We start from the raw sequence: 287,438 nt of genomic DNA, 5'->3' as shown, positions 1-287,438 counted from the left end.
AGCCAAGGCTCCCTCCCTGCCTTCCTACCTCCAGCGCAAAGCAGCCGTCAGGATCTTCTCTAACACCAGACCCCGCTCACAGCGATCCCGGGGAAGGGGAAGCCAGCCTTGCCGGCATCTTTATTGATCCAGGATGTGAGGTGCCTGACCCACCGGCCTTCCCTCGGAATAAAGACTCCTTTTGTGCCAGTCTCCTGCAACGTGGGGTGCCAGAGTCGAGAGGAAAATGGGAGCGCCTCACGGTAAGGGAGCAGAGCGGGGGTGCAGCCGGGAGGGCTCCCTCTGACAGCCACACCAGCAGGGTCTTCAACATCTGTGCCTATTTTTCTATTTATTTATCTTAAATCACACCATAGCTATGCCAAAAAAACACCTGAGGGGGAAAAAAGGAAAGAGAAAACACCACCGCGTTCTTCAGCCGTTCGGAAATAAACACTGACATTTCCACTTAGGGAGGAGAAAAACATCGGGAAGGGAATATTCCTCCTCAAACCTTGCATTTTCGAAGTGATGCAGGAGTCAGAGCAGGTTCAGAAGATGCCCTGTGGATAGGTGGTAGCTGAGACAGGAGCCTGGAAAGTGTTACTGCTGCAACTGAGTCAAATTCCCAGGAATTATTTGATAATGCACGGACTTATTCCCTCTGAGCTGCTCCCCGAGCTCAGGGAATCTCAGTGTAGAGAGAGAAAAACCTCAGCTAGGTCTCTGCCACCTCAGAACCAGAGATCATGGGATCTTTACACCCTCCACGCTCAGAGAGGGATTAAGTGGGACTCTAAATAAAGCCAGGCTCAAACACTTCCCTCCACTAGGTCAGAGATGAACTTACAACTTCAGAAATGCTTGGAAACTGCAGCTTTTGCAAGGGAAGTGTCCATCAGATTTCCTTTCTAGTGGCTGGTTAGAATGTTAATTTTAAGTCCAGGTCTAATTAGAATTCAAAGTCCACGTCTAATCAGAATTGTAAGTCCAATTACAATTGTATTTCTACATCCAAGTCTAATCAGAATTCTAAATCTAATTACAATCCTAAGTCCAAGTCTAATTATAATTCTATGTCCAAGTCTAATCAGAATTGTAAGTCAAAGTATATGTCCAAGCCTAATCAGAATTTTAAGTCTAATTAGAATTCCAATTCCAGGTCCAAGTACAATTATAATTCTAAGTCCAAGTCTAATCAGAATCTTAGGCCTAATTAGAATTCTAAGTCCAAGTATAATTATAACTCTCTACCCAAGTCTAATCATAATTCTAAGTCTAATTAGAATTCTAAGCCTAATTAGAATTCTACTTTAAAGTCTAATTAGATTTATAATCCTGACTCTGAAAAATGAAATTAGATGTACTCATCCCACTATTAATCCCACCAAAAATGCAAAGTTTTCCTCCACAATATCTGTGATTTTAGTAGCCAAATGCTGATTTTGTGGCATGCTAAAAATGTTTCAAAAAAACAGAGCCAACTTTTGCTTATAACCAACGGTGGTTTTCTGATTTTACAGTCCTAATTTTGGATTCAAAACTCAGGGGAAAAAAAAACCTAAACAACCACCCTTTTGCACAGAAAATTTAATGCTGCTGGGAAAAATAGAAATCTTTAAAAATGGCCATTTCTAAGAGCAACTAAGAGAGGGTGAAAATTTGAATAACGCAGGTCCCATTTCTGCCTCTCGTCATTCCTTGTCTATGGAAGTTGGACTCCTGGAGCTCATCTGCTCTGTCAGATGGAAAGGTGACTTGAACCACATCTGTCCAGAGGCAGATTCTCCCAGAGGGAGTTCTGTTTCACAGCCACACGTGCTGGATGTGTGTTTTTTGTTGTAAATACACCATGTCAGGGATGAGTTAAAGGGATGGCAAGAATGCAGCTCAGCTCCACTTTGAGGACAAGAAATATCCATGCACTGCATGGGTTTGGGGTTTTTTTAAACAGGAAAAGAAATTCCAAAGTCAAATAATATTCAAATCATAGGCTGAGCACTTGGAATAAATTACAGCTCTCACTCAGTGATAAATTTCTCTCTGTGCCCTTTGAAAAGGATTTCAGGTGTTTATGAGCTTCTTCTGCATTTTCTAGAGTTTTGCTCTTTCCTGGGGTGCTTTGGAGCGGAGGAAAGGCCTGTGGGGCTGGGAAGGTCAGAGCCCCTTGGATCCTGCCCATCCCCATCTCAGCACGGGGCTGGTGGCTCCGTTCGGCTCCAGTGCCGAGCCAAATTCCCAGCTGCTTGAAATCAAGGTTGGAGATGAGCAATGTCCCATCAGCGTCCCATCAGCCAGGGCCACTCAATGGGGGCAAAACGAGCCCTTTCTGCTCATTTCTTAGGGCAACCAGTTGAAACAAAAGTGGGATTTTTCCAAGGCAGTGATTTCAACGGGAGCAGAGACAGATTGCAAAACATTTTGAAACTCCTGCTGTCCCAACACCTGCCAAATCTCAGGGCTTGCCACAGAGTGGGACTGAGCCCAGCAGGGACTTCCAAACACCATTAAAATTGGGATGAGATTATCCATAAGAATGAAACCAATTCCTTGCTGCCTTCGGACCTTCTCTCAGTCGCTTCCCGCAGCTCCCTGGAACACCCCATCATGTTTTCCCAAAACCTGCTGATGCCCTGGAAGCCCTGAGCTGTCCATGATACGTTCTGGATGGTGATAAAGGCACAAAGAACAGCAGCAGAGCCAGAGATGGTTGGGACATACTGGAGCAGGAGAAGAGTAGGATTGGTTTGGAAATCAGGATCACAAGGGGGTTGTCACCACTCAGTGATGGTGGGGACCAATATGTCCCTTTGGAACAGCAGAATCCCAATCTAACTCCCCATTTAGGGAGCGGCTGGAATCAGGTGGAGGAAGATAGCAACTACCAATGATTCCTGGAGCTCTGGAAATTCATGGAACTGAGATGAATTAAGAGGCAGAGGAGATGTCACAGTCGTGTGCTTTACGTGCTCGTGGAACATCGTTAGGAGGAACATCGCCATAAAACTTCAACCCAAACTTTTCTATTAAGAAAAAACACGGATCCACTCCTTTTGAGGCTGAAACAAACCATCAGGGTTTTCCCCACTTACTTCCCTCCCAGTTCCTGAAAATGTTCATTTTCCGAAACATTTTTTCAAATTTTTTGGGAGTATCCTATTACTGTTGCTAACCTGACTGGTCACCCTCTTCTGTGCCCCAAAGCAGAAACGCCAAAATAAAGTGAAAACAAACAAACTAAATACAGAAAAAGGAATAATTGTATTAGAACTCTGATTTTTGGAGCAATATTGTGATGAAAAAAGTAGATGAATTTGGCAGTGTAAAACAGGGAAACAGGAGCAAAGGCAAAATCCTACCGTGCTTTCGTAGGTGATTCAGCATGAACTTTGTAAAGCACTTATTTTGGGGCTGGGTGGTTGACTCCTCTTTCTTCCTCCCCAAGAAAAATCCAAGAAGGCATCAATATTGTTTGAGTTAAACTTCTTTGTCTTTCATCCCTTAGGCCAGCAAACAGTAGGGAAAAAATGTTCCGATCAAACATGACATTTCATTGTATCTGAGACAAAATGTTTCAGTTTTGACTCGGGCTGAATTTTACACTATTTAAAAACACAACATTTAACCAAATTTAGCCTCATAATATCTTGTTGAAATCAAAATATTTCCCGTCTAAAGTTTCAGAAATAAACCAGTTTTAATTACAGGAAACCCCACCCTTTTCATTTAGATGTAACTTACATTCAACACCAACTCAGAAAGGGTTTTTGTCAAACTGAAAATGGCACAATTTGGGCACATCACCTCAATATTTCCTGGGCTTTGGTTGGAGGAGGAGCCACTCCGTGGTCCTGATGTGCACTTTGGGCACTTGATTGATTGCTAGGTCTCTCCTAGGCTGCTTTTGTGCCAGGTGCTGTAGAAGACACCAAGAAAAATACTATTAGTAGTATTAGTTGATTATTCTTATTATTCTTATCATTAATATCATTATTGATTGAACAATTCACCAACAAAACAAATCAACAAAATTCATCTCCTTTTCCCTTTTGTCTTTGGATTGACCGATCTTTCCTTTGGTATCCTCATTCCCGACGGTCCCAGCAGCTCCAGCTACACTTGAGGCCTGATTTGAAGGACAGGATCAATAGCAAAGAGATGTTAAGAGAGCAAATAGAAAGAGATGATCACCCACACAAGACTATAATAACATCATAATATCTGCTCTGGCTCTTCGGTGGCTCTGAAAACGTGCAAGTATGGTTGGGGAGATGGAAAATAATATGAAACACTCACTAACAGCATGTAGCGTAGAAACTCCGAAAACCACCACAGTCATTGACTCACAGATGGTCAAATGAACAACATGTTTCTATTCCTGTATTTAATTAAATCTTAATTATGCCACCAACAGGGTTCAAAACAGCGTTATGAAACAGCTCGCATGAATAGCAGGACACGATTGGCTGGGGGGGCTTTGAACTGGGGTAATTATCTCTCCAAAAAAGCACTCACGGTGGGGCTGTAAAGCCCCTCTGCCAGGCAGCCCAGTGCACCAAGGTTGGCAGTAAATTCATGTAGAACAAACTCAGCTCAAGGTATGGGGCTGACCAATGGAGAGGCAGATGCTCAGTTGCCAGTGGGACCAGCTGGGAGGTGCTGGGAGTCCGGGGGAGTCTCCCCACACCTGGCTCAGGCCCCGCTCTGCCGCTCACCTTTGCTGGTCCCTAAGAAAATCGACCAGCTCTAATTTAATTCTTCCACCAGCCAGTCACGTGAGCTAATTAAAAGCAGCTGCCAAAAATATTCCTTTGATTTATCTTTTTTTGTTGTTGACAGAAGGTCCTTCATGAAAAAAGAAATATTTTGGAGGATCTTTCTCTTCCATTTTTAGTATGGCGACTGAAAAACAACAAGCACTTGTAAGAGCACTTTCCCAAGGAGTTCAGCTTTTTGCAGTGTTTCCCTGAGCAGGGGGCTGGGAAGGCCCATCCTAAATTCACCTCCCAGGATTTTCTCCCATCTTTTAATGCCATTTCAAGTTCCCTGTCAACTTGATATTCAGAGTAGGGATCACTGCCCCTTCCACACTTAAAAACATCACAAGGAAGAGATACTACATATCTGAGAGCATCCAAGATTCACCCATCCCACAAGACACAGGTTCTACAAAAGCAAAAAAGACATTAAAAAAAAAAAAAAACATTGCCAGATTCAATTTTTAAGGAAGTTCCTCTACTTCGGCAATATTTTCTTTGGGGGACACTCACAACATCTCCAGCACTGGTTTGAGAAGATACTTCTTGTGTGCAGATCAGCAAAGGGCAAAAGAAGGAAGATGAAGAAATCGTTGTATCATTGTATTTCATTTTTTTTTTCCCTTGAGGTACTTAAATTTAAGCCCTTCCTGTGAAAAATCGATAGGAAAAGGATGCAGTGCAATTTATGGATGGTTGGATGAACTCTCTGGGTTTTCATGGAGGTGGACAGAGAGAAGAAGGCAGAGAACATGGCTCTGTGTGGATTTAAAATTTAAATTAAAAATAAAATAAAGAGAGAAAGAGAAAGAAGAAAGAGAAATAGAAAGAGAAACACAAAAGGAAAACAAAAAGTGAAAAAAGAAAAAATAAGAGAAAAAAAGAAAAAGAAAAAGAAAAAGAAAAAGAAAAAGAAAAAGAAAAAGAAAAAGAAAAAGAAAAAGAAAAAGAAAAAGAAAAAGAAAAAGAAAAAGAAAAAGAAAAAGAAAAAGAAAAAGCCACCAAACATCCCTTAGTCACAATTTTCTTCCCCAGACTCATAACTGGTGAGGGTTAGATTTTCAGTGAAAATTATAAATTTGCAAGGAAAGGTTTGAAATTTTAAAATTTTAAACCCCGCCTTTGGAGGCATTTTTCCAGATGAACTCCAATTTCTAAGGAAAAGAGATCCCTTCCAGAAAAACACTTCAAATAATGCAAAAAAATTAATTGGATGAGGGGAGTTGACTTCACCAGGAAACTTATCCCTATTTAAATATTTAGGGATATTAAATAAACCCAACCTGTTGGGTTGGATCAGCTGAATTCGGAAAAAAAAAAAAAATCAGCCCTGCATTGGAAATGCAAATGTTCTTCAGGAAAAAGAAGGATGGAAAACTCTTGAAAGAAGTCTTGGCTGGGGACACTGCTGGAGATCATGGAAGTATCCATTGTCCTCACACCCTAAGTTCTGGTTGAGCCTCGGCATCTCCCTTTGGGATGCACCCGCTCAGGGGTGGAGGAGCTGGTGCCACAACCTTGTTTAGGTGACAAAATCCCAGGGAAAAGTGTGCATGGCAGCCTTTGCTCCCTCGAATTTTCATTCTGGAATGAAATCTGACCAACACACACCCAGTGCTCCTGCTTCCTGCAAAATCCCACCAGATTTGCCAAGATAAGAACATCTTTTCACACCGCTTACTTGCACTCCTTTTATCTTCAACCTAATTTTTACCCATTCATCTCAAAAGGAGAGCACAGTTTTGCTCGGTCTTTCCTTTTTTTCCCCAGTGAGGCCTCCCTCTGCCTGAAATCCCCAAAATCGCTGACACAGTGCGCTCCTCCAGGAATCCAGAGCCTTTCCCACTGAGTTACAAGCTGCCAAGGAGGCTATATTATAACAAAAGGAGTTTTTATATCCTCCTGTAGGCAGAGCACTGGAAACTGCCATGAAATGTGCATTATCCGAAGGGGATTTGTTGATGGATAGAATCAACTTATTTAGGAAATTTCCAGCTGATCTGTAAACATGCCCCGGAGAAGGACGGAGACAGCAAGAGTGGTGCAGGCAGTGTCTGAACCTTCTTGGCCCCCATCCTGGGACTTAATATCTTAATAACTTGTCCTTATGAGTCACTGCAGGGAAGGAGCCAGCATTGCTCTTGTCACACTGGGTAAGTGGACTGAAAGGCTGTCACGGACTGAGCAGCTCGAGACGGGGCTGGGTGAGACATGTCCTTCGTGGCAGGGATGCTGTTCTTTGCTGGGGACCTTGTTTAGAAGACTGGAAGGAAAAATAACACAGGGGAAAATAAAAAGTAGGTAAAGGTAAAAAGGAAGAGGTAAGGAGTGACAAATTTTAGGCAAACACCTCAGTGAATTGTCTCACCAAAGTGCTTCGGGTCCAAGAGATCAAACAGTCCCTACTGGCATTAAACTTCTTGATTAAATTAGTGAAGAGCTCTAATGGCTCCCAGGAGGCCAAGCCTGAATTTTCACCAGTTCAGCAGGGTTTGGTCTATACCAGATTCCCTCAGCTGTACAAAGAAGTGCCCACAGATTCTGCCTGTGCACCCGACAGGACCCTGGCAGCAAAAGACAACAACCAATTGGTACAGAGGGTTAAAAATCAGGGTGAGGGGTGATTTTTTTTTTTCTCCCTTTCCGTTCTGTGTCACTGGCAACACAATTTTTGCAGGCTGAGCTGCAGTCACACAAATCCACTCCCTTGCACTGATTTCCCTGAACAGGAGCTGATAGGAAAAGAAGGAAAGGCTCAGGGAAACAGGAAATCTTCACATCTGTGTAAGACTGCACCCAGGGGTGAATTCTGCATGTCCCAATGGCACCAAAGCAAAGCAAACTGGGGAGCAAAGAGACTTCCCTTGGGGGAAAAAAATGCGTTTAATGTCCAGGATTCACAGAGTGAACCCAAACTCTCTTTGTAGCCAGCAAAGTATCTGTGAAAACAGCACCTTGAGGGTTCCTCGCACACAAATCTGCCGAGTCCAGCAGCAAAATCAGCCTGGGCTTGCTGGAGCTGCAGATCCAGGCCGGCTGTGCGAGAGGGAGCTCCATCCCCCCCTGGCTCCCGTCTTCCCAGGACACGTTATCCGAAATCCTCCCGCCGAGCCCGATTCCTGGCACGGACGTGGGAACAGGAAGGAGCACTGCGAGATGTTCGGGTCCCAGCCCACGTCTTGCAAAGAGACACCAGGGCTGCCCAGACAAGGGAGCTGAGTTTTCCCACCCCAAAAATTCCCCTAGAACGGTGCTTTCCTCTGCAACTTGCCATGAACTCCATTTCCTTGCCAAGAGTGGGGGTAAGAGGGGGAAGGATCTGTCATGCACTACCCCCCTCCTAAGATCATTCATCCTTCCTTTCTTCAAAAAGAAAAAAAAAAGTGAGAGAACCAGGAATCACTTGACAATATAATTAAAATATATTTATTTTTTCCACTCCCCGATTTTCTGTGCTTTATCACCCTTCTGCTGACAGGGAGATGCTCCCAAAGGAAAAGCAAAAGGGAACAGAGTAAAGGAATGAAAGAATTTGTCCCCAGAAATATTTTTCTGCCTTTCCCCTAAACCTGGGAGAATTTTATGTTAATATTTCAAAATGAAGATTTGGATGGTGTTCCCGTCTTTTTGGAAAACATAATACAAGAAGTAAGATTTCTTCCATATTTAATTGTTCCATGAAAAGAATGCGGGGGACCTGAAAGAAACTGGGAGTTGCACATTAATTTCCAAATTAAAAAGGTAGACATATCTACATTTCATTACTTCCTCGTGATGAGAAACACTGAAGGGAAAATATTGAAAACTGCAACTTCCAAGGAACAACGATCAGGATTTTTGTGCGAGGTGCATTTTCCAGCAAAAACATTTTAAGAAAAGGAAAGGGGAAAAAAAAGAGAGAGAGAGAGAGAGAGAGAGAGAGAACAAATCTTATCAGTGACATGTTTTGGTCCCTGCTATCCAACAGCCTCTTGAATTTTTAACTCCAGAGATTTGTATGTAGGTCAAGAGTCCGCCCGCCCTCCTCCCCCGGCACAAGATCGAGCCTATCATTCCTCAGGTTAGAAATGCCTTTTGCAAAACCCTCCTTGGGTCAGCGATTAGACCAAGCTCAAGGACAATTCATATTCCATACGAATAGGTTGGTCCAGTCCTACTGACAACAGCCAGAATATCAAATATACCCCAAAACCGGCCTACTTGATGATATTTAAAACATATGGCACGGCGACGGGCCCGGCATTTCCATAGCTTCACGTGTGCATGTCACTGATACACTGTGTTTTATAATGAAAATATTGGGACACGTTGGATTGCTGGCCCCCTCCCCCTCCCCTCTGCCTGGAAGGATTTCATCACATGTCTGCTCCTCTCGGATTTTGGGATTTATCTGTGCTCAGTGCCCGGCAGATGTTTGCTTGCAAATCGTTCTGTACCGGCCTCGCCTCGCTCCTGCAGTGCTCACCAGGAGCTGGTGTTTCCCATTCCCCATAGGGAACAACACTCCTGGGAATGGAGCTGGGAACACACACTGGGACTGAGAAAACCCCATCCCATCTCAGTCCTCCACATTCACAGTCTGTCACACAGCAGAACAAAGGTGCCAACACTGAGACGTGCCCAAGGTCTGGGGGTGTCAGGGTTCGGCACCCACACACTGAGCACATCTGGTTGACTGACCCAAAATTGTCACTTAGAAGCCCATTTTTCCACCAGCAGGTTCACGCCATCGCAAGACAGCACATGAAAGGCATCTCCTCCAGCAGCCCACACATCCTCAACTGCACGTTGTATTTCTACATCTGCCAAGGCACCACCAAACCTCCCTCAATCCTTACTCCCAGAAGTGTTTTTGCACAAAGTAGAGCAGTTGCACTTTGAGGCTTTCAAAATTCTCATGTCAGCAAGGTCATTCTGAAGATTGATCTTTTGTAATACTTGCCGCAACCCTGCTGCATCAAACTTCTGCTTTCCACCAAAGGGAAATTTCCACGCTGGTGAAAACTTCCTTTAGGAAGTTCTCAGCTTCCTGAAAAACAAGGTGTCTCTTTGCAACCAATTTTTTTGTTATTATTTTTTATTATTTGCTTTCTGAATCAGTTTTTCACTGTGTGCTCCTGGTATGAAAATTAGATCCCGCTTTAAGAAAAGAAAAAAAAAAAACCAGGGAGCAACACTAATTACAAAATATCAGAGCTCTGGTTGCACAACATGCCTTGAGACACTGACGTTGCTGGCTGTTAATTTGGGCTTTGCCTCGTAAGCCAGAAGGTATTTGTCCCACCAGCCACGCCAAAGGTTTGGGAAGTGCTCTCTGTGCCTGCGTGGCGATGAGCTGGAGACCCTGGATCTTCATGAGCCACCCAATTCTCACAGCTCCCAAGGCGCTGCCAGCCCGGGATACACCGGAGTTGATGGAAGGGTGACACCCCGTCCAAAGCTGCTCATCACCCTTTTTATTTTTGGTGCAGCCAAGTTCTCTCCATTCTCCTCAGGCTGCTTTCCCTGCTCAGGCAGGGAGAAGAATTTTCCAGGGAAAACATGGTTTTATGGAGGTGAGCTCTGAGGAAGAGGCTGCTCATGTGCATGCGAGTTGCTTGGCCCTCACAAAGGACTTTACACGGAAATTGGGTGGTTCTACTGGTATTTATCAGAAAAGTCCCCCCTGCCTCCTGGTGAGACACCCAAAACATCAAGAGGGACAAGTGTTTCTCTGATTCACTGAGGACTTGTGCTGTTCCCAGGATGTCACTCTTGAGCAGGATGGTAAAGGGATCTTGTAAATTGAGGTTCCTTGAGACCTTCCTGTTTTTTTCTTCCCAGTCCTTCCAGTTAACCCCTGGATCATCTGTCCTTCTGCTTGGACCTGAGTTTCCACCCAAAATCTGTTGTGTCTCCCACTTCATTCTCTACTATCCTCAAGCAAATGGCTCATCCCACTGCTTCACCATTCCCTCTCCAAAGAGACAGAATCATTTAGGTTGGAAAAGGCCTCAAGATCATTAAGTCCAACTTGATTCCAGACCCCTTGATGGCACCTTGGTCCTAAGCCCGAAATATCTGCCATAAGGATCTCCAGAGCAGCTGCATTAAAATCCACCAGATACATCTATTTCCAGAGCCCAGGGTATCCTGTGCAGTGAGGTGCCTCCAATGCTAATTCCCTCTAAATGAAAGGCTGCCCAGCAGCATCCTGAAAATCAGGCTTTGAAGCCGGCTCGCAGCTCCCCGAGCCCATTATTGCTTTTTCAGATATTCCCCACTCCGTCAAAACTGTGCAGATGGCTCTGTCATGAGTGCAAAGGCAGTGCTCTCGGTGTCTTCCCCACACAGGAGATGTAAGCCAGCTTATACAGAGGATCTTCCAGCTCCATTTCCTCCATGTGTTATTTTTATGTATCTTCCAGGGAAATGCGACTGGAGAATTTGAATTTAATAAGTGCGGGATATGGGGCGCTATTAAGGCTTCAAAGCACCATCGAGCAACAGTGATGGATCAAAGGCCTACAAAAATATTGCATGGAATTATTGGCCCTTGAGGAGAGCGAGACACGACAAATGCCTACTGGATCCCTGCTCCAGCCCCCTTGGAAGGAGGGAATTATTAAAGGTTGCTGCAAAGCCTGCTGAGAGCAACATAAACTTTTCTGCTGACTGTGCAAGTTGTGGATCAGACTCCGAGTCACCTGACAGGGCCTAGAGTGGAACCGACAGCAAACTCGAGCTTTGCCAAAAGCGCCAAGGAGGAGGAAATGAAACCTCACCACCGTATTGATGCCAGAAAAAAAAAAAATCGCAAAACTCAACTGATAATGAAAATGCTGGGGGAGGTTCAGACTGAGGACAGGTATATTTTACATCTCTCCTCCTCCAGCAGCAACTTCAAAGATGTTTTGAGCTAAAATACACAGAAATGCAATGCTTCGCAATCCACCACAGGTTGGGCTGCTCGTCCTCCTGGCGGAGAGAGCTACCAGGGAACAGTATTTAACTCCAGGATTGAATAACATGGAAGCTAGACCATACCCATGGTGCTGCCCAGGTCATCTCCTGGAGAAGGTTTGAGCTCATGCACCACCTCCTTAATTTCATGTAGTAATTTATACATTTGAAGCTGACCACGTAGGATATTGTCCTCTCCCACTGAGACCAAAACCTGTCCCACCAGGAGGATACAGCTTCAGCCAAAGGAAAGTTTCTCAAGGCCACCCCTCCTGGGGGATGCTGCAGGCAGGGTGCTGTGGGCAGCTGGGCCAGGAATTAGAGTCCAGGAATTCTGCTGGAGCACTGATTCCCACTGTCCAATCCCACCATGGCAGGATACCTGAAGGACGCCAGTAAGAAATCTGGAGAGGAAATTTGGACAAGGGCCTGGAGTGACGGGACAGGGGCAATGGCTTCCCACTGACACAGGCAAGGGATAGATGGGATATTGGCAAGAAATTCTTCTGTGTGAGGTCGGTGGGGCCCTGACACAGGGTGCCCAGAGAAGCTGTGGCTGCCCCTGGATCCCTGGAAGTGTCCAAGGCCAGGTTGGACAGGGTTTGGAGCAACATGGGATAGTTGAAGGTGTGGGATGGGACCTCCAAGGTCGCTCCAACACAAATAACTCTGGATTTCAATAATAATGATGAGCAGGTCACCCCTACGCAGCCAGGCACACCAGGGATGCAATGGGAATGGTAAAGGATGCCCCGAAGCCTGGGTGCAGCAGGCCTGGGAGGTTCATACCTGCTGCCTCATCCAAACATCTTCCCTGACCCTACACATGCAAATCCCCAGATGTTCTGCAGGAATGCTCTTCCTGTGCCTCTGAGGGGTGCAGCTGTTTCCCTGATCATTTCATTTCCAGCGCCACAGGTTCCTCCACAGCAGTTTGGTGCCCGCAGGTTGTGTGTCCACAGCCACAGCTTCATCCAGGAGGCTTTGTGCTGTGGCTCGTGACATCCCAACAAACAGGGCTGTTGCTCCGAAGAAAACAGCCAGCCCACCCAATATTTCTGAAACAACAGCCAAATTACACTCATTTTATGAATTTTTATGGTTTCTTCTTTTAAATTCAACCAGCCTCAAGTTTTGAGGACTTGTTTGTTTGGCTTGCAGCTTTTCCACCTAGTTGCTTTTGAAAGAAATAATGGGCCTTTCCTGCTTTTTCCTCCCCAGATCTTGCTAGGAACTTCAAGCCTAGTTTCCCCTGGACTTGTTGAGGATCCCAGAAGTGGGACTGAAACTTTTGGGGGTCCAGTTGAGCCTTTAACAAAACTGTCTTTTCTCCTTGAAGTTTATTCAGGTGTCTGAGTTAAACAGGTGTTGGTAAAGACAAAGAAAAAAGCAGAAGTTTTAATCAGTCTAAGAAAAATAATTTCCTCTCGCAGCTGAGCAGCTTTGGCTCTCCCTTCTGATGTTGTGAGTGTAGTTACTCAGTAATTATTATCTTTTCTTTCTTAAATGGAAAATTTCAACCTTTCAGCATCAAATTAAACACCACGGTGAAACCAAATCAGCTGGTAGCCAAGAAATTTGATCAGAAGGCACCAGCCCATTTCTGCAGCAGAAACCTTAACTGCAACACATGGAGGGGAAGGACTCAGGGTGCCTGGTTTTCCAAAATAAATAATGTTTTCCTAGGAATGCTGACACATTTCACAAAAGGTTGTTCTATTTAAAAAATGAGCTTTTTTTTTTTTTTTTTTTCCCCCTTAGTAACTGTCAGGTTTTTCTTTATCTCCTTGGAGAGAAGTTCACCTGTCACCCAGGGCATTATCCCTTCCCTCTTCCAGGAAAGCAATGCCCAAAGGACCCAAACCCTGAGGCAGAAGGTGGGGCTCCCTGGTTTAAGCAGATGATTATTTGGGGAGGATAAGCCCAATTGCAAAACCAGCAGAACTCTTCCTTTCTGGTACAGGGAACCCAGGTGTCATCTCTACGATCCCACAACTAGGCTGCTGGGAATAGGAATGCTCCAAAGGCAGGATTTCTTACTGCTGGTAAAGAAGAAATTATAGGAGAATTGCAGTGTTGTGAGGTGAGAAATGAGGACAAAGATTGCCCCTTGTTATCCAGGCAAAGGAGAGCTCCAGGCTTTGCAAACTGTGACTGCCTCAGGAGTCCAAAAGCCAAGGTGCAGTCCAGAACCAGCCAAAGAACCTGCAAACAACTGCTTTTAACTGACCTCATCCTCTTCTCCTGGAAAATTCAGTTTTTCCCACTTGAGAAACCCTAATAAATCTTCCCTTGTTTGGCCTTGGCATTCAAAACTGTGACAGTTCCAAATCTTGGCAATTCCCAAAATCCCCGTGGGCTCCAGCAGATGCACCCAGTTCCAGAGTTGCCATGTCAAGTTCACTGTTTTGGCTTCCCTCTCCCCAGCATCTGACCTGCCAAATGCTGCACCTTGGTGGTTAAGTTCCAGAGCCAGCAGTTTAAACTTTGCTTTGAGAGAGGTCCTTCCCTGGACCCATGAGGAAAACCATTTATTGCAACAGCAGCTTAATTACTCCAGGGCTTTCCTTTCTTTTTCCCAGGGCCTTGTTTCTATCTTTTCACCCCACGACGCTGTTGAACTGCAAGGCTGATTCACCTCTAGGATTGTGTTTAATCCTCAAAAATATTGGAATGCAGGAATACAAACAACAGGCTTGGAGCAACCTGGTGTAGGGAAAGGTGCAACAGCCCCTTGAAGTTGGTGTTGCAATCTGAAAAAACATTAAGAGAAACTTGACCCTTCCAGCCATTCCTCAATGCTGTTGGAACACCCAGGCTGGCTTTGGATTCACCTTTATATTAGTGGGAAGCCCTTCTTTCCCAATTTAACAAAGCCGGAAATGGGGGAGGAAAAGGTGAGGGGAATGAAATATTTCCCATGCTTTGATTTTCCAGTTCATGAAACAATATTTTCATTTTACCCAGCCCAGGTTTTTTTAAGCTACAGTTGCTACTGCTGCAGCCACAATTAATATTCCACCTTCCAAAAAAAGGGGGAAAAAAGAAAAAAATCCTTGCCTGTGGATTCCCAGGGAGATGTTCCACTTCGATCTGCAATTAGTGGTGGCCTCAGGCAAATGATCTAAAATAGAAATGTTATTTTTGGAATTGTGATAGCCACCACCCACTTTTTTCTCCCCACAACACCCGTTCTTTCTGTTGTGTGCTGTCATTAAAAATAAAATCCACTAGGGCCACGCCGCTGCCTTTGGGTTTCTTTCCTGTGGCAAGACACACACTGACACTCCTGTGCTGCCAACACGGGGAATTACAGGGGTTTGTCCTCTGGCCAGAGATCCGTGATCAGGTCTGAAACACTGCACCCCATGTTTGAGGTAGAACTAGGTCTGGCCTAAATTCTCCTCGTCCTGCTGAGAGTGTTGCAGATGGGAATGGGTCCCCAACAGCTTCACGCTTGAGATCCCAACCCAAAACCTGTAGAAGACACTGAAGATCTCCCTTCTTATTCCAGAGGGGGAGAAATTTGGGCCTGATTTTAATATATCCATATCTTTAAACACCTGCCTGTGTCCGACAGGAGATGAAAAGGCTCAGAGGCACCTCTCGTCTTCAGGACATGCTTCAGTGGGGCAGCCACGGCTTCTCTGGGCCTCACCACCTTCAGAGGGGAGGATTTCTTCCCAATATCCCCTCTAAATCTGCCCTCTGTCAGTTTAAAACCATTCCCCCCTGTCACTCCATCCTGTCCCTCCATGCCTTGTCCCCAGTCCCTCTCCAGCTTTCCTGGAGCCCCTTCAGGCCCTGGAAGGGTCTCTCCCTGGAGCCTTCTCTTCTCCAGGATGAACCTTGAAATTCACACCTTACTTGGTCAAAGCTTGGATGGAGCTGCCACCTTCATAAAGGAGATGGACAAAGGGCCTGTGGGCATTTCCTGGGAGAAAGGGACACCCACAGGGAAAATCTCAGCGTCCTTCCCTTGTCTATTTTTTCTGTCAGCCTCCTGCAAAATCTCGCTTAGACAGATCCCTATTTCCAGGCTCCTCAACCACCAAGCTAAGGGATCCAGGTGGATCCACCAGAGCAAGGAGAGAGCTTCCAGCACCTCTCTCCTCACAGGGGGATCCGAAGTACACCTTGCCGCCTTTATTGCAGAATCATCCCGCAGCGGGAATCACTGCCCTGGGTCAGCCTCTACGCCGCTGGTCCCGCTGCTCCAGGGCTTTGGAGGGGAAGGAAGCAGAAGGGAAGAGAGGGCACATCAGCTGGTAACAGTTCAGAAACAGATGTACATTCCTGCACAAAACTCCGGCCGGAGCGTATCCAATTACTTTGGAACCGTGCTCCGCTCCAAGCGTCTCATCCCTAAAGCCCCGCTCCCCGCACCTCCCGCCCCTTATATCTGCACCGCTCCTTTGCTTTTGATTATGAACTTGTCACCACAGGGGGAGTGCTCTGGGGGACACGAGGGATGAGAGAACAAAGCCCAGGCACCAGAAGGAGCAGGGACAATCCCGGCTGGGGCTGCGAAGGCAGCACAGGGAAGGTGCTCACACTGGGTTGCTCCCGGTGGATGCTGCACAAGCACTAAGGAATTATCCCCTTAAAAAACAGGAGGAGGAAAAATAAACCAGCTTAATCAGATCTGGCTGTAGTAGAGGTGGTTCGATGCTGGGTGCAACTGGGGAGTGGGATGTTTCTGAAGGAGAAGAGATGCTCTCCTCTGTAGCAAGAGGAGGAAGGCAAAAAGCACAACAGCGTCTGGTTTCCTCCCAGTTTTTTCTCCAAAAATTGGTATCCTTGGCAGCTCCCCCAGCAGAGGGGAGCTGGGGGAGCAGGCTGGGTGCACTGAAGGGATATTTACCTGCACTTGCAGGGCACCCAATCTTTTTCTGCTTCCCATGACAAGCAGAGGAAGGGGTGGCAGGAGGCTAAAATCCAAACCTCCTCTTCAGCACAGAGAAGCCAGAGGGTGATTTGCTGGCCAAACCCTGCCAAGGGGACAATTGGACCACAGGCTTTCTGTGAAGAACAAGCCCAAATCCCCAATCCCAATCCACATTCATTATTGCCTGCTAACAAAAAAATCTAGGACCCTGATAAAAGCAGGGGAACAGCGTGTTAGTGAGTGTCCCATTCAAACAGGGCATTACAATTCCACCAAAACTATCTTTTTATGTCGCAGTTTTTATTTTCTGATGTCTCTCCTGTTCTGCTGTGGTGGCAGGAAGGATGGATCCAGCTTGCTTTGCCAGCAGCACCTTCGTGCGGTTTCCCCCAAAAACCTCCCCAAACTCCCCTTTCCTCTAGGGGCCCCGGATCATGTTTCAGCCAGGGCTGATCCCCTGCCTTTGGTCTGCTCCAGGGTAGATATTTGCAGGATTGTCACCACTGGACTTAGTCGTGGCACCAAGCACTGCAGCAGTGGAGGGTACACACACACACACACACACACACACACACACACACACACACGGCAGCTCCGGAGTGATGCTCGCTGGAGCTGGGCTCAGAGACTCCATAATTACCCCACGGCCAAATCCCACCATAAATTTCCCCTAATGAAGCCTGCCTGATACTAAAAGGCTTTGCACGTTTAGAGGTTATGCACAGCAGCAATTCCCTTAGGGAGAAATCCTGCCTCAATCCTGCAAACACTCCTTCGGTCTCGTTTGCTGAAGCGAGGCAGGTTTTTACTTAATTTATTTACTTAATATTAGCTGTTTAACCCAGAGGAGTGTGGGGCTGCTCTGCTGTTGCTGTTGCTGCTGCTGTGCAGCCCGGAGAGGCACATCCCAAAGGGCCAGGAGCAGCAGCCACTCGGCTGGACCAGGATCACACCACATGGCCCCAGCTTTTTTCCAGCATGGCTCCAGTGTGATGCCCAGGAGCTGTGGCTGTGCTTGTACGGGATTATCCCAAACTCTCTGTGCCAGCTGAGAATGGGACATGTTGAGTTTCATCCATACAGTCCAGCCCCAGATCTCCTCTGTCACTTGTAGGATCAAGTCTCAACTCATGGAAACACCTCACACTCTGGGAGGCCAAGCCCTGCTTTTGGTGGTCATGGCAGGGCCATAAAAAAGCTAGAAAATAAATGTTGCCAGGGCAGGAAGAGAGGAGAGGAAAGGTACAACCAGCAGCTCCTCACCAGCTGGGATCAGCTTCCCTTGCCCCTGGTGCTCTCAAACAGAGCCTAAAACATCCCTGCTCCCTCCCTGAGCAGCTTTTTGTGGGCCCCTTTTGGGCAGGGCACCCTGGGAATTCAACCCTGCATCTCCCCTGCCCTCCCGTGCTCCGTGAATTCCTGCATCCCCCCTGCCCTCCCATACTCCATGAATCCCTGCATCCTCCCAGTCCTCCTGTGCTCCGTGAATCCCTGCAAACCCATGGCACCTCTCCCCCATAAATGCGGTGCCATGAGCCTGTTTGCTGGGAAAACCAGGAAATCTGCCCCTCCAACTTTTGGTGATGGCTTCCCCCAACACTTGGGAAGGATCCCAGGTGCTCAGGAGACTCCTAAATATCTCCTGCACAAATCAAAGAGCCCTCACGAGGAGCAGCATCTGCTTTGAGGTCCACAGGGCTGGTGGGCACCATCCCAGCCCACTTGTACTCATGGAACTCCAGGTTTTGGATGCTGGAGCAAGCCTCGGATCCAGACCCAAACCCTTCTGGAAATGGAGATTTGGGGTGAGAGCGGGAGCAGCACCCGCCCTGCCCAGCTCACCGGGGTCTTAAATCGGATTAAAAATCTATTTGCGGAATGGCCTCGCTTTCCGACTTCTGTGCTGCACCTGAAGCCTTTCCTTTGGAAAGCAAACACAGGCTCTCCCCGGGGGCTGCCTGGGGAAGGCTTTCCACAATAAACATTACCTACCAGCAGTACAGCCAGCCCCAAGCAAGCCAAAAAATTCCTTCTCCTACCAAGGAACACTTTCCAATCAAACCAGACATTATTTTTTCCATTAATGAGTGTTGATACCTACTGGAAAACTTCGCAAAGAAATCCACTCCAAACTAATTCTTCTAATACAACATAGACATTTTACGAGTTTCTTTTGTCTAATTTCTTTGTTATTATTATTATTGTTCCATTTTATTTCCCTGCTCCGTATTGAAAACATGATCCTTGCCACGCAGGAATGCATCTGTTCCTGCAGTTTGGGCTATGACTGAAATCAGAGGTCCAAATCTGATTTTCCTCTGCCTTAGCTCCACGGAAGCAAAAGGAGTTTTCCCACATATCCCCCCATGGTATGATGGAGAGGGAAAAAGAGACCCGTTCTGTTGGATAGATCAAAAATCCTGCTATCACTGTTTTTGTGTGCTGGGATACCACGAATTCAGCAGCAGGATGTCCTGGAGGAGGAAAAAATGTCCTACGTACCTTGGCTGCTGATTCCCTAAAACGTACTGTTTAGCATTAAATGGAAGAGGGGAAAGTGGGGAGCAAATGGATGTGCTTGGCCCGTGTTGCCTCTCCAGGGTCCTCCCCATGAGTTTTTCCACAAACTATTAGCTTCTCTCCAGCTGCTCCATATTTTGGGTTTGTCCAGGAGGAGTTTTTCCCATGCCCCCCACAAGTAGGGCTTTTAGCCCCCCTGCCCCCAGGTCTCCACCATTCCCATGGCTTAGCATGCCCCAGGGAAGTTTTGCTGCTCCGAGGTCACCGTGTGGGATGGGGAAGCAGGTCCCCACCCCATCCCTGCAGGATAGGGGGTTTGCAGGACCCCCAGCACCAGGGGGCTGGAAAATAGGGTCCCGTTCCATAAAAACAGGGCACGCTGTCCTGCGTGGAGGGCTCGCTCCCTCTGCACCCTGACCTGGGCACAGAATCTCTACAGCCTGGCCCCGGAGCTGGGAATGGGACCCTGGGCAGCACCCCAAAAACCCCGGGGTGGCTGCGGGGGGTTATCCTGGAGGGGTGCTGCAAATCCAGCATCCCCGGGGGCGAGTGGTGGCGTTCGCCAGCTATCTTTGATTCGAGGTGCATTCCCAAGATTTTAGTTAAGTGTAACATAAAACTGTGAAAGTTTAGCAGGGGAAAAGCCTTCCTCCCACCGACCTGGCCGGCCAATCAGGAGGGAGCCCCGCACCTCCCTCACTTCTGACAACTATTTAGCAACTGAGCTCAGCTAAAGTTTCCAAAAAGTTAGAATAACTTCCTCTCTCCAAGACCTCAATTTTTTTACACAACCTCGGTCCTTGAAATAAGAGCCCTTCAAGCAACCTGGAAAACGTTTGGTCAGCAAAAAAAAAAAAAAAAAAAAAAAGGGGGGGAAAAAAAGAAAAAAAGAGTCCTCCTGTTTTTCCAAAGGATCTGTCTCAGGAATTTAAAGCACATTTAAGACATACACACACTCACATAACATAAGGAGGGGGGGAAAGGCTCTTCCCCTCCCCTTCTTGCAGAAAGCATGGAAGAAAGCTCCAGTTCTCCTGTTTCCCCTGTGGATAGCTTGGGGACCAGTGAAGAGGAGCTGGAAAGGCAGCCAAAGAGATTTGGCAGGAAGAGAAGATACAGTAAGAAGTCCAGCGAAGATGGCAGCCCCAACCCAGGGAAGAGGGGGAAAAAGTCCAGTCCCAGCTCCCAATCTTACGAAGAACTACAGAGCCAGAGGATCCTGGCCAACGTCAGAGAGAGACAGAGGACTCAGTCGCTCAACGAAGCTTTTGCTGCCCTGAGGAAAATCATCCCCACGCTGCCCTCTGACAAACTGAGTAAAATCCAGACGCTCAAGCTGGCGGCACGGTACATAGACTTCCTCTACCAGGTGCTACAGAGCGACGAGATGGACAGTAAGATGACGAGCTGCAGTTACGTGGCTCATGAGAGGCTCAGTTATGCCTTCTCCGTGTGGAGGATGGAGGGAGCATGGTCCATGTCGGCCTCCCACTAGCCACCGCCCGGGCCGGGCCAGCCCAAGGGGTAGGTACCCATTTCTCTTCTTCTGGACGATGCTCTGGGTCTGTTTCCTTCCTTTTGCCCTTGGTGGAATGCTGGGGATGCTGATGGGTTTGGGGTCACCGACCTGGAGGGCAGCGTAGGCATGTCCAGTTCCTCCCGCTCCCCCCCGCACCGGTGGAAATTCAAATAAATGGAGCTTCCAGGAAGGCAAAAATGAGATATGCCCCAAATCTTCAGTGGGGACAGGGGGGTGGAAATAATAATCAGCATGCTTTTGCTCTGTGGGAATGTGGAGTAAGAGGGGGCTGGTGATGCGAGGTGGATGATGAGGGGCAGAGGGGAAACCGTCACCGAGTGAGATTTGCCAGAAAGTGCTGCTTCAGAGAAGGACTCGGAGAGGAAAAGGTGATGAGCACAACAGGCTGACAAGGGAATCCAAAACAGCTGCAGCCCCATTCCATGGGTGTCTGCCCCCCAAAAACCCCGGTGCTGAGCCCTGTGGTGGCTGCATCCCCTCCCGGCTAGGAGGCCAGGGGGTCGACAGGACGCACGCGGGGCTGGGCGACGAGTTCGCCCCAGGTTGTGTTTCTCTTAAAAGAAACGAGCAGCAGATGTCGGCTGCAGTCTCGGTCTGTGCCCCTTCCTCCTCACATGGCAAAAAGCAAACAGACATAGGAGTAACTCTGCTAAATTGTCGGGTTTGTCCAGTTTCCCTTCCCCAAAGTGACAGTAAAGCACGGCTGATGTGAGGCGCAGTTTCTTATTTACTCTCCACACCAAACTCTTCCTCGTCGCTTTCCATTAGCAGAAAACTACTTCCTCTTCAGCTGCCTTTGTAATATTCAGGGAGGGAGGAATAAACAGTCAGAAAGGAGGGGGGGGGGAAAAGCCTTTTAATAACACCCTCATCTCCAGCTAATTATGCAGAGCAGCTCTGCGTTGTGTCAGCCGGAGTTTGGGTCTGGCCAGGCGCTGTCTGGGGCTCCGTACATAAAACAGAGCCCACAAACCCATTTCACCAAGCAAACACTCCAAAAGGACATTTTCCCCCGCCACCCTTGTGATGTAAAAATGAAATAATTTCATCGTGTGCAGAGCTGAAGAGGAAAGTTTATCCCAACCCATTGGCCTGGCTTGTCCAAAGAAGCAAATCCATCTTTGTTCAGACAGCAATGCACGGCCTGTTTGAATAAATAAAATACAGAAGCAGGCAAAAACTTGATGCAACTGCAGTGCCTCAGTTCAAAAAGCTAAAAAATGTGAAACCAGGACTTACTAGTGGTGTAAACCAGACTGAAAATCATTTTAGATGTAAATGTTTCACTTGCATCCTGAAATGGTTTGGAATTTCACTTTTTGCTGGATTAAGCTTTTCTAGTGATTCTCTAAAATATGAAAAAACGTCTCAAAATTGGTTATTCTACCCATTGGACAAGCTGCCTGTTGTTTAGCTTTATTTAAACAGGTAACACTGTTGTTGTGGTGTTTGCGGCCATCGCTGGCATTCTTATATTTTGCATGTCGTGCCCCAATTTCAACTGCAAAAATCCAGAACTGTGTGAATTTTTCAAAAGCTAAACCCTCCATTTATAAAACAGGGAGCCTTTTCCCATGCTAATCTGGCAAAAAGCTGCAGCAAACAGATTTAAAAAAAAAAAAAAAAAACAACAAAAAACCCCACACAAAAACCCAGGCTTCTTGTCAAAACCAGATGTAAAATGTCCCAAACACATATTTCTTCAGCAGTTTAGATTGGCTGAATAGGAAAGTGCTGGGCTGGAACAATGCATTGATTCTGTTGTTTCCCAAATGATGTGTTGCCATTAGCCCAGGATGGTTGGAAATCCGTTATCTAATACACAACCATGCAGGGCAGAATCTGCCTTTTTTAAACTGCATTTTACACACCACATTGATTAAATTATTATTAACATTGCTCTGATGAGGCAGACTTTATAGATAGGTGCTCAGATTGTCCTATCCCCAAAAAATGTGAGGATTTAATGGAAAAATCATGATGCAGGAGCAAACTCTGGCACATTTTGGTTTGATTTGGAAAAAATCAGAATTCAGCGCCTTCGCCATAACCCAGTCTCCAACCCTGTGCTCCAAGGTGGCTCTTGCAGAGGAAGATCCCAAACTTTCCCCCTTTCCCTGTGCCTGTGCTGTGCAGGAACACGCGTGTGGTTGGACTGTTGAAAAGGTTGTTGACAAATGGCCTGATGCGGTGCGGTGTCAAATTCTATCGTTTATGGCGACAGAAATTAGGGCTGCCAGAAAATAAAATATAAAACTACAACGAGGTCCTCAAGAAACCCCTGAAAACAGGCAAGTTTAGTTGGGTGGTGGGACTTTTTATGGGTAAGAGGGGAGCAGCGTGTGCTGCCTCAGTGGACAAAAAATCCCTAAGAATTTGCTATGTGGGTTTGGGATCAGTGCCTGCCTTTCCTAGGGAGTAGGAACTGCAAACGTGGGGTGAGCATCGCTCAGGCTGGGCTGCCACCCTCCCTTTTCCCAGGGTTTTAGGGAAAGAAAAGCAAGGAAAGGTTTTCTCCTTGGAGGGACACTCAATCCCCTCTGGCTGCAAGCAAAACAGAAATCAGAGGAGCTGTTTGATTAGAAAATCAGAGCCTTGGGAACTGGGAAAATGCCACCTGGCCCCTGCGAACGCCAGCAGGTCACTGCTGCCCGCTCCCCTGGCCACGAGACCTTTTCCTGTTCTGCTCCACGGAATTCCAGACGACTGACTCCAGGAGTTGCAGGAGAAACAGGCGCAGCTTTTGCATCTCTAGGACTGCAGTGGGATGTTTCAGCCGAGCCTTCCTCCCCCCGAAATCTCCCCATCCTCACCGCTGGCACCTGCGCTCTTCCCCTTGCAGCCACCTTTCCCTTTTGCTTTCGAAATGTTCCACAGGCTCTAAACTGAAAAGAGCAAATCAGGAAAAAAAGACAGTATGTTTGCTGATATTCCTTTTACTAGGGAAAAAAACCTGTCCAGCCGGGATGGCAGGACCAGCAGCAACGTGTAAAGGAAAACACAGCCCAGGGCACCGCACCAGTATGACCAGTCTGCTGCTCCTTCCCATCCACTGGGGATGAGCTCTTTGCCTCTCCTGGGCTGGCACTGGCACTGGGAACCCCTTTTCCCACCTTTTTCATGTTGGAGAAACCAGGTTTAAGGCATGTGTTTGATCCACAGCCCTCATCCCATCGCCCCTTTAGACTCGCAGGGCTCGTTTCCAGTATAAAACACCAGCATCCTATTTCATTTTCTCCTTAAAGAAGCAAACAGATGTTATCTCTGCTGGCCCTGGGAACAAAACCTAATTCTATAGTGTCTGAGAGCAGCACAGTTAACTGGGGGTGTAGTGACACTGGAACGAAGCCCTGTTTTGTCCCAAAAGCCCCATTTTTTTATACGCATCCTTCAAAAAATGTAAATAAGTTTCCTTGACAGGAAGGATTGTAAAGTTTGGTATTTACATTAATAGCCTTGTAGCGGCGGGGAGGGGTGGGGGTTTCATCTCAGCGCATTTAAAAAGCCCAGCAAAATGCATTTTCGATCCTCTGTTTACGTTCGTGTCTTTCCCTGGGAAAGGATAAATCTGTTACCCAGCAGACACCAAACACGCTGCAGTCAGCCAAAAAACGCTCAGGCTCAGGGATCTTTGAAAAAGAGGGTGCAAGGGAAATGCCCCGGAGAAGGAGACACGCAAAGAGACAAATCTGCCGGGGGGCTAGACGCAAATAAATGAATTAGCCATCAGAAAGAGCTGGAGACATGCATGGCGGAGGGAAAAACGCTGGATCAGGTCCGAAGGAGCGCTTAGGAAAGTGGTAAAAACATGTTATTACTTAATCTTCTGGAGGCAGAGCTGCGGTGAAAGTCCTATCGGGAGAGATGTGCGTTGAAGGGTCATTAAGGGAACAATCGAGGCAGACATTTCGGCTAAGTGGACCTAATTTGTCTCCAAATTAGTCATCCTCACACTGCTCAGCTCTGCAGAGCAGCCCTAATTTTAAAAGCATCCTCATTAAAACAAAGGGAGAGATTGAAACGCTTCTCCTGAGCAGCCTCCCCTCACATTCCTATCTACAGTGCTTTTTGGGGGCATATTTCCTGCGCTTGTAGGTAGCAGTGATAAATGAGCCCTGGAGATCACAGCGGGCTCCTACAGAGCTGGGACAGATCCTGGAACCATCGCTGAGATCTCTTTTGGGGACATTTCATGTCACTCTTTCTCCCGGCAATATCATCATTTTTATAGCCGTAGCCCTGAGAATCATTTCCATGTGCTTCAGCGTGACTTTGAAAGCTCCGAGCCCAAAACCTCCAGAATTTATGTCTTGCTGGAGAGCTGCAGGAAGGGTTTGATGAGGCCACGAACGTGGGAAGGGATGGCACCAGAACCCCGGAACACAGAGCGAGCTGGAAAAGCCGTCAGGGAATTACAGCTGCCTGGGGAAAGCAGATATTTCAGGGAGCTTTTTCACCCCTCTTCCAAGGTTTTGCAGAAAACTGGGAAGGGGGGCGGGGGGTTAAAAAAAAGCAGATTGCTCGTTGCAAGCTGCTGATCCCACCAGACACGTCGGTGGGTTGCTCGGAAAGTCACCACAGCTCCTGATTCCCTTCTTGAGGCAAATTTGGAAGTGAGGAAAACTAAGAAACCATCCAGCTGGATATTAGCAGACTCGTACTAATTGATTAGTTCTCAAGAATTAAAACAGTAGAAATATTTGCCAGGGATTAAAAAAAAAAAAACAAAAAAAAAACAACAAAACACCAAAACAACAAAACACCAAACCAACACTTGGCACCCCGGCATTAATTAGATTTGTAGTTGTGGAAGATGACCACTCAGCAATAACAACTAATCACACACAAAGAGCACATTAACTCAGCCAGCCCATAAATCAAGGCAAGGCAGCCCTTGCCCTCAGACCCATCCCTTTAACTACTTCCACACCAGGCCCAGCCAGTCCCCCCCCAGCGCCAATGTCCTTGTCCTTCTCCTGCCAGCCGTGCAGCAAAGACGTGGGAATCAGGGCTCTGGGAGCTCTTGGGCATGTTCTTCTCCTCCTGCCTTAGAGCGGGGATTTGGGGGGGGGGGTAAAACAGAGGATTCCTCTTTGAATTTTATTTGTGATCTGCCAGCCAGAGCCCAAGGTTTTCAGTGTTCAGCAGTAAGGAGGGTTTTCCCTCGGGGATGGGGCGGAGGGGCAGGAAATAAAATCAGTCGTTCTCTATCACATCAAGGGAAGCAGCGCCAGGAATTTGGAGACAGGTTCCTTGCAGAAGAAGGGTACAAATAGGACAGGGAGGTTTGGTTACCGCTCCCATTAAAACGTTAAAAAAGCAGCAGCAGCTCCTAAGCCCTGTTGATAACGAAGGGCTGAAAGTGGCCATTAGATCCCTGAGTTCTCCGGATTTGTTCCCTGCCTTCTCCGGGTGGCTCTCCCCGTGGCCGGAGCCTTTTGACTGGAAAAGGTGTGTTGAACTAATACTACAAAACGAGCACAGGAAAGGCGGCAGGGGTTCTTCATTCCCAAACCAGCGGCCAGGGGGTGTCTGGCAGGGCCCGGGGACTGGGATCAACCGGGATCCAACCTCTCTTTGTTATAATTATGTGATTTGGGATTTTTAATTTTTTTTTTTCTTTTTTACACCTGTGGTTTGGCAAGGCACAGGATTGAGGCAGATCTGCTCTCCCCCAGATCACAAAAGTGGTCAGACACCAAAGCAGAAAATAATCCTTACGCCCTGCACTCTACGGTGAGCGACAGGCCCTCCTCTTCCTCCCATCTCCTCTCCACCTTTCAACCACAGCTTGGAAAACAGAAAAAGGAGGAGGTGGGGGCGAGAGAAGAGACAGATGTCTACGGGTTCAGCTTGATATATATTTACTGGAAGAGATCCAGTAAGCCTGGCCTAGCTTTAATTGAATTCCTAATAAGATAGTTTTGCCTTGTTAGCTGCCATCCCCCAAGAAGCATTTCCTTAAGAGATGTTAGACCTGCCAAACACATGCTTTAAAACGCATGAATTGGGGTTTGGGTGAGTTTAGCCACCAAAAATCCTCGTGCAGCTATTTATCTGATTATGCCCTCAGTTTCAGCTGTTCAGGCCTCCTTTAAAAAAATCATATGTTTGTGCCTAAATGTAAATAAACCAAATTGCTCTGCTTGAAATGGGGGAATCACAGCTGAGCTTCCTATTAAAAATACTTAGTTAATCCAGCTTAGAAAATTCACTAGGGTGGGATGGAGACAGGGAGAAGCTTTCATAGAAAAACCAGTATTTTAGCTGGCTGAGGGGATTCTCCAAGGCATCCACACCCATTGTCCCCAAAACCAAGCTCCTCTACAAAATTAACCTGCCAGAGACACAGAAAAGCACATTTCAGGCTGACCCTTATGGCAAATTATATGCTCACCACAGTGAAACTTCTCCATGTGATGTGGCTCCTTAGGCAGAATTCCTGTCTGGGAGGAGAAGCTCAGAAATGTGAGGAATAAAACAAAAAAACCTGTGGACTCAGGAGGAAGACAAACAGGGATATGCTTCCCAGCAAACAACTTGGCATTGGTAACTGAGGATAAACCACCTTTTTAAAGAAAAGAAAGGAGTTTATAGTTTTATCGATCGGCACAAAACCCACCTGGGCCCACCAGAAACCCCTGTACCATCACCCACGGGTGCTGTCAGGACCACGCTTGCCCTGCAGCTCAAAAAATTTCACCCTGAATATGGCCAGGACAGAGATGACACGAAATTTATTAATGACCGAATAATCAAAGTGATTTGAATGGGTAAAACAGGTTTTCAATTTGTCCCAGCTGTGCACCTGCCTCCCTGTCCTTCTCATGTGTATCCCACCGGGAAGCCCATCACCACCTCCACACCACAACCCCCCAAAATTCATCCCACAGGAACTTTTATGCCAATTCTTGTGAGTTTGAGTCTTTCTTCCCCCAAACACACAGGTGAGCTCGCTCATCAGTGGGCTCCAGAGCATGGGATGTGTGTCAAGAATTGAGCCTCTACACAGAAGCAGAGCATTTTCACCCATGGCAATGCCTCTGGGAATACCAGGGAATCACCCCCAAGGAAATTTCCCAGTGAGAAACCAGGGCATAAAACCACATGATAAAAACAGGCCGGATGAGATAACACAGTTTTTTTTAAAAAAGCACACTGCACGCAGCATATTAACTTGTATTTTTGCACATTGGATAAGATGGCTATCCTGCATATTTTAATTTAGTTTGCTTAATTATTTTGCCTGATCAGCCCAGGAAATTTCTGATAGCACCAAGCCCTTTCTGCTGCAGTAATTGCGAGCGCGATGCTCCAGGCATGGCCCCGCGATCTCCAAAGCTCCCTTCCAGCGCCGTGGGGGTTTGTGCATGGAAAACCCCCGACGTTTTACAAGGGCTTTTTCATCCCTGACCACAAAAGGGGACATATGAGAGATCCCTGGGATTGCCAGCACTAAATAATCTATTTTATACCAGATGGGGCTGAAATATTTGCTGTTGGAAGGGACTGGAGTGCGGTGGAGCGGCCGCTTTCTCGCCTCCATCGTGATGCGATGAGTTTGCACTCGGGTTTTGGGACTGAGAAGAGGTTCAGGCTTTTGAACTGTTTAAATCAGCTTGCACCTCATGAAAAGGGGAGACCAGAGATCCCTTTCCAGTGATCCCCTTGGAAACTTTAAAATCAAACAACCTAAGGATCAATATTTCTCATTATAACGCGTGCAAAGGAATAACTCAGCACTGCTTTCCCTGCTCATGTCAGGGAAATTGGTGGTGGAGAGCACCTCAAAAAGACCCTGTCACACCAAAAATACAATTCCAGGTGCCCCCAGCACAATGTCATGTGCCCAGAGGGCTGAGAGTACAGAACTGGGAGCCCAAAACACGCTGATGTTCAATAGGACCGAGTTTATCTGGAAGTTTTCCTCCTAAGCGCCGTTATTTTGTAACCCAGGCAATACTTTCACTCTCAACGAGTGGGAAAAGGTAAATAATTTAAAGTTGCCGAGGGAAGCAGACACAGCTTTGAAAATTCTAGCTATTCCTTAGCTGTACGTATTCATGGAATCGTAAGATTTTTCCGGCTAATAATGTCAGAGTCAATTCATGGAATCACAAGATTTTTCAGGATAATCATGTCAGAATCAGAGAGAAAATCGCCTGGCCTTAAGTACAACAGTCTGCAAATCTATTCCCCCTTTTTCATACTGGTTTATTGTTCTCATATTCATCACTGGCTCATTTTCTGCTGCAATTATCAAGGTTTTCCTGCTCACTGCAATGCCTGAGGTACATGTACAAGTCCTAAGGACAACTCTTAGATCTGCCCACTCATCCTTGCTCTTCCAGAAAATAAACTCCTGTTTAGAGCACGTTCAGAGCTATTTCCTAATGCCATCATTTCACCAGCTGCGAAATGTATCTTTGTCCCCCAGTGCTGTTTTTCCTTAATCTTTCTCTGAAATGCTACTGCACAGCCTCTCACACAGCTACAGCCACATTGGTGCTGTTTGAAGATCCAAAAAAGCTCTTTCTGGAGAGGAAACACATAGGCTCCCCCGCCCCCCCCCCCCTTGAATTACTCATCCACTGCACTGCTCAGGCCGCCTTGCAGCTCCTCTGTAGCTCAGACACATCCTTAAAACTGCACACAGGGCTAAAATATTCCAAAAACCAGTAGGCTTTGTGTCATTTCTGAAAGAGGCAGAGGAGGAGATGAAGGTTTCCTGGATCTGTCACAGGGAGCCCAGGCCAAAAATCAATGCCTGAAGCTTTTCAGGGGTTCTGGCTGCTGGGACAGTTTGGGACTTGGATGTTTGGAGCTGCTCCACTGAGGTGCAAACAGGGGTAATGAGGCACTTCCAGCCCTGCAGCCACGGCACAACCAGGGAAGAACTCAGGAGAGTTGTTGGCCCAGTGGTGAGCTCGCTTTTACCCCCACTTCCAGCTGGTTACCTTCTCACAGCGGTCATGGGAGCTGGGAATGCCCGAGACAGGAACGCCAAACCACCCCCAGTCACAGCTCCAGCCCTGTGCAGGCTCTTCTGGGACCCCAACCCTTAACCCTGGTCCCCCACCCAGCCCCTCCGAGCAGGACAGGAGCCCTGGAATTTGGGCTCTCCCTCTCCCTGGCTGCCAACATCCCAGCACCACGAAGGGATGTAGGGACTCCAGGCTATACTCCAGCAGGTCCAGGAGGCATTGGATGGGGCTGGGAGGCAGATGAGGCTGCTCCATTTCCATTCTCTTAGGAAACTTAAGAATTTTTATAAAAAAGCAAGTGAGGATTTGGCAGCGAGCGGAGGGTGGGGATGCCTGCCAAGGCCTGGACAGCTGTACCTTCTTCACTAGCAAGTTGTGTGATCAGCGAGGGCCGTGCTGAAAGCCAAGAGGAGTTACCAGAGCTGCCACATCGCATTTGGCTGATCCTCCCTTTGGGAGACACCTTAAAGAAACAAACCCACCCTAACAGCTCCGCCGGCGTCAGCACAGCAAAACCAGGGGTCACCTCACAGGCTTGGGGTGTTGTTCTGGTGTCCCCCCCCCCACCTTTCCCCAATTTCAGATCCAAGACGAGGGGACAGGAGGAGGGGGAGACTTATCCAAGGCTGTTTTTCCATTTTTGCTCGCGTACCAAAGCCCTGCTTGCCCCTCCCATGCACGGCTGGACCTTCCTGATGGCTTGAAATAATGCAGGAAATTGTGCAAAAGCTGTGGCGGGTCTCGTCCTGCCCGGCTGGAGGGACACCCAGCCCGGCAGCCGGCACCAAGGAGTGGTCTTGCACTCCAAATTCTAAAACTTTGGTCTGATGAGGTCTTCAAAATAGCAGGAGGGTCACAGCAGAAGGAGGGTGTGCAGTGTGATAGGCTTGGAGGGGGTGTGGGGAGCACTGATGTGGCTGGGGAAGCCTCCCCTCCCAGCAGAGAGGGTGACAAGATGGCTCTCAGATGTCTTCTTAAACACAAAATTATCCCCCCTTTCCTTCAAGAGAAAAGCAAGAGATCTGTCTCGAGGTGTTACCCTGTCCCCTGCATCTCCAAGCGCTTCCCAGGCTTGAAGATTTCATTTTAAGCTCATCACTGAAACAACCTCCTGGCCTCCAAAGCCTCCCTTCGCACAGCCTGCCACGTGTATTCCCATTTCCCCCACAAAGCTCATTTTCCTTGCAAACATCTCCGAAAGGTCCTTCCAAGAGCAGCCGTGCTCACTCCAAAGCTGCACTGAGGTACCCATTCCCCACACGTCCCGGCGGCGCACAAACACTTCTGGCCAGATTTCTTCATCTCTCCCCACCCTGACAGCCCCAGCAGCAGCACATTCCCAGGCTGGGAGATGGGAAAGGTGGAAAACCGCAGGAGCTGCTGACTCAGCACCTGCTGGCACTAGAGGGCAGGGTAAACTGCATTAAATAACAAATCAGGTGGGGTTGGGGTTGCATCCAAGGGGAACACCTCCTGTGTGTTCTAACAGGGAGCACATGGAATATCTGGGAGCAGCCAGGAGCTGTCTCACTGCCCAAGAAAAGGAGGAACCAAATTTTGCACTGGGCACATCCCACATCAGTGATCATCAGGAGAGCAGACTCCCAGATTATTTATTTTAAGGGCAGAGTGTGGCACCAGAGGTGCTTCCACCTTGCAGTCACAGCTGCCTTTCTGATAGAAAAAGTCTTAAAAAAAAAAAAAATCACATTCCTCTGCTGTATTTTCCAGAGTGTGTGATTAACCCTGCCCTGTCCTCCTCTTAATAGGAGAATTTAAATTAGCTCCAAACACAAAAAGCACAGGTCTACTCCATTCCTTTATCAACAGCCACTTCAATAAACAACCCAAATTTTAAAAGATGACTCCAAGACGGTTGGGCAGCTCACTCCTTTCATAAGGGAAAAACTGCACAGAGCTGGCAAGGCAATTTGTGGCCCAAACACAAGGAAAGTGAAACCTCTCAGGCCTCCCAGGTCAGCCCCAATCCTGCAGGACAAGCATCCTCCAGAGCTGCTGGCACCCACAGAAAGCATCTGCCCTTCCTTGAGGGACTGGATTTCTTAAAAATCTAAAGATTGGGGGACATGAGGAGCAGCTGGACCCCAGAGAGATGTTCACGTCAGCACAGGCCTAGACCCAGCTGAGACCCCCAAAAAACTGCACAGGAGAGCTGGCAGGACCATCCTGAAGATCCTGGGGCAGGGAGAGGAGAGGGACAAACCCCAAAATCCAAGAGATTCCACGGGTTCCTTAGAAGAGAGTAGCCAAATTCTGCTGGGAAGGGGAAACGCAGAGGTTTGGTCACGATTTGGGCGTTGAAAAGTCCCAGGCTTGCTTTGCTGCTAAGGAAGAAGGGGGGGTCTGTAATCTACACTGGAAAAAGGGGGTTTGAAGCACAGCAAGGTGCAGAGGTGATGGGTGAGGAAGGAGCCCCCAGCTTGCTCCCACCTGCCCTTTTCACTCCCAGCCTGTTTCCCGCTGGTTTTGGCAGGCATGGATGCTGGGGCTCTTCCCAGCTGATGCCCCTTGTGGGGACATTTCCCACCAGAGCCTCTGGGCTAACTGAGAGGATGACACCTCTTCTGTGACCATGGACCATTGGATGGGATGGCAGCAGTGGGTTTTGCTTTCCTTGCACCCACAGCTCACCCTGGGCTCATCTCACTGGACATGCATTATTTATTTTCACTTTCCTGGCATTTTCACCTAAAACCCACATTAGTTCACTTTCGTTCATTCATTCACTTTTATCTTGACATTTTTTCATTAATTTGAGCAAACAATTGACTTCATCTCCCTACAAAATCCTAAACCATTCATCATTCATTCATCACACCTTACACTCCTCCTCTTTTCCTATTGCTTTAAATTAAACAAACCAATTTTCAAGCCCAACCTCAAAAAACCAAACAAAAACACAAACCGCAGTCACAAAATAACAAAGCCTAAACTCAGTGTCCTTGTAGCTTCTAAAAAGAATAAAAAACCACCTTGCCCTGCAATTTTGCCTGCTGGATGGTGCCTCAGTTTCCCCTCCTAAAAGCAAACGTCGGCATTTGCAGTGCCCACCTTGTCACCTCCCCAGCAGGCGGGACCTTGCTGGCAGAGAGGAGGGATTCACGTGCCACCAGGCTGGATTTACATCGAGCCCTTTTATATTCCTTCCACAGCTTCTCATTTCAGAGATCTGAATTGCAGATGTTGCTGCGCCTCAGATTTGGAGAGGGACAAAAACGGAAGGAAAAAGGTTAAGCAGCTCTGTGAGTCACTCCAATACACAACCTACTGTTGATTTAGAAACCTACCTCAGCTGTAAATACAGAATAAGCTTCTCCAAAGTGTTTTAACCTCTTATATTCTGGCTAGAAAAACTAATAAAGGAGAGCAAAACATCCCTCCTGAGTCACAGAAGCAACAAAGCTGGAAAACCCTGCCGTGGGGTCAGAACTGAGAATAAAGTGACCCAAAACAAGTGACCTAAGGAGGGAGGAGAGAAATAAAAACGAGGTTTTAGTGGGGCAGATAATGAAGAGAGCAGGCTGTGCTTCTCTCTGGGATCTGCTCCAGGCAGCAAAGGCGGGGAATAACTTCCCAAAGAAGCAGAGAGGAGCTGTGCCATGAATAAAATAAAATGCAGCTCAAACCAATATCTGCGGGACTCTGGTTCCACAGGCAGCCACTTGGTGCACCCAGACTCTCTTTGGAGTTGCACAGGCTCATCACATCCATTATGATCCCAAATCATTTATGTTCAGGCTGCTTTTTTGGGGCTTTTGCGAAGCAAAGGACACCTCAGCCTAACTGGGGAAGGGCTGGGAGAAGAATTGCAAACAGGAGAGTTAGCTTTGCTGAGGGTCTTGCCATACATCAGCGCCAGGGCAGTTCTGGAGAGGGCAGGCTGTACATGGAAATGTCCTGATTCCAGCTTTGGAAACGTCCTAATTCCAGCTTTGGAAGGCCTGTGAGTTTTGGAATGCAGCTGAACCATCCCCCCCCCCAACCCCAATTCAAATATCTTGTTGAATCATCTTTTGTCTTCAAAGCAGAGGGTGTAGCAGCGGAAGGAGAGCTTTCCCTGGGATTCGAGGCACTGAGTGGGAGTTGAGAGAAAGGCCAGCATCTGCTGATCTCAGGGTACCACCAGGAGAATTCTGCACCAGGATCCTGAAGAGGTCACTTGGGCCGGAGCCATCCCAAGGCCTCCGGTTCGAGTGGGATCCTGCAAAGTGACCAAGGGGGGCTGGAGAGCCCCAACAACCCCACTGATTAGGGGAAAGCTGATGAGCAAGCAATTCCAGCATAAATCAGGCTCACATTAAATATTTAGGCGTGACTTAAATCAGCAGAGCTGTGGTTCACAAACCACCAGAGGTTTTTGTAGGGATGGGGATGCTTTAAATAAAAATAAAAGTCACTGTTCTGGTCAGCTCACAGATGTAAAACTCAGGGCAGGAAAAACTGCCTGAGTAGTGCTGATGGATAATTCAGGCCCAAATACCTCTTGGAGTAATTTTCCTCAAGTTCCTCCCCATTCCAAGGCAATTTCCAGCCCTAATCAGACATGAACTGAGACAGGATTCCAGAAAATGTATTTAAAGCTCTTTTTTTTTGCTAGTTTAGAACTCAAACATTATGTGCTCAAGCTTTTCTACTTAAAAGCCAAAGGCTGGAAATTTACTCTATTAAAAATACTACATTAACTGATTAATTGAGTTAATAATCTGTTGGGGTTGATGATGAACAGACTGAAGCCAAAGAAATTTAGGCCCCCTCCAGAGCTGGCAGTTTTTTGAAAGACACCAAGTTTTCTTGATCTTTTTGAGAACTCCAGCCTAAACTCATATCCAGCAACATTTATCATTTAGTTACTTTTTGGGTCTCTTGGGAAAACTAAAAGCCCTAACACACAAGAGCAGCATCAGTGGGGACGAAGCAGCACGGTCAAGTTTGGAATACACAGCTCAAGTCCCAGTGATGGCACAAGTTGGTTTAGAGCTGCCCCGACACATCCTGGGCTGTCTCCATGTCTGGTCCCTGGACTAGGCCTCAGCTCCTTTTCCTGGGAAGGAAAATCCCACAGGCATTTCCTTGCTCAGCCAACAAGATGACTTGGCTGGATCTCATCCGGGGGCCAGGCAGTGAGTCCCCAAAAATTAAACCCTTTATGCCCAGCCCGTGCAGACAGGAGAATCTTGGTATCCATGGAAAAGGGGAGCAGATCCCCTCAGAGCAGACACAAATCACCAATTCCTGCAGTCAGGGCCTGGCTTGTGTAACCAGGCACTGGGAGGAATAAACTCAAAGATCTTTAAGGTCCCTTCCAACCCAAACCAATCCATGATTAATGGAGCAGAGATGGAAACCATTTGGATGGTGCAACACTGGAGAAGTCCAAGGGCCTCGTCCTCTGGACTTAAGGCCATCCCAAAAGCAGAGGTGGATGCCAAGTGACGAGATGGGAGCAGAATGAGGATATCTCTGCAAGGAAAAGCAATGCCAGCAGTTCTCCTTAGGTCTCTGGAGCTGGCACAGTCCTGCCAGCCTCCTTTTTCCAGCCCTACCTAGTTTGGGACAGCAAGCAAACACTTGGAAAGGAAGGAAGAAAGCATTTAATAAGTCTGAAATAATTTTTTACAAATTTATTAGCTATTATTTCAGCTGCATGACCTCCTGAAGGGACTTTCTAGAGGGCCAGATTATGCAGTCAACTGAAAACATAAATAAGTATGGAGAGGGCAGAGATCACTTTGTTCAGCCAAACCGTGTGGGATGTCAGGTTAAGTTTCCTGTCGGGTGCATCCGTGCACTTCCAGGAGGGAAGTGTGGCCCAGCATTTGCATTTCTTCTGCCAGCTTCAGGGAAGATTGTCTCATTCATTGGTGTTGATTTCAATCACTGCTGCTTTTAGGGAGCCTTTAATCTGAATGTCTGTGTATACACTCACACCGATATTTGCTGCGTTAGGGGTGAAATGTGTAGTGCACGTACAGATACAGATCTTCCCATTCCTGGAAGTGTCCAAGGCTGGGTTGGATGGGGCTTGAAGCAGCCTGGGATAGCAAAGTTTCCCTGCCCATGGCATTTAAGGTCCCTTCCAGCCCAAATCATTCCGTGATTTTATGGTATGATGAGGCCCATCTGTGCCTGTGTAAGAACAGCAACTAGAAATTTCAAAAGAAAACCAAAGCATTTTTAACGGGTAAAAAGCACACAGAGGAGTGAAAAGTTCTTAAATTAAGTCACCCCAGACATCCTCCACACCCAGATATTTAACTGAATCTGGGATCACAGATGATTCTGTGTGCTGTTCGAAGAAGCATAAACACATTTCTCAAGACAAAGACAGCTCCAAGCTTCCCTATTCTCTCCCTGCATTCAGTCTGATTCCCAAACAAGCCTCTAAACCCTCATTTCAATCACCAAATGTAGCACCCAGCCTCCCTCCCTTCACAAATATCACATGCCGCTTTAACCTGGAGAATACCAAACTTCAACGTCTTGGACTGCAACTAAAAACCGTGTGTAAAACTCAGTCGTGCAGAGCAGAAAAGCCGTTCAGCATCAACCAGAGGTTCCCTTCACCCCTGGAAACATCCAAGGCCAGCTTGGATAGGGCTCAAAACAGCCTGGTCCAGAGGAAGGTGCGGGATCAGACCACCTTTAGAGGTCCCTCCCAACCCAAACAATTTTGAGATTCCCTGAGCTGCAAACCTAAGCAGAGAAGCCCATCAGCAACTTCCAAGCCAGCCCCTGACTCCCAGGAGCACCAGCTCGGCTCAGCTCTGCCCATCGTGGGACCCAGGGAGGAGCAGCACTGCCAAAATCCGAGCAGGGAGCCTTTGTTAGGAGCAGATGCTGCGGAGAGCTCCTCCAGCTCGCCCCCAGAGCAGGGATTGCATCAGGGCCACAGGTTATTATCCCAGCGGGAACCTCGCAGGGGTCACTCGCCGAGGTTCAAACAAGTCCAGCTTTTGCAGCTGGCAAACCTAAACAAGACCAGCCAGCTGCTGCCGAGCTGAGTCAGCCACACTCACTCGCCTGAAAGCGTCCACTTAACCCATTCGTTTAATCATCCAAACCCCAAAAACCTGACAACTGCAGACAGGAAAACACACATCTGCCCTTTTGCAGCATGACAGGCTGGAAAAGACCGTGGAAACCGATTTTCCAGGGCTTTTTTCCTAGGCTGCTGAGTGCGCGCCGCTCACAAATCATGGTCCTGGGAGTCGCTGGCTGGGCTGCTGTGAGTCAGCAGAGCATGTGCTAAACCCCAGCCCGGCCAGCGGGGTGAGCAGCACGCATTTAAATATTAAACTTGTGATTACATCCTCTGCTAAACACAGGCAAGCCGACTTGTTTGCTCCTCCAGCAGAGAGATTCCATCTCTGCGCACTTATTCCTCCGAATATTTGAACTTGCCGGAGCGAGGCTGTTTGCTCCCCTTTGAAAAAGGGCAGCCAGGGAAGTGATGACTTTGTTTTACCTCTCGTGAAGCCGTAAAATCCAGAAGTGCAATGAAAAGGTGACACGGGAGTTCTGAAGGGGGTAATTTATTGATAGGAAAAGAACGTGGAGCAGCGGCACAGACAGCAAGCAGAATAAACCAAGATTTTAGAAATCATTGGTCAGTCATTGGATGGAGAATTAAACCCTCAGGGTGTTCATCTATGGCAGTGGAGGCTTTTAGAGCAGAGCAGAGGGTTGGGAAGCTCCTGGCACTATCCAGGCTGGAAACTGAAGAGGTTGTGAGTAAGATCTGGCTCCCTATCCCGTTTCTCGTGGTTTGCCTGCCCAGCATGACCCATGGAGCAATTTCAAGGAAGCCCATAAAGCAGCTGGTCAGCCCCACGTCGAGTTTGAGGCAGTGATCCTGCTCCTGGGTGTCTTGGAAAAATGATTCATGGATGCTCAGAGCCCAGATGGGGACCAGGGGTACGCGCTGACCACGCTGCTGGAGGAGGATGGCAGCATCCAAACCCACAGAAATAAAGATCAAATATCCCCACCCTGAGCAGCCCCCGGGGACATTCACAGACACTCTGCTGTTGACTGCATCAAGACCAACCCCTGGCCCTGCACAAGAGACCCCAAGGAGCTGGGCAGCCCCAGGACGCCCTTGGGAAGAGGCTGGCAAGGAGAGGAGGAGAAAGAGGAAAGAGAGGTGTAGAGCTGATTCTAAACACCAGGGGCTCAATACCTTAGAGGACTGGGGCTGAAATCCAGAGGGCTTGGTTTAAGAAGCCTAGTTTAAGAGTTTTAAACCTGGTTTAAACGGGATATTCTGTGATTCTAAGCATGGGCAATGCCATCTGCATGGAAGGCAGCAGCTGTAAAATTTAGGAAAACAGCTGTACTGTGTGGTCTTTGCATTAAAGGCTGGAAGAGATGTGGGACTGAGGAGTGATGTGGACCAGGGTGGATTTTGTTGCCATGCTGATGTAGGTGCCAGAGGAGATAAGGAATGCAGAGCAAGCCAGGCCTATCACACCTATTTAGATTCCAAGTCACTGTCACCATTCCCAGGGTGCCAAAACTGCCAATCCCAACGACTCACCCCAGCCCCACAAAATCCAGAGTGGCTCACTTAATGCCAAGGACTCCTTCTTCCCCCGGCAGGATTGTTTGTCGTATAAAAATGTAGCTCCCTCTTCACGAGGGCAACACCCTCTAACCCCAGGTATTTTACAGAGTTGAGCGATTCTTGCCATAAAAAGAGATCAGAGGGCCTTTATTGACTGCAGCAGGGTTAAGCCGGTTTATTCCAAGTGAGAATTTGGCCCCTTGACTTCAAGGAAGCCGTGCTGATTAATCCCAGATGGAGACCTGGCCGGGTACAATCCCTTCCCAAAGTCCTGGGAGTGAATCACCTCCATTGCTCAGAGCCGGGGTGGTTATCGAGGAACAAGGAACAACACCTGCCATGTGGGAAACACTGAGGATGGGGCCAGGGAATTGGGACCGAGGAATTCAGGGACCTTCAGGGTGTATCTTATAGTGGAGGGAAGATGCCAGAGTGGCATCCTTTCTCCTGCAGACATCTAGGAATGTCACCTGGGATGGGAGTCCAAAACCTGGGCGTTGAGCACAGTGGGCAAGGAGATGGGAAATCTTCCTGGCTTCTTCCCACTGAGGGCTTTTGGTGGCGCTCTGTGAGGATCCATGAGTGCAAAAGCAGGATTAAATCCATCCATGCTTCAGGGAAGCTGCCCCAGCATATCTGGCAGTTTTGAGAAGCAAACGCAGATTCATTCCTGCTCCAAATGCCAAGAAAAAGGATCTTTTTTCAGCAATCATCTCCAAGGCTAACTCAGGACAGGCAAGATTTTGCTTCCCAGAGCTGTAGGCACAAGTGCCATACTTTTTGCAGGAAAAACTAAAATCCTCTACACGTGTGCCCATGGAGAGATGGCAAAACTGTGGATAAACACCGGAATACACCAGTTCCTAGGTGGGCGTTGATGCGTTTTGGGGTCTGAAACACAAAGGGGGAGATACCTCCCCCTTCAGGTCACTCATGCAGAGGCATTAAAAACTCACAGCTAGGGGATGCCAGTGTCTCTCTCCAAATTTCCCCTGAGGGTGACTGCCCAAAATTTGCATCCTGCAGGCCAGGGGGACTCTGAGGGCTCGGCTTTGCGTGTGGAGGAGACTTCTGGGAAGAGGGAAATGCCTAAGCTCACAGTTCCCTCGCTCCAGCCCGGCCTTCCAAGCTGCGTTTGTGAGGGCCAGCATCTGGAGCGGGGTGGGAGCCGAGGATTGATAGGCAGCAGCACACGTACAGCTGTGCACATCTGGCCCGCAGGTGTCTTGGCTGCTATTTGTCAGGGACATGAAAAAGCACCCCGAGTTCCCGGGGCAGTTGTACCTGTCCCATGGATTGTTCCCAGAAGCTCACAGAATTCTGTGGATTTTATGTCTCTGCTTTTTAGTGGGTGGCCCCAATTTTTTGTTTTGTTTTGTTCTGTTTTGTTTTTCTGTTATTGTTTTATTTGAAAGAAGGAGTTTAAACCCTAGATGCTTTTAAAACAGGGGGGATTTTGTTGTTATTAATTCCACTGGCATTAATCCACGGAGCTGAGTCAGTCATAATGGATGGTTGTCATCCTTCCCCTGATTCACTCCTAGGAGCAGAGGTTACTACAGAGCTTTTCTGCTGCACTGATGAAAAAAAACTGAGGCTGCTACTCCTTGTGCTCAGCCACAGGTACAGCCAGACTCACTCCCAAAATATTTAATCTATGCAAGGACAGGTAAAGTGGGGAAATGAGTAGGAAAAGTCTCACCCGTGCGGTAGGAAAATCCCGGAGCAAGCATCCCATGGGGATGCTGCTGCTGCTGAGGTTTGGGAACTGCAGCTGCACACAGGAAAACTGTGAGAGCAGAGGAGCTGCTGGCTGAGCGGGCCAGACCAACAGAGTTCCCTTGGAAAAAGAAGAAAGCCACAGATGTATATGTTTATTTTTAGAGAAGGTGTCTTTCCTAGAATTTGTATTATTTTGGCAGGAGCACCGAGTGGGAGGAGGAAAGGTTTCCCTTTGGCCAATAATATCTGCTCTCCTAAAACAGGGTGGAGGCAGGAGCGTGTTCTCACAGCCCGGTTCATCTCTCAGTTGTGTTCATCCCTGCAGAGGCAGACGGGGACCACAGACCATGTCCCAGTGACTGCCATCTTTGTCCTAAATTAAGTTAAATTTAATTTTCCCTCGGGCTGCGAGTTGTGTCTGTGCAGGGTGGGATCTGTCATTGTGAGCGTCTCAGCAGAAGTGGATGGGCCACCTGTGACAACTCCACTCCTCTTCCCTGATTTCCACCCATTGCCACTGCTTTGGCCCCATTTTGAGCGTGCATTTCAGGCAGTGCCTGCCCAGAATTGCCAGTGCTGTGGCAGCTGGGTCTGGATCCGAGAGGGCCGTAGGATGTGGGACTCAGGAGGCAGAGGAAGGTGGGATGTGGCTGCTCTTTCCCTTGGTGTGAGCCTCAGAGCCGCTTTCTAGGGACACAGCTGTGTCTGTGCAAGCTCTCCTCCCCAGCCCTGGGTATTTCCCTGGAGCTGCACTAGGAAAACACCCCGCCTTTCCCCCGCTCTGTTCCACGCCTTTCTCCTGTGGCTTGTGTGGGGGAGTGGATTTGAGCCAAAGAAAGCGATGATGAGCTCTGCTAACCAGGAGGGCTGATGAGAGCCACCTCCTGCCCCTCTTTGCCCCCATCCCTGGCTCGGGACATGCCACTGGTGCCCCTCAGTTCTTGTTCCTCCGAGCCACCCACGAGGCACCCGGGCAGCCGTGCAGCTCCAGTGCTTCTCCCAAAAGCCGGGGCAGCAGCGCTGCTTTTCCCTGCTCCCACTGCTCGTTAGTGGCTTCCGCCCCTCGGCCATTCCGAGCTGCCATTCCAGCGATGTGCTGCCAAGGTTTTAACAAGGGGCTTCCACAAACCTGCCTCCTCCTCCTCCTCCTCCTCCTCCTCCTCCTCCTCCAGCTGCCACCAGCCCTGCTCGGCCTGTGGAGGAGTGCCGGGCTGAGGGAAATGTGCCTTTGCTGTTTAAAGCTCTTTTACTTTTCGTGTTGGTTTAAAGATGATTTTATATTTGTTTGAATTTTCTGGCGAGGGAGGGACACAGCACCTTGGGGCAAACATGCCCGAATTTTGCTGCAGGGAGGCAGAACCTAACAGAGCAACTCCGAGCATCCCAGCAGCAAAATGCTTCTCTTTCCAGCATTCCCTTCTCTTCCCTGGGGTGAGCACAGTCCCACAAGACTGATTTTAGTTGGGCTACCACCTGAAATGTTGAAAAATTGGCTCTCTAGGTCTTTTGGGCCTCAATGGACAAGTTTTTCCACTTGTTGAGCCCACAGGTAGAGGCCATCAAATTCCTCTCCTTGGTGAGCATCCCTCTCTTCTTCTCAAAGGGTTCTATCCTTTCAAGACCAAGTTGGATGGGGCTTGGAGCAACCTGGGATAGTGGAAGGTGTCCCTGCCCATGGCAGAGGATGGAGCTGGATGAGCTTTAAGGTCCCTTCCAACCCAAACCATTCTGGGATTCTGTGGATACCAATAACTCTTTCTGCAGCTGTGTGAGGGAAATATTTCAAGCAAAATTATGGAGTAATTTCTGACAATATGTGAGAGGAGCACTCACAACTGGAGTTTTTTGTCCAGTCCCCAGCCTCATGGCCATGCTCCATCGTGCTCCAGTGACTGGGGGCTCTCCCCTTGGCTTCTTGTGGCATCATCTCTTTAGGATCCTCAGTTTTTCCAGGACAACGAGGCATCAGCAAACCATGGGCCTTCCTCAGTGAATGCACAAGAGGGTCTGGAGAGGGAGAAACAACCTCAGGGGGAGGAGAAAAGGCTCCAATCTCCATTTCCTCATGCCACAAACCCATCAAAATGCTCCTGATAACAAACTGGGGAGCTGCAGGATACAGGGAGGATGTTTCACCTCCAGCCAGCCATGGGCAGATAAATCCCCCAAGCTCTGAAAAGGCTGGGGTGAATCAAAGAGAGGCTTCTCCTTGGCTGAGGAAGGGTCCGAGGAGGGCCCCACAGCTCAGGAATGAACCTCTGCCAGGGATGTGTTTTGAGACAGTTTCCCAGTTGTGAGATGCACATAGTTGTGGCTTTCCCTTCCTCTGGGAGACTTCAAGAGTTGATAAGGGTTTGTAGCAGCAGAGGCAGTGCAGCCTGAGCCAGGGGATCTGGTTTCAGTCTGTCCCTACCCACAGCATTAGATCTGATTTTGGCCCTCTCTCCACCCCCTCGCACGGACACAATTATCTGAATTCCTTTCTCCACTGCTTCCTCCCCTCTGAAGCCTTGCAGCCCGGTCCTGCTGCCTTTTCCAGGGCTGCCTCCTTTCCTGGTTCATGGAAATGAAAGGATTTCTGCTGGGTTTATCCTTTCCTGATAACACCCCCAAAATCAAGGGATTTCTGCTGCGTTTAGCCTTCCATGGTGGGAAGCACCCCAGAAAATCAAGGGAATTCTGCTGTTTCAAGGTGCATCCTTTTTTTTTGTTGTTGCACCACCCAAATCATGAAAAGGTCTTACATTTAAACAAGGACAGGCTAAAACTGAAGCAGATTTATATCTAAATTAAAAAAGTTTAAATTTAAACGAATCTGAGCAATTTAAATTTAAACGAGGCCAGATTGGGCAGGGTTCTGAGCAACCTGGTCTGATGGAAGGTGTCCCTGCCCATGGAATGGGATGAGCTTTAAGGTCCCTTCCAGTCCAAACCATTCTGTGAAGTGGCTACCGTCAATTTTGGCTCCAGGCACAGCTGAGAACTCCATGAAATAATTTGGGAGCATCCCTTCAGCAGTGGTCCTCCCAGTCATGGGGATGCTGAACCATGGCTGGTTCCCACTCTCCCCATACCCTGAAACAGCTGGGCCATTTGTTCGCCCAGAAAACAAAAACAATGGCAAGAGGAATCACCATTGGGCATGGAAAATTTGCAACTCAAGCAGTAAAATTTCGGGAGGTTTTTGAGCGGATCACACCCCATGGGGTTCTGGGAGGCAAAGTGTCCAAACCTGACTGTGGATATTTTGATTAATCTGTGCCATAGGGCTTTTTAGAGGAGTTATTCCCAAAACTGCTGGGAATGATGGCCCCTGAGCTCAGGAATGGGATTTTAGCGATCTTCTAAAGCAGGAGCATCGCCTTTTGGGCTGTAACCCAGCATTGCTTGAAGTTACTGGTGGGGCTATTCCAGAATAGTTTTTACACTAAAAAGAGGAGAGATTCAGTGAGGAAGAAAATTCCTCACTGTGAGTGTGGTGAGGCCCCGGCACAGGGTGCCCGAAGAGGCTGTAGCTGCCCCTGGATCCCTGAAGTGTTTAAGGATGGGGCTTGGAGCAACCTGGGATAGTGGAAGGTGTCCTTACTCATGGCAGGGGTGGAACAGGATGAACTTTGATACCTTCCAACCCAAACCATTCTCAGATTCATTCTATGAATACCACATTTTCTTCCCCTTGACATGTTTGCTCTGTCCCACCTTGTTCAGGCCTCACCTCCAAGAAGAAGCAACTCCACTTGGGATTTCTCCTTCCCCATTCACCCTAAAATGTACCTGGGATGTAGGGTGAGAAAACAAAAAAGGCCCTGAAGACAGAGGCTTTTTCTACACTCTCAACTTTTAAAGAAGTTGGAAAAACTACCTTAAAAAAATACAAAAACAAAAACAAAACAAACAAACAAAAAAACCCACCAAAAACCCGAAACAAAACAACAAAACCCACCAAAACCAAAAAAAAACAAACAAACTGCAACAGTTTTCCTGCATTTCACATTTCATTTGCACTCTCAGCCATGTCATGGAAATGATTTCAATCCTTTTGTAACCAACCCCTTCCCAGTCCTATATAAGCAAAGTCCTGGGCCACCTGTTGTGAAATTTCCTGCAACCAGGGCCATGCTCTTGCTGCCACCTTCCATCAGGCCAGCAGCTCTCTGCTCCCATGATATCCATGGGGAACGCTCCTGGTGGGGCTGACAAATGCTTCCAAAGCAGGGAAAAAAGGATCAGCAAAGCCTCAGACAGAGGAAGCTGCGCTGGGCCTGCACTGTGGCAGAGCATCACAGCTGTGTTCTGTGTTAGTGTAAGAGAAATGCTTGGAAATCCCCCAGAAATCCCAGGAGAAAGCAGTTCCCATCCCTGGAAGTGTGCAAGGCCAGCTTGGATGGCCCACCCATCCTTCCCCCTGCAATACCCAAAGGGCAGCAAGTAGGGGCCAGGTTGCTGACATGAGGACCACAAACTGGATTCGGAGTCTGATTTCAGAGCCTGATTTCACAGCGCAATTTCACAGAATCACAGCACGGTTTGGGTTGAAAAGGCACCTCAAAGCCAATCCAGCTCCATGGAACTAGCACGAGATGGAATGCGGCAGAGTCATTCCAGAGCTCCGGGACACCTACACTCCACAGGGCCGGCCGTCACCATCACCTCACCATAACAGGGAAGAAAAACAGCAAATCAGCCCGTTAGCACGGAGCTGCGGTGAAATTCCCAGTTCTCCAGCTGGAGCTGGAAACCAGAAAGAACCAGCCAGAAGGAGAGGCCTCAGGGCAGCAGCAGCAGCCAGAGCAGGGGGTCTCAGCCGGGGTTAAAGACGTCAGCTCTGCCCTGGGAGCAGCTTTGTGCTGAGCTCTCTGCTCTTGGGTGGGATTTTAAAAGATCCCTGGAACGAGACGAGCTTTTTATCTGGTTTTACCTCGTTTTCATGTCAGCCACATTCAGAGAAGAGCAGGGCACGGCCAAACCTCGTGTGACCATCCTCCACCCCTTTCTTCCACACACTGGGGGAAAAAAAAATCAGCAAATTGCTCCATGGTATATTCCTCCTCCCTGGATTTTATTTTCCTTTCCCGGAGCCCTCCCTGTATGGGGAAAGGGTCAGCCTGTCATCTGTCAGACGTGGGCATCCCCAAACCACCGGGAGAGGCGGAGCTTTCCTAAGTGGCCCTGGGCAGCCTGACAAGTCCCCGAGCTTGTCTGCAGAATGTGGTTGTAATTAGATAATTAATAACTTGGAGAGGGAAAGGAAAGGAAATCAGCTAAATGGAAGCTTTCCTCAGTGGGAGGAAATAATTATATCTGCTTTTTGATATCTGAGCTGAGGTGGCTTCTCTGAAGGCAGGAACAGCACCTTGCCTGCAAAGAATGCAAAGCCATCCCTGCCCCGAGCAGGATGGGGGATCCTGTGGGCACTGCTGGGTCATGGAGTTTGTCCCACAAAATTTACCCTTTTCCTGGAAGTGTTCCACACCAGGTTGGAGCAACCTGGGGCAGTGGAAGGTGTCCCTGCCCATGGCTGGGGGGAGGAACGAGATGAGCTTTAAGGTCCTTTCCAACACAAGCCATTCTGGCATTCAGTGATGTTTGGAGGGCTACATTGCTTCTGCCCATGGATTTACCATTTTAAACTCCAGTGCAAACCAGACTATCCGACTCTGAGTTTAGGCTGTCTATCCAAAAGTGTAAGGAATTGTGCTTCCACTTGCGCCGGGCACACTAGATCTTGCCCAGTGCCTGGATTAACTCCACGCTGCTGGAACCAGGGGCAGGATTCAACATACGGTGATGGGCCACAGCCTGGAATTGTAGGGAAAAAGCCCTTTCCTACACAACCTATTTCAAAAAGATGTCCTGCATTCAGTGTATTTATTTTTCTTCTCTTCTTTTTTTTTTTTTTTTCCTTCTCTCCAGACTGTCCAGTGTCTGCGACTGAAGTGGAATTGGAATATATCCAAGTTTGTAGCTTCTGAAACCTTAAAAACCTCAAGAAAACTGGTCCAAAAGACCCCTCTTGACCTCCCTCGCTCTGAATTCTTGTGGAGCATTTTAGACTGAGCAGCAAAACAGCACCGAAGAGAAGGGGCTGAGACTTTGCAACATCTCTCCCCAAAATGACTGACCAAAGAGAGAAGGAGAAGCAACATTCCTGGTTGTTCATTGTTGTTGGGATTTTGTGTCTGTCTGTCTGTGTGTTTGGTGTTTTATCGCTAATTTTTTTTTTTTTCTGGAAACAATCTTAATTCAGGAACACATTTATAAGGCATCTTTGGGTTCGAGTTTTACTTCCCCTTTAACTGTGTTATTCTTTTTTTTTTATTATTCCAACCCTGATTTCTTGTACAGTCATGGCAAAACTGGACCAAGGCTCTCATCAAAAATAGGAAAAGAAGGAAAAAAGCCTGCCATACCCCCAGCTCCCTGCATGATTTGTTTCAAGTACAGCCTGGATTACAGACTGCCCTCCACACTCTGTCACCTCTCCTTTATTGCTCCATGATTTGCTACCGCTCGTCCCCTTCTTCCTTTTTTTTTAAATATTTTTTTTTGTTTTCATTTTCTGTTCCAGTGTATATGTTGCTTATTTGTTTTATTTATTGAGATATTTTTAACGAGCTAAGACACTGCAATGTCGCTGTGTATACTGCTTCTCTTGCCAGTAAAAATAAAGATGTCATGCAGCTACCGGGGGTTTGGGATTTATGTTCATGACTCCACGGCCCCCAGCAGAGGCTGAGACTCTTCCTTGCGCCCCACAATGTTTTTACACTCAGAAATTTGGCTAAAACTCTTTCCCAGGGTGGGAAGTGGGGTGATGGGGTGCAGAGGCTGCGAGCATCACGTGTCCAGGCTGATGTCTGCAGGATGATTTGGCTTGGAATGGGCCTTAAAACACAACACCTTCCAACAGACCAGGATCTGGAGACATGGGGCTAAATTATCCCAAATGACCTTTTCTCCTCATCAACTATGGGGGAAAAAGAAAAAAAAAAGAAAAACCAAAACAAAACCAAAAAAAAACAACAAAAAAACACCAAAAAAACTCCCTGCTGTGGTGTCTAGGACCATTAAAAAATAAATCATGTCATTCCATCCAAACCAGCTTTGAGGGAAAACATTTTAAGACACCAAATCACGGGCCTCTCTGTGTGCGTGCACCCAGATGCATTAATTCCCTGATAGGTTGCTGAGCCCCAATGTCAAGTGTTTATTTTAAAACAAGCCTGGTTGCGTGGAGGAAAATTCATCACATCCATTAGAAGCTCTGACTTAAAAGCAAATGACATCTCAATCTGGGCTCTGGGTACCAGCAGAGCCAAAAACACCATTTTAAGAAGGTGAATTTAACAGCTGTCAGACGATGCGGCACACAGAATGACTTTCCCCCGTCCGAGGAATGTGTGTTTTTTTGCATCAGTCACTGCAATTTTGGGAACCTCTAACGGTGCTCCAGGTTGTGATTTCACCACAAGAAGTGAAGTTTTTCCAGGCACGGGCACCGAATTCCAAATCCAGCTTTTCTGACGGCTTGACAGGGAGCCTGTGCTGCTGCTCTGCTGTGCCATGAGGTGCCCAGGAGCAGGAGCACATGGCTGGATTCTCCCGAGGATCTGTGCCATGTGCCTTCCCTGCTGCTGCAGAAGGTCAGGGCTTCTCCCCCCATGCTCCAGTACCATGGATTTAAGGTTCTATCTCAGTAGATCAAAGCCTTTGACCTCTCCCTGCAGCTCTAAACAAAAATCAATGCTCACAAGCACCTTTGGAATCTCTTCCATGAATTCTGGGGGTTAGCCAAGGCTCCTGTGGCTGTATGGCCTTGGAAAGGTAAATCTGAAGCCTGGAATTAGGATATAACATTCGTTTTCAGGCAGAAAAGGGAGTAACTGTTCAAATGGTTAGGAGAGAGACATGCTGTGGGGTGCAGATGGGTGCATTCAACTCCTGAGGAGAGAACCAAGGCCATAAAATGGTCCAAAAAGTTTGGAAGCTGTGAACTCTTCAGGTGACAGATTTTTAACAGCAAGCACACCTGACTCCTTGAAGAGGGAGGCAGACAATTCCATCAGCTGCTGGAAAGGCTTTTTTGTGCTTGGAGTTCATGTGGCCTGAGCTGGGCATTCAGGAAATCCAGACCCCAAACTGCAGCTGTGTGCTCGTGGCCAGCACATGGATGTATTTATATTTTCTTTTCCATACACAGGAGTCTTTTTTGATGGCATTTATCACCCCTAATTCCCAAGGGGATTGAAACTGTCCTTCCCAATCCCACCTTTGATGCCACAATGTCCTGTGAGAGATTGAGGGATGTCACCAAGGGCAGGGACGGGGTGGATCATGCAGAAGAGGATGAAAGCAAGAAGTCCGTAAAAGCAGCAGGATCAGATGAGTCCCAACAATAGGACTTCTTCTCCGCGGCAGCACACACTCCCACGTGGAGCCTGGCTAAATATTGGTCCTGGATTGCTTGGTGCCTGTGCACATGAAAGGCTACAAAAACCCCCCACAAACCAGTACAAACTATTCCAGCAAACCACAAAGCAAAATATTCACTGGAAAGAAGCCAAGCACTGAGGTGAGGATGTAAAACACACTGATTTGGGGCTTTTTTAAAAATAATTTTTTTACTCAATCCCAGCTCAGCTTAGCACCTCCAACCCCTCCATTTTTAAAAGGTTGGGAAGAAAGGTTTTTGCTTTTTAACTCAAAGTCCGCATGAAAAAATAATAACTGTAAAAAAAACCCCCAACAAATCCAACCCCCAAGTCCCACCCCTTGGGATGTCTGTTCTCCCTGGCTACCCCCAAGGCCACCCCATTTCCACACAGCCAAGGACTGCTGACAGCAGGGAGGGAGGGGAAAGGGGGGGAGCCCTGAGGATTTTTCCCAGGGATCCCTGTAAACTTGGAAGCGCTGGTTTGGCTGGGACCACCCAGGCATCGTTTCTGGGATGGCAAATCCAGGCCCCCCTAGCAGGGTGACAGCAAAGAGAGGTCAGTGTCACCTCAACACGGAGATCTTGGCTGGGGGAACCTGCATCCCACACAAACCTGGGAGAGGAGGGAGCCTGTGAGCCAGGGGAGGACCCACGAGCAGCTGCATGCTCAGGACCAGGATAAATCCTCTGTTTCCTGCTGTTCGGAAGTGCAGTGACAAGGGGACCTGAATCAGGGTTAGGCAGAAAGATAAAAACTGAATCATGATGTGAAAGTAGCTCACCAGTCCTGGAGGGATTTAAAACCCGCTTTTGGGGACAGAAATAAGTGGTGGGCTCGGTAGTGATGGGGGAATGGTTGGACTCTGCTCTTAGAGGGCTTGTCCAGCCTAAAGGATTCTGTGATGCTTCAGGCAGACCAAACCTGCTCCAGCAGCAGATGGATGGCTGGGAAGTGATGGAAAGCAAAAGCAGAAGTCAGTCCCAGCAGGAGGCACAGCCCGTCCTTTGTCACTCAGACACAGTCTCTTTGCTTTACCATTAAAAAATCACACATTTTTGTCTCATCTTCAAACCTTTCTCCCACTTGCAGCACCAAAGCTGGGCAAAAGCTGCTCACCTAAACCACCAAAAGAAACAAACGCCACAGACTGATTCCCTGGCAGAGAAACTGTGGCTGGAAGCCCTGGAAGTGTCCCAGGCCAGGTCGGACGGGCCTTGGAACGCCCTGGGACAGTGGAAGGCATCCCTGCCCGTGGCAGGGGGTGGGATGAGGTGATCTGCAACCACCCTTCCAACCCAAGCCATTCCATGGTTCGATGAGTCCGTTATTGCCAGCCTTTAGCCTGTGTTTTAACGGAATAATTCCAGGTTTTTCAGCGGCATCTTGATGCTCTTTGTGGTCTTGGTGCCATTCCCCTTTGCCTTTGTAGTCTCAGGATTTGTTTGGAGCGCAGTAAAGTGCACTCAGCCTTTTTATGATTTCCTGTCCTGTTTCGGAGCCCCGCACTGAAAGACTTTAGTTGCCTCCTAAATCTTTTTCCAGAACTCTCCTGTCATTTTAAATATGGGCCAGCATTTTGTTAGCTTCAAGACTTTGAAATAATATCAAAGTAAACCTCAAAGGAAAATAGCGCAGTAAAGGGGAAGGTTGGGGCTTAATTCATATTTAAATAAAGATCCTTCACTTCAGCTTGGGTTACTGTGTAAAATGACTGGGAGCAAATGGAGCTTTTAAAGGCCTTATTCCCCCCAGGGGTGTATTTTAAAATGATCAGGGAGCCCAGGAATGAAATTGCCTTCCCAAGAAAAATTCCCTACCATTGGGAAGAAACTTCCTTGAAGTTCTCCAGAACCAAGATGGACTTTTTTCCTCCCTCCCCTCCCTCGCTGTGACCAAGAGCAATGTTTGTGAATGGCGGGAAGGCAGACAGGATCCTTGTCAAAGCCTTTGGAGAAGGAGACCAAGGAGCTCTGGACTGATTTGCATGTCAAAACATGGCCCTTTTTTCTCATTTTCTTTTCATTTTCTGGGCTAACCACACATAGTAACAGGAGACGCTGCCCTTTCCCCCTCCCAAAATGCTGGTTTTCAGGAGAGGAAGGAGGACCTGAGGGCTGATTTCCAACAAGACCCAGCACCTGACAGGGATTTGTCCGACTGTCAGAATTCCAAGCTGACTGCCCGGCACAGGTACCTTCACAAGAGCAGCCAAGCACTCAGCTCTGATGGACTTTATCTGGGGATCTCCTTTGAAATTCTCCTCTAAGCTCCACATCCTGCGGCAGCGCAGAGCGGGAGTGGTGACGGATTTAGCCTTCCACATCCCCTCTGCCTTTATTCCCAATTTCCTACTCCAGCCCCAGGAGCAGTGGGCGGGAGGGACAGCTTTTGCTAACGCCAGCAAACTCCAGATCTGCCAAAACCCTGAACAAAGGCTGTGAGAAAAAATATTTCTGCAGGAAGCATTCGCTGAAACATGATTCATTTGTCCAAGATAAGTCATATCTGCCCCGGCCAACACTTACAAAAGGGTTCACCTCCCTCATCCCTGCTCCAGCCTGGATGATGGATACGGCCTGAGCGTGCGCTTCCAGTGAAGGGTTGTGAATCTGCTTCCATGCCAAAGCAATTTGAGGCTGGGGATGTGCGTGGCTGTCTCTGGATTTCCCTCACTGTCACCGGTGAGCTCTTCCCGCTCCACGCTCCGGAAGGCGGCCGTCCCCAGTCCCGGCTTCACAGCCACCACTTCCAGCGTCATTGTTTTCCTGCCGGGTGTGACATCCCTGCCTGGTCGCTGTGGCTTTTTCACCAGCTCCTGGAGACAATGGGCTCCACGGGTCATTTGCAGTTCGTCACGTCTTTGGAGCTGTCCAGACACTTAGTTGAAAAAACAAAAAAAAGTCCATTCCTACTTTGCACATGGTTGGGAGATCCATAATGGAATTTCCTAATATCCCTTATTGCAGAAACCCTCGTTCAAGAGGGGTCCTGCCAGACCGTGGTTTGCTTTCCGAAATTAGCGATCGGGTGAGAACTCAGTAGGAACTGGGCGAGGGACCAGCTGGCATGGCCTGGTGATGTGTGGGACAGCAGCTCATGGTGGGAAATGTCCATCCAAGCGTCAGGCAGGGAAGTTCTGGTGGGGTGATGGACCCAAAATGCTGGGCAGGGACCTCCATGGCCACAGTTCTTCTCACCAAGAAATCATGGAATGGTTTGGGTTGGAAGTGACCTTAGAGGTCATCTCGTCCCACCCCCTGCCATGGGCAGGGACACCTTCCACTGTCCCAGGTTGCTCAAAGCCCTGTCCAGCCTGGCCTTGGACACTTCCAGGGATCCAGGGGCAGGCACAGGGTCATTCCTGGGACACTACACCATGTTCCAAAGCTGGCAGAGTCCCCCCATGGGACCAGACACACACCTGCCCTTTAGATCCGTCCAAGGTGGTCTCCTGATGCCTCGTGGCATCCTAAGCCCCCCAGGTGTGACCCTGTCAATTGAATTTTCAGATCCTTTTTCTTTTTTTCTCTGGGATACAGGAAGTCAGAGGAGCTGGCTGAAGCATGAACACGTTCCCATAAGTTATTCCCTGGGTCACTCTCCCAGCAGGCACTGTCATCGCCATCAGTGACATCCAAGCATCCTGTGTGCCACCATCACTTCTGGAGACATTGGGACAGCTGGTAGTCCATGGGCCCCTCCTGCCACAGTTTGGGCTTGTGCTTCATTTGCCAGTTGCTACCACAGAACATCCTGCTCTGAGAAGACAGAGCTGCTTGGGCAACTTGGACCAGGTAAAAGCCAACAGAAAAATGAATATCCATCAAATCTCAACCCCAAGCCTTCTCACATAAGGGCTGAGGTTAGGTGACGTTTGTCCCTCCTGGACTCACACCACAAAAAAAAAAAAAAAAAAAGAAAAGAAAAAAAAAAAAGGAAGCAGGAGTGTGAAGGAAGAGAGAGATGGAGAGGAAGAAGAGGATTAGCATGAAGTACAACAGGAAAGAAGGCAAAGATCTGCCTCTTCCAGACGACACATACAGACCTCAGGGTAGAGATGGACCAGTCATTTTCCATGTATCCACATGTCAGGTGATCATTTCTTTCCTGGTGAACTCTGCTGCTCTGTGCTGGGATTTCAGCAGTGCCTGGCTTAGCCCATGTTTGTTAGCGTTGCATTAGGATAGAGTTAAATCAAAAAGAACATTTTTGTTGCAAACACAGCAGGAGCACCGTGTTGGTGAAAAGGGATTTTATATTATTAGAAGCTGCTCTTTCCTGCTAGAAATTCACAGAATCACAGCACAGTTCAAGTGGGAAGGGGCATCAAACTCATCTCGCTCCACCCCCTGCCATGGACAGGGACACCTTCCACTATCCCAGAGTGCTCCAAGCCCCAATGTCCAGCCTGGCTTGGGACACTTCCAGGGATCCAGGGGCAGCCACAGCTTCCCTGGCCAAACTCCTCAACATTCCTCAAAATGTCCATCAGATCTGCAGGGCTTTGGCTGCACACACTCCCCGACCCTCTGGGATGAGCAGAACACGAAGACAAAAGCTCAGATCTGAGCGGTGGCTGCAGGACACAGCCCCAGCCCTGTCAGGGGCTGGATGGGCAAGTCCAGCCCCAGCAGGGGCTGGGAACAGCCACCTCTGGCACAGCTTTGTGACCAGATCTCAGGCCCCTGAACCTCATGCTGTGTCATGTTTATACAACCAGACCCTTTCCCCTTCATTAGTGCTGGGGTCGGGGGGAGCCAAAGGTCAGGCTCCAGCCAACGATTTCACTTCCAAACAAAACCTCTGCCTCCTCCACCTTCCTCCTCCCCCTCATAAATTTTCATTTAGTACCACCAAGACGACTCCCCCCCTACTTTACATTCTCTTTAGCAAGAGGGATGTTTCATTCCCCAAAATCAGCATCTTCTTACCCTCAGCCCCAAGATTTTGGGAAGCTTGGCCAGGATCCTGCCCCGTGCCTCAGCTTAGCAGTGCTAGAAAAATAAAGGTGGCAGAGATGGGAAACCCACAGTTGTCTCTTGGCCCCACTGCCTGGTCTTAATGGCTCTGCCGCCTGTGTTCCCACAGGATCAGGGCCTGTTTGATGTGCCAGGGGCTGGAAAGTGCAAAAACAAACCCCACTGCCCAAAACACATGTGCTTGCTTTGCTTTGGAGAGAAAACAAGGGGAAAAAAGCAGGAGATGCAGCTGGCTTCCAGGCTGGCTGCCTGCACTAGTTCATGCCCTAGAAAAGAGCAACCCAAACTGCACGAGTCAAAGTGCAAGGCATCATCTGTGTTTCTCCTTGTCCTGGACCCCTCTGTTTCTGTAGATATCTCTGAGACTACCAAAAAACTCAGCCCTAACATCATTTCACTGATCCTGGAATCTCTGACAGAACTTTTCCAGCAGTGGTTCTCAGGGCTCTGCCCTCCTCTTTCCAGGGAAGTTTCAGAGTTCAGCTGGCGTGGGGAAGGAATTTGGTGATTTAGATAACCTCAGAACAGGTTCAGAGTTTTGGCTGCTCAAATCCTGCCAGTGGGTGATTTCTGAGCTGTGAGGTTCATGTTCAAGTTCAGGTTGGAATGGGGCTTGGAGCACCCTGGGACAGTGGAAGGTGTCCCTGCCCATGGCAAGGGGTGGAATGAGATGGGCTTTAAGGTCCCTTCCAAGCCAACCCCAAACTGCTCTGTGATCTTCCCACATCACCTTGGCCAGGGAACAAACTGTTGCTTCGTTTCTCCTTTTCCATCCCTCTTGGATTGCTGTCAAGGAAACTTTCCTCCCTCACTGGGTCGTCCCCAGCTCCCCATCCCAGCTCAGCGTGGAGGACAGTGCCTGGGGGCTGGTGCCATCGTGTGGATACAGCTGCAATGAAGAAGAGGAGGAGGAGGAGGAGGAGGAGAGGTGGGAGGCAGAACTCTGGGAAAAGGACAAATCCGGCATTGTCCAAGTCCGGATCTAAACCAGGTTCCCTCCCAGAGATACCAGTGGGTTTAAGTGCTGCTTCCTCCAGCAGGTGAATAAATAAATCAGTGAAAGGATGCACCACCTGCAATGTTTCTACCCTGTGACATCTCCTAGTGCCACAGAGGGAGTTTTCCCTAAGGAAAACAGCAGGGGTTGAGATTTAGATCCCTGCCAAAGGCCCAGAAGCTGAAACCACTGCACCTTACTCTCCTTTCCTGTTGGAAACAGGTCTGGAACACAACTTGTGCATGTGTCATCCTCTCCAGGATCTCTGGGACCGTCTGGTCAACCAACACAAACATACTCTTGAACCTGGAGGAGAATCAGGCTGTGGATTTTGGCCGCTGAAAGAGGGTGGGTTCTGCACTCTGGGCTTGCATCGTGTCCTGGAAGACACAGAGTCCCCAGCCTCCAACTCTCTTGCAAAACTGAGGAGCAATCCCAGCCCAGGATAAAAATAAAGGGTCCACGGGGCCCTGACACTCTGGGGTCAGCTGACACAGTGGATGCGCAGTCAGGCTCCTTCGTGTCATTTTTCCACTGCCTTTTACAGCCTGGAGCTGAAGCAGAGCCAAATGACAAGCAGGGGGGAGAACGGATCAGGAGCCTGGGGTTTCCTTTGGACAGTCAAAATCCCAAACCAAGCCCTGCTGGCCGGGATGTTCCCATTATCCTGCAGAGTGGAGTACTGAATTCCAGTGGGCTCCTTCCAAAACCCCATCAGCTGTGATGGAGAGCAACCTGCCCCGACTCCTTCAGGGACATGCATGTGGGGATGTGCTTGGTCCCACAGGAAGGGCAGGAATTCCCTGAGGTCCAAGCACTGCTCAGCCTCCCTCCCTCTGACCCCTGGACCTCCCACATGAACTCCAGGCCTGTCCATCCTTGTCATGTTTTTGGCTCCCCCCACCCAATTCCCACTGCCCAGGTCTGTGCAGAGCACTTGGCAGAGTGATTTCCCCTCAAAGTCCTGCTGGCTCTGCCAGGATGGCTCTGGATCTTGGCTCTGGAAGAGACGTAAGGGATGCACCAGGTGGTCAGGGCTCAACCACGAGCCCTCAGTGGCTCTCTGCTGGCTGTGACAGGGTTGCAGCACCTGTAGGTGCAGGTGGGATCCCCTGGAGCTCTGGTGATCCATCAGGGCACATCCATTCTCAGAGAGCTGGCACCCTATCCCAGCCAGGTTTGGCAGCACCTGCGTCCAAAATCCGTGAACGACCCAGCCCCACGGTGCTGCTTCAGATTAAATGGTTCCCATTGTTATTTGGGAAATGTATGAATTTTTCCCATCTGTCTCTGACCTATAAAATGAACATCCCTCAGAACCGAGAGGTTATTGCCAGCGACGATGTGTTTTCATTTCTGGTCTTTAAGCACATTTCATGGCTTGCCAAGACTTTTTAGGAGGTTAAAACTCAAGGCCTGGACTCAGCAAAGCACTTCCAGCACATGCCAAATAGGATTTAGGCACACACTTGTCTCCGAGCACAGGTTACAGGCTTGTGCTGGATGGAGATGTTTGACCAGATTGGTGCCAAAAATCATCTTCATTAACTCCTCTACCCTCCGATCCTGTCCTCGGCTTTACTCACCTACAGGTGAAATTTGGCTTGCAGATGTGCAGCTCCTGTATTGCAGGGAGCAGCTCATTATTCGGGGAATAAATGCTGCCTGGGGATTCGAGAAGATGTGAAAAGCCTGGGGAAGTAGAGGTGGGTGATGCTTTTTTAAAAGCCTGTTTCTTGAAATCACGGCAAATTGCAGAAATTTCACGGAGTGTTTAACAACAGCAAGATCAGGCAAAAAAAAATTAAGAAGGCATATTTGAAGTGCTTCTGAATGAAAATTCTGGTTTAAATAGAAATTTTACAATATAAACCACTGTTCGAGTAAAATATTTAATTTCAGGCTGACTGAAATACCTCTTTACAAAGAATGTATCTTCTTTCTCTCCTTTCTTTCTTTTTTTATTCTTTTTTTTTTCCAATTTTGGTTTGCCAGAAACTTCCATCATTTCATTTTTCACCCCAAATCTTTATTTCAAGTTTTTGGAGGTTTGCTTTGCTAGAAAGGTCAAGGCTTGTATATCTAAGTATACCCTGAGCACTGAAAACAGAGCTGGATAAATGAAGAGGGAATGCAAAATTCCAACTCTCAAGTTTGTGTTTAAGAAGTTGCCAGCCATCCAGGAGGAATTCAAGACACCACGGGTATCAAAAGACACGGGAATCTGTACTCCAGTTCCAGGAAAGACACATTTCATCATCACAGGGAAAAATACCGGATGGCAGCCAGCCCCCTCCAAGATTTCAGCATTCCTACCTGCACAGCTAAATCCCCAAATCCAGCCTTTTCTGCAGTGTGTCTTTTATCTCAGCAGCACTGCCCTCAAACACAGATTCCAGAAGAAAGGCGATGCTGGATTTCATGGGAATTAAACCTAAAGCTTTTAGCTTGGCAAGGCTACGGTCAAACAAATTTTTTTGGTGAACCTCCCCATCAGATCTGTCTCATTCTCCCTCCTTCTCTGGAAGTGTCCAAGGCTAGGTTGGACAGGGCTTGGAGCAACCTGGAGTAGTGAAAGGTGTCCCTGCCCACCTGAGCTGAGCTTTAAGGTCCCTTCCAACCCAAACCATTTGGGATTCGATGCACAGAGCTCCCATGAGCAAAGCAACCAGAGCTCTTCCACCCAGAGAGCTCTTACAGAACAAGGTGACCAGCAGAGAGGGGGAAAATGCTCAAAATCACTTTTTTTTTGATCCTTAAAATGATTGTTTAATCCTGAAAGCAATTGAAACCAGGGAATTTTTAATGGGCAGTTGAAAGCAGCAGTGGGGTGTGTCACTCGGAGTTTGTTCCTACTGTCAAATGGTGAAACCCTCCTATTATTTAAGATGTCAAAAGCCTGTGAACCAAACAAAACAAAGCCCAAACTTCCCAACATCCGACCACAGCGACACATTGATGCACACCAGGAAAAGGGCTGCAACCACAGAACAAGCAAACCTCCCTGGAAAGGGCTCTGCCAAATTTAAGGGGAGAAGAGGTTACGAGTTTTTTGTGGGAAATGCCGCTAAGAGGGAAGGATAAAAGAGACCAAGAACAAAAAATAAAGAGGAGGAAAGAGCAGAGGGAGAAAAGACTGGGATGGGGCCGTGCCAGTCAGGAGGGATTTGGCCGGATGATGGTTTTACTGCACTGAAATGTGGAAGACACACTTTGATTAATTCTAGGAGACTACCCCAAAGTCATCCTCGCAACTCCCAGCGCGCTAATTACGGAGGAGAGGCAGGCAGTGACTCATGCTGGAAACTTCCCAGCTTCCAGAGGGAGAAAAGACGGGAAAGAAAAAAAAAAAAAAAAAAAAAAAAAGGAATCTCAATTCTCAAGCAAACACGAAGGTCCTCAGCCCTGTGCTGGGAAAAAGGTTGGGGACAGCGTGGTGGCAGGGAAGCGGACTTGGATGGGGTGGTCCCAGGAGGGCTGGCAGAGGAGCTGTCCCCAAGGAGGATGGGGATGATGGGGAGGATGAGAGTGACAGCTGTGGGTGCCTCTCCAAGACTGGGCTTGTCCCAGCACCTCCTTGTGCAGGCAGGACAGCTGTTTTCCCATCCCTGGAGGCAGGGGTCTGCCATCCCAGCAGAGACGCCTGTGGGAATGCACCAGAAAAGCTGCTGCCCGCTGGTGAAACACTGGGGCAGGAGCTGTGGGATCAATCTGTGACTCTCCACCACCACCTGAACCAGCTGGAGTGCTGGCACCACAGTCTGGCTCTTAGATGAAACCCCCAGCTCCGGGATGCCTCAAATCCAAATGTGCTGGAACACAGAGGGAAAAACAAAGTCAGAGCCCCCGTGTCAAGTCTCAGGTGTCCTGCTCCCTCCCCTCTGCTCAGGGAGTGCTCAGCAAGGAGGAGACACAAGCACAGAGATGTTTGCTCAGCAAGGATCGGTGCCAGCTCCGAGAGAACCTCGTGGGATGACAGCGGAGAAACTGAGGGGGGTCCTTGCCTGATATTTATTATCCCATCTCAGCTCCATTCTCATCCTCTCATTTTCAACTCTCCGGGTAGCTGACAGCACCAGAAATTGAGGCCAGAGCATCAGATTAACAACATCTTTCTTCTCCAGGCTCCTGGCCACATGTTGCAGTCAGCTCAGCTCAAGAAAAGAACCGACACCCCGAAATCTCACGGGCTCGAGACAGAGGAGGGGGAGATGGGGACAACAGGATCAAAGCCCTGTGGCCATTTTGTTTTAGTTTCTCTCTTTAGGGAGAGAAGTACTTTTTCAAAAAAAAAAAAAAAATCTATTTTGTTTTTAAAGAAAGGAAGGTGCAGGGTGTGACCCTCATCTCCACCACCCTGGCCCAGCCGGGGGCGTGTCACACAGGCTCACATCTCTCTGGCCCTAAGCAGGAACCTGTCCCTGCCCTTCAGATGGCATCAATGATGAATAAAAAGCCACTTCCCTGCACCACCGAGCTCCTCTGCCTCCCTGGCTCCACCACTGGCTCCATAACCACTAGAGGGGAGTGGAAGGTAACGAGTTGAGGAGATGGTTGTGTCCTCCTGGGAAGCACAGTGCTGGTGGGCTGGGAGGTTCTGTGGCTCTGGGTGTCCACCACACCCAAAATTCACAGTATCCACCTGAGAAGGTTTTCCCCATAACCCTACAGCATCAGCAGGATGCTGGAGCAACCTTCAACACGGAGGAGCCTCATGGGATGTGAAAATTGTTGTCTAGATCCTTCAGGCAAGAGGAAAGGACCACAGGCCCAGGGGAGGATGGGTCTTTCCCCCAGCAGGGAAAGGAGGCCATCCTTCATCAAAAGCTGTGGAAGGCCATCTCCAGCTTTCCCAGTCCCTTAGCTCACCTTTTCCCAGTGATATCCAATGGCACAGGCTCCGCAGAGTTCACTGTGGTCCGTCTTGTCTTCTTCGGGGACCCAGGTCTCCATGGTCCCTCATCAGAGGGGACATAAAGCCACAAGGTAGTTCAACAAATCCTCTGATCAAGAGACGTTTTGTCCAGTGTACTCCCTCAGACAGAGCTTGGGCTTCTTGTCCTGTTGGCATCACAGAAATAAATCAATAAAAGGGTTCAAATGAACGCTAAATAAAAGGTTCGTGCTGATTAGAGCAAATTTCCTTGTGGAGGAAACACAGAGAAAAGGCTGAACACTTTTTTTTTTTTTTTCCTTCGGTCTGGTAGCCCTTGAAGTGCTTTTCATTTTTGCTCTTCAAATAATTTAATGTGTGTCTCAGTGTGTCTGAGCCAGCCTGAGCACAAGTCACCAGGAAATGCTGGGAGCGGTGGAGATGTACATTATGTACAGGGAATTTAGTGCCAGGCCTGGGACACCAGGAATAGTTCTGGTTTTGCCGTTGGGAAAACCTACATTTTACATTTTACTGCCCTGAGTCCCCAGCCCACAATGAGGCCTTTATTAAAGAACTGCAATATTAATATATAAACCAAATTTAACAGTCCCCCTTGCAGAAATGTAGTGGGGAGGGAGAGTTATCCCATTCATTTGGTATTTTTGTGGAAATGGGAAACGGGGGGGCTTCTCCCAAGAGTATCTTTTTTTGTCCACTGAGGAACAGGTCAATATTTTGCTTGTGTCCATCCATCCATGCATCCATTCCAGGCTGCATGGGGCTTGGAGCACCCTGGGATAGTGGAGGGTGGCAGGGGATGGAACTGGATGAGCTTTAAGGTCCCTTCCAACGCAAACCATTCTGGGATTCTGTGATCCCCCTCAGGTCACCGCAACATTTCATTTATTACCTCCTCCCTGCTCCCAAATGCAAACGGCTCCGTTTATCTCCCGAGGGCGACGGGCTGGGCTCTGTCCTGAGCAGACAGTTCTCCCTTTTATCTCTCCCCGATCTGTCCGAGCAGCTCTGGAGTCCATCAGCCCCGTGATGTGATATCATCCCTTGGCACAGCCCCTGCCTGTTTGCCTGCTGCCAGGATGGATCCTGTAAACACTCACAAGGAATTGCGTTGCTCCCGAGGGGGAAGCGTTGCTTTTCCCCTCCTCCCCTCCGGAGAAAACAGCCCATCCTTCACCTTCATCCTTCGTAGCTCATCCTTCTTCCTTCACGGCTCGCACAGGGAGGGAGAGAAGGAAATGGAAGCTGAAGGGAAAGCAGGAGGAAGGCTGGGGATGGAGAACCACACCGTGGTTTTTCCAGGATGACCTCGGTGACTACGGGAAACAAACAGACCCGGGGAGGAAGAGCCAACTGCGTTCTCTGCCAGTCACTCGATTTTTAGGGTTTGGTGTTTTTTGTTTGTTTGTTTTTGGGTTTTTTTGTTTGTTTGTTTGTTTTTTTCCAATCTTTTATTTAGCTCTGCTGGCTGAAAAGGCTTTTCCTTGATGTGTCATGAGTTCTGCAGAGCACAGGGTGAGCCAACACCCAGCTGGGACTGAGCCCAGCCTGGCAGCCTGGGGCTGGGTACTTAAGCTAACGAGATTTTGGGGATTGTATCCGTCTGCTGGTTTCCCTATCCCTGCCACCAGGGTAACTCCTGAGCATATTCCCGGTTCATCCTGCTCAGCAAGGGCAGCAAATGATCAAATTTCTGAACATCTCATCTACTAGCTCAGGTTGCTTCGAGCCCCATTCAGCCTGTCCTCGAACACTTCCCGGGATCCCGGGGCAGCCACAGCTCCTTGGAGCTTCCATCCCTTCCAACCCTTCCCATGCAACAAGGAAAGGAAATAAAAACCACCCCAAACCTCTGAGCACCGTAAAGATTTTATTATAAACAAACCTCTGGGAGCATTTTGGGAGCCGGGGTGATTAACATTCCTTAACGAGGAGGGTGGGGGTGCTCAGGGGCTGGGGAAGGGCAGGAACAGCACCCTCCGGAGGGTCCCACCTCCCCAACCTAATCCCCCCATTGCCATCTGGCAGGTTTACTGGCCCCACTAACGTGGCTCCCACTGATATAATGAGGAATTGCAAGCTGGGCTGTATTTCCCCATGAATTTCGCTTCCCTGCCGGAAAAGTTCAGGACTGGGTCACATTTTATACATATTTATGCATAAATAAATAAATAAATAAATATAGTTTCTTCTTTCCAGGTGATTTCCACCTTTCCCCACCTAAAGACTCATTCACCCTCATCTTCCCTACCCAGCAGGTTTTGTACTCTTGGCCCGAGTTTGGGTTAAAGAAAATAACCCGAGGGCCAAAGCCCACGTGCATCCCCTCCTGGGTGAGGATGCTGCACGGTGCTGCTTTCCGTGCCTGCCGCAGGAGCACTGAGCTTGTCCTCACCCCGCTTCCAGCCAGGAAATGCTGATTTAATCAAGCTCAACCTCGGTTTAAGGGGCTGGAAAGGGAAAGGTGGGTGGCTATGCCTTCAAACAGCCCTGTCCCTCCTCCCACCCCTTCACAGGGTCACGATCAGACAGGGACGTCCCCCAGCATCCTGAATCCCTGCCTGCCGAGCTCCTCCAGCTCTGCTGCACCCACCTCAAATCCTCCTTCCCTGGCTGTGGCCAAGCTGGCCTGCTCCAGCAAGAGGTCACCAAGCCTCTTCTTTCAGGACAGCAAAGCTCAGATGTGTTCTTAGGTGAATTTTGTAACGAGTGAAATGTTTCTAGGTGAATTTTGTAATGAACAAAAGTTCCTGGCATGGCTGCTCTTAAAAGGCTCTCTCCTCTAGTTTAGCCAGAGCTCTGCCAGGAGTCAGGGGTTGCCGGCACTGCCTCTGCTGCCTGAAGGCTTTAGGATCCAAATTCCAGGCACAGATTACTGAGGAATGTGCCATCCCCACTGATTTGGGGGTTCCTGGATCCTTTCCATGGGTCACCCCATTTCATAACTGAGAATTCCTGCTCCGCATGGAATGCAGTCAGGATCTAGGAGAAGGTGAACCCCATGCACATGTGAAGGGGGGCGGCCCAGGGTGCAGGGGGGCGCAGGGGGGCTCCATGTAGCTCATGGGGACAGAGCTCATGGAAAATTTTGGATATCATCCTTCCGGGTTTCCTCTCCCCTGCTCAGAATTAACCATAGCTGCCTGCTGGAGGGAGGCACCCTTCACCCAGGAGGTTTTCCCATTTCTCTCTTGAGGGGAAGGGAAGGATTTGTTGTAATCAAGGCACTCCAGCCTCTTCATGAGATAACTTTTTTAAAAGATCTGAGAATCCCAGAACGGCTTGGGTTGGAAGGTTTGGGGTTGGAAGTTTTTGGGTCGGAAGTTTTAAGGTTAGAAACTTAAACCTCATCTCATTCCAGCCCCTGCCATGGGCAGGGACATCTCCCACTATCCCAGGTTGCACCAAGTCCCATCCAACCTGGTCTCGGACACTTCCAGAGATGGGGAAAATAATCCTGCTGGGACCTTTGCCTTCCCAAACCACATCGCTGAAGAAGCCACACACCTTCTCATCAGAGGCTGCCTCTCTAAGATGCCTTTTTTCCCACAATTTCCCAGAGTTTTACGGCCAGCATTCCTCATTTTCCATGTCATTAATCTCCACAGGCCCTGGCTCCAAGCAGCCAGGAAGCCAAACACTGCCAGACAGGTTCCAAGTGAAATCCAAGTTGTCTGGAAAAGAAGAAAATCCAGCTAAAAGTTGGGAAAGCACTTGAGCCTCAAATTGGCTCTCCCCAGCCACCCAGCAGGACAAGTGTGATGCTGCTCAGCGAACAGATGGATTTGGTGGCAGCCAGGGCGTCTTTTCCCATTCCACTTTTCCAGCAAACAGCCAAAACAGGCTTTCCTTTGAGCTCACAGATTCAATTAATTAATTAATTAATTAATCCACCCAACCCAAAGCAAAACTGGGAGATTATTTTTAAGTTTCTTTAGAAAGATGTTGCTTTCAGAGCTGTTCCTGAGCACTGTCAGCCAATGAATTTTTCAGAGCATTTTTGCTGTGAATTCTTATTTCTTCGTTTTGGAAGTTGCTTTGCTGGGAATCTTCAACTCCCCAAAGTCCCAAAGATGAGGATGACACAGGCAAAACCTCTTTCAGGTAGAGCAAGGGGGGAGAAGAAACCTGTCCTATGGGGACAAGGGGGAAGAGTGAAAACTCACCTGGAAGTCTCCAGAAATACCTTTAATCCTCCTTCAGGCTGTCCTTATGGTTCAGCTCTGCTTAGCAGGACCTGAGAATCCCAGAATGGGATTCCCGTCAGTCCCTCAGGAAAGGCTTAGGTCGGATATTAGGGAAAATTTCTTCTGAAAGGGAGGTCAGGCATTGGCACAGCTGCCCAGGGAAACAGCAGTGGAGTCCCCATCCCAGGAGGGATTTAAAAGCTGTGTGGATGTGGCACTTGGGGACACAGGTCAGTGGTGGGATTGGCTGTGCTGGGGGAATGGTTGCACTCCGTGGTCTGAGAGGGATTTTCCAACCAAAGCGATTCCATGATAAATCCAAGGCACTGCGTTTTCGGCCTGAGGGGAGGTTGGGAGCTGCCAAGTTCTGTGCTTTTGTGTCACTTCCCTGCCTGCAGACAAAATTCCAGCATGGCTCTGCACCAGGAAGGATTGGCTGAACAGCCCAGCAGCATGGGCATGGTGAGCCAGGGTCCTTGGGACCAAGGGCATGGTCCAGCTCTTTCCCAGAGCGGACCCTGATGGAATCTGCAGACATTTTCCTGCCCTGCTTGGATTCCTCTTCCCTCCATCCCCCTCCAAGCCTCTCCACAGCAGAGCTGGGAAGCAGCCCCGGATACTCAAGCCCTCAGTCCTGCCTTTCTCGCCTCACAAAGGGAACCGAGAGGAATTGTTTTGGAATAACAGTGCAAATCGAATTTCCCGTCGCAGATAAAGGGGAGAGAGGTCAAATATGAGAAGGCTTTAGATGAAAGAGGAATTAGCCTGCAGCCCGCCCGGAATAACTCAATTCCAGCCTCGTTTTCAGCATTCCTAGGATCTGGCACAGCACAGGGCCCTGCTGAAGCCCAGCAGATAAACCTGGCCAAGGCAATTCGTTATCCCGAACGTGGAGCCGCTTCACCAGCCACAGGCTAAGCATCCCCTGTCCCCTAAAACGAGGCAAATCATCCCAACGAGCCAGAGACCACCATCCATCAGCCCAGGGGGAGCCGGGCAGCCCTGACCAGCTCCCAGCCCGAGACACAAAGCACAGACGCAACTCTGTGCTTTGGGTGTGCAAATATTCCGCAGCCTCCTCCTCCTCCTCCTCTTCCTCCTCCTCCTCCCAAGCGGCATCCCGCGGAGGTGGGGTTGGGCACTTGCCTTCCCCAGCCTCTGATCGTCCCTAAAAACAGCTGGAGGGGTGCAGCCCCTCTTCCCTTGGCTGCCCCAGCCTGCGGACATTCCCTAAAAACAGCTGGGGGGGTGCAGCGCCTCTTCCTTTGGCTGACCCGGCGCTCCCCAGCCTTGGCAGGGTTCGGAATGGGCTCGGGATGTTCCCAGCGAGGTTTTTCTCCCGTCTCCGCTTCAACTTCCCTCCTTTCCAGAGCCGGAGGTCTCTCCACCTTTCCCAAAGCCTTATTTCATCCCTTTTGGTCCCGGTTTCGCTCCTGCTGGAGCGCAGCACAGAAGGATTTGGGAGCAGCCCCCCGAGGCAGCGCTGCCAGGGCTGGGGCTGGCCTCGGGGACCCTGAGCAGCGCGGGGACCTCCTCCTGGATAAATCGGCTCCAGAAATTCCTGCCGCTCACCGCCCGGTCAACCCAGCCGCCTCAAAGGAGGCTGCTAAGCCCGCGCTGGCTGCGTTATCCATGGGGATTGGAGGGGGGGATTGTAGGAATTGCTCTCTGCTAGTGGGGAAGGAGGGGGGGTCTTATTTATTTTCCCCCCCCCCTTTTAAACTCAAACACGTAATTGAAGAGTGAAATTCTGAAAGCTTGCTCAACGACTTTGGGTATTTAATCGCCTTTAAAGCCCAGAAATTGCTCCCCATTCCCTTCCCGATTTAATGGGAAACAGGTTTCTTGTTCCTGCAGGCGCTCTGAAGCTGTCGACCATTGGATAATTGTGCCTTGATATAGCACAAATGCACAATTCTGTCTGCACCCTCATCCTTCTAAATACAGAAAAACCCTTCTTTTTTCTTTTTTTTCTTTTCTTTAATTGTACTGAATTTGAAGAAGTCCTTGGCCTTGGCAGGGGGCTGGAACAAGATGATTTTTAAAGTTCCTTTCTGTGACTCCATGATCCCAAACCTTCCCCACCCCTTGGGGCATGGGAATGAATTAATAAAAAAAATAGATTAAAAAGACTCAAAAGGGCCTGTAATAAATCAGATAAAGAGCACCTGACTGTGGCCAGGGCACATTGATGCTCTGGATGTGCAATCCAATCTACACAGGGAATGTTCTCCCCACTTCTGCTGTGAGATTTCGGGGTGGTTTTGTGTCAACCCCAAACATTTCCTTCTGCTACTGAATCATTTATTTTGCTGCAAATGTAGGCAGAGGTCTGCTTTTCCCTCGTGGGTATCCAGAGGACACCTGGCCCCTCTCTGTGTCCCACAGCCAGGAGTCCTTTCCCTCAGAGCCTGTAATTTGGTTGGGATTTGCTCTGTTCCTGCTGAAGCCTTCCATTAGCACAGCCATGGAATAGGAACATGTTCCCCATCCTCAGCAGGAACTGGCTTTGCCAGCTTGTGCCGCTGGAAAAAAGGCAGACTGTGTCTTCCCCACAGCCCGGGGAGCTGGGGTTTTTGCCACAATTCTTAAAATGTATTCTCTGTTGGTCTGAGAGCAGCCCTGCTGACGAGCCCTGGTTTTCCAGGCAGGTCCAGCCCCTCCATGTCCCTCTTACCATGAACTTTCTCCTGCCTTGGCCCGGCTTCAGTCTTTTCTCCCATATGCAGACAGAAAGGTCCTAAATTCCTGGATGCGAGTGACCCTGTTATTGCACCTTTCCATCAGTGATCACAGCATTTTCCTCCAGACAAACAGCGTGAAACACCTCTCGGCCTCTCCCTGCCAGGAACTCCCAGTCCCTTTGACATCCCCTGGAATTTCAACCCACACACTATTTTTCCCAGCATTTTCTCTATCCCAGGGCAACTTTGCAGGTTACACCAACACACCACATCCAGACAGGGACAACAAATGAGTTTTCCAGGTCCCTGAGAGAGCTTCAGAGAATTCCCTAAGAGATCAGCCCAACCCGAAGAGAAAGCTTCTACCCCACATCCAAATCCCATCATAAATCCAGGACGTTTTGCTGGCTCACGCTGAACTCCTGGCCCATGTGCTCAGGTTGTACATTTAATATTGGGCCCTTTTCTTCCCCCTGCAGCGCTCCCACTGTCACAGGCATTCATCTAAAGCCTTGACTTGCTGCCCAGAGGGAGAAACTGCCTCTTCCTCCTTTAAAAGTTTAAGGAAAATAAGTGAAATTAAGAAGATTAAACCCAGTGAGAGTCCTGGGAAGGGTGCGCCAGCACCAGGCGGGGCATCCACCCCTCACACCCAGCCACGGGCACATATTGGAGGAGCCACGAGGGAACCACCTCAAAATCCTGTTGGATCACATTCATCGTGGCACAGCGCCATTTTCTTTGGGATTAAGAGATTTCTGGCTGTAAAAGTTCCCATGGCTAAAGCAGCGGGTGCCACAGCTCTGAGCTCAACCCTCCCCTTAGGTTTAGTCCCTCTGCTCACGGTGAGCTCAGAGCATTCCAGGTGGGATGATGCCTGGCATGGGGACGGGGATTGTGTGTGAAACAGCCCCTACCCCTCAAAACAAAGCCTCTGCCTCAGCTGGATCACCCAGCAGTCGGATTTCACTCCCAGACATGAACTCCTCCGGCTCCTGGGAGCTGTAGGTGCCATCCCAGCCAGGCAGGAATCCCCAGATCAAGGTCCTAAAACAATCATCAGACCCACAATTTGCACACAAATACAGGCTCCAAGGAGAGCTCAGAGCCCCTTCTGGGCCTGAAAGGGCTCCAGGAGAGATGGAGAAGGCTTTGGGACAAAGCCCTGGAGGGATGGGATACAGGGAATGGCTTCCCACTGCCAGAGGGCAGGGCTAGATGCGATATTGAGACGGAATTGTTCCCTGTGAGGGTGAGGAGGCCCTGGCACAGGGTGCCCAGAGAAGCTGTGGCTGCGCCTGGATCCCTGGAAGTGTCCAAGGCCAGGTTGGACAATGGGGCTTGGAGCAGCCTGGGACAGTGGAAGGTGTCCCTGCCCATGGCAGGGGGTTGGAATGAGAGCGGACCTCCCGGATCCTTCCAACCCAAACCATTCCAGGATTCCCACGAATCACGCTGGAGCAGCAGGCGACACTTCACTGCTGAGGGAATCGTGAAGATCCCAAGTTTTCCCTATGAGCTCTCCCCTGCCCCTCACACGAGGAGCCCTTGGTGAATGCCAACCTGCTGCTGCTCCCAGGGAGTCACTGGAAGGAGACCAGAACTGAAGCGTGGCCTCCTCCCCTGTGACCACAGGACAATTCCAGGTGACGGTCATGGAGCAGATGGATTTTGGATGGTTCAGGGGCTCCAGAGACAAGTAGGAAGCTAACTGGAGGGAAAACACATATGAAAAAGGCCGTGAAAGTTATAAAGGTGGAGCTGCTTCACCTGGAAACCTAATTGTTTTCTTGCAGGCACTTGTCAACATGCACCTGGGAGCAAACTGGGAAACTCCAGGAACTTTTCCATGAGCACTCCAACGTAGATATGGCTGTATTTTGCCCAAAAAACCACTCTGGCACCAAGACCCCCTTCCATGACACACCAAGAACCCAGTAGATGAAACATCCCATCCCAGAAAAGGAAGGAAAGAAGATCAGCAGCAGAAACCCGGGTGATACTATAATTAACTTTTTTCTTTTATTTACACCACAAGAATAACAAGTTGTCATAATGTGGTACAAAATACTGGACTCCTAATAAAGTTGAAATTGAAGTCGGTACTGTCAGAGAAAGACACCATTGGCCAGTAAAAAAAAAAAAAAAAAAAGAAAAAAAGAAAAGAAAAAGAAAATAAAGAGAAAAGAAAAAATAAAATAAAAATCAAATAAAAACGAAAAAAGAAAAAAACAAGAATGAGAAAAATATTCCAACTCCACCAATTTAAAAGAAAGGACCATTGGAAAATTGAGCACAAAGAATGCTACCATCACTGAAAGTAGGGTCCATACAAGAGTGAAATTGTGTCTAAATTACAGCGTAAACCGGTAGCTGCTACCAATGGTGACGTCATACTGAGCATGTATAAGTATAAAGTAGAATATAATATAGTTACAACTTTTTGATACTACATATCTGTAATAAGCTCTCGGGTGAATAATGTTTCAACCCCTTCCCCCCCCTCCCCGCCCCCACTTTTATATATATATTATATATATAAGTTTGTCATCCTCATAAATTGGAAAATAGCGCCTCCACTATGGAGCACAGAAAAAGTGTTAATTTATTTTCTTTCAATAGGATACTTTTTTTTCTTTTTCATCATCAATATCAAAGACAAAGTGAAGATGAGCTGAGAACGAGCCCAACTTCATGACAATGAAGAAACACGTTTTGCCTTTCGCTGTAAAGTCTCATTTTTAAACCACAGTGTTGCACAGTACACGACTGCTTAAAGTGAAACCGAGCAATAATACATCATGTAAAAGTAATTTCTTAAAAAAGTTAACGCAGCTGTGCTGAAGAGTTAACTCTTTAAAGTCCTCCTCATCCATCCATCCATCCGTCCGGCTCCTCGGAATGAACGACTCCGTGTGTTGACACAAGGGTTGCATCCAACCTCCCCACCCAGCCTTTGAGAAATCAAAGCAAAAACACCAACCCAAGGGAAAATAATAATAATAACAATAATAATAATGACACAGGCAGTTTACTTGGTGTGTTCGGCGTAGTTTCCCTAAAAACACTGTTTCCACATAAATACAATAAACTCTATTATTGGTTAAGTCACAAGTGCTAGATAAACGTCTTAGTTTTTTTTTCTTTTCTTCTTAAAATGAGAAATGTTTTAAGTAGTCCTTTTTGTTTTTTATTTATTTACTCTTTTTAACAATAAAAAGCACAATTTCTTCTTATTAAGTTCAATAAGACTCCAAAAAAAAAAAAAATCCCACTCTCCTTCCTTGGTGTGTAGCTGTGTGGGTGAGTGAGTGTGTGTGACAACAACATCCCAACCTTTAGTCTCCGCAAATGCCACGAGAGGAAAAAAAACCCCCAATATAAAAACAAAACAAAACAAAAAAGCAACCCAAAGAAACCCCAAACCACCTTTGTTTTTGTTTTTTTTTTCTCATTATCGTTTTCAAAGCTGCCAAGTTTGGCGTGCAAAATCTGTATACAATATAAAGACATGCCAACCTTACAGACCATGCAACCTCAAGGTGTAGGAAACTTAAAAAAATATATTCATATATATTTATATATATATTTATATATATCAATGCCCGTAAAAGAAGGTGGGCCCAAACAAGTTTACAAAAGGAAGAATGGAATGAATACATGACTGTGACTAATAAAAAAAAAGGAATGTTTTGTATTGAAAATAAAAAAAAAAAAAAAAAAAAAAATCCCAAAACAAAACAAAAACCCCCAAAAAACAACCAACCTAAAAACTCCCAATGGTTACTTGTGTACTGCAAACTGGGCCTCACTTCACTGTAAAGAGGACTGGAAGATGTTTCTTTTCTTCCCAAGCAGGTAGAAAGGATGCCCTGGGCAGCACGTGCTGGGATGCTGGAGCACCCCGGGCTCCCACCCCGCTGGCACGGCCACCCCATGGCAAAGTCATCTGAAATGAAGAAGCTTAATGGCTCAAAAAGGTGAAAAATCCCCCTGGAGAGCCTCAAAACGAGGGCTCCCTCCCCTCTCTCCGTGCCTGCACCAGCCCTGGAAAGCATCCCCGGGGAAGAGCATCCCCAGGGAAGGTCACAGCCCAGGGAAGAGCATTCCCAGGGAAACGGGGGATGCTGCAAAACAAATCCACATCGCTGGGAGTTTGGAGGAGACGAGCTCTGTCGTCTTGGGAAAAATCTTCCCGTCCCGGTAAAAAGCTGAGGGAAAGGAAGGAAGGAAAGAAGGAAGAAAGGTGGCATCCTGACAAGCTCCTCTGGATTTTCCAAAGGAACCGGCTCAGCACGGTCAGCCAACAGCTCCCGGGAACGCAAAAAGGAAGGAAAAAGCTTTGCCATGACCGGGAGGAGAAATGTCAAAAACCTTTCGGGGAAGAGCTGGCAACACAAAGGGAGGTGTAAACATGGGCACTGCCCATGGCACAGGGAGCAAAACCCCATGTCAGTCACCAAATTCGGCAGCCAGATGGACTTGAGATCACAGCAGCAGCGTGGTTGGATGGAAGAAAACCCCAAACCACAACATCCCCAGGTACACGGTGCTCTCACATTGGGGGATTTTTAGGATATGCCAAGGACAGGCCTTGCCAAAGAGGCTTTTTGGGGTTTTAGGACGTACTTGGGTTTGCACAACTCAAATACTGTAGTGTCTGGTTTCGAAACTGCGCTAGAAATTGAGGAAGGAAACAAAAGCCTCCAGCGTGGGGTCACGCTCCCGATTCCTCCCGCGAGCGAGTCCTGAACGGAATGAAAGCGGCTGCTTCGAGAACTGGAAAGAAGAGAAGTTACTGGAAGCAACCCCGCCAGTCACCATGGGAACAGAATAAAAGATGGAAGGGTGGTTAAGGAGGAGCTGTGCTGGGATGAGGGATGTGCTGTCCTACACTGCTGGAGGAAGGCACGTGGGGAGCATCGCCTCCACAAAGACGTTCTGCTCTCCGTGACAGGGCTTGCGGCCTCTCCCACCTGGCATTCCCAGGAGGCAATGACCTCCTCGGGGTGGGGGGCGAAAAAAAAAAGCCTCCAAAAACCCCTCCCAGCACTGGGAAGAAGAAGAAGAAGAAGAAGAGGGGAGAAAAAGACGGAGAGAGGAGGTGGGGAGTTTGCGGGCGTGTCCGGCGGAGAGAAAATGCCGGCGGTCCCGGAGTGTCCAAGGAGCCTTCCCAAGGGCAGGCAGTGCCAGGAGCCACAGGCTGGACAAAGGCATTGCCCACTGAACGGTACCAGGTAAGAAAATTCCTTATTTTCTTTACATAGCTACTACAAGAGAGCTGAAGAAATATACAGTCGGCGGAATCAGTACAACAAAAGAGCCCATCGCGGTCTCTCATCCTCCTCCTCCTCCTCCTCGGTAAAACGCACCCTTTCCCAGAAAAAAACAAACTCTGTCGATCTGCCCACAGTTCCTTACACCTGCAGAAAGCTGCTCACTGTACAAAAGAGTTGAGGAAAAGGAGAGAAAACAATCCAGAAAGTAATTAAAAATAAATCTTAAAAAAAAACCAAAAAAAAAAGAAAGGAAAATTCATGTACTATAAGCAAGAAAAGAGGGAGGAAGAAAGGTTTAGATGCTATTGCCGTTCGGAAAGGAAACCTGTCAAATGGAAAAGAAATGTCAGAGTCACACAAACAAGGCTTCCGGAGGGTTTTGGGAAATATCCATATAAAAATTAACAGCAAATTCAGCGTCTTTGCTATAAAAAACTCTTTTTTTTTTCTTGTTTTTGTTAGAAAAGGATCACAACTAAAAACCTTAAATTAAAATACAAATGTTTAGGGTAGTTGCCCAGTGGCTAAAGTGTTGGCTTTCTGAAAAACTTCCCAACCTGTCACCTGAAAAGTCCTCGAGTTTCAACCTGGATCCTTTTCCAAAAGCACCTTTGATGTTCCAATTCCCAAATCTGTCCCTAGGGAGCTTCCAATGTCTACTGTTAGAGTATGCATTTATTACATATATTTTTTTTCTTTTTTCTATAAATGCATCATAAATATTTTTCTCAATAATTCATAGGAATCCGGTTTCTAAGCTTGGAATACATTTGGAATATACATTATACACATATATATATTTATACCTAACAATTTAAGCAATATCTCATGCTAGTTGCTTTTAATAAAAAGCATTCCAGTCTTAAAACCTGCATTTGTGTCTAATACATGCTTCGACAACCAAATTGGTAAGTTCAATTACTAGATAATGTAGAAGAGAGAGAAAACATCTGAAAATTGGTTGTTAAAAATGGCTGAATTTCAAAGACCCAACAGTATTTGCCACTTTTTTGGCAACTACCTTAATTTTTTTCCTTTTTTTTTTTTTTTTTTTCCTTTTTTCCTTTTTTTTTTTTCTCTGAAACAGCAATGAAAGAAAACAAAACAAATCCAAACTTGTCGACAGTTTTTGGAGACACTCTGTTCAGCTGATGCCTGCTTCCCACCATCATGCCAGCACAAGCCAAAAAGTCTTCCTTCCTGATGGCAGTCCTTGGCTTTCCCAACCCGAGGAAAAATATTCAGGAACTGCTGTGTTCTTTGTGTGGTTTTTGTTTTTTTTTGTTTCGTTTTGTTTTTTTCTTGTGTGTGTGTTTTGTTTTTTTTTAATTAATTTTTACTTAAGGCATTGTTCCTCAAACTTCAGAAAATCCAGCTGCACCAAATCCATCAATTAAAAAAAAAGGCACAAACTCATCTTCAGATGGCTTTGGAGACAATAAAGCCGACTCCATCTGGGCTACCCCTTCTGCTTCCCTTTCCTTTAGGTGTCAGATGAGTCCCTCGTTCCCTGTCCCTCCCCGATAAAAATTCAGCGTCATCTCCCAACATTCCCGTTCCGACAAGAGCTGTCGTTGACTCACAGGCAGGCAAGAGCTATTTCCAAATATCCAAGAAATGAAAGTACACGATGGGTTGAGTGGTTCAAGCAGAGATTGCTCAGTTGTGGGTAATCAACTTTGTAAGCACCAGTTTTATGTTAAGGTTTGTTTGATTTGTGTTGTTGAATCTTTGATTTCTTTATTATTCTTGTGTTTTGTTTTTGTTCTTTTGTTTGGCAACTCTGCCAAAGACTTCCCGGGCGTCATTCCTCTTTCCACTCGCGTTGAGGACCAGAGGAAGAGTGCCCAACGTGTCAGTCCTTTGCTGCTCTTCACCAGCGGTTTTTTTCAGCAAAAAGAGACTCAAAGATGTGGAGAGATTTGGTTTTTTTGTGTCGCTTGCTTTGCTTTACACCTGGCTGTCCTTCCATGTTCAGGAAACAACCGTGACAGGACGCAGGAGTAACAAGAGAAAGCTTCTTGGCAGAGCTTCAAGACGAAGACAAACAGACAGGAGAACTCCAGCTTGAAGGTGAGTGCTACAGGGGAGGCTCCTCTTCCATGGGTTCGTCCTCAGGTCTGAGGGATTGTGCAGCCAGGCAGGGTGGGAGAGGGAGGGGAGAGAGAAAAGAGGGTTGGGCATGACTTAGTTGGACAATTCGTGGAGCCAAGCCTCACTCCTTATGTTCCCACCACCTTCCCACCCAGCCAGCTGGGATCACCTGGAATTAAACTTGACATCAAGAAGGGCTTTTGGACAATCTCACTTCGGCAACATTAACATTTTCCCCAGCAAAATAAATCCCTTCCTGTGGCCCAAAACCATGCTCAGAGCAGAAGGCTCAGGCACAGGGTGCACACACAGAGCTCACAACTCTGCTGCTCTCCTGCAGCCCAAGAAGTCTTTAGGGAACTCACGGAGGACAGGGGATTTGGGGAACGCAGCAGCAGTGGCTGAAAGGAGAGGATTAACCTGGAAGGCTGCTCCTCCTGCCTGGGCAGACCTGGAAATGTGATGGGAAACCACTGACCTCTTCTCCGCCGGCTTCACGCCCACTGACAGCGATGCCATGGCCGTCACTGTCTCCGCCTCCTCGTTCTCACACTTCTGGGCCTCCACCAGGGAATATCCCACCGTGGAGGCAAAACGCTGGAGGGAATGCCAGTACTTGCCTGGGGGAGAGGTGACAACAGGGCGATCAGGGCACCATTCCAGCTCCTGCTGTCCCAAACTCGGCCGCCAGCTCGGAACTGCTCAGGGAACACTCATCTGATCCATACTCTCACTTTAAGAATTCCTTTTCCACTTCAAATCCCTCAGAAACTTCTAGACCTAAGGACAAATGCATCTGGAAATGTCTCTCTACCAAAAAAATGCAGGAGACAGAAGGATGCAGTCCAGGTCTGGATCCAGCTGCTGACTCCCACATGCTTTCAGTGGGCAAATCCCTGAAGACTAAGGAAGTCCAAGGTCTATTTAGAGCCCTTAAAGTTGGGAAAGACCCCCAGGATCACCAAGTCCAAGCTTCAACCTCCAATGTATTTTTTATGTTGGCTGTTGGACACCCTTTTGCATTGGGAAGAGCACAGGGAAGGCTCCAGAGGAAAGGATTTCCAAGAATTCCTTCAGGCAAGGTTCAACCAGGCAATGATTTTAAACTTCTTGGCTAAATAAACCTAAAATACCAACAACTGCCAGTAAAATTCATAGAATATCCCTGGAAGGGATCTAGAGGGATCATCTAGTCCAACTCCTGGCCCTCCATAGGACATCCCAAGAATCGCATCCTGTGCCTGAGAGCCTGCTTCACTTCCATGCCTATCTGCTCCTGATTAATGGGCGCCACAACACCCAACAAGACTTGTGTTACTCAGAGATACTTAATTGTTTTTGAAGAAGTAAGAGCCCCCTCTAATGGCAGGACAGTCTGTCCTTTACAGAGATTTTAGAGCTTTTAATTATCGCTGGGTTAACGGCTGGACTGGATCATCCGGAAGATCTTTTCCAACCCAACCCATGCTACGATCCTGCAATTCCTGCTAAAGGGCTAAAGCCCTGCTGGGCATGGCTCCATCCACAGTAACACCAGTTTGTGGATGCACAAAAACCCAGCTCAGGGTGCAGTGACTGCCGGGAAACTGGGAAATGGGAGCATGGAGCTGGCAGAAGCCCGAGGTGTGTCCCCCAGGAAACCAGATGGGTCGGTGGGGCTGCACTCACTGTGGATCTCGATGACTTTCTCCATGGAATGCACCGCGTTAGCATTAGCTCTCTGCTGGAAAACCTTCTCTGGAAGAGGGTCAAGCTGGAGAGAGAGAAAGGAACACCGAAGGAATGTTACCACTGAACTCCAGAATGGTTTTGGTGCGGAGGGACATTAAAGCTCATCCCATTCCATCCCCTGTGTTGGGGGTTGGGTTTGTTCCTTCTTTCTCTGGGGAATTTTTTCCCCACGGGTTGCCAAGGGGACCGGGTGTTGGATACTTGAGAGTGCTTGGCTGAAACAAAAAGATGGACAAAAGGTGGAAGGGGGAGATAACGCAGGTAAAAGACACAGCTTGAGGCAGCTGCGTGCTTTTCTGCTTCCGGCGTTCGGGAGACGCGTGTCGGCCGCTCCTCGAGGATCTCAGCCGCCGTTTTTTCTGCCTCGCCGTCGAGCTGCTTCGGCGCTGCTCCTCTTGCTGCAGCGTGACCCTGCACTCCCTGCACTGCCGGGACATCCTGCCCCTGCCTGCCGGGACACCCTGCCATCCCAGCTACCAGCCCGGGACTTTTCCACTGTTCCAGCTTGGTGCTCTGAGGATCCTGCAGGGACACCGAAACCAAACTGCTCTGGGTTTTGTAAAACAAAGCCCTCAAGGTTCTTGATACTGTTGTCGTTTGTCATTAATGCTGTAATTGTTTGGTGGAGGGGGAGTTTTTTTTGTGTTTGTTTGCTTTGTATTACATACTAGTAAAGAACTGCTATTCCTATTTCCCAAATCTTTACCAAAGAGCCTCTGATTGTAATTTTACCTAGCAGATACCTGTCTTCCTAAACCAAGACAGATTTTGGCGCCCAACGTGGGGCTTGAGGGCACTGAGAAAAGAAAAGGGAAGAGAAATAGCAGTTCTTAACTAACCTAGTACTTTCTTTTGTGTGCGTTGGATATAAAAACCTCATTAGGCTGCATCATGTAGTCTAACTTAGCCTGGTTTGGGTGGCATGTGGTTGTGGCTGTATTCCTTCCATTTGCAGGCCCTTATCTAAACATGGGCCCTATAACTAAGGCTACTGTGACTGTCATCCAGTTTATTTTATGGCTTAATAAGGTGAAGAACTCATAGATTTTTAATTTCCTCTGGAAGGCAGGCACATGGATTCAGGGCTATCGTACACTAACTGTGTGTTTTTGGAGTTACTTTAACAATGGTACCTACTGTGAGGAAATGACACCGGGGGAAGTTTCTTTTTCCCAACCCTTTACCCATCTCTTTGGGTCTGCCCCACCAGTTTTTGAAGGGTTTAAATCCTCTCTGAATGCTAATGATATCATACAATGGCTGGTGCTGCTAATATGCGTATTCTGTTTAGCATTCAGAGATAAGGGAAGATTGACCTGGATAACCACCCTGATACCTAGCCCACAGAATAGGGATGATACCCCAGAGCCTGACTCTGCCCCACAGCCTGCCTCAGAAAGGACCCACCCGGATTGGGTTGAGGTTCTGGTAAAAGAGATAGGCCAAATGCTGAAAGAGTACATTTCCCCAGCTCATGACAAACCCTCCCCCTGCCCCGAGAAGGCAGAGACTGATGGTGCAGCAGTGGAACCCACAGATGTTACAACTGTCCAGGTTCCAGCTGAACCACAAGGGCAGCCACAACCAGCAGCAGTCGCCCCTGTGGAAACAAGGAAGTGTAAAGTGAAATCGTCAGATCCTGATATTAAGGGTAAGAAAGGAGGGTCCTCACAGTCCACAGAAGAGCCACAGGTTGAGATCATCACTGAGTCCCTGACATATGAAAGTCTACGTAATCTGCAAAAAGATATTGCACGACGAGGACGTGAGGCTTATACAGCCTGGCTACTTCGAGTCTGAGACCTTATGGGTACAGGTGTGCAACTGGATAGTGCTGAAGCAAGAAATTTGAGACCCTTGACCCAGGACTCAGGTATAAATCAGGTATTTGTAAGAGAGCAAAGGCCCCTTCCCCTTTGGGAACGACTTCTAATGAGTGTGAGAGAAAGATTTGTCCACAGAGACAGAATGCAAGAGCACAACAATAGAATGCGATGGAAGACCCTTGAAGAAGAAATCCAACAGTTGAGAGAAGTGGCAGTATTGGAAGTACTTTTTGGGAGGACCGGACAGCATGATAATGACCCCGACAAAGTTAAATGCACAGGGCACATGTTGTGGAATCTGGCAACTCATGGACCATCCCAATACGCCACATTCATCGCAACAATTAATGCCGAGAATAACCGAGAGACAGTGGGTTCTGTTGCCAACAAGCTCAGAAATTATGAAAGTATGATCAGTGGCCCAATGCAGGCTCATGTCTCTGCGGTAGTGAAGGAACTCAAAGAGGAGATGAGGGAAATGAGAGAGGAGATGAGAAAGAACAGTTCCCATGTAGCACCGGTGCGAGTCACAGGCCCCAGAATCAGAGCCCAACATTCCCCAGCGAGAGAGAGAGGGTACACCCCTCGAGCTGACCTGTGGTTTTATCTGCGGGACCATGGGGAGGACATGGGAGCGTGGCATGGGAAACCTACTTCTGTCCTGGCAGCACGGGTACGTGAGCTCAAGGAGAGAAACGCTAACAGAGGGAGTTCCACTAGAATGAAAGTAGCCTCAGCCTCCCATGAGCAAGCTGCCAAGTATTACGGAGGTGAGAATGCTGTGTCAGATTCCCTCGAAGGAACCTCTACCATGTACGTCCAAGAAGGGAATAATAACCAGTGCTAGAGGGGCCCTGCCTCTAGCCAGGAAGAGGCACGGGAAAATCGGGTTTTTTAGACTGTGTGGATTCGATGACCTGGCACATCAGAACCACAAAAATATGAAGCTTTAGTAGATACTAGGTCGCAGTGTACTCTAATGCCATCAGGACATGTGAGAGCAGAACCGATTTCCATTGCCGGGGTGACGGGGGGATCACAAGAACTGACTCTGGTTGAAGCCGAGGTGAGCCTGACCGGGAAGGAGTGGCAGAAACTTCCGATTGTGACCGGCCCAGAGGCTCCATGTATTCTGGGCATAGACTTCCTCAGGAATGGATATTATAAAGACCCCAAAGGACTCAGATGGGCTTTTAGAATAGCTGCTGTGGAGACAGAGAACATTAAGCAGTTGAACACCTTGCCGGGACTATCAGAGAACCCATCTGCAGTGGGACTCCTGAAAGTAGAAGAACAACAAGTACCTGTTGCCACCTCGACAGTGCACCGTCGGCAGTATCGGACAAATCGGGACGCCGTGATCCCCATCCACAAGATGATCCGTAAGCTAGAGAGCCAACGGGTAGTCAGCAAAACCCACTCACCCTTCAACAGCCCCATCTGGCCTGTGCGCAAGTCTGATGAAAAATGGAGACTGACTGTAGACTATCGTGCATTGAATGAAGTGACTCCACCGCTGAGCGCTGCTGTGCCGGACATGCTGGAACTTCAGTACGAGCTGGAGTCCAAGGCAGCGAGGTGGTATGCCACTATTGACATTGCCAATGCATTTTTCTCCATTCCTCTGGCTGCAGAATGCAGGCCTCAGTTTGCTTTCACCTGGAGGGGCGTGCAGTACACCTAGAACCGGCTGCCCCAGGGGTGGAAACACAGCCCCACCATCTGCCATGAGCTGATCCAAGCTGCACTAGAAAAAGGTGAGGCTCCGGAACATCTACAGTACATTGATGACATCATTGTGTGGAGAAAGACTGCAGCTGAAGTGTTCGAGAAAAGAGAGAAGATCATCCAGATTTTGCTGAAAGCCGGGTTTGCCATCAAGAAGAGCAAAGTCAAAGGACCTGCCAGAGAAATCCAGTTCCTGGGAGTAAAGTGGCAAGATGGACGGCGGCAGATCCCCACTGAAGTCATTGATAAGATCACAGCAATGTCTCCACCGACCAGCAAAAAGGAAACACAAGCTTTCCTAAGAGCCATAAGTTTTTAGAGGATGCACATTCCTGAATACAGTAAAATCGTGAGCCCTCTCTACCTAGTTACCCGCAAGAAAAACAATTTCCACTGAGGCCCTGAACAGCAACAAGCCTTTGCCCAGATCAAGCAGGAGATTGCTCATGCAGTAGCCCTTGGCCCAGTCAGGACGGGACCAGATGTGAAGAATGTGCTTTATTCTTCAGCCGGGAACAACAGTTTGTCCTGGAGCCTTTGGCAGAAAGTGCCAGAAGAGACCCGAGGCCGACCACTGAGATTCTGGAGTCGAAGTTACAGAGGATCTGAAGCCAACTACACTCCCACAGAGAAGGAGATCTTGGCCGCCTATAAAGGAGTTCAAGCCGCCTCAGAAGTGATTGGCACAGAAGCACAACTCCTCTTGGCACCCCGACTACCAGTGCTGGGGTAAATGTTTAAAGGAAAAGCTCCCTCCACGCACCATGCCACCGATGCCACATGGAGCAAATGGACTGCCCTCATCACACAGCGTGCCCGTATTGGAAACCCAAATCGCCCTGGAATTTTGGAGATAATTACAAACTAGCCGGAAAGAGAAAACTTCGGTTTCACGGACGAAGAGGAGCAGGTACAAGTGACACGAGCTGAAGAAGCTCCTCCATACAACCAACTGCCAGCAGAAGAAACACACTACGCTCTCTTCACTGACGGTTCCTGTCGCATCGTGAGAATGAACCGTAAGTGGAAAGCAGCCGTATGGAGCCCCACACGACAGGTTGCAGAAGCCACTGAAAGAGAAGGGGGATCAAGTCAGCTTGCTGAACTCAAAGCTGTTCAATTAGCCCTTGACATTGCTGAAAGAGAGAAGTGGCCAAAGCTCTACCTCTACACTGATTCGTGGATAGTAGCCAATGCTCTGTGGGGCTGGCTGGAGAGGTGGAAAAAAGCCAACTGGCAGCGTAAAAGAAAACCAATCTGGGCTGCTGATGAATGGAAAGACGTAGCCACTCGTGTAGAGAAGCTACCTGTAAAAGTCCGCCATGTAGATGCCCATGTTCCCAAGAGTCGGGCTAATGAAAAACACCAAAACAACAAGCAGGTAGATCAGGCTGCCAAGATAGAAGTGTCAAAGATAGATTTAGATTGGCAACACAAGAGAGAGTTGTTCCTAGCCCGATGGGCCCATGATGCCTCGAGTCATCAGGGCAGAGATGCCACCTATAAGTGGGCCCGAAACCGAGAGGTGGATTTAACCATGGACAGTATTTCTCAAGTTATCCATGACTGTGAGACATGTGCTGCAATCAAGCAAGCCAAGCGGGTAAAGCCCTTATAGTATAGTGGGCAGTGGTCCAAATATAAATATGAGGAAGCCTGGCAAATTAACTACATCACCCTTCCCCAAACCCGCCAGGGCAAGCGTTATGTGCTAACCATAGTGGAAGCCACCACTGGATAGTTGAAGACCTACCCTGTGCCTCATGCTACTGCCCGGAACACCATCCTGGGCCTGAAAAAACAAGTCCTGTAGAGACATGGCACCCCTGAGAGAATCGAGTCAGACAATGGGACTCATTTCAAGAATAGTCTTATAAGCACCTGAGCTAGAGAACATGGCATTAAGTGGGTGTACCATATTCCTTATCATGCACCAGCGGCCGGGAAAGTTGAACGGTGCAATAGCCTGCTTAAAACTACCTTGAAAGCACTGGGTGGGGGAACCTTTAAGAATTGAAATACTAATTTAGCAAAGGCCACCTGGTTGGTGAACACTCGAAGTTCCACCAACCGAGCAAGTCCTGCCCAATCTGAGCCCTTGCAAAAGACAGACAGAAATAAAGTTCCAGTAATACACATAAGAGGTATGCTAGGAAAAACTGTTTAGATTAATCCTGCCTCCAGCAAAGACAATCCCATCCGTGGGGTTGTCTTCGCTCAGGAACCAGGTTGCACCTGGTGAGTGATGCAAAAAGATGAAGAGACCCGATGCATACCTCAAGGGGACCTTGTTTTGGGGTGAACTATCCATGACAATGTGGCTGCATCCATATTTACATATATATATATGTATTTTTAATAGTTAAAACTCAATGTAATATGTTTGTATAGGAAAAAAATTCGGGGTGGATAATGTTGAGGGTTGGGTTTGTTCCTTCTTTCTCTGGGGAATTTTTTCCCCACGGGTTGCCAAGGGGACCGGGTGTTGGATACTTGAGAGTGCTTGGCTAAAACAAAAAGATGGACAAAAAGTGGAAGGGGGAGATAACGCAGGTAAAAGACACAGCTTGAGGCAGCTGCGTGCTTTTCTGCTTCCGGCGTTCGGGAGACGCGTGTCGGCCGCTCCTCGAGGATCTCAGCCGCCGCAGAGCACGCCGAGCAGAAGCTGAGTCGCTTTTCTGCCTCGCCTTCGAACTTCTTCGGCGCTGCTCCTCTTGCTGCAGCGTGACCCTGCACCCCCTGCGCTGCCGGGACATCCTGCCCCTGCCTGCCGGGACACCCTGCCATCCCAGCTACCAGCCCGGGACTTTTCCACTGTTCCAGCTTGGTGCTCTGAGGATCCTGCAGGGACACCGAAACCAAACTGCTCTGGGTTTTGTAAAACAAAGCCCTCAAGGTTCTTGATACTGTTGTCGTTTGTCATTAATGCTGTAATTGTTTGGTGGAGGGGGAGTTTTTTTTGTGTTTGTTTGCTTTGTATTACATACTAGTAAAGAACTGCTATTCCTATTTCCCAAATCTTTACCAAAGAGCCTCTGATTGTAATTTTACCTAGCAGATACCTGTCTTCCTAAACCAAGACACCCTGTCACAGGCAGGGACACCTCCCACTAGTCAGTTCTGCAGTGGGAACATGCCTGTGCCATCCCAGGGAAAGGCCTGACAGTACTGCTGGAGGAATGTTTTAGGATTTATTTGATTTCCTTTAGAAAAACCCAAGAAGAGGAGACACCTCTGCCCTCCCAGGTTCTCCACTAATGAATGAATTAATCCCAAACCTCCAAGGTGGGCTGTCCAAAACAAGAGATGAACGCTGCTGTTAACTATGCCGAAAACAGCACTCAGCCAGGGATGTTCCCCAGCAAAGGACAGCCAGAGTTTAGTAGTTAAAAATATCTGTGGCAAAGTCTAACTTCTGAAAGGCAGGAGAAGCTGCAGCAAAGACTGCTCTTATGAGCACATGGTAGCCATTCCAAAGGTACTTCACGGGATGCCGCATTCCAGATTCAGTAATTATGGATTGCACTTTTTATTAATTCTCCACTCTAAAAGTAGTTTGGCTCCAAACAGGTTTCTGTATGACATCAAGTGAGGGCAAAAGCAATTCCTGGATAAGTCTCTGAGCAAGAGCTTTCCAAGGCCTCTTGGTTGACATTGAGACAAAGCACGTTCCTGATTCCAGAGCTCGCTTCTCCTGAATTAACACTCACAAACAGCCTGAGCCTGTGCAAAAGGGAGCAAAAACCTCTGGGCATGAGGCACCTGGTTGTCATCACCTTCTTTTCTGAAGGGCAGAGGCTAGTGATGCCCATAATGGACTGAGCATCTCTGCAGGGTAATGGGAGAGGAACGGAGGCAAACTGGTCTAGACTGCCATCAGCAGACCTCAGAATCATAGAATGCAGGGGAGTGAAGGGATCTTAAAACTCATCTCATTCCACCTCCTGCCATGGGCAGGGACACCTTCCACCATCCCAGGTTGCTCCAAGCCCCATCCAGCCTGGCCTTGGACAATTCCAGGGATCCAGGGGCAGCCACAGCTTCTTTGAGCACCCTGTGCCAGGGCTTTCCACCCTCACAGGAAAGAATTCCTTCCCAATATCCCATCTAACCCTGCTCTCTGTGTTTAAAATGGATTAAAACCATTCCCCCTTTTCCTGTCCCATCAAGACCTTGCCCAAAGTTCCTGTCCAGTTCTCTTGGAGCTGCTTTAGGCACTGGAAGACTTCTCCCTGGAGCGTTCTCCAAGCTGATTAAACCAAACTCTCTCAGACTGTATCAAAGTCCCTTTCTGCACCAAACCCACCTCTGATTTCCACTGAAGCCCTGTGAGCTTTGCGCAGTTCTGCCACCACAGCAGTGCAGGCCCATTCCCCAGCCCTGAGCCCCTCCCTCTGTGCAGTGATCAGCTGCACAGCCCCAGCTCTGGTTTAATTTCCTGGCCACTTGGAAAGGAGCTGGCTCCTGCGCTCGTCCCATGCTTCTCCCGACGCGGGAGTTTTGATCTCCGCCAGCGGACGCCGACGCTCGGGGGACTGGCACCGTTCCCCTCATTTCCTACCAGCCCCGGTGGAACTCCAGGACGGCTCCTGAGCCAGTCCAGCTCCCTGCAGCCCGCCCTGGCCACAGCTGCCTGTCCATGTGTGTGCAGGCAGGATCCTCCGACACGCTGTAGATCAAACCGCATCAAAGGGCCGCGGCACAGAGCTGCAGCCGTTCCCCCCGACTCCCTTGCCTTCAAAAGGTTTGAGGAAAGACCTGGATAAAATGAGTGTTTCCTGCTTTCTGACGTGTGGCTAAGCCAGGGAATATTACCCTATCTGCACAGCCCACCTAGGACAAGAGAGAGCCAGTCTGTGCTTAAGTGTCCTTGTATCCACGATTAAAATAATCATTGTTTTTTACCTTCAAGAATCACTATTCCCTCTGCTCAATGAAACCACTCAGACAGCTCACAACATCCAAGGTATCCTGAGTGCTGAGCTCTCCCCACAGTCTTACACTCCCTAACACATCCATGGCTTGGATCAAGCACTTACTGCATGTGGTTGTACTCAGCTTCCTGGGATCCGAGGAGCACACTGAGCTGGAGGAACAACATCCTCTAGGCATTATTCCTACTTCTTCCCTTTCAAGGTGCATCCTGCACCCAAAGGCGGATGGAGCCAGAGGAATTGTCTGTGGTGAACACTTGAAACAGAAGGGTGCTGCAATAAACACCTCACAGAATCCCAGGATGGTCTGGCTTACAAGGGACCTTAGAGATCATCCAGTCCCACCCCTGCCAGGGACAGGGACACCTTCCACTATCCTGGGTGGCTCCAACCTTCATCCAACCTGGCCTCGGACACTTCCAGGTATCCAGGGACAGCCACAGCTTCTCTATGAAATCTGTGTCAGCGCCCCACCACTGGAACCCCCCTGTTTCCATGCTGGTGTGGCAGCTGCCTCCCGAGTTTTCAGCTGTCCCGAGGACTGAGTGCAGGCTGGAGCCATTCCCTGTGCCCAGCACCGTCTCAGAACTGCCTGGCCAAGCACAAGGAGCAGGATGTTCCCTGGACACTGGGAGCTGGGATGCTGGATGATGGAAGCAGGTGCTTCTGATGAATCCCAGCTGGTTTATCTCTTGGCCTGGCTACTTCAGCCTCCCCTTAACGCCGAGTGAAGACAGAGCACTTCTCCAACAGGTTGGAAGTCAAAGTCCCCCACACCTCCATGCAGATCCAAGCTCGCTCTCCGTCTCCCCAGACACCTGATGGTCACTGAACTACAACCCTTTGCAGAACTCAGCTGCCTCTGGAGACAGACCCACTGCTCGGCTCCTCTGGTGCTGCACCTCAGCCCGAACTAATCATACTCAAAAGCCCTCAAGCATGGTTTCAAGTTGCACCAAAGGAGGTTTAGGTTGGATATTAGGGAAAATTCCTTCACTGGAAGCATGCTTAGGCATTGAGTCAGGCAGCCCAGGGCAGTGGTGGAGTCACCAACCCTGCAGGGATTTCAAAGAAGTGTACATGTAGCATTTTTCCTTTCATCCCACTGATACTAAAAGTAGTGGGGGGAAGGCAGAAAAAGATGGAATATCGAAAGTTTTCTCTGAAGGAAAATACCCTGAGCTCTTCAGAATCCAACATCTTGCTGTACTTCTCTGTCTGGCTCGTATCTTGCAGCCGCCCCCCGCCTAACCTTTCTGGCCAATTTTTCTGACACAGCCAAGGCTTTTCCTACATAGCAATGTGCAGAAAATAGCAAGTATAACTCCAAGGAAAAAAATCCAGCTGCAAACCATGTCAAGCAGGCTGCTCCATGCAGCAGGCAGAGGCTGTAGGACTAGAGAGAGGAGCAAAGAGAAGGGAGGGCTTGCACAGTAAATTCAGAAATTAATTAAAAGAGGTTTTTTTCAAAGAGCACAAAGCAAATTATTTGGAGAAAGAACAAACCCAAAAAATCATTCCTAGCCGTTTCCCTCATCACACGGACTGCAAAGCACAGGTGGCTTTTAAGCACAAAACAAACACTCTTTAAAGCACCAAGTATCCGAAGGACACAAAACAATGACAGAAGCTTGGCAGACGGGAGGCTGAGGTGCCCAGACTCGGGGGGGAGGAGGTTTTTGGGGGTGCCTGTACCTCATTTCCCAGCAGGGCAGACACACAAGCCTCCGAGGCGTCGCAGATGGCCGTGAGGTCGTGGCCACCCTCGAGGGCCAGCACGACGCGGCCCCCGGCCAGGCCCATCAGCTGCTTCGTCAGGTACCCGAAGCCTGCAATGAGGGAACAGAGGAAATGCAGGAGAAGGGCAAAGGTGGCAGCTGGAATCGGACTCCTGGCGGAGGATCAAAGAATTAGGGAGAGGAATTACATCATATTAAAAACCCAGCGGGGATTTGAAAGGGCTCAGCGCATAACACGAGCCAGGTTGGGCTTTAACGCGCTCACCGCGCGATTCCAGCCGTGGCTTCCCTGGGATGGATCCGTGTGTCCCCACCAGCACCACCCCAGCTGAGAGCATCACCATCCTCCCCTTGCCAACCCTCAGCGCCCCAAATTAAAGCCAGCAGCCAACATTCCCTCTAGGAACAGGGAAAGGGGTGGACTTCTGCTGGATGTTGCTTTGGGGGAGGGAGGAGGAAGGGGAATCGGCCCAGTTTGGGTTGGGATAGCAGCAGTGCAGTGCCCCAGAGAGATTTAGGTTTGACATCTCGTTCTCAGCAGACGGCTCTTCCCGTCCATAATATGCTATAAAAATTCCAGGGGCACCCGGCACTTTGATCAGATGACACGCAATACATTTCTGCCCCCTTTAAACAAAACAGAACCAAGCGGCAAGGATTTAAAAAACGTGTCCTCAAAGCAACCTTCCCCCTCCAGGAGAAAAAAAAACAAAAAAAAAATCAAAAAGCCAAACAAAGGAAAAGCCAGGGAATTTCTACCCTCCATCCCCACTCCCCGCTTTCTGCTTTGGAGCAAACCCCTTTGTGAGTCAGAAAATTAACAAATTAACAGGCAGAGAAAAACATCCCCTGCCGAGCCCATAACTGGTTTTGTGAGAGGAGCAGAGCATGGCAAATTCAACCAGCAGGTAAACAAGACCTTCCCTTTCCCAAGTGCTTCTGGATATCTCAAGGAACTTGTCTCTTGTAAACCTATTTCACTTTATTCTTATATAAAGTTTATAGGTTCAGCTCCCTTATGGGGTTTTAAAGTTCACTGTAGAGAACAACTTTCCTGGCTGGAAGAAACTGTTAAAAAATAATAATAAACCCCTTTTTGCGAGAAAAACTGTCCTCTGGATCAGTTTGAATGAAACAGTGCCAGGTAAACTCCACGTAACCTGGGGGGGGAATTTCAGTGCATTTCCCAAAAACATCCCAGACCCGAAGCAAAAAGGAAGGTTTGGGGGTCTCTGTAATTAATTCAAAGGTGGAGAGCAGAAGTATTCAGCTCAAAATTTTAACAAGGTATTCTGGAGGAAGAAGTGGACCTGTGGTAGCAATGAGAGTGTTTACAGTTGGTATTGCCTTTTCCTGCAATTTTTATTAAAACCAGCGTAACTCTCTAATTCAGCAGAGATATGACACATAAATAAATTACACAATATTACATACTGAATATTTTAAAGTTGAAACATGCAATGTTTCAAAAAAAAAAAAAAAAAGGCAAAAAAGGAAAAAGAATTAAGGCTTCAGCCAGGCCAAAATATGCATTATAGAAAGATAAACACCATGAAAATCCAAAGAAAAAGGATGGAAGTTTTGTCATTGAAATGAAAGATCTGAAATCGATCCCACAAAGTAAAATCTGGGAACACTGTCCTTCAATCCCTAGGACAGCAGCAGAAGTAAAGCCCCCACTTACATTTTGCTGAGAGATTGTATCCTCCGAGGGGTGTGGGGTGCCCTTCCACAGCATCGAAACCAGATGACACCAGCACAACATCTGGGGCAAACTCGTTGGCAATGGGCATCACTACTGTCCTGCAACACAAAATATCCATGGCACACACATGAGGGGGGCTCCTGAGCAAAGGCAGGGGTGTTTAAAGCCTCTCACCAAACCCTTATTCCATGGCAGCAAAGCCCATCTATTTTCCTACAAGGTGAGGGCCTGGCTGGAAGAACTCCTTGCACTCTCTGGGAATTCCTCCACCTTGTGTTTTGAGCAGGGAAATGAGTTGTCACCCCTCGTGTTTCCCATTTGGGATCATATCCTGATTTACATACAGGGGAATAAGGGCAAAATAAGAGGGCATCTGGCACAGGCTGCAAAACTACCTGGGAAACCTCACCCCAAGGCATTATCTCCAAGTCCTCCTCAAAACATCTCCTCTAGGCTTGGCCAAGCGATTCCTTCCTCTCCTGCTGCACTTCTCATTTCCCACAACAAAAGGCCGGGTGTGTCCCATGGGGCAGAACAGCTTTAGAATGCAAATATCCCACCCAGATCCACCTCTCCCAAGGCCAGTTCCCTGTCCTCTGACATTTTGTTCACTAAAGCATGGATGGAATTGCTCAGCATCCCCATCCTGTTGATTGTTAAAGCTGTATTTAAATGAAATGAGGGGTCTGTTCCTGTGGTTTCTCACCAAAAGACCTTTTTTCCCCTCTGGTTTCTCTCCCTCCAAATTCCACAATTTCTCCTCAAAACCTACACGAGGTTGCAGGCATCCCATTCCCCACATCAAGACGCGCTTCTCAGATTAGGTTTTTTCCATTGTAACTGCACCTACTGAATTCTGGATGCATTCCTAGGTCAACCTGACCTGCAATTTTCCCATTTCCCCATCGAAGGAAGAGTCACCAGGCAGGATAACTTTCTAGAGCAGGAACTGAAGTTATTTTACCCACATCCCAAAGCATGGACCTGTAAATCTTCGCACACACAAATACCTCACTTTATTGAGTCGAGTCTTTATGTGATGCTCTAAAAACAGAGCCCAGGGGGGCCTGATCCATAGTGAGATGGCTCAAGTGCTATCAGGACACTCATAAAAGTTCCCAGTTTTTGCCACGAGGATATTAAACAGCCACAAGACATCTGCCAGAGTCAGCAGCTCGTGACATCCAGTTGAGCTTGTGCCCCTCCGCAGAGCTAATTTTTAACGGGGCATCAACCTCTGCCAGGCACTAGCAAACCCATCCCCAAGTCTCCACTGCCACCATGGAGCAGGGACAGGCACCCAGACACCAAAAAAATGCCCCCCCCCCCCCCCCCCCAGCTTTATTTTTTTCCCAACTATTTGCCACAGCAACCCCAGAGCCTCCTGCAATCGCTGCCGATCTCCGCGTGCACACACAGAGACCTCTGCAAGAACAAACGGGATGTCATTTTCCCTTAATGTGCACAAAATCCCAACAAGGAATTCGAGTTTTCTCCTCTAACGATGTGATTGCCCTCTCCATTTTGTCCTTGGAGGACGATTCCATGAGGAAGACAAGAGCACAGTTCTGGCTGGTGACTTTACAGTTTGGTGGAACCCACCACCTCCCTCACTGAAGCCTGAAGCAGCAATTCCAGAGCAAGTGCAGCAGCTGAGGGTTTATTTTCCCTGAGCTTTGAAGTGCTGCTGAGCTCTTTCATTCCTACCCCAAGGAAAACTGCTCAAATCATCACATTTATTTCCCTTCCTCCCCGAGTTGTGATGCCATGGGAGCTGCTAGGATCTCAGTGGAAGTGTGGGGTCACCAGAGCCGGCCCAAACCTGCACCCCCAAGGTGTGGGGATGGTCCATCAGCACGGAGCAACCCCAGGGATCACAGATCCATGGGGATTCTCAGCCACGGAACAGCTCATGGAGCACAGAATGGTTGGGAAGGACCTTAAAGACCATCTCATTCCAACCCCGGCATGCGTGTCCAATCCAGAGGCTCCTGAGGAAGAGGATAGCTGGTGACCCTTGGCTGGAAATGCCTGTGGGTGACAGTGACTGAGTGACCCCTCCAGCACAGCCACACGGTCCCCAGTGCTAACCTTGAACCCTGCCAGGGGCAGTTTTAGGAGAGGAAAAGCCCTCCTCCTAACTGCAGCATGACACCAGCATTCCAAAGCCACAGCCCCAGCTCTGTTTGATGCTCTCCATGGATGTAAAACTTGATCCAGGGGGGCCAAAGCCAGCACTCCCTCACTTTGCCTTTTCAATTGTAAGAAAAAACGACAAAAATCCAGCGTGCTTCTGAGATTCCATCTGTGGACAATGTTTGGGACACATCTCATCCAGCTTTTTGCTTTTTAATTTTCCCTTGTCCGCAGATAAAACCAGCCCCTTTGCTCAGATCTACCCCAGCAAAGCCAAACTCTCCGGAGGAACAGGGATTAAACTGCAAACAGCCCCACACTGATGAGACTGTAAAAAAGCCAGAAATTCAAATTATTACCCAGGAGATAAGCAGTTCTGCCTGGAATTGTGTCTTTTAAGGAATGGCTGAGGTGGCTGTAAAGTTATTCGCCGAGGAATGAATATTCCTAACACTGAATATTCATTCAATCCATGTAGAATTTTTTTTTAAAAAAACAAGGAAACCGAAATTTCCCAAATTTCAGAGCCCTGTTTGGCTTGCTTAAAATAAATGCAATCCTTTTATTTGCCTGGTTACAGCTGAGCGGTATAGCTCCACACGAGAGCAAACTGACGGCTGCAACCAGCAAAACTTCCCCACTGTGCTCTGCAATCGCTTGGGAGAGAGAAAACAAAAATAAATGCAATTTTAGATCAATTTTCCAGAAGGCTGAATTAACTATTTTTAGCCTGGCATTAGCCAATTCCCCAATTAAATGCCTAATAAGCAACAGGCAGATGAAACAATCGTACAGAGGATTATTTTGGGCTTTAAATGCTCAATTGCAGCGAGTAAATTCGTGAAACCTAGAAGGCTGAACACTTTTTTAGAGACTTTTTCCCTCTCTTGGCCACATCTATGTTTTATATTTTTATATGTGCTATGTATATACTTATATACGTTAAGTGTGTATATATTACACATGTATTTATATATTATACCTATTGATATATTACATACTTTATATATATCTTGTATATATTTCTATATATGTTATGTATAAGTAGTTTTATACACGTTATATATTTTATATATATAAACTAAAAGCATTACCCACTGCTCCTCAGGCTAACCAGCTTCCCGAAAATTCCGGTCTTTGCTTCTCCATGGTCATTTACTGTGTCAAAAGGGATTAGGAATTTGGGGATGAAATCAGCGTGGGGAGAGCGTGAAATTGAAAATACAGCAACGACCGTTTCATCATCTCTTCCCCAGCCTCCTCTTCCTCGCTCCTGAAATGGTTTATGGATCGAGGGAAAAACCCAAATCCCCCCAAAATTGGTTCCTGAACTTTTTTAATGCTTTTGAAAGCGGCAGGAGGAGGGGGAAGTGCAGTCCTGGCTTTTTCCTTCTGGTTGAGGTGTTTTAAATAAAATCGAATGTGGAATCGAGCTGTACATGGAATTATGGCTGTGGAGGAGACCTCAGAACAGGGGAAAAAATTTTCAGACAGAACACAACTGCTGGAGTCATCAAGAAAACTTCCTTGCAGTAAATTCAAAGGGAAACTCCTGTGGAAAAAACATTTTTAATTTCACTAACGGTTGTTCCCATGTAATAAGGAAGCAGCCAGAGCCTTCCCATTTCTCCTGCAGGTTTCTTCGCTAGGTTTGCACCTGGATCAGGAGGACTGAGAGAGGCAAACAGGATTTCTGCTCATGTAAAATGTTAGGGAAGAACAAATCCTGGTCCAAAAAACCCCTCCGAATTTTACAACTGTTTGTTTCTGTAACTACGAAACAACCGTGGAGACACCTGGAACATTCTGAGGAGTTCGGGGCTTCGGGAACAATGTGCCCTGCACTCTTCCCATTAAACTGACCCCATTTCTGCTTGACCTGTGAAATCTGGGATTGCCCACATGCTCGTGGGGCGAGTTCAGGTGCGGGATGTGGAGCTCACTCTGGCACAGCTGCAGCTACCACAGGGCGCAGGAGCCCCAGGCTCGCAAAAAACTCCCTCTTTTCACCACCCCCCCCAGCCACACGCACACACACACGAACACAGGGCACCCTGGAGCAGGGACAGGCAGTGATTTCAGCCCCAGGATAGGAAGGTAACAAGGGACAAAGTGCAGGGAAAAACACATTTTAAACTCTTCTCACTTCTGATACGTCTCGGTGGCATTAAGGACCATCCAGAGGTCAGGAAAGCTTGGGTACTCCAAGACTGGGGAGATATTTGGAGACAGGATGAAAATCACTGATGTGAGTTTCCATCTCTTTTTTGGACGGAGCAAACCCACACTGAAACAGGTTTTCAGCGTGGGGATGAGTGTTTTCGCTGGGATTTATTTATTCCCTCATTTCTCTCGTCGAGGACAATTATCTCAGTTATTTTCACTTCTCAAACCCACACACTCTGGCTCTTCCTGAAATACACCAACAAAAAACGAGGAGCACATTGCTTATTTAAATCTGCTCCTTTTACACAGAGAAAGGACTTTTATACCCTCAAAACAGGCGGGCATGTGAAGAGTTAAGGCTTGGAAAAAAAAAAAAAAAAAAAGAAAAAGTCTATCAGTATCTTTGCCTAGCTCAAAGGATTTCCACTGATTCCTCTCCAGACTTCAAAGCCTCACAGTTTGGCATTCGGACTGGTTTGAATTAAAGCTCAGTTCTCCACTGCGAGTTTCCAAGTTCATGGTGAAAATGCCTCCTGCTTCTGGAGTTCATTATGGCCAATTTTCTTATCTTTTCTTCATCTTCGGTTTGATCCCCAGCAAATGCAACGTGGCATTCGACGGGGTGGAATAACAAGGTGCTGCCTTGAAGGCATGTATTGTCTCAAGGGGCTAAAGCAAGAAAAGAAGGGGGAAAAAATAGGATATACGACCCATTCCCTTCGCTTTCTAACTCTCGGGGGACTATAAATTGCAAACTTCAAAGCGTTATTTTACATTAAAATCAATAGAAAGATTCAGGGGGTGGGGGACGGGGGGGAAATGTTTTTCAAAGGAGCTGGTTAAGATTTAAAAAGGTCACTTGATAATGTATTGTCATGGCCAGACTTGGTGTAGGATGAGAAAAATGCTTCTCGTTTAACTTATGGTAAAACTGAAGGTGTGCAGGCTCCGGGAGAAGCATCCCTCAGCTCTCGCAAAACTCCCCAAAGTAAGAGCTGTGATCAGCTCCAAAGGTTGTTCCCTAAACAGTTGCAGTGTCCAGGCAAGCAGACCCCAGGAATGGCTGGCAAAGGCCTCACTGTGCAGCCCTGAGCCTTGTCCAGAAGCCTGGAAACTCAATTAGTATTTAATGTCCCCACGTCCCTAGCTCCGAGTGCTCTGCCTAATGAAGAGATCTATCCTGGGGACTGCTGGGCTAGCCAGGCTTCCACTCAGGAGCAAAGTGCTGCCTCCCTGGGCCGGGAGTGACACCAATGGCAATGATTTGGTGTCATTCTCAATCGTGTGTGTTCTCTGAGGGCTTTTTGATGGCAGAATGAAGAGGGGGGAAAAGGCGATTTTTGCCCAGCAGAACACGACATAACAGGGAAGAGCAGGAAATAATGCTCCTGGATTTAATGCCATTCCACGGAGGTGATATTCCAGAAATTCCCACCCCACGTTCTGGCAAGTGTGTGTCTGTCTGATTTTAGGCCCCCAGAGGTGCAGTAAACCCACTGTGAGGAGAGAAAACCACTTCAGATTGTTGAAGGAGAGGCCAGGTGGACCCATGGCACAGGGGAGCCAGGGACAGTGTCTAAGAAAAACCATGGAGTGGTTTGGGTGGGAAACACACTTTTAGTTCACCCAGTGCCACCCCTGCCATGGGCAGGGACACTTTCCACTGTCCTAGGTTGCTCCAAGCCCCATCCAACCTGGCCTTGGACACTGCCAGGGATCCAGGGGCAGCCACAGCTCCTCTGGGCATCTTGTGCCAGAGCCTCTCATGGATGAATAATATTAAAATTTTAAAGCTTGTCAAAAGTGAAATCAAGGAGGATGGCACGAGGAGAAAGAAACCCAGCTGAGGTGAAAAATACATCTGCGAGAGGGAAAATTCAGCAGTACCTGAAGGCAGTTAAATATTCTGTGTCTCCCATGGGCGGATCCAGGCCACCAGTAAATGCCATGTTAACATTGAAACCAACTCCTGCTCCTGTGCCAACCTGGAAAAGGGAAATGGGACTCTTGATTAGCAAATTCTGGCAACACATCTCCGTTGTTTTGATGTTCTCCCAGCTGAATTTGGATTTGGATCCAGTAGTGAGGTCAATTAGTCCCTGGCCCCCAAAACAAGAGGGAAAATAAAGCTTCTCCACGCTCAGATCTTTATGGGAGCTGAGGCCCAGTGGTGTTTGACTGCTGCCTGCCCAAAAAAACCACCCCATCATCAACTGCACCCTCTTGATTCTTTTGCAGCAGAGTGTGCTGCATGTAATACCTTTCCATAATGCACTTTCAGCTTGATTCAGGAGCTTATTTGATATTTGGCTACAGTTGCAACTGGGGGATTTTAATCAGAGTGAGCTCCCCCTCTGCTGGAGAAAAATAGGATTCACAGAGAAGGGATTTTGGCTGCTTGAGGGACACGTGGGTGGGAGATGTAAATACATCCCTCTCTTTACTTGTACTGCAAATGTCCCCATCTGCCCTGCCTGCAACTGCAACTGCAACTACCTGAGTGAGCAGAAAAGTGAAAAATAAACAGCTTTTTTTTTTTTTTTTGCCAAGGAGGTCTTTGCATATGAAAAAAAAAGGATTAAAAAGTGAAAATTAACATGTTGCACAGCTGGATAAAATTGCATGGCTTTTACTGCACATTATTTCTCATACTGGTGCTATTATTTTTCCTAGAAAAATACAGGGGTGGGCATTCATCTACCCATGGTGGGTTGTTCATCTCTTGTTGGCTTAAACCAAACTTGTTTTACATCCTTTCTTTCATTTGGTCTAAAATGACACATCTAAAAATGACTCTTTTTGTAAACCAGCTTGCTGAAAAGCAGGAATTAAGCCTGACACAAGGAGCTGCTATTCATTCGTTACAACGGGGTCATGGAGCAGCATCACCTCACATTTAAGTTTCTTTAGAGGTTGAAATGGAAACATTGTTTTCTCAATCAGAACATTTAAAACTGACAAGGGAAGAAGTTTTCAGATGTCACCTGGAGAGTCTCAGAGCACTCTAAGTATTCCATAAAATTTCTCTTTGCTAAATCACTTTGAAGGACCATATTTCCTGCCAGCTCAGAGGGAAAGGATGGATGTATCCATCCAGAGCTCAGCTCTCAGCCTCACTGGTCCAACCCTCCTGCTGCAGACTCTGAGGGCACCACCAGCAAAGGGGGATTAGCTCCAGCAGCATTTGGGACTGGCCCTCAAATCCCACAAATTTGGAGTGGAGGTGTAGCCTTGGTGGTGGTGGTGAATGATATCTGGGCAGGGCCAGGAGAAAGAAGGAGAGGTGGAGAAGGGCCAGGAGAAGGGGAGATGGAGTAGGGGAGGTGGGAAAAGAGAGGCAGACAGGCTCCATGGCTGCGCCAGGAAAACTGAGCGTGGGTGGTGCAGCCATGGACAATCTGTTCCTTCTGCATCTAAGAAACAACTTCTGCCGAGGAAGAAGAAATCCTGAACAGGACACGGAGTGCTGGGACAGCTGGCAGAGGGCTCCTCGGGAACAGGTTGTCCCACAAGGGCTGGAGAGCTTAACTGCAGTGATTCACTTGCTGCTGTCCCGCCAGCTCCGGCCAGGACACGGTGCCCACGGCTGCTGGATCACACAGACCTGGCATGTCCTTGGATGGGAACACAAAACCCAGAGGAGCTCTGGCAAGGGGGCAGGAGCTCCTCGGAGTCCCAGGGTTCTGGGATCCACGTGCTCACCTCATCCGGAGCGCCGCTGCCTGGGAAGAAGTTGCCGTCATCGTAGCGATGTAGTGAGATATAAAGGACATTGGGATCGTTGTAGAAGGCCTGCTGAGTACCATTCCCGTGGTGGACATCCTGCAGGGACGGGGATCACAGGAGGGAGGTTAATCCTTCAGTAAAAACACGGCTTAAAGGCATCAGTTCAGGATTTGGAGAGGTTTTCCTTGCTGTTGAGCTTTGTTTTCTCCAACCTGGCTGAAGCAGTTTATGGGGAATGGGAACGACCTGTTTTGCACACCTAGTCTGAGATTACACACCTTGTTTAACATGTGGGATAAACCCAATCCCAAATGTCTGTCAAACTGAGGACTCATTTATCTGGATGGAAAGAACTTGTTTCACACCAGTCTTGGGGGATGGAGATACTGGGATATTTGTTGCCCCACATCTGCATCTTTAGTCAGTCTGTGGGGTGAGCACTGATACAAATAAAGCTCTGCTGGATCCAGGTTAAACAACACAACCCATGAGAGCTCCCCTATCGAGCTGCTGTGTGGTGCACAAACACAGCTTGTGACAGGACAGGTATTCAAAATTCCCTGACACAAAAAACAGGAGGGAAGTGAGGGAAGAAACATCCCTCCAGGAGGTCCAAAAGACAAATAAATGCATTTTAACTTCTGGGTTTAACCTGTGGGTGATTTGTGGCAACAGAACCAAAAGTTTTGGCTGATACCCAGTCACTCCAATGCCTTCCCAGCCACATAAAATCTATTAAAAAAGAAACATCTATACATTGCCACAGCAGAATCCCAAAGAAGACCTTTCCTTTTATTGGAAAATTACGGTCCCTTTAAGAATTTTTTCTCGGATTAGAACACCTCTATTCAATTAAAACTCAAAATTTTGGCTTGCAGACAACAGGCAAGAAGTTTTTCACTGACTTACAGAGCTTGCCCTTGCAAGAAGAAACCCACCCAGAATAATTGCCACCTGCTCTCCCAAAGGAAAAGAAGGGGTATTTACTCACCCAGTCCACAATGAGGATTTTGCTCACGTTGAGCCTTTGCTGGAGCAGCTTGGCTGCGATTGCCACGGAGTTGAAATAGCAGAAACCCCTGGAGAGGGAAGACAAGAGGAAAAGAGAGGTGTCAATTACAGCTTCCCGTGGTCCCAGTACAGCCATCACCTAGATGGAACACAGGAGGAAGGAGTTCCTTCTGCTCGCACTCTTCTTTCCTCCCTGGAAACATGGAAAGGCTTGTGTTGGGAGGAACCCTGAAGCTCATCTCATTCCGTGGGCAGAGACACCTTCCACTAGATCCATTTCCCACTGAAGTGCTGTATTCCAGCAGCAGGCTCTAGGGGAAACAGGGAATGTCTCACATTTGCCCAAAAACCACTGCTGATCCTTGTTAGAAAACATTCCCCCGAAAGCACTAAGCGGGATCTTACCCCGCTCCAGAGAATCTGGGGAGCTTTGAACACCACACATCTCATCTAGCAATAAACAGAAATTCCATAGTGATATCCTAACAGAATTCCTTTGGAATTTCCAGCTGCGGATCCCCTATCAAAGGAGCCCTGGATGAAGTCAATGAACCCCATACTCACATGGGTGTGCTCTCCTCTGCGTGGTGACCTGGGGGCCGGACAACAGCAAAACCATTCTGCACACAAAAAAGGAAGAAAGGAAAAGGTCAGAGGGACAAGGATGGATGGAGGGGTTGCAGCCAGAAGCCTTAACCCTGCTTGGGAACTCTGGAGTTGTTCTTGATGGTCTCCTCACAAGGTCACAGCAGTGGAAGATGCTTTTCCTCATTGTGGAGGGGGAAAAGGTCCTGGAGGTGTTGCACGGCAGAGCCCTGAGCAGAGCCCTGCACAGAGCACTGCTGAGGATTGTTTTCATACCTTCAGCTCCCCTGTGGCCACTTTGAACACCAGCTCGATGACACAGCCCACGGCCAGGCGAGCGGCGCCAGACGAGTGCACCTCGTTCCAAATGGTGTCACTGTCGACCTGATGGGGACACACAGGAACCAGGTCAGGAGCAGGGAGGGCAGCCAGGAATCAGGAGACCCCCATCTTATAAAGACATCACTCACACAGCGTGAGAGGACAAGGAGAATGGCTTTAAACTGAAAGGGAAGGGGGTTTATTTCAGATATTGGGAAGGAGTTGTACCCTGTAAGGGTGGGCAGGCCCTGGCACAGGGTGCCCAGAGCAGCTGTGGCTGCCCCTGGATCCCTGGAAGTGTCCAAGGCCAGGCTGGAGCAACCTGAGCTAATGGAAGGTGTCCCTGCCTGTGGCAGGGGATGGACTGAAACGGTCTTTAAGGTCCTTTCCAGCCCAAACCATTCTGTGATTCTGTGACTCTGTGACCATGGAACCAGCATTTAACTGCTGCAGGAAACTGATCCCAGATGAAATAAAAAAGGTTTATGAAATAATTCAATGATTCTCTAAAATAAAAAAAACCCACAATAAAGAGGGATGTTCAGTGTGGGGCACTTAAAAGACAAGTGGCCAGGAGTGACAGCAGCTTCCCTGGGGAACCACAAGCTCACCCACCCTAACAACAGACCTTCAGCATCCTGTGCTGAGTACACAGATTTGCTCCAACGCTAACGATTCGACAGAACCACCATATTCCCCCCATGAAAATGCAGCAAGAGGCCACAGGCAAGGCAAAGCACCCAGCAGGCAGGCCTGTGTTGCTGCTATTCCAGATTGTGTCCTCCCAGGGAAGGATCACCAGCTATTTTTCACATATTATTCTGCCCTGAGTGTATTTATTGAAACAATGGCAAAAGGCAGAGATGGGAGAAGAAAGAGATCATTTGTTGAGTCTGGCTCACTGAGCAGTGAGGAGACACAAGTGGCCTCACAGACGACTGATCCACCTCCTTCCCAGCTATGCTGAAGCCATGACTAGAAACTATTCCAGCTCTGTGATCATGGATGGTTTCTGGTAGTATCCACCCCGAGGATGCTTAGGAAGCCACAATAAGCTAGCAAAGCACTTGGAGGACACCAAAAAGCCACTGGGGAATGCCACTGTATTGTGGGAGAGTCCTGCAGTGACTACTTGTGGCCTCAGGGCTCCTCTGAACCCCCGTAAGTTTGGGCAATAACATGGGAATAGCAGCAGGATGGAGTCTGAGCTACACACCACAGCTCCAGGGACCCTGGATCAGGACTGCACACATGCAGAAGACGGGACTGACCTGACCAAGTCTCTCCAAAAGCCCCTAAAGAGGTGGGAAGAAGCCCAAGCTGCTTCTCCTCCCCACTGGCCAGTGCACTGGCGCTCAGTGAGGATTGATCTTCGGCCTCCTGTCACTGGATCTGACCACACATGAGCGTAACAACCCCATCTTTGGGTGTATCTAACCCATCTTTGAGCAAACCTAACCCTTTTTTTTTTGGTCTTTGGAAGAAAATACCTCAGGACACCAGCAGGGAAGAGCTTCCCTTCCTGCCTAGACACAACGACTTCAGGGCTCCTTCCATGGGCCCTCTTCATCCCCTGTGATGCACCAGCGGAATGGAAATACAAAATACCCGAATTCGCATGTCCTAAGGGGCCAACATACCCTCAGATGGCTGCTGGGGCCAGTTTTTCCCATAAAACAGACAGGATTCTTCAGTGCCAGAGCCAAGCACTGCCACGTTCAGCCCTGCCAGGAGGATTCCAGGAAGAATGTCCAAAATGAAACCCAAGGACTTTTTCCTTCCTCATAATAAAAATTATAATTTCCTTACAATTATTTCCTTCCTTTAAGGAAAACTCGAGGTTTTTTTATTAATATCCACAATGAGACTCCTACTCACACTATAAATTCCTCCTACTCACACTGTAAACTTTCCTATCCACGAATGTGCAGCTGAGTTGTCTCAGAATTAAACGAGCACCTTACAAAAGATTTCATTACTCTACTATTTAATTTAGCTGAAAAACTACACAGGTAAGAAATCAAGTACCAGGACAGGTAAACATAGGTTGTACCAGAGCTCCAGACCCTGCAAAGTGAAGGAGTTCTTATCTTCCCTCAGAGAGGAAGACACCCCATCGTGTCTCCTCCTGTTCTCAACTAAATAATCCTCACATGCTCTTCCTCTGACTCGCTAATTAGCTCCTCCTCATTTCTATTCCACGAAAATGGAAAAGTCCTTTCCGTGCTCTCTGCTCTGCAAGAACTTACTTTGCTTGCACAGTTAAACTTGTTGATATGCTCTAATCAAAGTCCTTGCACCCAAAAATATAATCACCTACTCTGGAGAAGATCAAGAACACGAACACCTCTGGAGTTTTTAGAGCACATGCAGAAAAACAATGCAGATCTTCAGACATTTTTAGAATGTGCGCAGAAAAACACTACACAGGAAAGAAAACAAACTTATCAGCTATCCTAAAATGGAGCCTTTGAGCGTTTTGAAGAATCTGGATGCAAGTGTGCTGGGAAGGTCTTGCAGATTTTCAAAGTCTAAACTCCTTTCTCCCAAAACCTTCTTCTAATTATCCTGGATTAGGGAAGGCTGTGATGCATTGAAGACAGAGGTTGAAAAAGGGGTGTGCGCAGCAGAGGAGCGAAGCTGAGCACAATTCCCAAGTGATCAGCAGAAATAAAGTAGTGATGCTTCACTCAGAGCTCACAGCTGTTGATTTCAGCGCTTCTGTGCTTGCTTTCTTCCTCTCCTGCTAGGACCAGACGGCCGCAGCTGTGAGGAGGCTTGTCAGCCATGGAAATGCTTCTTGGGGCAAACGAACAAGGAAAGAGTTTCCAAGCACCTGGGAACAACTTCACCCATTTCTCTCCTTGATTTCAAGTCACTGAGACTGAGTTTTTAATTTAAAGAGAGAGTTTGAAAGGTGTTATGAGATGGAGGGATTTGCTCTGAACTGTCTTCCTGCTGCTTCACTCCAAGAGCTCCGGGAGTGTTTGGACAACGGCTCTCAAGGATGCACAGGGGGGGATTGTTGGGGTGTCTGTGCAGGGCCAGGGGTTGGATCAATGATCCTTGTGGCTGATTGCAACTCTGGATATTCTGTGATTCACTCTCTTGCCTGTCCTTTTGTCTTGCTTGTTGCTGAGGACAACTCATGCCTGCCCAAGTTCCATCCTCTATCCTGAGGCAAAACAGCTCTCCAGGGGCTTCTCCCCCTCAAAACTGCCCTGCACCCTCCCCCAGACCCATCCTTCCTTTTCATCTACACAACATCCCCGAAGGAAGAGAGCCACACTTGATTGCTTGCAGGAAAAGAACCTGGTTTCAAAGCTTTCCAGCCCACAATTTCATGCAACGCCCTCAGCTCCTGAGTTCCAATCATCAGCCATCATTCTACTTTATCCTGCTCCAGTACAAATCCAAAGGAGGACCTGCCCCTTTATTCTACTGACTATTCTACTGATTTTTAATTTTTTTTTCCTTTCTTTTTGACTTTAAGACATCATGTTTGCCTTCTGAAAAATATGCGGCAAACAACAGGGAATGGCTTCCCACTGAGAGAGGGCAGGGTGAGGTGGGATACTGGTAAAGAATTCTTCCCTGTGAGGGCGGGGAGGCCCTGGCACAGGTTTTACTGACAGGATTGCTAAAACACTGCACCAAAGTCAGCAAATATTCAATATTAAGGGTCTGTGGAGACAACCAAGCAGCAAGCACCATCTTTATTGGGAGCATATCAGGAATACCAGCACCGAGGCGTTTCCTGCCCTGATTTGGGATTTAATGCAAGACTTCTGGGCCCGTGCTGGGCTCAGACACTGTCTCTACTTGTTACCATTCAGTCTTCATTTGCAAATGATAATTTTTTTTTGCTTTGAATGGCATGCCTGACTGCAGGGCAGAGTAAATCCAAACCTTTTAAGCTCTGGCCAAAAATTTGCCATGAATTAGGCGACTGCAGCATATTTACAATACAAAATAAAATATCTCCACGAGTGGCGGTATGAATAAACGACAATTATTCTCTCTTTTTTTTTTTTTTTCTGATGGGATAATTTTCAAAGCAGCGATTTTGCAAAGACTCAGGAAGAAAACAATTTTGTTTCATTTCCATAACAGAATCCAGACCTTGAAAATTCAACCTCATGAGCTACAATTATGCAGCAGAACTACCACTGTGAATTTTCAAACACAATGCCTTTTATTGTCTCTTCTCATTCTTTTCCCCTTCCTGTTCGCCACGATTTTCTGTCCTGTCACCCTCCACAGAAACTCTGGAGCAGAAAGTCTGACTTGAAAGGGAAACTTTTAAGCTTTCAGGCTTCAAAGGAAAACGAGAAAACCTTCAAAACAAGGTATTTGGGGTTTGGTGTTTTTTTGGCTTTATGGGAACAAACAACAGCAAAAAGCCTGATTATATGGAAATTTGACAGCTGAAAAGTATCGCTCAGCTTTTCCATGAGGGATGCAGGGGTATTTTAGTCACCTCCTGGATAATCCACGTGGATTATCCTGGAGCTGGAGAATAAAAGATGCCAAATGCTGTTTCATCCCAGGGCAGCGATGCAGCAAACTTGCTACTCACAGGAATACGTACATTCCCAAAAATTGTCCTATTTTGTGGCCATGTTTCCCACCTGCTGTGGGAGGCAGGCAGCTCCGGAGCCCCGAGACTAAGGATGGAACAGCTTCACAGCACGAGCACGTCCTGCTTTCCACAGAGCAAAAAAAGCACTTTGGGATGCAAGGGCTGCTTCCAAACGCAGCAAGCCCTTCACCATTAAACATCCCTGCCTGGGAAATGAAGTTTTTTTCCTCCTAAACATGCCTCTGAGTGTCACACACTCCTGGGCTCTCCGGAACAGCTCTGAAATCCTGACTCTGCTTTTGAAGAAAGGCACGTGAGGCCGAGGCACCCCGTGCCCCAGGCAGCCCCTGCTCACGGGCAGCATCTGGCTGCAATTACCCACCCGACGGAATGCGAAGCAGCAATTTTTGGTACTGAGGGGACCAGGAGAGAACAAACAGGACATTATTTACACATTAAAGGGAGTTACTCACCCCGACACCACCGCAAGGCAGCCTGACAAACATCGACGTTAGGGAACCTGTGGGGGGACAAGAAATGCACTCCGTGAGTCAAGTCAGAGGTCACCGGATTCTGGGGCCAATTTTGTGACAATTCTGCAATCTTTCTGAGCACAGAAACACTGACTGGGGGGTTTCTTCCCATTTTCAGCCTGCCCTGTTAGGATTCACGCACACACACACACGCAATGTGCACACTTGGGCTCCTGCAAAAGTTCTCTATAAATCACTCATTTTTACGCAAGGTTTGGAAGTTGTCTGATGTTTCAAGACTATACAAGAGGAAGATGCCACCAACAATCACTCAGCATGTCCTCTCAGATGAGCACTTTTACCCCTTCCCACTGAGGGAGGACAGGAAATCACAAAAACACCCCAATTATCACTCATCTGCAGTTACTAGATGACTTTGGAGAGCACGGAATTTGTAAAAGAGGAAGACAGAAAAATAAACCAGTGGCAAACGAAGAAAAAACATGCGTTTTGACTGAAACAGCAAAACCAACAAGGAGAATTTGAGAAAAATGGAGAAAACCATCTGCAGGGCTAATTTTGGATCTCTAGGAAATGTAACATCGCTTCCTGGGCTCGTGTGTGAGCACATTATCCTCCATTCAAAATTCCGTGGGGCCCTGAGCAACCTGGTCTGGTGAAAGGTGTTCCTGCCCACGGCAGGGGTTGGAATGGGATGGGTTTCAAGGTCCATTCCCACCCAAACCATTCGGGATGCTGTTACTGAAAGAGGAGTTCATGCATCTGGACTCGTCTGAGCTCAAAGTAAGATGCCCTCTTTGATTAGATCCACATGGAAGTCCTTAGATCATCCTGCCTCAGACCTTCTATCACATCTCTCACTGCTAATCCACCCATTATTTCCGTATTTATCTTCCTGACAACAATTTATGATTGCTCCCCACAAATTAAAGGAGCCTTATTTGCTTAAGTTTCAACTTGTCAAACAGGTTCCAAGTATTTCCACTGTCCAGAGAGAGATGGGTTTGTATTTTGTATCCTTGACAGGACAAGGAGAAATGGCTTTAAACTAAAAGAGGGCAGGGTTAGATGGGATAGCGGGAAGGAATTGTTCCCTGTGAGGATGGAGAGGCCCTGGCACAGGGTGGCCAGAGAAGCTGTGGCTGCCCCTGGATCCCTAAAAGTGTCCAAGGCCTGGCTGGATATTGGGGCTTGGAGCAGACTGGGATAGTGGAAGGTGTCCCTGCCCATGGGAGGGGGTGGGATGAGATGAGCTTCAAGGTCCCTTCCCACCCAAACCGTTCTGGGATTCTGTGATTCCATGAAGGCACATCCCGCTTTTCATTTGCAGAACCTTTAAAAGAAACATCCTGTGTCCTGAAAAGCCTTTCCCCTTTCAGGATGAGGTTTCTCAGGCTTTTTTCTTCCTCACAGAGGTATCAAAGGCGAAGAGTTTAAACAGAGTTATCAGCCCTAACAAACTCCCATTTACATCCCTAAACCTCACACAAAACTTTGCCCTCAGCCTTTAAACCTGTCCTAAACCCACCCTCTAACGTGCTTCAAAGAGCCCCACAAAGCTGGTTTGTAAATTTATAAGCCTTTTAACCCCCCAATGGGAGAGGATGGCTGAAGGAAGGGTTTTTTACAGGCTTGTTTCCCTCTCCATATGGAGCTGTTCCCTGATATCCTCGCTCACATCCTGCACTGTGGGAGCCATAAGGAGAGAAGGGGATCATGTGGGCCGGCAGCCAGTGCCACTGTCAGCATCTCCAGGCTAAAATGGTGCCAAGTGATCTTAGGAAACCAGGTGTAAGCTCGGTTAAGAGCTACTGGACATCCCCTTCGACTGGAGACCCTTGGGAACCTGACGTCCTGCAGCTCTGGGGCTTTTCTGCCAAGTTGTATCCAAACAGGGAATGTTCAGCACTGGAAAGCCCTCAGGTGTTACAATTTCTCTTCCCTATAGGATTAAACTTGATCTCCACAAACACTTTAAAATGAGCTATTAAAGCCACGGGGGGCACAGAACCACAGGAGCTGAGGCAGACCACGGGTTGCTGCCCCCACAGGTACTCTACGGAAACCATCAGGAATGGTTCAGCAATTTGGGTGTCCCCCCAAAAATGTTATCCAAATAAACTGTATCTCCAGAGGCATCTGTGGAACTGTTGAGACAGATCGTGCCCAGAGTCAAGGAGGGAGTGGAAAAGCATCCCAAGAGAATCTTACATCTCCCAGGGAGGATTTACCGAAGTTCCTTCAGACGGACGGTTTTCCACTCCCGAGCGTATGACATCATAAATTCCTGAAAGTTTACATCCTAATGGAGCTATCATTCAGCTGGAGGTGTCTACTTTTGGGTTCTCTGGCTTTAAAGAGATGGAGTGAGCTATAAATACCGTGCTAATTGCGTGTTTAACTATGGGCTAATGGCTTCCCTCTCTGGGAGCTCATGGACACACTGAGCAAAATCTTTCCAGCTCCTTTGCTGTGCCAACTACTTCATGAAGGCCATGGAGTTAATTAAACCCCTTTTTACATCATCCAAAGTTAGGCTAATCCCAAAATAAACTTTCTCAACGTCTAGGTTCCAGAACTGTCTTTTTTTTTTTTTTTTTCCCCCCTGATCCCACGTGAGAACTTCCCAAACTGCCCCTCCAGCCTGCAGCTGCAAAAAGGCAGGAAGGGAGGTGATGATGACTCCACGGAGGTGCTACAGTCCATGTTGTTCGGTGGCTTTGGAGGGTTTCTTATCTGACCATCCATCCCTTAGAATTTCTGTTGGGAAAATAAAACTTTTTCGATATTTCTGCCTGTATTTCCCAACAGACACAGCCCTGTTTCAGGCAGATTTGGTCTCCAGTGAGAAGGATAAACAATCCCACTCCAGATTAAACAAATGTAGAGGCCCCTGCGTCTCTCTTGCTGACTATCTGTACAAACCTGACAGGGGTTTGTTGATGCCTGTGCAGCTGGCTGGGGGCTGCAGATCCAAATCCTTGGGAGAGTGTTTCAATTCCTCCCCTAGCCACGGACAACCGCCCAACACACAGAGTGCCCAAGGATGAAACAAACTGCCTGAACTATCTTTCCTCCTCAGGAAAACATCCTTTTACATCCTGAAGACATCAAAGAAAGGAGGTTTAAGCTGTTTAGGGTTTAGGGATCTTGCCTGAAGAGAGAGAGATGGATACTGTGCATGGAGCTGGGAACAATCCTCTTGGAGCTGCATAGGGCTAAGGAGGAAGGGAGCCCCAGCATCTCACCCAGGGGTCAGGAAGGGGGAGTTCCCCCAGGGAATGATACCTAGAAGCTTCTTGCTGTCCAGTTTCTGCCTGTTCAGAGGGTTTGTGCCATAGAGCAGCGTGTGGGCTTCCGAGTGAACCGTCTGCAGCTCCTCCAGCGTCGCCTTTCTGCCACGGATGCACTGGAAGGGGAAGGAAAAGGGTGGTGAAATCACTGGTGAACTGCTTGACTTTCTTCTCTGTTTCCTTAGCAAGCCACCAAGACAGACAGCAAAACACTAAAATGGGTCCTTTGGCGGAAAAATTCACATTTTGGGTTAATCCTTTACTTGCAACACTTATTTGCTCGACATAGAAAGTCATCTTCAGATTCCTTCAAGATAAAGATGGAAACTTTAAGACAGGTGCTGGCAGGAGGTGGTGGGGATGAAGGAAAGGTTGAAGACCAGAGAGATAAGGGAGTGCATCCTGAAATGGTAGGGCAGAGCTTGAAGAAAGCCAGCATGGAATTAAGGCAGAAATTTTGCATTTTTGGAATAAAAGAACAGTCTGGTGACGCTGAAAGTCACTGGTGGTCAGGAGGGGAACCAGGTGAAGATCAACAACAGCTCCCCTTGTGAGAGCAACCAAAAGTACCAAGGTAAGCAAGGAAATTAAGGAAAATAAATCTTCCTTATGGAAATCAACAGGAAATAAGGGCCAATAATATTGTCTGGGATCTTACAGTAATGAACGTATACATTAGAGAATATCTGTGACTCCCATTGAGGAGGCCAGGCAATTAGCAGTGAGGTTTATTAATCCCTAATAATCCCAAATTTCAATTAAATGGGTACCCACACACAGAGACAGGTTTGAAAGGGATAAACGAGGGCAGGACAGGGAAATTTAGGCAATGGCAATGCTGCCACCACGTGGATGTCTTATCTCGGGAACATTCCCAGCCAGATCCTGACATTGCTGAAATATTTATGCTCTGGGATTCAGTCCTCTCAGGTGCTCAAAGAATTGATGAACGCAAACTTATACCCTCATTTATCACCCCTGCTCTAAGTTGTAACTAATAACCACTCGTTAATTTTTATTATTAATCTTCATTCTTTCTGTTTAATATCTGAGCTTTTCTCTCCATTTGCTTGCTCTTAAAATATACCAAATTAATCAAATTTAACCTCTTGTGATGGAATGGTGCTCAGAGCCATCCTCCTACCCCCACTCCTTTAACAGCATAGCTTGACCATTACTTATTGAAGAACATTAAAAAAGTTATTAAACCACAGGAAAGCTACTGCTCCAGTTTTTGCTGGATAATTGGAGGGGTAACAAATGAGAGGGTTACATATCTTGCTCTTTTCTTTGGCAAATTATAATAACAATAATAACAATAATAACAATAATAACAATAATAACAATAGGTATAGTATAGTATAGTATAGTATAATATAATAATAATGCAATAATAATAATGATAATAAAAACAGTGAAGTGGCCTTTTCTGGTGTTTCACTCACCTCACACTTGCCCCGCAGCCCCGTCTCCTGGAGCCTGGACCAGATGCTCTGGATCCTCCCCGCATGCTCGGGGTGGCTGTTGGTGTTTCCACAGGTGCACTGGTGCTTCAGCATCAATGTGTCATACACAAGGCCTGCAGCACAGGGGACAAAATTGCTCTTGGGTTAAAAAAAAAAAAACACTAAAAGTTTGCCAGTTATAGGGGAAAAAAAAGGCACTTTGCAGTCAACGGTTCTTGGCCAAAATGTTGCGTTCAACTGGGAGCCAGAGAAGTGAAAACCCAAACCCGCATCCACCCCTTCCCGTGGAAGTCCTCAAGGGATATGAGAAGGAAATCAGGACCAAGATGCGAAATTAAACGCCAGGGGGAGGTGACACCTAAAAGCACCAGTGGGAGAGCACAGGAATGGGATCTGGGGCTTCTCCCCTGGCTACCTAAACGCCTCCAGAGCCTGGGATCAAAACCCAGAAGGACCAAGTCGTTCCCTGGCCTGCGTTTCACAAAGCAGCCGTGCTGAAGCCTGGCACCTCGGTTATTCGCTAATTCAGGCCATTAGTGCTCACTTGGGCATCGTTATCGGGCTCGCACGGAGGTGTTTAGCCGAATGAAGCGCTCGGGCAGCTAAACCCCTCTGCATTCCCAAGGATTTACGGCATAACTGCAGCACCGGAGGCTTTGAATCATGCTCCGGAGTTGCTTGGGTACGATTTTGGAAGGGAAGTTGGGATTCCGTAGCCAAGCGGAGGAAAACAGCAGGTCCTCCCCAGTGACAGAATTGTTTCTCTCAAGCAAAAGACACGAAGTCAAATGTTTAAATCCATCTTTCCTTCAGTTTCTGGAAGCTCCAGAATACATAATAAAAACCATTGGTTTGGGGTTTTTTCCCCAAGAGACAGCTTTCCTGCAGGAAATATCCGTATGAAAGTTGGTCCAAGGGCTGGAGCCCCTCTGCTGGGAGGGCTGGGGGTGCTCACCTGGAGAAGAGAAGGCTCCAAGGAGACCTCAGAGCTCCTTCCAGTGCCTAAAGGGGCTCTGGGAGAGCTGGAGAGGGACTGGGGACAAGGCATGGAGGGACAGGATGGAGTGACAGGGAGGGAATGGTTTTAAACTGACAGAGGGCAGCGTTAGATGGGATATTGGGAAGAAATTCTTCCCTGTGAGGGTGGGGGACCCTGGCACAGGTTGCCCGGAGAAGCTGTGGCTGCCTCTGGATCCTTGGAAGTGCCCAAGGCCAGGCTGGACTGTGCTTGGAGCACCCTGGGCTAGCGGAAGGTGTCCCTGCCCACAGCAGAGATGTAAAACCAGGTAACCTTTCAGGTCCTTTCCACCCCAAGGCTTCCATGATTTCCATGGAATGCAAAGGTCCTGATGAGAATCTAAAGCCTCTGAAGGCAGCAGTGGCAGGAGGTGGTTCCAGCTCCCATGTCCAAGGACGTGCACCCCAGCTGAGAGCATTCCAGGGGAATGCCAGGCGAGCACAGCTGCGCCACGGCAGGCACAGCTGGGTCTGTGTTCCCAGCTCAAGCAGGGGCATGCAGCACAATCTGGGAGCTCCAAGGGGCTTGCAGGGGAACCCCGAGAGCAGCTGGAGCTGAGGCTGTGCCCCTGCACGTTCCCAGGCCTGGCTGCAGCTGCAGTCCCACCTCCAGGCTGGGTGTGGGCACGTTGTGCCACCGGGAATCTTGGCTCCCTGCTCCGCCCCTGGCACTCGAAGGTCTGCAGCCTCAGGGGAGGCGTCTGGCAGCTCCTCACTCTGCTGTAGGTGAGTGCAGAGGGAAAAAAAACATCCCCCAAAAGCCAAACCACGGCTGGGTTCCAGGGAGAGAACAGAGCCCTGGTAATTGGCTCCCTTGGGGTCAGCCGAAGTTCACCTGGAGGAGGTTGTGCCTCAAAGCTCTCTCAAGGTTTCCCGTGTTTGATTCACAGCATCAAACACCACCAGGAGATGCTGGGCCAAGGCAAGCTTGGAATTCACCTGAGGAGAAGCTTTCACCCCAGTCTGAGTTTAACTGAACTAGGGCAAGGTCTTAAATGAAAAGAAATTTAGACTGGGTTTAGGAAAGAAACTCTTCCCTGTCAGAGTGGTGAGGCCCTGGCTGTCCCATCCCTGCAAGTGTCCAAGGTCAGCTTGGATGGGGCTCGGATACTGTCAGGTGTCCCTGCCCATGGAACTGGATCATCTTCAAGGTCCCTTCCAACCCAAACCACTCAAGGAATCTATCCCACCCCAAACCAGGTGTTTACAGATTTTGGTTCGTCAATGGTTTCTCCTTTCCCAAGGGTTCACTGATAACAGCAGTGTCTCAGTGAAGCCTATGCCGCAATCACGAATTATTTATCTTTCCTAGAAACCAGCCCAGTGGAAAAGGGAGCTGTTCCCAGTTCCTTCCTGTGGCTGGGGACACTCAGCTGCACACACACACATACACACACACACACACACACACACAAAGGGAAGCTCGGCAATTTAAGCTCAAAATACAAAACTACACTGGCTGTTACAAGTTAATTGAAGTGGTGCTGGAAGCAAGACTCTTTTCAGACATAAGAACAATCATTTTTAAAGGTCAGCACTAAAGCAAAACCAACTGGCTTTTCTTGGCAGAACAAACATATGATCTGAGGTTCAGATAATTATATTCCTCTGCACAGGAGAGAATAAATGCCTTCATCAGAAAGGAAAAACCCTTTAATGCAGAACATCAGAATAATTTGTGGACCCATTTTTGCAGGAGATCAGAGACTGGATAATTGGAGCTATGCAAATTAATGGCCTAACCTGAGGATCCTTATTCAAGTGTGTAGAACAGGGCAGGCATGAGTATTCATTAAAGTCACGGGGCTGCTCGAGCTAGAGAGGGCAAGTTCAAGGACCGGCTTTCTGGGAGGAAGGAAAATTAAATGTCATGCTTCGGGACATCAAACTGATTGCTGGAAGGATCCAGGAAGGGCACAGCCTTCACTTTGATGTGGAGTAATGGACATCATGTTTGAGAGCTGCAGTATGTGCCTCTTTGCCCTGGACCTTTGAAGTCTCAGGTGTTGGACACTGAGAGAGACAGGAAAATAAAACATACATCTACCCCACAACTTCCAGCTATCTGGAGCTAACTCAGCCCAGGGAGAGCATCAGCTTTCTGTATTATTTCTGTATGATATCACAAACATGAAAGGGAGGAACAATTCCTTTGTCTGTTGGACAAGGACTGATCCCTTAAGGGCCACGTTCGCATCCAGAGTGATCATGGTTGACTTAATTAGGGCCATTCAAAGAAGTTTGCTTCTTACAGCCCTCTCACCAAACCATCACACCAGTTTCAATCCTGATTCCTCTGCCTTAGAATTAGCCTCCAAAGCAGCCACTTATCAGCCAGACAGATTTTTCTCGAGAAAAAGAAGCCTGATGCACTTCGGCACTGCTTGCTTTTGAAAAACACCCAAGACTTTAATTTCCTGCCTTCCAAAGAATAGCTCAATCCCGGTGATTAAGCTTTAGTATCCACCTCCAGAAACACAATCTCCAGCATGCCACCGTGGACAACTCCAACAAAACATGAGGCAATTGAACTCACACACATGCTCAGCAGCTGAAATGCCTTTCCCCCCACTTTCTCCTGCTTCCATGTCCATGCCAGTGAGATTTTTTCCCTGCTTCTCCTATGCAGACAGTACAGGTTAATTAATGCAGACCTAGGACTAGTTTCAGGACTAGTACAGGGGTCTTACCTTTATGCTTTGCACCTTAATTAGTGCCAGTGAATGCCTGACTTTATTGTGTTTTTCCTTCTCCATTCACTCAGCATAAATGCAGGGATGGAAGGGAAAAGAAAAGGCAAGCCCTTGGAATCTTATCCTGGATAAATCCTGTGAAAATCGTATTTTACAGGTGAACTACCTGCAGCATTCTGCACCTCATCAGTCTGTGCAGTGCTGGGTAAAAGCAGTGTGATACTCCACTTCTTATTTTAAGCTACTTATTTAGTTTTTCAAACCCTGCCCCCAAGGAAAATAAATCCCGATACTGGAACAGCATCTTTTCCAAGCAGCACAGCTCTCAAATCTACACTCTCACCGCTGCCTGCAATTTTGAGTGAAATTCAGAGGCACAGACCAGAGTCAAATATAGATCCTCTGGTAGGAAATGTTATTTATTGTATGTTCAGAGTCTTTCATGTGATTGATTCAATACCAGGAGAGGAGGAGGAGGGAAGAAAGAGAAGGAATGAATAATCCCTTCAAGCAGGGCCAGGCTTCCTTGTTTTTAAAGCCTCAAGTTTTGGGGTTAAGCATATTAGAAGCTCAAGTTTCATCTGCTCTGACCCTGGGCCAGGGGACTTTTCCTTGCATCCCTGGTAAAAGCCAAAATCTTTTACTCTGGCCAGAACCAACTGCGCTAGAAATGCAGTTCTGCTGAAATTTTGGGGTTCAATGTTAACAACAAATGGGAACTTTAAAGGGCTGATTTGCAAAACTTGAGCCATTTCCTGGGTTTTTCCAGAGCTGACAGCACACGCTTCCACCCTGCCTGCAGCCAGGAACTGAGGAACAAAGTCACACCAAACATGCCACTATTTACTACACCGCCAGGGCCTGAAAATAAACCAGATTCACAGCACTGAGCTGAGTGATGTAAGCAGTGTAGGTTAAAAATGGAATAGAAGCAGAAGTGAAAGGGAAGTAACATCATGAGTTGCTCTCATTTGGGCGTTGTGGATTTCCCCCACACACACACCTTTTCCCAGGGAACACATCACGTTGCAAACTGTTCATTCACAAAGTAAGAGCCTGACATTTGGGGAAGAAGGCGGACTTTGAAATCAATCCTCATCACCCAGCACAGGGCCTGAGGAGTTGCACGGAAAATCAACTTTCAGCTGTTGCTAAGGGCACTGAAGAAAGAGGTAGAAAGGATTTTGGAGGAGAAAAGTTGGCTGTCAGGATACAGGAAGGACAATTATGTTTTTTGCTTTTAATCTTGGTGGGGAGATCACAGAAACCCAGGATGGTTTGAGCTGGGAGGGACTTTAAAGCCCTGTTCCACTGTTCCACTCCTGCCATGGGCAGGGACACCTTCCACTATGCCAGGCTGCTCCATCCTGGCTGTGAACGCTTCCAGGGATGGGGATAAACACGTATTTTGCACTTGTGCTTTCCACCAGACAAACGCAGGATTGCACTCATCATTTTCCTTCACAGGTAAGCAAACACTCTTTGGTCTCTTCCAGACGACTTGAAATCACCAGTTCACCTCGTTTTTCCTAACCTGCAGGCACAGACTCCGTGCGACAGGAGGAGGTGAGGCTGGCTGGGAGCCCGGAGTGGATAACTGATGGCATGTGATTATGGAGGGACTGGAGGTGGTGGAGAAAACAGAGCCAGCATTGCATTTGGCACTCTGTCCTTCAGGAGCACTGGCTCTCCCTGCCTTGCCTCTCAATCAGCTCTGTCACAGCCTGGGACTCACTGTCTGCCTGGAGACACACAGCTCCAGGGCTGTGCTGCTGCTGCTGCTGCTGCTGGTGTGTGCAGGCTATTTTTGCTGTGGGGAAGGGACAAGCAGGACAACAGGGGTGACTCAGTCTTCTCATTGAGGAAGGCAGGTCGTTACGGAGTACCCAAATGCGGATGAGATGCAGAGCCCATGCTTATGGATTTGCAGGGAAGGAGAAGACAATCATAGAATCATCGTCATGGAATGGTTTGGGTTGGAAAAGACCTTAAAGCTCATCTCGTGGGCAAGGCAGAGACACCTTTCACTATCCCGGGGTGCTCCAAGCTCTGTCCAATCTGGCCTTAGACTTCCAGGGACGAGGCTGCTACAGCTGTTCTGGGCAACCTTATCACCCTCACAGGGAAGGATTTCCTTACAATATCCCATGTAACCCTACACCCACCCTAAAGCCATTCCCCCTTTTCCAAGCCCTTGCAGAACAGCTCAACGTAAAACAACCCAGTCACCACAGCCCCCCTGAAGCCCCGAGCCCCCCAAAAGCTCACCTGTTGTGAACCTTGGCTTAGTGGGTGGCTCCTGCACGGACATGGGGAAGGTGGCCGAGGCGGGGGAGGACTGTGCCCGGGACAGGGGTCGGTGTCCCCCGAAGGACACGGGCATGCCAGCTGCCTCCAGCGACGCCTGGTAGTTCCTCAGCTGGTGAATCCGCTGCTGCTCCAGAAGCAGGGCTTGCTGTGGGCAAGAGAAGCAGACAAGAGAAGGTGAAAGGGCCTTCCCAAATGGGTTTTTGAAGGCTCTCAGGCCTGGACTCCTTTCCCTTGCAGCAAAGGAAGATAAGATGTTTCTAGGGCCAAGTCAGGCAGGCACAGCACATGGAGCCCCAGCCCTGAGCCTGGTGCACACTGACAGGGTCACTGGCAGAGGCAGCTCCATCCTCCCCCACAACCTTCTCATCTTCCTCCCCCTGTGCTCCCACCCCGCTGCACTGGGGCATTTAACAGTGAAACAGTCCAGGCCATGGAATGAGTCCTACTCAACCAGATCCCAGGCTGGAGAAGAAGCCCTTAACTGAGCTGGCTCTTTGCACAGCCACACCATCAGCAGGACAGGCTCCTGGTCAGAAGGAATGGCTCCCTCTATTTATTCCTTCCTGCTTTGAGGCAAACCAGTTGCAAAGGAGATACTATTTTAAACACTCCTGAGGTGTGACAGTGGATTCAGGATTAAGGTGGAGAGTCTTCACTTTCAGAGGAACGGTATCACTGATAATGGCCCATCATCAGCAACACAGAATTAGAGAATCCCAGAATGGTTTGGGCCTTAAAGCTCACTCCTGCCACAGGCAGGCACACAACCTTCCCCTACGCCAGATTGCTCCAAGCCCCGTCCAACCTGGCCTCGGACACTTCCAGGGATGATGCGGCCACAGCTTTCCCGGGCAAACGTAGCTCCTGAGCAACATCCCAATGACATGGATCAGCTCCATTACACTGTGCCCCCTTATGACTGGATTTATCACCTGCAATCCACAAGCCTCAGGTGCTTTCCCTCCAAAGTGAGCCTGGCTGGAGGCTCCAGGATCTCTAGTTCCGAAGCAGGAACACCCTTCGCTTGTCCCCTGTTCCTTTACATGCAGCCTCTCTCTGGAAAAATTGGTTTTAAACCATTAAACTAAAACACAATATCCTGCTGCTGGCTAGTGTTCAGAAACGCTAGGATACACTTTTATCTTCCCAAAGAAACAGCCATGGAAGTGTCTCAGTAGTGTTTTGTGCAGGTGATCCAGACTCTCCTCCCTGGGGTTTGTCAGCCGGCAGGTGACTCCAGGGAAGGAATCACCTGATTTTACATCGGGTTCCTGTAACCAGCCAACCCCCGGGAGCTGGATCCCCTCAGAGCAGCACAAGGTGACTTCCAAGCCCAAATCCGTGTTTTACAACAACCCAAGTGCCAGACCTGGCGGAAGAGCAGCTCCTGCTCCGCCTGCCTCTGCCCGGACTCCAGCTCCTGCTGTGGCTCTGCCTCCTCCTCGTCGCTCTCGATGGGCTCCTGCTTGACCTGCACTACGCTGGCCAGTCCCGGGGGCTCCTTCTGGCCGCGGTCACCGTAGGGCTCCTCCAGCAGCGCCTGGTGCTCCCGCAGCTCCTCCTCCGTCTCTTCGGGGTGGCTCTCATGCTGCCGCGCCGGCTCAGTGGGTTTGGAGATGATCTGAAAGAACCCCAAACTCATCTATGAACCGCACCCTGCCACAGGGAAAGCTCGCTCTGTTCTCCAGGCTCGCGGGAAAGAGCAATTCTGAGTTATTCTGGTTCACAATCCAGGCCCGAAACAAGCTCAGGGGAAGGTCAGAGCAACCTTGGCATTAAGGGCTCCAAAATCCCGTGTCCCAAGTAATGACACCCCCTTATTTTCCACTTCATCTTCCCTCTGAAGGAATAAGAGCCTCTTGCTCCTGCACGCCTCCAGATGCTGCTCCATTCACAAACCCACAGAGCAACCATCGAGATGTCTGGCAATTAAATTCTGAAAGAATACGGGGGACACAAACCCTCCAACAGAGTTTTTGCTGCCTGTTTGCTCAACATCACCTCAAATCACTCCCTGAATTTCATCCGTGCGACTGAAATAATGATTACTTGAAAATCTGCACTCTTATGGAGCTGGTTAAGAGGAAACTCAGGACATGCAGCAGAGAGCAAACCTCAAGAGCAGCACTGTTCGAACCTGACCTTCCTAACCAGACATAGTAAACATCTCAGAGAGCAGCTCCTAAACCAAAAGGAACAATTAAATTTTCACTGTAATTCACTCAGACTTTTTGTAAGTTCTTTGGCAAGATAAAATTCACAGTTCTCTGTCTCAGACTGCTTATGATTTTTATTTGGGATAAAAGAAAAAAACAAACCCAAATGTGACTGGTTTTTAACTCCAGCATAGGAAAACCAATCCATTTCCTCCCTTTCAAAGAGCTCAGGCTGTCCCTGTTTCACAGGCTTATAAAGAAACTGCTGCACTTTGAAAGTTGTCAGGGCAAGGTTTAATGAGGATTAGGTCATCGGTATGGAAAGCAATATTGATTTTAAATCTAATAAAGCTAAATCAAAACATGGTTACTGAACACATGCAGGAGGAAGGACTATTTGTCAGCAACTTGCTCTTTGAAGAACAGTGGCTCCAACCTGGAATTAAGCCTTTTTTCCCCAAAAAGCAGGAAGGAAGGCTCTGCCATATAGCCTAAGCAAGGCAGAGGGGCAGGAAGGGAGCTGAATCTGCAAGGGACATGAAGAAAGAAAAGAGGAAGGCGAAGGAGATCCTGGTGCCACTGCTGAATGAGGGAAGGCACCTGGTGGCACATACGATAGAATTAATGGCTTATTTAAGACAATCCTTCAGGAATCCCAGGATTCTGACACCAGAGGAAAAGTCTGGAACAAGGAGAACTTCCCTTGGTGCAGGAATTACCAGGTTTAGGCGACACTTAAAAGACCTGGAGATCCTTAAGTCCATGGGACTCTGATGGGTTGCACTCACAGGTGATGGGACAAGAGACCAGGGGCACAAATTAAAACCCATAAAATTCCTTCTGAACACAGAAAACCTTTTTTTTGTTTGTTTGTTTTTTCCTGTGAGGGTGGTCAAACTTGAACAGGTTGTTCAGAGAGTTTCTGGAACGTCCATCCTTGGGAGATCCTTGAGCAACCTGCTCGAGGAAGGACATTGCCCTCAGTGACCTCAGGAGGTCCCTGCAAAGATTCAGGGATCAAAACCCCTCAAGGATTTTTGTGAGGTTCCCCCTGGCCCCGCCAGTTTCATTCCTTATAGTGCACACTGAATAACCAAACCACATTATCGAAAAATTCTTCCACCAATTTTCTTTAAGCCCTCTTAGGCTTGATGAATATTATCTGTTTTAAAGATAATTAAATCATCATAAACCATCTGCTGCTTGTTTTTTTGGGTTTTTTTTTTCTCTGCTTGGATCAAAGGTCTCAAGCTTTTGAACTTAATGCCTTTTGAACTTCTGAACTGCACGAGGTAATTGCTGGGAAAAATACAGTGCCATTGTCATACCTAATAGGAATGAGAGGCAGTGTAATTCTCTGGAAGTTTTAAATTATTCCTCCTCCTTAAAAATGTAAGAATTAAATGACGACCACGGTGAAGGTTGAGAAGAGCAAGTGGTCAATGACAAGGACATTTCAGACGTTCTGTCTGCAAAGGGAATCTCCTGGTCTGTCCCCAGTTCCAGCTGCTGCAACCCCGCTCTTACAGGAAGATTTTGCAGAGAAGACGCTTTGTTACCAACACATTCCACATAAAAGTACATCGACTATCTGCATCCCAGGCCCATTCAAACTCCCTAAAAATCTTCCATTTGTGCAGTTTTACGAGCACGTGCTCGTGCAATTTAAAATTGGAGGGAATAAAAGTGTGAGGGGCTGGCTGCAAAGGTAGCACTGAGAATGCTTGTAAATATATCTGAAACTAAGCGCAAAGCACCATAAATAACCCCTCCATCCCTTAATTAACTCTCTGGCTTCCTCTGCCACGAGGTTACTCCTCTGTTTTCATACCCAGTGGCCTCTGGCTGTCACAAACTGCCTCCATAAACCTCTGGTAAAGGCACTGCCTCTCCAGCCTCAGGCAGATAACGACTTCGCTCCGGAATAAATTACAGCTCTCTAGGCACAAGCATTTTTAAAAGGCTCCATGCAGCTGGCAAGATTTCTCCTCCACAGCTTTGAAATACAAAGAACAGAAATAATAAAAACCCCTAAAAAACAAAAAAATAACAACACAAAAATCCCACATAGCAAAGTCAGGTCATAGTTACAGAGAAAACCAAAGGGTTCATCATTTTTTTGTCAAATGTTTCATGAGGGGAAAAAAGCTGCCTTTTTCACTAGTGACATTTCAGCTGGCATTGGATTTGTCCAGTAGATGTGATAAATAGAATCACAGAATCATTAGGGTCAGAAAAGACCTCCAAGGCCATCAAATTCAACCTCTGAGCATCACCATGCCCATCAATCCATACCATCTTTTCCAGGACACCTTTCTCCACAGTGGCAAGTTCCTGGGAGACAAAAGACCTTGAAGGTCCTTACAACAGGTTAGAGACATCTATTTACACATCAGAGATCAATGAGGAGTCCCTAGAAGAAGAACCATGGAATCCCAGAATGGTTTGGGCTGGATGGGACCCCAGTCCCCACCGGTGGAGTGGCACAGGAGGAAGGCCAGAGGAAGAGAGGAGCCAGGAAGCAAAGGAGGATGTCAGCTCAGCCCTGACCATGCCATGATGTGCAGAAGCCAGCACAACTCCCCCTTTCCTCCCTTTAGAGGTGGAGGATGAACTCAAGGAAGAAACAGAACAACTCTGGACAGCTGGAGACACAGCTTTGATGAAAATGAGGAAAAAACAGAAAAAACCAAAAAGGATGATAAAGGCCAAACTCATTCGACTTGATGTGGCTCTTCCCACATTCCCTTTGGGTTCTGATTTTTAACTTTTATAGACTAAAGAGAAAAAAGAGATGCTAAAGGATGATGGGGAGAGGCTGACTTGGGCACCAGCCATGTAGGGAGCTGGCAGAGCCTTCTGCAGCAGCCAAAGCCGACAGAAATCTCTTGATCTGTTTGTTTGTTTTTTTTTTTCCTTTAAGTGACAGGACAGCAGGGGAAAAACAACTGTCTGAGGCAACCTCAGTCCTACAACTAGAAGGACCAGCAGACTGTGGAGTTTCGGTGCCTGAAGGAGAGGGAGCAACCCACCTGCAAGGCTGCATGGGGCTTGGAGTAAACTTCTGATATTTCAAATCACAGAATCCCTAAGGTTGGAAACGCCCTCTCAGACCACAGAGTCCAACTGTTCCCCCAGCACTGGCAAACTCACCCCAAACTGTCCCCAAGTGTCACATCCACAGATTGTCTGAACATTTCCAGGGATGGTGACTCCCCCACAGCCTGGGCAGCCTGTGCCGGGGCCTAACCACCCTTTCAGCGCTGAAATTTTATCTGATCTTTTCCAACCTAAACCTCCCCTGGCACTTCCCTTTTGAACATTAAACGTGGGCAAAAAAGGTGGGAAATAGAAGCACAGGCTGATGCTGGAATATCAGCTCAGTGAGAATCACAGAACTGTTTGCGTTAGAACGGTTTTTAAAGCTCATCCCATTGCACCCCTGCCAGGGGCAGGGACATTTTCCACTATCCCAGGGTGCTCCAAGCCCCACCCAACCTGGCCTTGGACACTTCCAGGGATCCAGGGGCAGCCACAGCTCCTCCGATGATTATTCTTATTATTTTTAAGTAAAACGACACATTTTTCCTTAATTGCCTTCCTGGAAACAGCAAGACTTGTTTGGCTGCAGTCCTCTCAAAAATTTCATCTGCTGCAGGCACCTAACAAGGGAACATTAAGGGCCAAAATCTCAAAGTTTGGAAAAATCACATCAAATTAAGAAAAGCCTGATTTATGAGTATAAAAATACATAAAATACTTCAGGAGTATTATTTATGGGAAATCCACAAATAAAAAAAATTAACAGGCAGTGCTATCGGTCCTGTTAATAATTAAATAATAGTTTATTTTATTTTTAGTCCTGCCTTTAACTCTCCTACACACACAAGGGTCCTAAAATATCCCCACATCTGGGAAAAGTCTTTTCCCATGTCAGCACTTGGATGCTATCCCACGGGATAAATCCGCCACATGCATGCAGTGCTAGCACCAAAGTGATTTTAACTCGTGACTCCTATAAATCAAACACAGGGAAATCAGTTTAATTAAACCCTCTCGGACTGATTTTGCTGTGGAGAGTGATGGACAAAGCCGGAATTCAGAGTGCTCCAGTGGCTCTCCAGCTCCTGGGAGGTCCAGGATAAAGTCTGAATGAGCTCAGTGGATACGTCACAGCCAAAGCTTTGGAAAAGATTTAAAAACCTTCATGCAAAAAATCGCTCCAGCTGACACTTCCCCAAACAAAGAAACCCAACTCGCTGCCCCACACCCCATGGCCCCGGTCCCGAGGAGTGTTTGGAGGTGGGGGGGAAATGGGATCCCTGTGGAGCAGCAGCTCCCCAGGGTCTTGTGTGCAGGGCTGAGCTGGGGCCAGGGCTGGCACCCGTGGTGGCAGCGCTCCAGGAGGACAGCATTGACGTCAGTGACTTGTGTAATCATCCTGCCTCAGCCCCAGCCCATAAACAAGGGTTTGGGGGTGGTGTGTGTGTCCAGAGGGATTGTGGCTTCTTTCGCTCCTTGATCCAGCCCTTGGTAGTTGTGTTTTCTTGCAGGACTGGAACAGGGGAAACATTTGGAGGAACCTCTGCTGTAAATGAAACAGCAGCGATCTGAACGGCCGCCTGCCACGGGCTCGTCCTGAGCCCCAGACCTGCTGCTGGAATTACTGCTGTCCTAAGGAAAGACTCCACTGGAACTCCTTGGGAGGAGTGTTCAGAAAGCCTCAAAACAGTACCAATCCCAGAATGGTTTGGGTGGGAAGGATCTTAGAGACGATGCAGTGCCATCCCCTGCCATGGGCAAGGACACCTTCCACTACCCCAGGCTGCTCCTGTCCACCCTGGCCTTGGACACTTCCAGGGATCCAGGGACAGCCACAACTTCTCTGGGCACCCCATGCCAGGGCCTCCCCACCCTCATAGGAAAAGATTCCTTCCCAGTATCCCATCCATCCCTGCCCTCTGGCAGGGGGAAGCCATTCCCTGTGTCCTGTCCCTCCAGGGCTTTGTCCCAGATCCCTCTCCAGCTCTCCTGGAGCCCCTTTAGGCCCTGGAAGGGACTCTGAGCTCTCCCTGGAGCTTCCTCTTCTCCAGGAGAACACCCCTAAGTCTCTCAGCCTTTCAGCAAACGTTTCAGTAAATCTGAGTAACTTCCTTCACCAATACCTCCTGGTGGTGTCATGCCTGAGAGAGGTCCAAGGATGAGAGGCCCAGGGATGTTGGAGGTAGAGCCCACAAACACACCTGCACTAGAGACCTCGAAATCGCATGCTTGAAGCTGCTGCGGAGGACAAAAGGCATTGAAAGCTTCATGCCTACCTTGTTGATGTGCAGCTGCTGCTGCTGGAATTGCTGTTTGTGTTTCTCCAGGAACTGCTGGTGCTGCTGCTGGATCACCAGCTGCTGGAGGGCCTGGGCGTTCTGGGGCAGGGGAGCAGACTGGGTGCGCCCGAGAGGGCGGTGCTGCCGCAGCTTGTGGATCGAAGGGGAGACCCTCTCTCCACCCACCAGGGGCTGTGCGTGCAGGGGCAGTCCTGAAAGATACCAGTCTGAAGATAATATGGAAGAAAAAACAGTAGAGGAGAAACAAAAGGAAGAAGAAAGGAAGGGAGAAAACGGCTGTTGAGTAACACTGACGGTGACATTGATACCATGTCAAACCCAGCCACCTCGCTGGAGCTGCCTTGAGAGAGAGCACATAAATTAATCACGACTGCACAGAGCAATGCTTTGCCTGATTTGAGTTCTGTGTCAGCTTGGTGACTCAGAGACCCTCTGGAAACATCTTACTTTTTGGAACCAGCAACACCTTACTGACCCCTCTGTCACTACACGAGACCACAATGGTCTGGAGAAGTTTAAACCACACAGCTTGCCTTGGTTTGGGGATTGATCCCAGGTTTAATTCAAGCTGGGCTAGGGCTGCAGTCACTTTTGGGCAAGAAGCCCTCTGCTCTTCTCAGGCCTCGGTTTAGGAGAGGGAGAAGCTGCCCAGAAGTCTGCAGCCAGTTGGATGCCGAAGATTGGAAACACCTTGGCATTTGTGTCCCAGGATGTGACCTCCTTTCCCACCAATTCACAGAACTGCCCTACATGGAAGGAGCGGACTCATGTGAAGGCCTCTTTTCTCAGAAAACTTAGAGTTTCTCCCACTCTGCTTTTTCTGACAGGGTATTTGACTTTATAAATGCATGTCTCTACAGATGTCAGTGTGTACACGCACAGGTCTGCGTATGAATACATGGATAATTGGGAAAGATGTGTTCCTTTTCCCTGACAGCACAGTTCCTTCTCCCGAAAAGTTCAAATCAGACAGCACGGGATATTTTGGAAGACTACTTTCCTCCAAGGCAACAGCCAAGGCACTCCTGGGAAAGCTTTCCAGGAGACACCATGTTCACAGAATCCTGGAACAGCTGGGCTTGGGAGGGACCTTAAAACTCATCTCATTCCACCCCCTGCCATGGGGAGGGACACATTCCACCATCCCAGGTTGCTCCAAGCCCTGAGTACGTTCCATCAGGAATAAGGAACATTAGGATATGTGGGATACTACCTGGAGTAACCATTCCAAAGAGGAATGACACAGCTAAGGAATTCTAGTCTAGCCTCAGAAACTGTCTGGCAATGTCTACCTTCCAGCACAGAGAGAGCCATCACAGCTGGATAATTCCGCACCTTTCGGGGGACCATCTCCAGAGCTCAAGGCTCTCCAGCAGAATCCTAAATAACTCCACGCTTTGTTTCAAAGGAGTTTCCAAATACTAGCTGCAGCTTGGCAGCCGGTGCACTCAAAGCTTTGGGGACCACGTGTGAGCTCGCTGCCTCTCAGCTGCTGCCTCTGGAACATTTCTCCTCATTTCTGTGCCCTGACTCTTTCTCCTGAGTGTTGGATTGTAACACGTTGTACTTGCTCGGAAAGCACCGCGTGGAGCAGGTGGAGTAGAAGGAATTTGCTTGGAAGCAAACACAGTGTGCTGGAAACAGCAGGAAGCAAACACCACGCTTCTCTGCGTCAGGCTCCCCATATCTACGTGCTCACAAGCTTATCCCAACCCCGTGGATATTCCTGGGGTTTGGATGTACAACCAGCCACGAGCTGCAACGCTGCTGGGGCAGACACCTCCCAAGAACTTCCACTAGAAATGGGAGGAAGGGAAGGAAAACCAACACGTCAGCAACTGAGGCAGAACATCCTTTGTCCCAGCACCACACACAGGAAACCAGGAACGCATCCCAGTGGGAATTATTGCTTTGAATCCAGCCTATTTATAGTCACAGGCCTTCCCACAGGTAGTTCATTCTGAAAACCCAGCACCGGGAGTGACTCACGGCAATTAACATCCTGGAAAGGGAACGCACACAAATAAATACAATCTGTTGAGAGGCAGCTGATTTTGCCATGGTTTTGCTATTTATATTAATGATAGAAAGGAAGTGTTTTAACCTGTGATTTTTTTAAGTGTGTGTCTTTCATAATTTCATGGAATAGAAACCGTCCATGGAAAGCAGGAATCGTTAAGATGCAATGTTTTTGCCCTCACTTTGATCTGAACTGGTCAAAACTCTTAAGAAATAGAGTTTTCAGCTTTTACCAACCAACTTTTCTATCCTGAGGGGACAGATCCGATTTTGGAAAAGTCACCACTAATCAATGAATCAACAAACCAAGGTTATATGTTCCAACTGCGGGGTGTAGAGGCGAAGCAGGACCTAGAGGCTGCCTTGAAAACAACCCAACAGATCCCTGCTGGTTTCCTCTCTTCTCCAGGTGCCCAAGTGCTGCCCCTGGAGCGCTCACCTGTGACCAGGGGTGTTTGTGCAGTTGGCTGTTCCAGTAGGACCATGTGCTGCAGGAGAGGGTTGTGTGCAGTTCCCCCATCCCTCTCCAATGGTGTAGTGCTCAGGTAGGGAGTGAGGTGAGTGCCAGGGAATAAGGAGATCCGCTGCTGTAAGGCTGGGATTGTGAGCCTCTCTGCGTCCTGCTGCGTTTGTCCTGCCTGCAAATGCACCAAGGCATAGGGGGTTAAGAGACATCCCAGAGGCTGATCCCAATCCCACTGACATCCCGGAGGCTGATCCCAACCCCACTTACACTGGAAGGGCCGGTGGCAGGCAGTCCTAGCGTGATGTTGGGCAGGGAGGGCGAGGTGTAGAGCGGGAGCTGCGTCACGGAGCCCTCGCGGTTCACGAGCCGGTGAGCCAGGCTGGTCTGGAAGCGAGAGCGACCATGGGTGAGAGCCCATCCCCAGAGCCTGCCAGGACACGGCACTCACCGTGACAAGGCAGCAGGAGGGGATGCAGAGGTTCCAGAACTGCACAGACACACCAACAATCCCACCCTGTGCATCCCTGGAGCGCTACTCAAATGGCTCCTGGAGCTCTGACAGCCTCGGGCCGTGCCCACTCCCTGGGGAGCCTGGGCAGTGCCCAGCACTCTCTGGGGGAAGAATCTTCCCCTAGCATCCAACCTAAGTCTCCCCTGGAACAGCTACATGCTGTTCCCTTGGTACTTATCCTTCTGAAGCATTTGCCTTTTTAAAGATAAAACAGACTATCTTAAAAAAAAAAAAAAAAAAAAAAAAAAAAAAGCTTTACAATTGGTGTTTTTTTCTTTAGCAAATAAGAGACAATTTATGTTATTTACTAGCGTGTGTTAGCATAAATCAGACTTCAAAATCCCATCCAAAAGCCTCAAGGTTGCATTTATGGAGCTATTTCCTGATTTTCAGGGTGAAATGCAAGATTTTCTCAGTTATCTTACAGGCATTTGAAGCAAGAACACTTTAGCAAAAATACCTTTAATTTCTAAACAAGACTGATTTGAAATACGCACTAGAAAACCCATTATAAAAATTACAATAAAGTGCCTGATTTTCCTGTTAGGAAACCAGTGTTCTGATCACCCTGAGGTCTCTGCAGGTGATTTTCCAACGTAAATAGAATTTAGACTTCAAGAAAACTTCTACGGAAGTCTGTTAAGCCCAGGTGCTGCTGTGAAAAAGGAGATTTTGTTTACCTCAGTATTCTCTCATGGGGCAATCTGTACCTAAGTTGTGGCCGTCCCATCTCTGGAATTGTTCAAAGTCTGGTTGTTTCACTCCCTGCAATGGGCGGGAACATCTCCCACTATCCCAGGGTGCTCCAAACCCAAAATCCAGCCTGACCATGGACACTTCCAGGGATGAGGCATCCATGGCTTCTCTAGGCACCCTGTGCCTTTTTTTTAACAGACTCATTGTAAAAAAAACTTCATTTTTCTCTCTAATCTAAAGTGACTCTCCATGTGATTATTTGTACCCACACACTTCTCCTTCCAAGTGATTTTTTAGCACTCCTGGCAATTTTGCTTTAATTTAAATTACATAATGTCAGTGTGCCATTGAAAGTAAGATACTTATTGTCAGCAGAGGAATGAAATATTTTACTGATATCATAAATGAAACAAAACTACATCCATTTTCCCTTTGAACAATCAATACTCTGGAGTTGTGCCTTAAAGCCTCTCCTGGGGATTTGATATAGAAAACAGAGGAGAGAAGAACACAGTGGCTTGATGCTCTCAGCATATGGGATTTGGCAGCATTATCATCACTTTAAACACACAGCTCCCATCTCTGGGCTGTGCACAAACAGGCCTGAATTGCACACAGCCCTTTCTGAAGGCACAATTTGCAGCTGTACTCAAGGAGTTTTTACAGGCTTGTACCAACTGCAACGGCAGTGAATGCTGCGTGCCTTTCAGAGAGGGAAAAACCTCTAAAAACAGTATTTCAAAACAGAAACTGTTTGTTTTAAAGGAGGTAGGGCTGCAGTCTTTCCCCACTGAAGGCACTCAAGTAATGAATTGGGGCACCATCCTCCAACACACCTGGTTCAAGGGCTGATGCAGCAAACTAAGAAGCAGTGAGATATATTTCTCATTTAAAATAAAACACAAAGCTAAGAATGAAACACAACACTATCTTTTAGAAACACTCAAATATTTCCAAATATTTAATGGTGGGAACATGGGAAATCCTGGTCCAGCAGTATTAAAGGAATCTCCAACACTTAAGTTCCCAGCTCATACAACTCCAAGTGAAGAAGATTCTAAAGACATCAAATGCCACTTATTTTTTCCCAAATACAGGCCAATGGATGAGCTGGGATCACATGACATGAATGCTGAAATAAAATGTAGAGTTATTTTTCTTTGGGAAAGGGAAAGGCTTGGGCAGGACAGGGCTTTTTCTTCAAACTGTTTGTGTTGCTCGCGCCTCAGCCTAAGACACAAAATTACTGCATTACAAGCAGTAATGATGGAAAGACTTTTTCTTGTGGTCCGTGTTCATTTGATTAGGTGTTGGTGGTCTAGTTCCAGATGATCAGCTCTAATTATTAAGTTGAAAAATCAAATGGATGAGGACGATGCTCCAGCTTCACATTCACCTGCAGGAGCTCCAACTTCGTGGAGTGGTTTGGGCTGGAGGGAAACTTTAAGACCACCTGATTCCAATCCCCTGCAGGAAGCTGCCTGCTCTGCTTATGTCACCAAAAAAAAAACCAAAAACCCAACAACAAAAAACAAACCTGTCAAATCCACTAGCTTTTCCATCAGCAGCAACTGGGAATTTGCAGTTTGCTAAGGACAGACAAGACTGACAGCTCCTGGATCAGCAAAACCAAAACTCAGTGCTCGTCCTCTTGGGGCAAATGAAGCCTCCACCTCCCACCAACTTAATCTTCACACTAATTACCTAAATCTGTGAGGTTTGCTATAGACTAGCGTGGCTGGAATGTGTACTGGATCATTTGGCAGGGCAGAGGGTGGAGAAGGAGGCATGTTCCCCATATTAAATACTGTTACACTACATTAGAAATAAAAATAAAGTACAAAACTAGAAAGCAATAAGGACTGACATTTCCATCATCAGAAGGCCTTTTCAATTCTAAAGGAATATTTGTGGAGAACAAGCCCCAGCCTGTTTTTGGAGCCCTGGTCTTAAGACAGACTCTATTCATGGGGCGAACAGCTAATGGGAAGCTGGATAAAAAGAAATGCACCACTAACATCAGACAACCACACTGGTTTTCTACAGACACAGTTTACAGTGGGAGCCAGCTCACATGGCCAAGACCCCTCGGAAAAGCCTGGCTCCAAGATTCCTGAACACAGGAGCTGCTGTGCTCAATCCAACCCCACCTCACCCAGGCTAACACCCTGCCCTGGGCATCCAGCGATGGCTCAAGTGATGGTGAAAGTTTATGGGATTATAAACCAGCACATGGCACCAATCTTTCAGATCCCCAGTTGTGGAGGAAAAGTTTAAATTCATTCCCTTTAATCCAGTAATGGTTTGGGTCATATTTAGACCAGCCTACTGCACACAATAAATCCATCCTATATACAGGAATAAATTCCCCAAACATTAAAATACTTGCATTTGACCTTGTTGAATCCCTTTATTTTTACTTTCTCCTCACTGCAAAACCACTGCAAGTTACCACAAGCTGCCTGTGAGCTGGTTCAAACCAGATTTAATAAACAGATAAGGCATCCTCTCAGCTCAGGCTGAGAGGTAATTCCCAAAGTCTGCTCCAAGTCACAAGCTGGGGTTTTCCTTTTGTATGGTTTAGTCCTAAAACTCTCCCCAAGCTGATGTGCATTAAAAACCAGAGGGAAGGAGGGCTCTGTACCTCTGCTTGGATACTCGTGACTGATCCTGCAATTCCGTTCTCGGTGCTGATGTTGTTGGAGCTGTTGTTCGGAGAGCTGGGACCAGATCCAGGAGCACTGTTGCATGCAGAGTCTGAAAAACACATCCAACACCAACTTTTAACATTAGAAACCATCTCTGTGATGGTATTTAGACAGATAACAAACCCTCAAGTTTTGTTTTGGATGAAAGCAGCCCTCCTCCTCCTCCCCTTCTTCCCCCTAAATCTTCCCAGGGCACTTAAAATACCAACAAACACTTTCAAATGGTTTATCCAAGTACCTACTCAGCATATTTAAGTCTTCTCCCATGGGGATTTCTCTTGGAGTGTATTAATAACTTGAATTATGATTGAAAGACAATAAAAGGCATGGAAGGTTTGAAGAGGTCAGACTGGAGGAGGTTGGAGCTGCTCTGCTTCATTTTTGTGGAAGTGCCGCTCTCACCCTCTTTCCCTCTAACCCTAAAGACACCTCCTTCCATCAGACCTCCCTCAGAAAGTCTCTCACCTGCTGCATGGCACAGCTGCTAGCGTTCCTCCTTTTATTTGGGAAGGTTAATAACATTCAAACATTTTCTTCTGAACTTTCCTCGTCCCCAAGCATTTGCAGCAAGAGACTCTCCCAGCAGCTGCCTCCTCATTACTCCAGGAGGAATAAAAGCTAATTTTTACAAGGGCCTGGAGGGACAGGACAGGGGCAATGGCTTCCCACTGCCACAGGGCAGGCTTAGAGGGAATTGTAGGAAGGAATTCTTCCCTGTGGGGTGATAAGGCACTGGCACAGGCTGCCCAGAGAAGCCATGGCTGCCCCACCCGGGAATTGTCCAAGGCCAAGTAGGAGCAACCTGGTCAAGAGGAAGGTGTCCCACCAGAACCCCTTGCATTCTTCAGGGCTTAAACATAATTTCTATTCCCCAAAGCATGACTGTTTTTAAAACTTATTTTCCATTCAAAAGTCCCCTCTCACCCCGACAACTCCGACACTTTTCTAACAGGCTTCAGGCTAGCTTCTTGAACCATGTCCATGCCAGTGAGAAATGGGAGCTTCCACTGCCATTTCTGAAGTCATTGCAGGGAAAAATGGTCAGCCAGCAGCAGCCATGTGCCACATAGCATTGTGTGAGTGAAGGAAATTGGATTTTCAGGTCTGAAAGGCTGCCAGAACTTGCAGACTGCTTGGAAAACACTTCCAGGCACAGGCTGGGATTTTTGGGGTGTCCTGTGCAGGCCTAGGGTTGAACTGGATTATCCTTGTGGGTACCTTCCAACTCAGGATATTTTATAATTCCACAACTTTTAGCTCTTGAAATCCTCCTTCCCCTCTGCAGAGAGGCTCTGACACAGAGAAGTGCTGAGGCACCCCAGGGTCACCCAAACCCACCCCGCTATCTAAAGGGAGCTCACTTTGAGTTTGATGGAGTGATGATCATGTGCCTTGGAGCGAGACAGGCCTGGCAAAGCTGTCACTGGATGGTACTTACACAGAGACATCCCTAGATGGTGCTAGGAATTAACTTTATGGTAATCTCATCACATTCTTTTCTCTGATCCCACTTGCAAACTTCGGTCCTGGAAGGACACGACTTTTCAACAAGAAACTGTCAGCTGAGTACTCAAAAAGGAAGTTTTATTCAGCTGTACATTTAAAACCCCTGGGTCAAGAACCTTTTCCTATTTTCCACCTGAACTGACACAGCTCCAGGTGTGTTCCTGGTCACAAGGAGCAGAGATGGGAGCTGGCCCTCCTGAGGAAGCTGCGGATGGAGATGAGGCCTGACCTCAGCCTCCCCCAGGCTGGACAATTCCAGTGCCCTCAGCTTGGTTCCAGCACTGCTGAAGCACACGAAGGAGACAGGAGTGGATTTTGGGAGAGGAGGAGGGGGTGAAGAATTGAGGAACTGTCCCTTACCCGCGGTACCTGTGACGTCCAACGGGCGCTTCTTGAGCGCGGTCACCACGGGCCCGTCCTTCCTGCGCAGGAGAGGGCTGCTCCTCCTCTCTGCCACCTTCTGCTTTAGCCTGGACCGCAGCTTCAGGTTGGGTTCAGAGGCTGGCCAGGAAAATGAAACAGTGTTAGGAGCGTCTCAGCAGTGTTCTACTCAGCCTGCAGTTGAGTTGAGTTGAGTTGTGTTGAGTAGAGCTGAGCTGAGTTGAGTTGGCTGGCTGCAGTCCAGCATTTGCAGGAGGCTAAACTAAATTAAGTCATTTGCTAAAAAATATTTGGAACACAGACTTGTAGTGTAACAAACAGGCCCCAGCCCATGCAAGGTCTGGATTCAACAACAACAACGACAGGCATTTGAATTAAAAATGTAATAACCATCCTGCAAAGTCTTCTCTGAACGAAGACACAGACTTGGGTTTAGTGCAGAGTTTCCCACCTCTGCCCAACTTGCTCCCAACCCAGTGGCAAACCCAGCTGGATGGGATCCAGGGAAGCAGCAGAGGAATGGCTGAGCCAGCTGAGATGCTGCTGTTGGTTATCTCTGATGTGCTACTGGAACGGGCAGCTCCACACCCTCAGAGTCATCTGACCCCAGGGTGAGCTGGCTCAGGGAGGGACACCAGGGCAGGGGGAAGGAAAACACCAAAATCAAACCCTACAAGCAAACCAGGTGATTGTCTCCCTGCTGGCTCCCTGTGTCAACTCAAGGGAAAGGGCATGAGAGCACGGCCAAGGAAAGCCAACACCAGAGAGGAAGTTTGTTTGTTTGGGAAGCATCTTGGGGTTACATCATCACAGCCTATCAGTTCTACCCTATCTAACAGCATGTCAGACACCTGGGAAGTTCCAGACTGTTCAGGGCAGGTGTGGATGCATTTCCTGTGACCACAGCCTTGTATACACCGTGCTTTCGAGAGACTCCCTCCAAAACCCAAATCCTGAGATCCCAAAAAGCCGAGGCAGAGCTCCTGGGAAGCCCCAGCGCCCCTGGGGCCAGGACAGCTGGTGGCAGCGCATGCGTTATCAAGTCTCCATCAAGGTCACGAAGCTTTAATTCAAGACTCCTCCTGCAAGATGATTTCCTCTGGGAGCTTTCTGATCTCCCGAGCCCTGAGTGAAATACCTGCTGTGGGGTTTGAGGGCTCCTGACAGAGCTGAGATGAGCAAACCGGGACCATCCTTTCCCCTCCTCAACAACCCTGCTGCTTAATCCCTTTGAAACAGCAAATCCTGTGCGCACTCCATTACCAACCAACACACTCCAGGGTGAACAATCTACATTTCTCTAGAAGAATTAAACCGGGGTTCACAAACTGATTTGAATTAACTCAGTCTGGCTGCAGCTATATTTCCTTTGACCACCGGGTCACATCAAAGATCAAACTTGTCGACATTAATTGCAGGGCTCACAAAATCAGAAGGCTGATGAATTCAAGATCAAATGCTTGAAGTTAAGCCATCAACGCAGTGCTTTGATGGAATTTTTCGGAGGAAGGAAAAAAAAAAAAGAAAGGAAGAAGCTTTTTCATGAATGTTTTGGACACAAAAACACCAGCAAGAGATAACAGGAGCACTAATAAAAAAAGTGCTTCCTCAAGATGATACTTCAAATGCTGAATGAAGTGCATTAGCAAGGGGGGAATCGTCTTTGAGAGAGAGAATTTACATATAAAACGGCAGGGGACTGAATGCAAATCTGCTCCCAGGACAATATTGAAGACCAGACCAGTTCAAACACAAGCTCATGCTCCAAGCAGCAACTTCTCCAAGTTCTCTTAGAAACAGAGGTTATGGTTTTAACTTATGATTTGAAAAGCAGTGTTTGGGTACACACCTCATCCCACATCCTTACATTACCAGCTTTAATTTGTCCCAATTTTTGAGCATTAATAGCTGCCTGGATGCCACACTCATGGCTGGAAGGAGATGATCTTTAAGGTCCCCTCCAACAAATCCACTCTGAGATTCTGCAGAAGGGGAAGGTGTCACAGCTGGATGCTGATATATCCATTTTGAATCAAAGAAATCTAAGCCTATGCCACAGCTGTTTGGAAGGATCTGTCCTCCAACAAAGGAAAGCATGGCAATAAAAACTGTATATCAGCCCAAATTTTATTCCTGGTGCTCAGATGAGGGGTGGTTTCTGTTGGGAACACACAATTAATTAGGTGGCTTTAAAATACAAAGAAGGAACGGGTTTGAAACACCTCAAAAATGGGCAGGGAAACAAAAGATTTGGGGTCACAGATTACCTAACACACCCCATATTTAAAGCCACAATAAAAACCTCCTTCCATGTAACGAAGAGGCGAACAAACATAGAAAATCACAGCCTTAAAAGAGAAAATACCTCCAGCGTAAGTGATTGCCAAAGCAACGTATTGGAATTTGTCAGATTAAACTATTTTAAGGCAAAATCACTCTGTGTTTTCCCCTTCTGCTGGGGGGATCGAGTTTCGAAACACCAAAAGGTCTATTTAAAGCCCCGCTCTGATTTTGTTGTTTATCCCTCAGATATAATCCCAAATCTAACATGGCATCAGGACCTCAGAGAGCGTAATCCCTACATGGATTTAATTGGGTGCTCCAGAGCCCAAAGTAGGTGAATTAAAATTCAGCACAGGCAGCGCAGCACAGCCTCAAACTCACAGAATTTACATAAAACCTATTTTATAGTAAGAGATTTTAGGCTTGTTCAGATGGTTTTTAAACTATTATATAATAAAAACATTTTTAAGCTGAAGAGAGCTGCCTTTCACAAGTGTAAAACAGAATTTGAACAACACAGAAGCATCAATACCTGACAGTCAATGCAGGTTCAATGCTGTGTCAGGAACACCAATTTCACTGGCAATCTCCCCAAATTCACCCTGCCAGGCAATATGCCCAAATAAAGCCTCGCTAACTGGAGTAAATTTAAAAACTGGAGACTAAATTACAAAACCTAAGTTAAAAAATTACTGCTTCTCTATATCTCAAGGTGAAATATTTAAAACAAATGCCATGAAATTATCAAAATTCCCCTCCAGCAAACAAATGAAGCCCATGCCCAAATCTGAGTCAGCTCCCACAAAGCCAGTGGGATTTCTTAAGCACTGACATACTTAATTTGGCCTATAATAAGGATTTATACAAAGAATATTTTGTTTTCCTCCGAGTAAATTAATAACCAGAACATAAGCCAAAAGCTTCCCTGGTTTTCACAGGCTCCAACCCAAGTTACCCCTCTTATACATCACTGAGTGCAGCAAGACCCATGTAATCCAATTCTTCCAACATTTATGTCATTCCCATTGTTTTTTTCCTAGAATTGCAGCCCCTAAGCTGCTGAACTAATCGGACATTAAGTCTGTGGAAGCCAAAGCCCCACCAAGTCCCGGGCAGAGGTTGCCCTGTTCCCACTGCCCATCCACGTTTGTGGAACTAAAGCAAACAATGCAGCATGAAACCCCTGCTGTCAGTCCTTGAACGTCTTCAGTTTGGCAGGTGGGGACTGGAAAGGGATGTTATTCTTTTATTATTATTATTATCATTATTAAGTTTCAGACTAAGCTTTAGTAGCCACGCAAAAGCCTACAGAATTATTTTGTCTCCCTTCTAACATCCATGAGAAAACTCCATGAGGAGAGGGAACCTAAGCTGAAGGAAGGAAAGGGTTAGACGGGATATTGGGAAGGAATTGTTCCCTGTGAGGGTGGGGAGGCCCTGGAACAGGGTGCCCAGAGCACCTGTGGCTGCCCCTGGAAGTCTCCAAGGCCAGGCTGGACACTGGGGTTTGGAGAAAGCTGGGACAGTGGAAGGTGTCCCTGCCTGCAGCACGGGGTAGGAATGGGATGGACTTTAAGGTTCCCTCCAACCCAGTCCTGGGATCCCATGAACAGCGCAGGCCCCTGGCAGCTTCTGGGAAGCAGAGACGGAGCTGGGAGGACCAAGGAGGAGGAGGGTGGCTTCCCTGAGTGACTGGGATCCCCCAAAGGTGACACTAAACCACAAGATTTTGTTTGGTTTCCTCCTGGAAGAGGTTTCTCTTTTGGTGCACCACTCACAAGAAGTGTCTTCATGATTCCACAACCGTTAAGGCTGGACAATACCTCTGAGATGACCAAGTCCTACCATCAATCCATCACCACCTCAAACCCCGTCCCCCAGTGCCACATCCCAGTTTTTGAACACTTCCAGGGATGGTGATTCCACCACTGCCCCAGGCAGCCTGTTCCAGTGCCTGACCACCGTTCCAGTGAAGAAATCTTCCCCAATATCCAAGCAAAGTGTTATTTTTGGATCAGAGAGACTGACGTCCTCCAGTTGGAGCAGGACAGAGTATTTCCAGCAGGAACGTCTCTGGGTGTCAGGGCCTCCTCTCAGTGCGTGGGCCTGTGGGAAGCCAGGCTTCCAACCAGGCTGGCTGAAAGGACATCGTAGGTGGGAAGGCAGAGATGCTCTCGAACTGGAGTGACACTCAACGCCACACAGAGCTCCAAGATTTCCTCTGGATTATACTTCCATCTTACACCAGGGGTTCTGACTAGTCTATTTTCCTCTAAACAACCTTTTGGCCTAAAACAAACCACTCCAAACACTCCAATAATCAGAACCAGCTCAGAGGGACACTATGCTTTCCCTGACAATACAGCGTTATAATTATTGACAAATCCTTTCATTTTCCCTCTTATTTCTTTCTAATTGCAACAAGTTCACACCAATTTCACCTGCTTAGCTGCAAATAATACCCAAACAACTCCAGTTTTCTGCAATACCAACAACATTACAGGATGTTGGATGCTTTCCTCTCTCAAGCTCGTCTCTTTTGCACGGAGAAAGAATCATGGAGCCAGATTCATTTAGGTTGGATATGCCCTCTAAGATCATCAAGTCCAAGAGGAAAAGCATGTTAAGAAGTGAAATAATTCCCTTTAAATCTACATGATGGTGGTGGTGTCAGCTTTCTAAGTAACAGCATGTTCTAATATATCCACTGCTTGAATTTCAGAAAGCAGGGAATGCCATCAACAACCTTGTTCCTGGGGAGAAAATGAGGACAGGATTCCTTGGAAATGCAAAACTGAAAAGCTCTGCTAAAACCCACTTCGGCAGCTCCAAGAAAGGTGTTGACAAACAACTCTTGGGGTTATCAAAACAGACTGTCCCAACCCAGAGTCTAAAATCACTCTGTTAGAATTCTCCAGAGATGTTCCTTACAGGACCCCAGTGCGGCACATAACCAATGTTATTAAATTTGGGAGACTCCAACCTTGATCTGGGAGTAGAAAAGGTCACTTAGAATTTCCTCTCACAAAAGCTGTCAATAAAACTCCGACACTAAATCCCACACAGAACAAAGGAAACTCCTCAGGAGGGGAAATAAAAATCCTTGTGCTAATCCAGGTATTTAACAGCAAAGGCAGGAGCAACACCAACCAAACTGATCTTGGCTCAGTGAAAAAAAAAAAAAAAAAAGAAAAGCCCCAAAGTGCTTGGAGAGTGGGAGCAGAATGAAATTAATCCCCCAGCCACGCTAAGAACAGGATTCAAGCAATTAGTAACTGCACCAGGAAAACAATTTCACGCTGAAACCAAACAGCCAAGAAACTGGAGCATAATTTAGGAAAACAAATCAGAGAGAGTTGGATTTCAGGGCACGGGAGGCATCGGGAGCACGCTGCAGGAGCTGACTGTTGCCCCTGCTGAAGGCTTTCAAGCACTCTGAAGAGATCGTTCTTGCATATCCTCCCTCTCCCATAACCTGTGACCATCAGGATGCTTGAAATAAGCATAAAGACACGGAGTATTGCTAAAATGCAAGGAAATGGCAAATTTCATGGAAGCATGGAAGGGTTCGGGCTGGGAGGGAGCTTAAAGCTCACCTTGTTCCAACCCCCTGCCACGGGCAGGGACACCCTCCTCTATCCCAGGGCACTCCAAGCCTTGTCCAACCTGCCCTGGAACACTTTTAGCGAAAGGGAGTATTTATCCTTCCCAAAAATGTCTCAACCTGCAGGACATGCTCCCAGCTCTGCAGACTGGGAGAAATGATAATTTCAACTGCCTTCCCACCACCCTCTAAGCCGCCCTCTCCCCAGCAATGGTGCTGGTTGGATTCCAGCCCTGGTAATCAGAGCTGTATTGTGATGGGCTCTGTTATTTGAGCTGCAAATATTTAATCAAATTTAATAAAATTGGACTACACTATATGGTGGTTTTAAATTACCAACACAAAGCCAGAGCGTTGCCTGGTGCCAAAAATCTGAAAAGCTCACCCGTAATAAAGAACTTTATTTAGGATGGGCTCCAGCCTTCCCTGCCTTTTGTTTACACCAGATTGTTCAGGAGCCTTTCTTCTCCAAGCAACTTAACATTCTTGGCACTGGGAATTCTGCAGGATATTGCTGTGCCAGAGCCTGACGTGCTGTTGCGTTGAAAGGAAAATAAAAGAAAACAATGGAAAAAAAAAATTCTCCCCTGAACCTTACAAAAGTGAACTCGGTTGTATCCCAGACCAGTGCCCAGGAGATTAATGTTGGCGCCCAAAAAGAACAAGGGCCAGCGTTCTGGGAAACCAAAATCAACTGAACGTCCTCCTGCTGGAAAACAACAATGGGTTTGGTGGCTTCCACTCTTTAATAATGTGATTAGCTCCATTTATCATCCTTAATTCCCTCTGTGTGACAGCAGGAGTTCATTCAGCAGGAGCTTTGGTGAGATCCCAGTTTGGGAAGCAGCACAGGGCGAGATGTGCAGATGTCTTCCTTCTCCTGCAGGAATTCCTGTCCAGGACCCTGGGAGCAAGAAGGGCAACTGCTGCTCAAAGCCAATCTGACAAGCTGCCCTGAGGTGACAAGCCAGGTATGTTTGGGAGTATGTCAAGGCCCATTTTTACTGTGGGAATGCTAACAGGATAGGAACGGATCACCTGGCATCACAAGGCATAGGAAAGAGCTAAAAATCTCTTGGAATCAGGCTGCCCACAGGTCCTAAGCGATAGGTTTGGTGCCAAGGGATGCTTCCCTGCACGGAAATGCTGCGATTCCCAGGGCAGCCTGGAAGCTCTTCCATTAGCCAGGCGCTGAGAGGAGAGGATGCCCTGTCCTTCAGCAAACCCCGTTTTCTAAGGTCAGCTTTTGGAGTCCTCCAGGAAGGACAAAGTCAAAAGTACCATCCCCAAAGCAACGGGGGCACCTTTCCCAGGGAAAACCAGCATCTTAGAGCCAATTTTTGACTGGGTTCCTGCGCAGCTGAAGTGTTTGTTACTTGTCAAGCAACCAACCCAAGGAGGAACAGAGACAACTGCACAGCTGGGAATCCATCCAGCAAGGCAGGTGCTATGGTTCCTAGTGAGAAATTCCCAAAAGGGGAAAATTTCAGCACTGAAAGGCTGGTCAGGCATTGGAACAGGCTGTCCAGGGCAGTGGTGGAGTCACCATCACTGGAAGTGTTTAAAGAACCTGTGGATGTGGTACTTGGGGCCATGGGTTAGAGGCGGCCTTGGCAGTGCTGGTTGAAGGTTGGATGATCTTAAAGGGGCTTTTCCAACCTTAATGATTGTGTGATCTTTCCAGAGAAGCTTTCTTTGCTGTCCTGAAGTGATTCCCAGCACAGCCAGTGAGCAGAACTGCTCTCCGAGTGAGGCTGAACTCTCGGAGCTGAGCAGTTCCCCGAAGGCAGCAGCCCCGAGTTGGCCGGGTTGGGAGCCCAGGCTGTGCTGGCTCAGGCATGTGATACGGAGCTGAGGATCACAGCCAAGCCAAACAACCTGGTTTACATAATACAGGCTTGAGGAATAACTGACCTGCTCAGCCACCGTGCAGGGAGAAGCCAGACTGAGAGAGAACTGTCTAGGTGTGAACCAAACCCTCGCAGGAAGCCCCGGCACTCGCCCTGGCACAAACCCCCTCATTTACCTCAGATACAAACTCGTACATAAAATGCAAATCCCCCAAGAAATGAACTTTTGCTTGGTACTTTTCTCACTCAGCAAAGCATACTTGGGCTGGAGACATGCAGATCTCTGTGCAACTGTGGGGTTTGGGAAAACATCTCCCAAACTTTTGACACGTGGCTCCGCTGTCTCCCATGCTCCTCGCACACGTCGGAGCAGCCCCAGGCTCCCTGGAACACTGGGAGCACAGTGACAGGTGAAGGGGAAGGAGAGGGGCTCAGGAAACAAAGCATGGCCTGGAATCCAGCTTTTTGGAAACATCCCTTATTTTTCAGGAAAATCAGATCAGAGGGCAGAGATGGTTGGCAGTGCAGTGAGGGAAGGGCAGCCCTACCTGTTTTTCTGAGTGGGAAGTCGTCTTTGGAATCGTACATCCCCAGGACTGGGTGGTTGTAGGTGCCGGAGACGCCGCTTTGGGGTGGGGAGCTCTGGTCCAGAGAGCTGTGCTGGGTCTTCCTGCACAGAAGGAAAGAGAAGGAGAAGGGACAAGCTTTACACCAATGACATGCAGAGGGGATGAGCGCAGCGCCTGCCACCTCCGGAAGCGGGGAATGGGGCAAAGGGAAGGGCTCTGGCTTTCTTCTCTTGGGCACTCTTACAAAAATCCCCACTAAAATCCAATACACAGGAAGATAATTAACTTAGTTTTCAGTGTAAGGCTCCACCTTGGCTCAGCTGGTGCAGGTATTTAACCACAAGGACAAATTCTAAGATTGCAGCCTGGGCTGGCTTTTGCTAAGTCATGTTTCTGAATCCCAGCACAGGTGAGACCTCAACTTCAGCACAAGTGAACCATTTCCTTCCCCAAAATAAACCCCAGGCTTAGGAGACAGGCTCCAAGGCTGAAGCATTGAATCTGGCCAGCAGCAGCCATGCCACACAGGTAGCCCCCTGCCTTTCCTGCTGCCTGTCCTCCCATCCCAGGAGCTCAGCAGAGACAGGGCCAAAGCACTCAGCACCTTTCCAGCTGAACTTCCCCGAGATGATAATTTATGGCTTTGTTTGAGCAGGCTGCTGGAAGTAAATTACAGCCTGTTTGCTGAGGATATTAAATAATGAATGAGTTTTCTCAGCCTCCTACCAGTTTGTTGGCTGCATCTTTCCTGCTTAATGACTTGTGCCCAGCTTTGCTGTTTCTCAGGAGCTCCACCAGCCTGGGAGAAGGCTCCAGTCAGCAGAGCAGCTCCATCAGCAGAGCAACTGATTTAGCCATGCAGGTGACAGTCACTGGGCTCTCACTACTTCACTTTAAATAGATAGAATTTAAACTCTGTATTTCTTCTAAATACTAAAGGATTTGGGACAATGGCAAGCAAGCAGTTTGTTAAAAAAAAAAAAAAAAAAAAAAAAAAAGTGAATATTTGAGATTTCATCCTGCCTAAAAACCAAGCTGAAAATATTCTCCTACAAAAGGGTCTTCAAGGAACCAAAACAAGCCATTCACAGCTGAAAATTGCACAAATTCACACTGCTTCTCAAGCAGTGACAATCTCTTGAGTGCAAGCTCCGCTCAGAAGTTGGCTCCTTGCTGAGATCCAGAGCATCAACTCCACTGCAAGTTAAAGCCTTCAAAAAATATGGGGCTAATGAAATACTAGGAAAACATATTGAATTTTGTACACAATTACAAAAAAAACCCCACCAACCAAAAAACCCTCTGCAAGTTTTATTTGAACATCAACGTTTTCTACTCCCACAGACCTTCAAGTGGGAGGTGTCCCTGGCCGTGGCAGGTGGTGGAATGGGATGATGGGCTTTAGGGTCCCTTCAGCCCAAACCATTCTGGGATTCTGTGGAAGTATGAATGACTTTGGTTTCCCAATCCTCCCTCTTCATGATCCAGATTACTCCGTACATAAAGAAAAAATGATTTTTGGGGCTCTTGCAGGGCTGTGTTTCCCACACCCACCCCATGCTGTGCCACATCCCTACCCCTGAATGCCCCCCACGCACACTTCAATCTTCACCTGCAAACTGAAAAAAGAAAAAAAAAATATAAAAAAAAATCCCTCCTGGGACGAGACATGGCTTTTTCTGCCGGGATCTGCTCATTCCATGGGAAGGCAGCAGGCAGAGATGTTTCACTCCCAGGAATCCTGGATGCTGCGATCCAAGAGCCCTGAGCCCCATCTAGTCGCACAATGACATTTTTGGCTCTATATGAGCAACAGACTTTTTTTTTCTCCTCCTTTTTTTTTTTTTTTTTTAAATCATGACCGAAGCAGCACAATCGAGTACATTGAAGTACGATTTTCATCCCTTTGTCAGGAAATGTGCAGGAATTCAAAGGGCCTGTTTAGATGTACTCCAGGGCTGCTGAATGACACATATTGAGCTGTGCAAACAGGAATACATTCCCTGGCTCCAGGACTGGGGTCTGACGCTGCTTCCAGTAGCATGCACTGGTCTGTATGACCCTTCAGGAATGTCAAAGCTCAGAGAGGAGAGGAAATCAGACACTGCACAGAGCTTGCAGGCATTCCTGAAAGCACATCCCTTCATTCAAGGCATCCCCTGTTCCCTGAGCTCCTTCAAACACCCACGTGCACAGACAGAAAGGTTGGAGTGATGATCTTGGAGGTCTTTTCCAACCTTAAGGATTTCATGATTTGGTATTTCATCCTTCAATCATGTCCAGCACTGAATATACATTCAGACATGTGTACCTGAGCTGGAATGTTTTGTGTTCACACCCGTGGATGCTGGGATCATTCAATGTACAACTTAATGCGTAATTTAAAGTATAATTGTACCTCTCTACCTTCCCACCATGCAAATATCCACTTAAAACTCCCTTTCATGCCAGCATAAACTCCTTTTTCTGCAAGCATATGGAGTGGCTGCTTCCCAAGCACTGCTGACAGCTTCCCAGGGGAAACACACAGAGCAGGAGTTCCTGGGAGCAGGGCTGCCCAGTGGGTTCAGAATCCAGCAGAGGGACAGTCTGACAATGCAGTTCCAAAGAACCTCCCCTGCTGCTGCCTGTCATAAAATCCCAGAGTGGTTTGGGCTGGAAGGGACGTTAAAGACCACCTTGTTCACCCCCTTCCACCATCCCAGGTTGCTCCAAGCCCTGTCCAACCTGGCCTTGAGCACTTCCAGGGATGGGACATCATCCTAGAGGTCTTTTCCAGCTCTAATACCTCTGTGATTCTGCGCCAGCAGAACATTTTTCCTGTCACAGCCAATGACGTCAGACCATCATGGTGCTCAATACCCTTAGGAGACTTTTTTTTTCCAAGCAACGCTTTCCATTTAAAAAAAAAAAAAAAAAAAGGAATTCACAAACCTTAATAAGACCAAGGGAAGTGCTTAAAAGCAGGCGTGTCACTTCGAGAGGCTCTCCCAGCATCTGTTACCACTTCATTGCCTCGCCTGCTCACAGCAGGAGTGGATCTCCTGCAAGCCCCGCTCGCGTGTGCTCAACCCAATCACCACCCAACTGCATCACAGCACAGCTATGTGGGGACAGGAATGTCTCCAGAGCTCAGCTGGTAACCTATGTGATGCCATACAAATAAATACTAATATGTCAGGAATTTAAAGGTTGATTCTTCTTTTGAAAAAAAGAAAAAAATATTTAAAAAAAAATAGAATGGAAAAGAAAAAAATCCCAAACTTCTGCCTTAACAAGCAAAAGATGCATTTAAAATTCCTGTGCTGCTGCCATCTGCCCTCCTTGAGGGCTCAGCAGGACAATTCAGTGCTGAGAAAGAGCTGAGAGGGCCCCAAGGCTTTGTCCATCTTGGGTTAGAATCCAGGATACCAATCCTCACCCCACCACAAAATAGATGGAAAATGAGAGGATGGCATGACCTGAAAGCCTTGTGCAATGGTTTGTGTGTTGTCTCTGCCTGTTGGCTTCCCTGGAGCATCACAGGGAAGGGGTGTTTGGATTAATAAGTGCCACAACAAACTCAAACCACACATTGGTGCTCAGAAAGTTCTCGGCATCAGCTGAGGGAACATCCAGAAACCCCAAACACCACGTGGCTAAAAACCTGCAGCAGCCCTGGCCTTGCACCACAGAGAATCCCAGGATGGTTTGGGTTGGGAGGGACTTAAAGCTTATCCTACTCCATCCCCTGCCATGGGCAGGAACACCTTCCACTATCCCAGGATGCCCCAAGCCCCAGCGTTCAACCTGGCCTGGATCACTTCCAGGGATCCAGGGGCAGCCACAGCTTCTCTAGGCAACCTGAATTCTAACTGACCTTGTACCACTCCTGCATTAATTGGTTTTTTAATCAACTTTTAAAGAAATGGAGGATCAGGGTCTTCAACCACCTTTAACGAAATCCCCAAGTCTCAGATTAGATTTTCAGAGATGTATTAAAGTTGCTCAATCTCACTTTGCCTCCAATAACATCTGACTTCTTCTGCCAACTCCACTTCAGCATTTCTGCCCTGGCTCAGAGCTGGGATAGCTTTCAAATTTCACTGCAGCTCAGTTTCTGGAATTTGGAAATGTCTTCTGGCTATGACCTCATCCTCCCTGTACACACGTTCACTTCTTAAGACTTAAAACACTGTCAGTGCTTCAGCTTGAACATGAATTTCATGGCAAAATGGAATTACTTTTGTAACTCAAAATTTCATTAATTTTACGGTCACTAAAGCCAACGTCCAAAGCACTTTGTTTTTTTATTTAATATAGACAGTGACAGCAGTGGAACCTTTGAAGTCACATCAAATTTTCTGATTGTCTTTAGTACAATGAAAAAGTTAATTTCTGAAATGGAAACTGGAGACCAACAGTTGAATATTTTCAGTTGAAAACGGAGACGTTGGGGCAGTCGTGATCAAAAGCGCAGACCTGGATCCACTGGATGTTTCCAGTGAGAGCCAAGTAAACCAAACTTCCTACTTTGTGACATTAAGGAGAGCAGTATAGTGTTAAAAGCTTTAAAATGCAAAGCTTAACTATCCTGAGCTGCAGGAATTCACTGAATCATAGAATATCCTGAGTTGGAAGGGACCCACAAGGATCATCAAATTCCAGCTCCTGAACGTAAAAAACTGCTCCTCATTTGACTAAAGTTCAAGTTTTATAACACCAGGCGGGATCAAATCCTGGGTGAAAAGCTGGAGGACTTATAAAAGCTGATCTCTGCCTGTAGAACTTGTGAGTTTGAATAATTGTGAATTACAGATGACACAAAGACCTCTTTCTACACACAGAGCACTGTGACCATCAGAGCAGACACTGATGGACACTGAAAACCACTCACACTGGAACCCTCTGGAAAAGGCATTTTGGGAATGCACAGTGTTTTCCTGTCACCACTCAGGCTCATCCCACAAGCACATCAGGTCTGTTCCCTCAGGGAATAGGGAACAAAGGTGGCACTGGCTGAACCCTGCAGAAAGCTCAGCACCACTTACCCGTACCAGAAGCGAGGGTCGCTGGATATGCAGTGGTTGAGATTCCGGTGGGCCAGAGCTTTCTTCTTGTTTAACACAAATTCCTGCAATTTCATCTTCACTTCCGTGCTTGCCACTGCACCTGTGATGCAAAAAAAAAAAAAAAAAAAAAAAAAAAGGTTATTAAATCAATTCACATACTTGAAGGAATTTTAAATTTCTGTAATAGATCCCAAATCAAATCTTTCATTTCCAGTCCAAAAAAAAAAAGAACTTTGCTTTCAAAGAGAGAAGAACAAAGTGCCTCCAGTAAGGAGCTCTCCCTTTTTATCCCTGTAGCTTGGCATAGACTCACAAGTTATGTTTGAAAACACAGATGAAATTGGGTTTATTTCAGCAGAAGAGGATGTTACACTTGCATAGAAGCACACTCAGAATAAAGCACTTGTCTGGGCTATCTCAGCTCTCTTTGAACCAAAGTGATTTAAGAAAAGGGGCCTTGTGCACCCTCAAGTTGTTAAATGTCACATCTAAAAGCAGAAAGGGAATGAGCCCAGTGGCTCATGTGTAGGTTTTGTCTCAAAAACTCCTGTAAACAGGGAACTCTTTGTTCCTAAGTCTCTGTGCACCACGGCCGACGTAACATTTCGCTTCGTTTACAAGCGCGCGGATCTCTTGCTTCAAATAGAAAACCTAACATTTAAAAAAAAATTAAAAAAGAGAGGCAGTCATTCTGCATAGTTAAAATGTCAACTGTGTAATCCCTAATCATGATTTCCTGCACAATGGAGGCTGTTCCTTTGCCATGATGGATCCCAGTGATCATTGGGTTGACAGCCCAGACTCCCAGGCAGGGCTCCTGATGGAGCAATGCATCCCGAGTTTGGCAAGGGGACATGTGGAAAACGATGGTTCATCCACACCATGGTGTAAGGCAGGAGCTCCAATGGAAAATATCTGGGCTGGGAGGAAAGGAAAAGGCCAGGGAAGCTGCCTGCTCCACTGGGAACAAGAACTAAAATATCACCCTGCCATGTTCTCGTGTCCTGTGCCTGGCTTGATGATGAGGTGACATTTGACATGCCGGGAGAATAAATCCTGGGCTCTCCCCAACAGCAAGGAGCTGCAGCATTCCCACAAGGCACTGCCTGGAGGTGTAAAATGGTTGAAAACCAAAGCGAGAAAATTCTCTTTTTTTAGAGCCCTGCATTTCTCACCAGCTCCATGAACACAGGTTTGGTGGAAAGTTCAAGCAAAGAGCTGGAGATAAATTCCTGAGTAGTAGAAGAGGTGACAAATCCATGCTTGAAAGCCTTCTCCCTCCAAAATGTGTCATCCTTAATCCATTAGCATCCTTAGAACTCTCAAATCTGGCTGTGTTCTGTCAGTTCGGCATGAACCTGTTACTTAGAAGACCTGAAGTTCAGGATTTTTGGAGTGTAAGGTTTACCTCCTTTACTGGAAGCTGAAAGGTATCACAGAACCCCAGAGAGCTTTGGGTTGGGAGTGACCCTGAGGATCATCTAATTTCAACTCTGTGCCACAGGCAGGGACACCTCCCACTGTCCCAGGATGCTGCAAGCCCCAGTGTCCAGCCTGGCCTTGGACACTTCCAGAGATCCAGGGGCAGCCACAGCTGCTCTGGGCACCCTGTGCCAGGGCCTGCCCACCCTCCCAGGGAACAATTCCTGCCCAATACCCCATCCATCCCCACCCTCTGGCAGTGGGAAGCCATTCCCTCCTTGTCCTGTCCCTCCATCCCTTGTCCCCAGTCCCTCTCCAGCTCTCCTGGAGCCCCTTTAGGGCCTGGAAGGGGCTCTGAGCTCTCCCTGGAGCCTTCTCTCCTCCAGGTAAACGCCCCCAGCTCTCCCAGCCTGGCTCCAGAGCAGAGATGTTAACCAGGAAGGAGAACAAACTCCACCTCTCTCACGCTCTCTTCATCTTTCAGATCAGGACAATTTTAGCTTCCCTCTGCCAAATTTTGTGATGTGAGAAAAATAACTTAAGTGTCCTTAAGAGCTGAGGTGCGATAATGATTCTACACCACAGCACTTCTTAAATAAAAAGTAACTTAAAAATAAAACTGTAGCCATGGGAACAGGATCTTCAACTTAACATCCCCAAAATCAGGTTTTTTTCCTCTACACCTCTGTGTTTCACCCAAAAGACGCTTTGCTCCCATCTTCCAAAGATTCAGGCGTTTTACTTTATTTTCAGATTACTTTAATGACTTTGGTCAGGTATCAGTTCTGAGGAGAGGCCCAGCGAAACATGGATCGAACATCAACAGCTGATGGGAGCAGCAGGGGGAAGTGGAAATGCTCAGGAATTCTCAACCTCTGGTCTTTCTAGCACTTAAAATGTCTCCCAGACCCCAATTTTTTTCCTACTGAAAAAGTTCTTGGAGCTTTATGTTATTACAAGTTCCCAGCCAGCATCCCATCTTCCTTTCACCACTTCTCCCATGGTGAAACCAGACCTGAGGAGTTGATGGCACAACTTGGCAAGGTATTTTGAGGCATTTTCCCCCCCATTCACTTGCAGAAAAAGCCTGAACAAGCAGCCCGGAGTGTCACTGATAAGGGACATTGTGAAGCCACAATGATCTCCTCAAGTGCATAATGACACACAGTGGGAAGGCACCCACAAGCTGTAACCTCCTAAAAAAAAATCCCCTCATGAATGGAAACGCTTCAAAAAGGGGAGAGCTGAGAACTGGGCTACGTCTTAAAAAGAGTGAAATTCAGAGCAGCAGAAAGAGAAAAGGAGTGCAGCGTGCATCTGGTGTATTTTATGGGCTTAATATTCTGCCTCCATTAGGAATGCTGCCAAAAATACTTCAAAAATGTTAAATCAAGGGAAGAGAGGATATGCTTCCTTTTGAAAAACGCTAAAATGGCATTTAGTGAGACAAAAATGAAGATAAAGCAGAGAAATGCATTTCCCTCTTCCCCTCAATTCCCACAAGCTCCCCGTTCCCTCAAGGAGGTTCCTCCAGCTTTATGAGGCTCCTCCATGGCTCCCATCCCCCTGTCAGCACCCGAAGAAGTGGTCCTTTGGCCACTTACTCTCTTTCCCTTTCTCTTTGTTTTTCAGCTGCTGCAGTTTCTGCTCTCGGTGCTGCTTCTCCAGCTCCTGCTCCTGTCGGTGCTGCTCCAACTTCCTCTGGTGCTCCAACAGCTCCTGCTGATGCTTCATGGCCAGCATCTCCTGCTGCTGCTGCGGAGAAGGGAACAGGGAAAAGGAGCAAATTAACACCACCAGCCTTCCCAGAGCCAAAGCAGAGGCTGCAGCCAGGTGACAATAACAGTGCTTCATTCATGGAAAGAAGAACAAGCACGGGCCTCCTTTTATCTCCATCATCTGATTTTAAATAAAACGCCACTAGGGCATCCTCAATATTACTTGTTGCACAGAGAAAATGTAGATATTGTGGCTGCCCCATCCTTGGAAGTGTTCCAGGCCAGGCTGGATGGGGCTTGGAGCAACTTGGGATAGCGGAAGGTGTCCCTGCCCATGGCAGAGGGTGGAACAAGATGGAATTTAATGTCCCATCTTAACTCAAACCACGATGAGATTCCGTGATTAACTATAAAAAGAATTGCTCCAGCACACACACAAAAAAAACAATAATTCCCCCAACAATTTCTCCAGGAAGGATTTTCCCCGGTCTTCTCAACTCACCCATATTCATGGCAATAATCAGGAGGCATGATGTCTAATTAAGGTCTAATTTGCAAAATTCCATCAGATGGGACATTCAAGGCTGTGTCCTGGGTTGAAGTATATTCTATCACCATCTTCATGAACTGTTGAAACCAGGTGAGGCCGTGCTCCCTGCCTCCTCCACTCTGGACTATCTCCTGTTAATGGGCCCATCAGGCCTTATCACATGACTCACCATCCCATTGTGAGATGCTCCGCCCAGAGGGAGGAACCAAGCATTCCAGCCTGGATATAAGCTGAGACTCTGAACACCAGAGGGGTGCTTACCCACTGGATTCCCAGAAGACCCGAGCTACCAGACCTTTCTACAGGATCACTGCTTCAGGAAGACCACCTCATCTGGACTGCTTCCATCACTCTGCTCAGGTTGTATTCTGACTCTGTCAGCGGTCTTTTGTATTATTGCACCTATTTTATTTTACTTTCTTTCCTTTTTTCCTATTAAATCGTATCTCTGACTTGGAGCCTCTCATTTGTTTTGCCTTCAAACTACTACAGGCTGGAAGCACCAAAGGCTCCTGCCCCAGTGCAAGTCCCCCCCTGGGGTCCCCGAGTCCCAAGAGCTGGGAGGTGTCGGTGTCCCCACCAACCTCCTGGGAAATGTGGGGTGCGTCCCCCAGCGCAGAGCCCAGCGGGCGCACAGGGGATTCCCACAGGACGCGGGGCGGCAGTTCGACGCGCCGCGCCCTGGGATGGCCTGAGGGGACCCCCGGCGTCCTGCGAGGCTGCGGAAAGGCAGGTGACAAACAACACGTCCCAGCAGCCTGGAGAGGAGTAAAGGGAACTCTGTGGGGCTAAAAACTGCTTTTTCTCGAAAAAGCGGAGACGAAAGGACCATTTCCCACCTCCCAGTTTGCTCTGCACGCTGCCCAGCGAGGCGCGGGCCGGGGCCGAGCGCGTGAGCCGCTCCGGGGCCTCCCGTAAACCCCTGGAATGCCGGGGCCCTCCAGAGCCTCCAGAGCCCTCCAGAGCCTCCGGAGCACGGCGCCCACCCCGCACTCTTTACGTTGGCAGCTTATAAACCAAGGGATTGATGGAGAGCTGGCAGGCTCCAGCCTCAAAGCCCTGAGCTCTCCGAGGCTGTGCTTAATGGGGGCCTGTGCTCGGATACCACCCACTGCTCCCGCAGAACCCCTGAGGCGGAGAGGGAGCAGGAGCACGGAATTATGGAATGGTTTGGGTTGGAAAGGACCCTAAAGATCAGCCCCTTCCAAGCCCCTGCTATGGGCCGGGTCCAAGCCATGGCTGTTGAGACAGGGAACCTGCTTTCTCCAAGAACATCTCAATCCATCCTTCTCCAAACGCTGCCAGCTCCTGCATACGTGAGACTCCTGCCCCCAAGTTTTTCCTTCCTTGAGTGCGTTTTCCTTTTAATCCCTTTAGTTGAGATTCTTGGGGTGTCCTGTGCAGGGCCAGGAGTTAGACTTGATGATCCTTGTGAGCCCCTTCCAGCTCTGGATATTCTGGGCTCCTCTGATTAATTTGTGGCATTGCACGTTTGCACGGCCCAGTGTTTCAGCCACGGATGCACAATAAATACAAACAAAATCACACCATTCTATATAAAGATACAAAGAAAACAATCTACGAGGTAATTACAATCTGCCTGGCTATCTACTGGAAACTCTCCACGGCGGAATCCCTGCTGCTGCCTGTTCCAAGCAGGCAGGCTGTTGTAAAAGACCAGAAATCCAGTTATTTTGCAGTGACTGCACCTATGCTTCTCCTCCTAATTCTATTGAATTATATGTAAACAACTGAAAATCCACACTGAAAAAAAAAAAAAAACAAACTAGAAAAGGAGGAAAAAAATAGAGGAAACCAGCTATTTTTGTTTTCTAATTAAGCAGCAGCTTCTACTAACACGTCTCCATTTGGGGAAAGAGTCTCTTTCCCGACTTCCAACAAGTCCACCACATGGTGGGCTTTGAGAACCTCGCCATGGAAAGTATGCAAATGAACAATATTTAATGCACAATATGGTAAAACAGGTTTTGTTATTTTTATGGAATCAGGAGCCTTTTCTCTCCATCTGCAGTCTCCTAGGCTCTGCGGGCTCTGCTTCCTGCGATGGTTTACATACATTAGGCTGCTTTAGAAGGAGCTGTGCTTTCATTGACATCTGGAGTGAAATGGGAATGAAAAGCCCAATTTGTCACTGGATGGTTTAGGGAAGTTTCATTAGGGATGTATTGTCTCTGCTCATTTTGACCCCAGTTTCCACAAAGCCTATTCTTAATATAGTTTTTCAAATGGTCTCAAAGTTGAAAAAAAAATCTAAAAAAAAATAGAATAATGAAGCCACGTCTCTGATTGTACCCATGAAAAATGAAAAGAAATCACTGTTGGTGTCTGCTGTAGCCGGGGAAAACAAAAAAAGAAAACCCATCCGGGTGTGTTCTCAGGGCTATTTCTCCACACTAACCAGGAATGTTATGGGGAAACAGAAATTTAGGCTGAATATTAGGAAAAGGTTCTTTCCCAGAGGGTGCTGGGGCACTGCCCAGGCTCCCCAAGGGAATGGGCACAGTCCCGAGGCTGCCAGAGCTCCAGGAGCATTTGGACAACGCTCACAGGGATGCACAGGGTGGGATTGCTGGGGTGTCAGGAAAAACATCAGTTTCTGACTCATTTAAAGCAGTTGAGGCAAATTTGAACAGGCACTGCCCACTCCAGACCCTGTGTGTTCTTCACACATAGCTGGGGCAGGGGGTTTATTCCCCAAGTCTATTTCCCAAACACTGAAATTTCATTACAAAGTGATTCACCGAGGGAAGTCCCTGGATCTGACACTAACTCAGCCCCAAGCCTGAGGAGCACCGTGTGACAGACACACACACCCTGCATTAGGGAGCTCAGAACATCCAAATTAGGCGCTCTTGCCAAAATCAATATTTGTAAATATTCATAACTATGGGGATTCCTGCATATGTTTAATGTCACTGCTCCCACTATTTCTGAAAACTGCACAAATGTTCAACTGTACCTGCAGTTAGTGTTGCTGGTGCTCCTTTAGCATATATTAATATTAATAAAGGTAACAGGGAGAATGCAGAGCATTTCCAGGTATTTATCAACCGTCAGCCTACCGTGAGGACTCGGCCATCCAGAGGATTTTGCCACCACATTCCTCAATTGTCTTCAGTGTTCCAGCTTGTCTGCCTGGGAGGGGGACTGACACCTTATCAGTAGAGAAACTGTCACGGAGAAACCTCTTTTTAAGGGAAATGCAGCTAAAATGGTTCTCCTTAGTCTTTGCAGTGCCCTCCCAGGAAGTGTGGAGTGCTGACACCAAGATCCCATTTCCCAGAGAGAGCCAAGACGGATTTCATGGAGACAGGTCGCATTAGGACTTCCACAACCACTCCTCCAGCTGCCAAACAAGAAGCCAAGCACAGAGATCCTTCCTGCCCCTCCAGCTGAGACTGGCTCCTGGGTGTTTTTTTAAGAGATATTTTGAATAGCTGCAATTAGTGGAAGGGAGAGCAAAATAATTGTGGAGATAAGCACAAGCCTGGGTGAATGGAAGTTGGAACACTTCCGGCTGATAAATATTCCCTGGCACCCAAAGTTACTGTGTCCAGCTCCCAACTTGCATCTCAATCCACACCTGAGATCAGCTCCAGCACAGGGGGATATCAGGGAAAGGTTCTTCTGCCACCTGTCCAGGCCAAATTCTACAGTTTTGGGGGTTTAAATCAGGTATTCAAAATGATCTTTGGGCTGAGGCTCTGTTAAAGTCAAGTCAGGTCATAGCTGAGGATGAAGGTAAACTCGCCAAGAAAATACACATCAAATCACCCCCCCCCAAAAAACCCTTGGCATACGGGTGGGAGCAAAGCACAGGTGCTGGGATTTCTGGGAGATGGATTTCTGGGAGATGGATTTCTGGGAGCACTGCTCTGTTGGGTGGTTTCACAGTGATCCCAGTGCTGGCTGGACTCTGTGCTTCATGTTCCCCCCATCCTGTTTACTGAAGTCTCGGGCTCTGGCTCCAGTTTCAGGATTCGCTCTCTTGGCTCCATGGCGGCGTGTTTGGGATATCTCCTGGAGCACCGGGCAGAATAAATCAGCTGTGCTGGGAGACAGGGAGGGGGGAACATTGTGGCTTCCAGCAGCAGCCAAGGCACAAAGATCTGGGAGAACGAGCACCTCTCATCTCTTTTCTGGGACACGCATCCCACGTGCCCCCTTCCCACCATCGGGCAGCTGACAGCTGGCTAATCCCATGCCAGAAATTCCCATGGGGAGCGAATTTTCTGCAGGGAAACAATCCCTCCCAGCCGGCAGCTCCCTGGGCAGGAGACTGATTTCGGTCAGACAGATCCTACTGAGAAGGTCTGGTGCTCAAGTTTAGGAGGCTAAACCATCTCCAGGAGCAAGAATGATGGCAGGTTCCTTTCCTGCCAGCTCTTGGTGATAAGATCCCATGCTTTTACTTTGGCAGCTTTACACATGGGTATGGAATTTTGTATCCCAGTCTCCTTCCCATACCATTACCTCTCCTGGTGGGCTGGAAGCTCTCTGAGCCCTGACCACCTGCAAAGGTTCAGCACCACAAATGCTTTTGTCTGAGCCTTTTGCTCCCTGATTCCCACTCCAGCCTGACTTCTCCCTTCCCCCAGAAGCAGAATATTCAACAGCCTTTCCAGGAAGCGGCAAGCTCCGTTTGTACTATCCAGCACATTCAGCTCCTTCTCCAGTTTTTCCCTTAAAAGATGAAGGAAAACTCCTTAGAGTTTGCCTCTGCTGGGCTTTACGTGGTTATTGCTGAAGCGGGGTGATTCAGGGAGTGCCCATCCCAGCATGGATGGCAATAAGTAAATCAGAAAATTTGACTTAAACCAACCCCTGCAAACCAAAGAACCACATAAATTCCTGTAAAGGAGGACCCTTAGATGTTGATCTCGTAAGAGATGAGACCTCGGTCCTTAGAGGAGAGCAGCTACATCCTCTGTGAACTGTTTTGGGGTGTTTTGGGTATTACAGGAATTCCACATTTCTGAATGTGAATGGATCAGCAGTGGTGTACATTAACAGGTCAATACTCCTGGCAAAACAACAGGATCCAGTGGGGTATTTTTTTATTCCTGCCCTGATTCTCTGTGTTCTCCTTGACTACTTCCAATTATTTTCTAAGTTCAAAAACAAGATAAAATTGGAGTTGAACATTCAGGTGTGGGAACTGCCAAAATATTCCCTTCTGCTGCCACTTACTCTGAAATTCTTAACTGACAAAAAAAAAAAAAAAAACCAAAAACAAAAAAAACACCAAAAAAAACCGATGGTGCCCCACACACATTTTACTCCCAAAAAATCTGGAGTTCCCATAGTGCTCCTTCCAGCCAACCAACCGTGGCCCATCTTAGAAGAAACCAAAAGGAAACATTTCTTCTACTGATTTCCAGTAGCTCTGTAAGGCCCAGAGCAGACAAATCTCCCTGGATGAGCATTCCAGCTTCACTCCTGACACCACCAACAGCGCTCGGATGGTAGGAAGATGCCTGGATTATCCCAGCCTGATGCAAGACTCTCTTTCAACCAAGAGATGGGGTAAAGGGTGTCCAAGCTACTCCATGGATTTGTTGACAGAACCGCCCCCCTCCATGTGCAGGTTTGTCCTCGCCGCTCTCGCAAAAGATCCTGACTTTGAGGCTGAGGAAAAGTCACCACCCACCCCCTTCAAAGGGAGCAAATGCTCTGATCTTCCGAAAGTTTTCCCCAGGGTTGCTTCCATCAGAAGTTAAGTTTTGCAGGATCTAAGGTGTAAGTTTTGGAGTGGGCTCGGTGTGCCAGAAAAGCAAGGCAAGGTCACTGAGAGAGAACAGGAAGCCGTCTGGAAATAGCGCAAGTTCCAAGGCGTTTGAGTAGTAACGAGGCACAAAATGTTCAGTCTGGTCTTTTACCACTGACTGTACCCAGCTGCAGCTTCCTAAGATGAATAATCCTGTCATCCCAGAATCCAGACAGAGGCGGACACCTGGTATCTCCAGGCTTTTCAAGTTCCTCTTGAAAGGGACACGGGCTGTGAGGAATGGGCGTGCTGCGGAAGAGCGGCACAAAAATGAGCAGAGGGAGCCCCTCCACACTGGCTGCCACAGGAAGAGAGCACAGAGCAGACAGGCCCAGGAAGGGGAGCTGGGATATCAAGAGGTGGGATGGAAGTTGGCCCTTCCAGAGTCCAAGGGAAGCGGGGGCTTTGCAGGAGCCACGGTGCTGCCGGCAGCGTCCCTGGGGACATGGGGAAGGTGCCACAGGGGATCATCAGATGACACCAACCCCAGCAGCAGAACTGAAACACGCCCAGCTTTCCCTGCTGAGCAGGAATAAACACAGAATCAACACGGAGAGGCCACCAAAGAGAAGCTCTGGGCACTGTCAGGGCTATGCTGAGAGCAGCCCAACTAAAGGACAATGTAATTTGGGCGCAGTGACCTACCACAGAATCATGGAATGGGTTGGGTTGGGTTGAGTCGGGAGGGACCTCAAAGATGATCCAGTTCCACCCCTTGCCATGGGCAGGGACGCCCTTCACCACAGCCCCATCCAGCCTGGCCTTGAGCAGCTCCAGGGGTATCCTGAAGGCAAACTTGCCATTCCATGGGCAGGTGGCTCCACATGAAAGCAAGGAGCAGTTTCTCCCCTTAGGACCAGCATGACAACTATCAAGTCTAGACATCTTTGGGAAAGAATTACATTTCTTTACAGCACAGCAAAATCTGTCTGAAGATTCCCTGAAAGATTTTCATTCTCTGAGACCAAAGGAATGGCCCAAGAGTTTCACCCTGTGTCTCTGAACAAGAGGCTCATCCCTCAGATGTGTTACTCTTCCTCACTCAACGTAGGAATTCATTCCGTCAGGGGAAAGAGGACAATTTCAGGATCACGGCACAGCAAACATCCTCACAAAGCTCCCTTCCCTGCTGCTGCTTCCCTGCCCATCCTGTCTATGCTGGATGCACAGCCCAGCACTCCCCGCGCTACGGATGCACACAGTCCTTTCTCAGATGGTGGGAGAACTAGGAATGGGATTGCACACCCGCAGGCAAGGCTTTTAGACCCACAAGGAGCTGGGAGGCTCAGCTGCTTCCCTGTGCTGTTATCCCACCACTGACATGCGTCAGCATCCCTGAGAAGTTTCCGGCTGTGGCTATAAAACAGCCAGAGCTGGGAAGAGCCCTGCTCCAAGCTCAGACAGAGATGAACCACATTCCCCACGACGTCCTTCCCTCCTCACTGAGCTCACAGAGCCCGAGGTGCCTCTGGCCCTGTCAGAGCGCCCATCCTGCCCCTCTTCCATCCAGCCCTTGACCAGAAGGGCAAACGGAAAAGTTTTTGGTAACTTCCAGCTGATCTTGGCTGGGAATGAGTGACTCATAAAGGAAAAAATTCCCTGCTGGTTCCTCCACAACCAAAGGTCAGGCAAAGCTTGCAGCGCGATCTGTGGAGAGGCTTTCCACCATCCCACCCGAGAGCCAGGCCCCTTATTCCATCCTTGGTTTTGTTTAGGAAGGCAGATTTGAAGGCCATAAATATCGTCCCACATCTGGCGAAGCATGGAGGAGTGGAAAATCCGCCTGGCTGAAGGTGAGTGGCTACAGGAGAGAGGAGCAGCTGCCACTGCCTCCAGCCTCTGGCCTCTCCCTCGGTGCTTTCCGCAGTCAGGCCCGGTCAATCTGCAGAGCTGCTCTGGAGCTGTGAAAGAAACAGCCCGCCCTGCTCCGTATGGTGTGAAACCTTCAAAAGGCTCGGCTTATTTTCCCCAAATATGTCAGGGTTTTCACAGAATCACCACAGAAGGTTGGGAGGGACCTTAAAGCTCATCCCATTCCAGCCCCATGCTGTGGGCAGGGACATCTCCCACTAGAGCAGTTTGCTCCAAGCCCCATGCCTCATCATTGTTTTCTTCCTAATTTCCAATCAAAACTTACTGTCTTTCAGTTCAAAGCCATCCCCCCTTCTCATATCTCACTCTCCATGCCTGTGTTTTCTCCTTACTCTCCCACTCCTCCCATGTGCCGAGCTCTGTGTCCATTATAGAGTCCTTCCACAAATATTGTTTAACTCATTTCCTGGCACTCTCCACCTTGCACCATCTTGGGGAATCTGGCACTTTCATGTGAAGGCCAAAACACAATGTCTATAAAAGCAAAGACTGGGACATGCCAGGAAAAGGATCACATGTTCGGGCAGTCATCGCCTTCCCCTCCTGCACTAGGTCAGATGATTAAGACTGAGCTGATGGAAGCGAGTCCAAGCTCTGGAAAAAGCCAAAACTTCAGCTGGGAGCCAAAACTTCAGCTATTCCTTTTCAATAGGAAAAAGTTATCTACTGGGACAGAAAAACAGGCGAGTCCTGCCAGCATTTTCCAGGCCAAACTTCACTCACTGAAGTGTTCCTCACACTCCTGCTTTGTTTGGGGAGTGGGATGGAGGGGTGTTCAACTCTTCTTAGCTCCTGTCAAGTCAGACCAGTTCCTCTGTTCCCACCAACACATCGACAAGAAAAGAAATAAAACAACCCCAAACCACGACTTCTCCTGTACTGGCAAAGGAGTGAACACTGGAAACAAAGGAGCTGTTTGAAAGCTTCACCAGCTGGGAGAGCTGGGGGTGTTCAGCTGGAGAAGAGAAGGCTCCAGGGAGACTTCAGAGCCCCTGCCAGTGCCTAAAGGAGCTCCAGGAGAGATGGAGAGGGATTTGGGACAAAGCCCTGGAGGGACAGGAAACAGGGAATGATTTCCCACTGCCAGAGGGCAGGGATGGATGGGATATTGGGCAGGAATTGTTCCCTGGGAGGGTGGGCAGGCCCTGGCACAGGGTGCCCAGAGAAGCTGTGGCTGCCCCTGGATCCCTGGAACTGTCCAAGGTCAGGTTGGACAAGTCTTGGAGCCACCTGGGACAGAGGAAGGTGTCCCTGTCCATGGCAGGGGGTTGGAATTAGATGATCCTTAGGGTCCTTTCCAACCCAAAGCTTTCAGGGATTCTATGAAATAAATGCTTTGCACTCGTTGATTATAATGGTGGATGCCAGGCTGTAGGGGAAAAAGCCAAACTAACCAATTCTAGACAGTACCAGACACAGAGAATGGAGCAAAATGCAGAAACTCGACCCCCTTCACAGGAGCAGTTTCCAAAGCAATTGTGGGTTTAATTATCACAGAATCACAGAATGGTTTGGGTTGGGAGGGCCCCTAAAGCTCATCCCAATCCCAACCCCTGCCATGGGGTGTTCATGCCTGTGCTCACATGGGATTAAAAAAAAAACAAAAACCAAGTAAATTTCTCCAAAAAGAGCTCTGCATCTTCTCTCAGGACTGTTACTATACCAAACTGCCTAGCTCAAGTGCTTCACTTGCAGAAGATAAATGGGTTTTATTTGCTTTAACATCCCTGCCTTGCTTTTTTCATGAGCTGGGCAGCCCCAAGTCCAAATTTAAAGTTATATATTTTAATTCTCTGGGCAAAATAATCACTTCTCTGCACTCACAGCCACTGGACTCAACACAGTTGGCAGTTCTAAGAGTCACCTAAATGTGGGCTGACTCCTGCACACAGAGACAAGCAGGATGTTTTCCCAGAGAAAATGTACCACAGTCACACACTGGGGTTGGGTTTGGGGGTTATTTTCTTTGTGAGGCATCACAGGGTTTATTTCAATAAGGTGCTGTTTGATTTTTGGTCCCACTGACACACTTACTACACAGAGATCACCTTGCAGGCCACCCTTTGGTACAGGATTATATCATCCCTATTTTAAGGCTCTCATTTAGCCAAGCTAACACACGAGATGAAGAACTTCATTACCTAATGGGCTGGATGCAATGTGGTGTCTCAAAATTAGAGCTCAGCTTCCTCCTTACAGAGATTTTGAGCAGAGTCAGTCAGAGCTTTGACATAAATGAAAGCAAATATGTTCCTCTCACCAGTGTTTCGAGATTGGCCATTAAATGGGAACGAGACTGCCTGATTTTTCATAGACAAATAACTACAAGCACGGGCAATTACAAGGGAATAATGGAAATATTTGTCACAGGAATTCCCCATCCTCCCCCCCCCACGCTAGTGCCCGAGTGCTTGTGACAGCTGTGGGCAAATGTGCAACTACAGAAACGTGGGGATACGTAAACATTCCATACACACACCCAGAGATGCAGACATTGTGCATCCACGTATAAATATATTCACACCCAGGCACCTCCTCACCTCTGCCCTGGCGACAGCACGGTGGACTCACCAAGGCACAGGGGTGTTTGCTGTTAATCCAGCCTCAAACAGGGACACTTCTCACAAAGCCCAGCTCCTCTTTGCACTAAGAAGTCTGTAAATAACACCCCATTAACTTTTAATCCCATCTTCCCCACTCTGACATGCATTTTGTATTGAAATGAAAGTTATATAAGGTTGAATTGAGGTTGCTTTTTAATATTACATTAAGGCTATTTACCATGTGCAGCACTAATCCCCCTTTGAAAAAAGGAGCCCATTAGCAATTCGGAAAGCTTACGTTGCCATAGCAATAGTCCAGCACTGGGAAATATTTATATAATGTCTCATGTTTTCACTCTGCACCAGCCATCTTCCACACCGGACTGCCCACTGACCCTGTCTGGCGTTTCCTCCCTGTCCCACGCAGGGCACGGCACCTGCTCGCTGCCTAACTCTGAAAAATCCGCGTGTGCGCACACCCACCTGCAGGCACTGCCCCTGCATTCCCTATTCCCACAGTCCCACCACGGTCCACATGCTCGGTTTGCAGCTTGTGCTGATGGCAAACATCCGATGAGAAGTCCTTGTGCCACTGCTCCCAAAACGTGTGACCACAGTTACAGGTAAACCTCCTGCTGGGGTCAATTCCACTGAGGCATTTTTTGTGTCCAGGGAAGAGAACGGAGCTGGGAAGGGGCTGAAGCTCCAGGAGCGGCTGAGGGAGCTGGAAAAGGGGCTCAGCCTGGAGAAAAGGAGGCTCAGGGGGGACCTTCCGGCTCTGCACAACTCCCTGACAGGAGGGTCGAGAGCAAGGGACAGGACAAGAGGAAACAGCCTCGAGCTGTGCCAGGGAAAGTTTAGACTGGTATCAGGGAAAATATCTTCCCTGAAATGGTGGCCGGGCATTGGAACAGGTTTCCCATGGCAGTGGTGGAGCCACCACACCTGGAATTGTTCAGAAGGTGTGTAGGATGCAGCGTGGTGGCGCTTTTGGTTGGAATCTCGATGGTTGGAATGGACAATCCTGGCAGGCTTTTCCAATCTCAACAATTCCACAGTCCCCTCGTCCCTGGCCACCCTTACCTTGATGTGCTCGTGCAGCTGCGCCTCGTGCTGCCGGGAGAGCTGCTCGTGCTGCCGCTGGAACTCTGCAATCAGGATCTGCCTCTGGATCTGCTGCTTCTGCTTGAGGGCCAGCAGCTCCTGCTGCAGCTGCTGCTCCCGCAGCGTGGGCTCCGTCACCGGCATGGAGAACTGGTGATCCAGCCGCAGGTCCATGGGCACTGAGCTCTGTGCCACTTGCAAGGGCAGGGCTGTGCTCACGTCAACTGCCGGGGAGAACACAAGAGCAGGGCTGAGTGAATTCCTCATCCAGCAAAGGATGGAGGAGCCATGGTCTGAATCAAGAGCAGCACCATGAAATTCACACCATTCCTTTAGGGGTAGCCAAGAGCTACAGGAATTCAAAGATCAACAAATTTTCCACCAGGCACCACCTCCTAGAAATCTGTGTGTTTGCTACAGGCAAAAGAGCATCACGTGTGCCCCATCTGTGCCTTCCAAACACACACACACACAGACACCTCCATTTTACTCATCCAGCACCACTGGAAATAAGGAGGACAAAGAGTAATCCAAGACTTCATAGAAAGGAATAATCTTGACTTGTGATGGATGAAATGATGGACCGCCCTGGTCAGGAACAGGAGGCTGTCTCTTTAAGAAACTCATGCAGAAAACCACGATGTGTTGTATAATAAATCCCAAACTGATTTGGTTTGGGAGGCACCTCAAAGTCCACCCAGTTCCACCCCTGCCATGGGCAGGGACACTTTCCACTGTCCCAGGCTGCTCCAAACCCCATCCAACCTGGCCTCGGGCACTGCCAGGGATCCAGGGGCAGCCACAGCTGCTCTGCACACCAGTGGCAGGGCCTCCTCACCCTCCCAGGGAACAATTCCTTCCCAATATCCCAACTAACCCTGCTCTCTGGCAGTGGGAAGCCACAACCCCTTTGCAATAACTGAACTCAGCTTGCTTCTCCTAAAAAAAATAACTGCCACCCCTTAAATGACTAAAAATCTTCTAAATTCCACCTGAATGACACTTCTCCCTTTCACAGGTATTCTGTATTTGCAACGTTTGCCCCCTCTCTCTCTCTCCAGGGCAATCCCTCAATAACTCTGCTGAGATTTTTGAATGAACATCAGTTACAGGATAACAAAGGCTAATCCCTCAGAAACTCTGAGCTTCAGTGAAACTGGGAAAAAAAGGTGGGGGGGTTTCTCCATATCCTCTGTCAGGACATTAATCTTACCCATCCCAGGGAGAGAGTTTTCATAGAGTTTTTCCCAAAAAGTCTCATGGAGCAGAGGTCCAGGAGTGTGTTCACCCCTCCCTGCACCCACTAGGCCAGGGAGTGGGAGGAGACTTTCTTTTTTTGATGGAAACGGTTTCAGCAAAAGGTCACATTACTGGAAGTGTTGCTATTTTTCAACCCACAAGTTCTTCCTTCCACTTCCCTACTGTTTTCCTTCCTGTGGCCTTTTCTCCACAGCCCTCTCTCCCCCACAGGACCGGAGTGAGGATTCCTCACTGTGGATTTCTGAGCTATAGCCAGGGATTTCGGGGAGAGCAGCACACTCTGACCCACAGATAACCACTCAAACTCACCTAAACAGTGTGTTTGAGGTCTCTGGGGGGACCTCAGAGCCCCTGCCAGGGCCTAAAGGGGCTCCAGGAGAGCTGGAGAGGGATTTGGGACAAAGCCCATGAGGGACAGGAAACAGGGAATGGCTTCCCACTGCCAGAGGGCAGGGTTGGATGGGACATTGGGAAGGAATTGTTCCCTGGGAGGGTGGGGAGGCCCTGGCACAGGGTGCCCAGAGAAGCTGTGACTGCCCCTGGATCCCTGGAATTATCCAAGGCCAGGTTGGACACTGGGGCTTGGAGCAACCTGGGATGGTGGAGGGTGTCCTTGCCCATGGCAGGGGGTGGAACTGGATGATCTTTAAAGTCCCTTCCAACTCAAAGTATTCTGTTATCCCATGTGCTCTCCTTGTCCTGCTCCCCCACTCCTTGACCCAAGTCCCTCTCCAGTTCCCCTGGAGCCCCTTTAGGCCCTGGAAGGAGCTCCGAGGTCTCCCTGGACCTTTCTCTTCTCCAGGTGAACACGCCCAACCGTCCCAAGCATGCAAAACTCAACCCAGTTTCAGGCAGAAGGAACGCCCTGCTACTTGTGATTGTGCCTTGAGATCCATTCCTCCTACTTCACTCCCCTAAAAAGAGCCTTAAGTCGCCATTGCCTGCTGGAAAACTTGAGAAATTCCCCATTTCCTACCCAAAGGGACTCATCCCCCCACAGCTGCAGGGGTGAGAACCACAATTCCCATTCAGGGCTCCGGCAGAGGCCGCGTCATCCCTGACTCTCAACTATTTCAGGCTCCAAAGAAGCCCCTCTTCGCCCCGCCGGGAGCTGCTGACCCACAGAGCCCTGCCGAGCCCCAGCCAGCCCTCGCCGCTCAATGGACACAGCCCCACAACAAAAACCCGCCTGTGTTCCAGGCAGTGTTTGATGGGACACTCGAAAATTGCTTCTCTAGGTTCTGCCTCGAGAACGCACGAGCACAATCAGAGTTGTGACGTGAGCCAAGGCACAAAGACGACATTCAGGGCTGGCATGAGAAATGCCAAAGCCATGAATTAGGAGACAAGATCCTGATTATGAATAATAAACTATCTCACGGTCTCTCCCTGCTTTTTTTTTTCTTCCCTGTAGGAACAGAAAAACATTAATTTCCCCCCCCCCCCCCCCCCCCCTTGGCATATAGGGAATTATTTTTTCCCCGTGGTGAAGTTAGCCTGATTTAGATTCCATGGTCATGTTACGATGATTTTTATACTAAGTTAGAACGACTCTGCTGGTGTTTCCCTTCCCAAATAAATAAAACATGGCTGTACATCAAAGCCTGCTTGCATGCTGCATGTTAATTAAGACCTAAAGCACTTCAGTCCCCCTTGGTTGCTGATGGAGATTGGAAATTTGACATCTCACAGCTCATTCGTAACACACTGAGGGGAATAACCCAAAACACAGGGAAATGAAGTGACAATCTCTGACCTGAAGGCAAAGTGCACGTCCTACAAGAAGTATTTTATCATGGAATCACAGCATGGATTGCCTTGGAAGGGGCATTAAAGCTTATCCAGTGCCACCCCTGCCATGGACAGGGACACCTCCCACTGTCCTAGGGTGCCCCAAGCCCCAGTGTCCAACCTGGCCTTGAACACTTTCAGGGATCCAGGGACAGCCACAGCTTCTCTGGGAATTCCATCCCAGCCCCTCCCCACCTTCACAGTGAAGGACTTCTTACCTATATCCCATCCACCCCCACCCTCAGGCAGTGGGAAGCCATACCATGCGCCCTGTCCCTCCATCCCTTGTCCCCAGTCCCTCTCCAGCTCTCCTGGAGCTCCTTTAGGCCCTGGAAGGGGCTCTGAGCTCTCCCTGGAGCCTTCCCCTCTCCAGGTGAACGCCCCTAGCCCTCCCAGACTGGCTCCACTGGAAAAATTAAAAACATTTCACATAAAGGCTGTAGATAAGACATTATCAAGGGAGTTTGTATGTCTAGATTCTCCCACACTCCAAAATGGAAAATAACTTCTCCCTAAGTCCCAAGAGTTTTGGAAGGGATTGAGGGAAGGTGACACTAAACCTGTGAATACACTTTTCAATAAAACTACCATCTATAAATGAATTTTCTTCCCCTTCTCTGATACAGCATTTTCATGCTGGTCTTTAAAGGATGGAAATACAGGACTGAGGCCTGAAAACACACTAAAATGTTAAACCAAAAATTTGGTATGAGAGGCACCAAACGAATATTTAAATTCAAACCTTGTTTCAGCATAACCTCTACTAAGGTTAATTTAAAAAATATTCACAGAATCCCAGAACCACAGAGGGGTTTTGTGGGAAGGGACCTTAAAGACCATCACATCCCAGCCCCCTGCCATGGGCAGGGACACTTTCCACTAGACATCAAACTGGAGGTTTTTTATATCAAATGCTGTTGCCAAAATTACTCTTTCCCTTTTTTCTTTTTTCTTTTTCAATCTTCTATTTTTCTTTTTATTGAAATTTAAGCAGCACAGAAAACTGCCTCTCACGTTTGAAATCCAACATCACCTTCAAAGGGAAAGTGCAGGAAATGCTTTCCCTGAGCTCTCTCTCCCTCCGGCACAGAGTGAGTCCCACTGAACACAAACAGCTCTTTCCCAGCTCCTCTTTCTTCAACTATTCCCTTTGGAGAAGGGGGGGAAAAAATCCCATCAACCTCCTCAAACCTGCTGCAAAACCCTGGGGATGAGAGTCTGGTCAAGGCTGAAGGAAGAAAGCAGCTGCCACTCGAGGACACATCCCACCTGCCTGTGACAGAGCTAGCCTAGGAGATTCTCAAAATCCCAAGAAAAGAGCATTCCAGCCTCTTCCAGTGACTCTCCAGTGCCTGGTGCCCTCCCAAATTGCTGCCCACCAGGAATAAGATGCTCCTTGGGCTGGCTGTGGTTGACCCTCTCCCTCCATTTGCAGAGCCCATGGACTCAGCTTCTTCTCCTCTCCCATCCTTTCCGGGCCAAGGCTTTATTCCCAGCTAATGAGTTTGCTTTTTAATTACTGCTGTGCCAGCCATGCCCTCAGGCCAGGCTCTGCCTAGAGCAGCACGTCAGCCTTTGGGCACCCACAAAAAGCAAACACAAAGCCAGAGGATGTGCTTAGTATCCCAAACTCTTGGCTGCTGCCACTGGATCATCCCCATCCCACTGAACCACCCAGCGGGGTGCTGAGGAAGTGTGCGCATGGATCTCCCCCTCTCAGCATTATTTCCAGCTCTTCCATCCCCAGGGAAAAGTGAAAAAATCGTGTGTTTATTCCCTGACTTGATTCCTCAGGGCTGTCCTCAGTGTCCAGCAACAGTTTTGGATTTTTAAATAATTCCCTGTTTTTTGAAAGACATTTAAGCACCAAGTTGCTGCCAGAAGGAATGCCTTGGACACATGGAGAGCGTGACACTGGCTTCGAATCCTCGGAACACCATTCCTACAACCCATCACCCCAAATTTCCCTCAGCTACTGCTGACTCTGAGCACAGCCAAAGGAGCACTTGAGGAGATTTATTCTGGTGGGAAGATGTGTGTCAGTCGAGCATCACTGGATTATTGTGAATTAAATCCATCCCCCCTCCTGGCAGTGGCTGGAGTGCCGGGATCCCCTCTGCCACCCGGCCAACCCAGGGATCCTTTTCCATTGGGGCTCCCACTCCCCAAATTGCCAAAACTCCCCGAAACACTGCGAGACGGTGAGATCAGAGCTATAAATAGCACTGAGCTACTGCAGTATCTGACTGCAGTGCCGGGATAAAAGCAGTGGATTTTGTGGGGAAGTGGAACGAAGCCGCAGCACAGCACCCTCGGAGCTGGCTCCATCTCCAGCACAGCACATGTCCCACACGGAAGGAGAAATTATTAGGAGAGGGGGGAAACAACACATTACCAGCTTCTCTCAATTCTGAATTTTTATTCTCTAGACAAGATTGTGCCAAGCTGGACTAGAGGAACCCCAAACTTGTCCAAGAGCAGCTGGTGGGAACAGATCATGGCAGGACAGCTCCCAGGACACCAACATCCTCTGGAGCACATCCCGAGCATCATGTGGGGGTAGGATGTCCTGCTCCTCTGCGGATCCACACCAAATTAAAGAACTATCACGGATTTATGGAATGGCCTGGGTTGGAAGGAGCCTTAATGATCATCCGGTTCCAAGCCCCTCCTGGGTGGGACAGCAGGAGGAAACAGTTCCTTCTGTTTCACTCAGTTCTTACCTCTGTTACCCTATTTCCAAGGCCCAGGGTCCCAGGGAGGGTATTTTGGGCTGGAATTAGCCAACAAGCTTGAGCATCACAGCCCAGTCGGAGCCAAAGGCAGGTCAGCATCCTGCAGTCCCTGGGAATTTTTGGACAGCCCAGGTGGGTGGCTGCAAAGGCAGCCTGGATCCTGTCTGGGAGTACGAGCTGGGAGTAAACAGCAGCTGAGGTTCCCTACGAGCTCCACGCACGCTGCAGCTCGGCGAGGGCTGGAGTCACTCCCTGCTCGGGGAATCTTTCTTGCTCTGTGAATGGGAACCAAAATTAATCATCCCATCAGCCATGGAAACACGTCGTGAGGCACCACTCCGCAGGCAACAGATGGAGCTTTAAATGTCACTCACTCATTCATCGCAAGGAAACTTCTCCCTGATTACTACCGAGACCTGGAGACATAATAAGGGTGCAGAGATTCTGGGTTTCTACATATCCAGCTTTCCTGAGCCTAATTCCTCTCCTGAACAGACCTCATTAGCATTTATTAGGAACCTACAGAGAAATTTTATTCATGATGATAAGGAAGCCAAAACTTCCAAGAGCAGACCACTTATCCCACTGTCTCCATCTTAAATTTAAAGCATTAAGAAATTTCTCTTCACTTGCCGAAAGTGAAGCTATGTCCACAACGGACAGAAAACAACATTTTCCGGTGTTTGCAAAGAATCCCAGAATGGTTTGGGCTGGAAGGGATCTCGTTCTAACCCCTTCTGCCTCAGAGGAGGACATCAGAGTTTCGAAAATTATAAACTCCCATGGATAAATATCCAGGGGTATTTCCTTAATGAGAATATGGAGAGTTCAAGGCCAGCACCAAATCCTTGAAGGCACAGGCGTCTCCAACAGAGATGTCTCCAACAGATGAGCCTGTGCAGGACAGAGCAGCTCCAAAGGGAGACACTCCAGTTTCTCCACCTCCTTTTCAACCATTATCCTGCTTTATCTCCTTGCTGGTTTCATCAGTGACATCTCTAACAAATGAGTGTCTCAGACAGAGCCAGAGTTTTCTGTGAAATTAAAGATAATGGAATGAAAGGAGTTGGCTTGGACTATTCCTCATTTCAAACTTCACACAATTGTGGGAAACCTTTCCTTGCACCAAGTGGATAAGCAAAACCCACTTGAGTTTCCATTGGAAAAAAAAAATCTTAATAAATAATAAAATGGAAAACAATAAAAATAAATGTACAGCTATTCTTAAAAGTCTTGGGAAGCTGTGGCTGCCCCTGGATCCCTGGAAGTGTCCAAGGCCAGGCTGGACAGGGCATGGAGCAACCTGGGATAGTGGAAGGTGTCCCTGCCCATGGAAGGGGGTGGGACTGGATGATGTTTAAAGTTCCTTTCAACCCAAATCATTCCAGGATTCTGTGATTCCTGGGAATGTAATTTCACCTGCCTCTTTGCTTCAGGCATTACCCAGCAACTGAACCTCTTTGATCCATCTATCTTGCTTTCAGAACAGGAAACTTCTCCCCTCAGCAGAACCCCAGGACAAAGAGCGGAGTTGAAAGAAGCCCAGCTGCACTTCTGCAGAGCCAAACCCACGTGGATTTCTCACGTGCTTCTCTCTAATCTCACTCTGAGCTTCCTTCAAGGGAAAATGACACTTTGGAGAAGAGAATTAAACATGGAAGAGATGGAGCAGGAGCCAGAAAGTCTCATCCTGAGATTACACATGAAAAACTTCCCACAAGAAAACAATAATCCACCTGGTTGGGTCAGCATGGGGGAGCTGAGGGATTCCCAGTGAAGGCGGGGGTAGACCAACATCTGGACATTCCCACTGGTCCTCTGAAGTTTTCCCTGGAGCCACCCAAGGGGTGAATTGTCCAATGGTAGGAATAAAGCCACCTGATGAGCTGGTGGCACAGCATGGTTTTGGTTCTAAAGCCCATCCCATTCCATCTTGCCATGGGCAGGGACACTTCCCACTCTCCCAAGCTGCTCCAAGCCCCATCCAGCCTGGCCTGGGACACTTCCAGGGATCCAGGGGCAGCCACAGCTGCTCTGTGCACCTGTGCCAGGGCCTCCCCACCCTCCCAGGGAACAATTCCTTCCCAATAAGCCACCCAACCCTTCCCTCCTTCAGCTTAAGGCCACTATGTCAAAAGAGAAGGTGAAACAAAATTCTGAGGAATTACCTGTCCCACTGTATTTCAAACAGCAAATAAATGGTTATTACTAGCAGGAGAGTGAGTTCGCTTCTGTCACCAGCCAAGGGACTCCCACCTGTCCAACAAGCCCCAAAACGTGCAACAGCATCTCCTCCATCATGACAGAAATGAAGCAGCAAAAGGAACAGCTAAACAGCAAATTGTAATAGGAATGCTCTTCCATAGCTCTTGAGAACTCATAGATTGCTCAAAGGCTGCAGCTTTGAGCAGAAATCCAGACCATGGTGGAAGAGAAGCCCATCCAAATGGGCAAGTAGCCCACAGCTTCCTGTGGCCCCTCTGGAAGGGCTTTACTTCCAAATAATGGATATGCTCAGGTATCAGCTGCGTTAGGACCGGGATGCTACTTTCCGTCCATTCAATACCATGAAGATGCCCATTAAAACACAAAAAACCCCTCTTTTAAGAGAGTGTCAAATACTGGCAGTTTCCTAGAGAAATTCAAGTAATCTCAACCCATTCAAACCCCTGGACAGCAAAGAGAAATGGCACTAAAGCACCTTTTCATGCTGGCAGAACAGGCGGGGATTGCCTTCCTGGATGCACACGCCAAAACACATACCTGAGCTAAGATTTTTCTTAAAAAACAGACATTTTCCATTTTCTCCCCCCCAAGAACCATCAGATGAACTGAACACATTAAAACCCAGAAGCCTGCTACCCAAATCCTAAAGGACAAGGGCAGCTGTTCCCTGCATTCCCCATGCCAGCACTGATCTGTGCATGACAAGGATTCCCCACGTCACGGATGGCTCTCTTCAAAGTCAGCTTTCTCTTGGCATTTATGCCCAAACCACTGACACCAGGTGGCCTTTTAGACACGGCACAAAAACTCAGTGCTGCTTCTGCTGAAAATCAGCCCAGCCTGTGGCATTTTCCTTCAGCACAGGCAGCCAGGTGCTGCTCCTCAAACAGAGCCAGAGCCACACAGGAGTCAGCTTGAAGGTGAGTCTTACAACAACACAACAGGTTAAATCCAGGTGTGGTTGTAGAGAGTTTTAGATATTTCTCACAAGGAATCTCACTGGGATTCTCCATCTCTACCCTGCTCTGGTGAGAGCCCACCTGCAGAGCGGCTTCCAGATCTGGTAGTCCCAGCATAAGAAGGATGTGAAGTTGCTGGAACAAGTCCAGAGGGTGCCAAAGGATGGAGCCCCTCTGCTCTGGAGCCAGGCTGGAAGAACTGGGGGTGCTCACATGGAGAGGATAACGCTCCAGAGAGACCTCGGAGCCCCTTCCAGAGCAGGAGAGGGACTTGGGACAAGGGATGGAGGGACAGGACAAGGAGGAATGGCTTCCCACTGCCAGAGAGCAGGGTTAGATGGGATATGGGGAAGGAATTCTTGGCTGGGGGCTGTTGAGGTCCTGGCACAGGGTGCCCAGAGAAGCTGTGGTTGTCCCTAGACCCCTGGAAGTGTCCCAGGCCAGGTTGGACACTGGGGCTTGGAGCAGCCTGGGACAGTGGAAGGTGTTCCTGTCCGTGGCAGAGGGTGGAACTGGAAGGTCTTTAAGGTCCTTTCCAACCAAACCATTCTGGGATTCTCTGAATGCTGTTTTTCAACTCATTTTAAACTTGCCTTCCTAAGGAATTAACACCTCTATGAATGAACAAAGAGAACATCTTAATAACGTCCCTGGAAGCTTCTAGACTGAAACCTCCCGTTTCTTTTATTAAAAGCTCTGAGTTGGGTGGTTGCCTGCTGAGCATGGTAAGCAGCTTCCCAAACCACAATACACCTACACGGTATCTACTACAACCACAGCAAGAGGAGAGCGAGTCCTCCCTCAGAAATTCTGATAAATTTTGGATTATCTTGCTTAAAAATGCCACTTCAGCTGCCAAACTTGGACCTAATACAGGGTTTAGGGATTCTGGCAAATAAAATGGTGTCTGCTTCTTTCAGTGGGAGGCTACAACTCTGCTCCAGTTACGTTGAGGCACCAAACTTCCCTGCCAAGGAGTCGACTGCAGCCTGATCCTTCCACAAAAAGAAACAGGATGCTGTGAGAAGCCCGAAGGTGAGAGACATAAAATATCTATATAAGGATGGAGCTCCCATACGTACCCAAAATAACGGTGACTCACTTTTCAGAGCACTGGGAAAAGATAAAGGGCTTGGGGAAGGAGCTGAAGAGGGTTCAGGGATTCAGCTGAGCGAAGCTAAGGAGGATCCCACGGACAAAAGGCACTGGGAAAGTTGGAAGGAAAAGATAAAAAATACATCCAGGCAGCAACTGAAGAACAGCTGCAGGAGGCCATCTGAAGAGGAAGGCTTTTAACAGCAAGTCTGAGGAGGTTAAATCTGACTCAGTGGTATCTGGAGGCAAGCAGAGATGGCAATGTCTTATCTGTTGCCTCCCTGAAGTACTACACACCGTGGATATTAGCAATAAACGATGGAAATGGCACATCCAGGTTCGCTTCAACATTCCTGACCGAGACACTGTGTAAAGAAGCTCCAAAGAATACAGATGATCACGACCAAAACCTTCTTTAGGTACAACTCTCGCTTGACACCAACACACAGCTAATCCCTTCTCCGCCAAGCAAGCCACATCTTACATTAACCGTATTTGACTTTCAGGCCACTTTACTGAAGCTCTGTGCTCTGCAGGGTCATCCCTCAAGTTTAGGAGCCCATTCCTCCAAAAGACTACAGAAACAAGCCATCCTTCCAGGGAAAGCCAGACCAGCTGAAACAGTCGTAGATCAGAACACTGTGAGTGAAAATGCTGCCCCGGAGCAGCTGTGGCTGCCCCATCCCTGGCAGTGTCCAAGGCTGGATGGGGCTTGTCCCACGGGCAGGGGACACCTTGCACTAGCCCGGGTTGCTCTATCCATATTTCCCATGTGAATCCCAGACTATGCATCTCCCAACGTTCCAGCAGCCCACAGGACGTGATGCCTACAAAAGCCCCTCTGCTCTCCCAGCTGATCAGCCCAAGGAGGCAGCACAGGGAACAGCATTTCCAAAATGCCATTATTACCATTTTTTTGCATATAGAAAGGCCTGCAAAGAGATGGATTCGTGCACACGCTTGTGTCAGACCACCCCTCTTAACGAGGGAGATAACGAGCCAAAATTCTAAGGGCGTTAAATCCTGCGTCAGTGTTTCCATCTCAAAATGAAGCTGCCTTAAATCACCGCAGCCTAATCCTCCCGTGATTTTGCCTGTTTTCGTTTCCACGTTTCCACTTCACAGCCGATTTGCCTCAAGTTTGCTTCACTCAGGGCAGCGGCCTTGAACTGCAGAGCCCTGCCTTGGCTGGGACCGTGAGACAGCACCAGCTCCTGGCCACGGATCCCAAGCCCTGGAGATTTCATAAGGACTTCACCGTCCGTGCACGAGGTGCTCGGGGTCCAGAAGTGATGCTTGAAAAATGAGGAAGGGATGAAGCTGCAGGAGCTGGATATCGAGGGGCTGTAGCATGTTCACGGAAGGGAACAGAGCTGGGGAAGGGCCTGGAGCACCGGAAGAGGCTGAGGGAGCTGGAAAAGGGGCTCAGCCTGGAGAAAAGGAGACTCAGGGGGGACCTTGGGGCTCTGCACAGCTCCCTGCCAGGAGAGGACAGCCAGGGGGGATCGGGCTCTGCTCCCAGGGAGCAAGGACAGGAGGAGAAGGGAACGGCCTCAGCCTTGGCCAGGGGAGGAATTAGGAGAACTTTCTTCCCTGAAATGGTAGTCAGGCCTTGGAATGGGCTGCCCAGGGGAATGGTGGAGCCACCACACCTGGAAGTGCTCAAAAACCACGTGGATGCGGCACCTGGGACATGGTTTCTAGGTGGCAGTGCTGGGGGAACAGTTGGACTCAGGAGGTCTTTTCCAGTTTTAGTGATTCCATGATTCTGTCCTACGTGAGGATGGATCCATGAAGGATTAACAGAAAGGAAGACGGCAAATTTTCAGAGGAAAACAACACAAACTGTCCAGACCACTGCTCTTGGCCACAAGACACTGAGATGTTCACATCAGCAGAGGCAGTTTAACTTGATTTACAGATCCAATAGAGCCAGACAAACCTGAGCAAACCAAGTCCCAAGGAGGAAGAAACAAGAGGCGGAAGCACATTACAGTCAGTTTGATCACCAGCGTGTATTTTAGAGGATGAAAAATTCATTCCCGACCTTACGCAAACTTTGACTTTCCCGTACGATCATCACTCTGTCAGAAATGCCATCTCGGTATTTTTAGGTGACAGTACATTTGTTTGTACTGTACATTTCTGGTGAGAAAACTTGTTATGTTTTGTAGGTCACTTGGTTTTACCATCTGCCTTGATTTCTGCTCAAGGGAAGTGTTGTTTCTGAAATCCTTGGTATCGTACACAAACTGGGAGATGTCGGAACCAGCAGCAGCTTGATTCTGCATCATCCCGGTGGAAATGTAGAATACTCCTGGATAACGGGAAAAGGGCTCAGCAAAAGCTTGGGGAGGTCAGTGGGAAGCCATTTCCCCTTGTCCTGTCACTCAGTGTCCTTTTAAAAAGTCGCTCTCCAGCTCTCCTGCAGGCCCAAAAGTTTGGCAGTATTCTACAATAATCTTAATAAAAAATAAAAAAGACACAAAGCTTATTAGTAAACGAAACCTGAGGTGGGAGAGATCCTTCACTGCGAGGCCTCTCCTCCCACTGCCAGCCCATCTCAGATGCCTGAAGGAGCTTTACTACGCTGACAGTGACAAAATAAAGCACTGTGACAACTAGCTGATCCTTGGGAAGGCAAACACAAAATTACTCAGTCAGGTCTTGGAATTTTATAGTGGATTTGTCCTTGTTTTGATCATAATCTCACAAGTGATGCCAGCAGCAAACCCATCTGGCGCATGTAAGACTAAATATCTGCTGCTCGCGGAGATCAGCGTCTCAAAATTAGCATTTGTGCTGAGATCTGGTTTGCAGTGGCTTAAAGGACAAACAAGTTCAGCTTCCTGCAAAATGCTGCACTCCTTCAGGCAGCTTTGCCCAGGGGGTCTAAATCTGTTTACAGGTAAAGGAGAACCTGGAGTGATGGGCTGCAAAGAATCATGGAATGGTCTGGGCTGGAAAGGAAACCTGCCCTTAATGCCTGCCATACTCACCCAGAGAGGCACAGCTCAGGACTTCGGATGTAAAGCAGCATTCGGGCAGAGAGCGGGAGTTAATATTTAATTCCAAGGTGTAAATAGCACCCTGCGTTATGTAACAGCTCCTCCGAAGCTGAAATTCTCATCCTGTGCAAGAACTTCTTTTGTGGGATAAAGAGTAAAGCACATTCTAAACTGCACAAAAACTTGATATCCACCATGCTCCAGGACTGTCTGAAACCCCTGTTAAAGCTGCTTTGAAAGGACTAGAATTTGTCTTAATATTATGGTGATTTTAAAATCACCTGTAATTCTTATTCATCTATCACCTCATGCACCTCACTTAGTAATTTTTCTCTTGTATAACAGAACTGTGATGCACCAGCACCCTGACCAGCAGCAGCAACTTTGTTAGAACACATAGCCAAATCTCTGCACTGAAGCCCAAATTATTTAAAAATAATAATAAAGAAATACTGCAATTAAAAAACAAAGCAACAAGGAAAAGTATACACTGCTAAGCCTGGGAGAAACAGTGCAAAACCCCCTTTTGCTTGGCAGAAAGTCTATGAATATTTGAGCATATGAGTATTTACAAGCTGTAGGAATTTGGTGGGGTTTGGTGATGTACAGAGAAAAGATGCCAAGTAACTGCATTTTCTCTTTCTCTGCTGCAACGAGCCTTTCTCAACCCAGCAAACAGCAGCACAACCCCAAAGCTCCCCCTGTGTGCTGAGGAACACAATTTCTGCTGAAACTGAAGAGAAATCTGAGTTTATCCAACAAATACGGGGGGTTTGGGATATGAGTAAACCCCACGTTATTGACCCTGACAGTGTACAGCTGGTACCCGTGAGCGAATATTTGGGAAAGGGAAGGGGGAATGGTGTCTTGAATGACTGAAATCCACTTGAGGGTGGATGAATGCACGTGTTCCCAAATCAAGAAGTGCCAGTTTTGGTGGTGGTTCTCTCTGTTGCAGTGATGGAGGTGGAAGGGCTCCTTACAGACACACTGCGTGTTTGGCTGCACATGGAACCAGATGAAGTTTCCTGGCTGCTCACCCAGGACACCTGATACTCGTGTCAACACAACCAGTACCTTCCCTGCCATGTCATTCCCATCCCTTATCAGCGTGGGGACACGGCCAGATCATGTATCCGGAGTTGAAACAAAAATTAAACCTTCCCCTGTGCTGCCACCCCGCAAAGGAAACTCCAGAGAATTCTAGAATTTCCTTCTCTGCAATTTTAAGGATTGCCCCACGCCAGCATGGGGTCACCAAGGTAAAGTCCTCAAATTCCCAAAAGGGATTTTTTTTTTTTTTTAATCTATTTACTTATTTTTTAGTGACAGCCTTTCCTTCTGCCTTTTCCACAGAGTTATCTCCTAACCCACCGGTTCCAACGGGCTTTGAACTCCTGAGGCTTTAGAGACTTTGTTACAGGCACAGTCAGGGATGGGGGAGAGGGATCCGAGTTTTTGCTGAGCACTAATTCAAGACATGATAAATCCCTGGGAGACGGATTATACAAGTGCAATACAAATATATACACATATATATACATATGTAAGTATATACAAATCCCTGTATCGGGGATTTACGTGGAACGCGAAAGGAATTGCTTTTTTTCCGCCTATAAAAACGTTTGATACCTCCAAACATGGTATCGAACGTTTGATTAACAGTGGTTAGGGGTATTTTCTTGATAATATTCCAGTGGTACTTTGCCAGCACAACATTTGGTCGAAGGTCAGGCCTGGTGTTTCCCACCAGGAAAAGCTGGCAGCTTTTCAGACCCCATAGACTATCAAAGGGAGGACAGGGGGACAAGGAGCCGTTCCCTGTGGAACATCTGAGCTGGCTTTGAAGCCCAAAACATGGTTGGTGAGGTCAAATGCCCTCACACATGTAATTTCACTGGAGTGGCAAGCTGGACACCACGGTCAGGCTGAGTTCCAGGGACAGAGCTGGGAGCGGCTCCCAAGATCCTGCTCTAGCCCCACTATAAAGCCACTAAGCGTAACGAGGGTCAGGGTTAGATGGGATATTGAGGAGAACTTCTCCCCTGTGAGGGTGGGGAGGGGCTGGGCTGGAATTCCCAGAGAAGCCATGGCTGCTCCAGGATCCCTGGAAAGTGTGCCAGGCCAGGTTGGGCATTGGGGCTTGGAGCACCCTGGGATAGTGGAAGGTGTCCCTGCCCATGGCAGGGGTAGGATGAGACGAGCCTTGAGATCCCTCCCAACCCAAAGAATCCTGGGATTCTGTGATTTCTGAGCGTTTGGAGGTACCCAGCCAATGTGCTGCTGGACCCCCAGGCTCAGCCAGCCACGTTGGTGAGGGGAGCCTGTCCGACTGCGGCAGCATATCGTGGGAAGGGAATTCCTGCCGTGCTCTGAGCTGAGTTTTACCAGCAAAACTCTGCTGCTCAGCTCAGCAAAACCCCTCGGATCCACCCTGGGCTGAGGCAGACAGGGCAGGCCTAATGCCACCCTAAGAAAGGTCCCATTTAAGTGACAGGCACAGCAGCTCCCAGGATTACTGGGGACGGGCGGGAGTTGGCTGCAGTAACTTTCCCCTCTCAGTGCGTCACAAACACCTTCCCAAACCTGCAGCGCTCGTCTCAGCTCCTTCTGCCGGCAGAAAACAAACAGAGAACCCCACTGCTTGTCAGAGCAGGGTTTCAGAAACAGGGGGACCAAATCCCACCCGCGCCTGGCCAGAGCTGTATCATCAGAGACCCAGCACACCCTGGGCAAATGCATCCAACTCTGCCCCATGAGTATTTTTAAAAATACATTATTACAACTGCTTCATCTGTTTTTTGAAAGGAAATTGTAGTAGTTTACTTAATGTGAGAAACAATTTGCACAGAGGCGGTAGATGACTGTCCTCAGTGAAAGTAAAGAGCTTGCCACAAGTCATTTAAGCAGGACAATTTAGGATCTTCAAGAGATCCATTAAAATCGTGACAGTGTAACTGTCTACAAGCAGGATTATATATGGGTCAAAAAGGGCAAGTTTTGACCTAAATTTCACTGTTTGGTCATTAAGTGCAACTTGGAGAAGTCCTATAGTAGCTTGGGAGTTCCTCTCTCCAATGGAAAAGATCATTGCATTTCATCAGAAACTTTTTTTTTAAAAATTCAATGTACACAATTCACTGGCAAGAACTGTCAGATCTTCAAAAAGATACCTAGGAAAAATATCATCAAAACATGCAGTACATTTACTCTACGTATTACAACTGCAGTTCCAAATCAGTGATTCCAAAGCCTTTCATTAGATCATAAAAACTTCAGGGCAGCTTATAATGAAATCTCTAATCAAATATGAATGAATCATCTGATATGACACAATTCCTTGAATGAGAAACAGATGGAAAAGTAGTGATGATTAAGTGGTTTGGATCACAAGATATTAGTTAAGCCAAACGAGGAGATACTTAATCACAGAATCATGGAATGGTCTGGGTTTGAAGGGACCCTAAAGCCCATCCCATCCCACCCCTGCCATGGGCAGGGACACCTTCCACTAGCCCAGGACGCTCCAAGCCCCATCCAGCCCGGCCTTGGACACTTCCAGGGATCCAGGGGCAGCCACAGCTTCCCTGGGCAACAAGGAACGGTCTCTTTAATGAACCATCAGCAATTCCCCAGAGAAGCATCTGGAGACTGCTGCTGTATTTTAGGCATCGCTGCACAAAACATTCACCTGATATTCCCTTCACTGCCCAAAGACAAAGCAGAGCCAAATATAGCCATGAAAATCAATATACACCAGGGAAGAGCCTCCAGGACCTGGATAAACGCGTGTAGTGCTAGAAGAGGAATTCCTAAAATCCTGGGAAGGCAGGTGGCTGCCCTTTCCCCTTTGGCAACAAACCACCCCCAGTTAATTTTGGCAGAAAACACCCTGGGGAGCTCCGCTGTGCAGGGCACAGCCATGGAAAGGGCAGGCAGACAAAGGAAACACAGCCCCTGGAAATAACGGGACAGTCCATCCTCATCCTCCAGCCAAATGGATGTGCAAAGCTCACATCCATTTGTCAGGGGAAGCTGATGGAAAAGAGGAATCGGGTACAGGGTATGTTGGAGCACTACAGCCCCAGGCCGAGCATTGCCTCGGAAAAGTGAAAGGACTGGAACGAAATAAAAGCAAAACAACAAAGATTTCACCCTGATTACCTCTCTGAGGTTGCAAACCCAGGTAAAAACACCCAGGCTGCAAACACACATGGCAGACAAGACTTGGCCTCCAAGATCCCACCTGAGGCACATGGAATTTTTTCCCCAAGGAAGGCCTCAATCCATGATCAATTTCCATGAAACATTTATCACTTTTCATTCACCACACAGTACTGTTATTTTTAGCAAAGCCAGAGGCAGTGGGAACAAATTCCTGAAGCCTTTCCATGCCTGCTCACATCCTGCCATCTCCTCCTTCCCTAAATTTCTTCACAAAGTTTTAGCATTCAAAGGCTCTTCCCTTCATCACCTGCTTTGATATAAATCAAAAGCACAAAACAACCTTTCCTGTGGTAGGGAATCAGTGAGAATTCTTATTTTTGAAAATAACTCTTGGTGAAGAGTCAGGACTAAGAGAATCCAGTGAATTCCGGAGCTGATCAGCGTGAATTAATGAACTAAGCAAGGTGAGGGAAGAAGAAAGGAAAACAGCAAGTTGGGGCTTGCAGCAGAGCAAACTTTCCTGCCTTTCATCCAGGAAACCAGCGCTGCATTCAAGAGCTTCACATTTAAGTGCTGCTTTCAGCTGTTAAAAGAGGGATAATCATTAATAATTCATACCAGCTCATCCAATTGATAACCATTTCCTCATGGGTAAGAAAGGAGACAGATAAATCATGACAGATAAATACATTTTCTGAGACAAAAGACAACAAAGCAGAGTTGAGGCGCTGTGGGCTCCTGCTCTTCCCAACCCACGGGGATCAGGATATTCACATTCTGGGCTCCAGCAGCAGGTCAGTTCAGAACTGCCCCTGGCTCCCTGGAAGTGTCCAAGGCCAGGGCAGACAGGGCTTGGAGCAACCTGGGCTAGTGGAAGGTGTCCCTCCCCGCCCATAGGATAAGATGGGTTTTAAGGTCCTGTCCAACCCAAACCAGTCTGTGATTTTCTGATTCCCAGCTTGGCTAGAGGAGTGGTTTAATTCCATGTGGAACATGGATGCTGAACTTGAGACAGAGGTGGCCAAAAAGCTCATCCCTCTTCCATACACCCCCGCACATGCACAAAGTCCTGAGGCAGAGTTAGAGGGTCACTAAATTATCCCATGACCAACAAATATGAGTCTGGGGACAGCAGTAGTCCAGAAAAGAGGTTCTGAGGGTTGAACTTGCCTGCTTCTCTGCAGGGAGCTGCCCAGAGCCTCTAGATGTGGCAGTTCCCTCCCCCCTCCTGCATAAATAACCCCAAATTTACTGACTGCAAGGGCTTTTAATGGAAGCACAGCAGTTCAGCAAATCCTCTGTGGAAATCAGGGATCTGGCTGAAGGGCTGTGCAGGACTTTCCCTGCTGAGGAACGGCTCTGGGGCTGGGCTCCAGGAGTGCCCCCAGCAGGTGAAACACTCCTTTTATTGTCACTGCATGCACAGTTTGTCCATTTAGCTTACGGTTGGAAATGAAAGACAAATATTAATAAATCAGAAGTATTGCAGGAAATATAACCTTGAGCTGATTTCAATTCTCAAGGCTTTAAGCTGCAGATCCTCTGCTACCTTGGAATCATGGAATGGTTTGGGTGGGAAGGGACTCAAAGCCCTGGGCAGGGACACCTTCCACTATCCCAGGCTGCTCCAAACCTAGCCTTGGACCCTTCCAGGGAGCCAGGGGCAGCCACAGCTTCTCTGTGAATCTTATCTTACACCAGGGCATCTAAATGGTGGCAAAATTATTACACCAAGGCTGACAATAAGAGCTGCAGCTTTTCAGTAACCTAACGAGAGGACAGGACTGAATCTGCTTAGCGTATGGCTGTGACATCAAAATGCTATTTCCCAGAACTCACTTCCGATGATAATTTGGGGGGTCTGGATGGGTTTCTCCCCCATCCTGGGCTCCGTGTACATATCCATATTATATATCAGGATATTTTTAACAGTAAAGGAAAGCCTTTCTAAGGGGTAGCTACTTCTGGGGCATGACAAAACCTCATGCTGTTCCCAAGCTGACACAGATTAATCTCTGACTGCAAAATCAAGGGACAATATTAGTTCAGAGGCTCGTACAAACCATTTGTTCCTACATACATCAACATCTTTTTTTTTGTGGAAGTGAGAGTGGATAATTAGATCTAGGAAGCAGAAAAAGCAGCAGGGGGCTGAAATCTCCCGCTTAATGCTCTGTGTTGGAAGGGACCTCTAACTTTCCACTATCCCGGGCTGCTCCAAGCCCTGTCCAGGCGGGCCTTGGACACTTCCAGGAATCCACAGGCTGCCACAGCTTCTCTGGGCACCCTGTGCCAGGGCCTCACCAGCCTCAGATTATTAAAATAAAAAAAAAAAAAAAAATTAAGGGAAGCAACGTTGCTCAATAAAGTTAATTTATTCCTTTTTTTATTCCTTTTCCTCCCCCGGGCCAAAGGCACAGCAATCCCTGGGAGCCCGAGGCAGAGCAGGCAGAGTTATCAAACTGATGATTATTGTACTCCTGAGCAGGATGTGGGCTGTGGGGGCTTTGTCTTGTTGTACTTCTGCGAGCACCTCAGAAATTCAGAAGCGCCAATTATGGGTGATACGTCTTTGAAAAGGGAAAATGTTTCCCTTCCTCCAATTAATCCCTAATTTATACAGAAAAGGAGATGGAAATAATTTCCACCGACAATGACTGAACTCAGTTCTACTCAATCAAATTCACTCCTAAAAACCATTTCATAAAACTGCTGTAAATATTTCTTGGGTTGGAGTTGAAATGCTCTGCAGGACAGAGGATTTTTAGAACTTTCTCGCCATTTCACATCAGAGAAAAACAACTAACAACGGTCAAACCTCTCTTTCACTTGGTTCATGGCGAAGAGAAAAACATTTTGGTTTCCTACAAGCACACCACAGTGATTTTATCTGAAACATAAAAGCTCATCAACCACTCAAGTTTATTCAACCCTACCCTGACCAGGGCAGGAGAATGTTTTTAACAAAATATCCCAGGACATAATCAAGCAAATTTTTTTCCTTATGCTGTTTTTTAACACCATTATTTCAGTCATGCCTGATACTTGGAACACCACCCGACAATCCCACACACAACTTGTTTTTTCAGAGCAATGCTTGGTGTTACTTCTCATTTCTTCTCTCAGAAAGATCTGCAGCAAACTCCTAAAGACAAGAATGACAAAAACTGGATAGGGCAATCCCAGAATGGGTTGGGTGGAAGAGATCTTCAAGGTCATCCCATTCCACGCCCTGCCATGGGCAGGAACACTTTCCACTGTCCCAGGCTGCTCCAAGCCCTGTCCAAGCTGCTGTTGGACACTTCCAGGGATCCAGGGGCAGCCACAGCTTCTCTGGGCACCCTGTGCCAGGGCCTCCCACCCTCACAGGGAACAATTTCTTACCAACATCCCACCTAACCCTGCCCTCTGGCAGTGGGAAGCCGTTCCCTGTGTCCTGTCCCTGTCCATCCCTTGTCCCAAGTCCCTCTCCAACTCTCCTGGAGCCCCTTTAGGCACTAGAAGGAGCTCTGAGGTCTCCCTGGAGACCTCTCCTGCAGGTGAGCACCCCCAGCTCTCCCAGACTGAATTCCGTTCCCACAGCTCAATTACTGGGAGAACCATCTGACAAAGAGGCCGAGCTGCCCATCTCTCATTCCGCCCACTTCACACCAGCACAGCTCCCCAGGGATCCCTGCCTCATTGTTTTCCCAAAAGCACAGAGGTGAGCTATTAAAAGCACTCAAAACTGAGCCCAAACAGCAAGAACTCCCTAAATCCCGCATGGCTCCATTAAACAGCCTCATTTCACCAGGGCAAAAACAGCCAGAACAGACTCTACCACCAAGTTCCCCAAGCTCTCAACCAGCACCAGCCTTTGGCCTGAAATACCTCAAAAAGTAACATTAGACTTAACCAGCAAGCAAAATCAATACCAAAATAAAGGGATAGAAGATTCAAACCCATCCCTTTCACAGTCCTGGCCAATGATCCACAGAGCCACAAAATCCAACCAGCTCACGACCAAGGTGGGCAGTAAAACCTGTAAGTTGACCTGTGCAACCACAGTGACTTTAAAATGAGAATCCCTCTGAAGGTTAGGGAAATAGAACCTCCCTTACCTGACAGACACGTTTGGGAGCACACAGAGGGGAGAAGGATTTCTCAGAATCTGATGCCAAACGCCCGTGCCTGGTAAAAAACCTTCTCTTCCTTTTTTCCCCCAATGCAACAACTCGGCCTCCTTGAAAGTTTCCTTCCCCAGATAGGCATTTAAGTCCACAAAAATCTAGGTTAGGCCACAGCCCACTTTCTTTCTCCCCCTCCCAGCGTACCAAAGTTGTTTTGAATAAACTTCGTTTACATCTTTCCAACTGGCGTTACCAGAAGTGCTCAGATCTTCTGCGAGATCTCATCCTTAACAGAAAAGGGCCTGAGGGTATTTTGGAAGGCAACAGAGAAGGGAAAGTTGGGGGTTTGGAAGGTCTGAGCTGCTCCCTGCAGAGTAGATAATGTCTGCTATAGATATATAGGTATAGATATTAAATAGATTTATATAGATATATATATATAGAGAGAGAGAGAGAGTTATAGGTATAGGTATAGATATCTGCTTGCACCTGGAAGAGAGAAGGGGGAAATATAAAAGCCAACAGCAGATTGTTTCCCACAGAATTCCATGTACTGGGAGCAGAACTTTGGTTTCCATCACTCGTAGAGCTGCAGCCCTGAGTTCTAAGAGCTCTCCCAGCTCAGCGAGGAGCAGCCAGGACGACAAGCAGGAGGACAAGCCCCAGGAGATGCCGGGGCAGGATCATTAGGAGAGGGAGAACAGCAAACAGCCCAGAGGCCGGCGTGACACACTTTGATCAGCTCGGCCTTGGCTCCCTGCTCCTTCTCCCTAATGAGAGCAGCAGCTCCAAAACCTCCTTCTGGGCTGGGAAAGGACTCGTTCAGACGCTGCTTTGTTCGCCTGTCCTCTCCCTGCTAAGGCAAACCAAGCATCTCCCACCAGGCTGGGCTCCCCTCAGCCCCCTGCAAGACTCCCAGGGCTGCTGCGCTCCATCCCCAAATCCCACTCTCCCGGCCTGGGAAAGCAGAGGTGTGCAAGTTCTAACAGACTCTGTTCCAGCACTCTGCATTTGCATTCTGCTCTCCCACTCGCAAGGCAGAGCTGCAGAGCCTTTTCCTGCACCCCCTGGAACGGGAACAAGGTTTAATAGGAGGTTTTTTTCCTTACCAGAGCTGGGCATGTGGTTCACTCGAGGTGGATTCAACAGCTCCACTGGCTGGTCTCTGCCAGAAAGCCCATCTGGAAAGAGGAGGGAGAAAGAAAATAAAATCACATCAACACTTTGAGTAGCTGAGCTATTTTTAGCCAGTCCAAGCAGAAAAAATAAAAAAGAAAAAAAAAAATCAGTAACCAATTATCGATGCAGAGCAGAAACACAAGTAGCACAAATCAATGGAAATGAGAACGTTCCCAAGACAGCTAAAGCAGAAAATAAAGGAGACTCTATCCCAAATGACACTCAGGGTTTCCTGGTCTTTAAATCCACAACTGGTGCTGATCCAAGGCTGAGGAAATAGGCATGTCAGCTCACAAACCTTACCAGAGAACAACTAAACTGTGATTCCTTCCTTGCTGGGAGAACTGAGCTAAGACAGAGATGCAGCCCCACGGAGCAAAGTTGAGGAATGGCTAGAAAATGCCAGGGAGATGTTAAGGAAAACTGACAAATCACTGCAGGAGATTAAAATGCAGAGACATGCATAACAAGCCCCATTTTGCATAAGTTTGGATTTCAGAAAGGCATTAAAAACATACTTTGTAAATGAGATGCACAAATCCATCTTGCTGAAGCAGTTCTCTATTTAAAATATTTCCAAGATTGTATCTTGCATCCAGGTAGAGTTAAACAGAACAACCAGTGTTGGAGACTGCCACACCTGAGTTTCTAGTCACCCATTTCCCTCCCAGAAGAGCCGAAGCAAAAAATGCTAAATTATGTTTTCAGTGTAATTACGAACCCTGGGATACAGAAAATTTATCTCAAACCTACTTGTTCCACCTTTGTCAGTCTGTCTCACTTTTCCCCTCCAACCCCTTACTGTGCTGCACCTCTGATAGGATCAAGCCAAACCCTGTCTGGAGACATCAAAGAAGCCACCCCATCTCTCTCAGGTAAAGGACGGTGTTAGAAAAACATTAAGATTTGTTTTCTTCTCCCTGCTTTCTCCATTTTTCTGGAGGGAAAGCACAGCTGGGGACTTCTGCATGTCTTGCCTGGGTTCACCTCCAGTGACTATACCCGGATGGAAGGGGAAGAGCAAAACATCACTATTTTAAATGCAATCGAGCCATCAGGTGCTTCAGAGTCAGTGGAGAGCACAGCCCAGGCAAACACCCAGTTTTGCTGGGGAACAGAGTGTTTCCAGCTTCTCTGCTGGCCAGTTTCAGATCAAGATGTTCCTTCAGAGAACAACCCATGGACAAAACAGAGCAATGCAGCAGCACCCAGGTGCTCGGTGAGACAAATCCAATTTGGGAGTCGATTTGGGGGACTTTTAAGACTTGTTTAATTCTAAGAAATAAGGTACATGAATTTTTTCCACTCATTAAAAAAAAAAAAAAACCAAACCCACAAACCAACACTTCGCAATCTTTATTTCAAAATGAGTATTAGATTAATCACAGGAGAACATTTAGGAACATCTTTTAAAGCACAGACACCTGAAACACTGGAAGCAAAACCGAGCTAACCAAGACCAAGGTTCTGTCTTTGCTGTCCAAATAAAGATAAATAAAATAAAAGAAATAAAATAAAAATATAAAACAAAAAATAGAGCTCTAAATCTCTGCAGCCCTCCCTCAGCACAAGGATGTGCAGCTGCTGGAGCAGTGCAAAGAGGTCAAGCCATGCAATCAGGGTTTGACTCTTCTCACAAGCCACAAACCCTAGTTTGAATACTGAGACAGCCCAGACAAGCTACAAAATATTCCCCAGCTCTCTGCTGGCCAAATTGGTCCTAAACTACTAAACAGAATTGGCAAGAAAACATCCTCTCAAATTGGTTCTGTGTGAATCAGCCTGACGATTTCCCCAAAACCCTGCGACAAAGTGCTCTGTCCACCGAGCCTGGAGGGAAGCAGACACCAGCCTGGCTGATTCATGGCTTGAGTCAGGGAACATTTCGTGTAGCTTCATTTCCAGATGGGCATTTCTACTCATTAATTAACAAGATGAAGCCATAATTCATTGATGGAAACTTGAACATTTTGTTTTTTATCTTAATCTGTTCCAAAGAGTTGTTTAAGTTATTCAGAAAATATAGCTAGGACAGGTTTGGAAGTAGCTGAGCTTGCAGGATTTAAAGATGTTGAAAATAGCAAAACAAAGGCAAAATATTTACAAGTTCAGTCCAGAATAAACCAGAAACATGACAGATAAAAACCCTTGGAAAAGATGAAGCAGCAAAATGAACAATTTCGCAGAACCAGAGAATTGTCTGGATTGGAAAAGACCTCTGAGATCATCAAGACCATCCAGGGCAAAACCAAACCAGATGAGGACAGGGAAATACAACTTCACAACTTAAAAAAGACAAGAAATGAAGAGAAATGGAAGGCTGAAACATTCAATGAGGTCTTAAAGAAAACTGCAAGCAGGTTGACTATAATTAACTCTGATGAGCTTAAAAATGAAGGGCAGAACTGGGAACGAAGAGGTTATTTAAATAGTTTTCCATGTATTCAGATCTTTCAACCTGATGCAAATCACCCTGGCCTACCTGAATTCCTGGAGCGAAGTGATGAGCAACTAAAATTATCTTTAAAGGACACCCGGAATAGAGAAGTTCTACAGAAGTGTAGATGTAAAACTTCGGGAGAGACAGGGAGAAAGGCAGGAGCAAGAGGTAGAGAAGATCAGCATTGCTGGCATTACTGACTCCGATTTGTCCCTTTGGAGCTTGAAATGCAGATTTAAAGCTCAAAAAAACCCGGATGGATGGGAGTTGCAGTGACAAAGCAGTAAAACCTTCCCGCTGTGATAATGATAGAAAAAAGTAAAACTCCAAATGGGAAACACCCGGCCAAGCAAGGCCAGAAGAAGGGAAAGCCAAAGGATTTTCCAAAAACCAACCACTCCCCATTCAGTGACAATGCAGAGGATCCAAGTTCCCTCCTGGATATGCCGACAGGGGCACGTGCAAGGCCATCCCTCGGGGACGTGGCAGCCTCGGTGGCCAAAGCTTTAGCTTCAACACCTGAAGATGAACTGTGGGCAACCGAGGAGAAACCTCAAAGAGATTCTTAAAAATGAGACAGAGGGGCTGCAGAACTCAGTTTTGCCAGCATCAGCCTGTCCTCCATTGAGGGAAGACAACAGTGGCCCAGAGATGTTTTTCAGGATGAGCAGTTTTCTACTAATGCTGCGAGTTTGAGACCACTCCACCAACTTCTGTCTCCTTTGCTCCAAAGTCTTCTGAACAGCACCTCACTGCACTACAGCAACCAGGGGCTTCTGAGCAGGCAGGGAATTTACTCAGAGGGTGGGGAACCCCTGGCACAGGGCGCCCAGAGCAGCTGTGGCTGCCCCTGGATCCCTGCAAGTGTCCGAGGCCAGGCTGGATGGGGCTTGGGGCCACCTGGGATGGTGGCAGGGGGTGGAATGGGATGAGCTTTGAGGCCCCAAATCATTCTGGGATTCCACAAGCCAGCACAAGCCTCATCCCTTTCCATCAGGCTGTTGACAGAGGGGCCCAGGCTGCAGCACACGAGAGCTCCTGGCTGGTCCTGGCACTGCCCAGCAGTTCTGTGCTGTCTGCACTACACGTGTAAGCCCACAGCAATTCCATGGATCTCTTCCAGGCACAGGAACGTGGGGTTTCTTTTCCCCCTGCTCTCAGTATCCAGTCACACTATAAAAAGCACCTTGCATTTTGTACCCGAGCTGGGCTGGGGGGGGAAGGACGATGTGCAAACAGGATTTCTCTGCGTTACTTCCTGCCAGGATTTGGGGAGGGTCCGTGGGTGGCTCTGCTTGAGCGTCTGGCTGAATTTAAAAACCAGATCATGCACTGCCCTTGGAGCCTTGGGATGCCAGGCAGCTAAAACAGGCTGGCTGAGGAATAAAAAGTCTCCACCCCTAACCCTTAAGCACAGGCCACTGGAACATCGAGACTTGCATATCAAGCATGTGTGACAAGTTACAATATTAGTAATGAGAACACTAATTATCATGGACGTGTTATTTATTTGTCTGCTCACTCGAAATTTACAGGGGGGGGGAAATCCTTCAACATTTACAAGAAAGCAATTAGGGCAGCAAATGGATTATTTCTCTTTAAACCTATGAGAAAATGCTCAGTGCATATTTCCTCTCTAATTTGTCTGCACTCAAGGATCTATTTTTGGAAGTCTCCCTAGACTGTATTGTAGCACCACATGTACTGTAATGGCATTTTAATTAGCCCAGAGAGCTGGAAGATGCACTCTGCATCCGAAAGAGAGGCAGCCTAACAAAATGAGAGCATCCTTCTCTTCCCTTCTCAGAGATTTACAGCAGCTATCAAGCCAAAATACCAATTATGGCTTCAACTGGAACTGACTGCGACTGATTTAAAAACCCAGCACCTCAGCCCGCCCCGTGGAACTCCACGGAAGCAAACCCAGGGTTTAAGCACTATTTACTCATACTTTAAAGGTGGATGGCAAACATAAAAACACTGCAGCCATGCACAGGCAGAACGGGGGACAGGAGGAGGGGAGACAAGTGGAAAAGACATGGATCTGTTCTGCTGGAGTGATCAGAACACCCGTTTAGATGAAAATTAATCCAATCCCATTCATGTGGGGTTATTTTTAATTATTATGATTATTACAACTACAGCTAATATTGAAGTGAGCCACCTCGCCTTGCCAGTGGGTGACATCATGCATCACCATCACCAGGATGGTCTTATATACATACATATATATATATATTTTATTTGCCTTCATTCTGACTCCTTGCTTTGGATGCAGTAGAAAGTAGGCCAGGTTGGTGTCTTCTTCAGTTCTGGAAAAGGCTGGCACACCTGGAATAGCAAAACCCCCTCATGCCCTTGTCAATCCTGATTGCTCCAGAGACATTCCAGAGTCCGGATGTCAGTAGGGGGGTTCCACCAAAGCCAGGAGCCCACCTCAGCACTCAGCACCTCGCTAGAGAGAACCAGGATGGGGTTCAAGCTTTCTTTTGCACTAGAATTCACACAAACACCTCACAAGAATCTGAAGATACTCAGGTGCAACATTTACAAGAGCTTGGTACTGCTCTCCTACCCTGGACCTTATGAAGATAAATCCAGCAGGCCACAGTTTGATTAACATCAAGGTAAAAGCATAAAAGGAAAAATAAAGAAGTTCAAGGCTGGGCTGGGTGGAGCTCTGAGCAACCTGATCTAGTGAGTGGCACCCCGGCCATGGCAAAAGCTTGGAACTGGATGGTCTTGAAGGTCACACCCAACCCAAACCCTCTTGGGACTCTAATGCTCAGCAGCTGTTAACACAAAAAGCAACATTTAATTTATTACTAGGAAGTTATCCTAGAAGCCAAAATACCTAAGAAGCATTTAAACAGGAAGCTGTGGTCCTCAAGGTGTTGACAGACTGATATCCAAATGACAAGACACGACTTCTCAAATGCTAAACCCTGGAAGCATTGTGTTCCACTTCCTATGCCATTATTTTCCTTAATTCCTTGCAGTGGGAGGATAAAGCAACTCCTCCTAAACATGACAATCTTCCGCCTCCTCAGCAGACTCCGATGACTTCATCCACACAAAACTGAGGAGATGTGTCACTTTGGAAATCCACAGGAATAGAATAATCCTTTACTTGCAAACGCGAGTGAGCAGAGGTGCCGAGTAACCCATCCACTCCATCAAAGAGGTGAACGCTCACTGGCTTAATTACAGCGAGAAGGAGGAGCTGCCCATTCCAGATTTGCTTCCCTTCCCCTTTGGGCAAGGAAAGCCAGAAGCCCCCTCCCCAGCCAGCCTTCCCACTGCCCCCCAACAAAGAACGCAGGGAAGGAAAAATAAAGCACCTTACAGGAAGAGAACGTGTACTGTATTTTTCATGCCTATTTTTTCTTTCAAGTGAAAAAACCTCATGCATTGAATGGTGGTTTTCATTCCATTTTACTCCAACTGGCTTCGAAATCAGCTCATTTGGTCCATGGGAAGTAACTATGAAAAGCCAGGTAAAGTTAAGGCTAAGCCCAAGGACACACCTGAAGCAACAACTTCCTGATCACCTCTGGCACCCTGGACACCAAGAATGGCTCGGGAAAGCCAGAAACCCAAGGAATTCACCACCTCACACCCACCTGGCAAGCACAGCCTCCCACAGAGCTGTGTGGGCCCATGGATCAGCGGTGTCCTGACCATTCCCGAAGGTGCAGGAGCTGGAGTTCAGTCCCTGCGAGCTCTGCTCCCGGTCAGCCCCAGCCCGTTTGGCCTCTCCAGTGTCTGGCAGGAAAAGCTGAGCTCTGATTCCCCCTGGCAGGCAGCGCCCACGGAGTGACCTTCCCAGGCACGGGGCTGTGTCCCAGACCCGGCTCTATTTCAGGCTCTCTCCTGTGGACAATGCCAGGCGGCCTCTGCTGGTGGCCACCCAACACCAGAGCAAACCCCAGCACGCAGCTCAGGGCTTCCATTACCACCATTCCCAGGGTCCCCAGGGCGCTGGGAGACCCGAGGTGGGATCTGCAGGATCCACGGCATCCTGATGTTCCATCGGATCCAGGTGAGCTGCTGCCTGCGGGATCAGCCTGGCACTTTGCACAGCACTTCCCCCTTCTCCCAGCCTCATCCCATAGAGAGCCAACCAGGATCAACACCGGGCAGCAGGAAAAACATCCCTGTCTATCTGTTCCTGACATAATTTCCTTATCACATGGGCTAGAGCCCCTCTGCTCTGGAGCCAGGCTGGGAGAGCTGGGGAAGACAAGAGGAAAGCTCCAAGGAGACCTGAGAGCCCCCTCCAGAGCTGAACGGGGCTCCAGGAGAGCTGGAGAGGACTTGAGACAAGGGATGGAGGGACAAGACACAAGGAATCGTTTCCCACTGCCAGAGGGCAGAGACAGATGAGATGTCGGGAAGGAATTCTGCCCTGTGAGGGTGGGGAGGCCCTGGCACAGAGTGCCCAGAGAAGATGTGGCTGCCTCTGGATCCCTGGAAGTGTCCGAGGCCAGGTTGGACAGGGCTTGGAGCAGCCTGGCATAGTGGAAGGTGTCCCTGCCCATGGCAGGGGGTGAGACTGGATGAGCTTTAAGGTCCCTTCCCACCCAAACCCCTCTGGGATTCTGTGATTCCACAACACCTGCCATTATCCACCAGCTTTAGATTGTCTGTATATATCATCTTCATGTCAATTATGTGCACGTTTCTAAAATTTGGACTTCAGATATTTTTAAATCCTGCATTAAAAAAAAAAACAAAAAAAAAAAACAGACTCCCATTTCAAAGCATCTAAAAGTAGATTCCACTTTCACAGACTTGGTGGAACAGCAATTTCCCCACTTGCGACGAAGGAGCCGAGACTCCGCTGTTCATGACTATAAATATATTCATAGATATTTTCCCTGGCACAAAGCACTTCAATTTTAAAGGCAAGAGATTCATCAACTCTTCTGGAGAGCTTCATCCTTTTGCTGCTTTGATTCTGTCAGTGAGCACACGCTCCTGGCAGGAGTGGAGGAGGGCACAATCTGCCACCATCTGCGGGGTGCAATCCATCTGAAAAGGTGACTGTCCTCAAGAAATTAGCATAGTCCAAGCATTTAACTCCACTCTGGAATATTATGTTCAACCAACAGGCTCTTTCCAGAGCCATTCTGCAAAATGTTCCTGCTCCCTGCATGGTGGAGGAGTCTTTTTTTTTAAGTTTTAATGCAGCCTTTTAACAAAAGTGGATAAAATTTTCCATCCTTCTAGGGCGGCGAACAGGGTAAAAGCAGGATTCCACCCTCCCAGTTAAATGTTTTTCCAGGAGATCAGCGTTATCAAAGTGAGCTGTTTAATCTGTTGAGACAGGTCCCGTGAACTTGAGCACAGTAAAAAAAGCCAGCTCCCCCAGGACTCCCTCGGCATTCAGCGGGAGAGGTGCTGCTGGCACCCGGCCACTCCCCAATCACCCACTATTCAGAGCACACGGATCCCCATTGGAGAGACACAAATCCACAGGCAGAATGCCCCTTTGATCCAAACTAATATTCCAGCAGGTTTTTCAAAACTGATTGCTGATACAAGAATGAAGCAAGGAAAGAGGGGAGGGGGGGGGGGGAAAAAGCACCTTGAAATTATCTGCAATTGTCAGCAGCGGGAGAGAGGCGAAGCACATTTTCGAGGCAGGAGAGAAGGTTCAGTAACCTGCTTAATTTTCCCTTCTCTCCAGATGAATAAACTGTCAGGAAGAAATCCAGCTGAAAGATAGCCTGGCTCTTCCACAGCTTCAAACAAGGCTCCAGCTCCTGCCCACACGCTCACAGGACATGATGTTCAAGCTAATGAGATGCCACTGAAAGAAAAGGCTTCCCTCCTTCCAGGAGGGAACAAACTGTATGTGATGGGAAGCAAAGAGCATGGATTGCCTTCCAGCCCCATGCTTGGCTAGCACACGAGCTAAACAAGGCTGATCCACACAAGTGATGATTCTGGGGAGGGTTAGGATGGGTTTCAGGAAAAGGTTCTTCCCCCACAGGGTGCTGGGCACTGCCCAGGCTCCCCAGGGAATGGGCACGGCCCCGAGGCTGCCAGAGCCCCAGGAGCATTTGGACAATACTCTCAGGGATGCACAGGGTGTGTTTGCTGGTGTCCGTGAGGTTGGACTTTTTGATCCTTGTGGGTCCCTTCCAGCTCTGGAGATTCCATGATTCCGTGAACTATTTCCAATGCAGGCAGCATCCAAAAGGTTCTGATCCTTTCCAGTGCAAGAAAGGGAAGTAAGGACACATACTCAGCAATCCATTACACTCATGCTAACCCAGGAAAAATTCCTGGATGCAGCAAAGAGGGCACGAAGAACAGAGGCAAAGGAAACTGAGGCTTGGAGCCCTCCCTGGACGCTGCTGGCAGTGGGAACCATCCAGGATTTCACGAGTAAGCAGATGCCTTCTGGCCTTAGGAGATGCCTGAGCACGTGGCAGAATTGAAAAGAGCAGAGGGGAAAAAAAGGGGGGGATTTTTCATCAAAGAAAATAAGTATGGAGACACGGAAACAGGATGGTCAGCACACAGATCAGGTCTTAGGTTTGATGGAGAGGTGGCTGTCAGGCCCCAAAGCCTTCCAGCTCCAACCTTTCCCTGTGCTCCATCGCCCTATATGCTACACTCACCATCTTTCAGGGTGGAAAACTCATCCTTGGAAATACCACATCCAAGCCTGTAACAGCATAAAATCTGTGGCTCACCAGGGGAAAATCCTTTTGGCCTAACGTTTTAAGGATCACAGACCAGCTGACTGTGCTTATGGCAGCCTGAACTCCAAGTCACCCTAGAAGACAACAACGATGTGTTTGAGTGCCACCCTCACTCTCAAAAAGGGAGGAGGACAAGTTTTCTCCCTGCTTTGCTCAGATTTCAAGCAGGTGCATGTAAAAATTGAGTAAGTTTGTGTACAAAGTTTGGACCAAAAATTACTGGCATCCAGAAATCAAAATTCTATCCCAACACGCTAATTCAGGGTGCTCGAAACAAAACTGGAGATAGTGCTTGGTCAAAATCAAAATCATCAATCAAACAATCCTGGAAGTACACAAACAAACAGAAATTAAACCAATCATGCAATTAAAACTAGTCATGTCCAGAGCGACCATATTCCAAACTTCAGCATTGGCTCTTCACCCTCAAAAGAAACAAACCCCACAAAAGTGCCAAGCACCAAAGGTTTCTTTTTAACTAAAGGTAAGAAAGCTGAGTCATTCATCAAAAAGACTGGTTTACTGTAAAACACTCAAACTAAATATTTCTGTGGGAATTACTGCCCTTAAACTAGAGCCAGGAAGAAGTTGGACACTTTCTACAGAGAAATCTGGATGGAGGCCACCAAATCCCAACCCAAAGGACAGCTCCCAGCACCCACCCTCAGCACCTCCTTCGACTCATCTGATGATGGAAAGAAGCAGAAAGCTCCAACAGAGGAAAATCTCACCACTGCCACCAGAAAGGCAAAATCCACTACTCCCTCGCGCTCAAAAATTCCCTTTATTCCGGTTCTATGGCACATAAGGGGTTCACACAAGCTGAAATGCTCCTGCAATGCATAATGGGTTTTCCTTACCACAGTGGATCATTATTCCATGGCGATCTAATATAGTAATAGTAGATAATACCAGTAATATGGATTTGCTTTAGTAAAAGCAATTTAAATTGCATTAAACACAGTAACACAAGAACGGCACATTCTGAAAATGGGTATTTCTAATTCCTGGTGTGTAGAGGAGCAACTCCTGTTTCCAAGCCAGAGAGAAGCAAATTCATCTTAAGACAAGGCCAATCCAAAATCATGGAATTGCAGAAAAGGTTGGAAAGGCCCTCCAAGATCACCGAGTCCAACCATCAACTCAGTGCCACCGCTAAACCTCGTCCCCAAGTGCGGCCTCAATGCTGGACTTTATATTCAAAGTAACGTGACAAAGAGAAGAAAAGAAATTAAAAAGCATTTTCATGAGTAGTATTGTCTGTTCCTTTAGGGCACAGAACTTTTACCCACAAGGTGCAGCCTTCACAGGGCTTTCATAAGTGGACTTATCACTTTCATAAGTGGATTGCTCCAGGTCTGTCTGGAGACAATCTTCATAGGGAATCAGGAATCTCAGGAGCTGCAGTACCCAGGGGACTTCTGAGTCCCTGAGGATCCCTCTGAGTGAACATGATGAAATACTTTTCGTGCGTTACAAAAGAAAACAGATGTTCTAAAATGTATGCGGCAGAGGTCTCTAGATCTAATTGTGAGTAGGTGGCTTGGGCTGGGAGGGGCACTAAAGCACATCCAGTTCTAACCTCCCTGCCATAGGCAGGGACACCTTCCACTAGGCCCATGTTGCTCCAGTTCATATGAACTCATTTCTGTGTCGCTGTGTTGGGTTTTGCTGCACCACTGCAAGTAGAAAAGTGTAAATTAAGATATTTGGGTTTACTCCTTAAGTTACTCCTTAAAGGCACCATTTACTCGGAAGTAGTCAGGCAAAAAAGGGGTGATTTTGGGTGTTGTTTTCAGGATTTTTTTTTCCTTAATCTGGAGTTATTTCTCTCCCATTTCTCCCCTTAAAACCATGCCTCCCATTGCCTTCTGTGTGCCCCGACCAAAATCCAGCTGGCACCTCCCAGAAATCCATCAGAATTCCTGTAGAGCTTCTGCAGCCAAGAGGTCCCTGCTTATCATGGGAGGGGAACAACACTGCAAATATGATCAGCATTGGGGGAGTGGGCCCCACATAATTAACCAGAATGTGCTGGGCCTGGAGAAAAGGAGGCTCAGTTTCTCATCCCCTAGAACCAATGCACATTGTGAGCCTGAATATATTATCCTTCCTGGATGCTATTTGAAATAAGAAACCACAGAAACTACAAATTTGCTAAATAGAAAATAACTCCATCAGTTTTGGCTGCATCCTCCAGTGTTTTACACCAACAGCTACTTCTGGGTTGTCCTCCTCCAGCCACTGATGGAGAATCCATCCCCTGCCTTTCGCTGGCCGGAGGCAGCGCCGCGATAACATTCCCGTCAAGGCAGCAGTGCCAATCAACGGCCTCCCTGAAAAAATCAATCCTGGCCCACAGTTCATTCCCCCCAACCCCGCCCCAACACACAGCCAGCTAGGAATCGTTCATCCTTTGTCACTACGAGCAAAGGAGCAGCTGAAAACACTTGACATTTGTCAATCCGGATGAGATTCCCTCAGCTCTGGGTATGGGTGTTCCCTCCTGGAATTGGAAATGCATCAAGGCAGAGCTGATCCCAGCATCACTGCAGTTCTGTACAAGGACTCATCCAAACTGAAGCCTTTCATAGAGCCAGAGAATATCCTGAAAGGAACTCACAAGGATCATCCACTCCAGCTCCTGCCCCTGCACAGACACCCCAACAATCCCACCCCGTGCATCTCTGGGAACATTGTCCAAATGCTCCTGGAGCTCTGGCAGCCTTGGGCCCATTCCCTGGGGAGCCTCGGCAGTGCCCAGCACCCTCTGGGGGAAGAACCTTCTCTGGATATCCAGCCTCACCCTGTGGTTTGATCCCTCTGTGCTGCACGTTAAAAAGCCAGCGAGGAACACAAATAAATCCTCGCTGCTTTCCCCCAAACTCCTCCTCGATACCCGTGGCATGTCCTTGGACAGGTTTTTTTTGAACATCTTGTTCTTGAGCCAAGGTTTAAAATTCACTGTGCCCCTGCATTGCTGTCATCCTGTACTCCTGTCTCTGGCATACATGAGGTTTGACCTTTTCAGATTTACATTTACAGCGTCCACAATTCTTGTGAGCTTTGCTACAGACAGGAAAAAAATGAGTTGAGTGGAATTTCTGGAATGGTGACTGGACTGCTGATGTTTCCTAAGGCAAAACACATACTGCTTCTATTCCAGCTTCCTAATACCCTGGTAAACAAGAGAAAATTGATTGACAAAGGAACTCTAACTAGCTGGAATCTTCTGGAAGATGGAAAACAGACTTCCAGGGCTGCCCACACAAGTGAAGAAGCTTCGGCAGTCACTGTTCAAGGGTAGCACAAACAATGCTCCAAATGAAGAATGCAGCAGGGAAAAAACTGCAGCCCAGCAGCTGGATTTCCAACTGAAGGAAGGAAAGCCAGGCACTTCCAAAAGCATCCCACCACGTATCCAGCCTCATGCTTCTCCCTTTCCTTTGTGCTGCAGATGCCGTGCTTGTTTTCCTGGTATCCTTAATTTATGTGGATCCCCTCCACCCAGCTGTCTCAGCACCACACAGAGTCTCAGTGTGTTCCTAGGCTGTGGGAACCTCAGCCTGGGGCAGATCTTCCCCTCCCATCCAGCCCCCAGAGAGAGGCAGGCACACTTTTCCTAACATATCCACCACTTACAACACACGCACAAACCTCAAAGCCCTGGATTTTTACAAGGCTTGGAGTGACAGGCCACAGGGAATGGCTTCCCACTGCCAGAGGGCAGGGATGGATGGGATATTGGGAAGGAATTGTTCCCTGGGAGGGTGGGGAGGCCCTGCACAAGGTGTCCAGAGGAGCTGTGGCTGCCCTTGGATCCCTGGCGGTGCCCAAGGCCAGGTTGGATTGGGCTTGGAGCACACTGGGGTAGTGGAAGGTGGTGGAACTGGATGAGTTTTAAGGTCCCTCCCAACCCAAACCATTCCATGATTCCGTGGTTTGCCAGCGCTCCCATCCAATGAGACCATATGAGAACAGAAAAAGGCTCTTGGATAAGGATCATCCGCTCTGGGTAACAACAATCCTCCTCAGACATTTGTATTCCTGGGCTTGGCTCGTGAAGGTACCATCAGCTTTGGCTTCCTCAGCCCTAAATGCCCTTCAGCGCTACAGGACACCTGTGCCCAAATTACCTCTTTTGATGTGTCTCATTTTTTAACATGGGAAATAACATGCATGAAGAGGAAAAGCTGAGTTCAACGAATGGCAGCATTCCCCGAGCCACTTTTCCAGACCCTCTGCCCCAGACCTGCCACCCTGCCAGTCACCGGTCTCCTATCAAATCATGGAAATCATTAAAGCTGGAAAAAACCTCTAAGACCAAGCCCAACCATTCCCCCAGCACTGCCAACTCCACCACTAAACCACGTGCCCAAGTGCCACATGCACAGTCTGGAATAACTTGACCTCAAAACAAATTCATCTGCCATTTATAATGAATGGGTAAGATCCAAAATATTTTATATTTAATCACCTATTGATATTTCCAGCACAAAACACCAGTGTGCTTATACAACACTGTCACAGATCAGAAGCATCTGGTTCCGCTTTTATCAAGTTTATTTCCTAGAATACTCCTACTATGCACACTCCATCTATCTTGTCCACCATCAATAAAATCCATCGATCAGTGTCAGCCACCAACACACAGCAGAAAGGTAAAGAGAGGATAAGGAATTGAGAGCTGACTGCAAAGGAGGCAGCTCCTGGGGCAAAGGACATGGAATTACTGTGAGAAGGGAGATGGGCAGCAAAACTTTAGGAAAGGTGAAAAGAAAGGAAGAAAATAGGACACAGCTGGTTAAAACAACATCTTCCTAGTTCTGCCTGGGGATAAGAGCTGGATTTCAGCTTTGCTTGGGAAGCTCTGCCTGTGAAAGGGAGACTTCACAGTACCCATAAGCTTTTGAGCAAAGAAGTGAGAGCCATCAGCAGAGCTTGGTCCCACCAGAGGGGAGAACACCCAGGGGCTGCCTGCTCCTGCTCTCCCCTGCCCTTCCAAAAACCAGGCAACAGAACAGGCCACGGGGGCTTCTCTGGCAGTTTGGGAGAACTGTGCACACAGCTCTCTCAATCCAGTGCCACGTCCTGAAAAAACACAGCAGGAAGCAGAAGCAGCACCTTGAAGTCTTGAAAGGATGGCTGATTCTTTCACCCCAAGAAATTAAAAACCGAAAAACTGCAGTGTGGCAAGAAGAGAACAAAGTATCAACAGGCGGCCAGGTTACTGTACTGCTTCTTAAATCATGATTACCACCACAAATTCCATCATCTGGGGCTAAGTGGAGCTCCAAAGAGATGTGTGGGATTAGAGATTAGTTCAGACAGTTTGAATTACTCCCTCCACGCTTGGAAGGAGATGTAGAAGAGAGGGGAGTTTGGGGTGGCTTTTTAGAGTTTGTTTGGTGTCCCGCAGCCTGGTCTCCCCTTGACTCACTTCATTTCCACTCAAACAAACCCTGACTGTCCATGGGCAGGACGGACTTTGCAGGACACGAAGCTGTGACCACACAGGCAGCTCCATGGCCACGAGTGCTGGAGACGCCAGCTCTGCACTGTGCCTCAGCTAATGGGGGAAAGGCAGAGCAAAAAAGGCTGTACCCAGGGTGGGGGGACACGAATGGGGGTTTTCAGAACAGGCCCCAAACCACGTCCCCAAGGGCCACATCCACACATCTTGTCACTTCCAGGCATGGTGACTCCACTACTGCCCTGGGAAACCCTGGTCCAATTCCTGATCACCCTTTCAGGGAAGAAATTTCTTCTAATATCCAATATCCTAAACCTCCCCTGGCCCAGGCTGAGGCCGTTCCCTCTCCTCCTGTCCCTGTTCCCTGGGAGCAGAGCCCGATCTCCTCCAGCGGTCCCCTCCTGGCAGGGAGTTGTGCAGAGCCACAAGGTCCCCCCTGAGCCTCCTTTCCTCCAGGCTGAGCCCCTGGCCCAGCTCCCTCAGCCTCTCCTGGGTCTCCAGCCCCTTCCCAGCTCCGTTCCCTTCCCTGCACACGCTTCAGCCCCTCAGTCTCCCTTGTCACGAGGGGCTCAGAAGTGACCTCAGGATTTGATTGTGGCTCCCAGAGACGGAGAGCTGAGCCAGCTCCCACCTGGGGCAGCACCTTAGGCCAGGTTCCCTAAACACACATCAAAACCCATGAACAAAACCACCTGAGGCAAAGCTGGTATTACTCTGGGGACACCATTAGAAACACAAGCTGGCGGGTTCTATTCTGCACACACAAAATTAACGTCTCCCCACCCTCACAGGGAAGGATTTCTCCCCAGGATCTCATCAAAACCTGCCCCCCTTCAGCTTAAGGCCAATCCCCCTCATCCCATCACTCCGTGGCTCCGTGAAAAGACCTTCTCCAGCTTTCTCGTAAGAATCCGATCCTTCCCCATCTTGCTCCTGCATCTCATTTCTGCCTCTGCAATAAGTTTTTGATGGAAGCAAAACAGCTGTGCCTGCAGACCAGCAAAAGGATTAATTGAAACAAAATAATAATAAACAACCCCCCTCCAGATAATCTAATACAATCTAATACAAATTAAAGCCCGTATTTTGAAGTACCAGGAACAAGTCAGTCAAAGCTGAGTTTGTATTTCCAAAGGACAGGCAGCCTCTGCAGAGATTCTCAGAAATAAACCATTTTCATTTCAAGTCAAGATCTCGGCTGGAAATTCTAGTCATATATACATTATTCAGTGTTCAAGGAGTGTTTGGGAAACACTCTCAGGCACAGTGTGGGATTGTTGGGGTGTCCTGTGCAGGGCCAGGAGCTGGACTGGATGATCCTTGTGCCTCCTTCTAACTCAGGATATCATGAGATTTTATCATTTGATTTTTCACCAGTTTTTGTCTGCCTAATCCCTGGGAAGGGCAGGGAGCCAGGCTCCAGCCTGCCCTCCAAGAGCACTCCAGCAGCTCTGCTGCCAAAGGGTAAAAGGGTTCTTGAAGCATCTGCAGTTCTCAAATCAAAGGGAACATCACTCACTAAACGAGCATAAAACAGAAGGCCCTGGCCTATGGATTCCGTGTTAATATTGACAGGTTGGAGCTCAGAAGTAGCACTTAGAAGAGTGAAAGAATAAAGAAAAACCTAACACGAGGACTTCTTGTTGCAAAGAGCTTAAAAAAGTTGAGGAGCAAATCAAGGACTCAGAAAATGGTGAAAAAAAGCAGAAACATCCTCAGAAAACTTCCAAGTGTAGTCCTAAGTTCCAGGATGACAGCATTCTGGAGTATTTAACAATTTCCACTTAAGTCAAGCTAATACAAAGATTGAACTTTAATTTCCACTGAATTACTGCCAAAAACTTTCCTTTAGTTGAGGATGGAAAAAGCATTCTCCCTCCTGCTTTTTCAGCTTGTTCAGTATACACAGCAAGGAAAGGAGATTTTCACAAGGGCACAGAGTGACAGGACAAGGGGGAACAGCCTTAAACTGGAGGAGGGCAGGGTCAAAGGGGATTTTGGGAAGGAATTCCTCCTGTGAGGGTGGGCAGGCCCTGGCACAGGGTGCCCAGAGAAGCTGTGGCTGCTCCTGGATCCCTGGCAGCGTCCAAGGCCAGGCTGGACAGTGGTGCTTGGAGCACCCTGGGATAGTGGAAGGTATCCCTGCATTTTTGTGACAGGCTGCCCTTTTCCTCACTCCTGAGTCTTAACTACAGCCATCCCCAATTTCGAAATGCAGCTGGTTCATAAACCAAAGGTCAGCAGGGGCTTCAAAACAATCCAGTCCCTGCAGCTGTTACTGCTGAGCTTTACAGCTCCGATAACTCCTGGACAGGGATGCAGCAGTCTGGGCAGGTCCCCAGCTCCCCTCTGGCTTTAGGCTGTATTCTGGAGGCTTGGAGAGCCTGGAAAAGCAGCATTAGGTGGCCAAGGATCCGTGAAAACACTGGGGGATTAAGCAGCCACTTTTCCTGCATGACAAGGTGAGTCAGAAGGTGCTAGAAATCCACTCGGGTGCTTCATTAAGCAATTAGAACTTGTTGAATAACCCACAAACCCGAGTGGAACTTCTGCCCTAGGGATCTACCTGACTCCAGAGGGCTTTCCTGTCCTGTCTCCCACCCTAGGCAGGCTGAGGAAGGGCAGCTCCCTGAGGAGCTCTTAAACACCTCTGACACACCTTTGAACAGGGACAAGGATCAGTACAAAATTCCAAACAGAGAAAAAGCCTATTTGATAGAACCATAAAATCCCAAAAAGCCCTCTGTGATCACCAAACCCAACTGTTCCCTCGGCATCGCCAAGCCCATCACTAAATCATGTCCCCAGGTGCCACATCCCCTTGTCTTTTAAATCCCTCCAGGGATGGGGACTCCACCACCGCCCTGTGGACAGCCCGGGCCAGGGACTGCCTCCGAGGAGTAAAACCAGCTGGGAACAAGATCCCCAAGCGTGGAGAACAAGGCAGGCAGGCCTGTGAGTGTTCATTTCCATGGGGAAACTCTGAGGTTATCCAAAACCTGCCAAAATTAACCATCAGAGAGTCCAGAGCAGGAAAAGATGGGTGGAGGGGAAAAACCCTGCATGCTCTCTAGTGTTTTATCAACACTTACTGATTTATTTTAAAAGCTGGGTGGAACACGGGGAATTAATAGACCACCATATGCCCATGTGCTGCATCTGCTACAGTGATTTATTCTTATAGTTCTTTTATTACCTTCTTTGGGAACTGAATGAGAGAAGGATCAGCATCCTGACACTTAGAAATTAGCTCGTTTTCAGTACTGTCAGCAGGAAAGCAGGAATTAATCCTCTAATTTCAGCCTGAAAAATAGCGAGAACACACCCAGTGAAGAAAATAAAAATAAAAATTGTTTCTGTGTTTGTAAGAGGAGGGGGGGGGAAAGTGCTTGGAAGAGCAGTGGCCTTATTATGCTGGCAAGGCAACAGCTGATGAGATCAATGTTTTGATGAGCACAAGGATTTGTGCCAGAGGGGGACGGAAGGCAGGAGAAGAGACTTCAATGGGCTGAAAGCACAGAGAGGAAGAGGTAGGGAAGTGGTCTGGGAATGAACTGGGTCAGGGGTGCGTTTAGGACAAGGGAGAGCAGGGAATGCCTGGACAGCGACATGGGAGCGGGGCAGGACCTCAGCTACCAGCCCTGAAGGCTGAAGGGAATTCTTCCCCTGAAGAGAGGAGGGAATGTGGTCACACTCACCTCCAAGTGAAAGGAGGATACTCAGAGGTGGAAAAGAAAGGAGAAAGATTTCCAGCAGACTTTGCATGCAACAAGAGAAGCACCGTCTGCCCAAGGTAGCCCTCACCAGTCAGGCTCAAAGGGAACCCACAAAACCTCAGCCAGCTCCCGGGAAGAGCTCTGCATCCAGTTTGGAGACCTCTGTAAGGTACCAGAGCTTTGAAGTGGAGAGCAGATAAGACTCACGTGAGGTTTGGCTGTTTTTTGGGGTTTTTAGCACCTCTCCAAAAGCCTTCCTGCACAGCAGCGGCAGCATCAAGTTGTGTCCCATCCAGGGCTGAGTTTGCTAATGGGATTTATTTCTGGGCTTGCAGCCCCCCTCCAACTGGGAGCTGCATTTCGCTGCTACCTTTGCCTGGCTCGTGATCCCACGGCAGTCACAGCTCCTATGCCAGAAAGAGGATTCTGTAACGATCACAGAATTTATTGAGTCGGAAGACGCACACGAGAATCATCCAGTCTGGCACCTGACCCTGCACAGGACAACCCCAAGAATCCCAGCCTGTGCCTGAGAGCGTTGTCCAAACGCTCCTGGAGAAATTTTAATTTGACTGAAATTTTTGTTAAGAAAAAAACAAGCAACTGAAACCCACAAGTAATGAAATGCAAAGATAAACCTGCATCCCTTCACCCAAAAACATTCATCGCAGCAACCTTGGGCAGAAACCCCCGTGCTTCCACACCGAAACCTCACGGATCAGCCTCTCGAAGCCCAGATTTGGGATTCCCAAGATGAATGTCTACAGCCAGCATCCAGCGGGAGAGGGCTGGAAGGGAAAGAACTGGTGTTCCAAACTGCGAACAAAGGCGCCCTTAAATGTGGTTTGATTGACGCAGCTCAGGAGCCGAGCGGGTGATTCATCGCTGTCAGAGCGCGGCATCGCACGGAACCAGCGCGGGGACAAACGCGCCCATGTGCTCCGACACTCGGCACGGCCGGGCCCCTCCATGGAAAGGAGGGGTTATTCCCCCTCTTCCCACCCCCCCAAAGGCACTCTGCATTTTCCCAGGTCGGAATAAATCTTGGGGCACAAAGGCGTAGTTAGCAGCTCACGCTACCTCCCCGCAGCTCCGCGGGGAAGATGAGTGTGTCAAATAAAGCAAAGGCATCATCCCAGCGGAGTGGAGGGATAACGCATGGCCACACCCCACCCAATTCCTGCAGTTCCACCGACGTGCTCTGACCTTTCCATGCCCACCCCCAACCTACTCCCTCCCTCTCCACTGGAAAGACACTTTCCCCCCTCTTTTCTATGCCCGGAGTTTCTCAGGAGTGGGGCCAGGCTGGTTGGGGCTGGCACACAAATGTCTTCGCCCATTTCATAAGGCGGCCTTCGGAAAGAGCCCCGAACCGCGGCTCTTGTGCTGACCCTGAACTGGTCCCGCTTTCCTTGCACTTCATGAAGCTCTGCACGGGGTAGCCATGGATGTGGGTAAGGCTGGGATCACAGAATGGGTCAGGCCGGAAAGCAGGATCATCCTGGAGCACGCTGCACAAGGATCGCTCCATACTCTGTGAACCTCAGTCCAACGTACCTAAAAGATTTACAAATTTGAGAGACGCGGCACAGATCACAAACACCGAGTTCTCCTAGCTGGAAACTGGGGGAAGAGCTGCTGGGCCACAGGAGGGTCCCTGCCACCAGCAGCAGGCTGGGGCTGTGCTGCTGCAGCTCTCCCACCACGCACAAAGAGAGCAAACAAACTTCAACCATAATTAACTCATGAAAATGACACCACTATGTTCCTGCAAACAATTAGGAGACAAAAGAGAACGTACAAAGATCCTGCCAATGCCACAAAATAAACTGAGGACATTGTTTCATACTAATTTGCTCATAAACCATTTCAAGAGAAACGTGACTGTAGGTAAGAAAATTCCAACAGCCGTGACTTCTGAGGTCACTCTGAAATCCAAGGAGCACCTTGAAGCGGAAAAGTGGATTTCAGTGGATTAGAGGTGGAAAAGGGTATCAAGATCTGCCCAGTGGCTTGCACCAAACCTCTGCTCCTCAGCCTTCAGTTCTGCTTGCACAGCAATCCAGGCCAAAGGCTTTGGATCCCAAGCTGGCTTTGCTGGAACGAGTTCATGTTTGCACCTGAGCTTCCCAAAGAGCTGCTCTGATCCGTGCATCACTCACAGCCCTCTGGCTCCTGGTGTTTTGAGGCCTCTCCCAGCACCACCTGGATTTCCCGGCCCTTCACTTCTCGACCCACCGGGAATCTGGGCCCAGCTGCCCCGCAGTGACCCAGGGAAAGCAGCTCTGTTCAGAATGAGCAGTGGAAGGGTCCTTCCTCCCAGTTCCACAAGGCTCACCTCCACCCACCTCTGCCTTATGGTTAGCTGGAGATAAACCCTAAGCCAAGCTGGCAGCAGGACCCAGGATCCTGGGAGCAAACAGACTCCAAGCAGAGAGTACCAGGGGAGGGGGACACTGACATCAACACCTCCGCTCAGTGCCGCCAGGACAGGCACCTCCTGGGCCACAGCACCTCCACCGTGCTCTGCTTTGTGTCTCAGGGCTTGGGCTGCAGGATCCCTGTGGGTCCCTCCCAGCTCTGGAGATTCTGTGGTTCTACGAAACAGTGCTAGTCCGCCACGGAGAAGAGATTCTAAATGAAAAGGGCTTCCAGTGCTGCTCAGCCCTTCCACCTGGTTCAAAAATGCCTTCTACATCTCTGCACTACTGCAGCTGGAGCAGCCTAAAGGAGAAGGCGATCCATCAGCTCCGGCATTTCAGAACTAACTCCTGAGGGTGAAAATAGAGAGAGAGAGGGAGAGCAGAACACAAGGAGAGATTTCTCAGAAACACATTACCACAAAAGAGTGAAGTACACAAAGTTTAATCCCACAGCACTGCAGTTGTCACCCCTCCTCAGGTTCTGGCTTAGTCATCGTTGAAAAAAAAAAACAAACAAACAAAAAAACCCCAAACACAACTCAAAGACAAAACCCTCCTGAAGTTTAGAAGTGCCCATGCAGTCCTGGCAGGAGTTTTCCCACACAGCACTGCTGCCCAGGAATCTGGCAGGATGTGCCTTCAGCTGTGCTCTCCAAACAACAGATCACTTCTTATTCTTATTTCAGGAAGGGATTCTGCAGGCAGGACCCTACAAGCAGCTGCCCGCAAGAGTCAACAGCTGGAAGCTGAAGCAAATTATTTTAAAAATAGAGAGGGCAGCAGGAAATCAGCATGTGAAGATCAGGATAAGGTGATAGACAAGAGCAAATACGTTCATATACAAGATAAATTTCTATACCTCTCAGTGTCTGGGGCTTAGGAAACTGTCAGCGTGACTAACATCTTCAGGAAGTCCAGAAATGAAATCTTGCCTTGTTTTTGGCTTAATGCAGGAAATCAGCTTTAATGACAACCTACAGTTAGCTCTGGAGTAATTTTCTTTCTGCTTCATTGACATACATGACAAGACTTTATTAGCAGGGCTAAAATTAAAAACAAAACATTTTTCCCGGCTGCACAGAATGCTTCATGCACACACTGACACCTCAAGAAGAGACCAAAAAATTATTTCAAAGCAATTCCATCCCCTCTTTGTATTTCAGCTTTTCCTAGTATTTTACATCGGGAGTTCTGCACTTTGCAGAACCACAACCACAGATTTTTCATTATCAAGAATAACCACTGTCCAACTTGTTTGTATGGAATCCCAGATTGGTTGGGGTTGGAAGGGACCTTAAAGCCCATCTCATTCCAGGGCAGGGACACTTCCCACTGTCCCAGGTTGCTCCAAGCCCCATCCAACCTGGCCTTGGACACTTCCAGGGATCCAGGGGCAGCCACAGCTTCTCTGGGCACCCTGTGCCAGGGCCTCCCCATGCTCAGTGTAAAAAACCCTTCTTTTTTATATCTGATCTAAATCGATCCTCTTTTAGCTTAAATCCCTTGGCCCTTGTTCTATCAATATTTTAAACATCCTGTATTCTTCAACAGTGTTAAACTTTGTGATGTAAGTGTTCAAAACTTTCAAATTCATGAGGAATCACCTCAAGTTAAAATCTGTTAAAAAAGGATCAACTAATTTAAAAATAGTTTTTAAAAAATCAAAAGTATTAAAAGTTACAGGGTTTTAGACCACTGAACTAGTTTGCTGTCTGGTACCCAAAAATCCTTCCACGATTTTCCAAGTGGAAGCAGCAGGTCCGAAAGGTATCATCCTGCCAGGCATCCCTTAAACCTGGTGTGGTTTTTAAAATCTTTCTGCACAACAGTGTTCCCTCAAAAAATGTTCTTACAAGAATCTTTAACCTATTCAGATGCTTCTTCTAATGATAGGACTTGGACTGTGTGAAACTCTAATAATATTGAGCCGATTCAGGATCCATGCTGCCCAATGGGATTGGGTGGTGAGGCACTGTGAGAGGCTTCCAAAGGAAACTGTGTCTGCCCCCGGATCTCTGCAAGTGTCCAAGGCCAGGCTAGATGGGATTTGGAGCAACCTTGTTCCAGTGGAAGGTGTCCCTGGCAGGGAGTGGAATGGGATGGGCTTTAGGGTCCCTTCCCACCCAAAAGTTATAGACAATAAAATGTGTTCTCCGTAAATATGAGAAGCCTATTCAGGGTGCAGATCTTTCTTAGGGTATTCCACAGCACCACCTTAATTAACCCTGAAAGGTGGTGCTAAGGGATCTAATCCCACACTGGATATGTCAGGTGAAAGATATCGGCCCAAGGAATTGTGCTCCCACCTCTGGAAGAGCCCGTGTGGATGATTTCCAATTATCCAATCTAAAATAGAAATATGGGTTGGCTTTTTGCTTTCTTTTAGAAATTTTAAGCAGGAGTGATGGTTGAAAAGCTTCAGGAAAAAAAAGGAAAAATGCAAAACCCCTAAAAGATTATGCTTGACTCTGTCCAGCATTACAGAAGAGAAAGGAGAGGCAAGAGAGAAAGAGTAAGAAATTATGATTGTGGAAAGAAAATTTCTTTTTGCTAAGATTTCAGAGTGCCGCTGCAGAGAGAAGCTACCCAAAGAAGTGATCCTGCAGCACAGCAAACCCCTCCCAAGTCTTCCCAGCCCACCTCCAACGGAAACATTCAGGTAAAAACCTCCATTATGGTAAAAAACACAAATCCTAATTTACAGGAGGTCAGCAAGAGCAGAGTCCTTGACACGGTCAGCAGTGTTTTCCCCTGGCTCCAAGGAGCTTCTCCTGGAACTCCAGCTCACGGCACGATCCAGGAACAGAACTTTCCTGCCTGTGTAATGAGTGACCAGACCACGAGAGGAACATGGGATGAAGCCATTAAAACCCAGACAGCACCACAAACGCCGTGGCTCAAGGCTGAAGTACCTCGCCTCTGCTCTGTGCGGCTGAAACACCCAGCACGGGTTTGTTTGTTCATTTTGTGCCTGCCCTGCCTGATTAAAAACATGTCAGTCACCCAAATAAAGCAAACATTGCCAGCACTGAGCAGGAACTGTCTGCAGAGCTGACCCCAGTCATGTTCCTGATACGCGGGGCTTTGACTGCGACTTCAAGAATCACCAAGGCCAAACATTTACTGTAAAACTGCACGGCATTTTCTAGGTATGTCAGGGAGGTGATTCCTGAAGAGCTTTGGCTGATCAATCACTTCCATCACGTGGATGCCAATTTGGCATTTAGGGGAAGGAGAGAACTGGGGGTATTCACCTGGGGAAGGGGAAACTCCAGAGAGACCTCAGAGCCACTTCCAGGGCCTAAAGGGGCTCCGGGAGAGGGATTTGGGAAAAGGCATGGAGGGACAGGACACGGGGGAATGCCTCTAAGCTGTAGGAGGGTAGATTTAGATGGGATGTTGGGAAGAAATCCTTCCCTGGGAGGGTGGGGAGGCCCCGGTACAGGGTGCCCAGAGCACCCTGGAAATCCCCAAGGCCAGGTTGAACACTGGGGCTTGGAGCAGCCTGGGATACTGGGATACTGGAAGGTTTTAATGTCCCTTCCCACCCCGACTATTCCACAGTTCCCTGAAATTCAGTCCAGCAGAGATCCAGGTGGGGAAGGGGCACTTTCCCAAAAAAATCCCCGAGGAGCAGAAAGACTCTTCAGCCCCTGCTTTCCCCGCAGTGGGAATCACTGCCAGTTTACAGAGCAGTTTTCCACCCCAGCAGAACACAAAGGCCCTGGAGCTGGCCCTTGGAAGAGGCACTGCAGCTATTTATAGCAACTTCAGGTGTGTGCTGCCGCTGCTGCTGCTGCTGCAGACAGGGAGCAGCTTGTTTTCCCAGGAATTGATCTGCACGGGCGGCTTCTATAAACAGTTGTTTCTCGCTCACTTCCACACCGCCGGCATCTCCCGGGGTAAGAAACGTGCCTGTCAATACAGCAGCTGCTCGCAGGCAGCAGAGCTGGCAGCAGCTGCGACGCCTCGAGCTGGGGATTCTAGGTGAGCTTGGGAAAGATGTTCCAAAAATACAGCTGCAAAAGCTGTCACGTGCAGCTGGATGCAGGCAGAGGCCGTAATCTCCTTCCACGCTGCTCTTCTGCTGTTTAAAAAACCCCAAAGCCAATTCTCTCAGTTGCACTCCCCGTAAATCCTTGTTTAAGCCTATCTGCACGAGCCTTTTGGATGATTTCTATGGGAAGCTCCGTATCCAGCTTCCGTTTTGGGGAAGTCCAATTTCTCTGAAGCCTATTCCTTCGGCTTCAATCGTTACTTGCTCCTGCCCCACAGCATTCTCCAGCGATTCTATCGGAGCAAATAAAGGCTGGGAAGCTTCTATAAACAGGCAGAGAAGCAATAACCACACATGTGAGCGGTCTGCTTTATCTGGCATCATCCAGGGCACACCTCATCTCTTTCAGGTTAATCAGATTTTCAGAGCAGGACCCAAAAGCTGCAGTTTAACTCCATGGTATGAGGAATGTTCCCTGCACAGAGATTCCTTATCGCTTTTCCATTTTAAAATTTAATGACAAACTGGAGGAGAGAGCCAAGGCTGCGGCCTGGTTACCGAACACTTGGAGCTCGGGGCCCTGACACTCGCTTTCATCTACAGCAGAAGCCACTGGAAAAGATGGCAAAAGCCACCAGCAGGCCTTTGTTTTCCCCCCAGTGATGCAGCCAGGTTAATTCTGCTGGCTGCGCATTGCAAAACCAGCAGTCACCTAAAGGGCTGCCGGGCTGTTGAGCAACGCTGCAACCTCTGTCACAACTGCAGAAGTTAATGCTGAGCATTGCTAGAGAAAATTCATCTCCTCCAGTTGAGGCAGCAGTGTATCGCATTAGGGATCCCAAGGCTTCACCTGAGCAGCTGCTTTAAAACCCAGAGGAGCTCAGCCAGCACCAAAACAGCAGACCTACCCCGACAGAAATCCCTAAATATCCATTTACTACACCCTCTGAGCCTGGAAGAGCCTTCCCAAAGAGTCATAAACCCTTCGACCTCCAGGCTAACACACTCCACACACGTCCTGCTGCAGCCTCAGCAGGTCAGAAGGCATTTTCCTCCTCACATGTAAACAAGAAGTGCCCAGGAGACCTTTTTTCATTCCTTTAGATACAAAAAAAAGCAAGCTCAAGTCAGCCCTGGCCAAGTGAATGCAAAATACTGTGTTCAACCAGTGCTGTCCTCACTGCTGGCTGCTGTCCCTCTCTGGGGATGGAGACAAGATCATGGAATCACAGAATGGTGTGGGATGGAAGGGACCTTTAGGATCATCTCATTCCAACCCCCCTGCCACAGGCAGGGATGCCACCCAGACGCTGCTTTCTGCACAGGAGATGCACACATACATTGGTATATTTGTGCATAAATATCCATATTCAGTACGTGTTTTGGACATACAAGCATATTTAACACCAGCAGAAATTCCCATTAGTCAGACTCCTGTACCACTGACTGACCTTGCAGTCTCCACTCAGACACTTATGAGGCAAGACACTGGAAAAGCTGGAATTTGGGGGGACGGTGGCTGGGGATGAAAGCGAGCCCTCCCTCCCAGCATGGATGCCACCAGACAGCAGCTCCTCCCAGATCCCTTGTCTTTTTAAGGGAAGATTACAGAGGTTTAGAAAGGAGCAGCTGCCTCAGGTTGAGATGTGAAACAATCAGCTTGACTCTGTGCCATGCTCCAGCTCGCAGAGAAAACATTATTTGCAGCAGTGGCAGTGAGCCTGCAGGTGAGTGCAGCCCAAAGAATTGCTATTTGAGGAAAAAATCCCCTAATACAGACGGGTTAGAAGCGGAGATAATGGCATTTCACTCCACAGGTTTCATCCGCTATGAAATTTGGGGAAGATCTATTCCGCACGTACATTACCAGCTGCCTGAAATCAGCACCAAAATGTACTCCTGTGCCAGCAGGCTCTGTGTCCAGGATGCTAATTCGTGCTCCTTCCCCTCCTGCCACGGGATGAAGGCCAGGTAAAAGCTCTGCACAAGTCAGTGTGATTAATCTGCTGAATCCGTGATTGGCTGCCCATCATGTAGGAGTCCCACAGTTAATTCACAGCTCCAGAAGACACAAACACATTTCATGACTTCCCGAAGCCAGCCAGCAACAGCTGCCTCCTCGCCGCAGAGCTGACAATGCTCACGGATTTAAACCCATGATTCCTTGGAAAACAGACTGGAATAGCCTGATAAATTGAAAAAGTCTGCAAGTTAATTTGTATCAGCCTTTAATTAAATTTGTTTCTAGAGGTTTCCCTTTATTATTGTCTCGGTGTCAGTGATAAATTAGAAGTCATTGCAAGTGCATCCCCCTGAAACAGACACAGCTTTGAGAGCACTTGACCAGAGGAGCTGTGGCTGCTCCGGATCCCTGGCAGTGGCCAAGGCCAGGTTGGACAGGGCTTGGAGCAGCCTGGGACAGTGGAAGGTGTCTGTCCCTGCCCGTGGAGCTGGATGGGCTTTAAAGTCCTTTCCAGCCCAAACCATTCTGGGGTTCTATGGAAACTTCCTTTTGGGACACCTTGTGCTCCAGGAACTGGATCTTTTATATAAGAGTGCTTATAGGAAACTTAGTGCTTTCTGCTGCTGTTGGAACAGTGGGATTTGGGGCCAAGGAAACCCCAAAAGCAATAATTAAAGCTTTAAAAAAGAAGTGAATTACAGCAACTACGCTGGATGAAAACATTCAGTGAGTGACAGAGAAATACACTGCACTCGAAGCCATGCTGGGTTGAAAACTGTTCACTCCTTTTCCTTCCTTTTTCGCATGGAGTTCACTTGTTCAGGATCTATTTTCTATAATTTCTCCTATTTGAAGAACATCCATTACCTGTCTATTCATGGAGCCATCCAGCCAGGACCCACCCAGGTTCATACCTGATGCTTTACTAAGTCCAAGTCAAGTTCAGTATCCCTCTGTCCTTCTCCACCGAGCTTTCATCGTCATGATCATGCCTGGACCTTCATGGCAACACAAATACCTAAAACAACCCTCCAACACTTTGAAAAATCCCTGTTGCGGGACGGAATGAAGCAGCACGGGAGAGAGGCAGAGTTCAGGAATACGGAGGGCAAGGACACGACTGGGGCAGAGCCGTTGCTGGTTCCCCCCACAGCAGACAGAAATATCCCCATTTGTGTAAATACAGCCTTAGTCAACAGGGCGACAAATCCCTACAGAGATAAATGTCACCCGCTGACGTCAGTGCCACAGCAACCTAATCAAAGTACAGCCTTCAGCTATTTTTAAACCACAGTTCAAGTATTTTTCTTTAAAAAGGAAAAAAAAAAAATTGTTAAAACTCATCTCAGAGAAAAAATATATTAAAAAAAAGCCTCTTGAAAAATAAATGCATTTAGCAGTAAAACAGAGGTGAAATATTTATTTCTCTCTTGTGCTGTGGCCATACAGCGAAGCTTTACCCAAACCCGAAACTTGCTGTTCCATCTGATGCGTCAGTGCACTAGAAAGCAAAAGATAAGGATTTGGGAAAGCGAGCACATCAGATTGGCACTGGCCTTTGTATTGGAAATTTATCCAGACAGGTTAAAAATAACACGGGGAACGCTGGGAGCCATGCTGAAGGTCGCTCTCGGCGGAGCTGCTGTTTTTATAGTAGGAGCTGCCGGTGCCATGTGACCACCACTGCCAGTATTTGTGTCCCCTGCACGCACCAGGATCTCGTGGCTCACGGCTGCAGTCACGGAGGCTGCTCAGGACCAACACATCAGAGGAGCTGAGCCCAACGCCTCCTTGATGGACCTGTTTTCCTTCTCAAAACCTGTGACTGACACTGGAGGGAGTCGTTCCCGTCCACTGGCCAATATTCCCGGTCTGCATTCCCATGGTTTTAAGGCCCGGTGTCAATAACGTGGCGGTGTTTACATGGAGCTCGGCACAGAGCTCCCCGGGCTTCAGGCCTTGAGGAGCTCAGTGAGAAGAGCATCAGCACCTTTACAGGAGAGCTGGTCAAACATCCACCTTGACCAGCCTGAGGGGATGTTCTCCATGGTGACCACATCTGGGCTCTCCATGGCCCCCATTTAGAAAAAAAAAAATCACAGAATCCTCAGGGTTGGAAGAGGCCTTCAAGATGATCCAGTCCGAACACCAACACAGCGCCACCATAATCACCCCTAGTGATATCCCCAGGTGCCACATCCAGGTGCCTCTGGAATGTTTCCAGATATTGCACTAGCTCCCTGGGCAATTAACTGCAACATCTGACCACCCTTTCAGTGATTTTTTTTTTCCCTCTATATCCAATATTCAATATCCAATCTGAGCATCCCCTGGTGCAACTTGAGGCCACCTCCTCTCATCCTTTCACTTGAGGTACGGCAGAAGAGCCCAGCCCCCACTCCATCACAACGTCTTGTCAAGAACTTGATGAGGTCGTTCCCCCCCCCAGTATCCTCTTCTCCAGAAGGAGAGTTGGAAAGGACGCAATTCCAAACTGAGAACACCTGATTCTGGACTTCACGGGTGCAAGAGGCTCTGCTGCTTCCTTGCAGTTGTAAAGTTTTCTGTAAATGCTTCATGTGGAGGAAAAGTGTCTCCAACAGTTAAATCTTCAGTTTCAGCTCAGACTCCACAGGCGACTTGCAGAAGTCATTATTGGGTGATGGCAGAGTTGAGCAGTGATCACCTGTCATTCACCTAAGTCTTCTTCCCATGCTGTCCTTGAAAGAAGAGGTAGCATGGATTGGATGCAGGTGGGAATGGCTGTCAGCAAGTGTTCACACTGATCTGATTTCCTTGTTTGCTGGTTTTAAGGAAAGAAACTTGCTGTTTAGGAGGAGCAAGAATCTTCCATTCTTCCTTCAACTGGAATGTACAACTCATTTAAGGGTTTCTTGAAGTTATCTGTACTTAATAGAGGGATGCCCAAAATAGGTTCTGCTCCTACAGAAAAACTGGATCTTCAGCCCCTGTGGCCTTATCCAAGCCCAAACTCCACCAGCAAGGTTCTGCTGGGCTTCCAGGCTTAACTGGACAGAGAGAAATAAATTTTCAGCAGCAAAAGAACAGACATCAGCGCAGGAGGATGAAAAACATGAGGGAAGGGAAGAGGAAAATTCCTGTCAGCTCCCACTCTGTGAGATCACACACACGCCTAGACTCGTGAAGATGCACATGAAGACCAAGACAGATGTGCATCGATCCCTCTCTCAACAGAGGGCTTGCCTTACTTAATGGAAGACAGCAGAGATAAACCTCTGGGATAAACTAGCAGTGGAAGAATCCATTTCCCCACCAGAGAGAATCAATGATTATCCATTTTCCTTTTTATCCTCCTCAATGTACGGCGAATTGGAGCAAACGAGCTAACTGCAGATCCCATCTGCTCCCCTCCCAGATGTTCCTCCAGCTCCGGAATCCCCAGCAGAGCCTGCACCAAACCTGTTCTGATGGGATTCTCTTGCCAAATTTAAACATGCCAAGCAAAGCAGCTTCCCTTGGAATGCTAAATTTAGTGCGGCTTGACCGTGTAACCCAGAGAGCCGGACATGCGGAGGGGCTCTCCCGGGACTCGGCACTTGTGTCCAGCACATTTCAAGTGGGAATAGACTGGCTCGTGGATCTGGAGTAGCACACAGACTCTAATGACATAAAGGAACAAAAGTACAGAATAACAAAGTCTTTAAGCAAGAGCCATGCTGAGAGCTCCAAGGTCCCCTGCAGCACTTTCCCAAATAAAACCCCACATTCGGGGAGGGGGGGAAGGAACACAAAGCGCATTTACTGTAACACTCACAGATGAAAAATTGTAATTGCTCTGCCTTGACATCTGGTTTCTATTTCTCTCCCATTCTATCAGGTTACATAACAAACAGATGATGCACCAGAGCCCCGGAGTTCTTCGGCAAGTCTTGTGCGGATTTGGTGTTTACATTCCTCGGCATAAAAATTCAAGCTATGCCACACACACAGGCATGTTCGAGGCAGACAGTGCGCTCGGAGACAAATGAGCAGTTTTCAGAGGAAAAGTAAGGCTGATTGGGGAGTGTGGGCGTGTTTTTAATAGAAGATTCCGTACAGAAAATCCTCCGCTGTCCCGATCCAGTTCAGGAATTGAGTCTGCACACGACGGTGCTCGCAGCTGCGCAGACGGAGTTTACAGGAGCGAGCCACAGGGAAGGCACGAGTTTACAGCCGGGCGAAACACTCGGGTGAAGCCAGTGCCAAATTTAATGATGCAAACACAAATTCCACCCTGCCCTGTTATCTAACCAAGCGCGACCTCCAGGGCCTTCCTCCACCTTCTCATTTGGGTTTGTTTGGTTTTTTTTTAAAGAAAATGGCACTTTTCACTCACTCCTGTTGTCACAGTGATTCACAGCCTCAAGAGCACGCTGGAACTCAGGCATCCACTTCGCTGACCCTGTCCCCAGACATCACAGACTTTCTTCTGAGTCAACAGCACATCCTTCCTCGGCAGCAATTCAGGAAGTCGTGCAGTGCTAATAAAGCTGACTCAGCTGAGCGCAGGTTCCAGAGAATCCCCCTTCCCTCCCCAAAACACTGGCATGCAGGAATGAACGCAGCAAGAACTGGGAAATCACAGAGCTCACGACGCTCCAGTGCTTCTCTCTGAAATTTGAGCTATTGAATTAATCGCAAACCCCATACTAACAGAAAATTTTGGTCACAAAGTGTTTTCCATGGTTCACACAAACAGCAAGTGTCCCTGAACTTTAAGTCTCCCCCAAGCTTCTCACTGCACATTTAATTGCCAGCTTGGCCTTCTTTACCTCCACTTTTCGGGCCAGCAAAAGCGCCAGATTAGCAAGCACCGAAATGGCCAGAATTATAAACTCATCTCACATATTATTCTACATTCTGTTCTCATTTTGGGTTCTCTGTTTTGCTTCTTAGGGGCCGTAAACACCTTGTGCATCTGTCAGGAAGAACACTGGTCAGGGTCAACATTCAGCTTCCTAAGGTACAGCCTAGCCTAGGACTGGATTGATACCTTCAGGGGAGACCAGTTCCCATAGGGACCTGCCAACCTCACCACCACAAGTTACTTTTGAAGGAAGCAAGCATAGGACCCTGTCTGAACTGCAATGCAAGGGTGTAAAATGTGTCCTGTAAGAGGGTACAAGAGCCCTGTGCTGTGTTTGGGAAACGCCTGCCAAGGCTCCCTGCGGATGGGACCTCTCCGAGCAGGAGGTCACTGACATTTAAGCTGGAGCCAAATATGAAAATAATAAAAGCCCTGATGGACATTGCTGCAATGCCTGCTGGTTTCCAAAGACCGGTGGCTCGTTTTTCTCCTCACATCACCCTCACACCAATCTGCACACATCCACGCCTCGTGGTGCGAGGATGACACCCGAAATGGTGCAGGCATTAGTCATGGGCAGCCAAGTAGAAAAGTGCCCCAAAATGCCAGGTTTCAGGAGGCCTGTTCCTCAGATACTACAGGTATCTCTGCACTGCCAGCTTGGGCAAACACAACAGCAAAAAGGACATTTCCCTGGTCGGAGAACCACTTCTGGCCACGTCTTAACAAGTTTATCATTAAGCAGCATGAAAGCAATTAATAGTATTGACTTAGAAGAAACACACAGCACTGGGTGCATTCCACTCCTTACCATGAGGTGTTTTTCCCTCTGTTTCCACCCTGGACTAGGTCCTTAGAAAGCTGACAAAGCAGCAGCTTAGGGGAAGAAAGTGGGGGGGGGAGGAAAAAACTGTCAAAACAATGTCACCTCCCGTTACAAGACTCCAACAGCTAAAATATTTAAGGTGTCCCACGGAAATTCCATGGAAATTAAGCACAGAGGACAAGAGCAAGGAGCAGAGGAAGAGCTGCTGTAGCCAAGAGCCCCAGCACTGAAACCTCGAAGGACAGCAGTTCCTTACTCCAGGACATTTACACCTACCCACACTTTGCTGCTCCTCTTCAAGCATCCAAATTAACGTGTGTGTTCTTCCATTTTACCTCCAGGAGATCCTCAGGTGTCCATCCACTAAAACACATCAGGGATTTAGTCCGTGGTGATGGGATGTTTCCAGCTGGTGAAGGAGTTCATGGATTGTGCTTTGGATATCTCCTTCTGCTGCTGGGAGGCAAACCAGGCAGCAAAGGGGTCCTCTCCAAAATCAGCACACAGCCCAGTCAGAACACGTCCTGGAGTGTGCCAAGAGCAGAAGAGGGAACCCCACAGGGAGAGGAGGACAAGGAACCCCACAGAGAGACCAAGGGATGTGGAGAGAGTTTTAATTCCGTGCTTCCCAACACCTGTATTTCAAGCAGCAAGTGACACTCTGAGTAAAGGGACCGCAAGACTGACTAGCTCAGGGGCCAAGATGGAAAAGCTGTTTCTCCAGCACCAAAAATTTTAAGTGCTTATTCATCCCTGCTTGTCATCTGTAAGCAAACTACTCCTCCATTCACTACAGACTGGCAGAATGCAAAGGCGTCGCGCAGGAGCCTTTGCTTTTACTATTATAAATGATGCTATTTTTGCCTTTGAGCCTCCGGTATCACAGATCCCACATCCTTCACACGCCTCACCCCAGCTCCCTGCGCTCCGCTATTGTGTCTTCCCGAACCGGAGGTGTTTTCCTGCTGTAGCTTCACCTGCTGCGAGCAGAGCCGTGCCACGTGCCTGCTCCGTGTACAACCGCTCGTTTAGAGCACAGGACAATTAATCCAGAGCCACACGTGCCCAGCAAGCCCTGGTCCCATTTGGGCTGCACCCCCCCCGAGCTTTTGGCACTGATGGCACCTCTGGCAACGAGGGAAGAGCTGCCACGGCCATGCCAGGCACTGCCAGCCACCCCAAACCTGGCAGGCGCCGCGCGTTCTGCCCTCTCAGCTCTTCCCACCAGCACCAAGCTTTCCCTGCTGCCAGACAAAACATCTCCCAGCTGCCAGCACGTGGCCGAGCTGGCATGGCCGAGGGCCCTCGGCAGAGGTCGGCAGCTCCAAGAAGCCACGCACCAAGGCATGGGATGCTCAGAGTGATCCCTCGTTAGGTGTCACAGCATTCATCATCCTCCTGCATCCGCAGCAGCATTTCGTGAGCCTGGTGCTGAGGGGTAAAACACCCCATGCACTTCAATGCATTTTCCCAGCATCTAAGAAAGGGCTTGAGCTGAAATTACAGTGTGGGGACCAGAGACAGCACAGCTCAAATGCCTCTGACTGCATCCAAGGCCTGAGCCAGGAGATGTGGAAGCTCCGAACATTCTAATTAAAGGATGACCAGTGAAAGTGGCCAGCAGCCGCCACTAGTTTCAGTCTGGGAGGAGGAGAAGGAGGGAGGAGAAACACCCCAGGCAGATTTTTTCCTCCCTGCATCTTTCCCTGTGCACAAAGGTATCCTTAGTCAGGGAAATGATTAACTTGGAAGAGACAGAGCGGTAAATAACGCAGATCTAAGCAGATAAATCACAGAGAATTTGCCAATACCGAGAATATATTAACAAACCAATATGTTATTAACAACTTGCAAATGTGACAAAACTAGTGAAGCTCGCAGACACGATGGAAACACAGGCTTGGTGGGAAAGAGTAAGGAAAAATATTAAAGGAGCAAATACTGAGCATTCTGCCTTTTTCAAGATCTTTTGAAACCTGTTGGTGAGATGGTGTCTTTGGCAGATACAACCTCACCAAAAATGGTTCCTAAGCACAACCTACAGCTTCTTATTGCAAAACAAAATCAGTTGAAGACGTTGGGGGGGTGAAAAACCCACTGATGTTCAAAAGAAATAGTCCCACAGGTGTTTCTTGCAAGAGGAAAAAGGAATTTCTAGCGAGACAGAACTCATCTCCCAGCACAAGTGTGTCTCATACCTCTGCCTGCTCAAGCCACAAACATTTATGTGCCTAAACCAACCACTGCATCACTATTGCTGAATAAAAACAAGCTCCTTCTGCAGAGCTCTCTGCAGGGCCAAACGAGACACCACAAGTACATCCCTTTATCCCAGCTCACCTTCCCCAGGAGGCAGGGCTCATCCCACTGCAGAGCCGGGCTGCTGCGACTGCAGAACCCAGCTCGAGGGACCGGTGGCTCCTGAAGGGACTCTCCTGCCTGCCTCTCCCGAAGAAAGCAGCCCCAACAGTGAAATACAAACTGAAATAGGAAGGAAATAATTAATCTTAGAGTCCATATATATATATATATTTTTTTAACACTTCCAGGGATGGTGACTCCAGCCTGTTTGAGTGCTTTACAAGAAAAAAAAATTTGACCTCAGGCATTAAGGAAGTCAAGGACTCCTCAATGTGGGATGGGCATTCCAGAGATCTCCCAGAGCCACCCCTCACCTCCCTGAGGGGAAACAACCACCCCATGCCCCAGCCTGATCAGTGGGGATAGGGGATCTCCAGCCCTCCAGCACCCAGGTCCTGAGGGGAAGGAAAAGCCAAGCACACCCTGAGCTGACACAGCTTCCCTCAGCAAACTGCAGGGCTGTGTTTACCCCAGCATCACTCACTGCCCACGGCGCGCCAGGTGATGCTCTGTTCAGAGGCACATCAGACACCTGAGATGGGAAAATGAGTGCGTGTGTGTGTGTGCTCGGCAGGCTCCAACACCCTGACCCAACGCCAGGCTGTGGAAAAGCCCAGCCCAGCACAGGCCTAAGGAATAAACTCTGGCCAGTCCAGACAGGAGGCGCCTGGACAGACACAAGCAGCCACATCAGGGGAGCAGGAACTGCTCTGTGCCCACTGCAGAGCCAAAACAGCACCCTGGCATCAGCACCAAAGAAGAGCAAAGCAGGAAAAGCCCACGCAGCCTGTGCCCCGACACAGGCACTGGCAGGCAGCTGCCACAAAGCCCCAGTGACACAACCATCGCTGCCTCTTCCCACAACCTCAACCCCTCGTGGCGCCTCCAGCACTGCCCCACGCATCCAAGACCAAGGAACAAACAAACTGACCAGGAAAACACTTTTACACCTGTACTTTCACTCTCAAGCCTCGAGCTCTCATGGGGAAAAGGGGCTGGAGGGATATTCTTCGTACACATTCTGTGTTTTGGCCAAAGCACGTAACAACTCTCTTAGTGAGCGTTAGTTCGCAGCTCCAGAGGGGAGGGGGAAGGCCAAGGGAACAGGGGAGGAAATCCTAGAAAATAGAGCATATCACATCCCCACATGAGGCTGAGAGCAAGCCATGCTCTCCTTTCTGGCAATGCAAGTCACCTTTGAGCAGACAGTTTGCTCCTCAAAATAGGTGATCTACCTCTGGAATTTCTTCCCAACTCAAATCACATCAAGGCCTGCCCTCCCAGTGTTGATCCACTGGCATCCACAGGCTGGTTGTGTTTCAAGGGGCACAAGGAATATGTGCAGAAGTTTATAATAGAACAGTTTCGTTTACAGTGGCTACAGGTGGTTTCTCAAAACAGGCAAAAGTACCTGCCAAGAGTTTTCATCCACAGGTGGGATATCGAGGAACCACCAGCATTTTGCATTCGTATTTAGGTGTAGGTTAAGAGAACAACAATTTTTAAAAAAATCTATATTTTAGAAACATCGCCAAATCGTTCTTATTCTCAAGTCTGCTCAACTGCTCCATTTAGAGGCAGGGCAGCTGCGGGGGCAGCCTTGCCAGTGCCAGGAGGAACATGCTCCAGGAAAGTCCAAACAAGCAGTTACATCAGGGCACTCTCCAAGGAGAAACCTCTGGAGACAGCCAGCAGCTTCCATACCACTCTCTGACTCAGAAGCTGCCAATGGATGGTCCCAGCCTCTCCAGCAACTCCTTCAAGCTTCCCTGCAAGAATCCCAAGTGCAGAAGGATGACCCACTTTCCAGGTTTCTCACCCCCCCCCACCGTCCCCATTTCCAGCAGTATTCAGCACCCGGTTTGCACAACAGTTGTTCCAGCAAATGGCTTTGCAGAAAAGTTTCTTTCATCTGATGGTTGGAACATCTAAAGATCAAGTCCCCTGTTGCCCAATGATTTGGGCAATCACTCCCAAAACATCACGTTCTTTTGTGCAACTCCTATCCACGGTTTCTGCAACAAAAGCAAACACCAGAACTACCGGTAATAAATAAATAAATAAATAAATAGTTGTTGGGTTCTTTTTAAAAAAAAGGAGTCTGAGCAAGCAGCTTAAAAAGGAGCCTCCCAAGTGATGGGAGGTGAAGCAGTGAAAGAGGGCTGGGAGTCACTGAGCAGAACCCTTGCTCACAGCCACAAACACATTCCTCTTTTCCCAGTAAATCAAACAGACGCATCCCAAACCATTACACTCTCAGCTGCAGAACAGTATCCTTATAAATGGAGTAGAATTCCAGAAGCTAAGAAGTTAAGGAGGGGTGGGGGGCAGAGGGGCTGGCAAGGCGAACTGCAGCAGCTCTGACACCCCAGCCGTGCACTCTTGGACTTGACCACCCTGCAGCTGCAAAACTGGCAACCTCTGGCCTACTTGGGGGCATGTTAGAGTCCAACTGTATTTACGCTGACAGGGACAAGCAAAGGCTGTGACGGTTTATTGACGCAAGAGCTATTTTGTGCTCCATGCCAGAAATTAATCAGTGGAGGAGGAGGAATTCTCCTTAAGCGCTTTGGTGAGCTGCTAAAAACAACAGGCTGAGGTCTCCCATGACAAGCACCATCGAAAAGAGAGGAAAGAGAAAAAAAAAAAAAAAAATTAAAAGGACAATTTCCACAGAGCAGCTTCTTTAGAAAGACTCAGGGATCAGCCAGTGCCTGAGCAGAACCTGCCCTGCGTTAACTTTCCTTGTGAACAAGAAAATACATGAGAGGATTAAATCAGAGCATTCCCAAACCTCTGTCAACACGACCTGGTGCTGTGTTTGTTCAGATCAACCTGTCTCAAGTTTATTCGGGGGAGGTGGAGGTGGTGGTGAAGGTGTAGTGACCCTTCAGGTTGGCTCTACCTGCTGCAATTCCAGATAAAAAGAAGGAAACCAGGGGCAGCAGTCCCATCACCTCCTTGAAAGAGCTACTACACAGAGCTCCGCTTTGAAGGGAAAAAATAAAAAAGAAAAGAATCTTTAATGCGGGCTGAAGGAATAGCATCAGCCCTACCTGCCAAGAAGACATCACGATAAACCTGTCAAGAGTTACAAGCCTGCAGAACAGGCCTTGCACCTGCTGGAAGGGAAAAAAAGGAAGGGAAAAAGCTATCTAATGCCAATCAGATTTCAGATTCTTGCTGCCGGCAGGGAAGAGATGCCAGAGCCCTTCTCCTGGATTTGTTAAGCTGTGAGGATCACATGCTTTCCCCTGGCAGAGGTTCTGTGAGACCACTGGCACCTTAGTTAGAATAAGGCAGGTTCTGGGAAGTTTTAGAGATTTTTTTTCTGAAGCGGCAGACATCAACGATTCGGTACTTGGATGGACTTGGAGAGTTTGGTGTATGGTCTTTTTCACTGTTTTGGATGATTTTATTACCAGAGAAGAGAGGGTTGGTCTAGTTCAGGCTTTTATGTCTTCCCACAGGAGCAGCTGAAGCATTTTCTAGATCGGGAGTGAAAAAAACGTTTAAAACTGTTTCTCTTTATAGGCAGCATAAAATAAAGGTCACAGTTAACAGAGGGGGTTAAGCCTGTTTGAGTAGAAAGTGCAAGTTTTGAATGCTGAAACAGAGGAGCAAAATATAATTCTCAACGGATTATTTTAACATCACCAGGCTTTAAGGGCTTCCTGCCTGAAGAACTGTCAATTGATCCGAACCAACGAAATCACCTTTCCAGCAGCACACAAAAAAACCACCTGCCCTCAGATGTCTGAGCAAATAACCCACCCGAGGCAGCACTTCCCATCTCCCAGCTGCTCCCAATTTGCCGGCCGGCCGCGGCGGCCGCGCGGCCGAACACCCGCATTGATCCGGGGCCGCTGATCACGGGCTGGCACAAACAGTCATCACACGGGAGTTCATGGACAGCAGCAGCTGTTAAAGGAAAACTCAGAACCCACAGCACAGCGAGCACAGCCCGCGAGGGGCACGCGGAGCCCGCGGCCCCTCGCCCCGTGTTTTTGATCCTGATGGGGTCACACAGCCTCAGCAGCTGCCTCGGAGGACAAAACAGGTACCTGAGGCCAAGGCTGGCAGTTCAAAGCTCCCAAAGAAGACCTCGTTCCCATCACAATTTGCCCCATAAAGCTATTTATGTGGTTTGGCAGCACAGTGGCTACAAACAGCGCAAGTACATGGGTTCCAGAATAGCTAAAGGGTCAGAATTGATTTTTTTTTTCTTTTTAAAAACAAGTGATTTCTTTGAATTCAGCTGTGATTTCTCCAACACACTGGTCCCAGCCATCCCACAGAGCACAGGGGGTTTCCAGCAGTCCCCTCCACTGCAAGCAACTCTGCCTTGGTTGGAAGCTTCTCCTGGAGGAGAGGCGCTCTGCTTGATCATGGGCAAGTCAGCAAAAGAAGTTGTTTTTCAGTGCCGGGATTGTTCAGCCCTTGGTACGACCAAAATGACAGAAAAGAAACTCCCCGAAAAACCAAAACAACAAACAAAAGGAAAATTTACCCTTATCAGCCCCCCCAAAAAATCCACATCACACACGAGCAGAGGTGGAGAGGGTATATTTAAAGGCTGTTGTCACAATCCTACCTGTCCTTCCCCCCTTCCCCAAGTATCCACAGGTAACTGTGGTCAGGCTCCTGTCTCCCCGGGCCAACCTTGCCCAGCCATCCTGGCAGAACCTCCTCACGCTTGGCAGCTCAAGCTTTCAAAACATTTGTTGCTACATCAAAGTAGAGCAAGGCAGCTACAAACACCGGGAAGGTCAAGTCTGGCCTGTGGATTCCCTGGCAAAGCCTGTGCTGCCAGGGTTCAAAGAAGGCCCAGCAATGCCCCACTGAACCCCAAACACACTCAGGAGCTCCTGGAAACTCCCACAAGCACTGCTGCCACCAGGGGTGGCTTCCAGCTGAGACAGGAGGGTCTCAGAAAAGCCCACCAGGGGTTATTCCCGTATGGAATTCACTTTTCAACAGGTGTGAAGTTTACGATCAGCCTCATCCTTCTGAAAGGCTAAAAATCTGCTTCAAAAATCACTTGAGCAAATCAGTCCGTCAAGCCAAAGGCTGACAACAATCCCCAGGGGGATCCCCAAGAGCTCCTGAACGCCTCAAAGCAAACCAGGGCACTGCAACTAAAATTTTCCTAGTAACTGATGAAACAACAGGATTTTGGGTTTGGCTATGGAAACAAAACCTTTAAAAGACCTGCTGATGTATTAATTTTAGTCTTCTTACCGGAAGAATAGATTGTGTGCCCCATTTCTCAGTGGTTTGACCACTCCATCTGGCACCTCAAACCATGCAGGTGTCAAGGCCTTTCTTGCTTAATGGTCTGTGGTGGGGGGAATTCCTGGTACACGGCAAGCTACGGGGAGAAAGGGACTGGCAAAGCCTTTACTGAAGGATGGGAGAGGTACCAATTCCACAACTGTTCGTTTTCCAGTCAGGCACCCGCTACTCCACGTTCACTCACTCATGGCTATCCCTCTGACTGTAAAGGCAGTTTCTGCAGATGTCAGAGGATGAAAAAAATACACTAAACACTATACTAAAAGAAGAAACGTCATTGCAATTGCTTATCCACTCTTCCAGTCAGAGATTGCATTTGGGGAAGGATGAGACACAGGGCAAACTGGGGTTGACCAAAAGTGAGTAACAAAAATGTGATAACCTCGTAGAAAAAGGTTTGTCTCCTTTCCAAGAGAGACACAAGATCCCAAGGACTATCTCAAACATTATTACAGAATCACCCGACTTTAAAGGTACAACCTTTTTTATATCCTTAGCCTACCCTGTACTCCATTCAAAATAATCCAGAGTTCTCTGCCTCTCATCACAAGTACCTGCTTCTCATCTTTGCACTGCAGGAAACATCACAGGCTAAAAAACTTACTTTAGAAACAGGCTTTTAAAGAATTCCTAAGTGCAAGAACTGCATTTAAAGAAAAAGCAGAAATGAGAGGAATGTACTTGGCAGGGACACTGACCTAGCAGGAACTTCAGCTTGAACCCCAAGTTGAAGCACAAAACATTTCTTCTCTTTTGAGGGTACAATCAAACCCTTGCACAGAAAGTCCCAACTATTTGATGCTCCAGAAAGCGAAAACTTCACAGGTTTAGTGGGAGCAGACTTAAAACTTTCAAGGACCTTAAAATGACACTGTTCCTAGAGAAAATCCAGGACAGGCTCAGCTCCCACATGGGTAAGAACAGGAATGAAGGTGGAATAGGCCTATCTGTCATGGGCTGGAGAAAGAAAAGGGAAGGAAGACATGGCCAGTTCCATCTGCTGGAGTTTTCAGCTCTTCTAACCAGAGCTTGTTGCTGAGTTTATCCCACAGCCAACCCCAAAATCCCCCCCAAAACTGGGGGACCAGGCTGCTCAAGGGAACAGCCTCTGAATTCCCAGTCTAGAATTACCCAGTAAAACCAGAGCACCGGACTGGTAAGGGGAAGCAGGGCTCCCTGGAAGTGTTCCGGGCTGGGATGGATGGGGCTTGGAGAAACCTGGGGTAGTGGAAGGTGTCCCTGCCCATGGATGGAGTGGGCTTTAAGGTCCCTTCCCACCCAAACCATTCCATGACTGTGATACACCATGCCCAGATGTTCTTCCACAGCCACCAAGTACCCGCCATGGCCCAGCCCTGCTACAGGAGGGCTGGAGTTCACCCCCACAGTCCCTGTGTTTATCTGAAATGATGCTCTTGCCCCCAGATAACTTCCCCAGATAGCCTCATTGCTGCCAGAAAGTAGGTCAGTGTCATTTAAAGCCGCCTTGAAATGCATCTCCACAGAAACTTCTTAATCTTTAAAAAGAGAACGCATCAAATATTTATCGGGCGGTGCAAAACGTTGGAAGATGCTCACGAGGAGAGCTCTTCTGTGTGTGCTGCGTGAAATGGCTTTCCATGCCTCACTGAGCCATGGAGCAGGGCAGGAGAGTGCCTGGGTGCAGATAAAGCCCCGTACAAAAGTCCTTATCTGCCCAGCAAATCACAGTACGTGACTCCCCAACTCGTTCTCCCGGTGCCACGTGATCCCGGAGCTCTCTGCTTCCTCTGGGAGCTCCTCTCAGCCCTAATGATCCCCGCTGCAGATTTTCCTCTATCAGCCAGGCAGCTCATTCTCAAAACTTCAATATTCCTAATTACCAAACATTCAGCACCGCAAAATGTAGCTGAAATTTGCATCTCTGCAAGAGTGGCTCTGAAGAAAGGATGGAGCATTTGCATTCAGACTGGTTAATTCCTGCAAGATAACATTTCATAAACAAAATGCTTCATTGAACATGGAGATTTTCAGCTTTTACAAAGGAAAGTGAACTTTAAACAAATACAAATCAGTTGAGTGATTAACTTTAAGTGTTTTGGTTTTTTAAAACTAATCTTTATGTATAACTAGTATCAGCAGAACAATCTTTCCTGATTAAAGAAGAGAACGATAGTGAAACTCGAGCCATGGAAAATTAAGGGGGGAGGTAGAAGGCGACTGCAAGGAATCATTTAAGGTCAATAAGAGAGAGAAAAAAACCCTAAAACATTTTTTAAAAAAGATATAAAAAATCCCCCACACCTATTCACAACCCAGTCAGCCTGGGTAAGGCGAGCACCACAGGTTACGTGAGGCAAGTTTAAATTGTGGCCAACATGAACAGGTTAAGGAGTGAAACTAAACACGCTTTCCCCTGCCACCCCGGGCTTTGTCATAATCCTAAATGTTATCTTAATTAGCCTAATTTTCTTAATTATACTTCGCAGCAACCTGAGCCTTTGCAGCACAATTTCAGCATCTTTTTTTCCAGCTTTGTTCCAGCACTGGAAGAGGCGGCGACTCCTCTGCCAAAAGCCAAGGGCCACGTGACGCCTCCCAGGAAGTTTTCTCCCACCTGGGTATTCTTCTTCTCCAAAACCTATTTCTTATTCCTTACAGAATCTTACTCCAAAACACAACAAAAGAAGAGGCACTGATGGGGGAAGAAGTCACGCTTTTCTCAGTCAACTTAAATCTTCTCCGTGTTTTTCCACCTTGCTCAGCGAGAAGCCCTCGGTGCCCAACACTTCTCACTAAAGCTTCGCAGAGTGAAATGAAAAATCAAAAAAGCACAGAAAAAAAAAAAAACCAACCCAAACAACTTCCATTCATCTACGCCACAACAATTTCATGGCACGGCTCCTAAAACATCCCATTAGTGCTGGCCTTGGAGAAGATTAGAGAAGAAAGCTTGAAGCCACTGAAGCAAGGCTTAATAGGCTCTCGAGTTAAGCCAGAACCTTCCCTTAAACAATGCCCATCATTAGGAATAATTACCTGTAGCTGTATAATCAACATGGCTATGATAACTGACATGAGAAGTCCAGATGTCATCTTTGGCAAGGCTTAAGAAGTATTTCTGCTCCTTATTATACAACTGACTCTTGAAAGAGAAACGAGCACCGGGGGTGAAAAGCCACCACGAAATGCTGCGGAATTCCAGAAATACAACCGGAGTGAGCACCCAGGAAGGGCACGTGGATATCCAACACCACCCTGCCCAGCTGCCACACCCCTGGGTTTTGAGTAGGCCACTCTTCTCAGCACCATTCTAGACAGGGTTGTTAGAGAAACAAAGCTCAAGCTGATTTGTGGGTTTACAGAAACGCTGAACCAAAGCTGCAGAAAGAGGCAGGAGGAACAAGTGTTCAGTGATGAATTATGAAAGGAAGCAAGGCAAACCAGCATCAGGCTTCCACTGTGTGACAGCCCAACCAGGAAGGACATCATCACTTCCCAAAGCTCTGGAGACCTGCTCCTTAAGAAGCCAAGAAAAAACCAACAGTTGGGTTTGGACTGCAGGTGGGTGTTTAAGGTCTCCCACCACCACCACGAGAGAAAAGCAGGCAGCCTCAGCTGCCCAGCCTCGCTCCTGAGTCATGAAAACACTCAAACAACAATTACCTGTTATCTGAAGAACAGAGCTCCTGGAAAACATCACTTGGCATTTGTGTCTCCAGTAAACACCTACACTCAGACAAACACACTAGAGTTTCTCAACTCCTCATAGTACCAGCAAATTTCAAAATCCAAGAGACTGCTGCTACGTTGTGGAAGCAGAGGCCACTTTTTTTCTTTCTGATAATTCTGATGATTTTAGAGACTCATAAACTCATTTCAGTTGTGAGGAGAGGGTCGGGTCTACCCCTGCTGCCCGTAGACTCCAGCACCCCTATTTATTGCAGGATTTCTTCCCCCACAAACAAGTGTTTCCTTAAATCTTAGGAGCTGTTCTCTGGCTTTTAGCACTTCAGCCTTAATTGTTAACCCCAACCTGATTAAACTGAAGTCACAGAGTTATCTCGCAGAGGCAGAGTGAAATAAATCCTTCCACATGCCTTGTTGTCGTTGTTGGATTATTTGCAGCAGCCAGTTCTGTACCATAAACTGAAACAGCCCAAGCACAATTAAAATTCCTCTTACAAAGCTCTGCCTAACACAAAAGTTGCCCCAAACTCCCTAAAAACAAATGTGTGAGGCACCTTTAAGCTCAAAAGCAGGTAACCGAGCAGCTACATATCCTCCTGACAGACAGAAATGCACAATTTGGTAGTGACAGATCATGCCTCAAATTACAAGATACATTAGGGATAATCCCCCAGACAGCACTGAGGCGCATCAATTGACTTTTGTTCCAGCAAAACTATTCCTCCCTATTAAAAAATACTTTAAAAGTCCAAGAGTTTTCTTAAATATCAATAAAGGCACCAGCAGAGCCATGCCTGTTCCTTGGAGGTACACTCCGTATCATTACAGCTCATCTGCACAGATTTAACAAATTAAACATCTGGTTAATGACTCAGAAAATACCAATTCTCACTGATGCAATGACTACAAACCCAAATTTTAGGACAATCGGAAACTTGAAACAGACAAACTTCCTTGTAACTCTTGGTAACAGCAACAGCACTTTCCACCTTCACACAAAGTTTGAGACGAAGCAGGGAAGGGAGGGGGTCTGGATGACAGTTTCAGCACAATTAAAAAGTGTGTTCATGCAACAAACTGCGTTTTGGGGTCGCTGCTGGGACTCCAAGTGGCCTCGCCCTTACCTGGATGGCTTTGGGAGCTCATTGCTGGCAATGTCTAGTCCTTGGGAGAAGGGATTCAAGACAGATCAGTTCCCACAGGAGTAACAGCAGCTCAGAAGAGCTCCAGTGCTTCACCAATACATAGGAGTGGGAAGTGGGGATTAAATCATGGCCACCTTGTAAAATCCAGGGCACAGTGACATGCTGAGTCGTATGGGAAGTAATCCAAGAGGGTGGCAGAATGTCTTCCAATGGCTTTTAAAACGGGAACCTGCAATTAAAGAAAAAGATGTCCGCGTTAGCAAATTAGGATTAGCACCATTTAAATTGTACATTATATAACCTATTTATCCCCAAGATTAAAACACAATGCTATTTTAGGCATTAAGAGCTACAGAGAGAGTAATTTTCAGAGTTGTAAATGTTACTTTGATTAATAACCATGAAGATGCAGATTAATACTTAACATTATTTAAAAAAAAAAAACAATTAAAGGAAACAACTTTCCAACGACACATTCAAGTCTCAGAAACCCAAAATTCCGTGTTAATTCTCATCCTCCAACAGCACCATATGAAGCCACTTCAGTCCAACAGCTTCCATATTTTAAAAGCCATATGTATGAGTGGTAACTGTACTTCATGCATCTGTTCCCCAAAGAAGTCTAAAGAAAAATTCCTCAGTGCCAAGAAGTGGTCTTGGAGCAGGAAGGAAAAAAAACCCACACAATCAACTCCACTCCCACTCTACCCAAGCCTCCAGCAGATTACTAAGAAGCAGCTCCATACTGCCCCGGGGGGAAAAAAAAATCCACCATTCCCAACTATTTTGAAGCTGTGTATTAGAGGGAGGGAGAGAGAACAGGGGGAAATGACCCACAGAGTCAGCAACCCCCGGCCCCTGCCCCCCCAAAACATGGAAGTATAGAAGCAGTAGATACCCTGGCTTGGAGAAACCCCACCAAGGCTGCCCTAAGCAGCCACCCTTCCATCAAACGAACTTGCTCAGGTTCAGTTTGGGGGGCTGGTTTCAGGGGGGTTTTGGCACTATACCTAGTGACATCCAGTATTTCCCATCCTTGGAATTTTCCTAGGCCAGGTCGCACACTGGGGCTTGGAGCAACCTGGCCCGTGGAAGGGGGTGGGATGGGATGGGCTTTGAGGCTCCTTTCCCCACAAACCATTCTGGGATTCCTGAGCATCCCTGTTTTACAGGCAGGCTGTCTCAGGGATTCCGCTGTGCCACTGGCACAAGCTCCCAGATTGAAGCCAGCTTTGTCCTTTACGTGTAGAGTATCCCACAGCCACAGGTGATTTTCCTTCTTTGCACCATAAAACACCATAAAACCAGCAGCCCATCCCTCGTGGGTACCCAGGGGAGCTCCTCCTGCCTGGCCAGGCATCACCCAGCGCCGGGGTGAGGTCACCCTGCTGGCAGCAGCCAGCTCCAGCCCATCCCTATGGATCTAGCTGACTCTGCTCACCCCAAACTGCTCCGGCAGCAGATCCCAAGGAGTGGTGCCCTGCAGCACCGCTGGGGCTGCGATGGGAGCTGCAATGGGGACTGCTTCTGCCTTGCACAAGGAGCATCTGTCCACAGCGTGGCTGTGCCACGGCATTTCAGGCAGTGCTAGCTATTCCTGGAAGAGCTCTTAGCAGACTCGGATTGGAGCGCTCCTTTCCAAGAAGCAGAACTAGGTCTGAGATTTCCAGCGCTGGCGCAGTGGCTCAGGATGGGCTTTCTGAGGTTACTGCCCTGATGTGCAGGAAAATGCCCTGGCAGGCACTGCTGAACACATTCCCTTCCTTGCTCTGCTTCATTAAAAGCCCTCTTTAATAGGCTGTTTCTCTGCAGCCTAAGTGTCTCAGCATCACCAATCTCCAAGTTCCTCTCTGCCCATCTTGCATTCTTAGACACCTGGAACGCGTTCCATGTTAAGCGTCAAATTCGAGAGAAAATCACTTAAATGTCATTTCTAACCCCTGCAGGTCCCTGCCATCCCAAATGTTCAAGATGTTCCAGTCCCATTAATCAGCCCATCCTGTTAAACAGAGCTGGGTCAGCTTAGACCAGGCATTAGCAAGATACTAACATAATTTATTTCCATTAAAACCAGCAGGTACTGTTGTAACATAAGCCATCTCAGCTGCAGACAAGAAGGATTTGGAATGGAGTTACCAGATCTCCGTGTCCTCATTTTCCCAGCACAATGAAAATGTGAGCACGAACAGCAGAAAGTTCCCCAAAGAAACTGGATTGAATCAGCAGCACAAACCAAATCCATTCAACAGCACCTATATTAATCTATTCCTGCTTCTGCCCCATCCCTTCAAAGTGTCCAAGGCCAGGGGCTTGAAGCAGCCTGGGACAGTGTGCAGTGTCCCTGCCCATGGCAGGGCGTGGAATGAGATGGCTTTCAAGGTCCTTTCCAATCACTCTGTGAATCCACGATTCTCTCCAGGACACAGCAGTCATGTCCCAAATTACCTCCCTCCAGGTCGCCCTCACACTCATCTCCATGCAGACCAACGCTGCCAGGCCTCCACCTGCATCAATTCTTCTGTACATTTGTCCCTCTGCTGCTATCTCAAGGAAAATGCTCCTTAAATTAAAAGAAGCGAAACGCCGTTTGTCCCTCTGTCTTGAATATCGTGAGGTCTAGAGGGTTTTCCAAGAAAATTATCTCGGTTTAAAAAAAAAAAAAAAAAAAAAAAAGATTAAAAACAAACCCGACTTTGTTTAACTTCTGCTCCAGTGCCTCCCAGGACAAGGACGATCACCTCTGGCCTGAGGAACAGCGAGTCCACCCCGAGCATCATTCCAGAGGCGCATTCCCATCCGGCACAGACGGGGACTGGCTCAGGGCCGCCTGCCTGCTGCCATCCCACACACAAGAGGAACCTCAGAGCCCGCTGCCTTGGCCAGACGGGTCACAGAAAGGCTCAACCCTGGATTGGGGGGGGACAGGGGCACCTCCAGCTCCACCGGGCTCCAGCTGGGAGCAGAGATGGGCACACACAGCTGGAGCCTGCCGCGGGAACTGGCCAGCGGGCAGGGCCACGGGGACCCTGCCAGGTTTGGCACATCCCTAGGCAGAGACCAAAGGAAGGGCTCGGGAGAGCTTCCACAGACAGGGCATGGCAGTGCAGGAAGTGCCCAGCAGAACTGCAGGCTCAAACGAGCAGGTTTGTCAAACATTATTTAATCAGGACTGGGATCAACGAGCTTCCTGCATTACAGGAGAATTTTCAGAGTCTGGTCACTGCTGGATTTTTAAAAATCTCAGGAACAGGAGCACAAGGAACCACTTAATTCCTGTTTATTTCAGCCTGCTTCTAGCAGGGCACACCTGAGAGCTCCTTAAAACCACAGGGGGCTGGTGCCTCAGCAGCAGTATCTCCATCACATCCCCGGATCAGAGGGTGGCCGTGCCCTGAGCCTGCCGTCAGCCCCTTGTCACAGGCCCAAAGGAGCCTCTGTTCCTGCAGGACGGGCTGAGGGGCTGCAGCCCCTGCCCAAGCGCCTCGTTTCCCCCAGCTTCGGTGCCTCAGCAAAGCGCCTGCCCTCCTCGCAAGGCGCCTTCCCTGGATTTAAAGTAACTCCAGATCTTGTCTAACCCAAACAGAAACTTTTTTTTTTTTTTTTACGTAAGAATCAGTTCTGCCACGAGAATGACTTGTTGATAGGAGGCCTGGAGCAGCTCCCCTACAAAGACAGCCCAAGAAAGCTGGGCCTGTCCAGCCTGGAGAGGAGAAGATTGTGTGGAGACCTCCAAGCAACATTCCATTATCTGAAGGGGCTGTGAGGAAGCTGAAGAGGGACTCTGCATCAGGAACTGCAGTGAGGGGACAAGGAATAATGGGTTTAAACTTGAAAAGAGTGAGAGTTTAGGTACTAGGAAGACATGTTTTACTGTGAGGGTGGTGAGGCACTGGCCCAGGTTGCCCAGGGAGCTTGTGGATGCATCCCTGGCACTGTTCAAGACGCGGCTGGACGGGGCTTGGAGCGGCCTGGGATAGTGGAAGGTGCAGGGGGCGGGACAAGATGATCTTTAAAGGTCCCTTCCAACCCCTGAGGGTGCTGTGATTCTGTGGCAGCATGAATGTTCATCTTTCTCCTCCCAACCCCTTCCAGATGTGCCTCGGTGCTGTCGTAAGTCCAGATGTGTGGCAACCACTAATGACAGTCACTACAGGACTTTATTTACAGAGCTGGATTTTTCACAGCTTTAACTGCTCCTCATCTCCAAGAAGAATCTTGGCCTTGGGCTGGGGTTTCAGAGTTGAGTCAGCCAGGTTTCTCCAGGACCATGAGCTCTGATGCCCGGGCTCTCTCTGACACAGCAGCCAGGATCCCTCGCTGGAGCAAAGGGATGCTGCTGGAAAGCCTTCCACATCCTGGCTCTCCTCTAGCAGCACTCCAGGGGTTTGCTCTCCAAAGGCCATGGAAACTCCACCACCACCCTCCAAAAGGCGGCATGGATTGATTACAACGAGATCACTTACATTACTTTTTCCCCCAAAACTACCTCCCTCACTGCATTTAGAAGCAAACAGCCCTGAGTTTACACAAACACACCGACCTGAAGGGAGGCACAGCCTCTCTCAGAGCTTTATTGATTAAATCTCTCCTTTGGCAACAGATCCTGCACTTTAACCAGAGAGGGGGGAAAGCTGCCTTTGCTTCTCAGGGTTTGTTTATAAAATACTGCCAATACAGGATCCATACATGAAAAGAGGAGGGATGGAAGAGGCTTCTTAGAGGTGCCTGGAAACAATTCACTGTGACCACAGGCAGATTTACTGTGTCTTTGTTTAGAATGATGGAACGGCTTGGGCTGGAAGGGACCTTAAAGACCACCGCATTCCAAACCTCTGGCATGGGCAGGGACACCTTCCTCTAGGCTAGGCTGCTTTATTTAGAGCAGAGCCAGTGTGGAACAGCCTCTCGAGCTTGCCTTCCCTCCAGGGATTACATTTCCCAGCCACCACTTTGCAAGGTGACAAAAACAGTGGCAGCAGTCCCCAGGACCCCCACAGCCCTGTGACAACATCCCCTCGACTCCTGTTTTTCCAGCAGAATACAGTTTCACCGGATCTGTCCCAGGAGAGCAGGTTTCACAAGCACTGCCCACTGCCCAGAAGTGTTGCTTTTCCTACAGTACCAGTAGTACCCAGACCTCTTCCAGGAAATATATTTGCAAACCTCAGACACCATCAGACACCCCCTTCAAAGAGTTTGGAGTCTCTAAGCAGTTTTCTGACTCTAAACACACACTTTGAGAATAGCAGGTGACACTGTAAAATCTACTATTAGATTAATGCTCAGCTGTGGCCAGAAGAGCAACTGGATTACCATGGAATAATGAAAAATAAAAATAAAGAAGCAGAAGCTGCTGTGTTAGCCCAGTTCCTCCAAAACCACGCGTATTTTGTGCAGATCTGGACACTCCCCCTTCTTTTCCAAGTACAGAGTGTAAGAGTTTCAAAAGGGCAAGAGAAACGCCATCAGAGGTGTGGTACAAATTCCTCATGCTGGTGAAGCAGGTTATAGTAAACCTGCAGCCCAGGCAGAGGCGACTTAAAGATATCACAGTGATGCAGAATCATGATTAACACAGACAAACCACTGATCATTCATTTCTGTCGGAGCTAGAACGTTTTCCCCCACTTTTGCCGGGTGAGAAGCTGAGAAGACCCAGGAGCAAGGGAAGGGTCCCCAAATTGGAAAAAGCACAATTTGAAGTGTGCTCTCTGCATTGCCTGATTCTCCTTAGCTGCACTAATAAACTGACTTGGGGTGCTGGAGAAAACAGAAGTTCTTCTGAAATCCCAAGGCAAATGGACAATTTCTTACGAAAGAGGACAAACACCAAGTGCACGAGGCAAGGAAACCCATGAGACAAGTCGCTGTTTGAGAAGTGTCACCACATGCATGTCCTGTTGCGGAAGGCTTCCCAAGGTACATCCTCCTGGATGCTGCTGGAGAACGTGGCAATCAAATACTTTTAAGGACCTTAAAAAACCTTAAAATCTCACCTGGACACCAACCTATAGTCACCAACTCAGCTCTGCATCGTCCCACACAGACGTGACGTCCCCATCTCAAAAAATATAAATTTTGCTCTGTAAAACTTTCTGTATATTGCACTGAAACAACATATCAGATTCTTTCCAGTTCCCACACCTGCACTCAGGAACTTAAGGGAAATACTGGAAGTGTTGACACAAAACTCAGGAATCCTAATGGAAGGGGGACAGGGAGCACAAGCAGCGTGAGCACTGAAGCCTTCACTACAGTCAGAACTGTGTAAGTAACAATTAAACAGGAAACCCAGCCTAGTCCAGCTGTTACCTACAGCTCCTCTCCAAGGGAGCACCAGGTACAAACATGCCCCGGTGAGGAGGATCCCGACTGACCAGTCCAGCCCCCTCTGCCAGGACATCCCATCTTTGCCAAACGTGTCGTTTCCCTGCAGCACCAGCACCAGAGATGCCTGCCTTTGAGATCAAAGGCTCAGCTCGGTGATTCAAACACAGAGCACCTCAGAAACACGGCAGTACTTCAAGGAATCAGCCCCTGGTGAATTTGTTTAGCAAATGCTGACATTTCCCCACCAGCCGTCACAAGAGGCTCTCTCATGACAGCCCAGAGCCAAACAAACATTGTGCTTCCGCCTGCCCCGAAACTTCCACTCTCCAGCTCACACACACAGTGAAGATTTGCTGGTCACGCCGAACACTGTGACCTCGTGACAGGTTCTGTGTGGTGGCACGGACAGAGATTCCATCTCTGAGCGTGTCTGTCCTGCGTGTTAAATTAGAGTGTGTGCGTGCATCTGCGCACCCAGAGTCCAGGACCAACCAACACCTGCTCTGAACTTCCCCAGCTTATCCAGGAGCTGCAGTGCTTTCCTGGACAGTCCCCGGGAGTTGCCTTTGGGAGCAATCCTGCCATTATTCCATGAGCAAGTCCCTGCAGTGTAAGCACTGCTACACATGCACTGAAGTCACCATCAGAAACAAAATGAACAACAGCCACAAATGCCAAGACGCTGTTAACTAATTATGAGCTGCTTCATTAACACGGAACTAGTCCACAGCTATGGAAGGGTGGCAAACCTAGGTGGAAATAATTAATCTAATTACGTGTAACAGAAATTCTCTGTAAAAACAATCAAGGAAAATGCTTTCCACAGTTTCCCATCCTTTTGCTTCTTATTGTCAAGGAACGCTCCACAACTGATTTCCAGGGCGCACAGATTCCCTGGGTAAAGCTGCTTTTCCCAGGCTCTTTTCAGCAGTGTCTCAAAGTCAGGTGCTCAGACTGATCTCTGATGGCAGTGCTGTATTTCCCCTCTGGAAGTCCAAGCACTGAGACACCAGCCCAGACTGAAAACATGGTACCTCAGAGGAAGTGAAGACACCCCTTCCCCATTTCTATGTTAAATTAACACAAAACTGACGTTATTGAGCTTGCCCCTGGAAGTATTTTCCTCACTAAGTTTCAGACTGAGGAAATCCCTCGTGGTACTTTGCACAGACACTTTTGTAAATCGCCACCCTGACCAGCACTTACAGCTGCACTGAGAACCAAAGGTGCCTCCTCCACAGCCTAGAAAAATCTGCCAGTGGACACCCAAAACCACAAATGTTTTGTGCCTCTTCTCCTTCCTTGCTAGGAATACATGGGAGTATCTACACGATTTCTGCTTCCACAGATTTCACAGCAATACCACTGGGCAGATCTCTTATCAGTTTTTAGACCTCAACAAGTACTGATGACGAAATCACTGCAGGTATCCCAAATACACAGAGAAGCAAAACCACTTTGGGAACAACAAAGTGCATGAGGACTGAACCTAAATCCTCCCAAGCATCACCTAAGACTCTCAACAAAAGATCCTGAGCAAATCTGGAAATACCACCTCATGCTCACTCCGTGGGAGCTCTAATTTAAAGTGGCCAACAGCTTGGAAATTATTTTTTTCTGAGTCAAGCAGGAAGAGCTGCAAATTCAGAAACGCAAGCGACTGTTTGAAACCTGGGACTGTGCGAATCTGCAGGAATACAGAGCCCTCCTTGACTAGCAAGACTCTGGCAGAGGGTCTGAAAGAGCAGGATGCTTCTGAGCTTGATCCAGTTTCTCAGCAAGAGCAGCAAGAACAAGCAGTCTCACAGATGGATCCGCGTGGGAGGGAGAAAGGATAAAAGTCTGCCTCGGGAGCCTGTTCCAGCTGCTACCGGAGCCTCGCAGGAGTCGGCACAAATTGGGCAGAGCTGCCTATAAAAATCTACTGTCTTGGCTTTTTCTGAGGCCCTCTTCTTTCCCAATTCCATGTTTTTCCTCCATCCTACTATTTCCACATTCGAAGGAGTCCAAATCAGATAGCTGAAAGCAGTGCTTGACAGAAGGTAAATGCAGACTGGGAGTTTATCCCGTTTCTTCATCCCTGCCTTGCAGATTACCCTCACTACACACACTCGGGAGTTGAAAAATCAAAACTCCTTTTAAGTGCTTGACTAAGAAGTGATTAAAAATTCGAGGCCACGGTGGAACCTGAACCAGTGAGGGGCAGCCCTGCCAGTGGCAGGGGAGTAGAACTAGATGGTCTTTCAGATCCCTTCGGACCCAAACCCTTCTGTAACTCCATAATTCCGTATTATCTTTAGCCAGAATCTCCCCTAACAACATTTTCAGTGCCAGGAAGAGGCTGTGTGGCTGGCAGGTGGGGAGCTCACCTCACCGGCTGAAAGCAATTCTTCACCTGGGGTTGTTTTTCAGCTCCTCAGGTAGGCAAAAGCAGAGAGAAAAACATTTACCTTTTCTCTTCACGTACCAGAGCTGTTCCAGCCACATCTGAACTTCTTGTTCCTTCTGACAAAGAATCAGAATTACTGGTCACTAGCTGTGCCTAACCCATCTGGTCTCCCAGCATAAAATAGCTGAGTACATGTGTCATCAATCACTGTTAATTACTTCATTAACTTGGAAAAAGAATATTGACTTTTTTTAAAGAACAAACATTGTTTAAGGTCAGCCTAGTTCTCTCTTTTTTTTTTTTTTTTAATTGAATGCTATCTGATTACCAAGAGAAAATAATTTGGCCTGAACACTCAAGCAAGCCTGCCACACAACTCATGCAGTTCTTTTGTCTGGTGAGACATTTCCTCAAGTCTTTTTCTGGAAGGGCCAGTTTGATCCAGAAGCTTCATGCTGCACTCCAGTGCCCCATGTTAACCTCGCAGCCATCCCTACCTACTGCCCCCGTGGCTTTGGCAGTCCTGACCTTTGGCATGCTCTGGGAAAGAAACATGCCCCAAGGTCTCCACAAACACGTTGCATCACCGTGGAGTGGACATTCAGCCCTCTGCTGTCGGCCACAAAACAATGGCACAGACAGAGCACGGCGGTCTGTGCCTTCTCATCTGCAGCACGGCCGCTGCCAGCACGTCACACTAGCCAGGAGCCACTCAGTGCCCTGCAAAGCTACCCCTGGACTGTTCCCCTGCTCCAGAGGCTGACTGGGATCACCTCATGTCCCCAGCACGAGCTCACCTTCCTTCCAGGCAGAGGGGTCCCTCTCCACACCTGCTCACGGAGCCTCGTCCAGCCACTCTCTCTGGAGGAGCCACTTTAACTCAGTGTTTATTACATTTTTTTCATGCCTCACTTACTGGCTCAAACACTGTCCACCTCCAAAAAGCTGTTTTGTTTGAGGATGTCCAGTGTCACTCCTGTCCCCCAGTATCCCCTAACTCTGCCCCCCGACCCAGGCTCTGCTTCCCAGCCCACACTGCAGGAATGTGTGCAGAGCTCAGGTGAGCACCCTCAGCTTTGGCTGATGCCCAGCTCACCGGACATGGCACACCCTCACCCCCAAAAGCTTTGGGATCCCAGCACAGGCTCCAAAGTTTGTATTTCTGCATGTTTTATTCCTCCTGTCTAGCACTGAATGCCAGTAATGATACCAAAACACTGCCCTTCCCACAGCCACCCAAGCACCCAGACCCCAGGCCCAATGAACTGCACGGGATCATGGAATCCCAGAATGGTTTGGGTTGGAAGGGACCTCAAAGAGCATCTAATCCCAACCCCAACGTGTGGTGCCACTCTGCCATTTCTCCTCCTAAAGGGCCTATTTTCCTATAGCCAGTAAAAATGTCTTACAGCCTTTGAGTGCATTGTGCACTTGTGTATCTTACTCAAAGGATCTTTACCTAAATCCAACTTTTACACACAAGCATGAAGAATAATACACCAAACAGAAAGCAAGAACTCACAACTTCGCCTCTAAAGTGCAATATAATTTGCTTTTGTTTGTTGGGAAAACCTGTAACCACTCACAGCATCCCTCTGCTGATGGGATCATCCCTCAGGACACAGGGCAGTCCTGGGCGCTCTGTTCAGTCCCCAGCTCCTCTGCTAAAGCTGCTGAGACTCCAAGCCCGAGACTGCTGATAACTGAACAGGCAGGAATCCCCACGGGAAGCTGAAGTAAATATATGGCTTTGTATTCACAGGGGTTCCACGATTTCCAGTTCTAAATCACAATTAACCTTTGCCAGCCACATCCACGGCCAGGACAGAAAACCAAATCAGTCACCACAAACCTGTAGGTTCCTCCATTGTACCCCTCTGAACAGGGTTACATTTTTCATGACCAGCATCACCTTTTAATGAAAATATAATCTTCAGGCAAATATTCCAGTCTTAAAAGCTGACAAGCAAGAAAAGCAAGAAAGGAACAACTGGCACCTCTCAGACTCCAGGTTTCAGGTTCTTTATTATCTATTTATCTGTTTTATAACACCATCAGAACCAAAGAGGAACAAAACCCTTTAAAGAAGTACCTGCAGGTTACCTTGACAGACAAAGGCCAGCAAACTTTTGGGAATTTACTTCCCAGGTGTTGCTCCCAACATCACAGTGGTTTTTCAAGTCAGTGCGAAGGAAGGGCATCATTTAGTTTAGGATTTACATTTTACATAGCCTATTTTGCCTGTTTGCACAATGTGAACACAGCAAGGCAAACTGGAATTGTTCTTGGAAATAAGAAAACTGGACTGCAAAGCATCTGGGGCACCTCTGCAGGTGGGGTCTCACCTCTGTAGGCCTGAGGGGCAGAATCTCCCCTTCCTTGCTGGTCACAGTTCTTCGGATGCAGCCCAGTATCTGGGGGTTTGGGACTTCTGGGCTGCAGAGCACTTTGCTGGGTTATGCTGAGCTTCTCATCCACCAACAGCTCCAAGCCCTTTATGGCTTTTCACACTAAACAGCACAGTCAGAATACTCCTCCCAGCAACTCGCTCCTCTTTCATGGTGGGAATGAAGCAAAGTAATTTACACCTGCTTTTGTCCCTCTTCAGCCTTTCAAAACATCAAAGCCCAACCTTCAGGGGGTCTTTTATTTGCTTTCCTGGAGTCTGGGATTTTGCACGTTTGCATGCTCCTAAATCTCCTCCTGTAACTTCTGGCTAACAGCTCCAGCTTCCACACCAGGAGGAATTGCTTGGCTTTCAAGATAAGCGGCATTAGTCACCAAAGCTCTGCTCTGCAGGATCTCCTCTCACCTTATCCACCTTATCACCTGCTGCTTGTGATACTCTGAAATAAACGAACAGGAAAAAAAACACAAGGTGAAAACAAAACAAATCCAAAGACTCTGCGTGTAAGCATTAATCTGGATCCATCTTGTACCTGACAGGAGGTTATACTGAGGTGGGGTTGGTCTTTTCCCCCTGGCAACTAGTGACAGGATAGGAGGAAACAGCCTCAGGTTGTGCCAGGGGAGGTTCATGTTGGATATTTAGAAAAATTTCTGTGTGGAGAGAGCTGTCAGTCCCTGGGCAGCGGTGGAGTCCCCATCCCTGGAGGAATTTAAAAGCCATGTGGATGTGGCACTTGGGGACACGGGTTAGCAGCAGTGCTGGGGGAACTGTTGGATTTGATGATCTAACAGAACTTTTCCAACCTAAATGATTCTGTGTTTCCAGGAGCATGATTAATAAGTTACATTATGGCAGAAGGGAAAAAGAATGGCCTGACAGCCAATGCCTGCAGCCACCTCCAACCAAGTGCAGCCCCTTCCTGAGGGAAACCACGCACAGCCTCAGCACACTCTGACAGACAAACACCTCCTCGGGATGTCAGGCGGCTGAAAATTTACATCTCAGCACCAGTTTTCCCTTCAAGTAAAGCGCGGGGCCACTGCAAAGCAAACACGAGCCCCATTACCTCAGAGCACTCGGCATGCAAAGCACACTCCACGGCTGGGGCGGGGGAAGGAGATTGCAGGAATTTTTTTCCTGAAATGGAATGGGGAGATAAGATCGAGTGAAAAGGAGCAGAGGCTGCTGACATATCTAGACTCCCAGAAGCCAGTAAATATGCAAATGGGCTGCCATTTCTGCCAGTAACACTCAGAACCAACTTTGATTCTGCTAAAATATATCGCATTAAACAAGGGAGATAAACCCAGCGCTGAATCCACACAGAGCAGCTCCCTTTGACCAAGACAGCTTTGCTTCTCACTCCAGGAAATCCTGAACAAAGCTTTCTATTCAAAGAGTCTCCACTGCGACTATCACAGTGTTTATGAATAACTTTGGCCATTTACCTTTCAGCAGTCAGATTTGCAAGTGCTATTAAAAACTCTGCATAAAGCCATAAACCACCTTGGCAAAGCTGCCCCCATCCGGCCCCAGACACAAACCCTTCCCCAAACCAGGAAAGGGCCTGCTGCCCCAAAGGCACCAACCTCGAATTTCACACGAGATGTCAGAGAGGAGAAAAGACAGGGTGCGTTGAATGTGCGTCCCTGGAGACAGAGATTACAGAGCAAGAACTGAAGTTGATGTGACCTGATAGCAATGATAAACTCTGGAGATGATAAAGGCCTGGATTTTAATCCATCTGTTGTCCTTGGGGTTTGGACAGACACACCAGGCAGAAATATGGACGGATGAAAATATTAAACATAGACGTGACTTGTTTTCACATACATGAAGTATACACCTGTGAAATAACCAGGTGTATATTCCAACACCAGAGGCAAAGAAAGCATTTCCTATTTTCACTCCATTTTATCTGCCTATCACCTCTGAATCAGCGAGACGAGCTCCAAGGCCAGTGCTGGCTCTAGTCTGAGATACGTATTTTGCACACTGCTAGGCAAGAGCAAAAGCAGCTCTGCCCTGCCATGGCAGAGGCTAAACTCAGCCTCAAAAACTGATGCCATTCAATGAGGCTGTTCCCTAACAGAGGGAAAACAGTACAACCTGCACCCCTCCTCGACAGCCCTTGGCTGCTCTTCCGAGGCTCCAGCATGCAGTCAAGAGCATCGAGAACTTCAAGCAACTGCCAGCATCAAAAAATAAGCATGTACAGAAGCTAGGGAGATGTAAAAAATAAACCCCAGACCTTTGCAGGCTGAATAAGCCTCCCACGTGCGGCACAATACAACAGGAACGATTTCCCCAGCAATGCCGGGCACTGCGGGGAGACGAAAGCAGGCTCCAGCCCTCCAGGAGCAGGACCTGCAGGCAGCAGGGAGGCCTCAGGAATTCCCAGGAGCAGGAACCCAGCCCCAAACCTGTGGCAAACACAGCAGAGAGCGATCCGACAGGAGGACACTGGGGAAGGCTCCCAGTGCTGCGGGAAGGTTGGGACAAAGCAGGTTTGCTGGCAGGGAGGAAAAGCAGAGACCACATGGACAGGGCCGTGAGGGCCAGCTCCAGGAGAGAAGAGCCGAGGGGAGAGCCCAGCAGCTGGGAAATGCCAGCCCAGGGAACACCTGTGCTCACCTGAACTCAACCCATGCCCCTTCCATCGCTGGCAGCCCCAGCACTGCCCTGGCAGGAGGACGCAGGACCTGGCCTGGGTTTGCCTCGGTTTCTAAGCCAGGCTTGCTGGCTGGCTCCAGCATGTGCTCAGAATTCCCTCATCCCTATTCTGAGGCTTCCATAATTCCCGTTTTTGCTGCCAGTGCTAGGAAGGAGCCTCAGAGCTATATGCTGAGGCCCTGGAATTTAAATATACAATAACACTGTAAATAAAAGGAAACAAATTCCTTAAGGAAAACCTTTTCACATGCCAGATCAGTTCCCAATAGTAACTGCTCAGCTTTGACAAGAGATAAATATTTACACTCTGAAACAGAGAACACCTTGTGTTACAATACTGGAACGCAAACCTTGTCAGTCCTGGTACCCTGACGAGAGAGTTTTGATATTTTTAAGAGAAAGATTAGAAATAAACCCCCAAGCTGAGCACTTAGAAGCGCACACATATTATTGTGCTCATTTACCCCACCAAAACAAAAACCTGAAGGTAGTCACACAGAGAAATTGTCAAACATGCTGAATCCAGAACAGATTTTCTCAAAAGGAGACCTCATCCCCCAGGGAATGTAGACAGTTTACAGCAGAAGTCTAAATTATTGCCAAGAATATGCTGCTTTTTTTTATTTATTTATTTAAATATAGTCTAAGTTGCTCCTCTTAGACAGTCCTCTAGCGAATGCAGACACTGAAGATTTTTCCTGCTGGAGCAAAAAGGTAGCAATGAGGATCAGATGTCCATACCAGCTCCTTGGACTGGGGCATCCCGCACCAGGAAAACCCTCAGGAAGAGGGAAGAGAAAGCCCAACAGCTAAAGCCTGAGCTATCTCTGAGCTTCCAGCATGACTCCCAACCTCCCGGCCTGATCAGCTCCTTCCAGCTAAGGAAAGAATGTGGGGAATGTCATTCACACAGGCACTGGAAGATCAAGGAATGGGAAGTGTACAATGGCTGGATATCCCTGTCCTGGGGAGGGTGATAAGGCCGGGGCAAGGGGATGCTCCCATTTCTGCTTTGCTCAGGTTGCTCGGGTTTGCTGCCATTTCAAACGAGGTAAGCCCCTCATTAAACCAGAGTTCCTCTTTTTCCTGCACCGTCTGTGCAGTCCGAACTCCCAGTTCTGAGAGGACCCGCACGAGGCCAGCCTGGCTGAGCTGCTACACGGCACGATTTTATATCTGAGGTGCAATTTTCCTCACCTAACTGCTGCTGGGGCTTTTATGGCCCGCTCCCTTTGAAGTGGGGCAGCCCAGTCGCAGTAGAGTTCAACGTCTACCTGCCACTCTCAGTTCCTCTACTTCCTCCTCCCCTTCCCAGGGAATTATTCCCCTGGGCAGAACTTTCCTGCCTTGGCCTGGCTGCTGTTCCACCATCCCATCCCTGCAGTCAGCCAAGCCTTATGCGCTCAAGTTCTCCGTTTGCTCCCCTGCTTCCAGCATCCCTGCACAGCAGTTTATTTTTAGACCAGCATTTTTAGAGCAAAGCCCAGAAGCAGCACACTTTCAGCGCCAAACAGAATTCAGCTGTGACTCTAAAGCTGTCAGCTGACAGGAGGACGCTTGGGTTTGGTGGCCACACGACACTGGCGTGACCCCGTGCCAGGGACACTGCTGGCCCCTGGGCTCTCCCAGCTGCACACACCGCTGGCCCGGGGCTATCACAAGGGATGGAGACTCTGACACGCCCTGGGCAGCTCCTTCCAAAGCCTGACAACTCTTTCAGGGAAAAAAATCCCTCCTGATGCCTGCCCCAAACGCCTGGACAGAGAACTGTGCTGGCCCAAGAGAGCCCAGAGCCTTCCCCATGGGTCCACATGAATGTTTGCAATTCGGAGTCACCCTCACAGCCAGCTCAAGGCAAAGGGAAGATCCCTGCTGCCTTTACCAGGTACTGGATCAAGCCCTTAACCACCAAAACAGATAAGGAGAAGTGCCCCAATATACAAAGTGAGGCTCCTGCCCAGCTTTATCATCAGCTTTCTGGGGTCAGAGGTGGTTTTCAAGTTCTGAATACTAATATTTGCCTTCTTTTGACTATGGCTTGTTGTTTCAGTTCAATTACAGAGTAATAGAATCAGATCCTGCAGGTATCACCACCACCTTTTTCTGTTGACAGAACACAACCTAGTGCAGGCAACAGCAGCAAGAGACACCCAGACACAGCAACTGAGATGAACAAGACCGTGCAATCTGTGTAAATCCACCCAATATCTGCAGGGATGGCTCAGAAAATTGCACAGTAAAAGTCTTTACTCCTCTCAACAGCTTACAGAATGTCCTCCTGGCAATGACAAGGCCATCTTTTCCAAGGCATAAAGCAGCCAGTGACAGAGCCACACTTTGCTGTGAAATCACATCAAGCCTTTTTGCCCACTGACCCAGAAGTCTCCAGCTTTTCTGCAGGTTCGATAATTTATAACAGAAAACCTCAGATTACTTTTCCCCATCACGAGCTGGTGGTTTTTGCAAAGCTTCAAGCAGGAAGTGTTTTTCCTAACGTTAAATATTTCATTCACTGTTATGATTAGGCCCATCCTCAAAGGCTCCATCCAAGGCACAGGGAGCAGATGAAGCAGCAGGGAAGAACAAGGGGATGAAGAAAAGCCTGACAAGGAGAGGCAAACACAGCCCCCAAAGAAGCATTAGGTACCTACCATGTACAATCAGAATAAATACTCCTTTCTAGTCCTCTCCCTCCTCCTTTGATCATGCTTCCAGGTCAGTACCTTGTGAGAGGCAGCCCTGACTCAAATGTATCTTTCAACCTCCACCAGGATCTGACAGCAGGTATCAGTTGTGGAAATAAATAAGTAAAGAACATTTCCTCCCAACCAAAGCACTGCTATTTGACTCAAATAGGAAATCTGTCTTGGGTAGGAGAAAAGCACAACAGAATCCACATGGAGAGTAATTTATTTTGGGAGGTCCACATGCATCGGGTAGTGAGGAAGAACTGAAATGCAAATGCATATCACAGTAGCCAGTGTCTGTCCAGGCCCACTGGAAGGACTGGTCACTCAGCAGGACATCCAGCACCAGATCCCAATGCACCTGACTCTTTGGCACAGAGCAAGGACAAGACACGAAGTTTGAGCGTTCTCACCACCCAACACACCCGGGCCCTCCTTGCCCTGCTGAGTAAGAGCAGCAGCAGCCCTAAAGCACGGCGAGCTCAGGTGATGTGTGCAGCAATTCCCACCCACAGCTGGGCTCAGGGGGACAGAATCCAGGGGCTGGTTTGCTGACCAACAGCAGAAAGAGCAGTGTCAGACCAGGCTTTCCGCTTTGCACAGGGAGCAAAGACACACTGAGCTTTGCAACAGCCCAACAGAGATCCTGCTCACATTCATGGAATGATTAAGGTTGGAAAAGACCTCTAGGACCATTGAGTCCAACCATTAACTCAGCCAGGTCTGTTTCTCTCCCTGTCCCTGAAGATGCTCCAGCAGCAAAAACCACACTCAAGCTGCACCATCTCCCTGGGAAGACAGCAGGAAGCTGAACTTCACTGTGTTCTTGCCCTCTCCAGCTTTAGAAAGGTGCCAGCCCCTTTTAAAAAAGGTGTCATCCTCTCCACCAAGACCTCCACCTGATCCAGTATCCTCTGAGTTATTCCAAAGCACTCCGTGCTCCCTTCTTCCCCAAGCAGGCTGAAGAAATAAGCCAGGCTTCCCAGCAGGACACACACCCCACCGGGCTGCACGAGACCGAGCTCGGTGTCACCGTCCTGGTGACCTCGTTCCAGCCACGCCTGGGACAGGTCCCCTCTCCTGACTCACCCACAGCACTGGGGACAGCAGTTTCCTTCCATTGCAAGACTGCTGGCTGGAAAAAAAGACTCTCTTGGTATGAAGATATGAGCTCCACGTATGCAGTGCTGTAAAACACAACCCAGCCTGCAGGAAAGCTCTGTCTCACCTATGAATTCTTCCTTCAGGACCACCCTGATGGACAGTCTGCACACAGCTCTTCCCTTTCCAATGCTCCCTGGGAATTCTGTGATCTTTGCATCCTATCTGTCTGCAGGTGGAACCACGGCATCCAAAGTCAAGGCCAACAGCCCATCTTCCATCTCATCCCACTTCCTTCCAAACCAGTGTTCTCAAATTCCTGCCCTGAGTTCCCAAGGCTAAAGCTCACAGACCGTTCCAGTTTGCGCAACCCTCTTTGTTATAAAGGTGTGAAAAATGCAATCTTTCTTCACTTCTGTGCACGTTATTTGAGCAGAGAAGCAAATCTCGCCAGTCCACATGCACATGAACCTGCAGCAAAAGGCAGGCCATTTTTCTGGCTCTCCAGGAGAACCACCTGTATTGAGGATTTTACCAGAATCCACCACAAACAGCAACAAGAACTAGGTAACTGTAGCTCCCGTGGGGAAAAATGCAACCTTCCAAATGCTTTGAAAAACACCCCTTTTCTGACAATTTCTTGGGAACAGCACACACCAAGATTAATTCCTTGTTTCAGGCTCACATGAAGGACCCTTTTCTTGGAGATAATGTTTTGTCAACACAACCCCAGAACCAACCCGAGCATTATTTTCCCCGAGCAAATGCAACGTAAGCTGTTGGAGCACATCAGGAAAATCCAGGCAGAAGGATATGAAGTGACTGGTGACAGCCCAGTTATGAGTAACCACTATTCCTCAAAGTAGAGTTAACACAAATTCTATCAGCAAACCAATGCTCCCGCACACACGTGACAAATGGAAGTTCATTTTACAAGGAACAAGACACAGTGTACTAATGCTCCTAGAACTTAACTGTAATTAAGTCTCGCTGACAGACACCTCATTAAAGCGCCACTTCTCCAGAAAAATTAATAAAGTGACTTATTTCCTACGTGTGAAATATCAGGGTTTTTCACTGCTCATGAAAGATACATGGAGTTCAGTTCAGCTGGATGTCAGTGCTCCCAGGAATGAAGGAGTGACACGCTTAAAAAGACATTTAAAACAACACATTGCTGTGCTGCCAAAACCCAGGCTGAGACGCTCAGCCCCTGCACGTTATTTTATCCTGTGATGGCAGAAAATAAAACCCCTAAAATACAATTCTTCTTCCAGCAGATACATACAGATAGAGGAATAGATCGATGAAATAACTGGCTCGTTATGAGAAAACCAAGCTAAATTAAAATAACCCAGTTTTGGCCCAAAAAAAAAAAAAAAAAAAAAGGATTCTCATGACCCAAAGATCCAGTTTTCAAATTGCAACTTCTTGGGGTTTAACTGCTTCTTACATGAGGAACAAAGGTTCAGACACTGATGAGGAGGCAGAGGGCTGAGTGTGCCCAGGACCACGAGCCAACACATAATCCTCTGCACTGGGAGATGGCTCTTAGAGGCACATTTTAATCAAACTTCTCTGAGGTAATATCCAATACAAAAACGAGCTAAAAAAAATGAAGCTGATCAAGATGTGCCCAGTAATGAATGCCACAGAAAAGGCCTGGATTTTCAGAGGGGAAGGCCAAGCTGTAATTCCTTGCAAAGAAAAAACCACAGAAGCTTTCCAAGAGATTTTACAGTCTTTTTCTAATTGTTCCCTCTTTCAACATCATTATGCAAACTCTGTGTGCTTTCCTGCTTCTCTACCCCCATTTATTTCACCCATTCTCCCCCCACCAACCTCTTCTAAATGCTGTGAGGCAGCTCCTTTAAGACAGCCAGAAATACAGCGCAGATTTTTTTCTCCTCCTCCTCCTCTCAGTTTAAACTGCCCAAATCTTTCCGGTGAAGAAGCATTGCCCAAAATCTGCTCGCTATTCAAGCAGCCCTGGCAATGACAAGCAGCACTTCATGAATCATCTGTTATGTATTGCCTTATCAACATGGTCCACTGCAGGAGAAAGTAAACGTGGCCCACTTTGGGCTTGTGCATAACACAATCAAAATGCAAGTGGCATTAATTACAGGAGGGCTCTGAGGAGTTCCCTCATCCAAGTATTCAATATAGGCTATACATATATTTTTATATATATATATATATATATATATATATATATATACATATATATATATATTTGAGGCAACCTAAATTGAACCAAAATGCTAACAGCCATTTCCTCCCCCACCGCACATAGCTTTTACTTTAATATTTTAAAAGACTATTTATCCCTTTTACTGGTTTCCAATATTGCCACATTTCTAATTATTAAAGCAGACAGCTTTAGTGTTTATGCTGTTTGTCAGCTTCAGCTATTTGAGGCAAACACACATATTTTTACGGGGTTTTTCCCTTCCCAAGCCAGACCTCTAAGCTCAGCAAGTGAGGGGAACCTTGCACTGCTCTGTTTCCTTGCAATGCTCTGGAGCATTGGCATGCTTGGACCTGGAGAAGCTGGGAGCAAAGGTAAATGGAAGGGATAAGCTATCCATGAGGGAAGGGGGCTCAACACTGAAAAGCAATTGTGAATTCAGTGACAAGACACATCCCATTGGCTCCTCTGCCCAGTGAAACACACCCTAACAAAAGCACAAACTCAGGGGCTTCCAACAGGACTGATAAAATCTAAACCCACATAGACTCAGCAGGATTGAAAAAGATGATGGAAAAGTGATGGGATAACTGGAAACAAGCTAAAGGTGAACTGGCAGAGCAATGAAGTAGAATGTGACACCACTGAAGAAGCCAGCAAGAAGAATACTTGGCAAATATTTAACAAATGTCATTACCAGTGGCCCAATAACATATTCAATTAATATTTCCTTGTGGTTTGGGACAAGCTTTGCCATTTGGAATAGGCCAGCAACAGATCTCACTGAGCAAATAAACTCCTCTGTGTATACTCAACCACAGGTACAAGACAAGTGAAATACAGACCCAAGAGCTGGGGTTCATATTTTTTATATACAAATACACAAGGCCAAGGAGTGCACAAACACTTCTTTAGCTGGAGGAGTACACCGAAGAAGCGCTTTAACCCCAAGATTAAGCTGGCACAGCTGGGCAGTGAGCACTCAGGTTCTCAAACCCTGAAGGGAGCATCAGTTGACCCACACAGACCCAGGGTAACCTCGACAGCACATAGGCACAGCTGGTTCCAGTGACCTTACAAAGGCACAGTCTGGCATACCAGCATGAGGGGAATGTTGGAAGATGAAGGAAAACTCTCCTGAAATATTTGATTTATCCCATCTTATGTATTTATGGGCAAGTTTCAGTCTCAACACTTCGTTTGCAATGTGTTTGGGCACTTCAGGTATAGATAGTCTGCAGCTTCCCCTGGATCTGAAACCTGCAAATGAACCTCGAGGACAAGTTTCAGGCACTGCAGCAGGTTTCTGGAACACAGATACACCTCAAACTGGCTTTAAAAGGTCTATTCCCCAGAAAGCACAAAGCATTTGAAAGAGAGAGAAAGAGGGCAAACTGAGCTAAACTCACGGGCAATTTTAACCTTCATTTTGAACAAGTCCTGCTCCTCACCCCTGCAGTCCCACAGGGGATTTAAGGTTGAAGACTCAACTCCAGCTTTTCAGCAGACTATAAACAGGGAGCTCCTGTGCTTCCACCTCTGCCCATGGGAGGAAGGAATCTTTCCTGTGAGGGTGGGCAGGCCCTGGCACAGGGTGCCTGGAGAAGCTGTGGCTGCCCCTGGATCCCTGGAAGCGTCCAAGGCCAGGCTGGACATTAGGAGCAACCAGGGATAGTGGGAGGTGTCCCTGCCCATGGCAGGGGATGGCACTGGATGAGCTTTAAGGGGACCTTAAAGCTCCCTCCCAACCCCAACCATTTCACAACTGTACGGCCAGGAGAAAAACAGACACTGACCATGGGGGCTGTAGTCACTCTGCTCAGGCCACTGCTCTCCAGGGGTGGGCAAACCACAAGGCTGGCACGTCACAGGCTGGTGCTGAAAGCAGAACATCCTGACAAACTGGGCACAGCCTCCACCCAAAACCATCCCTCAGCTAACACAGATCCAGGGGACTTGCAAACCTTCCCACTCCAGATGCTCCAAGGGCTCAGGAGGCAGTCTGGAGTTCATGCCCTTCAAGATTTGGGCAGAACATGTTTCTTCAAGACAACCCACTGCCATCTGCACCTACCTAAATATCTCCTATCAGCTCCTGCCACCAGGTAACTTCTTCAGGAGTTCATTGATCTCCAGGTGTCTCTAAACACATTACTACCAGTTTAAGAAAAAAACCTCATTCTGGTATTTACCTCGTCCTGCTGTTACTGCACTGCCGGTTTCTATCTTTTCTGCATTAATGGGACATGGCCTGTGAAACATAAGCACAGCAGAGAGTTGCATCTTCACCGCCACAAAGATAACACAAGAAACTACTCTTACTGTTTTCATCTACTCTTGGAATGGTTTGGGTGAAAAGGGACCTTAAAGCCCATCCAGTCCCATCCCCCTGCCATGGGCAGGGACACCTTCTCCTATCCCAGGCTGTTCCAAGCCCTCTCCAACCTGGCCTTTCTTTATTTTCCTGATGATTCACATCAAAAGGCAGGCAAGAAAGTAAAACTAATTTCCACTACGGAGTTCACTGGCATCGCACACCAGGACCTGGTTCTCCTCCACTTGTTATCTCCCACACTTGACGCTCTCTGGGCTTCTCAAGAACTTGGTAATCCACACCTGGCAGTTCTCCCCTACTTTAGGATAGTCTGTTTAGGAGATGGCAGCACACAGACACAGGCTGCCCAACAGTCATCTCCTCCCAAGGGAATACAAGCTTTGCAGGCCATACTTGTGCCTTCCTTCCACATCTCCATCCCGCTGAGCAAATGACAAATTATTCTGGTGTTCTGAGCTGATTTGCTTTCTCTATTCTGTCTCCTTTCTTAAAGCTAAGTCCTGAAGCAAAACAAGCAAACAAACAAAAAAAAAAAAAAAAAGTGACAAAGTTTAAACTGTGACGATTTAAAGATTTTTTTTCCCCTAAGTTTAGACCACCAAGGGCACAGCTTAATATCAACACCACCAATCTGTCAGATGCACGTGCTAAGGCATGCCATCCAAGGACGGAGGGAAAAAGCAGAGAATCCTGGAAAGCTGCATCTTCCACATTTCACTTTACCCAGAAAATCTGCAGTCACTAAAACTTACTCTTTCTAACTGGGTGGCATTTTACATTTCCAAATGTAATTGAGTGAGCGTGTTGCCATGGCGACAGCAGGGTTCTGCAATAACTTTGTTGCCTTGTAATTGCTGTATATTTGTATACAAGCAGCTGAGCTTTCTTTAATTCAATGCCCTCAACTCTTCCAGCAAGGCTGTGGAGCGACGGCGGCAGCTTTTTAGGCTGAGAACTCCGAACAGTGGTGCTGGAAACATCAGAAACGATTAAAACTCAGCGCTGCGACCGACCGCATTACACACACACACAAAAAACCCCCACCACGAAACCCTGCCAAGAACCAGATTATTATATAAACTTCAGAGCTCCTTAGCTTTTAAAAATGTTGCCGTTACAACAACAACAACAACAACAACCAAGGAAAAAAAAAGCACAGTTCAGATAATTAACTCCAGGTAGATTTGGCAAGGAGCAAAGCACTTTGAGGGCAGGGAATAAATGCAGCACGAGTCCCATTTATTGACAGGGCATAATACCCGTAAATCAAAACGCGTCGGCCAGGGGATTATTCACTCGGTGTGGCTCCCGGGGCCAAAATACCGCTTGCTCCATTTCCCCGGCCTCAAACCAGCGCTGTGAGGACAAGGGGATGGATGCAGCTGTGGGAAACGAGCACGGCACCGAGCTGCCTGGTGGGAAAGAAGCGGGGCAGGCAGGAGAGAGCCAATGCCTCGCCGCACGCCCCATCCCAGGGTTTTACAAGGCATTTTCACACCCCGAATCCACCCACACCTTCCCAACACCAGATCACCACTCCTTGGGAGCGTTTTCAGAGCTGTAATCCAGCCCGGAATATGAGGCAAGGCTGGAACACGAAATCCGCTCGTACGGGCGTTCGCGGCGACGAGCCTGATTTATGCAAATCTGTCAAAACAGCCTATTGACAGGCAAAAAAACCCACCAAAACCAGCACCTTCCCCGGCCGCGGAGTGAGCGCACAACACAATTGCGCCAGCGCTTTGAGCGAAGGGCAGGTTCCCTTCCCCTCCGGCCGCTGCCCAGCGCCGAGCACTGACAGCGTCAAATTATTGTTATGTAAATCCATCCGCTCCGCCGAGCTGTCACAAGCACCCCGGAGAGCACATCTGGGGCAGCGGGCAACATTTTGGGGGAGCGCCGGGATCGCGCAGCATCTTCCCCTGATAAATCCCTGCAGCAAAACCCACACGCGGCTGCCGGGCAACACCTCCCTCTCCCCGCTCTCCTCCGCCAGCCCCAAACCTCGGCTTTTTCTGCTTCATTTCGCCCCGCGCAAGCCAAGGCTTGAGGTTTCGCAGAGGCACACGTGGTTTATCCCCCCTCGAGCCCCGAAAAACGGAGTTCGGGCGGCGAGGCTGCGGCCCCTGGGCCTCGGACCTGTCATTGCCACCGCCGGGCTCCCCGAGAGCGCCGCGCTGCCGAGGGCAGCACCCCCCGTTTTCCCCTCCCGGGCACAAAAAAAGAAAAGCCATTCTGGGGCTTTTTTTTTTTCAGGAGGAGGTGGCTGCCGCGGGGCCCTCGGCCGAGCCCGGCAGCCGCAGGGAGCAGGGCGGGAGGACGCAAACTTTCCCCAAGTCCCGCGTTATTCCCAGGATAAGGAGAAGGGAAGGAGGCGCGGGAGGAGAGAGGATGGAAGAACCGACCCCGGGCCGCGGCCCGCCCGGCGCTGCAGGGCCCCGCCGCGGGCGTCGCCCCCGCCGCAGGGCCGCGCCCGCCCCGTCAAGCCGCGGGGCCGGGCCCCGGCGCGGCGCTGCCCGCGGCCCGCCGCTCGCCGGCCCCGCCGGTCACTCACCGCCGCCCGCATCGCCTCGCCGAGCCCCGCACGGACCGAGCGCCGCCGCCGCCGGGGGGGACGAGGCGGAGCCGCGGCCGCCCGGGAGGGGCGGGGCGGGAGCGGGGGGCGGGGCTGCGGACAGCGGCGGCCCCGCCCGCCCCATTCACAAAAACCCGGGCCCCGCGCGCTGAGTGGGCGGCGGCGCTGCCCGTCACGCCCCCCGCGCCCCGCCTACCCCGCCCGCCGCGCCCGGGCCGATGGCGCGCGGCGGCCCCGCCCCACCCGGCGCGCCGCCCAATCAGCGCGCGGCCTGGGGCGCCGCGCGGCTCAAATCCGCCCGCCACCGCCGCGCGGGCGCCTCCGATTGGCCGCGCGAGCTGCCCGTCACCGCCCCCTCCCACGGCCGCGGCGCAGGCGGCGACCAGCGGCCCCCGGGAGCGGCCCCGCCGCGCCGGGAGCCCGCCGGGCGGGGAAGCGAGCGGCCTTAAAGGGCCCCTGCCGGTGGCAGCCCGGGCGCTGCGGCGGGGGCGGCGCGGCTCGGCGGCGGCGGAGCGCCGCGTACTGACCTGGGCGTCGGGCGAGGCGGGGACGCTGCGCGGCGATGGCTCCCCCGGCGCGGAGCGCGCCACCGACGGACTCAGCCCGTGACGGGTTCCGCCATCTTGGAAATTTTTTTAGATGGGGGAGTCACGTGGTGCGACCATTTTTTCCCCGCGGCCAATCAGCGGGCGCGGGTTATTTATAGCCGCGCGGGGGGAAGGGGACCAATCGGGCCCCGCCCCGCGCGCCCCCGGCCACGCCCCGTGGCGCGCGGCCCGTCGCCATGGCGACCGGGGGGCGGGCCGGGGGCCGCCATGTTGGCGCCGAGCCCGCGGCCCCGTTGGGATCGGGAACGCGGGACCCGCAGGTTCCTGACCCCCTTCTCCGAGGCCGCAGCGACTGCGATCCGTACCGTATAGACCGTATCGCGACAAAACGTGGAACTTCGGTGGTTTTTCAAGCCCCCGGTTTTCTGCCGCCGCGATCCCACTCCCTCACGGGCCGTTTTGTGCGTTACCCGTCAGGTACCGCCTGTAAACAGCGAACAGCTGAAGCGAGGGGTAAACGACAGAAAGGGCAGGGCATGGTTCAACACATTCGCCTGAATTACCCAAAGGAAATAAAGAAATAAAAAGGAGTTGTCCGGCATGCTTCCCTCTATCCCCGTTTTCACGGCGACCGTTCAGCATTTAATTGACTTTTCAGTTGTACGTGGAGTTGCCCCGTTGAACTGACACACCTCGTTCCACTCGTGTTCTCTTGATTCACGCAGTGCCCAAAACTCCCCAGGTCCTGCTCCCTAGCATTCCAGATGATGGGAAGGAAAATGTTGGGCGCAAGGAGGCTCATCCCGTGGGACACAATCCGATGGGAACATCCCACCAGCCATGTATTATTCCGTTATTTCTGTTTCCCAGAGAAGCTGCGGCTGCCCCATCCCTGGAAGTGTCGCAGGCCGGGTTGGATGGGGCTTGGAGCAACCTGGAGTAGTGGAAAGGAGATTTCCTGCTAAGCTTCCGAGGAGTTTCTTCCCATCCTTGCCTAAGGCAAGCTGAAACATGACATTCCTTATTTCGGCAGCCATCCCAGCACGCTTCTGGTGGGTTTGATTAATTGGCTCTTGCTAAATTGTTTTTTAAACTTCCAGATTTCCCTTAAAGGAAAAAAAAAAAAATGAACTGATGTCGTTCAGCCATCTGGATTTACATAAATTCTGGGACCTGATGGGAATTGCTAACAACTTCGTCCCTCTCTCAAATTCTGCGTATACGTGGTAGTATATAAATATTCCTGCTTTTCTCTATTACCTTTTTGGAGATATTTACCACCTACATTTTCATTCGAAAGGGCCGCCCTTACAAAACTCCTCAGCACATTGATCGGAGCCTTAAAGACGGGAGTTTTTTCCCACATTGTCAACAGGCTCCCAGGGAATGGTCACATTTCCCTGGAATACACACCTGAGAGCACCACTGGCATTAAGAACACCACTTCTGCCTAAAGCAGAAGCCCTTTTTGTTTGATTTGCAGCCTCTTCGGGCTCGTGGCCTTGTTTGTTGTTCTTTGGCTGGTGAGGTTTCGCGGAGCTGTTCTGCCCTCTTCACTTGAGGCCAGCTTGTGTGCTCGGATGGGTGGGTGAACGTCTGCATAAATAACCTCCCAAATTATTTCTGAGTATCGAGAGACCTGTGGGTAGAAGGGCTTCAGGGCCAGGAGGTTACCAAGGCAGGGCAATATTTGCTAAGGCAACAGGTCTGCTGCTGGTGGTTGGGGCAGGGCAGGGCTGTGGCAGCCAGGTGAGTGTCTGCCCTCCCCTGTGGTCCCCAGTTCTGCTCCAGCTGGGGGCGGGGGCGAGGGGGGATTTGGTCCCAAACCCTTTAAATACTGGGTTACAACCAACCCAGCTGTCTTCCCTCTCTCCACTGCTGGAGCAGTTTGGAAACAGGAAATGAGAGGAGAGAACTGTGCCCCAAGTTGCCATGGAGTGTAAGTTCTACCTTCAGGTTTTGATTGATGCCGTACCTGTGGCTGTGGGTGTGAGTACGTGTCTCTATTAATACCCAGTCTAGGCTAACCTGTGCATAATGGCAGAAAATTAAACCTTTGTCGTTGTTCATGGAAATTAGACCTCAGAGATTCACAAGGGAAAGGCTTCTTGCTATATGTTAAATCCAATATATTGGCTATAGCTGTACATAGTCTGTTTTTACTGTATTTGCAGCTGAAAAACTTACTCAGAAGCCAGTTGAAGCAAAAAATAAAAATCTAAAATAAAAACCAACACCCTGGCAGAGCTAATTCATAAAGATTTAAATAAAAAGCAATTACAGAACTTCCCGCCTACCTCCACCTCATCTTTAGCTGAGCTCCTTGTTTGTCAGGAATGATTCCATTTTTTATGTTCTCAAGCAGGAAACAGCCATCACAACACCCCAGCTAATTTCCCTCGCTAGTCATAGGGAGCTGGTGAAAGTAAAAGAGGGTGCTTCAGCTTTCCACTCCAATCCTGCCACTCCACAGCCTGAAAAAAAAAGGAGGATAAAGTTAGGAAGAAAGCCAGCAGGAACTTCCACTGGAGCCCAGACACCGAAAATGTGCTGGTGCCACTTGGTTCAGTGGAGAAAGTAGAGCCTAGATGCAATTTCCTACCTGTTGATGGCTTCCTCTTCTTCCCCCTGATCACTGTCTCCATCACTGACTTCCTTTGGTTTTCCTGCCCCACCCATCACCCTTCTGGTCTGTATCCCCCATTCCCTGTTCTCCTCCTTTCCCACAGTGCACTGGTTTACTCCTTTTTGCCATCAAAAGGAAAACCCCATCAAACCCACCTAACTTACAGCACAGCTCCGATGGGACTGGGAACATTAAATTTACATTGCCCCCTCCTGTGTTTTCCTCCAACATACCTTTTATTCTGGAGTTTTGTTTTGTTGCCATTGGTTGTTTTTTTTTTTTTTTTTTTAATTCCTGGTGAATTTTGCTTCAGCTGGAACTCCTTGTTCTCTCCTTGCCTCACAGCTCACTCTGAGCCAGAACAAGGTGGTTCTCCCCCACGTCTGAGCCCCCCACGCCCGTGTTTGGCTGCAGGAGCTGCTCCCCAGCTTGTCTGCACACCTAACACTTCATCAAGTCTGCAGCGCTCAGGGCCTCGAAGAGCCGAAATCCTGAGGCAGTAAGAGCCAGACTCTCAGAAACAAGTCATTGCTGTTGCTGTGGGCAAAATCAAGTCCATCTCTCCCACTTGTGGGGGGGGGGGGAGCGGGGGAGACACGAGCAAGTGAAGTTCAAAGTGGAGGTCACAATGTAAAGTTTGCTTTCTTCTCCATATTTACACTTTATTTTTGCTGATGGAGATACGTTGGATTATTATGGCAGACATTTCACAACGGCTGGGTACCATACGCTTTTAAAGTTAAGCTGCTTGCTGAAGTTTGTGTTCAATATTTTTCTGGATTTCTATGAACTCCCTATTTATTTAGCAGCTATGCTCTCAACTATGTTATGGAATATAGTGACTTGGCAGGGATCCATAAGGATCATCATTCCTACTGCAGAGAGAAAAATTTTTATGTGGCCATTATAAACCACTGCCCAAAAGTTCTTATGGTGTCATCATCCCTCCAAATTGACCTGAAGAATTAAAGAGTATGAAAGAAATCTTTTTCCCCCCTCAACTGGGTTGTTGGGGTTTTTTTTTCGGTTCAGTCAATTTTAGTAGCGCACCAAGGTTTAAATTTAGATAAAAAGCAGAAGTCTGAAATGAATATGGAATCTTTGTGAAGTTGAGGCTAGAACAACTGTTGGATACGCTTAGTTTATCAGCACTCATTTTCGAGTTCTTAATATTAAAAATAAGGGAAATGGGTATCCATTTAATATATTTACTTTCATCCACGGCAGTTGCTGGGAGAAAAATGTGGGGTGTGTCTCTCTATAATGGGAACCTTTGAGGAAATATTGATCCATTTTTCTATTCTGTCTCTTTCAACCAGGCAAAACAAAACAAAACAAAGACATCATCCAGGGTGAAAAACAATTAAAATCTAAATAAATGTAAGAAAAATATGACAAAAAACCAAATAGAAATAAAAAAATTTTCAGCCTGGCCCCTGGATGTTGGTTTTATCTTGGTGAAGATACTGACTTGCAGCTGAATGACGAGTAGGATATTTTTCTACTGAAATATTGATAGTAGATTACACTAAACCACAAACTATCTCCAGAAAGCCCATCATTTCTAATCCTAATGGTGTTTTCTTTCCCTTGGCTGACTACTACATTCATGAGATGATGGCTTTATTCTATCTGGGGGAAAAACTTTTTACCATACAGCTAAATTAACTTGTCAAAAGACTTCAAACTTCGGAAGCTTTTACAGCTCGATTCAAAGCTATTATTCAGGATTGAATGAGAAGGCTGTGGACTGTAAAAGCTGGCAAAAAAAAAAAAAAAATTCAGCCGCATTCAGGAGCTGAATGGAGTGCTCACTTTTTGTTCAGGTTGTGTGTGTTTCATTGAGCTGTGTCTCGGAAAGAGCTGGATTTTCGTATTTTAAGGCAAAATGCTTCTTTCTGCTGCTCTGGAAGCTGTGTCCCAGTCCGTGCTCTTTCACACACACTTGGTTATATTTAGTTTGTGCCAACCTAAATAAGTGTCAACCAGCTCTCCAGAAATGTGGGGAGCGCAAAAGAGAACGGCCAGCAGCTAAATTGAGGCAGAACGAGAACACAATTAGACTTATTTTTATCCTTTTCTTTTAAAACCAGATCACAGACTATCTTACAGTCAGCTACAGCATTCTCATGCAAATAAAAATGCCTGGCTTCAGGAGCAGCAACTTTTAGGTTTTGCAGACAAGGAGCAGCTGGCAGAGCTCGTGCTTGGAGTCTTTCCTGTGGCAGATCCAATCTACTTTGGGACAAATCTGGACTAAAAAGCCAAGCCGACAATTGCAGCCCCCGGAAGGGAACCCAGGGCTCTCTGGGAAAGCATGCCAACACGCTCAGGATGTGGCAGGATGGGATCCACGATGGCCAGCACAGGGAGTGGCCTGGATTCGGCATGCTCTGGATGCAGCTGCTCAGAGCTACTCCACAGGGAATGCTGAGCACAGGAGCAAGCCTTAAATACAGCTTGTCACCAAGGCCTGCAGGGAGGTTCTGCTGCCCACCAGGGACCCACAACTCACTCTCCTCTTCAGAAACTGAATCTGAGTCCCTGGAATGCTCGTGGAGATGCCCAGAGCTCGCAGCATATTGAAGGAGAGAGCACGCAACCACTGCACGGGGGATCCCAGTCCACATCCCTCTTCTGCCTGACAGGTTCCTCCTCCATGGACAGGAACACCTTCCACTGTCCCAGGCTGCTCTGAGCCCCAGTGTCCAGCCTGGCCTTGAACACTGCCAGGGATCCAGGGGCAGCCACAGCTTCTCTGGGCACCCTGCACCAGGGCCTCACTGCACTTATACTAAAGAATTTCCTTCTAAATCATCTTCCCATGATCTGAGTTTAGGTGGGTTTTGAGGGAGCCAGCAAGCAGAACACCAAGGTGTTTTAGAGCTTGGCAGTCCGAAAGCCACTTAATTGCTGCCTTCGTAATAGCCTTCCAAGATGATCTCACGGTATTAAGCATTTGAGACTGAAGTACCACTGTTAGATGCTGTGTGGGGATAAAATTGCATGGACCTTTCAAATTCCCAGTTTTTCCCTCCTCTGTTTTACTGCCCTAAGGGCTGTTTAATCTCATTTCACGTGGGTCACAGCATTTCCTGAATACCAGCGTCTACTAAAAGGCACCTGTGCTTTGCATTTGACAAAATCTCAGTCGACCTCTTTTTTCCCTTTCCTACGGCAAAACCAAAACCACAGCCAGTTTCCAACAGGAATCCACTAAAGCAATAAAATACCTCAAATTTTCTCTGTCTGCTTATCAAGGAGCTTTTTTCCTAATGCAAGCTTCTTAAATGCGATATCTTAAAAACTCACGTTCCTTACGAGCACCTTCACTGAGTTCTTAAAAAGCATCACGGCAGAGCAAGATGTGCCAGCAGAAGTGTCCGGAATAGCAACAGTGGCATCGAAATCACGAGAGGAATGTGAGAAGTCTGAAGGGTTATACTCAGACCCTGTTAAATAGCTGGGTGGGACTCTGGAATCCGGCCCTCACTTGCAGATACGTTGTTTAATAGAAATGCAAGAAGTGAGTGCTGGCCCATTAATGATAAAAATAAAGTGTAGAATGTATGAGGATGAGAGGTCAGAGGAGTCAAAACCCTCTGCAGCCCTAGAAATGTCTGTGTGACTATAAAACACGGGCTGAAAGGAGAGCCGCTTCCCTCTTCCAGGATCACTACGCAAGATCAGGCCTGTAAAGGACCAGGAGGTCCCTCTAGCTTTCTTCCACAAGGGAAAAAGAAAGGAAAAAAAGGCAGACTTCCCATTCTGCAAAAGCGCAGATCACAGAAATCCCATGGTATCCTGGACTAGATCCAAGGACAGGACTGAATGCGACAGGATGGAAACTCAAATGGAAGAGTTGTTTTAAAAAAAGCTGCAAGGCCATGGGGAGCAGCCCCGACTTGGAATGTGAGGAGCTGATACACGGATCAATACCACTCACAGTTCAGCATAAGGGCCACGTATCCCTCCTTTTGGGAAAGGAAGGGCGTCCATAGGCTCCTCTAGAGGTGATGCTGCAATGGGATGTGTGTGCAGCATTGCAGTGGGATTGGTTTAGGATGTTCACACTGTGATCCAAGGAGGTGAGGCACATGGACCTCGATTCATCCTTATCAGGAGCTGCTTGTCAAGTGGCCTGTTGCACATTAAAGACCGATTCATTTGCAGAGCCTTTGTCTTGCATCAGGACAAGGGGCAGGACATGTTCTGCTCATACACAGAGACCAAGGAGCAGTGATCATGTGGTGGCAAGTGTGGTGGTCCAGACCTGGGATGTACTTGTGTGTAATTGGGGAGGAGACAGAAGGTGTTGGAGCTTTTTTTCCCTGCTTCTCTGGTCAAGGGAATCCCAGAATGGTTTTGGTTGGAAGGGACCTTAAAGCTCATTCCATTCCACTCCCTGCCATGGGCAGGGACACACACCCTATCCCAGGCTGCTCCAAGCCCTGTCCAACCTGGCCTTGGGCACTTCCAGAGATCCAGGGGCAGCCACAGCTTCTCTGGGCCAGGGTCTCACCACCCTCACAGGGAACAATTTCTTCCTCATGTCTAATCGAAATCTATCCTGCTTCAGTGTGAAGCCATTCCCCCTTGTCCTGGCACTGCAGGACCTTGTCCCGGCACTGCAGGACCTTGTCCCAAGTCCCTCTCCCGCTGTCCTGGAGTCTCTTTAGGCTAAAATGGGCTCTAAGGTCTCTCCAGAGCCTTCTCCCTTCTCTCCAGGGTGGATACTCCCACTCTGTCTCCATAGGAAAGAACACTTTTTATCACCTTGCTGTTGGTAAAGCCAGACAGCTCTTTCAGGGGAGATTACTTGTTAAATTATCCACTGTGCTGCAGATGCTCAGCTCTTTATTTTGGTCGTATATTTCAAAGAACAGTTTCTCCAGCAAACAGTGCAACAGCTGTGGCTGATAAAACTCCTGGGTGCCATCATTATCCTTTTCCCTGATAGACTGTCGCATATTTACCATCGAGTTTTGGCTTGCAGGCTGGTGCTCTACAGACAGCCAAAAATAAAATGGAGCTGGATAGCCTTAACACAGCAAAAGAAGAATTCGCAAGGTTGGAAAAACTAATGGAATTGCAATTATCAGACCAGAGGAAGGAGCTGTGTCCAACACAGGTACAAGAAGATAGTTTGGATATGACAGAGATCTGCAGCGATACATTCTCCTGTGCTTTAGCCATAGGGATCTTGCCACAAGACAGGATTTTGGAAGGTGGACTCCTCTGCCATCATGAATGAAGGAGTTTTCTGAAGATCTCTTACATATTTCCAAGCTGATCTCCCAGAGCATCCATCAGTTTGGGGTGCCTCAGTTAGTGATTCTCTACAAATCCATCTCTGAAGTCACATCCCAAAAACCTCTCCTGAGGTTCCTCCTCGTACAGAAACCAAAGTCAGATCTGGAAGCCTCAGTCTTTAGCAGGCAACTAAACTATAGAGTGTGAGATCACACCTTTGGCACGATAATATGTACCTGCAGCTCCTGGAATGATGGAGTCATGAAGGTTGGAGAAGAGCTCCAGGATCATCAAATCCAACCCTAAACCCAGCACTGCCAAGCCCGCCACTAAGCCCCAAGTGCCACACCTGCATGTGGTTTTCACACTCCCAGGGACAGCAATCCCACCACCTCCTTGTGGCATCGCTGGCTGCAAGGCAACTTACCCCTGTGGAAATCAACTTTCCAAGCCATGAATCCCTCACTCATCCAAGATGCAAAGCCAACAGCCCTGGGTATTGGATTTCCTCTGCTGCCTTTAAGGCTCGATCCCAAAATTGTAGGGCTATTCCATGGAGTCAGTGGGCTCTGTGTGCTGGGGCTGGTGGCGAGGATGCCAGGGGAAGTGCTGGTTTTGGGATGCACACACCTGAGCACTTGGGAGCAGGGGCCAGGCCACTGGGGAACCACAGGAGCTTTGCAGCTTCCCCTCGCTGCCTGCCTGGACAGGACTCAGACCAGCAGAGAAGTGATTCCTGCTCCCCAGGCATCCCGTCTTCCGTGGGTTGTAATGAGCCAGCAGGACAGCCCCCCTTACGGAACAGCAGCCTTACAGTTGGGTTTAAGTAAGCATTTTTGCTCTTCTGGACTGGAGCCCAAAATCCCATTTGGAGTAACTCACATTCACGTCAGCAGAACTACCCCAGCCAAACAAAGTTCTTTTTTTTTTTTTTTTTTTTTTTAAATTCCCCCTTAATTAAACTCCTATTCTCTCAAGTCAAATGTAAGCATTCTCCTCATTCTAAACTAAGAAAGATCACAGGTGAATGCTGCCAGTGAAATTAAAAACTGACTTGGGACAGCTTTGCTTTTAGCAGAAAGTACCTTTTTTTTTTTTTTTTTTTTTTTGCTGGATGCCTCTTCACTGTGCCAACTGTTAGAACTGAAGTGGGGCAGGTTTTTAGGCTACCAAGTGCAAAAGATGTTTTCTGTCTGCATTCCTCCTTCAGAAGAGATGAACCAAGCCTAGAGAAATGAGGATGCTGTAGCTCCTCGTGTCATGGAGGGGTGACCATGCCCAAAACACACCCGTTACCCACAGCTGCTCCCTTTGTTCCCAGGGCCACCATGAGCTTTGCTGGCAGAAACAAACCCTCCCTGTCACTGCTGGGCTGCTTTGCTAATACCAGGTGGTGACATTTCCAATGTTGTTCATGCGCAGAAAGTCCCAGCACTGGAAGATCAGGCCTTACACCCAGCCCGGCTGCCTTGAGGTCACAAAAGACCATTTAGGTTGTAAAAGACATTTGGGATCACTGAGTCCAGCTGTCAACCCAGCACCACCACCACGTTCTCCACTAAACCACATCCACACAACCGCTGAACACTTCCAGGAGTGATGACTCCACCACTGCCCTGGGCAGATTGTACCAACTCTTTGCAACCCTTCCCACGAAGAAATATTCCCTTATATCCAGTCTAAACCTCCCCTGGCACAATTTGAGGCCGTTCTCACTTGTCCTGTCTCTTGTAACCTGACTCCCACCTGGCTGCTCGCTCCTGTCAAGGATTTGTAGAGCCCTCAGTTCCCACCAGACCTTAAAACACCTCGTGTTACAAGCCTTAGCAATTTATTTCCATCCCGCCTGGGTGTTTTGCAGAGAAACCCTGGAGAATGACAGAAAACAACAGAGTTAAAAGAATACAGTGGAATTACCCATCTCCTGCTCATTAACTGACTTCAGATAGTACCAGCTTGCTGGTGTTTTTTCTGCCTCTCTGGCAGGGAATGTTTTATTTGCTTAGTAAAGTTTTCACATGCAATATGTTGTTGCTGTTTTGTTTTGTTTCTGAAATCCCTTACCTATATATTTATTACAGACAGATATTATACCCTGGCAGTAAAGAAACACTGCAAAGTGCTAGTTAACTTCTCAGAGCTGCCTGAATAATTCCATAAATACAAGGGGACTGAAATGACAACAGTAGAGAGATCTGTACTTTGAACAATGAATATGAACTGTAGCTCTGCTTTGGATTTGAGGCATGTTGCAGCTAATAGGTATTCAGCTTGTGTGGGCCACTGACATTTAAATAAACACATGTGCAGTCCAAGGGGGTTGGCTGCAGAGCCTCTTGTCAATTGAATCCAGCCCTGGGAACGCTCAGAGAGCGGTTCAGGATTGCAGGAATTCCTGGGCTCTAGCCCTCGGTGGGATCTCTCCTGAAACCATAAGATGTCCTCCATGGGGAGGGGGAAAGAGGGAGGGGGGAGGGACACAATGGGAATGAGGAAAGGGGAGGGTGGAAACTGCCCCAAAATATGTGGCTTCAAAGAAATGCTGAAAATATTTATAAGAAAAATGCCTGGCAGGCTGCCCTTGGCAGGCTGAAGGAGAACTCAGCTACTCAAGCTGAGATAGCTCAGCAACCTTAACAACATTCCTACACTGGTTTGGGGGGAAAAAAAAAAAAATCACCTCTACACAGGGCCATTCTATTTGAATTTGCAGAGCCAGGCCAGAGTGTGCTCTGAAAACCCATTCCTGAGGGGAGAGGGTCCCAGGCCGCAGCAGGAAGGATCCTGGGACAACACCTTTGTGCAGCTCCTGGAGCCTACAAAGCCAGCTTTGGTTACAGTGGCATCATCTTTTCTGCAAAAGTAGCACTAAAAATCAAAACTTATTTGGCAGCATCAGACACACAGAGAGGGACAGGGGTACGTGGTGCTCACCCTCAGCACCTCACACCAAAAACTGAAAGGCCACCAAGTGTCTCCAGCACTTGTTTTGTGTGATTCTCATAAACCAGAAGCATTCACAGGTCAAATGCTCTCCCTCAGGATTGCAGAAAACATAATTTCACATCCAGTTTTCACCTTTTCCATCACCAGGGCAATTGAAGGATGACTCAGGAAAAAGGAGACATCAGCTCTGGCACTGTCAGCCTCAGAATGAGGGAAGCGGCCGGTTTAAAAAATAAAACTCAAAAAAATCCTCAACAATAAAACAAATTTTAAAAAAATCCAAAGAGGAGTTAACTGAGCTACTTACCATTGAGTTTAACACCAAGCAAAGCAGTAGAGGCTGTGTAACATTACAGATAATTAGAAAACTGGGATGGAAGGAAAACGTTCCTTTTGGTAGCTGGAATCGTGACTCCTGGGGAATCCTTTGTGGCATGCAGAATAGGGGCAATTTTCTAGGTACCATGTATTCTGGTTCCTCAAAAGCTCCCTCATCGGGGGCACCTTGGAATTTAATCTCCCCTGGGATTAGAACAAACGTTCTTAAGTGAATTCCAGACTGGTAGGAAACAGGAAGGGACAGGTAGGAATGAAAGGGTTATTTTTCACAGCAGACGGAATCCCAGTGGAATTCCCAAGCAATTTGGACGGTGGCATGGGCTGTTCTCAGATCCTAAAGGATCTGGACAAGGGGTATTAGGAGCAAAATTTGCAGAAGATTAAGAAAAAAAAAATAGTGACTTAAAGTAGCAGTAATTTGTGAGAATTAAAAAAACTTCAAAGGGCTGTGAAACATGGCAGTAAAAGAGAGCCCCAGGTGCAGTAACACAAAACCAGGCTGAGCTAACAGAACCCCTCCCTTTGTTATTGCCACTGAGCAAAGAGAGAATCCAAAGAAACCCTGAGTTCACCCCCAAACAGTGAGCAAAGGAGCGGACAGTGCAAGGAATTCATAGAATTGTGGAATGGTTTGGGCTGGAAGAGGCCTCAAAGTCCATCCAGTGTCACCCCCTGCCATGGGCAGGGACATCTTCCACTGTCTCAGGTGGCTCCAAGCCCCAATGTCCAGCCTGGCCTTGGACACTTCCAGCGATCCAGTAGCAGCCACAGCTTCTCTGGGCTGCCTGTGCCAGGGCTTCCCCACCCTCCCAGGGAACAATTTCCTCCCAATATCCCATCCAACCCTGCCCTCTGGCAGTGGAAAGCCAGGAAAGACCCTGGTTTCCTGGGTCTCCAGGCCCTTGGGAATCAGGAGGTGTGTGGTGGTGACTCCTTCTCGCAGTACCACAGCACTTCCACTGCACATTACTGAAATGATGTAGATTAAAAACCCAAATAAAGCCCTTTTCCCATGCAAATGGTGGACTTTGCTTCCATATATACTTGTGGAAGCCAGAAAAGCAAGCAGTCTCCAAAGGCAGTCAGAATAATGGAAGGCAAACCAAACAAAAACATCTAGAAAACAAAAATAGAGGGGGAAAGCCCAGTTAAAGGAAAAGCTGTAAAGCTGCAGCGTGCCGGGAGCCAGCATAATGCCTGTTTTTATTCCATTAAACATCCTCTTTCCCCAAGCATCCCTTCCAGGCAGTGTCAGGGAGCAGGGGCACAGGAGTCCCTGGCCAGTTGCTCCCATTTTCACAGATCAACTCTGGATCCAGCCCTAACTGGGGCAGAAAGGGAAACTCTGACAGGAGGCTGGGGGAGAATGTCCAGCATGTGTCCCTAATGCAACCCAGGCTTCCAAAACAGCTCCTCCAAACAGAGCTCCCAGAAATGCTCTGATGGCAAGAGGGTTTAACATGGATGTAATTTCCAAGGCATGCTGCTGGAGTAGGGAATAGGAGTCTTTGGAGAAAGGGGATTATATTTTCCCCACAACTTTCTTGCTGGAGGATAATCAGGGAGAGAACCTTGTGTGTTAAAGTGTTTTGGAAAAGAGTTTAGACAGATAAAACAAACAACAGAGTCACTGGAATCAATTGCTTCTCATTAACAGAGTAATTTGTGCCTTGTAAAGGAAATTAAAGATGAAATTATTGAACTTGTAAGCAGTCACCCTAAGCTTGGGTCTTCTTCCCAAATTCTGCATTTAAAAAGGGAAGGCACATGGAAGAACAGGGACATAGCCTTGGAGAATCAGCATCATTCCTGTAAAGGGAGGTTTTGCCTCACCAAACCATGGTGGTTCCATGAGGAGTTGACGCCTGGATCAGTTGTTCTGATCTTTCCAGACTTCCCAAAAGGTTTCCAGTCTTTTTCACTTGGGGCTCTGAGGTGCCATGGGATCAGATGTTAGGTCCTTGCCTAAAAAACCTTTTTGGAGCATCACAGCTCCCCAGAGTGAGATAAGATTCTCCCCGCTTAGAGTATAATGTTTGGATTATTTTCTCTCCATGTTTTACCACACAACCCAATTTCTCCATTTTTCTGCAGCGGCCAGAGAGCTGGAATTATCTCAGCTGGGGGAATACTTCCCTCAAGAACTGAAGAGAGCCGAATGCCCCCAAAAGATCATTTCATCCCTGTGAGAAGCTGCTCTATTACCTGCAATATATTTTGGTGATGTACTGCTGCGCCTTGGGTTCTGTTTAAAGAGCTGATTCGTGTTGGGGAGCGTTATGTAGATTTGTTGGCACTCAGCTGAGTTATTGCTAACCAGGAGGCTCTGCTAGGAATCACAGGACTGTATTTCACTGTGATGAAAAGGTGAGACCATTACACCAAGCCCTTTTCCTCTGATGGGATGATTGCTGTTAGCAGGGAGCCCCGGGGATCCCTGCCCACAGGATAAGATGCTGCTGTACCCACCACAGGAGCCAAGAAATTAAAAATAAGGCTGTCCACCCTTGAGAGAATTGTTCCTTTCTATCCTCAACAAGATAGCAAAGCGAGTTTAGTTCAAGTCAGAATTCCCTCACAGAGTGGCTGCAGCTGTGGCAATTCAGGAAGTTATGGTGGAATGGAGAAGGGCTTGAGAATTTGGGAACAAGGAGTCAAATCAATCCCTTGTATGGGATTGAGACCAAACCAAGGGACTGCAGGACTTTAACTTGGCAGGCTGGGAGGATTGGTGGTGTTCACCTGGAGAAGAGAAGGCTCCAGGGAGACCTCAGAGCCCCTTCCAGGCCCTAAAGGGGCTCCAGGAGAGCTGGAGAGGGACTGGGGACAAGGGATGGAGGGACAGGACAAGGGGGGTGACTCCCCACTGCCAGAGGGCAGGGATGGATGGGATATTGGGATGGAATTGTTCCCTGTGAGGATGGGGAGGCCCTGGCACAGGGTGCCCAGAGCAGCTGTGGCTGCCCCTGAATCCCTGGAAGTGTCCAAGGCCTGGTTGGAAAATAGTTCCCCCTCTCAGAGCTGCAGCAATCTCAGTTGTTACAGGAGCTCCGAGGCAGAGAAATCTCTTTAAAAGCTGAAAGCTGCAGAGCAGCACTTCCCTCCCAGTTAATTTATTTCCAGTTGGGTTTTTTGTTTGTTTGTTCATTTTTGTTTTGTTGTTTTGTTTTTGGTTTTGTTTGGGGTTTTTGTTTTGTTTTGGTTTTGTTGTTGTTGTTGTTGTTTTTTTAAGAGGGATTCTCCTGTGATCAGTTATTCCTTGACAGTTCCCTGCTTTCTGTAAGAAACCGGGCTCCTTCAGCAGTCCCAGCTGGCACGGCTGAGAAACAGCCTTTCCCTGGCAAGTTAATTATAGGAGAGAGCTGGGGGCTGCTGAACTCCTTCCTCAGGCAGTCAGCACGGGAAGCTTGGCCACAGAAGTTGGGAAGAACAGAGGGATAAATCAGGGGATTCACGTGGGAGCGTTGTCCTCCCTGCTCAGCGGAACTGTTTAACTCGTAGCCACCAGCCCTGACTATTTTTAACCAGAGCTTTTGGCCACAAACACTTGTGACCTAAAAAAAAAAAAAAAAATTCATTTCTAGATGGCCCCAACAGCAGAAAATACGCACAGCCTGTATGGACCCCTGTGTGCCTGGACTTCCCTCTTAAGGATAAAGAGGTGAATTTGCTAAGATTCAATTTACTGCTGAAAACTCCCACCCCCTAAAAATTAATTGAAACTGCAGCGAGACACACTGCTATCTAAAAATATGAAGGGGGGAAAAAATCAGATTTCACACTAGCATTTCGGTTTTAGCAGTTCAGCAGTGAATCTGTAGATTGTTCAAACCACCAGCAATTGATTCTTTTATTACCAGCTACCTGCTGAGAGCTGCCTGTGTTGATGTTTCACTGACAGCAGAACACTTCCTACCCTGTTATTACCTGAAACCACTTGGAAAAATAACATATCCAGGAGACTGCCATGAAGGCATCCTGGAGGTGGGAGCTGCCATTGATGATGCTGGCATTTCAGGGTGTATTTAGGACACCACGTGGGGTTAAACCATCTGTAATGGTTTGAAACAAGTTCAGTCAATCAGATCACTGGAAGGCACAGCGGCTTCCAGCAGGTAATGGTGTTTTTTGTAACTAGATGGTAGAAATGGAGTCTTTATGGACACCCAGATCACACCGGGACTGGTTCCCTCCTCTCTGTCCAGCAGGCAGCCAGGAGAAGACAAGCAGGGAGAAAGCAGGTGAGCATCCAGGGAAACTTCCTTGGGTTCCTTGATGTCAAACTGAGCCCACAAAACATCTCCAAATCAACACAAGAAGGCCAGCCCCATCAGAATTAACATTTACCTGAAGAGTTTCTCACAAGGTGATTGAGCAGAGGTTGTCTCCACAGGTCCCTGGAGACATCCCTGTTCCAGACAGATCTTCAGGATGCTCTTCTCTCCAAGAGCACACCAATTGTAGCTGTAAAAGCACACAGTGTTAGCTTAATGGCCGGACTTGGTCCCAGGAGCCTTTTCCAACATTAACAATTCTGTGGTTCTACAAAGAGTGGCCTATGAAGAAGTTTTTGCTCCTCTTTTCCACACCTAGAAATTCTGTGGGCTAAAGGACCAGGAAAAAAGAGCGTCAGAGAGAGCCCAGCTCCCCAGCACCACAGAATTCCCACAGAAGCTCTTGCTGCAAAAGGGTGGGAGCACGAAGTAGACACAGAACAGGCTACAGTCAGGAGAAGGATGGAAAAGCAGGGTTTTCCAAAGGGAATGGGGTGAGAAGGGACGCTGTTGCCAGGATTATACACCTCAGCATGCCAACATGGTAAGAACAGGCTGGAGTGGTGTAGTAGTTTGAAGGCAAAACAAATGAGAGGCTCCAAGTCAGAGATACAATTTAATAGGAAAAAAGAAAAAAGGAAAGAAAGTAAAATAAAATCGATGCAATAATACAAAAGACCACTGACAGAGTCAGAATACAACCTGAGCGTAGTGATGGAAGCAGTCCAGATGAGGTGGTCTTCCTGAAGCAGTGATCCTGTAGAAAGGTCTGGTAGCTCGGGTCCTCTGGGAATCCAGTGGGTAAGCGCCCCTCTGGTGTTCAGAGTCTCAGCTTATATCCAGGCTGGAATGCTTGGTTTCTCCCTCTGGGCGGAGCATCCCACAATGGGATGGTGAGTCATGTGATAAGGCCTGATGGGCCCATTAACAGGAGGTAGTCCAGGAGGGGGTTATCTGTGAGCTGTGTAGCAAAGGTGCTGATGGCCCATTAACAGAAGATAAGCCAGAGTGGAGGAGGCAGGGAGCACTGCCTCACCTGGTTTCAACAGTTCATGAAGATGGTGATAGAATATACTTCAACCCAGGACAAGTGGGCTGCAGGGGTATGAGGCTTTGCCAGGCCCATGGTGGGAAGGGGTTTAGCAAGGCAGAAACACTCAAGGTTAATCTTGAATATGCAACAATTCCTTGGAAAATGTTGGCTTTGGGGTAGAATTCTTGCAAATGTAAATCTCTTGGATCACCTGCCCATGATCCAGGGCTGATGGAGAATGATCCCACCATCCCTCCTTAGGCCCAGATCCCTGTGAACTCGAGAAGAGAAACAAGGACTGATGCCTTTCAAAGGGAAGAGCTGCCCTGGTGAACGGCGGATTGCATGATCTGAACCAGAAGCTAAAGATCTTCGGCCCTCTCGTCCCGCTCCAGGCCCATAACTCTGTAGGTCATCAGCTCCCAGCACCACAGGGAACAGCTTGAGGTCACACAGGGAAATGATGCACATGCAGGAAGGCAGGAGCAGGGCAGAAAAAGAATTTAAAAACAAAAAGGAAAAAAAAAAGAAACCATCCCCCCCCCCCCCCCCCAAACAACAAGCAGCAGTGGTTAATTGTTCAGTGTTTCAGCTACTTTCCCCTCAGAAAAGAGGAATTCCTGAGGCTGGAGAACACTCCAAAGAGCAGGAGGAGGGCCTGATCCTCTCAGTACTGTGGGAAGCTTTTGGAGGTCAGGATCTGATTCCAGCTCAGCCCTTTCAAGGCATGGAGGGTCCCAGGTAGGTCTCTGTCCCCTGTTCTGCTTTTGGAGGCTGCTTTCAGGCAGGCAGGAGATGCACAAATCCTGGAGTTCAGCATTCCCTACCTCCTGTCTCTCAGGTCAGTGGGACCATCACCTGCACCCTGTCCAGCCTGAGCACATCCACATTTCATGAGCAGTATCATACATCGGGCCCAAGGCCTGGCAAGCCATTGAGGGAAGGAGGAATCCTCCAGTCTGGGATATGCTGTTGAGGACCACTACAGCCAAAAAATGAGTTATGGAACTCAGCATCTCAAACTGGAACCACCACGAGCCATGCAGCACGTGGAAGCCTCTTTCCCATCCTTCCAGCGTCTGCAAGAAGTGGAGGAGAGCCACAAGCCGCCTGGACCAGTGCAGCATGGCTTGGAGTCCGAGCCTGGTGGCATGAGGGACACCAAAGCCACACCTGCAGCAGCCCCATGAGCCAGAGAACGTAGAAAGGGATGGGGGATGCTTTGGTGGCTGTAGAGAAAACAGCTCTGAAAACTGCATGCCCAGAGCAGCTTTCCCTCCTTCCTCTCCACCCCCTTCTTTCTGGGGATGGCAGAGCTGGGTTTATTCATCCCCTCTCCATCGATGGGCGTGCGTCAGCGGCTGCACGGGTGTGGGAGGCACGAGCGTGCCTCAGTCAATTCCCAGCCTTTCAGCTTAACAACACCTCAGGGGGTGCAGGCCCGCTTCCCCTGGCACAGAGAACAACAGCAGGGGAAATGAATGATCCGTCGATACGAACCGAAAAGGAAGGGGGAGAAAAGGAAAAAAACAAAAAAACAAACCCCACCCCAAAACCTCCGCAGCGGGAGGTGAAGAAGAAAACAACGCCTGGAAAAAAATACGTCAATAAATAATTGAATCTCATTTTCTTTGGCACGAGGCAGATAAATCTCAGAATGGCTTGGATTGGGAGGGATCTGAAAGCTCATCCCACTGCACTCCCTGCCATGGGCAGGGGCACCTTCCACTATTCCAGGGTGCTCCAAGCTGTCCAACCGGGCCTGGGACACTGCCAGGGATGGGGCAACCTGTGCCAGGGCCTCACACCCTTACAGGGAAGGATTTCTTCCTAAAAAAAAAAGAATTATTCAGGATGGATGGTTGATGGTGAGGATTCTGGACCAGGGATGCTGAGCAGACGCACAGGAAAAGGGGATCAGGCTGGACCAGTCCTAGGGGAAGGTCAGTGCCACCACACTCCACACGTGTGCCACACAAAAACACACAACAGTGGAACCAGCCATTGACCTTGTGATAAACATCCCAAAAATGCCAGTCGTTTGCACCACAGGAGAAGGAATACAGGGAGTAGAGGACAGCAGACTTTTCCCATGGGATGGGGGAGAGGATGCCAGCTCCCATATATACAGGATTCCTTTAGAGCAGGATAATGGTAACCACCCCTAGACAAGGAGCTTTTACGCCTGAGTGGCCTCAAGAGGAGCAGCACAGCCTGGACAGACCCACATTCCCAGCTGGAGAGCCAGGAATGCTGGCAGGAGCCTGTTCATCCCATTATGATGAATTTCCCCAGAATTTAGGGATATTCAGCCACAGGAAAAGATGTGCTTTGAGAACAGCACTCAACAGGGAAGCACAGACCTCATGAAGGTCATAAGACCCCTCCATAGCCAGACTCTGCTGGCTTTGCCCCTGGCCCTCATTGCCCAGCAGCACCGGCTCCGCAGACCAGGCTCGTGGGTTGCTGTCCCTGCTGGAGCTGGGATGCTGTAGGCTCCAAAGCAGAGCCCCAGCCCAGCCTGGGCGGCAGGCAGAGCCCGAGGCTGGCTCAGGGCTCCCAGGGTGCTGCCACCCCTCCCACAGCCATCCACGTGCCGCCCGGCGCTGCCTCCCGTGCCACGAGGCGCCCGTGCCGTGCAGCCCACACTCCGGCAGGCAGATGATGTTTTTCTGAATGCATCCCCATGTATAATGAGACATTACTCACAAGCTGTGGAATAAAATGGAATAATAGCATCTCTCGGCGTTAGTCATACTTTAAATGCGTACCTTTCAGAGCTGGAGGGGATTTGATAGGATAATCTTCCAAGAGACACGTAGGAAGCTTTCATTGAGGGACATGGCCCCATTGGCAAATTACAGCTTGCTGCTCTTCGTGCTGCTGTGCTGAATGATGCTGTCGGGGGGGACCAAACGTGGGGCAGGGGGGTCCATGACCCCCTGCAGAGTGATTTGGGCAAGACAACGGGATTTGGGAGTTTTGCCAACTCACTATTCTTTCAGCTCTCAGTGCCAGGCCATGCCTGACCACAGTCACACAAGGGCTTTTTCTTCCCTTTGCCCTGCTCTCCGACTCCAGCACCCTCGGTGGATGTGCTCCCTACCCAAACAAACCTTGTGTGGCTGGAAGAGAACACGGGCTACTGCAGAAGAATAAACTTATTTTGCACTTGTGGAACCAGGCCCCAAACCACTTGGGAGCAAGGAATGCTGCAGCCTTCCAGCGGCACTGCGCTTGGGATGCCTTACCAGAAGGAGCCAGGAGTGCTGCAGGGAAGCTGGTTCGGCTGGCAGAACACAGACTTGCCCCCAAACTGCATCTGTTTTGGTGACCCCCTGACAAAAAGCAGGAACCCGCTTGCTGACAAAGCCCAGCCTCCAGAGGCCTGCCCTTCGGAGAGCCCAGCGAGACAAACCAGCTGAGCGCCGGTACCGCTGCTCTTTGTTTGGGAAAATTCATCACAGGATCCAAGCCCTGTGATGAGCAACGCATCCCTCGTTTCCTTACCCACATTTGAGGCACGCTAAAGACTGCCAGGCAATCTTTCCTGTGTGCTTGAGGAGATGGAGAGGAAATTTGGTCCCAGTCAGAGGCTCTTGAACAATTTCAGCTGTGGAGCAGCGCGAGAGAAGAGCAATTTCGCACAGCAGCGCAGAGACGTTCCTGCAGCCTCCTGCCCACCCCGGAGAGGCTCCTGAGAGGGATGAACAAAACACAGCAGAGGAGCTGGGGTAACACCCAAAGCCTCCTGTCCTGCCCCAGGGAAGAGCCCCGCACCCTGCCTAAGGGGGGTTTGTCCTTAGTGGCCGCCAGCCCCAGGGCAGTGCAGTGGGGCCACTCAGGCAGCTCTCACCCTTCAGCTGGATGTGCAAAGGCTCCAGCTCTGTTGGAAAACACAGGCAGCCTCCAGGAGAGCAAAAACTCACCCCATGCCCTTCCCTGGGGGCTTCTTGTATTAAAAAAACAAAACCACTAAAAAACCAAAATAGGGTAGAGAAAAGCAAAAAGGGAAGGGAAAGAGTCACATAAGGATGTTGCAGTTCTCCCAGGGAGGACCAGTTCCTCAGTCACAGGTAAGATGTACACAAGGGTGCAGACCTGTGCGGCAGACGATGAGGTTGGGGAGCCTCCCAAAGCCCTAGAAGGGGAATAAAGCCACCCTGTCTTCACGTGGTGGACCCATAAAAACACATGGTGGACAACTCAGGTCCCTTCTGAGCCTCCAGTGGGGCCTCAAGTCATCCCAAAGAAGCAAAAATCTCAATTTTTCTGTGGTAGTGCTACACCTGCTACAACACCAGTGCAAAAATTTGGAACAGCAAAACCCAAGATACTCCCTCTCTCCTTTTTTGCATCCAGACAGTGAATTAATTTGGAACAGCGGCAGCTAATTGATGCCACAGAGAATTTAACAGCAGCACTGATGTCCCCTGCATACCTCCCTGGTCTCTGCAGGCACATCAGGCCCTGGTGCCTGCTGCAGGAAGCAGGTGGGAGAGCAACAACTTCCCCTTTAAACTAAATCAGGGTGAAAGCAAAAAATGAAAAGAGTACCCTGCACGTTTCCAAGCATGAGACTCCCATACAAATGGTCCCCGCAATGTTTAAACCATTTGGGCTCCTTCCTTATGCTGTTTCTAAGTTTGAAGAATGCCTGCTGGGGATGATTAATATTCCTCCTCCTACACTTACCCGTTACTCCTGACAGCAAAAATTAAAACAGGAGCTTCTCTTCATTCAACCCCGGCCCACAGGAACGTGGTTACATGGGGAGAAGCCGCTAATAAAAAAGGGGGAAGGTTTGTAAATCTGCTGCATTCACAGGCGGGAGAGGTGTGGCTCTCATTCAGCATCCCCGATGGATGAAAGTTCCCTCACCTCCTCCCGGCGGGATGCTCGGCACGGGCGCTGCTCAGACAACGTTTGGGCAGCAGCGGGATCCGTGTCCCCGGCACGGCCGGGATGCCCGCGGGATGCCCGCGGCATCGCTCCAGCCCCTCTCGCCCCGGTTGCTGTGGGCGCTGCTGCTCAGGAGCAGCCGACGAGACGGGGAACCCGAGAGGAGCCGTCCAAACTCTGCTCCTTGCTGTGCTGCGCGTCTTGCCCCTCAGCTCTGCTCCTCCTGCACGTTCCAAGTCACCTTTCACCAGTGACTAAAGCCTTCTCCTCAGCCAAAGCCCTGAGGGCAGGTGTGTTCGTGGCCAGAGGCTTCACGCCGGGGCAGCAGCAGAGGGAGAAACTCGGTATCGATCGGCGACGAGCCCGAGCAGCCCAGCCCTCTGCATCCGTCCCTGGGCGCGGCATCCGAGGGGATGCGGGGGAGACACTCAGAGCTGGGTGTTTTCCCCACGATCCCAGAACAGGCTGGGGTGGAAGGAGCCTTTGAAGCTCCCCCAGTGACACAGGAGGATGACCTGGACTGCACCTCAGTGACACAGAAGCAGCTTTGTCATCCAGGATCTGCTCTCAGAGAAGACTTGTTCAACATGTGGGGTGACCCTGACCTGTCACTGCCACAAGACCTTCATGGGCTCCACCTCCAACACCATTCAAAACCCATCAAAGATGCTTCAAGGTTGTCCAGCATCCTAAAATTGAATGTTGCAGGTACCCCGTGCCATGCTCAGAAGGGTTTGTGCTCATCACGTGCAGGCAGGGACCCCAAGTCAAAGCCCTTAGCTCCCTGTCGAAATGGTTCCCCATCAATTTGGGCCATTTGTTTTTTGGAAGGGACAGTGGTTTGCCCTTCCTTTGTCCTCCTTGCAATTTCCCCCCCGTGCTTCACCATGTGGCTTGGCTACAGCAGATCTCCAAATAGCAGAGGGCAGCGTTAACTCTGAGTCTGGAAAGCTTCAAGGGACATCGTGCAAGAGACACTTACACGACCCTAATGAGCCAGAGATGAACTCAAAGAAATAAAAAATAATTACAAAAACCATGTTAATTGCAGCCCTTTCCCTTCAATTAGCTTCCCTCCTTTTAAAAGCAGGAACGAGAGATCAGAAATTCCAGGCAAGCCTAAGAAAATGGGTGTTCCACAGCAGCTGGACAGGGATTGAGCATCCTGGGATAGTGGAAGTTGTCCCTGCCCACGGCAGGAGTTGGAGCTGGATGAGCCGTGAGGTCCCTTCCAACCCAAACCATTCCATGATCCCAAGTGTGCTGCCCTAGGAAGGAGGAGATTCCCCAGCCCCGTCCTCACTGTGACATTTGGATGCCCTCAGACTCCACAGGTCTTTAAGAAATCGAGTTAATCACTGCCTCACACAAAGCACCTTCACGGGGCGGGTGCGGAGACAGTGAGGAACAACGGCGTTCCTCTTTAATGAGGATGAAGATCAAAATGAAGTCAATTAAGTCTGCCGCTGGTGACATTTGTCTAAGCACATGAAAATCGGTAGAAGCTGAAGCAAGACGAGTTGTTTGAACTTCGTGGGCAGGATTATTTCTCTTTCTTCTTTTCCTCTCCCCCCCCTCCCCCTTCCTTTCAAAATTAGTTTTTCATGATGCATTTCAATTCTGTTTCCTTGCGTTACTGGGTAGGTTCAAGGGACATGTGGGACAGATTCCACTCGACAGTTTGTAAACAGCTGACGTGGGAGGGAGAGGGCACTCGAGCTATTGGAATTGTTTTCATTCAAAAAATTTCGTAAATTAATTCCTCCCCCAACTGCCTGCTCTAAACAGCGCGGAGCCGCGTTCCTCCCCTGCGAGCGGCGCACGCAGACAGATGTGCCTTCTGTTCCCTCGCAAACATCGCGGCTGCCTCGCTCGCTGCGCAAATGTCAAGGTGCTAATTAGCTGTAGCAGGAGTCAGGCGAGGACAAGACGAGGAATCGGGCGGGGAGCGCGAGAAGGAGCTTTCCAAAGGCTCCTCTGCAGCAGGGGCAGGAGCGGGAGTTAGGGCTGAGGTGTGCGGGATGCCCGAGGAACGGCATCCACAGGCTCACAGGCGGATGGACCTCGGTCAGCAGGGACAAGGGACGTGCCTGTCCCGTCCGTGATCCTTGTGTCTCCCTCCCAGCTCAGGATATTCCATGAATCCGGGTCGATCCAGCCTGCGCTGAGGTTATGATCTCTGTTTCTGCACTAAACACTGGCCCCTTGCTCTCCAGGGTGGCTCGAACAAATTGGATGTGTCCTGCTCTCGCTCGGGGGAGCCAGAGTTGTTACATCCATCACACTTCCATCAATACCTTCCCATCTCCATTTCCCCCTCCCTGCCTTTACCACACCAGCACATTTTAAGCCTCAGGACAGGAATGTCGCTTGTGTCCTCCTTGTTTAGACTGTGCCCGCTGACTAATTAGTTGCCGAGCGATAACCACGCGGTAATTACACGGTAAACTTCCATCTAGGAAAGTGGAAGGTGACACCAGGGAGGTGCCCAGCTGCAGAGCCACCCCTCCGGATGCCAGCACCCACCGGAGGGAGGGGAGGAGCTCAGCTCAGGCACGGCCTCCCCCTTGCCACCCCTTTGCTCTCAGCCGCCAAGCCCAGCTGCAGGACCCGAGTGACCATCCCGCAGTCCCAGGGGGGCTCCAGCCCCCATTCCTCGGGCTGGTTCTGCACCTGGGCAAGAATACCCAACCACAGCCAGAGCACGGTCCCTTTCCGCCAGGCATCAGAGCTCTCCTCTCCCAGACTGGTGGGAATGAGAAGTAATTAAATGTTATTTCTCGCTATTATTGCTTCCCCTTGCCTCTGTGAGCAGCTGTCTCCTGGCTCTCTCTCGCATTTGGAACTTGCTAGAAGCATCCCTGAACTGCCCTTGCTGCTCTCCAGCAAGCTGCTTTTCCCAAGGACTCCCTTCTGCATCTCCCTGCAGGAAACAGAGAAAGCACTGCCTCCTCCACTGACTCATAATCCTTTCCTCAAACATACAGATTATTTAAACATAAGCAGGGATTTTGTGCCGGGTTTCAGAATGCCAGGGGCTGGAGAGCATTAAAATCCACCATCTTATCCTCAGTATGCCCAGTCCCAACACCCAGAAACAGAACCATGGAGGAGCAATCGCTCTCCCAGCTCCCAGGTGGAGCCCAGCGCCTTCCCCTCAGCGGGAAAACACAGACGTGGCAGGTCAGCCAGCCCCTGGAAGGGAAACCCAAACACCTGGTGGCATTGGGCTGTAGGGTCACCTCTTTGGCACCAAAAAAGCCCCTAAGCCTGCTGAGGTTGTACCACAGTGGCCCAGGGCTGAGCTTGCCCTTTCCCTCTACTTGGCCTCCTGGGAGTCTCAAGAAAGCCACATTTCATCCACACCTGTCAGCAGGCAACAGTACTGGGATCCAGAGTCAAGATCCCCAAGAAATAAGCTAATGCACTCCCCAAACCTCACTCTCCCAGTGAGCCCATGGGTCACCCCATCTCCACCTCCCTCCCCAGCAGGTCCCATCTTTCCCAGGGAGCTCTTCCACTCCTACCATCCTAAAAAGCCCAGCAGGACTCCTCACTTCTGGCTCATGCGGCTCCAGGAGCATTAACAGTCCCCTCTGACACCACAGCACCACACAACAACCCCCAACGCCCCACAGCAGCCCTGCCCTTCCTTTTAAACCTTCATTCAACAGTTTTCCATTGGCACTTGATTACAGCCTGGGTCAGCAATGAGGCACCTAATTAACCCGTTCCAGGCAGGAGCAAGGTGGGATGTGCTCACTCTCCTGGTCGGGGTGAGAGGGTTTTCCCTGCCCTCTTGTAAATCCATCTCTGCCAACACAGCAGCCCCACCACGGAGGGATGGGGCCGTGCTCTGGCAGCTGTGGCTGGCTCCCGGGCCACCAGACCTGATGGGATGGGCTGCAGGACACCCAGGGAGTGGTGTCACAGCTGTCAGCGCCCACGTGCCCCACGGCGTGGCACGATTTTCAAGTGAAAAGAAGGGAAAAGCACCTGGGAATCTGCAGCCAGGTCGTGCTGCGCACTGTGGTCGCCATCACTCATCCCTGAGCTGCTCTGCTCCAGCACCACCATCTCCGTTCCCTGGGAATTTTACCTGTGGAAAGGTCTTCACATGAAAACCTTTGGCAAAAGATCTCCTCACGTGCGCTGTCAGTCCGTCTTTATTCCATTTCTGCCCTCGTTTGATTCCACCCAATTAGCCCTTCACAGGGAAGCTGCAGCATTCCCTCCCCTGAGAGAGGGACAGTGTTTGTTGTTGACTCTGTGCTCGCCACCTGCCTTTTCTCTCCAGCACGTTTTTCTCATGATTCCACCGCCTCTCCACCGATTCCTGACTCCCAAAAGAGCCGCCCCCCGGCGCGTCCCTCCACCCCATCCCCTCACTTGTGGCACCGCGACACAGCAGCCACCCTCCAACGTGGCCATTGTCACCCAGCTCCAAACCAAGCATCTTTATTAGCAGGTGCTAAATTGCCGCTCCAGCTGCTGAATGGTTACAATTAACTCAATTAACATCTAAACAGATGCAATTTTTGAGGAAACGAACAACATTAATAACAACCAAAAGGGGAAAAAGCTGCAATTACAAATGTGGAGGAAAAAAAAAAGCCCTGCACAGCTACAGACGGGCGTGCGCTGTTCCCAGTGTCCGCTGTCAGAGCACGGCCCTCCCTCTCGGACGGCTGGCAGGACGTGCAGCTCGGAATATCCATCCTTCCTGCCGCTGGATGTGCCAGGGATGCAGACCCACCCGAATTCATCCATGCACCGGCTCCTCCACAGCCCGTTCCACTAAAAAGGCGTTTCCTCGCAGGCGAAAGCTGCAAACCCCAGTGAAAACAGATCTCTGCCTTGCTCCAGCTCGGTGACCTTTGTTGCCAGGAGTGACCTCCTGCCTGAGCTCCGTGTAGGACACAGGGACATCTAATGGCAGGAGAACAACACTGCGAACGGCGCAGCTTAAAAATCACGGCGGCAGCAGCGAAAAAAATGGGGTGAAAACCGCGAATTCCCAGCCTTGCCTGAACCCCTGCAGCTCCCATGTCCTGGGAATGGTTGTGGAATGAGATACTGCCGCCCCAAACGTTCAGGGAAAGGAAGATTTGTCGCTTCCAGAAGGCCTTTATTTTTATATCCACAGCTATTCCCTGCCAGCTCGAGCCTCCAGACTGCCCTCCTGGTGTGTTTGGGTTATCACAAAGCAGATTCCACAGAACCGTGGAATCACGGGATGGTCTGGGTGGGAAGGGACCTTAAAGCCCATCCAGTTCCACCCCCTGCCATGGGCAAGGACACCTTCCACTATCCCAGGCTGCTCCAAGCCCCAGTGTCCAACCTGGCCTTGGGCACTTCCAGGGATCCAGGGCTTCTCTGGGCACCCTGTGCCAGGGCCTCCCCACCCTCCCAGGGAAGGATTTCTCCCCAATATCTCTTCAGGGACCCCTTTTCCCAGCCAGCTGGACTCCCTACAAAGCAGGGAAAGGAGGGGGGAAAGCCTGGGACCCTCTGCACCCCACGGACAACAGGGTCAGCATTGGGCTGAGCCCTAAGTGCAGCTCTCTGCTAGGTTTAATGTTCAGATAAAATTTTAAAGAGGATTTAATTGGCAATCACACTGCTCTCTCCATTTCTGCATATCTTCCCTGGGCCAGCGCTTTTCCCCAGGCAGAGAGGGAAGAAGAGGGTTTGCAAAGGAACTGGATGGGTCTCTCCTCAAAGCCAGAACCCTCCTCTCAGAGGCTGGGGGAGTTCTGCGTTGATTTGTGAGGGATTTGCTCTGATTTTGTGTGTTTTGGAGATGGACTCTTTATGTGCATTTGCATCTCATTCCAGACGTTGGCACGGGGGGAAGGCAAAACCCAGACTTGGGCTTTCCACGTTCATTTTCCTTGCATTCAGGAGGAAAATAAAAAATGTGCTGGGACCAGCAAGAACATTCCCATTTTTTATTTTTCGTTCCAGCCAATTCTCAAAATTCTGTAATTACCATTTAGGTCAGGGGTTTCTAAAGAAAGCCAACCCCAAATTCCCGTGGAAGGAAGGACTGTGGCATTTCACTCTGTTTGCCAATAAAGCAGGATTTCATCCCAATAATACCTCCCCAGGAAAAGACTCCACTTTGGCTGAACAGCAAGAGACTTGGCTGAAAAATCTGGGGTTTAGGATACACAAGCTAAGATGGGGTTTTGCCCTGCCCCCAGTTTATACCTGTCCTTATCTTGGTGTAAATAGGATTTCTGGAGTGATGCCCTGGGTCCTGTAGCCCATGCCACAGCCAGCTGTTGACAAATCCAACCCACTGCTCACTGTCATCCCCTCGTTTAATTGTTTATTCCTTGCAATTAAGAGGGGGAAGCAAGGCAAACTTGGGGATAAAAACTGCACAGGGTAAGGCAGCTCCTTCACCCAGGATTTATTCTGGACGAGGCAGCTAAAAGAGACTCATCTTTTAAAAGGACCTTTCCCGATGGAAATGGGAGCATCAGTCTCCATTTCATCTTTGTTTAGGCTCCCTGTCAGCTTAAGTGTCATAGACTGTTTGCAAAGTGCACGCCCAGGCTGTGCTCCTGCAGCATCCTACATTCCAAGGCCTTCAACAGCATCCTGGGATCAAGAGATCTTCTGCAGCATCCCAGGCAGGATTCAGGGATGCTCTGCAGCTTTTCAGGCAACACACAGAAAAAAAAGTCTTGGCACCTGTACTCCAGGTGCTTTGGGTTTTGTTGGTTGTTTTTTTTTTTGGTTGGTTGGTTGTTTTTTGTTGTTTTGTTTGTTTGTTTGTTTTTGGTTTTGTTTTTTCCCAGTGGCAGTGGGCAATGACACCTGTGCAGTTATTTATCCCCAGGCAAGTTTTGGGGAGGGCTTTTCCGGGACACAGGTCCATTCTAATTTCCTTCTGGATGGGGGACGTGAAGCCTTACACCAAGATTTCCCAGGGCAGACATCAGCCTCCCGCTCCAGGCTGGCGAACCCCAGCCCTGCCCAATTCCCCTCCCACTGGAATATTGGCTAACAAAGTGCAGAACCCTGCAAGGTAAGAAATGCTGCATGGTGGGGGCTGAAAAAACCCAGGAAACATTGGGATTTTGGTTTTCCAGAAGCAGATACTTGGGGTGGGGGTTCTCCCTGCTGGCCCTACAGGCAGGAGGGGCAGCAGCATCCCTGGCTTTGCCTGGGCATAGTGGTTGAGTTCACCGCCGTGGCATCCCAAGTTCATTCAGCCTGCTGGAAAATAAATCAATGAGTGGAATGAAGGAGGGAAGTATTTTTGGCTGCCCTAAAGCCTGTGGGCTTGATAGGGTCAACCCACCTGAAAACACACAGATTGCCGCCTTCCCCCCTCCCCAAACCTGCTCCCAGCGGAACCCAGGAGTGCTGAGGAGCTGCTGGGTTAAAATCTGGATAAAACAACCCTGTCCTTCAGCAGGGAGTCTCCAGCACAGTGGTCTACACAAACACGCTGACAAAAACTCGGATGCATTTTCAAGCAATCATGAAGGTTGTGCAGGATCTGAGCCAATTCCCATCTCTTTTAGCATCCACTCACTCTCCACGCCAAAGCTTTTTGGAAACCCTTAACAGGTAGCTTTGAAGCATTTGGAAAAAAATTGGTTTCCCCCCTTCATTGATGTACTGTCTCTTTTTTCTGCCAAAATCCACAAATTTTTTTTGCCAAAATAAAAACCCACTAGTGTATGAAAGCAGAGCTCAGCCCCCAGGGAGGGCAGAGCTAGCAAGTAAGAGCTGACAGAAATAGAAAAGCTTCCAGGAAATAATATCTTCAGTGCTGTTTTATCTGCTCCATCATCCTGCAGTTGGGAGAGATTTTACCAGGGTCCAGATGAACCCAATTAAAGCTTTTTAATTTCCATAGACCTCTCCAGAAAATATGTGCTGTACAGAAGCCACAGAGACCTTGTGGAGGCTGCATTGGTGCTCACTCCCTCCTCTGGTGATGGTGACAAGCCCGGCTGTGATTTGCTGTGCCATGCAGTGGGGTTTATTCCAGGTCCCACATTGCCCTCAGGAACATGGAGGTGTCCACCAGACCAACAAACATCTGCAAGAAATTCATCAGCTGTCTGTAGTTCTTTAGGGAGGGACTTGAGCAGGGCCCTTTCCTGCCAGGTTTGCAGAGCAAGGATGGTAGGATTGACTCTGCTCAGCTGGAATTTTTGGGGCTGAGAAAGCAAGCACACTATGGACATCCAGCTCTCCAAGGCCCAGCAGGGCTCACCAAGATTTTTCCACCAAGGGGACAGAAGGGAAAACCCCAAAAGAAAGCCCCTTCCACGGAATCAGGGGCAGAGTCACCTCCTTGCTGACTTGAGGACTCCAGGCACCCACAGTCCTGGTTTCCCACAGGTTTTCTGAACGCCCATCTCTGCAGGTTTGAGCGCTCCAGAGGAGACAGACAGACAGACAGACAGGGTCTGCAAGGCAGATGTCTGGGAGGTGTTTGCCGTCAGCTCCTTCCCCGCGGTATTTCCCGAATGAAAAGCCAGGCACACCAGGTCCTCAGGGCAAGAAGAGCTGGCTAAAAACCCCAAAACAACCCCAGCTCAACTTACTTTGAGCCCACAGCTTGCTGAGGGTTACAGAGGTGACTTTGTGAGAGGGGGAGTGGAGCTGCCCCCCGGCCCTGCTGTGGGTGTGCAGGGGGGTGACACCAGCCTGGAGACATCCCAGGCAGCCCAGCACATCACCCAGTCCCCAACGCCAGAGTGGGAAATCTCCCAGCCTCAGCTTTCAATTAACCTTTCCCACAGGGAAACCCAGAGGTTTCCAGCTTGTCCCCGAGCAGGGACTGGGAACAAACCTGGCAAGTCTGACTTACAGATGCTGCTGGCCTGATTTCAGAGGGGGCCAGGCTTGCCCCCGTGCCTGGTGCTCAGCGATCAGCCCAGGGGCTTGAACTCCCTCTCCACGGCAGCTTTCCACCCCGGGAGAGGCTCTCTGGGGAGACGGGCGGCAGGTCGGGCTGGGAAAGTCCTGCTAGGACATGTGTGCTCCTTTATGGCTCCAAAGGGAACATTTCTCATTATCTCTCCTCGCAATTTAATTAATCTGCATTCAGTAATGAACCTTGAAATTTCAATTAAAAACATCATTACTAATCAGGACAGGATTCAAAGCAGTCAAGGGCTCTTGATAGCTTTGCAGTGGCAGGAAGTTTGGGTTTGTGCGCTCGCATCTCTTGGTTTTGGAAACAGACCCACGGTGGTTTGCCTCTCCTCTGGCGCTGGCAAACACAGGCACGGGGGGAGGCACAGCTTTGAGCTCCCTTTCTACAGAAAACCAGGGAGCTCCAAATTAAACCCCAAAAAGGGGGAGTCACCCATAAAATCAGCAGAACACATAAACAGATATCCGTCCCGGGACATCGTTGCCTGCGCGTTGTCCAGCGATTAAAATCCGGGGAAAGGGAGATCTGCGTCTCCTCATCCCGCTAACGAGGCACGGGCGGCTGGCAGCAAAGCACAGGAGCTGCGGGATGCGAGCGCTGCCCCGGGAATGTCAGAACAGCCTGACCCGAGGCAGGCATCCCTCCCCATGCCCCACAGAGATCCTCCTCCGGAGGGGCTGGTCACGCCCTGCCGCCGCCGCCGAGTTTGTCCTTCCAGTGCCAGCACTGGAACATCACTCGCGTGGCTGTAAATCCTGAGGTAACGCAGCCCTTCCCCTGGCTCCGGTAACAACTGGATCGTGGTCATAAATCCACATGGATCTATAATAATCCACATGGATCTATAATAATCCGCATGGAAAAAATAGCGAAAGTAAGCAAGGTAGGACAGGGTGAAAGAGTAATGGATCCTGTGTACCCCAAGTTGCCTGCCTTCTTTAGAATAGAAAAAAAATAATAAATGTGTTTGCTGGAAGAGAATAAAATTAATATTTTTGCTTTGTTTCAGAGGAAAGCTACACCTCCAGCAGGGTTGCAGGAGGATGAGGAAAGCTCAGGGGGCAGAAGACACAGGAATACCAAAAGTCCTGGCAGTGCAACCTTCAGAGGGAAAACCAGATGGAGGAAGGCAAAGCTGGATTTTTTTTAGCAGCTCCCCAACTTTTTGGCTGTGGTTTTCATTGCACTGCAGGTGTGTTATTTCCCAGATCCACGATCCCATGCTGACTGTAGCCCTCTGCAAATCCCAGCAGACTGAATTATCCCTCCCAAGAGATATCTGTGGGATGATGCTCCCCTGGTCTCCAGCACTGCACCAGCCCAGAGCCCTTTCTGACCACTAAACTCCCACACGGGAGCACAGACATAGATCATTCCCTGAGGTCCCTCCACAAACAGTTCAGAGCTGTGAACACAGAGGGAGGATGGAATCTTGAGCACAGCTCGGTGAAGTGCAGGTAAAAAGCCCCATCACCACATCTGCCTCTCTAAGGCAAATGGAAAAGGGTAAATAGCAACTCTGGGATAAAACACCACCTATTCCATGTGCTGTTTCCAAAGCCTGGCCAGTCTGCAGCTGGGATAATTAGATTTAAGCCGCAGAGGTAAAACTCACAGAATAAATTCTTAATCATAGGTTGTTTGCCCAGGATCAAGTGAGAAAGGAGGGAGCATTCCAAAAGCACCAGGAGGCAGCAGCTTGGCAGCGTTTGAGCTGCATCCCCAAAAGGTGAGGTGCAACAGAGGCACCCACAGCTCCAGGATATTCTCCTCATTCCCTGCCCTGCTCCCTGGGTTCAGCTTGGGGTGGGCAGATGTCCCCTTCATGTGCGATGTGTTCACATGCCTGGATGACAATGGATGGAGTGATAGGGCAAGGGGAATGGCTTTATGCTGAAGGGAGGTCAAGGCTGGATTTGGGGAAGAAATCTTCCCCTGCGAGGGTGGGGAGGCCCTGGCACAGGGTGCCCAGAGAAGCTGTGGCTGCCCCTGCATCTCTGGCAGTGTCCAAGGCCAGGCTGGACATTGGGGCTTGGAGGCACCTGGGACAGTGGAAGGTGTCCCTGCCCATGGGCTTTGGGATGGGCTTTGAATGTCCCTTCCCATCCAAACCATAGCATGATGACCAGCATGTTCATGCCATGGCTGTGGAGGAAGCCGGTGCCTCCCAAGCATCTCCCCAAAAATCCCAGCTGGCACAGACTGAACGTGGCCCTGGGGGGGGTTCAGCCCATGCAAGGGGGGTTCTAAGCCCACTCTGAGGCCTCTGCAGCTGCTTTGTGCCTCTGGTTGTGGCTGTGTTTCATTTCCCCACGGGCTGCCCGCCCTTTCTGTGAGCCTGGCTGGGCTCAGGGCTCAGAGATGTTCCCTGGCACGGAGCGCTGGGGTAATTTTCAGTGGAGCCCACACCCAGGATTATGGCTTTGAAAAAGGAGGAAACACGGGAGCTTGGCTCAAAGGAACACACTAATTACCTGTGCAGGAAAAAAAAAGAGCCTTTTCTTTCCTGGTAGAAGGCATCTGCTAAAAGCCTGAGACCAGTGGTATTTATATTAGCAGATTTTACATCCTCCTTCTGTGTACTTGGACTGTGAGATATAAATCAAAGCAGGGGTTCATTCCAAGAACAGTTTATTTTTATCAGAGAAGTATGTGCTGGCAAACCAGATATTGGTATGTTGATTCTGTTGGTTAGGTGTGATTTATAATAGTTCCTATTGTTTTATGGTGTGTTTCACTTAATTTATCCAAGTCGCGGGTTAAGGGTTTTTTTGTTTTGCTCCATTTAATGTGTATTTTCTTATGGGTGGTTTTGCATTTTAGTGGTTGGCTGCAGTCTTGGAGCACTTTAACGCGAAGGTAGAGCCTGAAACAATGAAAACAAATCCTAAATGGGTTTGCAATCAAGCATCTCCCTCTCCAAATGGATCCTTGTGAGATGGAGAGCAAAGCAGCACAGAGAGCTTCCCAGTCTGTCAGTGCTCCTTCAGCAGGACTAATCCTCAGCAGGGTTCGGGAAGCAGCTGCACCCCTGGGAGCATCCAGAGGCTGATTTCCCTGGAGGCACCTACATCAGGGGAGGTAAAACCACAGAATCACAGAATATCCTGGGCTGGAAGGGCCCCCCAGGGATCATCGAGCCTGACTCTTGGCCCTGCACATCCCAAGAATCCTCTCTGAAGGACCAGGAAGGGAACAGAAAAAGGCTGAATTCACAGCACTCAGGTGTGCCCAGCGTCCCTTCAGCTCTCCCTGCAGCTGAGAACCAGGATCCTTGGGAACCTTTGCAGCAGAATTTCAGGAATTTCAGCAATTCCCTAAGCCTGGGCTCTGGTGGCAGCTCAGTGGCAAGGAGAGGGTGCCCTGTTCATTAGCTCGGTGCCTGCAGCTGGTAATTAAAGCAGGGAACAAGAGAGAAGATTTAAAAAAAAAAAAAAAAACCAACGGAAAAATCACCTTTTTCAAGATTTATGAGAATATAAACTTGGAGCTGAGACGTTCCTATCACCACCTACGAGGCCCAAGGGACAGCTTTGCCTTAATGCAGAGTCAGAGGAATCCCATCAACAGGCACCCCAGAACCTTTTATCTCTGAATCAAAAAGAAAGGTAAAATAAATAAATAAGTAAAAGCAGCGCCAAGGAGGAATTTTTTAAAACACAAAGCTGGAAACGTGCAACTCAAAGACTCCATATCCACTCCGGAGCCAAAGCTTCTGTGAGCTGCTGCAAACTTCCAGTAAAAGCAAGGAACGCCTTTCCCATTTCGGGTTTCTAACCCTCCACGGGGAGCCCGCCCGTCCCTTAGAGTGAGCCCCAACTTCGCTGTGGAGGAAAGAGCCACATCCATTCCAGTTAAGGTAATCTCCTGCCTCAATAATTCATGGGCTGCTTTCAGGAGAGCTCGGAGCTCTGAGGAAAGCTGAAAGCTTCTGTGCACATCTGTCGGCAGCACCAATCAGTGCCTACCTCTAGAACAAAATAAAAATCAGTGAAAGCATTTTGATTAAGCGACAGGGTCAAGTATTGGCTCCTTCCAATCTACAGAAATCACATCTGGCTTATTTACACATTTTTCCTCCCCTAAAGACATGAAAAAAACCCCCATAATCCTGAAAAGAAGAGAAAGATCTTAAGCTCAAAGCCATGCTACCTGACGTGCTAGACTTTTAACTCCAGAGTGCCTTGTGGAGATTGTTCCCAAGGAGTTGTCCTTCCAGGGAAACATCTCCATGGATGGTTTGCATGCCTGCCTCCATATTGTCCCCCCTCTTTACCCTCATTCCACTCTTTGCTTGTCCCAATTGCATTAGTGCTGGTGGGTATTATTCCTGGGAAGCCTTGGATCTGACAATTAACCTGATAGAGCCTAAAAAACACAGCTGGGAGGTTGTGAAACGGCAGAGCCCATGAAGGTCCAGCTACACCAGCTCCAGATCTGACTCTTTGCTATTTAAAGACATCCTTTGCTGTGAAAAGGTCAGACTGGGCAGGGCTTGGAGCAACCTGGCCCAGTGGCAGGGGCTGGAACAAGATGAGCTTTTTTTGTCCCTTCCAACCCAAACCAGTCCAGGACTCCTTGTTAAGGATATTGAGGAAATGCTAAGGAATTATTGAGGCAGGAGATTACCTTAACTGGAATGGATGTGGCTCTTCCCTCCACAGCGAAGTTGGGGCTCACTCTGAGGGGCAAACAGGCTCCCCGTGGAGGGTTAGAAACCCGAAATGGGAAAGGCGTTCCTTGCTTTTCCTGGAAGTTTGCAGCAGCTCACAGAAGCTTTGGCTCTGCTGATGAGGAGGTGCTGGTTTCTCCTCTCCTAGCCCAGACACTCCTCTTTTCATTTTCTCACCACACCCACCCCTTTTCTTTTCACACACCTTTCCCCATTTTACGAGGGGTTCTGGCTTTCAGCAGGGTTTTGTAATACTTTATGAGCCTGGGCTGATTTAACAGGATTCTCAGAGATGACTGAGGGATGGAGACAGGCATCTGGCTGGTGAGGAAAAAGTTCTGTAAAGCAGCTTCTGGCTGTTTGAGAAGCTGGGCTGAGTACCCTGAAGACATGGGCATGGCCTGACACACCAATGGGGCTCTGGGATCCATATTCCAGGGGTCAGGAAGATCCCAGGTGACTGTCCCAAAGGATGTTGGTTGTGAAGTGCAAGCATTTCCAGAACTGCAGCAGCCATCAGAGTGGCGCTGGCAGAGCAGCCTTTGAAGTTCATGGGAACTCCTCTGAGATGCTCCCAGGAGGTTCTTCCCCATTATGATCCATCTCCCCGAGTCCCTGCCTGAGAACAAATGCCATGCTCCTATGAATCTCCCAAGCTCCCAGGCTCCAAGACCCTGACTGCTGTCTGCTAGCCCCTGATGACCCTGGCAACATGGGATTTCTGGAAGCAGCATGTCGTGGCACTGGGATAATTGTGTCTAATTACACCAAAAGCCTCCACAAACCTCTCAGTGTGGCTCTGACTCCATGTCACACTCGCAGACACTGTACTTTTATTTCAGGCAGCAGAGAATAATCCTGCAGTCAATTACTCCCACTTTCGGCCTTTGTGCACTGCCAGGTATTTCAGACAGCATGAAAGACACTCTTAAAATATTCTGAATGACTGCTCCAGGCTGTTGCGAGCAAGCACTTAATACAATGCACAGGGAAAAAAAATAAATCTCTCTTTTCAGTGAAGGAGTCAGTGGGCTGCATCCGTGATGAGGCAGGAGCTGATCCTGCACTGCACTTGGGCTGGGGAACGAGGGGACTCAGCACAAGGGATTGGTGCTGCTGGAACAACATCCACTGACACTGCACAGTTCAGGGCTACACTGAGTCAGTCCAGTGATGGTGCTCCTTTCTCATTTCACCTGCAGCAGAGGCAGGAAATGAACCAGGAAAGGAACAAATAGCTCAAAGGCAGCCAGGGCCAGAGCGGGGAGGTGCAGAATCCTGTGGCCACAGCTCCGATAAACACTGATTTCTGTTTTTCTAAAATCACTGGCATCCTCTCCCAGCAAAGGCGAGGAGACACACAACCCCACACGGGACAAGCAAGGAACAAATGCAGAGGCATAAATGGGTTTTTTAGCCGAAGATGCAATGCTAGTTGGTTGGTTTAGCACCTGCATTCCAGCCACACTGCTGGGAGCCGGCAGAGATGGTGAGGCCACTGCTGTGCCACCAAATGAACCCAGGCTGCACAAGCATCCTGTCCAGTGCTGTCTCCATTGATCCCCACTGCTTCACCACCTGCTGCAGGCACAGATGTCCCAAAGCCGGGATGGGGATGCAGGAGGGTGGGATTGGTCACACAGCAGCTGCTAAACCTCCCCTCTCAGACCTGACACCTTGTCCTGTCTGCTTGTGATGAGGAGAGGGACCGAACATGTGGTATCTTAAACCCCAACCAGGAGCGGGCCTGACCTCAAATTATCCTTCAGCCCCCACCCCCTCAAACACACAGCAAGAAACTTCAGAAGGTCAGCAGCAAATGAGGTCTTTCCTTTTGAAAGGAGGTGGGAAATTTCAGAGGCCTTTCAAAGCGAGCAGAAAATGTCTACTTTGAAATGCCTCTTGCCATCACTTAAAAGAAAATACTGAAGTGTCAGCTCCATGGCTGGGTGTGCAGATAACCTCTCACGCCATCAAAACCTTCTGACTCCGGCTCCAGGATGCTATAAATAGCTGCCTGCACAATTAGCAGCTTTCGGGGCAATCTACAGAAAATCATAATCCCCGTAAAATCGATAGGATCAGTTTTCCCAACTGCAGCGGCAGAGGTCAGGGGGAGATCAAAGCAGCAGGAGATCTGAGCCCTGGGAGGGGTGACAGTGGCAGCTCTGTAGCCTGATGATGCTCTGGGGTGCCTCTGCTTCCGTGGGGTTATCCCAAGGCTGTGGTGCAGGGCAGCACCTCCCCAGCTGCCTGCACCACCCCGCTGCAGGGGCACACGAGCTCCTCTGATTAAAAATGCGTGGCAGCCGCCGTGGCTGAGGCTCCCCAGCTGCGCATTTCATGTTTAATCTGTCCTGGCTGTTTGACCAGAGAGGATCTGTTACCTGCCTCTCCAGCTGGCCACTGCTCCAGAGCTGGGATGACACAACCTGACACGGAGTTTTCTCCTTTCTCACCCCTGCAGCATGCAGGATATGCAGAACTGGCTTCACAAGCCAGAGTTTGCTACAGACTTAAAACAGTTTGGGGACCAAAAGCATGGATGGAGGCTGAATCATGGAATCACAGGGTGGTTTGGGTTGGAAGGGACCTTAAAGCTCATTCAGTTTTAGCCCCTGCCATGGGCAGGGACACCTTCCACTGTCCCAGACTGCTCCAAGCCCCATCCAACCTGGCCTTGGACATTTCCAGGGATCCAGGGGCAGGCATCCAATCTGGCCTTGGACATTTCCAGGGATCCAGGGGCAGGCACAGCTTCTCCTTCTGGTGATCCCCAGTGCCAGGCAGCTGGG

The 287,438-nt window shown here is 48.5% G+C and overlaps 2 protein-coding genes and 1 pseudogene across 8 annotated transcripts; 1 reads left to right on the top strand and 2 right to left on the bottom strand.

Moving 5' to 3' along the window:
• The first annotated feature begins 19,834 nt into the window (after positions 1 to 19,834).
• TWIST2 (twist family bHLH transcription factor 2) lies at positions 19,835 to 46,601 on the top strand. Its single transcript, XM_066189218.1, has 2 exons — positions 19,835 to 20,610; positions 45,830 to 46,601. The coding sequence occupies exon 1, from the start codon at positions 20,099 to 20,101 to the stop codon at positions 20,579 to 20,581; it is 483 nt and encodes a 160-aa protein (XP_066045315.1). The 5' UTR covers positions 19,835 to 20,098; the 3' UTR covers positions 20,582 to 20,610; positions 45,830 to 46,601.
• A 20,411-nt stretch (positions 46,602 to 67,012) lies between these two features.
• LOC136293051 (uncharacterized) lies at positions 67,013 to 69,252 on the bottom strand (annotated as a pseudogene).
• A 274-nt stretch (positions 69,253 to 69,526) lies between these two features.
• On the bottom strand, positions 69,527 to 249,796 carry HDAC4 (histone deacetylase 4). Of its 7 annotated transcripts, none has more exons than XM_066189349.1 (27): positions 249,667 to 249,796; positions 224,428 to 224,677; positions 179,527 to 179,598; positions 157,047 to 157,291; positions 145,097 to 145,247; positions 142,050 to 142,170; positions 136,999 to 137,120; positions 128,693 to 128,833; positions 126,763 to 126,875; positions 123,179 to 123,295; positions 122,885 to 123,083; positions 120,403 to 120,632; positions 114,298 to 114,549; positions 112,887 to 113,073; positions 106,888 to 107,021; positions 105,438 to 105,558; positions 102,129 to 102,175; positions 97,029 to 97,136; positions 96,732 to 96,787; positions 96,148 to 96,235; positions 95,133 to 95,252; positions 93,318 to 93,415; positions 87,108 to 87,226; positions 85,380 to 85,513; positions 75,134 to 75,218; positions 73,944 to 74,085; positions 69,527 to 73,491 (listed from the first exon to the last, which is right to left on the bottom strand). In XM_066189349.1, the coding sequence occupies exons 2-27, from the start codon at positions 224,447 to 224,449 to the stop codon at positions 73,452 to 73,454; spliced, it is 3,264 nt and encodes a 1,087-aa protein (XP_066045446.1). In that variant the 5' UTR covers positions 224,450 to 224,677; positions 249,667 to 249,796; the 3' UTR covers positions 69,527 to 73,451. The 7 variants fall into 7 exon arrangements, with proteins under 7 accessions (XP_066045446.1, XP_066045450.1, XP_066045449.1 ...); XM_066189353.1 differs by having other exon boundaries at positions 120,403 to 120,617; XM_066189352.1 differs by having other exon boundaries at positions 145,097 to 145,244.
• Between the last annotated feature and the right edge of the window lie 37,642 nt (positions 249,797 to 287,438).

This window comes from Chamaea fasciata, unplaced genomic scaffold, assembly GCF_029207755.1.
Source record: "Chamaea fasciata isolate MVZ Bird 193981 ecotype frontalis unplaced genomic scaffold, bChaFas1.0.hap1 SCAF_8, whole genome shotgun sequence".
Lineage (NCBI taxonomy): Eukaryota > Metazoa > Chordata > Aves > Passeriformes > Sylviidae > Chamaea > Chamaea fasciata.
The sequence above is the reverse complement of the archived record's forward strand: the minus strand, read 5'-3'. Positions and strand labels throughout refer to the sequence as shown.

Coding starts and splice junctions, on each gene's coding strand:
- TWIST2 (XM_066189218.1), top strand. CDS start 20,099: ATGGAAGAAAGCTCCAGTTCTCCTGTTTCCCCTGTGGATAGCTTGGGG.
- HDAC4 (XM_066189349.1), bottom strand. CDS start 224,449: ATGAGCTCCCAAAGCCATCCAG. Junction 123,296..126,762: donor TCACGAGTATCCAAGCAGAG/GTACAGAGCCCT, acceptor TCTCGCTTCCAG/ACCAGCCTGGCTCACCGGCT. Junction 93,416..95,132: donor GCAGCGGCGCTCCGGATGAG/GTGAGCACGTGG, acceptor TCCCTTTTCCAG/GTTGGCACAGGAGCAGGAGT.